Source organism: Macaca nemestrina, chromosome 1 (assembly GCF_043159975.1).
Source record: "Macaca nemestrina isolate mMacNem1 chromosome 1, mMacNem.hap1, whole genome shotgun sequence".
Classification (NCBI taxonomy): domain Eukaryota; kingdom Metazoa; phylum Chordata; class Mammalia; order Primates; family Cercopithecidae; genus Macaca; species Macaca nemestrina.
In genome coordinates, this window is record NC_092125.1 from 47,409,105 (window position 1) to 47,697,462 (window position 288,358).

A 288,358-nucleotide genomic window follows, 5' to 3' on the forward strand; every position below is an offset into this window, starting at 1 on the left:
ACCATCAATAAACAATTGGAATTGAAAACGAAAAATGATTTAAAATAATACACAAAAATGTAATATGTAGTTATAAATATAGCAAAATATATACAAGATCTGAATGCAGAGAACTTTAAAACTGAAGAATGACATGAAATAAGATCTAAATAATTGGAGATATTTAGTGTTTATGGATTTAAAAATTCAATATTATTAAGATGCAGATTCTTCCTAACTTGTTTTATAAATTCCTCTAAATTCCAATCACAATATAGCAGTTATTTTGTAGATACTGATAAGCTGAATCTAAAGTTCATATGGAAATAGAGAAGATCTAGAACAGCCAACAGAATACTGCAGAAAAAGTGATCAAAACTATATCATACATTGTTAAGGTATACATGTCCGTATGGATAGATAATTATGAGAGATAAATAGATCAACTGATTGATAGATGGATAGACAGCGACAGAAGGATACAATGTTAGTTCAGGGTGCTATAACAAAGAACCATAGACTGGGTGGCTTATAAATAACAGAAGTTTATTTCTCACAGTTCTGTGGGCATGACATCTGAGATCAGGCTGCCAGCCAGCATAGTTGTGCTTTGGTGATGCTCTTCTTCTGGGTTGCAAACTGCTCCCTTCTTGCTGTATCCTCACATTGCAGAAAGAGAGCTAAAGCTCTCTAGGGTATCTCTTTATAAGGGCATTAATTTTATTCATGCAGGCTCCACTCTCATGACACAATCACCTCCCAAAGTTTCTATTTCCTAATACCATTACATGAGGTTAGGAATCCAATATACTAATTCTGGGGGAACAAAAACATTCAGTCCATAACATAGACAGATAGGAGAACTAGAGTCGACAGCATGTTACTGAGGCTTTAATTGATTATCATTAAGAATTATAAAGTAATATATATATGCATATCCTTTTTAATGCATCAAATATGTTGTCAGATTTTTAAAAATATACCATTACAACACACAAAAGTACTAGAAAAATATCATTAAATTTTTACCTATGCAGCCATAAAAAAGAACAAAATCATATGTTTTCGACTACATGGATTCAGCTGGATGCCATTATCATAAGCAAATTAATACAGGAACAGAAAACCAAATACTGAATGTTCTCAGCTATTAGTGGGATCTAAACATTGAGTACACATGGAAATAAAGATGGGAACAACACACACTGGTCACTGGGGACTACAAGAGAGGGCAGTGTGGTGGGGGTAGGATTGAAAAACTACCTATTGGGTATTTTGCTCCCTACCTGGGTGACAGGATCATTCTTACACTAAACCTCAGTGATAACGCAATTTACTTATGTAACAAATGCGCACTTATACCCCCGAACCTAAAATAAAACTTGAAAAAAAGTTTAATTAATTAAATAAAATAAATTTTCTATCTAGGAAACATGATTCTATCCAACCACAACTCCATTAAAGCCTATAAAGAAAAAGATATTTATCTAATATGGGTCAAACAAATGTAAAAATGAATACCAATTTCTCCACATTCTCACCAGCATCTTTTGTTTCCTGACTTTTTCAATGATTGCCATTCTAATTGGTGTGAGATAATATCTCATTGTGGTTTTGATTTGCATTTCACTATCGACCAGTGATGATGAGCTTTTTTTCATATGTTTGTTGGCCACACAGATGTTTTCTTTTGAGAAGTATCTGTTATATCCTTTGCCCACTTTTTGATAGAGTTGTTTGTTTTTTCCTTATACATTTGTTTAAGTTCCTGGTAGATTCTGGATATTAGACCTTTTTAGATGGATAGACTATAAAAATTGTCTCCCAACCTGTAGGTTGCCTGTTCACTCTGATGATAGTTTATTTTGCTGAGCAGAAGCTCTTCAGTTTAATTAGATCCCATTTGTCAATTTTGGTTTTTGTTGCAATTGGTTTTGGTCTTTTAGTCATGAAGTCTTGAAAATGTGGCACATATACATCATGGAATACTATGCAGCCATAAAAAAGAATGAGATCATGTTCTTTGCAGGGACATGGGTGAAGCTGGAAACCATCATCTGCAGCAAACTAACACAGGAACAGAAAACCAAACATCCATGTTCTCAATCATAAGTGGAAGTTGAAAAATGAGAACACATAGATACAGGGAGGGGAATATCACATACTGGGGCCTATTGGGGGGTGAGGGGAAAAGGGAGGGAGAGCATTAGGACAAATACCTAACACATGCGGAGCTTAAAACCTAGATAATGGGTTGATAGGTGTAGCAAATCACCAGGGCACATGTATGTCTGTGTAACAAACCTGAACATTCAGCACATGTATCCCAGAACTTAAAGTAAAATAAATAAAAAATAAGTTAAAAATAGTAATATTGAAACCTTAATGGAAAATAAAATTTATGTGTAGCAAAAAATGTTTTGCCTGAAAAATATAAACTGATAAAATATATGCACCATATAAAAATAGTTAATATTCTTAGATATAAATTATAGCACATAAATATGTTTGTGAAGCAATACCAGATATAAACAAAACAATGTCAATAAAATATTTGAGAAGCTATAATGAAACTCTTTATGAACCTAATTTACTATCACACCAAAAGACGTAAAAATTACAGCTTTAGTTTGACATAGTAATGAATTATTATATTGTTTTTTTTCTTATTAAATTGCAACTTGCACATCTACTTGTTATACCTACAATAGTATGGAGAGTAGAAAATGGTTATTAATATACACATAGTTTAGATATATAAAAATATGCAATATTTCTAGAAGCCATTTTAATTGCATTTTTAAAATGACTGAAAACTTCTTGATTCAGTTGTTTCCTTACGATAAAGTTTCCTAAATTTTTATACATTTTATCAGAAATGTATATGAATATATATGTTTCTAAGTTGTTGCCCCACTTATTTCTAATATTATTTACAAATTGAAACACACTTGAATGCTTGAGTATGAATTACTTAAGTATAATAAAATTTATCAATATATAATAAAATCCATCTAATAAATAATATTTTAAATAAAACACATATGATATGAGGCTTATGATGAAAACAGGTTGTAATACAGAGTGATTTGATTACATTGTGAGTAAATAATCTAGAACAAAGACAGAACTGATACCCAACTAGAGAGTAGTATGATGAGATTTCAGAATATTTAAAAATATTATAGTCTATAGCTTTCAGTTCCACACACCCTACAGGGTTGATTTAAGACTGTTTTTATATTTGTAAAATAATAATTTTTGTTTTGTTACCTTGAGCAAACCACAAGTTCTCCTCCACAATGCATGCCCATGCACTCAAAGCAAATGATTCACTCACAATATGGCAGCCTTGCAGGATTCTGGCCATCCTAAATAATATGCATAATACAAAGAAGGAAATTAAAACCCTAGAGAACTCGAAGTTTGGACGAAAGTATTGATCTTAAGAAAGGGACATAGTTTTCAAGTAGTCTGAGAAGAAATCTGACTTTGGGAATAGAAGACATATTTTGAATCTGATGACCAGAGGCAGCATCAAAGAACACCCATCCCAGGACAACTGACATGAGGCAGCCCAGCAATTTAACAGCAGATGGCAGAAAGATCAAAGGAAAGTTTAAATGCCTCTTGCATGTTGAGATGATACACAGAACCTGTGTGAAATTATCTATCACTCACATACCAAAGGAGAAAGAGAAGAAAAGTGGATCTCTTGTATGGATAATGATATAATATTGGATTGACCAATTAAAATAGCCAATGTGATTGGGCTACCTTCATTAGGTAATTTAAAATTTCAAAATAAAAAGATAATTATAATGTGCTAACGTCAGTTTAAATGACGCAAACACACACAAATATTTATCTGTATGAACATTTTATACAGACAACCCTTTATTTTGCTTATCAAATGCGTTATCTATTCCAGTCTGCTGTTTGCTTTCCATACTTGACCCAAAGTGCTTTCTTTGAACTAGGATTTGCCCTATCTTATGTTAAGACCACAATTCTCTTAGCAGAAATGTTGTTAACATATACAGTTTTTCAAAATCCATCATAGATGCATCATTACTAACTCTGAAGGCAAAGAAGGGCTGTTTATCGCCAATATAATTTGACAAACTGTGTATTCTTGTTTTACTTGTTTTCCAACATTATCCCTGGCTTATTTAGGATGTATGCTGATAATCTAACCATGTGTTTGTGTATCTGTATAACAAAAATATGTTTTTTAAGTAAAAAAATAATGGGGGACTATTTTAAAATAATTTTTGTACAAAATTCTCCTTTGGACAGGCACAATACTGCAATAACACAACCATTAAAAAAGCACGACCACTTCTTAAGGTTGTATAAAGTCATGTCCAATTGTAGATCACAAAAAAAAGTTTACTAACTTATTTATTCTTTATTCACAATGGCTGACTCAGTGTTCTTTCTGTAATTATCAACTAACCAATGCATTATGTGGATTAAAGAATGACTTTATGTGCATTTAGAAAGTAATGTGGTACAGGTTATTGCACTTTATAATTTTATTATTCAAATATATATATTGGATTTTATTTATGTTAATGCAGTCACAATATTTAATAATGCAATATAAATTATGAGGGCTTATTTTCTCCCAATATAACAGGATTGAGCCTAAACTGAAATTAGATATACATTCTTGGTGACCATTCACTATATTACCAATACCTTTTTGTGTCTTCTTATTTGCATCTAGTCTGAGAAAACTCCTAGAGAAATAACATAAATGGTAGACCAAGAGGCAATTATTACAAGACAAAAGGGACTCTAATCTCACTTAAAAAGCAATTACCCTAGTTGAAGAAGAATCTGGCATGATGAGCTGGTCTTAGCCACAGAATCTGGGACCAGCAGGTTGTTGTACTTTAAGATGCAAAAAGGTGATCTTTACATAAATCCTTTCCAGACTAGATATCTTCATGTGTTGTTACTCAGTTTAGGTTAAGTATAAGAAGTATCTAGAACCAGAAATACCATTTGACCCAGTAATTCTATTACTGAGTATATATCCAAAGGATTATAAATCATTCTGTTGTAAAGACACGTGCACACATATATTTGTTGCAGCACTATTTACAAGAGCAAAGACTTGGAACCAACCCATATGCCCATCAATGTAGATTGGATAAAGAAAATGTGGCACATATACACATTGGAATACTATGCAGTCATAAAAAATAGTGAGTTCATGTCCTTTGCAGGGACATGGATGAAGCTGGGAACCATCATTCTCAGCAAACTAACACAGGAATAGAAAACCAATGTGACACATTCTCACTCATAAGTGGGAGTTGAACAATGAGAACACCCGGACACAAGGAGGGGAACAACACACACTGGGGCCTTTTTTGGGGACATGGGGAAGGGGAGGGATAACATTAGGACAAATACCTAATTCATGCAGGGCTTAAAACCTACATGATGGGTTGATAGGTGCAGTAAGCCACCATGGCATATGTATACCTATGTAAAAATCCTGCACATTCTGCACATGTATCCTGGAATCTAAAGTTAAAAAAACAAAAAAAGTAATATTTCCAGTAGTGAGTGAGAGAGTAATATATATATAAACCTAAAATATCTATGACGGTTAGCAGTCACTCTCAGTGCCCACTACAAGGAGAGAAGGACACATATTCCCTTTCTAACTGGTGGGTGAAGTGAAATGAGGAAGCACGTGGCAGGCCAATAATAAATAGTAATATTAATAATGTGGTAGAGACACAAAGAGGCCCTACAATTACTAATCAGTAAGCTGCCAGGAAATGCAATGCTACAGATTATTGCAGTGAAAGAATATGGGTTTTCTTAGTAGATGGAGTAAAGTCTTATCAGAATACAAGAACCCCAGTCGAACTGAGAAGCTAGATACTGCAGCAGTAATGATCCATCCGAGAGAGGAGACAAAAATCAAGGTTGGAAGGGTGGAGAGTCAGTCTTAACTGTGTAGGTAGGAGCAAAGATTGTTGTGTTAGTGATATGTTATATTCTGAAACTATTTCACTTTGCAGAGAAATGATAAATTTAATAACTGTGTGGTTAAAGGAGTTCAATTCTGCATGGGGGCGTCTATTAGTGAAAAAATATTAGGCACGCATATTGATTTATTCTGTATGGTACAAGGATTTGCGAAGTCCAAGGACAGTTGTTTAAACTGGAGAATTAAGCAGTGGGAAATGTAACATTTCTTTATGGTGTGCTGAGTAGGATGGGAAGTCCCTATGACCCAACTACAGAAACTCCTCGAAATAGGTAGCAATAACAGAAGATTACCAAAAATATAACATCGATGAAAATCAAAGAGACTTCAGAAGGGTGCAATCTAGGTATGGATAGTATTAGAGATTAGGGATTACTTTTCTTGAGTGTTCTCCAGAAGTGACCAGTAAAGCTGGCAAGGAGGAAGTAATTTAAAATCAAGATTGACCTACGAAAACAGTTTGCTTAGTATAATTCTTGATCTATTGAAGTTTACTAACATTTGCACAGATTGTAAATTGTATTAATAATGCCCTGCTAAAACTTACTGAGGAGTTTTACCATGGAACCATCAGGTAATTAGATTAGACATGGACTGCTTTGGAAATTTTAAATTTATTTTTTTAAAAATCAAAATTCTATTACCTAAGGTTGAATCAAATTATTTGTCTAATGTCTTCATTCTATTTAATTTGGTGAAAGTGAGAACAAGTGACACTTTCTAGTAGTAAATATTTATAAAATAAAGTACTTTAAAAGTGTAATGATATACTAATTTGGATAAAAAATACAAGGGAAATTGTATGTCGCATGTACCTTAAAAGTGCTTACATTTCAGAGGAAAAAAATTTGAATTATGTTGCAGTCCTTTAAAATAATAGCTGATCATTATTAATTTCCTCAGGTATTTATTGTCACAATATTAATCATGATGAACTCATTTGGTATTAATGTGCATGTCATAACTAGTTCTTTGGGATTACAACAGTGAGTTCGGCAGTGATTAATTGCACAATTATTTTAAAGAGTTACCAATTTTCTTAATGTCTCCTACCTGACAAAAGAGTTTGAGTTGCATTTTTGCAGATATAGAGTATAACAGGTACATTTGTCTTCTATCCATGGAGTCAAAATTAATCCTTGTGCTTAAATCTCGTGTGGCTACTTGAGCTCATTTGTTGCTATTTTCATTCATAATCTCAATATCCCAACCTGATTAAAATACCATCTCTTAAAGATTAATCATCTAATACAGGTGACTATAGTTTAAATATGGATGGGAGTTGGGACGTAAGGAAATACATCATTAAAAAAAATCCAGCCTAAAATTTAGTTCTTCAAATGTGGGTGCAAGCTGAGAAACAATGAAGATGGTGACTGAAATAAAATAGAAAATAAAAAGTTACCCAACTGAAATAGATCCTCTGTCAGAATTCACAAAATCTTTATAATGTTTCACTCTCAGAAGGCATGAAGTGGATAATTTGATACAATCTTCTTTAAATTACAAGAACATAAGAGAATATACATAACAGGTTTGCCTATTATACTTCAGTGCCACAAGCAACTTAAATATTTAACTTATATGAGACATATAAATATATTCACAATTGTTATTTTAAAGTAACAAACTTATTCTCAGTGATCATGTTATGCTTTTTGTGGTTATTTTCTGTTCTACTAGTTTTCTTTATTTTCCCTAAACATTGTAAAATTATTTCAGCAACTTTTAATTCCAAAAAAAGAATAAGTAAAATATAGTGAGTATGTAAATGAACTTTATATCTCTTCCTTAGGCTTTTATCTTTCCTCTCCCACTAACCCTAACCCAAGCAATTACACACATGAAGAAACAACTTATTACAAACATGAGGACACTGTTTCTCCATAGTTAAGTAGTATTCCTCAACTCCCGGTTATCTAATATCCAAACTAAACTCTACAGTATATTCCAATTCTTCAAGGATGACAGCCCCTGAATTAAAATTTTGATCTTGTGTTTGCTTTACATTACATTAGATGAAATTTTAATCAACCATCATATAAGTTATGGAACATTAGATACATTTTGGTCAATAGATAACCATCATTATTTCAGTACATCATTTCAGTAGAGCATTTCAATCTAATGTATAGCAGCATATATATATACATATAGCCTTTTTAATATTTCCACATTTTATTTATTTTTAAAGTTTCAAAAATATGCTTAAAATGTACAGTATTCAGGATACATATACGTTAAATTAAATGACTTTTAAATTAAAGATATGAGAGACAATTTACTAGAAAGAGCATGAGGTTTGAGGGAGAGAGGTGATACACTTTGCAAAGATTATGACATAATAATATAAAATGGGCCCACTTCCACTCCAATCACATAAAAACAGAGCAAATATATAACAACAACCACATCAAACATAAAATCATGGAAAACATATTTATGCGTCAAAAAAAGAAAAATAAATCTTTAGGATCTAGAAACATCAAGTTACTTTTCCTCTTTGAAAAGTAATTAAAGTAATTTAAAATGCTCTCTCTCATACTTTGGAGGAGAAACTTATGGGATGCTTGTCACTTACTGGATTTCTGGATAGAATTAAAAAGTCTTACACCTCCTTTCCACCATGTCCATCTGAGTCTCCATCTTTCCACAACCTATGTCCATGTATTTGCATTATTAAGGTCCCATTTGTAAATGAGAAGTTGTCATATTTGTCTGTCTGTGTCTGAGTGGTTTCATTTAAGATGGTGACTTATGATCCAGTTCCATCTATGTTGCTGCAAAAGACGTGATTTCACGTAAAAATATACATATATGTATACACCGAATTAAAAAAATCTTCAAGTTTTTCATGCATTACTAGTTAATTCCAAAAATTCATCTCTATGTTCTCTCTCATTTTCTTTCTTTATTTTTTGAGATGGAGTTTCACTCTTGTTGCTCAGGCTAGAGTGCAATGTCCTGGTTTTGGCTCACTGCAACCTCTGCCTCCTGGGTTCAAGGGATTCTCCTGCCTCAGTCTCCCAAGTAGCTGGGATTACAGGCGCCCGCCATCACGCCTGGCTAATTTCTGTATTTTTAGTAGAGACGGGGTTTCACCATGTTGAACAGGCTGGTCTCTAATGCTTGACCTCAGGTGATCCTCCTGCCTCAACCTCCCAAAGTGCTGGGATTACAGGCGTGAGTCACCATGCCTGTCCAATCTCTATATGTTTTCTGCAGTTGAATCTCTCTTTAGAAGCCACGCTCTATAATCTAAATGTTATTTTATTTTATTTTTTTTCTTTTTCTTTTATTTATTTATTTATTTATTTATTTATTTTTTGTTGTTGAGACAGAGTCTCGCTTTGTCGCCCAGACTGGAGTGCAGTGGCCAGATCTCAGCTCACTGCAAGCTCCGCCTCCCGGGTTCACGCCATTCTCCTGCCTCAGCCTCCCGAGTAGCTGGGACTACAGGCGCCCGCCACCTCGCCCGGCTAGTTTTTTTTTTTTTTTTTTTTTTTGTACTTTTTAGTAGAGACGGGGTTTCACCGTGTTAGCCAGGATGGTCTCGATCTCCCGACCTCGTGATCCGCCCATCTCGGTCTCCCAAAGTGCTGGGATTACAGGCTTGAGCCACCGCGCCCGGCCTCTATAATCTAAATTTTAAAATCAGTCATGAACAAGTAAAAACAATATAAGTCCTCTTGGACTTTTTTGTAAAACTTCTTAAATAAAATGTAATAATTTAAATTTCATTGGCAAAATTATTGGGCAGAATATGCTTTAAAACCATAGATATTCTCTAAAGAAAGTTGAAGATATACATTTGGTTACAGTAGTTTAACATGAAAATTGATCCATTCCCAACCAAACCACAGAGATGCATACAATATACCCCTTTATAATTAAGCTCTAAAGTACACTTATCTTTAGAACAAATTATAAGAATGAGAATCTGCAGACAGTCAAGATTACATGTAAAAATAATAAATAACTATATGTTTTTAAGTATGTACAAATAGTTTAGAAAAGAATATAAATCAGGCAATCCGAGAGTGGGTGGCGAGATGGCAAAAAATTTTATTAGCAAAATCATGACAGTTATTAAATTTTATTACATGCTAGGCAACATTCTCAGTGTGTTAAATGTATTGGTTTATTTAAAACTTACAATAATCTCATGAGATGTTAATATTCCTCCCATTTTAGAGGTGAGTAAACAGGCACCGAGAGATTAGAGAACCTGGCCAAGTTCTCACAGTGAGTGATTTTTGCACCCTGGCAGTCTAGCAATGAACCTAGTCAGTGACACTCCAGAGGGCATGATAAAAAGTGTGACTCTTACAAAAAACAAAATGCAGATATTTGTTTTCTCCAATGGTGATCCTTAAAAATGTTATTGCTGGTTTTAGAATCTCTGTCACTATGAGAATAATGAGGCTTATCTCAATAATATATTTTAAAGGTGAACTTCTTTCCTGGAATGATTGTTAGTGAAGTTGAGAAATTGACATATTAAGCACAAGGCTGGCATAAAACAAAATGATTATCTTATGTACAGATGCACTGATGCATTGAAATGTAATCTGCACAGAGAAAAAATATTTCATTTTGAATAGACAAGCTTATCTGTGTTCTTAGTGTAAAGCCAATTGAAAATTGGCAGGGTTTCTGTTCTCCTCTGTTTTGCATTATTTTCAATTGAATGGAAAAGTATTAATGTTATTGAATTGGGTAAAATTATAAGGGAAAAATGTTGCTTCAAATATTTAAAGCAAAATCTATTCTTTATTTTATCTGACTGAGATAGTTAAGGAAAATAATACTAAATTTTAATAGCTTCAAGTGTACTCTAATATTTTATTACCCTCTATGAAAAATATTTATTCTAAAATCATCAAAATTCAAAAAATATGTTTAATATTTATTTTAGTTTTATTTTATAAGTATTTTTATGTTAATTGTGGCAAAATATATAGTATGTACAGCGTCCTTATTTGTGTAAGATACTATAACAGTGAATCCCTTTGTCCAGACCATAAAATGTACAGTCCCAAGGATAAATCCTAACATAAACTGTGGGCTTTGGATGATAATGAGATGTCTGTGTAAGTGTATAGATTATAAGCAATGTACGACTCTGGTGTGAAATGTCGATAGTGGCAAGTGTTGTGTATGTGTGAAGGGAGAGCATCTTTGGAATCTCTATACTTTCTGCCTGATTTTGCTATGAATCTAAATCTGTTATAAAAAAAATCTACTAAAAATTGTATTGTGCACTAAACAAAACACAGTATGTGCTGACTCACTAGCAGATTATGGGTTATGTCCTCTAATTTGAAGGTATTCACTTCAATTCTTTTTTTTTTTTTACTTTACAAATATTTGAAATTCTTATGCAATCAGAAACATAGAAAATAGGACAGCATGCATTTGTGTTGTTTCGGAATAGAATGTGATTTCTTGATACATTTTTGGTGTTTTTGAAGACATGGATGTTATCTGTTTGCATTCCTATGACCTAATGTATGTCTAATGCATAGTAGGCACTGGATTAATTATTGTTGATGAGAGATAAAGTTTTCTGTTTTAAAAAATGTTTTATGTTAAGGAGTCTGGGAATCATGAACCACATTGACTGTTATGGACTTGATTATATCTGCCCCAAATTCATATGTTGAAGTGTTAACCCCCAATATGGGAGATAGAGCCTATAAAGAGGTTATAAACATTAAGTAAGATCATAGGCTGAGACCTTAATATGATAGTAATGGTGTCTTTATAGGAAGAGGGAAGAGACACTGGAGCTCTCTCAGTGAGCACAAAGGAGAGGTCATGTGAGCCCACAGCAAGAAGTCAATCATCTATAGTCAGGAACAGCTTTCACCAGAAAGTGTGTCTGCCAGTACCTGAGTCTGGGATGTTTAGCCTCCAGAACTATGAGAAAATATTTTATATTATCTAATCCAACCAGTCCATGGTATTTTTGTTACAGCTGCCTGAGCAGAATAATACAAATTTTGGTATTATGAAGTGGGGTGCTGCATTAAAAAATAACTAAAATTGTGGAAGTGGCTGAAACTGTCTGATGAGTAGAAACTAGAAGAGATTTGAGGAGCATACTGGCAAAACCTTAGATTGCCTTGATGAGACTGTCGGTAGAAATATGGACATTAGCCGGGCGCGGTGGCTCAAGCCTGTAATCCCAGCACTTTGGGAGGCCGAGACGGGCGGATCACGAGGTCAGGAGATCGAGACCATCCTGGCTAACACAATGAAACCCCGTCTCCACTAAAAATACAAAAAAAATTAGCCGGGCGTGGTGGCGGCGCCTGTAGTCCCAGCTACTTGGGAGGCTGAGGCAGGAGAATGGCGGGAACCCGGGAGGTGGAGCTTGCAGTGAGCCGAGATCGCGCCACTGCACTCCAGCCTGGGCGACAGAGCGAGACTCCGCCTCAAAAAAAAAAAAAAAAAAAAAAAAAAAAAAAAAAAAAAAAAAAGAAATATGGACATTAAATGTTATTGTGGTGCTGCTTCAGAAAGAGAAGAGGTGAGCTATTTTTTAAAAAAGTCTCTATTGGCTTTGAAAATACGTATATCATCATGAACAGAAACGGTGCTAAAATTATGAATATTAAAGGCCATTCTGGTGAATCTCATATGGAAATGAGATGCAGGTTATTAGAAACTGGAGGAAAAGTGATTCTTGTTTTAAAGTGGCAAAGAACTTGGGTGCATGGTGTTCTGATGTTTTGTGAAAGGTAGAACTTGCAAGTGATGAAAACTGGATATTTTGCTGAGGACATTTTTAAGCAAAGTGATGAATGACTAGCTTGGTTTCTCTTTACCACTTACAGTAAAATGCAAGAGAAAAGAGATAAATTAAAATAATAGTTAAACTAAAAAGAAAAAAGTTAGAATATTTGGAAAATCCTCAGCCTATATATATTGTGAAACATAAGAAGCACCTTGTGAAGAGAAAAATAAATGTGTGGCTGAAGAGTTATTAGGTGGATGGATAATGGGTGTGACTAATGGATTTAATCAGCCATCTCAGAAAAAGCTAGGAATGAAGACAGAATTACATCAGCAGAGAGAGCGCCAGGTGAACCAAAGAAGAAAGACAAAGGGGGATGGGATAAAGGTAGTCTTTCAAATTTCCTGGATTCTGTAGGACATGGCAGTAAAGGTATTTGACTGGAAACATGTATGGTTGAAGAAAAGAATGACCGGGAACGTGATTCAGAGGTCTTCAGGGTTGCTCTCCCACCACAGGCAAAGGGAGGAAATCAGGACTGACTCCCCTCACTTTTAAGGGTGGGACCATGGTTTTGGGTTTCTTATGCCAGGCTGCTGCTGCACAGAGCCTTGACTTTCCATAGTAAGATTATAGTTTGTCAATGTGTAAATTTTATTTTATTGATCCCATTTGGGATTTATTGATCCTATCAAACCTTTGCATTGATATTTTACTGATTCTAAAAAATCAAACATTTCTCAACTGTTTTCCTTCAAATGTTACTTATGTGTTATTTTCTTAACTTCTCCAGGCATATACCAATTAAAATATATGTTAGACTGTCTCGATGTATTTCCAAAGTTTCCTATCCTCTATTCAGTGTTTTCATTTTTAGGCTACTTTCTGTATATTTTCGTAGGACCTTCCCTCAGGTCCATTAATTTTCTCTTCATTTAAATATAATCTGATATAAATCCCACTTAATAATGAAGAAATGAATAATTTCAGTCATTATACTTTTCGGTCATAAAAATTACACTTCATTCATTTTCAAGTTTTTATACTATTTTCTTCCATTTTTAAAGTAACCAGTTTCCTGATCAAATTGTACTATTTTGGCCTTTTAATCATACTTGCTTAATTGTGTAAGCCTGAAGATCTAAAATGTGAAAAATGAGAATATTTTTACTATTAGTTACTTTTCTTGATTTTCTTTTTAGTGTCTTGTCTTTATGTATGTCTTTTTATCTTTATGTGCTGAAAATTATATTTCATAATAATATTTTTATATGCTTTGGTGCCAATGGTAATAATATCCTTGAAAGAGCATTTTCATTTACTTTTGCCAGCTACTTACAGGCAGTATCTCTCTGGGCATCCCTTAATTTAGTTTCAAGACTTAATATTTTTGAATTATACAAATGAGAATGACTCAGACCTAGGCAAATGTGATGGTTAGTTTGTTTTTGTTTGCACTATTAGAATAATAATAAAATATATAAGCAGATTATATGTGAAACTAAGAATATTGATTTCTCTAAAGTATGTGACTTTTATATAATGTTTTTAATGCTAAGCTTTTCCTTACATTTTGAGACTTCCATGTTAGTGCTATTATTCTTTAGGATTCATGTATTAAAATAATAGATATTCAGAAATGTTAACATCTAAAATATTTTATTTAATGTCAACAATTGTATAGCTTTTTGGTTTGAAAATTAGTCTTTACAGAAAAATAAATAGATCTTGAATAACATTTTAAGATACCTATATTTGCACTAAAGTATTTTGCAATAATTTATGAAAGAATACTTTGGTGGTACATTTATGATGTACTCTACACATTGGAATTAAGAAAGATAAATAACTTTTGATTATAGATTGACTTCCTTTAACCTTGCCCTCCTCATAAGAATGGGCATCCTTAACTTTAAATATGTTCTACATTTACCAAGTAGGTCAGACTTTATCAAATATAATAATTGTGCTAATTTAAGTTGCAAGTAAAAGAAAACTGAGCTTACATTTATCAGTCAATAAACATGATTTTATTATCATTAACAAAAGTCAAAGAATAGGTTTCAGAACTAGTTTGTTTCAATGTGTTAATAAGATCATAATACCTGGTTTGTTTCCCTGAAGTCGCACTAATTTTCTTCTTTTTAGATCAATTCCCTTGCAAAGTTATCAAGGTGCTGCCAACAATGCATTAGGTATCCACTTTCTAGTCTACAGACAAGGGGAAGGAGGAAAGGTAAATGAAGGAGGAGAGCTTGAAGCTCTCTCAAAACATCAGTACAATCTACTTTCCCGTAATCTTCATGCATCTCTTGGCCCAGATTAGTTAATGGCTCTATTTCTGAATACAGGGATTGATGATGATGATATTTATAGGGCTGAGATCCCTATAAATCTATTTTATAAATCCCTGAACTCTACTATCCAATATAGTGTTATTTCTCAATTTCTCACTCTTCCATAAGAGGACTATTAGACACCCAGATGAAAACAAAAAAAAAAAATGGGGGGGGGGGTAAATCATCCTGTAAATGGACAATGGATTTGGGAGAGACATTTTAAATATCTACTGTATTAGAGATATGATACAAATTGCAAAAGGTTGCAATTCAAAATATTTATGTTTAGTTTAAAAACCACCATTTTTTGATTAAAGTTTTACTAGGTTGCCGTCATGGGATGGATAGGAAATATTTGTACATAGAAATGAATTTTGTTCTGAGTTTTCAAAAGAGACATGTTTAAGTATTTTTTTGTTGTTTTATTTTGTTTTTCTTTTTTTGAAATTGTGAAGCAAATTAACCATGAATAAAAATAAAAAGAATGCTAATTTTGGCTTTCTCCAAGAAAATCCAAACACAGAACCCACAAAAACAAAAACACACAAAAAAGTCCACAAAAAAAGATCTGATGTATAGTGTAGTAGGTCTAGAATCATACAAAAATATGTTGTCAGCCTTACTCAGACATTGGTCATCTGTTGTGCATTTGGGCAAAACTTGAAACTATATATAGATTAAAATGACATAATCCATTTTACCTGGCTTGAGTTTCATGAGGAAAGCAAATATAATTAATTTCTATAATTTCTATATACTCCACACATAATTATTATATAGATTTATTGATTTATTTGCTTGTATTTTAACCTGATTAACTTTATCACAAATGCATATAACATTAATTTAGCCTCTTAGCCGCTTTCAGGATACAGTTCAGTAGTTAGTATATTCACATTGTAGTGAATCCAATTTCCATAACTTTTTTACCTTACAGAACTAAAATTATACCCATTAAACGACTCTCCAGTTCCCCCTCCTCCATACCCTGCCAACCATCATTCCACTTTCTGCTTCTATGAATTTGCTTACTTTAGATACTACATGTAAGTAGAATCATATAGTATTTGTCCTTTAATGACTGGCTTATTTTACTTAGCATAATGTACCCAAGGTTGACTTATGTTATAGCATGCATCATAATTCCTTCCTTTTCAAGGTTAAATAATATTCCATTTTAAACCAAAATATATATCACATTTTGTTTATATTATCATTCATTGACGGACAATTGGGTTGCTTCCAGTTTTTCACTATTGTCAAATAACATTGCTTTAAATATGGGTATGAAAATATTTCTCTTGGACCCTACTCTCAGGTTTACTCAGTATATACCCAGAAGTGAAATTGCTGGATTATATGGTAATTCTATTTTTAATTTTTGAAGAACTGTCTTATTGTTTTTTACAGCATCTGAACCATTTACATTTCTACCAATAGTGTACAAGGATTTCAATTTCTCCACATCCTCGCCAACACTTGTTATTTTCTTTCTATTTTTTAATAGTATGTATTTATTATCTATTTTAATCACTAGATTTTCTTCTTCCATGTTTGAGTTTTATAAGAATATCAATTCTATTTTTCTTCTATTATTCTTTTCTTAATATTATAATTATTTCATCAAATGTTTACTATGATTTTATTGTTACTGTTTTTATTTCAATACTTTATGGTAAAGGCCATTGAAAATATATAAATGATGTATTTTGCTTTGACTCCTTTGTAAATGGCTATAAATCAAAATTATGTTTTCTAAACCCTACTTTGTGCAAATTACTCCATGATGCTCACAGTAGACTTTGATAATACCATGATAAATTTGTCTACTTGTGATTTCTATAATATAACTAATCAAATGTGCAGCAAGACAGTTTCATTCCTTCATTAAAATGGTGTTGGCTTTAGTTACACCATTAACTCACTTTCCTTGCCACTTTCCTAAAACATTTTTGGTTCACTTATTCAATTCAAATAAATATGTCATTTTTTTCAATATTCTACTGCATTCCAGATGTCATGAAAACTATGCAAGAAGTCAAAACATAACACTAGTTATTTTCTGGAGAAACTCAAACAATTTATTAAAGATAAATCATGAAAACATAACTAAAATACAATCTTTTAACTTAAGTAAATGCTTATTTATTGCTTTTCTCAAATGTTCAGCCTTTCTTCTATTTAGCATTTTAGTTTTTAACCTGGTCTTTGGATTTCTGTATTAACTTCTTTAAGAATATATTTTTATTTTGATTTCATTTCTTATATATTTGACATTCTTATCTGGCAGACTTCCTATGTTATTTAGTACTCTACAAGTCATTTTTTTAGAATTTATATTTTACTATGTGTGACATCTTCATGATTAGTTGCTAATTTATGTCACAATTATTAAAAACTGATTATTATAGCTAAATTTTAAAAATGTTTTCTCAGTTCCATTTCTCATTCTTCTTTAAATCTCTATGCATTCTCTTTATGTTCTGATTCTTATTTTCTAAGCTTCAATAATAACATTATATCACCTTTTAGATTACTTCAGTGGCACAAATATTCTTTAAATTTTATATAACTTTTACATACATTTAGCATTTTCTGAATAATTATATTTTATTAAAAGCTTGAGTATAAATATAAAGTATCTTTATCAGCCCAAGACATTTAATAAAAAGAAATAAAGTTAATATAATTAGAATATATCAGTAGATTAAATGCATAAAGTACTTTTCCACCCATGAATAATGGTACCTCTTTTACTTTGCCACAAAAAAAACATGGCTTATCTAAAGCCTAGTATTTTATTTCTGTCCTATCTGCATATGATGAAAAGATTTTGCAAGCTTTACGCCTGTGATAATTAATTTTAATGTATGTACATGACTAGGCCCAATGTCCAGATGTTTGGTCAAACATTATTGTATATTTTTCTGTGAATGTGTTTTTTTTTGGGATGAAATTAGCATTTTAAATTGGTAGACTTTGTGTAAAATAGATTACCTTTCATGATGTGGATAGGCCTTATCCAATCAGTTGAAGGTCTTGATAGAACAAAGAATGTTCTTGCCCCAGCAAGAAGGAATTCTTGCAGACTACTTTTGGACTTAAATGGCAACTCTTTCCTGGGTCTCCAGTCTGCTGGCCTACCCTGCGCACCTCTGGAATTTTAAGCAATTGGCTTGCACAATTGTGTGTATTTATCTCTATTTCTATACCTATATCTCTATTACACATTTATATGACTTGTTCTGTTTCTCTAGGGAACTCTGACTACTATATGCCTGTACTAGTCCATTTTCACACTGCTAATAAGATATACCCAAGACTGGATTATTTATTTATTTATTTATTTTGAGACGAAGTCTCACTCTGTCGCCTACGCTGGAGTGCAGTGGCACCATCTTGAGTCACTACAATCTCCACCTCCAGGGTTCAAGCAATTCTTCTACCTCAGTTTTCCTAGTAGCCAGGACTACAGGCACAAACCACCATGCCTGACTAATTTTTGTATTTTTAGTAGAGACAGGGTCTCACTATGTTGGCCAGGCTTCTTTCAAACTCCTGACTTCATGATCTGCCAACCTCAGCCTCCCAACGTGCTGGGATTACAGGTGTGAGCCACTGTGCCCGTTTAAGACTGTATAATTTATAAAGTAAAAGAGGTTTAATGGACTCACAGTTCCACGTGGCTGGGGAGGCCTCACAATCATGGTGGAAGACAAAAGGCATGTCTTACATGGCAGCAAGCAAAAGGGAGAATGAGAGCCGAGTGAAAGGAATTTTGCCTTATAAAACTATCAGATCTCATCAGACTTATTCACTATCATAAGAACAGTATGGGGAAAGTCACCCCCATGAGTCAATTATCTCCTGCCACATACCTCCCAAACACGTGGGAATTATGGCAGATACAATTCAAGATGAGATTTGGTTGAGGACACAGCCAACCCATATCATTGCCCTTGAAGGTAATTCTTCATTGAGTATTTATTTTTGCTGGACAAGATTGTGTTGCACAAAATTACTTGTATTACTTTTCTTAAAATTATGCCTTTATTTTTTCTTAAAATGACATCAATATCTTATCTTTCATGTATCAGTGTATTTGTACCTCAGAAACATACACATATGTGTGTGAATATATACACATATGTGTGTATGTGTGTATATATATGTAATATATACACACATATATATGTACACACATATATACACACACACAGAGGTGGCTTTCCCAATACTGTTCTCATGGTATATATATATACAAATATTATATATATAAAATATTATTATATTCTGTATAATGGACATATTATATATGATATATAATACTTATATGTCATATATAATATATAATATATAATAAATATAATAGTATATATCATATATGATATGTCAATTATATATATAATATTACATACATATATATATATATATATAAACAGGTCTCATTTTGTCACCCAGGCTGGAGTCCAGTGGCACAATGAGAGCACCCTGCAACCATTAACTCCTCCCAGAAATCTTAATGCTCTCAAGTAGCAACAAATTGATTGCCTACGAGATGTGTTATCTTGCTCAATCAGGTGATTCTGTGAAACCACATAAGGACCATCTTCACTTTACACAGCTAACCTGAATTGTCAACTAAATAGAATTTTCTCGTCTGATATAGTTATTGATCTAGCTGTTTCCCTGTATTCTTGTACTGGAGACATTTAATATGGTCTTAAGTGAAGATAAGTTACTTCAAATACATATAAAAATGGAATCAGAGTCTAAGTTCTATATTATTTTTAACTTTCCAATAGTGCATGCTTACAGACAATATTAATTTGATTATTGAAACATAATTCTTCTAAATCTATTTTAAGCTACTATAAGCTCTCATTATTACTTGTGTATTACTGCGCTGCTTTATTTTTTAAGTAGCTCTGAGTCATTACACAACTGAAAATATGACAGATTAAAATTGAGATAGTATTGAAAGAAATTTGAAAATTCTAATTTCACTCATCATAAGACTGCAACATAGGAAAATTTAATTTAGAAACACCTTAGGGTAATTTGAAAAAGGTCATACAAAGACTCATTACTAAAAACGCTCTTCAAAAATTCCTTTATCATTTGGCGATGATGCTTCGATGATCAAAGATTTAAAAATAAATAAGAGAAAATAGACTATATATGGAAGTATTTAACAGTCATTTAAATTCTATATCTATAATTTAAAATATTGTTTCATATTTTTATTCAGAACAGTATATTGGAAACAAAGACAACAGATTTAAAGTGTTCGCATGACTGCCTTGCATAATTATTTAACTTTCATAGGTATGAGTACCATGATTGTCGTAAATGCTAGATAAAGAAATGGTGTTCAAACCCCAGAAATACAAGACGACGTAACATAATTTCCTAATAGGCATGTGGGTGAAATACAGTGTATGTTTTTTAAGGTATATTTGGAAATGACTTATTATTAAATTCATTATTTCAAGATTCGAGTAAATTTATTGAGCTACTAAGCCAAAGCCAGATGACTCAAAATGGTGACTTGGGCCTGTGTCCTCACAATATTAAGAACTAATTGATTTTATCCATTAAGTACCAGATGTTCTTGACTATGCTAACAGGAAACTACTTACTCTGCTTCTCAATGAACCATGCAGATTCTTAGGTCATATGTTTCACCTGTATACTCTGTACCCCCCCCCCAACACACACACTATATATATATAAAATATATATATATTTTAAAAATATATGAAATATATATTATATATATAATATTTTATATATAGAGAGAAAGAGAGACTTTCCTTAAAAAAATTGTCATTTTTCTCTCTAAATATAGTCAAATTGCACAGCATGCATTTTAAAGTGCTAGTACAAATTCAGTTCCTAATTGAAACCCATATATCCAACTTAACATATTTTTCTGGCTTGAATTATCATCATTATCAGGTGTATTCTCATGATTTCATACTAAAAACAAGGAACGTGTAGAGAATATGAATGATGTTCTAGGCACTATACAAGGTAATTTTCATGAATCTGTGTATTAAATGCTCGCAGCATGCCCAATTTGTACTCACTGAGGCAAGCAGAGGTTAGGTAGATCACCCAAGGGTTTATATTCAGAAGTAATAGCCAAGAATTTGCAACCAGCCTCTCTGATTCCGAAGTCTGCATTCTTAATCATTGCACAACTCTATGTCTTACATGCAATATCAATAGTATGAAAATGAAATTTCTCTTTGCTGCACTAAATTTACTACTTCTCTTGGTTTACCTGTGTAATAGTTAATATTGAATGTCAACTTGATGAATTTCAAGGATGCAAAGTATCGTTTCCTGGGTGTGTCTCTGAGAGTGTTGCCAAAGGAGATTAACATTTGAGTCAGTGGACTGGGAGAGGCAGAACCACCCTCAATCTGGGTGGGCATTACCTAATCAGCTGCCAGTGCAGCCAGAATAAAAAGCAGGCTGAAGAATGTGGAGAGATTAGACTGGCTTAGCCTCTGAGGCTATATCTTCCTCCCATGCTGTATGCTTCCTGCCCTTGACCATTGGACTCCATGTTATTCAGCTCTGGGACTTGGACTTAGCTTCCTTGCTCCTCAGCTTGCGGATGGCCTATTGTGGGACCATATGATTGTATGAGTTAATATTCTTTTTTTTTTTTTTTTTTTTTATTATACTTTAAGTTGTAGGGTACATGTGCATAACGTGCAGGTTTGTTACATATGTATACTTGTGCCATGTTGGTGTGCTGCACCCATCAACTCATCATTTACATCAGGTATAACTCCCAATGCAATCCCTCCCCCCTCCCCCCTCCCCATGATAGGCCCCTGTGTGTGATGTTCCCCTTCCTGAGTCCAAGTGATCTCATTGTTCAGTTCCCACCTATGAGTGAGAACATGCGGTGTTTGGTTTTCTGTTCTTGTGATAGTTTGCTAAGAATGATGGTTTCCAGCTGCATCCATGTCCCTACAAAGGACGCAAACTCATCCTTTTTGATGGCTGCATAGTATTCCATGGTGTATATGTGCCACATTTTCTTAATCCAATCTGTCACTGATGGACATTTGGGTTGATTCCAAGTCTTTGCTATTGTGAATAGTGCTGCAATAAACATACGTGTGCATGTGTCTTTATAGCAGCATAATTTATAATCCTTTGGGTATATACCCAGTAATGGGATGGCTGGGTCATATGGTACATCTAGTTCTAGATCCTTGAGGAATCACCATACTGTTTTCCATAACGGTTGAACTAGTTTACAATCCCACCAACAGTGTAAAAGTGTTCCTATTTCTCCACATCCTCTCCAGCACCTGTTGTTTCCTGACTTTTTAATGATCTTTAATAAACTCCCTTTATATATACATCTATCATATTAGCTCTGTCCCTCTAGAGAACCCTAATACAACCTATTTACCAAATAGCAATGCCAGTGTCTTCCTATTTTGTGTTCTCATTTCTCACCTAGATTATTATAATCACTATTGAACTGTTGTTTCTCTTCAATCTATCCTCCACACACATTCCAAATTTGCCAAATTTAGTGTTTTCAAAGTTAAACATAATGTTTCCGTTTTACTGCTTGAAATCTGTCAATCCTTTAGAAATATATTTAGAGTCCTTAGCATGATATCAATATAGTCATTACTAGGTAGCCAATGATATTTCTCCAGTGTAATTTCTTACATCTTTATTGGCAATTATAGATAATACATGTACAGCACATGGAGCTACTTGCTGTCTACTAAGTATGCTGGAAAAATGAAAATCACACAAAATAGTAAAAGACAAATAAAATATGTCAACACAACCACAAACAAAAAGATGCTACTAGATGTCATGAAAACCAGGCATATAAGAATTGCAGGGAGGCTAATGCCAGTGATCTCAGCTGTCCATTGCATTAAAATAAAAGATTCATAGGTCCAGGTCTTCACCCAGAGCATCTGCAGACCTTATGTGTTACATTTACCCACAGTACCCCTACTGGTATGGGAGAGAAATAATGGTGGATGAATCTTGCTTTTTTGCCCTCCAAGTCTTGTATGTGTGGGTATTATTGGCAAAATCTTCCAGACGGCAACCCAACTGACAATGGAACCCTGACAATTCAATTACCTGGCATTTAGTCATGCTCCAGAGGGCAAAGCTTATTAATCTAGGGATATCTTAGATTCAAAATATATACAGAATCCAAACTTTTCACCTCTCCCTGATATTTACCTGGCTGGAGCTAGCATAGTCTTTGACTAAATTGTAGCAATTGCCTCCAGTTTACCCTATTGTGTCTGTTTCTGCCTCCTCCCAATGCTTACCTTCAGTTCAGCAGGCAGAATGTTTCTTTAAAGATATATATCAAATCATATCATTCCTCTGCTTATATCCTATATCCTTCCAATAGCTCTTAGTAATACTAGAAAATTGGAATCCTTAAAATGACTTGCAAAGTCCAGTATGATTCAGCCCCCAGCACCTTTGTCTTTTTCATTCTATTGCTTTTCCTGTTTGTTTGCTCAGCTGAAGTTATACTGGCCTTCTTGAAGTTTGCTTAATAGTCCTGGCACTTTTCAGCTATAGAAATTTTGTACTCAATCCTCCTTCCCCGTAACAGTCTCTTGTAGGTATTCTTACAACTGACTCCCTCACATAGTCTACATCTTTTCTCAAATGTTAACTTCACAGTTAAAGCTTTCCTTAATATCCTATTTAAAAAGCACCATGTTCCTCAACTCAACTAGAGCTTCTGTCTCCTTCCATGATTTGTTTCCCTCCATAGTGCATAGGACCTTCTAATAAATTATACAATTTATTTTACTTTCTCTCTTTGTCTTTTTATTGGTTTTTGACTCTCTATTGTGTCTCTCACATCGAATAAATTCCAAACAAACATTTTACTGATTTTTATCAAGTCCATAATTTCAGCAAAAAGAACAGACCTTAATTCAGAGTAGGAACACAATAAATATAACTAAGATGAATAAAAGGAATGGAGGAATGGGTGAACTGTTCTAGATTGAAGAGGCAGCATTGCACAGAAGAAACAGACCGTGCACATTAGAGAAAAAGAAAGCTAGACTTGTGGAAATTCAGAAGTAGTATTTGACTGTAGATGTGGAGAGACAGAAAAGTAGGAAGAAAAGAGTGTTAACATTTGGCTACACAATAAAGAAAAGCCTAAAATAATCAAAACATTGTGTATTATGCATCAACTTCAGAATCAAATCATATAAGAAATGGAGCGATGAAGGATGGATTCAATCTATGACCAGGCTTCCTTAGCATATGTGAAAAGGATATCTCTTTTTTTTCTATTTGTAATTTTACCTACATTTTATTTACAATAGTTCTCCCTTATCTATGGAACATACCTTCCATGACCCTCAAAGAATGCCTGAAACCACAGATAATGTTGAACCCTATATATACTACTTTTTTCTATATATACATAGTTATTATAAGTTTTCTATATATACATAGTTATTATAAGTTAATAAAGTTAACTTATAAATTAGGCCCAATAAGAGACTAACAATAATAACTAATAATAAAATGGAAGAAAATGTAACAATATACTGTAATAAAAATTATTTAAATGCAGTCTCTTTCAAAATATTTTACTGTACTGTAGGTAACTGAAACTACAGAAAACAAAACTACAGATAAAAGGCAGCTACTGTAGTAAAGTAAAGAGGCGATGGTTAAGGTATAGAACATGGTTACAATAATAGAAATTGGTGGTAGGGAACGAAACATATATTTGAATTTGAAATGTAGATCACGTGGCTGCCTGCTAGAAGTCATGAATGCAGGGTACAGAGGCTTCTGGTGTTTCAGGCTTACTGTTCCACCACTAATACAACCCTACAGAGTCCACACCAACTAACGTTCAGTCACATGTGACCCAGATGGTCAGTTCTGCTGATCTTGACTTAATAGCAACAACAACAACAGCAAATTCATATTCTTTTAAGTGTGTCTGAAACTAGCAAGGCCTAATACATGGAGGGTACAGATGAGGGTTATGACCTTTGTAACATTTTCTCCAACCAGAATCTACCAAAATAGCACAGATGGTGACAGGTACAATCTGAATCATGAAAACTCTTGGAAAGGTTATTGGGATAAGTGACAGAAGTTTCAGTCTCCTGTCATTTCTATCTCTGCATTTATTAACTGTGTGAACTTGGATGAATTATGTAATCCCCTGGGCTTCACTGTGTTTAGCTCTATAATTAATACATCGGTTACAGTTCTATAGTCTGATTGAAAAATGACCATCTTTCCAAAGGTGCACATTAGAATTACACATATATGATATATATATATAATACTTATAAATGTGTAATAAATACATATTTAATAAATATATACTTAAATGTACTGCTCTATCTTTTTCTCAGCCTCTACTTTTCTCTAATAATAACATAATAATTCAGATACTTTAAAATACTGGTATAGACAGTGTCAACTTTACATTTAAAGGAGTTTTTTAAGGCTTTAAACCTAAATGCATATTTCTAAGTGAAAGAAGCCAGTGTGAAAAGGCTACACACTGTAAAATTCCAAATATATAACATTTTGAAAAAGGCAAAACTATAGGAACGATAATAATATCAATGGTTTTTCAGGGGTCCAGGGAAAGAGGGAAGAATGAAATAGGTGAAGCACAGAGCATTTTTAGGGCAGTGAACTGCATATGATACTTTAATTGTGGATGTGACATTACATATTCATCAAAAGTCATAAACCAAAGACAAAAAGTATTGTAAATGTAAACTATGTACTTTAATTAATAATAATTTGTCAATATTGGTTCATCAGTTGTAACAAATATGCCACACTAACGTAAGATGTTAATGACAGCAGAAACTGTGTAGGAGGTTAGAATGCATAAGAGAACTCTGTACTTTCCATGCAATTTATCTGTAAGCCTAAAACTGCTCTAAAAAGTAGTCCATTAAAAATTTTGAAAGAGAATCTTCAGTGATTTCTCTATAAATTAACCTGCCTATCATCCCCCAATTACCTTTCTAATTTTATGTTACTTACTTGTATATGGTTTTAAACTTAGTCTCCTTGGTCAAATAGTCAAATATATGGCTTGAACTCTCTCTCTTTCTTTTTCTGTCCTTCACAGAAATTTAAGTCCAAGTTTAAAGAGAATTTTTATATCATTCAGGTCCTAATCAGGAGACTTCCCAGTTTCTCGTAGCCCTTTGTCCTCTTCTGGTATTCAATGGGAGGGAACTTGCTTCCACTGGCTCTTACTGTTTATGCTGGAATCCACTGTTGATGTTGGCTGTTTTGGTATAGCTTCCAATCAAATATATGGAGTTAGTTCATTTTATGCTACTATATTGAATATTCACGACTGAGTAGTTTATAAGGAAGAGAGTTTTATTTCTTATGGTTCTTGACACTGGGAAGTCCATTATCAAGTTGCTGGCATTATGTGAGGGTCTTATTGCTGCATCATCCCACGGAGAACGTAGAAGGGCAAGAGAGTTTGAGAGAGCAAAAGGGGACTCAACTTGCTTTTATAACAAACCCACTCTCAATATAACTAAAATATTTCTGCAATAATGACACTAACCCATTTATGAGGGCAGAGCCCACATGACCTAATAACGTCTTATTTGGAGGTGATTCAACAATGTGTCATTAGGAATTAAGTATTTAACAAATGAATTTTGGGAGACATATTCAAACCATAACATACACCTTCTATTCAATCTCCTTGCCTAGATCTGTGCCACTAAAAATTTGCCAGCAATCCCAACACTGATTTTCTCATTTGGTGGCTCAGGAATTCTTGGCTTTGTCTCCAAAATAGGCTTTGGGATTCTCTCTTAACCTGTCTTCAGGTCACCCATGGCTCTGGGACTTGCCGAATATGGACTTCTCTGAGATTTGTATTCGCCAAGATTTTGTATAGGAAAGAGACACTTGAATCTGCTAGTTTAAGGGTCTGTTAAAATTACTTGAAGTTCTGTTACTTAACTTCATCATACCTCTTCAGGTTTTGAACCTAGCAAAGAGAGAATAGGAAACCTTTTCTTAAAAACAAACACCAGTCTCTTTTAACTTTTCTTTCCTAGACTTAAAACTCCTTTTACCATCCTCCAAAAGGTTTATACTTTTTTTAATCTATCTTGTAGGAAAACAGCAACTTTATGGATTTCTCTAACCTAATGTTTATGGATTTATGATTATTTTATATTTCATGCTTTTTTTCCTTGATACTGGAAGTCAACGCTTCTAAAGTCCAAAAACCCCTTTTTTTATTATCATACTTTATGTTCGTTCTAATTATTTTGCTCTTGAAATTAAAAAGAAAAGATGGCTTTCAAATATCTCTCCCTCTAAAAGGTATAACAGAATAAAACAAAGAAGGGAACAAACAGAACAAAAAAGCCACTGAAGTGTGTGTGTGTTTGTGTATGTATGTGTATTAGTAGAGGCAAGTTGAAGTGAAAGATGTGTTTTTATTTTTACCTTATGGTGCATACTATGTATAGCCAAAAAAACTGCAATAGGACAAAAATAAGACAGCTTAAAGTTGCAAAATAAATTTTATCTATCTGAGTGAAGGATATTAAAAATAAAACTGCTTTTTTGTTAGTTTATAATTGCAATTTATTTTAACATAGGCCAAAAACTGAATGAAATGACATTGCATTTTGTATTTTCCTTAAAATACATTCAAATCATTAACACTTTACCTTTTCATATTTAAATAGAAGATCTACATTTTGGCACTGTGCAGAAAGAATCTATCGAGAGCATTCTATAGGCTTAGGACATAAACATGGTAGAATTTAATCTGTTCTTGTTCCACCAGCAGAATATAATTAGGTATCAATAGAGAATTAGTGAAGTATAGCCATGTTTTTGAACAAGAGTTTCACTAATTCTCCTTTCTTCTTATATTTAATGTGATTTCAAATTCAAAGTAATTATATTTGGACAAGCTTCTTTGGTTAAAAGGGAAGCTGATTATAGAAAACTTAGACTCTTAAGTTCTTGAAAGCAGTAAACAACTATAGCCCATCACTTTATGTGTTCCTTTTTCTCAGAAAGTCATGATGACCTACATTTAGTTATGCATAAATTACATCAATAAGTCATTCATAATATATTCATTATAAGATCTTCAAGAACTTACAGATTTTTGAGAAATAAAAAATATTTTCAGTTATTTAATATGTTGGTTGACAATGATTTTTATACAAGTAAAAATCTCATTTTCGTTCTGAAATGGAAAACACATTTCCTTTGATAAATGTGAGTTATTTTTAGAGAGGAAGTATATAAAATAGAAATGAATAATAAATTACATATTTTTTATATGAATGGACTTGTGAATGGGCCAAAATATAGATAGAAGTAGTAAGTGGGAGATGTTGGCATAGTCTCATGATGAGTTTGTATGTGTTTGCTGATTGCCAAAAAAAAATGGGTTGACATCAACTTGGAATAAATTGATGCTGATTTCTAACACTTCATCAGAGGCAAGCATTTATGCAGGTGGAGTAGACAAAATAAAAGACTTTGTCAGGTCTCAGCAAGAATGAATTGGGTATGCTGGAGGTCTGCTAGGTAGCTTTTAGTTATTAGGGGAAACCACCCCCAATATTTCAGCATACATAGTTCTTTCTGTTTTCCATAAGTGTCGGCCAACTGAGAAATAAAGAGAGACAGTACAAAGAGAGGAATTTTACAGCTGGGCCGCAGGGGATGACATCACATGTTGGTAGGAATGATGCCCGCCTGAGTCTCAGACCAGCAAGTTTTTATTAAGCGTTTCAAAAGGCGAGCGGGTGTAAGAACAGGGAGTAGGTACAAAGATCACATGCTTCAAAGGGCAAAAAGCAGCACTACTAGTAAGGGTCTAACAAAGATCACATGCTTCTGAAGGAACAGCACAAAGGGCACAAGCATAATTGCTGATAAGGGTACAGCAGTGGTCACAAGGCAAAGGGCAAAAGAACTACTATAAGGGTCTGTGTTCAGTGGTGCACGTATTGTCTTGATAAACATCTTAAATAACAGAAAAAAGGGTTCAAGAGCAGAGAACTGGTCTGACCACAAATTTACCAGGGCAGAGTTATTCCCCACCCTAGTAAGCCTGAGGGTACTGCAGGAGACCAGTAAGTATTTCAGTCCTTATCTCAACCACATAAGACAGACATTCCCAGAGCGGCCGTTTATAGACCTCTCCCCAGGAATGCATTCTTTTCCCAGGGTATTAATATTAATATTCCTTGCTAGGAAAAGAATTTAGTGATATCTCTCCTACTTGCACGTCTGTTTATAGGATTTCTGTAAGAAGAAAAATATGGCTTATTTTGCCCCACCCTGCAGGAAGTCAGACCTTATGGTTATCTTCCCTTGTTCCCTAAAAATCACTGTTATTCTGTTCTTTTTCAAGGTGCACTGATTTCATATTGTTCAAACACACATGTTTTACAATGAATTTGTACAATTAACATGATTATCACAGTGCTCCTGAGGTGGTATACATCCTCAGCTTATGAAGATAACTGGATTAAGAAATTAAAGTAAAGACAAGCATAAGAAATTATAAAAATATTATTTGGAAACTGATAAATGTTCATGAAATCTTTATAATTTATGTTCCTCTACCACAGCTCCAGCTGGTCACTCCATTCAGGGTCCCTGACTTCCCACAACATTTAGTAAACTCTGGAATAATGTATCTTGTTTATCTACCTGAATAAATAGAGGTGTAGGGTTCTATAGAGCTAATGTCAACAAAATATCAGGCCATCTTAAAACATTTCCCCTTGATTCTAGTGGGTAACATGAGTGCCGAACTTTCATCCCACGCATTATAATTTCCACTGTTTATGAGGTTCTTAGATACGCTGAGGCTCTCCAACATATCCATTCAGATATGCGAGCTACTTAGCACTCAAATGTAAAGTTAAATTACATTTTTTTTTTTTTTTTGACAGAGTCTCACTCTATTGCCCAGGCTGGAGTGCAGTGGCACAATCTCAGCTCACTGCAACCTCTGCCTCCCAGGTTCAAGCGATTTTCCTGCCTCAGCATCCTGAGTAGCTGAGACTACAGGAGTGGGCCACTATGCCCAGATAATTTTTTGCACTTTTAGTAGAGACAGGGTTTTACTGTGTTAGCCAGGATGGTCTCGATCTCCCGACCTGGTGATCTGCCTGCCTTGGCCTCCCAAACTACTGTGATTACAGGCATGAGCCACCACACCCAGCCTTAAATCTACAAATATTAATAGAACATTTGATAATATTTCAAAAACTGTGATAAAAACAAAGCTGACATATAATACATCTAGAAAGGTCACTATATACGGTATACAAAATGATTTGTATAAAAAATGTACACATGCAAAATTCAATTATATTTCTATATCAACAATTAACGACAATAAATCAATTTTTAAATTAATAAAATTTGAAATTGCATTTATAAACAATCATTTAGGCAAAGTCTAAGTAGAAAGAAAGCATCTGCATTAAGACTAATAGGACAGTACTGACATGAATAAAATTTGACTTATACAAAGAGAGATATATCATAATTATGGTTTAGAATATTCAATATTATAAAGTTGTTAATTATCCCATAAGGTTCATTTTTCACATGTTGCCCAGCTGATCCTACAATACATATGAAAAGAACAGAACAAAGAATAGTCAAAACAATTTGAAGAAAAGAACAAACCTGGAGGACTTAAACTAACAGATATCAAACATTGTTAATTTAGAGTAAGTCAGGCAATATGTTATAAGCACAGGATGGAAACTTTATCAGTGGAATGAATTGCAGAGCCTGGAAAAAGATTCAGACATAGAGATAACCTGATTTATGAAATATACGATACTATAGCTCATAGAAAAAAACTTAACCTTGTCATTAAATTTTGTTGTCATTGACTATCAATTGGGAAAAATAGTGTTTTGGCCCTTATCTTTCACCACGATTATAAATTTAATGCAGATGGATAGTAGTTCTAAATGTGAACAGCAAAGCAATAAATCTTGTAGACAAAAGCACAGGAGATCACATCAGCAACCTAGGAGGTGGCAAACATTTTTGAAAAGTGACACAAAAAGCATTATCCACAGAAGAAAAAACATCTGGGTTATGTTAAAATTGAACATTTTTTTATGAAGAAATACTGTCCAGAGAGCAATTAGGAGGAACACAAAATAGTAGGAGATATTTAGTATGTTTATATACAATTTAGGACTCATATCCAGAATATATAGAAAGAATATATATAAGATATAAAAAGAATAAATAACGGAATATACATGAACTATTATAATTTGAAAAGGATACATAAAAAATTCAACAAAATTTATCCCAAAGGCTTAAAAATATACTTTACAAAATTATATATATGTACATATATGTATGTGTGTGTGTGTGTATATATATATTTGACCAATACCACACAAAAAGTGGCTCAACTTATTAGTTATTAGGAAAATTAAATTGAAGTTGATATTACTAAATATACACTGTAATAATTATAATAATGATAGACCAAAAATATCGAATGCGTTTTCAAACACTACTGATGAGAGTTTTGTCAAAAATATCTACAAAACACTCTTTTTTTTTTTTTTTTTTTTTGAAGCAGAATCTCTGCCGCCCAGACTGGCATGCAGTTGTGCATTTTTGGCTAACTGCAAACTCCACCTCCTGAGTTCAAGTGATACTCCTGCCTCAGCTTCCCAAGTAGCCAGAATTACGGGCATGCACCACCACACCCGGCTAATTTTTGTATTTTTGTATAGGCAGAGTTTCACCATTTTGGCCAAGCTGTTCTTGAACTCCTGGCCTGAATAGTGATCCACCTGCCTAGGCCTCCCAAAATGCTGGAATTACAGGTGTGAGCCACCGCACCCAGCCTAGAAACACTCTTTGGCAGTATCTACTAAAACTGAAAATGTACTCAGTGAGGAACTAGTAAGTCTACTTCTAGTTGTATGCCCAACAGATTTTCATACAGTTTTTAACCAAAAGACATGCATTAGAATGTTTGTAGAAGCAGTCCTGTTGATGACCCTAACTGACAACTGTACAACTCCTATTATCTGCATTAAAATTTATAAATTTATCGTGATGTAGTCGCATAATGACACTTTCAGAAAATCCTGGAAGAATCTCACAAACACGGTGAATCAAAACATCCAGACACCAAATAGTACACATTGTTGTATTTTAATATTTCCTTGATTTAAGTACAAAAACTGGCAAAATAAGTCAATGCTGTTAGAATTTAGGATGTGGTTATTTTCAGAAAAGAATGGCAGATTGCTCCTGGATAGGGGTATTAGGGAGGCTTTTGTGGTACAGATAAGGTTCTTCTTCTCAGCCTGGGTGTTATTATCCAGATATGTTTAATTTGGGAAAACTCATCTACATATTTGCATTTATCATATGTGCACTTATAGTCATGAATATATTATTTGAATACAAAGTTTGTTAATACTTAACTAACAAGTAAACAGTAACAGGAAATTTAATGATCATCAAGAAGAAAAGATCATGAAATTTGATACAAAGAAGTAGTTGAGGAATAATTTCTCAACGTACAGAGTAATACAGGAATAATAAAGTAATTCTTCAAGTAAACAGACTTTAACAAACTTTCCAAATTCTCCCAAACAGTGTAGTAATCCCAGACCAAAAGAAAAATAAAACGATACAATACATGTACTTTTAGTAGCCATCTATTAATATAATTTTACATTTCCTTATTACGGGCACAACCCTGTGGAAAGCAAATTGACTTTTAGGAAGAATTATTTTGTTTTGAACCTTCCCTCCAAAAGATTCCCAGAAAGGAAAGTTCTTGCACAAACATGTTCACTATAAAATGTATTTCTCATAACAAATAATGAAAGCAACTCGAAAGTCTCACTGCAGTGATATGGTAGAGCCAATTCAAACTGCCATCTGGGGAGCTGATAGTGACCACTTCTTCACAAATTCACATCAGGGACATCATGTTGGTAGCCCTAGTCTTTGAAATGCTTGCTATTAACATTTACAGCACACCAACTAGATGACAATATTTGTTTTTTCCTATCACATGTCTGCAATATTAAAGAGCAGTTAAAATTAAGTTTGAGTCTATACTCTTAAATTTGTACTATTCTGCTTAAAATTGTTTCATTACCATTCATTTTTTATATTGCCATTCAATTGTACATGTAGATGATAGTAGTTAAAATGATATATGAGGGGAAAAAAGTAAAGGGAATGCAATATGCTAATCTCAAAAGACGCAATTTTATTACTCTTATGCTTTCCTATAGTTTTAAACTATTAAAAAGCATCCTATCATAAAATTTTAAAATATAATGAAATGCATTAAACTTTTTAATTCATTCAGAATAACTACAGAATAGAATCATTTATAATTTGTATTTATTATGAAAATAAAAAAAGAAAATAATAAGATGTAATAAGTCTGAAGTTTATATTATCTAAAGCATGTGACTTAAAGTACTATGTCAATATCAATCTTCATTTTAAAAGTCCTAATTTACGGTATTGTTTGAAATAATAGGATATATGTTTGATTTGAAACACTTCTACAGTTTTTCTTAAAAAGAAAGACAATAAAATAGGATTTAAATACACGTTGTTAACAAAATTCAAGTGATATCGGTAACACACTAAACTCTATTAAACAGGATTAAATTCATTAATTACAAACTTGTAAACATTGTTGTAGGTATCCTATATATAGCATTACTCCTTAAGATTTATATTTCAAATGCAATATAAAAACTACCATGCTAAACAAAAATATCAGCATAGAAACCCAGGAGAGTCATAACACAATAGCAAAGCAGCAATCAAGTATTACATGGTCTTACTTGTGGCCCAGGCTATATTAATTGCAATACCACATGAATTTCATGTTTTCCAGTATGTCAGACAGCATATATTGTAAAATTTAGGCAGCAACAGAATTAATTGGATAATATATTGGATTTGTTTATGTATTTGCTGCTTGAGACTTTTTTTTTTTTACTTATTTTGTGAGTCATACTCTAGAAATTTTAGTTTTAATATACAATATAATAAACTTTAATAAGGCTCCATTTTGAAAGTGGAAGAGCTTTATGCACAGCAAATTTTATCTGTTGATCCAGTGAAAATAAAATTATTGCAATATATTCTTTTTTAGAGCAATGTGGTGAATGGTGAGCTAATCATGTTTCTACCAGCAAATAAAAATAAAAGTAAATCCAATATATTATAAAAGTTACAGGGATAGGATAACACACTTGTGAGTCTAAAGCATCATGATTCAGTTAAATTTTCAACATAAATTTGACTTCCCACAAAAATACCATTAAATAACGTATTGCCCAAATAGATACTTTTAAATATACATTTGCCTCAATATTTATTTAGGAAATCCTTTAACCCCTCATTTCAGCCCCTCTGGCACCTTGCCGTCCACTTTATGGACCAATTGAAATTGAAAATCAAGTCGTACTCTCAGAGGTCCCAGTTAAATGTAAGAAAAGAGCATGTTTTAGCCGGGCGCGGTGGCTCACGCCTGTAATCCCAGCACTTTGGGAGGCCGAGGCGGGCGGATCACAAGGTCAGGAGATCGAGACCACGGTGAAACCCCGTCTCTACTAAAAATACAAAAAATTAGCCGGGCGCGGTGGCGGGCGCCTGTAGTCCCAGCTACTCAGGAGGCTGAGGCAGGAGAATGGCGTAAACCCAGGAGGCGGAGCTTGCAGTGAGCCGAGATCGCGCCACTGCACTCCAGCCTGGGTGACAGAGCGAGACTCCGTCTCAAAAAAAAAAAAAAAAAAAAAAGAGCATGTTTTATTTCATCATCAAAAACAGCAGAAAAAAATGATCTGATGTATGGTTTCCAGTTCAGATTCACAATAATTAATTGAGCAATTTCCTCACAAGGTAGATATAATTTCAAACCGTTACTGATAAAAACTGGTACTGGGGTTTTCATTTTCCCAGTTTTATCTTATTTGGAAAAATAAATCAGACTTGTGTATCCAACATTATGACATACCAGATTACAACAAAGCAAAACAAACAAACGTTATTAAACAGAACATATAAAGTAAAGAGATTCTGGTTTGTTGTTGTTGTTGTTGTTGTTTTAAATACATAGCTGAGTTCAGGAGAAATTAGAACTCATCAAGGTCTTAAAAAAGGAATGAGGAGGCCAAGCGCGGTGGCTCATGCCTGTAATCCCAGCACTTTGGGAGGCTGAGGTGGGGGTATAACAAGGTCTAGAGATCCAGACCATTCTGGCCAACGTGGTGAAAACCTGTCTCTACTAAAAAATACAAAAATTATCTGGGCGTGGTGGGGCGCGCTTGTAGTCCCAACTACTTGCGAGGCTGATGCAGGAGAATCACTTAAACCCGGGAGGCGGAGCTTGCAGTGAGCCTAGACCGCACCACTGCACTCCAGCCTGGTGACAGAGTGAGACTCCATCTCAAAAAAGAAAAAAAATAAAGGAGTGAGGAGTGAGGGAAAAAGGAAACAGACACCTAGAGTGATAACCAGTCATGGGGATGTTTGTTCACCTTAAGAATTTAAAGCTTTGCTTTCATTACAGCGCAGGGAATACACAAAGCTTTAACCCACTAACAGTAGGTTGAATATACTGAGACTCACCCTCCACCCCAACAATGCAAGGAGACTCAAAGAAATTAATGAGCACAGGCTGGGTCTGTGATGAAAAGAAAACAGATCTCTGGAAAATTTCATCTACAAGCTTGCCTTCACATACAGTTTTTCTTCCCTGCCTGGTTTCTGAAAAGCTAAACCAAAATTTCAGGCATTCTTTATTTATATCAAAATATGAATGTCACACGAATTGTTTTGACTTTGACAAAAATTATTTAGATGTCAAACAGCAAAGATAACTAAAAAAAAAAAAGAAAATAGATTAAGGAATTAAATAATATACGAAAATAAAAACAAACAAACAAAAAAAACCAAAAAACACTCTCAGAGTGGAAAGACTAAATTACAATGGAAATTAAAACTTTACTTAAAACTGAAAAAATAAATTATGGTACACATACCACAATTTATAACATGCCATTAAAATTTAGTATGAAATATTTACAATATAGAATAAAAATCACAAACCAAGTAACAATAAATAGGAAATTAAAAACTATAATTAAAGACATTAGGGAAAAGAAAATAAGAGAACAGGCTACAAAATAATGAGATAGAAAACAAATGAAAAATTCAGTCTCCAAAAACCTAACAGTTTTCTTGAAAAAATAATAGAGGAGAAAAATTCCTACCATGATTGAGCAAGATTTGTGCAGGATACACGGATAAATATAATTACTCAGTAAAAATAAAGATACATTCAAAATTTTAAAGTGGGACAACTGTGAACACATTTTTGAACAATTTTCTTGAAAAATATAAATTCCCAAAAGTGATACAGAAAGAAAGACTGCAGGCAATAGACTCTGAAACATAAAAATAGTGATTAAAAGTCAACAAGCACATACACACACAACAAAATCATCAAATAATTTTATATATGGATTTTAGAAACAACAATCATAATTTAATATTTAAACCAATTCCAGTCATAGTAAATAACATCATTCCTGAGCTCATTATATGGAGCTACTGTATCTTTACCAAGCAAGAAGAGCCTAAGAAAAGGAAATCAAAACCAAAAGCCACGTATTTTGCCATAAGATAGCAATATTTTGTAAATGTTGTGTTTTCTAGGCATTTACAGGCATTCTATTTGGTGTTAGCTGGATTCAGTATTTATTAATTTTAATTGAAGAATAAAATATTTTTATCATAAAAAACTTCTATATACATTATGGGGTGTGAGGGAAAGTGTGGGCAGACAACTAGAGTGGTAAACAGTCATGGGGTGTTTGTACATCTTAGCAATTTGAAGCTTTGGCTTTCACAACAGCGCAGGGAATAGACAAAGCTTTAAACCACTAACTTAGGGTGGGTCGAACATACTGAGACTCACCCTCATACAAAATTTGTGTATCTTTCACAAATCTTGCTCAATCATGGTAGGAAATTTCCTTTTTTTTTTTTTTTTTTTTTTCCACAAGCTGTCAAGGTTTTTGCACATTGAATTTTTCATTTGCTATATATACAGTGTCCCCTCAGTATCCATGGGGTATTTGTCCCAGGACCCCGTGCAGATACCAAAATCCATGGATGCTCAAGTCCCATTTATAAAATAATGTAGCATTTGTATATAACCTATGTACATCCTCAGGTATACTTTAAATGTTACTTAAATAATCTTAAATATACTTTAAATGATGTCTAGATTACTTGTAATGCTTAATGAAATGCTTATATATCACTTAATTCACATGAATTCAGTACAATTTCTAGAGCCTGGTAATTTCAAGTTTTGCTTTGTGGAACTTGTAGAATATTTTTCTTTCTGAATAATTTTGATTCAGAGTTTACTGACTCGGTCACTGTGGAACTCACCAATACAGAGATCTGACTGTGTATGTATGTATAGATAGATAGATAGATAGATAGATAGATAGATAGATAGATAGATAGATAGATAGATAGATAGAGGTAGTTTTTCTAAGAAAAAATATATAGTTAAGAATATATGTTTTTTTCTTTCTTTTTCTTTTTTTTTTTTGAGACGGAGTCTCGCTCTGTCGCCCAGGCTGGAGTGCAGTGGCCGGATCTCAGCTCACTGCAAGCTCCGCCTCCCGGGTTCACGCCATTCTCCTGCCTCAGCCTCCCGAGTAGCTGGGACTACAGGCGCCCGCCACCTCGCCCGGCTAAGGAATATATGTTTTTTTCTTATCTCTTGCTATAAGATCTCCCAATATAAAGTAGTGCTCAAATCAGAAAGGAGTACATTCAAAAAACTGGCTTTAGTTTTTTAATTCTTTTACTGCTCCTATCTATGTACCTTACTTTCATAACAATTTTCTGCTTTGTTCTGTTAGGCATTGTTTTAAGACTTTCTAGGTAGGTCTTAGTTTTAATAATTGTCCCTCCTACACATTCTTTCAATAGACTTTTCATGGTGTCTTCTTAGATATTTAGAAAGGAGAAAATAGGAAAGAAAAACAGTTTAACCCTCAAAATTTTTTTAAAGAAAGGATGACTAATACCATAAAAATTTTGATAATGATTCTCCTTTATACTCTTATTATTGCTTCGATATAATTTACCCTCAAAAAGTCTCTCATTACACCTTCCTATTTTTCTTGATTTCCTTCATCTAAATATGCATAAACTTCTCTAGTCCCCAAGATGTATTGTTCTCAGGTTGCTTCCTTGGAGACAACATTCAGGAAACTTATAATGCAGAACACAAATATTCCCTGTTTGTGTTTATAAGGACCTTCCCTTCTGTGAATATGAATGTACCCACCAAACTCCTAGCTAAGTCACTCCATCTGCTGGTACACTGGATTCCATCCTCTCTTGTGTAAAGAAGAGCACTATCCTACCATTTTCTTTTATTTTTCTAGCACATTATTTTTTTTTTTCCTTCTTCTTGGTTTTAATCCTTAGCACACTAACATGACATATGACATTACTTTTCTTAACATAAAAAACTTGACTATGTTTTCCCTCCAACTAGTGTATCTTTTTTCTTCATCTGTTTATGGAAAAAATCTTTGAAATAGTTTGTCTCTACATACTATCATCTTTTTTACAAATCGTATTCTCTCTTATAGCATTCCAATCACATGTTCACTTATCTGACTCTGCCTTGTCAACGTTATTGTGATTACCACACTGCTAAATCCCACGAGCATTCACTTGATCTAGGAACCTCATTACACACAGTTGTCCATTCTCTTTCAAAAGGCTTTATTCATTGGACGTCCAAGGTATGGCACTTTTTTTTTTCAGTTTTCTTTCTGTATCTCTGGGAGTTATTAATATTTCTTAGTCTCTTTTCCTGATTCTTTCTTATGTCCTTCATTTTTAAATGTTGCCATCATTAGATTCAGAATGTCTTTTTTTTTTCTCTTTACTTTCACTCTCTAATTGATCTCATCTAGTTTCATGATTTTATGTGCCAAAAATTTCTGAATTATAATATCCAGCTTGGGTTGCTATGCAGAGGACATATTTTCTTGTATATTTTGAGCACCTCAGCAAGTTCTTCCCTGCAATTTAAAAATATATTTTTATATTTAAAACATATCTGTATGTCAATGCCATCTTTATTAATGCTATGATCATCAAACTTTTCTTAATTTTTTTGTTGGTGTGTTGGTGGGGAGGGAAAGTGTGGTTGCATATGTGTTTGCTCATCTTTCATAAGAATCTATGCTCAAAGTTGAGCAACATAAAATTCTGTGCACTCAATTTGATCCCTAATATTGTCTTCACGGGTACTACTACCGTTTCAAATCTGAAAGAACTCCCCTTTCAAATCTGAAAACAATAGACTAGTTTATATATTACACCTTTAGCCAAATTTTTTATGTCAACCAGATGCATATCTAGTACAATTTTGCCAGATTAAAGAAAAATATATTCCTGATTCATTGAGGCAGGAGCTTTATTTCAAGATTGTTGGTAAGAATCTTTAATTCTGCTTCCTAAATATGTGATGAAAAATTTTTATTTTTCTAGATATACTGCAATTAGTCCTCTTGCTTTGAGATAACATTCAGAAAACATAATACAGGATACAATTTCCCGCTTTTGCCTTTATTCTTCCTAAGTAAGCCTATAAGTAGGTGTTAAAATGGAAATATGGGTTTCAAGGAGTAGCAGGAATGTCTCTGATGAGTCAGAAAGCAATTCTCTTCAGCACATGTGATGTTGATTGCACAATCAAGGGCAGAGATCCTGGGGCTTAAAGAGGGAGGTGTAGTGTAAGAGTAGGTTTATAAGCTTGCTTCCTTGCTGTCTCCCTTCAATGATCAAATGTGTATCAACCACTTAAGTCTGTCAGGTTGATTGACCCTAAAAGGAAATAGCTTATATTGTACCAAATCATCAATTAGCATGCTTACATGCTTACTTACTTTTTTTCATGAATATTCATGACAATTTGAAATACAAGAAATGTCACTAAACTACATAGATAGTAGTACTGTAAAAGAGTATTAAACATTTTACAGCGTATATTAATGATACAAAATATGTGAAAGACCAGATTAATTTGCTCCTGCTATTGAAAATAGGAGAAAAATATCAGTATCAATATTGCTAATGTGATTTTGTTTCAGTATGTTTCACACTGCTGTTTATACTGCTGTAAAAAGATTCATACTTCTTTTTAACAATGATCACTATTTTTTCAAATTTCCTCCAAGATGTTTACATTCAGTAAATCCACAAGTGTGTTGAAACTTTAATAAAATGTATGGGTACACTATGCAATTTCTGTTTGCTTCTTTGAAGATTTCAAGATCAAAGTAAATGGAGTCTAAACTATGCACTGTGATAGATTTGCTAAAGCATTGTATTGCAATACAGATAAAGGGCAAACTATTAGCTTTCCACAGTTGTGTCTTAAGAGAGAGCCAGAATTTGCTCTCACAACTTCTAAATATCTTTATAGTCTTCTTCTTAATCATAAAACTTATAGTAATTTTTATTTTATTTATCATAGATCTATACTTAATTTTTTAATTAAGTTACTATTATAAAGTACTGATATTTACTCTGTTCTCAGCCATAGATCCCATCTGTCTCAACACTTAGCAAATTGCTTGATCTCTAACTCGTTAAAAGCATTATTAGTTACTCCTCAATACATAAAGACAACCCAACTGCATTGTATGCTAATGATAGAATTTCCTTTCAAGACTTCTTTCATGTTAATAATGAAACATAAACTAAAATAACCTCTAAAACCCAAAAATATACTGTCCAGTACTATGTCCTACAAAGGAATTTCTGTAACAAACCTAAGCAGTGTAATGCTAATAAATATGAACACAGACGCTAGAAGTAGGTTATATGTGTTTATACTTCATGCCTGTGTAACCTTGAAGACATAAAACTCCCTGAGCATCAGTTTTCTCATCTGTAAATACAGTCTTTATTTTATTTCACAGTAATTGTATAAATTAAATGAGTTAATATATATAAAGATCTTAGAAAAGTGTCTTGCAACTGGTAGTTCAAATATATATTATCATTATCATCATCATCATTACAGAAATAAACTTTCAACACATTGTTTAAGTAACGTGGAAAAGCTATCATGTTGTGGTTACTAAATATGACAAAAATTAAATTGATGCCATGTGATGCTAAATAGAAAGAAACCACATTCAAAAGTAATCAGATAATCTAAAAAGATTGAGATAAATGTAGTTTTCAAGATAAACTTTTTTAACAAAGAGGAATTTAAGAGTCTCTAATATTCTACAATTGAAATGAATTTCAAGATATTGAATAAAAAATCTAACCTACTTTGACCAAAGAACTCTCTTGCAAGACCAGTGTTTCGAAGCTAATTCATTTCAGAAAGAATGTCACAGAACATGCCCAGAATTTAAATAGCACTAGTGTTTGGTTTTTAATATGAATCTTTATTAATTTCATCTTAAATGACCACAAGAGGTGTCTGCATCAGAGACAGATATCTTATTAAATTCCCCATAGTAAATAATAATTTGTCAGCCCTTCATTGTTTTAGACATTTTCCTCTAGGCAATATAATGAGGAATGATGAAAATGTTTCCCTACAGAAGTAGCTGGACACTTCACAGATTAAGGATGAGAAAAAAATAATTTTTCCCTGCTTATAAAGAGGAATAAGGCTGCTGCTGCTCCCCTTCCTTCCTGAAAAGGTCTCCATGGGATTGTAATGGCTCTGAGTCCTAATTCCAAACTCTTGATAGCTAAATAAAATCTTTCCAGGAGCCAGACAGTCCCCTGCCTCTTAGCCTTTAAAAATACAAGTTGTTTCGAAGTTCTGATGCTTCACTGATTTTGACAGGATAATTCTTCATTCTTCTTGATACCATGAGGTTGAATTTAGGGATCTATTGAGGACACTAACAGTTGAGTCCTTCCTTGACATTAAAGAAAATATATTATCTATTTGGGTCAGAGCAATTAAATAGACAAAAGGGTAGAGATCTGATCCTTAGGACAGGAAGCTGGGGGTTTTTACGGAACATTAGGGAATCCAAAGAGGTATTTTTCTTTCATAAATGTATTAAGTCGATTCTGAAAATTAAATAAAGTGGCAATATTAAGAGCATACCCTATAGACAGAGAAACAAGAAAGTGTTTTTGCTTGAGTAGTTCTAATAGGAAATACCCTACTCTTCAAACAAAAAAATGTAATTTGAGAGTTATTTTAGTTTACCTCTAGCAAATATAAAGTTTGTGGGTTGTGATGAATAAAAATGTATCACAAATGTTTCTGCCACCCCTTTTTCTCTTTACAGAACTGGGTGATGTCCATATCAATTAAAACTTTTCCTAAATTTAGAACTTTAAAACAAGACATTTGTTTCGTAATTATCTGGTCAGGAATTCAAGAGCAAATTTTCTGGATGATTCTGGCTCCAAATTTTTCATGATGTTTTACTCACGCTGCCTCATGAAGTCTCCAGTGGAGCAAAGAGTGGGGAGAAGCTTCTACAATTACTAATAGTCCATCATCAGGTAGATTTTCGAGAGGTGGGGGAGGGGAGAGAGGATATCACAACATGAAAGCCACTGTCAATAAATCCAGCCTACACTGAAAGAAAGAGGATTATACAAGAGCAGGAATGCCAGTGTGGCAAGTAGAGATCTTAGATACTGCTACATTTCATATTTGGACTTGGCTAAATGTGGCTGTCATTACAGGCTATATGGACATTCACCCAGAAAGTATTTGGTGATAGCTGAAGCACCTAAGTGAAAATGAGTTGCAATTTTGAAATTATTGTTATATCAGTTTATAAATCTTAAAATATCCCCAAATTACATAATATATATAAAAGCTTTGAAATCGAGTCCTATGTTTTTTTTTTTTTTTACAGATAATATTTTCCAACATCTGTGGAATCTAAAATAGTAACTCTATACTCCCAATTTTAACAAATGATCTTTTATAATTTTGTTTTAAAATTTGTGTAACAGTACACCAGAGGATATGACAGTCTAATATTTTCAGTTAATGTATTTTTCCAATATAGTAGTCTCACCTAATCTGAGCTTTGATTTCATGGTTTGTTATCCAAGGCCAATTTCTATCTAAAAATATTAAATGAAAAATTCCAGAAATAATCAATTTATATGTTTTAAATTGCATGCCCTTCTGAGTAGTGTGATAAAATCTCTTGTTATCTTCTTCTGCCCCTTCCCACCAAGGATGTGAATCATCCTTTTGTCTATTGTATTAATGGTGTCTATTGCCTGTTAGTTAATTAGTAGCCCTCTGTGCTATCAAAGCAACCATTGTGATACCACATTTGTTGCATTCAAGGAACTTTTATTTTACTTAATAATGGGCCCGAAGTGCAGGAGTAGGATGCTAACAATTAACATATGCTAAAGACAAGTTATAAAGTACTCATTTTAAGTGAAAAGGTGAAAGTTTGTCATAAGTAGGACTGTATAGAAAAACACTTATTGTATATTAAGTTTAATATTATCTGCAGTTTCCAGAATCCACTAGCGGTTTTTTGGAACATATTCCTCATTAATAAGGGGGGACTACTGTATTCTGAATAGATTTTATGAGAAGTAAATTCATGATTGACATATAAAATAATTTAGCTTTAGAATTTAAATAGGCATATGTCCTCTACAAATTAAACACAAACGTGGTAATCTATAGTCACTTTTCCTTATACCTATGCCAGCTCAGTAATGACTGGTATTGATTTGCTGAAGTTCAAATTTTGACTTATAGTTTTCTTTAAATAGGACTCATATTAAAAATAATATATTCAACTTTGATGTGCTGTATCAATAAATATTAAAATTAATTACACAGAGAGTAGTAATAATTTTTAAAAGATTAATGGCTTTTTTTTCCAGAAATGCTATAATCTCGCCATTTTCTATTGACGAAGGGACTGATAAAAAGGATAGAAACCAGGAAATGAAGAAAGCTTTGGAAAGTTTTCCTGTTGAATTCAATGTAAAACTTAATAAAAATAAATAAATATAAACACTAATCAAGTGCTATAATGAGCCCAGGACTCTGTTTTAAGACAAATCACAGAAAATTTTGCAATAATGACAATACACAGAAAGTCTACTTATGGGTGAAAAAAATAAAATTTGAATTTCTTCATACTGTATTCAAGGATCTCCACAATTAAAAACACCTACTAGGCTCTTCAACATCATTTTTTGTGAGTGTGCTATAACCAATCTACTTTAAAACAAGCAAATCAACCACTGTTGATTTCTTACAACCTTCCCAGATATCTAATAGTATTGTCTTTATAGTGTTAGGCTTACCAGGAATTCAATTTTTCTCTTTTCTGCACATTTCCAAATCTGATCTTTATTTTAGGAACCACATTTTTATCTGCAGGTGCACTTAGGGCTGAACTCTTCCTTAAGTGGAATTTCACGACATTTTATTTGGATTTCTATTAAGATACCAATTATTTTCTAATTTGTGTTAGGTATTTGTCATGTTTGCCATTTCTGATTGAAAGCCAATTGAAGTTGAAATTCACATCTGGGCTCTCTGTGTCTTCATGATGACTAGAAGTGTTTTGTATACCCTAAGTGAGTCATACATTTGTGTTGCATACCTGAGCATAGGGCCCATCACACTGCTTGCCAACTTGATCATTTTATAAATTGAACAATATTGATTGGACCAATATAGATTCAGAATTTTACTACTAAAATAAAGCAAGAAACATATGTTTTAACGTTCTCCATTGTTGGCATAAAGCTGGAAGACATATAATTAATTGGTTCCATAATGTAGAATATATAAAGCAAGTGATAAGAAGTATATCTTTACAAATTCACAAGAACAACTGAAGAAAAACATAGTTTATAAATTTAGGTACCAAAGGAATACCTACAAAAGAATAGATTTGGCCCTTTTGTGTGTTTGTTAGTAATAAATGTCCTGATCCCAAACAAATTACATCAGTAAGATTTACATCAAATGATTTAAATAATTAATTTATATTCCAACATAGGACTCATGCGTAAAATAAATGTATGATCACGTAAGGTCTATTCTCTAGAATGGCTAAAATAAAGGACATTATGTGGGACTGAATAATTGAAATGGCAAATAATTCATTTAATATAGACCCATTAGATTTATAAAATGCTAACTTTATAGAAATTTTCACCTAATACCATAGAATGATCATAGCAAAACCAGAGAGATGTGAAGATGCAGAGAGAATAATATTGAGAGTCACTTGTAAATAACTTACATTGACATGCTCTTACTTGAGCATACTTTTAGTCTGAAAATAATTATGGTATTTCCAAATGCTTACAACTTAGTGTGTGTGTGTTCTGTGGCAGATTAGTCACTGAGCTATATTCTCCTATTTTTCTATGGGTATAATCTAAAGCTAATGTAACGTATATTTTTTCTCAATGAGAATTGTAATTTTTAATTATTTAAAAATATTATATGTAGGCAGCAGACATCTTGAACTACTGAAATTTTTATCACTTGGGGGTGTATGTAAGGATTGTTCATCATAATGTTGTTGGTCTCTACTGGCAGATACTCTAGGAGTAAAATATATACTGTAATTATATCCTTATTCAATTTTACTTTTAAATGTCACTTCACTTACAACAAGTATAAGACTTTAGTTGTTAAAACATCAATAAGAGGTTGAATCAAATGACCATAGAAGCCTGTGGGAATAGAAATAGACACTGCTAAATAATCAGAGATGATGTGGATGAAATGAGTAATAACAAAAATAGAAATGGTGATATAAACCTAATGACAAGCTCAAGTGGTCATTTCAGACTAGCTAACAATTAAGGTTACAGAGTTATAGAGATAAGAATTAATGTGGCTGGGCATGGTGGCTCAAGCCTGTAAATCCCAGCAGTTTTGGAGGCTGAGGTGGGCGGATCACGAGGTCAAGAGACCGAGACCATCCTGGCTAACATGGTGAAACCCCGTCTCTACTAAAAATACAAAAAATTAGCCGGCCTGGTGGCGGGCGCCTGTAGTCCCAGCTACTCGGGAAGCTGAGGCAGGAGAATGGCGTGAATCCGGGAGGCGGAGCTTGCAGTGAGCAGAGATCACACCACTGCACTCCAGCCTGGGCAACAGAGCAAGACTCTGTTTCAAAAAAAAAAAAAGAAAAAAAGAAAGAGCAGCCGGGCGCGGTGGCTCAAGCCTGTAATCCCAGCACTTTGGGAGGCTGAGACGGGTGGATCACAAGGTCAGGAGATCGAGACCATCCTGGCTAACACGGTGAAACCCCGTCTCTACTAAAAAATACAAAAAGCTAGCCGGGCGAGGTGGTGGGCGCCTGTAGTCCCAGCTACTGGGGAGGCTGAGGCAGGAGAATGGCGTGAACCCGGGAGGCGGAGCTTGCAGTGAGCTGAGATCCGGCCACTGCACTCCAGCCCGGGTGACAGAGCGAGACTCCGTCTCAAAAAAAAAAAAAAAAAGAAAGAAAGAGAGAAATAATATTCATGCACTAACTGACACATTTTAGTGCTTAATAAACATAGACATTATATTTGTATACCACAAACACACACAAATAACAGTTATCATTATAATTATCTCTTTGCTTATTATTACTGTAAGAGCTTGGAATAATGTAAAATAGCTTAATGTAATGTCTCTTACACTTTTGAATATTTATATTTGTGTTAACACATTAGCTTTCCTAAACAACTTTTTAAAGCATTAATAAAATATATGTTAATAAATGTTCAAGTGAAAATCTATAAATTATATATTTTATATTCAACTTTAAGAGTGGAATAATTATAGTGCTTAACTTTTATTTTATTAACTATAAAATTTTGATTATGCAGCCTGATATCCATCTAGTAAGAGTTGAACAATTGTTCAGCAATGTTAGGTAGAGGGTACAGGATTCTGAGAATTTCAATTTAAAAAAAAAATATGGCATTCAGACTAGTAAAAAAAAAAAAAAGTAAACTTAGTGTGAAGTAAATTATTTAATAAAATTTAAATAATTAAAAAGAATTTACTAACATGTAATAAAATTTCACAGGATAAGTTTAATATATTACACAAAAATTATTGTCTTCCACAAACATTTAATATGCATCTTCTTTGGACAGTAATATAATTGAAGCAGATATTTGATTTATTGATAGAGTGAATAACAGGTATATGAAAATAAAATAAGTTTCTTGCTATTTGCAAGTGACAACAGATCACTTAAGTCTATGCCCCAAATTTCCAGATGTTGTCTGTGAAATCATAGAAAAAATGAAGAGAAAAAACATACTTGTATATGTGACGAATTTCCACAACAGCTGTGGAAATCCAAGTAGAAATTGAATGTATTCTCCAACATCCAACAGATGATTGAAAGCTGAACTTTCTCATTCTCAGTTTAGTATTAGATCCTCTTTAATTGAAGAACTGCCCTGATTTCTATTTTCTAAAAAATAACTTAAAATATGTACAGAAACAAAATGATAAACATCTTACTAATGTTAGATATGAGTTCTAAATTTCTTTTCAAAGAACCAATATGTCAATATGTTCAGTTCTTTCCCTTCTACTTTAAACTTAACTTCCTCATAAAGAAACCTTTTTCGACTACCTGCTCCACCCTGACTCATTCCGATTACCTGCTCCGTCATAGCCATTTTTCCCCGCCATACCACTCACCCCCTCACTCTCTTTAAATTAGCCAATCGGATTTGTTTAGCCTGTGCAGTCTAACCCTCGTCAATAGGGGAAGGACAGGGCAGCAGGGGCCATGTTCGTCAAGGATAAGAACCACTTCCCCTCCCTTGTTCAAGTGTGCACTCACCATTGCTCCATCTATAAAGGCACACCCTTCTATAAAAGTGCCTTGCCTTGCTGAGAGTTAAGAAGAAAATTTTATATTTATGTACTATTTCTTTTGCGGCACTGAAACTTTATGTATAACACTAATCTCATAAAGTAAATATAATTAATTACTCACTTTACTATCTATGTATTCAGATTCTCTCCTGATACTGTTTTAGCCATATTTTATAAGGAATACATATTATTTAGTTGATATTTTTTGCTACAGAAAAAATATGTGAGAAGCAGAGATGGGTTTTCAGATCTAATAGTCAACATAGTTGCTATTTTCTAAACATGTATGCATTTTGTAAAATGCAATCAGAACTTTTTTCTAGAATTTTTTACATAAACATTATAAGTCTACATGATAATTTCACAAAATAGAAAATTTTTAGCATCAATTAATGTTATAACTAAAGTCACTAATTTATAGTAAAGTTTTAAAAGATTGAGAAATTATTAGGATATATACATTTGACTGTTGGTGCTGTTTTCATTAAGAGGTGGAATATAGTCAGTTTATTTTCTCTATAGGTATTTATTATGTTAACTGAAATAAGCCAGGCACAGAAAGACAAACTTCACATATTCTCACAGATTTATGGGAGCTAAAAATTATCTAGAATTTTTATGGATATTAAGATATCCATTTTATTTTTATTTTAAATTCTGGTGTACATGTGCAGGATATGCAGGTTTACTACATAAGTAAACGTGTGCCATGGTGGTTTGCTGCACCTATCAACCCATCACCTAGGCGTTAAGCCCAGCATGCGTTAGCTATGTATCCCGCTCCCTGTCCCCAACCCCTTTCCCTGAAAGGCCCTAGTGTGTGTTGTTCTCCCTGTTTCTATGTGCTGTCATTGTTCAGTCCCCACTTTTAAGTGAGAAGATGACGTGTTTGGTTTTCCTGCATTAGTTTGGTCAGGATAATGACCTCCAGCTCTATTCATGTCCTTGCAAAGGTACTCAATTCTGTAAGGCATCATGCAACATAATAAATAGACTCAAGCCAGACAAAAATTATTATTGAATATTATCCTGAAGATAAAATATGTAAGTTTTTATTTGGGTCTTTTATTTCCTACAAGATTTTTTTATAATCTCTAATATAATTTTACATTTATTTGGACCATGTAGGCAATATATATTTCATTACTAGGTGCTTAATTGAACTTTTAAAATTATATATTGAAGGGAATAACTCATATTCTTGCTAATTTGACTTTCTGAAATTTACATTTGCATTATCTTGAAAAAAATAAAATTATTTGTGAAAATCATCAGATATTGACCAAATATTGTTAACTTTTTTTCTGCTTTATTTCTCCTGTGTTATAATTAAAGATTTGGATTTTTCTGGTTGTTTAAGAAAACTATGTTGTTGTTTTTAACGAGGTGACCATAGATGAAAACTGACTTTCATCAATGTTTTAAGCAAGTGTGCTTACATCAGGGCTTTAAATAAGAGGAAGTAAGTTTACTGACTACTGATGTTCAACTACAATAGAATTTATTATATTGTTATAATATTCAAAGTTATTTTTAATTTAAAATATAAGGAAATTATAATGCTAAATATTCTATCCAAAATGAGAAACTTACCTCTATATTTATAATAATAAATCTGTAGCCAACATGCAGAAAATAGAAATAGGTTATATATTTGACTGGTTTACTTCTGTTTGTTTTATTTTGAGACTATATACTCCAATTTTTTAAAAATTTTTCTACAAATACCTTACTTTTTAGATTATGAATAACCTACACATAATCTTTTGAAAAATATATACAAGACATCAAATCTAAAGTACAAATATAGTAATTAAAAGATTAGTATATTTGTTAATAATACTGTATAATTTTAATGAAGTATAAGATAAGATATATATTCTATGTACCTTGCTCACAAGAAAGTTGGAACTATCTTAGTCTTCTTTTCTATTTACTAAGAAAATAATTGCCTTGGGGGATGATATTATTTAGCAGTTTGATGTGTGAATCTGTTCAACTGTAATCCTTCAAATGGATAACTAAATATGAATTCTGCCTTAGGATTAGCACATAACCAATTTGTTTCACAGGTTATCTGATTATGAGCAGATTGTCCACCCACCTTTGCTCTAATTCCTGTACATTTAAAAATAATGTCAGATACTAGAAAAATGTGTGATTCTTTTTATTGAGTCATTATGAAAGTACATATGTTATAATTTTCTCAACTATACTTCTCTGTTTCTTAATTCCTCTCTTCTTAGAATATCAACAGTAACTGGGTTATTAGCACATTTCAGGCAAATCAGGAAAAATAAGGATAACATTTTAACAAAATGAAAAAGCAAGCAAACTCAGCTGTCAATTTCGATTTATATTTATAAAAGAACCTATGTAATATAAGCACATTTCAAGATACCATTTTGCCATTTCAAGTCGTTGTCTTCATATTTCACAACATCTAAGATAAAATCAGAGTTTAATATTCATTTCCAAAATACATAGACCTGCTGTCAAAAAAATGAACCTTGAAAAACTCACAGCTCTTTTCAAATGTACAAAATAAGATGATATCACAAAATAGTAAGCAAAGAAAAATGAAACAGTCATCAAGAGTATAGAATATTTTTCTATTTCATGTTCAGGTCACGATATATAAATTTAGTGCCTTTTGGGAAGATTGATATTAATAATAGTATAGTAGTTTAGACTTTCTTAGATGCAAATTTAATTAAAACTTCAGTTCATTATAAGGTTATTACTATATGAAGTCCAAGAATAGACATTCACTGAAACAGGACTCTCTGTCACTCATTTTCTTCTCTGTGTGGGTATGATTTATTCTTTGTATCTTGCTTAATAAAATTAATCTTTGATTATCTTATGTGCACCATAGGGGAAGAAAATGCCCACTGGCAACTTAAAAGTTCTTATCTTATGTTTCAAGTCACTAGAAAGGCTTTGTCTGTGCCCAGGGTGAAAATCTTGGGAAATGAACTAACTAACCTAAATTAGATAAGGTGCTATCTCTGTATCTTTCAACTAAGACCAGGAGATGAAGTCACATTGCATGAACATTACAACTTCTGCTTGGGCCATGGGTATAAGAAGTAATCACCAGAAAACAAGAGGATGCTAGTATATTTTCTAGCATTTTTAGTTCCTTGACTTCATTTCACATGACCTCTTCAATCTAACATTACCACTCACTTTCTTGTTTAGACTTTGAGACCTTGAAAATTCATTGCTTCAGCAATTGCCAGATCAAACATCCCTCTCCCTTCCAATTACTAACCAGGCCCAAAACTGCTTAGCTTCCAAGATCAGATACGTTCAGGGTGGTATGGCAGTAGAACAAACATCCATCTCTATGTTTGCCTTTAGTCTTCTTGGGTTTTACTCCCCACCACACACAAATTAGATTCCATGAGCTAACACTATAAATATCCTAAACACTTCTAACACATGTGGATGTCTTGTGACACTCACCTGGCAAAACCTAACTATTGCTGAATGCAACCAATGATTTTCTTCATCCAGTACCCTACCCACTGAATATTGCACTATGTAAATTACATAGTTTGATTGATTGGCATTCCTACACATTGTAGTAACTCTTTGTAGTAGGCAATCAACATGACCTACTTTATCTTACTAAATTTCTCCCCTAACATTTTTCTCCAATTCTCATCCACTACCACTTTCTGCCTGTTTTACTCTGTGTGTTCCTCCAAACCCCACTCTCTATGAATTGTATGATTCATATAGAATATTATAGGCAGCAAATAAAACCCCTTTTATTTTATTATGACCAAAACAGAAAAGTTCCTTACATCTTCATTCATCTTCTTCTGTTCTTCTATAATGGAGACATTATCCATTCTTCTATAAAAAGTCATACCTTCACATATACACAGTAGCCTAACCACATTTGTGTTCCCAGAAAACTTGATGTATTTATTGTCCTATATGTCTTACAAAGTAGAATTTTTCCCCACCTTGTATAATCTTTATCTGCCATCATAAACTCTCTCTGAAAGTGTGGCTTCTTCCATTTAATATCCTGTCTCTCTATTACCCTTCAGAGTCAAGCTTTATGAAAAAGTAATTCTATAATCTGTTTCTATCTGCTCGTGTTCTATTTATTCCTCAAAGTTGGACCTGTATCTGGCTTCTTTCCTCACCACTTGACTTGAATTTCTACTAGGTAATTTTATGAATAAACTTCTTGTTGTCAAACGAAATCAATACTTTGTGATCTCCCTCTTACTTACCCTTTCCTAGTTTCCATTACATCACATTCTCTTGTTCTTTTTATACATCTCTGTTTTCTTCAACATTTCTTTTACTTGCTCTTTGTCCATATTCTGATTTAAACATTGAAGTTATTCAAGGGCTTTTATCTAGGTCTCCTTTTCCTCTCAATATGGAATCTCAGCCAGAGATTTAAATATTCTCTACATAACAAGGCAAACATCTTATGCCATAAATACTTTTATCAGCTTCATATGTATATATTTAAGTGACTTAAAAATCTCTACTTGAATGCTATACATTGTTACAAAAACTGAATTACTGATACATCTTATAAATAAGGACTTTCTCCAGTTTTCCCCATGTTTTAAAATGACTTATCTCCCCACTTATTAAGTCAGAAAACTAAGAATAACTTTTAACAATTCACTCTGCCTCATATTGCAGCATCTAATATTCTACTAGACTGAAAAAATGTGTATTAAATTTATTCACTTTTTAGAAATCTAAGTATTTATTTTCTCTCTCATCTTTCATATCAAATTCATCTCACCAAATCTTGTTGATTTTACCTCCTATGCTTATCTCAGCCCACTTTCTTTCCCTCTTTTTCACTGTTACCAATCTAGATCATGCCGCTATTACCACTGCCCTACACTGGTCAATTGTCTTCTTACTAGTCTCTCCACTACTATACCTACCTATCTACAATCCCTTCTCTACAGAGTATACAGAATAATAATTTTGAACATAAATTGGCTCCATCATAGTCTGTAAACCTATTAAATACATTTTAGTTATACATGATATGGCACCTACTTTCCTCCTGACCACTTTCTCTCCTTACTTTCAATGTCTAAATGACGGTTCTGACATTTGGTCAGAACATCTGTATAAAAAAACCTGCTTGGGACCTTGATACATTTTGCTTCCCCTGAGTAAAAATTATTTAATGTATACTTCAAAATATTAACAACTTTACATTCTAATTTAAATGGAAATATTTTTAAGGGAGAAAGACTTTAATCACAATCCAAATATGGAAATGAGTTTACTCTGCTTTATTTTCTCATAATACACTATAGTACTATCACAGTACTCATCACAGTTTGAAACTGTGTATTTAATGGGTTGCTGGTACTAAAAATAGTTGTTAGTTGTTACTAAGGTTTGTCAGTGAATAAGAGTTCAGTTTCGCCAATGTGTTAGAATTTGATTTGACTTTGTGGTTTCAATTTTTTTCTTTAGGTGAGACATTCTTAATTTTCAAATTTCTATCAATTACCTGGGCTACTTTTAAACTACAGGAATATCTCATTTTATTTCATTTAACTTCATTATGCTTCTCTGATATTGCGTTTTTCACAAAGTGAAGGTTTGTGGCAACCTGTGTCAAGCAAGTCTATCAACCCTATTTTTCCAACAGCCTGTGCTCACTTCATGTCGTGGTGTTATATTTTGGTAATTCTTGCAATACTTCAAACTTTTTGTATTGTTATAACTGTTATGGTAATCTGTGGTCAGTGATCTTTTATGTTATTAGTGTAAGTGATTTGGGGTCCCGTGTAATATGCCCAAAGAAGATGATAAACTCAATCAGTAATGTTTCTGTGTGTTCTGACTGCTTCTCTGACTGGCCATTCCCTCATCTCTCTTCTCCTTTGGCCTCTCTGTTCCATTAAACTAAATAAGATTGAAATTAGGTTATTAACCTTATAATGGCATCAAAGCATTCAAGTGAAAGGAAGAGTCACATGTCTCTCACTGTAAATCAAAACCTAGGAATGGTTAACTTAGTGAGGAAGGCATGCCGTAAAGCAAGACATGCCAAAACTAGGCCTCTTGTGCCAAAGAGTTGGCCAAATACTTAATGCACAGGAAAAGTTCATGGAGATTATGGGGAGTTACATGGAGATGATGAGGATTATGGGGATTATAATTCAAGATGAGATTTGGGTGGGGACACAAAGCCTAACCACATCAAGATTATTCTACCAAAAAGATATATGTACTTGCATGTCCATTGCAGCACCATTTACAATAGCAAATATATGGAATCAACCTAGGCGATCAGTGATTGGTGGATTGGATAAAGAAAATGTGGTACATATAGACAATGGAATACTATACAGCCAAAAACACCCCAAAAAACAAAATAATGTCCTTTGCAGTGACATGGATGCATCTGGAGGCCATATTTCTAAGTGAATTAACATAGGAACAGAAAACCAAATGCTGCTTGTTCTACTTGTAGGTGAGAGTTAAGCATTGAGCACACATGGACATAAACATGGGAACAACAGACACTGCAGACTACAAGATCAGTGAAGAATGGAGGGGGCTGTGGGTTGGGTTGAAGAACTACATATTGGTTATTGTGCTCACTACCTGGGCGATGGGATCTGTACTCCAAACCTCAGCATCATGTAACATTTTCATGTAGCAGCTCTGCTAATTGCCTCCTATATCTAAAATAAAAGTTGAAATTTAAAAATAAATGAATAAAAATTAGACGACAACAATACAACAAAAAAGTAAGTGTTATAAAAGCATATGTATGCTAATGTATTTTAAATCTAAAATAAAAGTACTTTGGTATGTTTTGCCCTAAAATATCATTTCAATTCATTATATTTTATATGCAATCGCTATATTTTGTTGACTAATTTTAAGTTTTTGCCACATGCCAGATGGAAGAACAGCATATAATAAATAATCTAAATTAATTATTTCATGTTTAATTTTAACGAAGATAATGATTTTAATTTTTTAACTGACACTACTTCTTGAAGTACTCCAATGTATAAAAGAAAAAATAAATAATTTTATCTAACAAAGTGATTCTTCACCCTGGCACATTTGCCATTTTTGACTGAAGATTCACTGATGTGCGGGACTGTGCTGTGCTCTGTAGAATGTTTTGCAGTATCTGTGGCCTTTATTCACTAAAACTTGTTTGGGATCATTGAAAATGTCTCCAGATATCGCTAAAATCCCATAAAAGTTAAAATCACTCCAAACTGAGAACCTCTGCTCTTACCAAAAAAACCAAATCTTCAGTAGTACTTGATTTCTGATCCCAGCTTTCTTGTCAATTAACTCTAGGACCTCGGGAAATCACATTTCTGGGCTTCAAAATATGCATAGGTAATGTGAGAAAGTTGTAATTGATAAATAATTTTGAAATTTATTTTAAGTTTGTATCATTTTTATCATGCAATTAGTCAAGATGTAGATGAATAGAAAATAATCAGTATATATTGAATTATTACATACATATACATGCATATTATATATATTTATACATACTATATATATATATATATATATATATATATATATATATAGGGTTACATCTTAATAAGCCCATGATATATCAAAACAAACTCATTGTAATTTGAAAATGTCATAAATTAAAAATTTATTTAATGCTCCTAACCCATTCAACCTGAAGGTTAGCTTAACCTAGTCTTCTTTAATTATGCTCAGAATAGTTACATTATCCTGAACTTGGGCAAAATCATCTTAACCAGAAGCTTACTTAATTATAAAGTGTTTAATATTTTATATAATTTATTGAGTACTGTACTGAGTGTGAAAAACAGAATAGTTACATGATTACCAAATTATGGTCTCTATGTATTGCTTTCACACTAACAATGACATCAAAAAATCGTTAAGTCAAACTACTATAAGTAGGAGACTATATTTTATATACACAGGGAAAAAGACTGACTTGAATTGAATCAGAAGAAAATGGTAATTGATATTCTACTTGATGCTTAAGGGGTGCTATTACACATTAATATATGATTTAATGCTAAATGTCCTTGCCTAGAGTACATGGGAAATGATCTATATTTTTTACATTAAATTTTAAATATTTCCCTTAACACTGAAGTACATTTAATATGTGCTGAGGATATTTTCTCAATGTTTTGTTTTTTTAATTTTTGTGTTTGTGTGTTTTTGTTTTTTGAAATGATGAAGGATATTGGGCATATAAAGAACCTTAAAATGAACACTTTTCTAGTGTTGTAGTATTCCCTTAATGTTTTTCTTTTGTAAGTAGTTGTCCTCTCTTTCGGTCTTCATAGGTGCATCAGGAAGAAATTATCTTTATACAATATGACACTCTTGTGCCCTGCATTGTAATACAGAGATGTTAAGAGAATCCCTGTAGCTAAACATATTTTAGTTTCTGTCTTGCTGTTCTCTTGAAAACAATTCTGTAAATTTGGCATATGTTAGGAAGGAATATGATCTGCCAGTGTACTGGAGGTAAAGAAAAAAACTCTTTAGTAGAGAAAAGGGATGAGAATAGATAATATTCTGAAAGAAGAAATAGCTGTTGAAAAGCAATTTCTGGAATCCTAGTGTTATTCCAGACCCTAATTTTAAAAAAGCTAATTTTGGGGGTAAAGAAAAAAATAGCTGTCCTTCTTGTGCCTGTAGGAGTCCCCAACATTCACCATAGTTGAAATCCTGTCTTTGCTTCTCGTTGTATGGATAGCTTTGAAAAAACATTACTTAGTATGTCTAGATTGTAGCTCCCCGATCTACAAAATGAGATTTTAAAAGAAAATTGTTCATCTCAGGTGATTGTTCTAAATATTTAAAACTTCCTGTATTTCAAAGGATTTACTATGGTCCTTGTTGTTAAAATAGTGTCCGGTAAAAGTTAGTTATGTGGTAATAATATCTTAGTAAGAACAAGTATATGCTCTAGTCAAGTATGAAACTGGCTCCCTGTTAACTAATTGGGTAATTTTGAGACAGTTCCTTACCTCTCTCAGCCTTCAGGTCTCCTTCTATAAAATGAGTTTATTAATAAAACCTGCCCCCTAGGGTTATTATGAGAATTAAGTTACTTTAATTAAGTTCTGTCACATAACAAGGAGTCAGTAAATGGTAACTATTATTGCTATAATCACAACATTTGACTCTAACTCTACCAAGTCCTTCCCTCAGCTTTTGATGAGGCCGTGGTATGGTGTCCTGTGTCTCTTTGTTTGCGTCAGCCATGCAACTTCCAGATCTCTCTTTCCTTCTAGAACTTTCACACTCTTCGTGTCTCAGCAATTAAGCTTGAGAGAGAATCCCTCTCTGACCTTCCTATATACGTTAGAATCTCTGTTATGGTCCATTTCTTCCTTGAGTTTCCTTCAGAGCAGTCATCACAATACCTACTTGTTTTATTTATTATCTTCACTGTTTCTTTCTCTTCCACTAAATTGTAAGTTGCATGGGGAGAGAAAGCATGAATGTCTTGTTTACTGAGAATAATGGTTGACATATATTGATACTCAAAAGTGTTTATGGAATGAATAAATGTGTATTTTCTAAATCAGTAAAATTTAAGAAAACTGGCCTGCTCTCATGACCCAAATTGTCTTTTTAATGAGCTTGAGGCTTGGGGATTGGCATTTTTTTTTAATTGTTGTAATTTTCTTTTTTCAAAAAAGTCAGGATCTCTCTGTCACCCAGGTTGGAGTGCTATGGCGTGATCAAAGCTCACGGCAGCCTCGAATTTTGGGGCTCAAGTAATCCTCCTACCTTAGCGTCTCGAGTATCCATGCCCAGCTTTTTTTTTTCTTTTTTTTTTTTCTTTACGCATACAGAGCCTCACTGTGTTGCCCAGATGGTTTCGAACTCCTGACTCAAGTTGTCTTCCTGCCAAGGTTCTGGGATTACAGGAATAAGCGTGAACCACCATGCCTGGAATTGGCAGTTGTTTTTTGTTTTTTGGTTTTTGTTTTGTTTTTTTTTTTTAACAAAGTCTTTGCTTATATACAACCAAGTAACTCTGTTATATCATTATATAAAACAATCAAGAAACTCTGTTACAGTATCATATAAAACAAGTTTATAGTCTCAGTAAAAAAAGAAAGAAGAAAGATAATTTCTATAACGGATAGTTTTGATTATGTATCTAACTTGACCAAATTATGCAAAGAGACTAATCATGTAAAATATCCATATATAAATATTTTTCTATGTAATAACTGATGTCTTTATTACTTCTTTCTTTAGTTCTTTCTCCTTTCCTTTTTTATTTTTGACGGTTATAGCATAGAATAAATACCAAGAGATGAAAGCAAGTAATTGCCACTCTTTTTCTTTTTCCTTTGATGGACAGTCAGAAAAAGAGCATTATCACCGCCAAGCCGAAACTGTGACTTATGGCAGGGTAAAGAATCAAACGTTTAGGAAAAAGAGCTTATGGAAAGCTTCAGGCTCTCAGAATTTGTAGCAGCAGTTCCAACTTGCAGATGGCAATAATTTTAGTAACTGCTGCCACCACTTGGCCCCAGACAATCACAAGAACACAGGAGAGAGCCTTGGATAAATGTATTGAGTTTGGTGAGATTCTTCCAGAAACTTCTTATTATCCTTAATGTCTGTTGTGTTTGGCAAATATGACATATGTAGTAGTCAGATACATTAGCAAAAAGTTCCACACTTTCTCTCTTTACTTTATTTTCTTAATAGCTACAAAGCTGTCTCTGTGGTTGAATTCCTGACAGATGGGCATCGATAAACTCTATGTTCTCCCTATATCGATATATTTCAAAGTTTTAGAAAAGTATTTCAATCTTATTAAAATGTTAATACTATTTAAGTACCGTGTACTTTTTATAATGCTGAAAGTGTTTAGAACTTTTCCCTCCATGTGTTAGTGTTTGTTAGGTTTGCTGCTTTACTAACATGTGCAAATTCAGATTATAATTTATACCTAATTGTAATATGCCAACTACAACAGCAACAAAAAAACACGCATACTCTTTCGTTTCCACATACATTCTATGCTTGAAATATTTTTTAACTTTTTTTTATTTTTTTGATTAAATTTTGCCCTATAAATAAATATTTCATATCATCCAGATGTTATTTCAAATCTCACTATGTTTAGCTCACTCTTGTGTTCAAATGTCACTCTATTAGATCTTCTCTTATAAAACATCAAAAATATTATTTGTTTTGGAGGATACAGTTTAAAATGAGTTCTTTCAAATATACTCACACAAAAATGTATTACTATTCATACAATATTTAATCTTGCAATTATATTTGAATGTTTTTTCATAGATGCTATTAGTTTGAACTTTAGTATTTTGGACACAGAAAAGGAATTTATTTCTACAGCTTTATTAAAATATATAATATATATAACATTGTAAAAGTGATACAGTGATTTAAAAGGCATTTTTGGGAAATGAGTGAATTATATCTATACTATAATTATATCAATGCTATAAATACCTTATAGAAAAGAGCTATTTCAGACACACCCAATCTTAATATCCAGTATTCTGGGAGTATTTCCTTACTCACTTAACCTAAGTTGAGCACCCTTCCATTACTGCAGTTACCAGACTTCATTTCCATTACTTTGTTAATTATTTGTATCCCCAGTAAGATTGTTAACTTTTTGTGTGATGTTCTTAGGTATAATTCATCATTTGCTTCCGGCTTACAAAATACCTGGAATATAAGAGATAGTATTTTTTGTTGAATTGAATTGAAATATCCACCATGTCTGTTATAGTGACTTGCATATAGTTTATTTAAAATGTGTCTCACTGCCAAGGAAATTAAGCTACATACTTTCATTGTACTGTCTTATCTTGAATACTTGTAGAAAATTACTTTATGTAGTATTAATGTCACAGACGCTATAATTTTTGGATAAATTTTATTTTTAAGTTTAAAGAAAAATATTTACTAAAAGATTAAATTGACTTTGGGAGGCTGAGGCAAGAGAATTGGTTCAGCCAAGGAGTTTGAGACAAGCCTGGACAATATAGGGTGATCCTGTCTCTATGAAAAAAAAAATAATAATAATAATAATAAAATTGAAAAAAACATATAAAAAGTATTTTAACGTATTTAAATGCATTTTCTCTAGGCTTAGTTTATTTGAAATTTTGCTAAAAAATATTTTTCTTCATATACGGACTAATAAACTTCTATTAAAATTATACCTATATAAGAGGGGGGAAAGTATTCAATTATTTTTTACTGGAATTAAAAAAAATATTTGAAACTGATGCTTTGATTTGTTCTATTTTTTGAAATCATAGGATTGAAGGGAAGAGGGATGGGGAGATGTAAAAAGGAGTCAAAATGTAACCAACTCCCTTAATGCCATGTATTTACATAATATAAATGGTATTGAAATAAGAATGTAATGTTAGATGCAAGTACATTACTATATGTCTGACATCATCTACATGTTATATATATATATATATTTTTTTGCTGTTAGAACAATTAAAAATAGATCATGGAGTAGTTCACTTGCTAGGAAATATTTTGAAATCAAAAGCCAAAAGAAAGTTGGGAGACTCTGAAAAGCCTCCAAGCAGAATCTCAAATGTGATAGATGGCATTTGTGGCTGGGAATATGTTAAAATATGTAGTTGGCATTCATTAAATTGTGATGCTTTTCTTACATAATAAAAATAAGATCATCGTAAACCCTGAGCTGAGTGAAATGCATTCTGAAGTGGCTCATCCATCTTTCCCATGGTAGAAGTGTATATAACTGGTTTCCTTTAACTACAATTTACCTGTCACAGGTAAATTGAAACTCTCTAAAATGTCCTTGAAACACTCGAACATTTACCTCTATGGGACTCTGAGAGGGGATTATGGTTCAATTCTTAATAATTGCATTGTTGCTATCTATATTTCAGTAATGCTGGCTTCGATAGCTAGGTGAGGAGAGTTATCCCCAGGTGAAATTGTTCTTAGTAAAATCTGTGTCAGCATCAGTGCACTACTGAATATTGCTGTCTCAGTTTAACACACCACAGCATTTGTGGGATATGATGCAGTTATCTCAGTCACATATTTCTTAACAATGGGGAGGAAATGAAAGGTGATGACAGCACGAAGAGGCTTATAAGTGTAAGTAATGGAGGAGATTTAAATGCAAGGAACACTGTAAATGAAATACTAATCACAAGCTACCAGTGATAAATATTCTTTTTTGGTTATTATCTTTTTCTAAATGAAGCTACTTGTATTGAGTAGTACTGTTCACATTTTACTTCTTTGATCCCACACTTGTGTCTTAGCAATCAAATTAGTAAGGTCCTGATGCTTTGTTTCCAATTAGTTTGAAACTTTTTATATTCCTAGAAATCTTGTTCATATCATTCCACAAGGGGCTTGTTTATCTTATCCTAAAACAAGTTGAAACCATCTTACTATTGTTTTTTAAAAAAATTATTTATAGAGCTAAACTATTCATATGTCTTCCAATCAGCATATATTAAACCTTTATGTAATGGGAACAAAGAGGATATAATAAACCAATGTATCTAATTTCTATCACATTCATTCCAGATTAACAAAAGTTAAATTTGCTTTTAACAGTGTGATTCATCTTAATTGTTCTCAAAAATTAGTATTTAAGTAATCTCTAGATTCTTCCTTTGCCACTTCTTAGATATCATATGACATAGGAGAATCATTTATTTTTCAATTTATTTCTGTAGTTACATGTGGGCAAGAAATTATGACTAGCAAAATTAGCACTATGTGTATCACTATTCTTATTTTAGAGCTTCGTGGTAATCACCTGTATAAAGTACGGCTTCTCAAGTCTGGGAACAAAAAATATATATATAATTAAAGGAAGCAATAATTTAAGAACAGCTAATGTTAGGACACAGACATGGATACTCAAAATGTGGCACTTTGACACGCTAAACAGAAGACCCTCAAGGTCTGTCTGACCTACTCTCCACCATTCCTGTCTCTCAATCCATTGTCTCTCCCAAAGCACAGGATGAAGTTTTTCTGGAAGTTTTCTTATCTACCTAAAGTCTGAAACTGCCAAAGAAGAGAACAATTACCTCTTGTCTCTTCCTTGAGTTTTTATTAGTTGAACTTATGTTGCAGATTAGACTGAAGACTATCAACAAACTTGGACAAATTTTTGTCACTAGTTGCTGTCTGCTCTCTGTGCCCTACAAATATCGTCCTGGTTCATCATATGTTCTTTAAGTCCATTGAATTATTTTAATAATCCTTTACTATACTATCCCCTTAAAATCATCCACATTTCCTTATATTCTTTTCCCCAAGAATAAAGGTATATAAGCATCAGTATGGATATTGAACAACCACTTTGTGACTTTCCCACGTGCATGCTAATAAATTTGTATGTATTTCTTCTATTAATCTGCCATTTGTATGTTTATTTTTCAAGAAAACTTCAGAGGGCAAAAACGTTTTCCCTTGGCCCCTACACTTTATTTGCTTTTGGTCTAAGCCCGGCCAAGGACAATCCATGAAACATTGCCCAAGAATCCCCAATGTGGTCCAGAAGAGGAATACCACAGGCAATTCAGCTAAATAGCTTCCTACTTATGGGAAGTTTTATTTTCAAGCCTGAGGGTCAGGTTCTCCTTTCCTTTGCTATGTGTTCTTCATAACTTAGCACTTAATACTTCCCCTTGCAGGATTGCCTATGAGTATAGCTTATTTTAAACTGTTCACGATATATAAGGCATTTTTGTATTTCTCCATCATGGCTATGAAACTGCTCTTGAGTGGAAATCACTATTGTCCCTCTGCTCAGAATCATTTTGAAAACATTCCTCTAGTTCTTAATCATTCATACCAAGCACATTTCTCTGATTAAATCTTAGTCACTTATTGGATATTTTCCCATTGATTTCCCCCAGCTGCTGTCTTTGCAAGAACCTTAATTTTTATTTACATATTTAAGATTAAAGATGCATAAATAGAAATTTACTATTCAATATGCTCTAGAATTTGGGGAAGGTGGCCAAGTAGGAAGCATTAGGAATGTCTCTTCCTACCTAGCCAACTGCATTGGCAGAGTCTGTCTGTTGTAACTTTTTAGATTCTGGAGTCTATTGAAGACTTGCAAATTTCAAGGGAGGGCTCGGATTATAAATTGCAGTTAATGTCAGTCCATATTATCTCGTAGCATAGGAGAAACTACCTATCTCCCTCTCTCAACCCTGTGAGAGGCAGTGGTCCATGTGTTCCTGGAGCAAATTACACAGCTGTGGGAGGCAGAGTAGGCAATAAGAACCTTGTCTTCCTAGTATCAGGGATTTATGTTCTAATTGCTACTTCTGATCTCAGAGGTGAGATAAAAAGTCAAATGGCTATTGTTGTTGCACCTTCCCCATAGTTGCAAGTCCGTTTCGCTCCAGCTGAAGTGACTCCAGTTGATCCTTTGCAACAAGAATTGGAGAGGTAGTGGGCAGGCCATTAATTCCTATGCATGTCAAAGTTTCTTGTCAGTAATTCTTCCAGAAGCAATGTCTTGAAACTTACTGCTGAGTGTGAATTTTAAAAATAATTAAAGCACATCAATTAGAATAGCTAAAATTCAAAAGACTGACCAATCAAATTTTGGCAAGTATGTGAGTAACTACAGCTGTCATCCCCTGCTCGTGGAAATGTAAAATGGGACAATCACTATGAGATGGTTTGGCAATTGAATAGGCACTTAGCAGAGTAATCAGCTATTTTCATTTTAGGTATTTACCCGAGAGAAATAAAAATGTACATCTATACAAAAACTTGTGTGATAGATACAGCTTTATTTGTAATAGCCAACAACTGGCAACAAACCAAAGTCCATCAGCAGATGAGTAGATACCAAAAGTGCAGCACATACAGTGGAATACTACTTAACAATAAAGAGGAATAAACTGTTGTCACATAACATTCATGAAACATACAATCATTACATTTAGTGAATAAAATCAAAGAAAGAAAGAAAATATTCTTCAGCCAAGGACTGAGGCCTCATTTGTGGCATTCTAAGCAGAGAAAGCTAGTTTCTAACACCACCCACTGAATATGACCTTTTGGTAAAGATTCACCCTATGCATGTTACCTTTACTGCCTGTACTTCTATTAAAGAAACTTGTTTGCTATCATATTTGTGTGTAGCCCCACCAGCAGTACAACGAGTTACCTAGCATCCCTGTAGCACAGATCTTTGCCAGCACTGGCATTATAGAAAAGGACAGGCAAAAGATTAAAGAAGGGTTTTAAATAAAAGGGGCCTGTCCAGTTTGACTTATCATTAAGTGCAGTACTAAACACAGAGTCCACCTGTTCTGAATTAATTGCTACCATTGAGGCTACATACCGTCTTAAAACTCATGATGGCTGAAAGATCAGGGGAATTCACTTTAATATCTACATACCATACCTAGTGCACCAAGATAAATTGCTTTAGAGGAGAAAGTTTCTTTCAGCCTCAACTATCACAATGGAATAGTATTGAGCTGGACTTTACTAACAAAGAAGACACTCGTGAGTACGCTGAAGCTCGTAGCATAAATGGAGATTTATGCTCCATTTTTGAAGCATAATAAGTCGGAAACACAGCAGTAGGTAAACTGGATTTGGGACTGTTTATGCTTATATAAGTGGAATCTGAAGTATTAGATTCTGGAAACTGTTAGTAGTATATAACTTTTATCTGCAAAATATGACACATAACCTCTGGAATTGCGTTAATATTGTGAGCAGTTTATAGTTTACTTTCGTTTAGTGTTTTTGTTTTCTTGTTTTGACCTATTTTTGTCTGAATCGTGTTTTGCCAGACACATCTGGTGGTATAGAACAGAATCAGCTCAGATAAACTTGAATGGAGAGGTAAGTGAACAAAAGTTGTAAGAATTCATCAAATTACAGCCAAAAGAGGGACAGAATTAAGTTTCCTCTGGGGACCTTTGCAGAGGTTCATTCCACTAGTGTCCTACAAGTAATATTGCCCCAGTTACTCAACTTCTCATTTCTAAATCTCTTAGTTTAAATTCTCAAAAGAGAGAATATAATTGACTTTATACCTTTAAAGCATGTTTTGTTTTTTTTTTTCTTGATCACCTTAATAGTCCAGAATAATGAACTCATCTTGGAGGGCAGGGTTAAATAATACAAATATTTAGATAGTAGGTATAGGATTGAGTTTCTTGGAATAAGACGTATACAATGCACACAACAATTCTGCCCAAATGTATAACTTTAAATATGCTGTTGGCTTATTCACTCAGATAGTACCATATGACTTTGCAATGATTGTACCCCAACTTCACAACACGGTCTCCAAAGATTGATGGTTAAAAAATAAAATAATAAGAGTCTCATGAGTATAGCATATTTCCCCTATTGTTCCACTCTTCATTCCTTGAAGAGAGGCAAATCTAGGACAATACTTTTAGGCATTTGATAAATATATTTTAAGGAAAAAGAGATAATGCAAAATAAAGAAAAGTGTATCAGAAAAATGTCTGCCTCTCCACTGACCCACCACAGCAGGCCTGATAGAGTCAACAATCTTATTCGCTGTGCTTGGTGAAATTTAGCCTAAGCAGTTAAGTGAAATTGATGAGCTGTGTTTAGACTTCATCTCTCACATCACAACTGTAATATCCCTAGGCCACTGGTCAATCAATGGAGAGGCTAGGGAAGAAGTATGAATGACATTCTGTTCTAATTTGGTTTAAATAGAATGATATTTGGACATATTTTTTCAAAGTTTTTTATATAAATTGTTTAGGCGATGTTGTCTCTCAATTTCCTATTTTTTTTTTTTTTCTGTTCATTTCAACCTGTTCTGTCAATGTGGCCTTTCTCCAATATGTTTCCAAAATTTCCTGGATGAATGATTTTTTAAAAAGCTATAAAGAAACACTTTGCAAGGACTAAATAATCAGATATTTGAATAAAGTGTGCACCTGAAAAGAATGTGGCAGAAAAGTGGTGAATTTAGAAAGGCTTTATTTCATGTGATGTATTAATATAGCAGCCATAATTGTGAAAATTCACAATTTGCAAGCAACTTATTTACCACTGTTAGTACACCTTATTTGATTGCCCAGTGCAGGCTAGGGTTTAACCACAGGTTAAACACGGATTAGTTCCCCCTGTGGTTAGACCCTAGATTGCCTGCACTATTCATGGAGGCTGAAGAATCAGTTGCGTGTTACAAAAACAACATTCTCTGAATTCATTCCTTTTCAGCTCCTATTTTCTCTTATTTACCCTCTCTACCTTCCACCACAGTTTCTCCAGCTTAGACTTCAAAGTATTTCCAGGGCCGATTGACTTCCTCACTCACTGCTTGGGTTACTTCTGCTTACATTTGACAACACACTTTAATGATGTTTATCTTCTTCAGATCTAGAAATCCATTGTCCACTGTTGGCTTTGTGCTGATTTTGCTACTAATAGTTTATATTTGCTCTCTTCATTTATTGTCATTTTGATGAAATCTCAAGAGGGAAGGGGGAAAAGTTAATGTATTAGGTGCAATGTCTTTATACATTACCTCCAATAAAGATTTGTGAAATTTAATTTTGGTCTAACAAAACTAGCTACACCCATGAAATTTTTAAAAAATGTATATATCACATAAAGCAGTGCTGTAAACTGTTAAAGCATATATTCTACTAATGTTACATTCTCTTTTAAAGTTGTATATTTCAGTTTACTTTCAGGATGGTGCAACTTTTAAAAACAAATAGCAAGACAATATTGTGCAAAATGAACACAAGAGAAAATGTTCTCCTTTTGGAGTTTTATTAAAATATTTTATACATACTCTAGCAATCTATAATTAATCCTTGATTAAGTCTGTCCTTTCAAAAAGGATATTCTAGCTAACAACTTTCCCAGTCAGATTAAAGCAGTGAAGGTGAAGTGAAAGAGAGTAATAAAAGATGCAAGCCTTTGAACTGAAATCTCAAATGGGAACATCTTTATTCTCTCTTCAATATTCTTTCTAATATTTTTCATTGCTAAAATAAGGCAAAACAAGTACATGCAAAGAGCTAGGCATTTTGGCAAGGGAATTTAGAACAAAACACAGTGCATACCTTTTATAATTCTCAAAGCTTTTCAGAAAAAGTCCACTAGTTATATTACTTTGCAAATGTTTAATTTTGAATATTAACTTCCTAATCTATAATGTTTCAAGCACAAAACATGTATTTACATACATTCACATAAACTAAATATTTTAAAGCCACCAGAATTAACTCTCTATTCCATTTTCATAAAATAAAGGGAAGAGGAAGCCACTGCAGATTCAATATTCCCAATTTTGAAAATGCAAGAGGAATACAAATGTAAGTTTGCCTAAGGCTATTATTGTGTAGATAATGAGTATCTCCCAGTACCGTGTATTTCATAATAGTTTAGAGTTTTAAAAGCACAAAAGTGGGATGTTTGAGAACTGAAGATTTATCTACTCTTGCCTGAATACATATGGGATTTAGCTTTTAGTTTTCATTCAATCTCGTTAACCTGTTCTTGTTTACTGTAAGTCTGTTATTATGTTCTGCATTGAGCCTTTCTTTTATAAATGGCTTATATGCATTGCATGGCATGTTAGTCAGTCTCACTGAATAATAAATGCTCATTAAAGAAGCATTAAATATAGAAAAACAAAAACTGTAATTCCAAAATTCTATTCTGCCAACAACTGCTTATTCATTCCTCAAACCTCCTTTTCAATACTTATACCTAAAAAACTCTCTGTTTTTTTACAGAATAATTTTATTTGTAGTTATATAATATATCAGCTCTTTTTCCATTTCCTTTTCTTTTCCGCTTTGGTGAGTAGAAAGGAAAACTACTAATACATTAGAATAATAGACTTTTAAAGTTAATACTTGATTTTTTACCTTCTTTCTAACTTCAAACACAGACACACACACGCACGCACACACACACACACACACAAGGATAAACATTTGTACGTACAAGGAATCAGGAGAAACATCAGATGTGAGCTGCTGGAAGTGCTAGATTTATAGCTCTGTGAGTACACAAGTAGGTAAAGATAATTAGATATTTGTCTTCTAAAAGAAACAAATAATAAAAAGTCTACAAAAGAGGCAGAAGTCATAGTCAGGAGTTACACAGGTGACATACAGAAGTCCTGTTTTTAAACAGGACCTATAAAAAAGTCTGATAAAATGAGACCTAAAGCTACAGATTAAATGAACCAGCAGGTTTAGGAAAAGAGAGACAGAGTCTCAAACACAACAGCCAAATGATGGCACACTTCTAGTTACTGCCTGAGCTGTTATTGCTGTGTTTGAATCTGTCATTCAAAATTAATGTACTGGAAACTTAATTCTCAATGCAACGTTGTTGAGAGGTAGGACTTTTAGGAGGTGATTAGGTCATTAGGGCTTTGCTCTTATGAATGGAATCATGCCATTATCATGAGAGTGAATGAGTTATCATGGAACTGGTTTCCTGATAACAGGATGAATTTATCCCCTTTTCCTGTTGCCCTTTTTTCATACTCTTCTCCCTCAGCCTTTTGCCCTAGGATAATGCAACAAAAAGCAAAAAGGCCCTCACCAATGCTGGCATCTTGATACTAGACTTCCCATCCTCCAGAACCATAAGAAACATACATACACACACACACACACACACACACACACACACACACACACACACATTTCTCCATTGTGATTACGATGTCAGGAGTATTCTGTTATAGCCACACAAAGCAGACTAAGACAGTTATATTCCTATTATTAACCATGGTAGAAGTCCAAACTCCCAATATAAAAGGAGATTCTGTCCTGGGTGTATGGGGACTGGAGGAAAATCTGAAAACTGCTAGAAATGCAATGGATATAAACTAACTGAAAGTGAATCAGCAAACTCTGTTTCAAAAGCTTGGAGAAGAAAATGCTAAAAACATAACAACAAAAACTAAATAATAGAAAAAATGCTCCCATTACAAATAAAAATAATAAAATATAACTAACAAATTTTAAAAGATGTATTTTCAGCTGCTCAATGATATAAATAAGTGAAAAATATTCATAAAAAGAAAAAAGCTATAAGGAAAACAGGCAGAAATATGTCAAAAGTAAAATGGCACAGTGTAGAAATACAAACATTGTAAATTAAAAATAAAATCATTAAAATTTAAAAAGGACAAAAAGTAATTTATAAAACTTAAGAATTTACATTAAAAGCACAGAAAAACAAAAACAAATATGTGAATGGGAATTAAAAGAAATAAAATATCGGCTGGCTCACTAAATAGTGTAAATAATATCTAACAGTAATTGCAGAAAATAAATTTGAGTTTTCAAGAATTAATATTTAGTGTTATGATGGTTGAGAATTTTTCAGAATTAAAGTTCTCATGTTAAAAATGAAACTAAAAAACAAGCAAGATGAATTAAAACAAATCTCTGTGACACATTAGGGTGAATATCTAATTTAGATAGAAAATTTAGAAATTAAAATATAAGGGGCAAATTTAGATTACCCACAAACAAATTGCCTTTAGTCTGTCTAAAGTTCTTATTAACAAGAAAAAAAAATAGCAGCAAAAGGTAGTAAAACATTCTAAGTACTGAGAAAAAATAACACACAGTCTTAAATATCATGGCTAGAAATATCATTATCCCATGCAAATCAATAAAAATCAACAATATTGAAAATAGAAATGAAATACAAACAAAATATATGCTTGGATGCTAAAAAGGTTCAATATTTAGAGATTAATTTATTAAATAAGGTGCATTTATTAAATATTAATACTGAATGTGAGACACTGATTTTACTCAGCAAACAGCCATTTCTTTTTCACTCCTGCCTAGAGTCTGATCTGTTCAGAAAGCAGACAGCAGTTGTTAGATCTCAAGGAAACTAGGCTTCTTTCACAACTCCCAGACATGCATTCTAATTGGTCCAAATCACTGCAATTATTCTATTCATCCTTCTCTCTAAAACATGTAGGAGTGGGCATGAGGAATATTTCTGGCTAATTAGCTATAAAGTCAAGTCTGATAAAGAAATTCTGAAAATCAGAGACTTGCAAAAACAAACTCTTCTCTTCTATTGTTGTTATTACTGCCTTCTGATCTTACATACAGTTCTGTGAAGGTGTAATATTGGAGCTGAAGTAGCCATCCTGACACCATGAGGAGAAGTTTGAGATGAACATTCCCACAGCTCTGATGTTTTACTAAAAAAATTTGGCTGTATGAATGTCTTCTTTTGAGAAATGTCTGTTCATATCCTTTGCCCACTTTTTGATGGGGTTGTTTGTTTTTTTCTTGTAAATTTGTTTGAGTTATTTGTAGGTTCTGGATATTAGCCCTTTGTCTGATGAGTAGATTGCAACAGTTTTCTCCCATTCTGTAGGTTGCCTGTTCACTCTGATGGTAGTTTCTTTTGCTGTGCAGAAGCTCTTTAGTTTAATTAGATCCCATTTGTCAATTTTGGCTTTTGTTGCCGTTGCTTTTGGTGATTTAGACATGAAGTCCTTGACCATGCCTATGTCCTGAATAGTATTACCTAGGTTTTCTTCTAGGGTTTTTATGGTATTAGGTCTAACATTTCAGTCTCTAATCATTCATACAGCCAACAGACACATGAAAAAATGCTCATCATCACTGGCCATCAGAGAAATGCAAATCAAAACCACAATGAGATACCATCTCACACCAGTTAGAATGGCAATCATTAAAAAGTCAGGAAACAACAGGTGCTGGAGAGGATGTGGAGAAATAGGAACACTTTTACACTGTTGGTGGGATTGTAAACTAGTTCAACCATTATGGAAAACAGTATGGCGATTCCTCAAGGATCTAGAACTAGAAGTACCATTTGACCCAGCCATCCCATTACTGGGTATATACCCAAAGGGTTATAAACCATGCTGCTATAAAGACACATGCACATGTATGTTCATTGCAGCACAATTCACAATAGCAAAGACTTGGAATCAACCCAAATGTACATCAGTGACAGACTGGATTAAGAAAATGTGGCACATATACACCATGGAATACTATGCAGCCATAAAAAAGGATGAGTTTCTGTCCTTTGTAGGGACATGGATGTAGCTGGAAATCATCATTCTCAGCAAACTATCGCAAGAACAGAAAACCAAACACTGCATGTTCTCACTCATAGGTGGGAACTGAACGATGAGATCACTTGGACTCGGGAAGGAGAACATCACACACCGGGGCCTATCATCGGGAGGGGGAGCGGGGGAGGGATTGCACTGGGAGTTATAACTGATGTAAATGAGGAGTTGATGGGTGCTGATGAGTTGATGGGTGCAGCACACCAACATGGCACAAGTATACATATGTAACAAACCTGCACGTTATGCACATGTACCCTAGAACTTAAAGTATAAAAAAAAAAAAAAAATTGGGAAAATTCAGCTCCAAACTTTAACCATCGAGAATTGTAGCAAACAGAAAATGAAAAATAAGATGAATCTACCTAAATCAAATTATTATGTGAGAATAATCTTATTAAATAAAAAACAGGAAAAGTTTAGTACACAAAATGCAATATATGAAGCATGGATAGTACGTGCATAAGAAAATCCTGTTGAAAATTCAAGTTAGGAATTCTTAAGACTCTTTCTCTTTCTTCCTGTCTATGTATTTCTCTTATTGCCAAATAGTTTATTCTTACAATAATACTGTATGAAGATTAATTCTTAAAATAGCTATTAGTGTAGACACTGTACTAATGGACAGAAAAAATATAATAATCTCAAGAGATTAACAAAACTACCCAAAAAATTAAATTCCTATCAACTATCAAAATAAAATACAAATATTAGTTTAGGGTAACATTTTGGAACACTTAAGGCACTTGCACTTAAGTCAGCAAAGAGATAAGAACATATATTATTGCTTCTATTAATGTTCACTATATACCCAATGTAATTTAAGAAACATGAAGTATGAGTTAGAAAGTAGAGTTAGAAAGGACGCTACAAAACTTCTCTTACTTGCCAATAATTCAATATTTGCATAAATAGTAATCCTGAATTTATAGAAAAAAACTAATAAAAGTAGTACAGTGTTTATTCATTATTTTGTTTTTGTTTTTGTTTTTAATTTTTATTATTATACTTTAAGTTCTGGGGTACATGTGCATAACGTGCAGGTTTGTTACACATGCAAACTTGTGCCACGTTGGTGTACTGCACCCATCAACTCGTCAGCACCCATCAACTCCTCATTTACATCAGGTGTAACTCCCAGTGCAATCCCTACCCCCCCCCCGCCCCTCCCCATAATAGGCCCCAGTGTGTGATGTTCCCCTTCCTGAGTCCAAGTGATCTCATTGTTCAGTTCCCACCTATGAGTGAGAACATGCGGTGTTTGGTTTTCTGTTCTTGTGATAGTTGGCTAAGAATGATGGTTTCCAGCTGCATCCATGTCCCTACAAAGGACACAAACTCATCCTTATTTATGTCTGCATAGTATTCCATGGTGTGTATGTGCCACATTTTCTTAATCCAGTCTGTCACTGATGTACATTTGGGTTGATTCCAAGTCTTTGCTATTGTGAATAGTGCCGCAATGAACATACATGTGCATGTGTCTTTATAGCAGCATGGTTTATAATCCTTTGGGTATATACCCAGTAATGGGATGGCTGGGTCAAATGGTACTTCTAGTTCTAGATCCTTGAGGAATCGCCATACTGTTTTCCATAATGGTTGAACTAGTTTACAATCCCACCAACAGTGTAAAAGTGTTCCTATTTCTCCACATCCTCTCCAGCACCTGTTGTTTCCTGACTTTTTAATGATTGCCATTCTAACTGGTGTGAGATGGTATCTCATTGTGGTTTTGATTTGCATTTCTCTGATGGCCAGTGATGATGAGCATTTTTTCATGTGCCTGTTGGCTGTATGAATGTCTTCTTTTGAGAAATGTCTGTTCATATCCCTTGCCCACTTTTTGATGGGGTTGTTTGTTTTTTTCTTGTAAATTTGTTTGAGTTCTTTGTAGGTTCTGGATATTAGCCCTTTGTCAGATGAATAGATTGCAAATATTTTCTCCCATTCTGTAGGTTGCCTGTACACTCTGATGGTAGTTTCTTTTGCTGTGCAGAAGCTCTTTAGTTTAATTAGATCCCATTTGTCAATTTTGGCATTTTTTGCCATTGCTTTTGGTGTTTTAGACATGAAGTCTTTGCCCATACCTATGTCATGAATGGTATTACCTAGGTTTTCTTCTAGGATTTTTATGATTTTAGGTCTAACATTTAAGTCTCTAATCCATCTTGAATTAATTTTCATATAAGGAGTAAGGAAAGGATCCAGTTTCAGCTTTCTACTTATGGCTAGCCAATTTTCCCAGCACCATTTATTAAAGAGGGAATCTTTTCCCCATTTTTTGTTTTTGTCAGGTTTGTCAAAGATCAGATGGCTGTAGATGTGTAGTATTATTTCTGAGGACTCTGTTCTATTCCACTGGTCTGTATCTCTGTTTTGATACCAGTACCATACTGTTTTGGTTACTGTAGCCTTGTAGTATAGTTTGAAGTCAGGTAGTGTGATGCCTCCAGCTTTGTTCTTCTGGCTTAAGATTGTCTTGGCAATGCAGGCTCTTTTGTGGTTCCATATGAACTTTAAAGCAGTTTTTTCCAATTCTGTGAAGAAAGTCATTTGTTGCTTGATGGGGATGGCATTGAATCTATAAATTACCTTGGGCAGTATGGCCATTTTCACAATATTGATTCTTCCTATCCATGAGCATGGTATGTTTTTCCATCTGTTTGTGTCTGCCTTTATTTCAGCAGTGGTTTGTAGTTCTCCTTGAAGAGGTCCTTTACATCCCTCGTAAGTTGTATTCCTAGGTATTTTATTCTCTTTGAAGCAATTGTGAATGGAAGTTCATTCATGATTTGGCTCTCTGTTTGTCTGTTACTGGTATATAAGAATACTTGTGATTTTTGCACTTAATTTTTTATCCTGTGACTTTGCTGAAGTTTCTTATCAGCTTAAGGAGATTTTGGGCTGAGACAATGGGGTTTGCTAAATATACAATCAGGTCATCTGCAAACAGGGACAATTGGACTTCTTCTTTTCCTAACTGAATACCCTTGATTTCTTTCTCTTGCCTGATTGCCCTAGCCAGAACTTCCAACACTATGTTGAATAGGAGTGGTGAGAGAGGGCATCCCTGTCTTGTGCCAGTTTTCAAAGGGAATGCCTCCAGTTTTTGCCCATTCAGTATGATATTGGCTGTGGTTTTGTCATAAATAGCTGTTATTATTTTGAGATACGTTCCATCAATACCGAATTTATTGAGAGTTTGTAGCATGAAGTGCTGTTGGATTTTGTCAAAGGCCTTTTCTGCATCTATTGAGATAATCATGTGTTTTTTGTCTCTGGTTCTGTTTATATGCTGGATTATGTTTATTGATTTGCATATGTTGAACCAGCCTTGCATCCCAGGGATGAAGCCCACTTGATCATGGTGGATAAGCTTTTTGATGTGCTGCTGGATTCGGTTTGTCAGTATTTTATTGAGGATTTTTGCATCGATGTTCATCAGAGACATTGGTCTAAAATTCTCTTTTTTGGTTGTACCTCTTCCAGGCTTTGGTATCAGGATGATGTTGGCCTCATAAAATGAGTTAGGGAGGATTCCCTCTTTTTCTATTGATTGGAATAGTTTCAGAAGGATTGGTACCAGCTCCTCCTTGTACCTCCCGTAGAATTCAGCTGTGAATCCATCTGGTCCTGGACTTTTTTTGGTTGGTAGGCTATTAATTATTGCCTCAATTTCAGAGCCTGCTATTGGTCTATTCAGGGATTCAACTTCTTCCTGGTTTAGTCCTGCGAGAGTGAAAGTGTCCAGGAAATTATCCATTTCTTCTAGGTTTTCTAATTTATTTGTGTAGAGGTGTTTATAGTATTCTCTGATGGTAGTTTGTATTTCTGTGGGGTCAGTGGTGATATCCCATTTATCATTTTTTATTGCATCTATTTGATTCTTCTCTCTTTTCTTCTTTATTAGTCTTGCTAGCAGTCTATCATTTTTGTTGATCTTTTCAGAAAACCAACTCCTGGATTCATTGATTTTTTGGAGGGTTTTTTGTGTCTCTATCTCCTTCAGTTCTGCTCTGAGTTTAGTTATTTCTTGCCTTCTGCTAGCTTTTGAATGTGTTTGCTCTTGCTTCTCCAGTTCTTTTAATTGTGATGTTAGAGTGTCAATTTTAGATCTTTCCAGCTTTCTCTTGTGGGCATTTAGTGCTATAAATTTCCCTCTACACACTGCTTTAAATGTGTCCCAGAGATTCTGGTATGTTGTATCTTTGTTCTCATTGGTTTCAAAGAACATCTTTACTTCTGCCTTCATTTCGTTATGTACCCAGTAGTCATTCAGGAGCAGGTTGTTCATTTTCCATGTAGTTGAGCGGTTTTGATTGAGTTTCTTAGTCCTGAGTTCTAGCTTAATTGTACTGTGGTCTGAGAGACAGTTTGCTATAATTTCTGTTCTTGTACATTTGCTGAGGAGTGCTTTACTTCCAATTATGTGGTCAGTTTTGGAATAAGTGTGATGTGGTGCTGAGAAGAATGTATATTCTGTTGATGTGGGGTGGAGAGTTCTGTAGATGTCTATTGGGTTTGCTTGGTGCAGAGATGAGTTCAATTCCTGGATATCCTTGTTAACTTTCTGTCACATTGATCTGTCTAATTTTGACAGTGGGGTGTTAAAGTCTCCCATTATTATTGTATGGGAATCTAAGTCTCTTTGTAAGTCTCTAAGGACTTGCTTTATGAATCTGGGTGCTCCTGTATTGAGTGCATATATATTTAGGATAGTTAGCTCTTCCTGTTGAATTGATCACTTTACCATTATGTAATGGTCTTCTTTGTCTCTTTTGATCATTGATGCTTTAAAGTCTGTTTTATCAGAGACTAGGATTGCAACTCCTGCCTTTTTTGTTCTCCATTTGCTTGGTCAATCTTCCTCCATCCCTTTATTTTGAGCCTATGTGTGTCTCTGCATGTGAGATGAGTCTCCTGAATACAGCAATCCGATAGGTATTGACTCTTTATCCAATTTGCCAGTCTGTGTCTTTTAATTGGACCATTTAGTCCATTTACATTTAAGGTTAATATTGTTATGTGTGAACTTGATCCTGTCATTAAGATATTAACTGGTTATTTTGCTCGTTAGTTGATGCAGTTTCTTCTTAGCATAGATGGTCTTTATATTTTGGCATGTTTTTGCAATGGCTGGTACCAGTTGTTCCTTTACATGTTTAGTGCTTCCTTCAGGGTCTTTTGTAAGGCAGGCCTGGTGGTGACAAAATCTCTAAGCATTTGCTTATCTGTAAAGGATTTTATTTCTCCTTCACTTATGAAACTTAGTTTGGCTGGATATGAAATTCTGGGTTTAAAATTCTTTTCTTTAAGAATGTTGAATATTGGCCCCCACTCTCTTCTGGCTTGTAGAGTTTCTGCCGAGAGATCTGCTGTTAGTCTGATGGGCTTCCCTTTGTGGGTAACCCGACCTTTCTCTCTGGCTGCCCTTAACAGTTTTTCCTTATTTTCATCTTTGGTGAATCTGACAATTATGTGTCTTGGAGTTGCTCTTCTCGAGGAGTATCTTTGTGGTGTTCTCTGTATTTCCTGAATTTGAATGTTGGCCTGCCTTACTAGGATGGGGAAATTCTCCTGGATGATATCCTGAAGAGTGTTTTCCAACTTGGTTCCATTTTCCCCCTCACTTTCAGGCACCCCAATCAGATGTAGATTTGGTCTTTTCACATAATCCCATACTTCTTGAAGGCTTTGTTCATTTCTTTTTCTTCTTTTTTCTTTAGACATCTCTTCTTGCTTCATTTCATTCATTTGATCCTCAATTGCTGATACTCTTTCTTCCAGTTGATCGAGTCAGTTACTGAAGCTCGTGCATTTGTCATGTATTTCTCGTGTCATGGTTTTTATCTCTGTCAGTTCATTTATGGCCTTCTCTGCATCGATTATTCTAGTTATCCATTCTTCCATTCTTTTCTTAAGATTTTTAGTTTCTTTGCGCCGGTTACGTAATTCCTCCTTTAGCTCTGAGAAGTCTGATGGACTGAAGCCTTCTTCTCTCAACTCATCAAAGTCATTCTCCATCTAGCTTTGATCTGTTGCTGGCGATGAGCTGCGTTCCTTTGGAGGGGGAGATGCAGTCTGATTTTTTGAATTTCCAGCTTTTCTGCCCTGCTTTTTCTCCATCTTTGTGGTTTTATCTGCCTTTGGTCTTTGATGATGGTGATGTACTGATGGGGTTTTGGTGTGGATGTCCTTCCTATTTGTTAGTTTTCCTTCTAACAGTCAGGACCCTCAGCTGTAGATCTGTTGGAAATTGTTTGAGGGCCACTCCAGATCCTGTTTGCCTGGGTATCAGCAGCAGAGGCTGCAGAAGATAGAATATTGCTGAACAGCAAGTGTACCTGTCTGATTCTTGCTTTGGAAGCTTTGTCTCAGGGGTGTACCCTGCCTTGTGAGGTGTGGGGTGTCGGTCTGCCCCCAGTGGGGGATGTCTCCCAGTTAGGCTACTCAGGGGTCAGGGACCCACTTGAGCAGGCAGTCTGTCCATTCTCAGATCTCAACCTCCATGTTGGGAGATCCACTGCTCTCTTCAAAGCTGTCAGACAGGGTCGTTTGCATCTGCAGAGGTTTCTGCTGCTTTTTTGTTGTTGTTTAGCTGTGCCCTGTCCCCAGAGGTGGAGTCTACAGAGACAAGCAGGCCTCCTTGAGCTGCTGTTGGCTCCACCCAGTTGGAGCTTCCCAGAGGCTTTGTTTACCTACTTAAGCCTCAGCAATGGTGGGCGCCCCTCCCCCAGCCTTGCTGCTGCCTTGCCATTAGATTGCAGACTGCTGTGCTAGCAATGAGGGAGGCTCTGCCAGCGTGGGACCCTCCCGGCCAGGTGTGGGATGTAATCTCCTGATGTGCTGTTTTCTAAGACCCTTGGTACAGCACAGTATTGGGGTGGAAGTTACCCAATTTTCCAGGTGTTGTGTGTCTCTGTTCCCCTGGCTAGGAAAAGGGATTCCCTTCCCCCTTACGCTTCCCAGGTGAGGCAATGCCTTGCCCTGCTTCAGCTCTCGCTGTTCGGGCTGCAGCAGCTGACCAGCACTGATTATCCAGCACTGCCTAGTGAGATGAACCCTGTACCTCAGTTGAAAATGCAGACATCACACGTCTTCTGTGTCATTCGCGCTGGGAGCTGGAGACTGGAGCTGTTCCTATTGGGCCATCTTGCTCCGCCCCCCCATTTATTATTTTAATGATTACATAAAGTTTATTGAAACTCAAAGATTGAGGATTGCTACCCAGGAGCCATACATTCATGTTTCCCTGAATATACCCTTCAATTACCAGTAGTTACAATTTTTTTTTTTAATTTCCATAGGTTTTTGGGGAACAAGTGACATTTGATTTCACGAATAAATACTTTAGTGGTGATTTATGAGATTTTGGTGCACCCATCACCTGAGCAGTATACATTGAACCCAATTTATAGTATTTTATCTCTCACCCCCTTCCCTCCCTTTCCCAAGTGCTCAAAGTCCATTTGTATAATTTCTATGCCTTTGCATCCTCATAGCTTAACTCCTATTTACTAGTGGAAAAAATATATATGTTTGTTTCTTTATTCCTGAGTTACCTCATTTAGAATAATAGTTTCCAATACCATTCAGGTTGCTGTGAATGCCATTATTTATCCTTTTTTTTTTTTTTAACGACTGAGTAGTTTTCCTATATATATAAAAAATATATATGTATATATATACACATATATATGTGTATACACACACACACACACACACACAATCCCTTTATCCACTTGTTGATTGACGGGCATTTGGGCTGGTTCCACATTTTAGCAATTGTGAATTGTGCTCCTATAAACATGCGTGTATAAGTATCTTTTTCATATAATGACTTATTTTCCTCTGGGTAGATACCCCGTAGTGAGATTGCTAGATCAAATGATAGTATTACTGTTAGTTCTTTAGGAAATCTTCACGCTTTTTTCCTCCGTGGTTGTAGTAGTTTACATTCCCACCAGGGTGTAGAAGTGTTCCCTTTTCACTGCATCTCTACACTAGCATCTATTATTTTTTTATTTTTTTTACTATGGCCATTTTTGCGGGAGTAAGGTCTTATTGCATTGAGGTTTTGATTTGCATTTCACTGATCATTAGTGATGTTGAGCATTTTTCATGTTTGTTGGCCATTTGTATATCTTCTTTTGAGAATTGTCTATTCACATCCTTAACCCGCTTTTTATGGAACTGTTTGTTTTTTTCTTGCTAAATTGTTAGAGTTCCTTGTAGATTCTGGATGTTAATGTTTTGTCAGAAGTATACATTGTGAAGATTTTCTCCCACTCTGTGGGTTATCTGTTCACTGATTATTCTTTTTGCTGTGCAAAAACTCTTTAATTTAATTAAGTCCCACCTGTTTATCGTTGTTTTTGTTGCATTTGTTTTTACATACTTAGTCATGAAATCTTTGTCTAACCCAATGTCTAGAATGTTTTTCCAGTGTTATCTTGTAAATTTTTTATTGTTTCAGATCTTAGATTTAAGTCCATGGTCCATGTTGAGCTGATTTTTGTATAAGGTGATAGATGAGGATGCAGCTTCATTTTTTTACATGTGGCTTGCCAATTATCTCAGCACCATTTGTTGAATTGAGTGTCCTTTCCCCACTTTATGTTTTTGTTTTCTTTGTTGAAAATCAGTTGGCTGTAAGTATTTGGGTTTATTTCTAGGTTCTCAATTCTGTCCCATTGTTCTATGTGCCATTTTCATACCAGTGCCATTGTGTTTTATTGACGATGGCCTTATAGTATAGTTTGAAATCAGGTAATGTAATGTCTCCAGATTTGTTATTTTTGCTTAGTCTTTCTTTGGCTATGCAGACTCATTTTGTTTTCATATGAATTTTGGAATTGCTTTTTCTAGTTCTTTAAAGAATGATGGTAGTATTTTGATGGGGATTGCATAGAATTTGTAGATTGCTTTTGGTAGTCTGCTTATTTACACAACATTGATTCTACTCATCCAAGAGCATGGGATGTGTTTTTATTTGTGTCATCTATGATTTCTTTCTGCAGTGTTTTGTATTTTTCTTGTAGAGGTCTTTCTCCTCCTTGGTTAGGTATATTCCTAGGTGTCTTACTGTTTTTGCAGCAAAAGGAACATAGTACTTAAAAGTGTGTTTTGCATGACATTAGCATGCAAAAGTTAGTAGCATGCCAAGAGTTTCCAAATAATAAAATAAAATAGACAAAATGTTGTAGTAATAAAATCAACAAAAATTATAAGATATTTAAGAGTAAACTTGGAGGAAAGAAATACAAAAATGTTCAGGAGAATATTCCATACATAATTTGTATTATATTCCATACATAAACTTCAGTAGCTTGAGTGTGTTTCACTTTTTAAATAACCTCAAGAATGCTGTGTAACAAATTGCTCCACAACTCAATGGCTTAAAACAATAATTATTTAGGCTGACTTCAGCTGGGAGATTTCTTTGTAGTATGGAGACTGTGATGAACATCTGGGGTCATGGAGTGACCTGGCCATGAGTCTTTCATTCTTTCTAACAGGCTAGCCTTTTTGGCTATGGCAGAGGATCAAGAAAAAACAAATGAATGTGCTTGCCACCTTAAATGCCTCTTCTTGTTTCACCTTTGAATAATATCACATTGACCAAAGTAGGTTACAAAGCCAGTCTACAATTGAGGAATAGTGAAATAATATCACCTTTTTAGTGAAAGAAACTGGGAAGTCACATGGCAAGAATATGCGGGCAGAAGTTATAAACTGGGCTTTAAAGAATTCAATGTACAATGATCAGATAAGTATGTTCATGAATGTGAGAATTTAATATTAAAACTTAATATTTTTCATATTAAACTATACATTTAATGTAATTTCAATAAAAGTATCAAAAGCATATTTTGCTGAACCAATTAATGATTGGTGAACTATTTAATGAACTTTTCTTGAACAATTGAAAATTTGCATATATGCAAATTAATAAATTAGATTCCTATTTTACATCATACTGCAAAACACAGGTCAGATTAAAGATAAAGTATCAAAACTGAAATTTAAAAAGATTTAGTGTGGTATAGCTGAATGTATTTAGGGCTAGTAAAAACTTGCTTAACCAAAACAAAGAACTAAAAGTCAAAAGTATGAGATGAATCACTTTGAAAGTATCCACTGGAAAAAACATCCAAGTGGTTGGATAGCTATGCTAAATAAAAAGAATAGGTGTGTGACACATGGATCCAATGAACTATCTTAGCAAACACCATGAATAGAGATGTGGTTAACCAGAAAACATTTATGGAGGGCCCACTTAATGGCTTAAACTCTCTTGAATTGTGCAGGGGACTGACAAGAGTTTGAGAATTTATATCAATCAAAATGGTGCGAGCCTTGACTGAAAGGAACAGAAAAGGGAGAAAATGAAGAAAGAATGGCTCAGAGGGCTGATCCATGGATGCACAGACTTGGGATGATAGTACTTGTTTGAGTTAAGAGGGCAGGGATGCCTGCACAGTGTGCCCAGAGGACAGTGAGCTTGCTCCTGTCCAGAACAAAAAAGTCTTCTGATTTAGACTGTGATGACAAATGACAGAAAGGGAAAGTATCCTTTAAAATTTAAAGAGATTGTCCAGGAAAAACATAACCCTAATTTGGATTTAGATCTTATTATTGATAATACCAATATTTTTTCAGAACATTTAAACTAGTATGAAATGGAACAGAATATATTTTCCTTTAAGCCCATTAAATTTAATATGTAAAATGTATAGTTATATTACACAAAGGAAATATTAGTTAAATATTAAAATATGAAAATAACTGTCTTCCTCAGTTTTCTTAGTTTTATTTTCTATAATTTTTCATTTTTCAATGCAATTTTTTTTTTTAGTAAGGGAAATACATCCAATTATATTATATTGTATTATATTACATTATATTATGTTAATAAAGTTTTTTGTGTGTGTCAGGTCCATTAGAGTATTAGTGTAGAGAGAGCAATGACCTTGTAAAAAAGACCTGATTTCTGGATTTATTGCTGCCTCTTAATACTTGGACTTTGGACAAGCCACTTAACCTCTCTAAGGCTATTTCCTGCCCTACATCACAAAGTAGATGTAAGAATCAGATGAGGTTATTTGTGAAGGTTCTCTAATTCTCAGTATAAATGTCAGGAATGATTATTGCAAAAATAATTTTAACACAATTCCCAGTCTTATATACACAAGTAATATGCATTTTTTAAATTAAATCAATATTTTATCATTTGCAAACTGTCACCTATCTTATAAAACATATTTATATTGGATTATAAAAAGTAGCATATTTATGTAGGATTCTGTAGTAATACTCAATAGACTGTAAATGTTTATGAGTAAGTGAAATATTATACTATGTCTCTATCTAAAAGAGTTTGAAAAGTTATTTTAGATGAACAAATGTGATGTTTAGTGAAAATGTAGCCAATAAATGGGAGATTTTGAACCAAATTATTTGTTCAAGATGCTATCTTTGGAATTTATTAACATTTGGGAAGTTAAATAGGTGTTTTGTTGTTATTCATTGACTCGGTTTTATTACAAATAAATTGATCAATAATTATACTTTTTGGAAAGTAAATAGCTCAGGCCCCATTGCACCAAATGAAAGCTAGCGCTTTATGCCAGGAAAGAACCAATAAAGAGTTTTGGATTCCATTTTTGTAAAGGTCCCAGTGGTTCTGAAAAGGAAGCAGAAGTGAGGGAGAGACCCATGTATTCCTCTGGACATTGCTTAGAGTCATGTTGTCACCTCTCTGTGATCCAGGTGCACATGAGACACCTTACTACATTTTTATTTCTCAGGAATTTAAATTTAGTAAGTGACTTTTTCATAGTTTTTACCTAAATTCTAGGGAGAAAATAATGTATAAAGGTAAAAATTGAAATTTCAAATCAATTTATTCATTATACAATATAACACCAAGGCAAGGAAAGTTCTATGAGTATAGCAAAAATTTCATGAATGCTAACTGATTTAGTTGTGTATTCAAGGAAAATAAATGACTAGAAGGGAAGGTACTCTATACATCAGCTAAAATATATTTTCATTTCTCTTTTTTTTCTGAAAAGACACATTTTATATATGAGATGATGACATATTGTTTATGAAAGAATTTTGATTTTATATTTACCTATTTGCAACTAACTAGACAAAAAAAAAAAAAAAAGGTTAATCTTTTTAGTATCCCTTCTAAGGTCAAAGATCATATCCAGGCCCAAACAGAAACAGTTAACAACATTTTAGAGGCTATTGATATCAGTCTCTGAAATGTAGACTGTCTATCGTTAGGTAATCTAGACTACTTGATCACACGTTTAAAATAGCAGACAAACAGTTCTCAGATGTATTTATATAGAATTTATTTTGAAAATATGTGGTCACATTGTTATCATGGTAACATGAAGGACATAATAAAATTTTATTTTCTCTCTATATAATTCTACACATGTATTGTTTTTTGTTGATATATGCAGCATGTATTTACATTATTAAGATCAATAAATTTACAATTCTCATATATGATTTTGTTGTAAATTGAAATAAATATTTCAGTGAGTTCATACAATTAATACTCAATTGCAATGATCTTTAAAAAGAAAAAGATATATAGTCTTTACAAATTTGTTTTAGCATGTTAGTTATTTATTCTAAGGCAGCCAGTTTACCTCACAATATGCTATTTTTAAATTATTATTACTGGTGACTATGTGCCACAGCTATAGAGCTCTCAACGTCTAACTGCCACCAACACTGCCTTCTAAGTAGATACTGGTGTTAATTTGAGTAATTATGAGACAACTGCAAGCCAATGATTAACCCTGTCATTCACAACTATACACCAAGAAGGAGGTTTCTGTGTGCTCTTCAAAAATGTGAACAAACCGATCTCAGAATCTCATTCTGAGGCTCTGCAACAGTAACTGCATTGATTAGGTTCCTGGCTGACCTTGAAAGATAAGGAGCTTTGCTCTTGGTTTAAAACCTGTGTATGATTTTTGAGCCTGACCGTGTGCAATTACAAAGACTACCTGGCAAGCCTCAAGAGGAAAGCTGCCCTCCTTACAGTAGACCTGGTGCACAGCCAGTGCATTGCAGGCTCTCAAGAGTCAAGTCAGTCAGCGACTCAAGCTCCTCTATGAAATCATGTTCTTTGGGTAAATTCCTAGCCTGGTGTTTTCATTCCTATGTCTCTTTATCTGATGCTGAGATGGTTTGGATCTGCTCCCACCCAAATCTCATTTTGAAATGTAATTCCCAGTGCTGAAAGGTAGGGTCCAGTGAGAGGAGATTGGATCATGGAGGTGACTTCCAATGGTTTAGTACAATTCCCTTAGTGCCGTTCTTGTGATAGAGGCCTCAGCGGATGTGCTTGTTTAAAAGTGTGCAGCACCTTCCCTGGCCTCTCTCTTCCTCCTGCTCCAGTCACGTTAAGATGTGCCTGCTTCTCCTTTGCTTCTGCCATGATCGTAAGTTTCCTGAGGCCTCCCCAGAAGGCCACAGTTCAGCTGAGCTCCTGACAAAAGACATGACACAAAGATTTGGGCCAGATTTAGGAAAGTCAACCAGCATGGGAAGCCAGCATGGGAATTATCTTACTAGTGGAGAATTTAGGCCCTCTACTAGACCTGAAAGGACAAGGAGAAGGAGAATTACCAGAACCCAAGAAGACGACCACAAGTAGGGCTTGAACTTCTGCTACCATGGTGTGCTTCCTCTCAGAAAACCAGCATGAAGGCAGTTGGAGACCAAATAGCCCAACCTGACCATCCTGTGCCTTCCAGATCCCATGCTAGTGCCTTCCATTAGCCCAACTTAACCAGAAATGATAGAATCAATCTATTAGTTCGGCCACCAGAGTAGAAAACAGAGTTAAGAAGAGTAAAAAGTACATCTAGAGGAGCAAACAAAAAAAAAATACTTAGTATTTAACTTCAAAAAATGTTTTATTGTATGCAAAACCATCACATATATGACCAGTGTGGTGTCAACTCACATCTCAAACTTTGTCTCTTACAGTCTGATGAGTAATGTCTTTCTAACTCGAAACACTAGTTTTACTAATTTTCTTGTGATCTTTTGTTCATGTCAGTCTGAAATATTTTGCATTCAAATTAGAGTAGAGCTTCTCCTATTTATATTCCTGAGTACTGTGCACTTTTTCAAAACCCAGTGTCTTTAGCACACCTCCCCTGATTATGCCAGATGTCATTAATCCTTTTTCTGTTGTAAATACTTTTAATACACACTATTTATTTGCAAAATGTACAATGGAATTCTAAGTACAATTCTAAGTACAATTCATTGTACATTCTAAATGTACAATGAAATTCTTGCTCATGTGGTTTCCTCTGTCTAGAAGTCCTCCATCTCTTGTGTCTGTGGAATAACTTGAAATCTCAGTTCAAGGGTCACCTTCATTTAAAAGCCTCTCTTCAACATCTTAGTAAAAACAATGAAACCTGTCTGTATTGGTCAGCATTTAAACATGAAGACCAAGGCCATTATAGTTATTCTAAGCAGGAAAGGATTTTATACAAGGAATGGGTAATCAAAAAATGGTTGCCAAAGCTGAAGGAAAGAGGGTCATCTATTGGAAGCATCTATTGGCAGTCATGGTCACCACTGGTTTTTAGAGAGTAAGGAAGTTTCAGGATCCATGGAAAACTGCTGTTGGTGATCACAGCTGCCTTATGAACTTTTTACACAGTGCGGCTAGATGGCAAAGGGTCAGCTCCCCTTCCTGCTCCAGGAAACCAAGGAAAGACATTTCCCGGGTTTTAAGCCCCTGTTGAAATCCCTGTACTTCTATAACTAGCTTTGTGGAGACATATATTTTTGTGTTATTCCAGTATACTAAGGAGCTTTAACATCTGTTTGTCTTTTGTTGCACAGATAATTTCTATTAATCTCAAATAAATAATTGTGTTATACTTTAATTTCCTCTTTGTAGATGTAGTAAAGCCCTATTTAGGCTCTAAATAAATAAATAAACTCTATGCTAAATAAATATACTAGATTTGTATGTTGAATATACTAACAAAATAATTACTTGCGCTTATAACCAACTTTTAATCGCTGTGAAACAAAACAAGGAAATAAATATTGATTCTTTTACATTTTCTTTCTATGGGCTATAATTATGTTACTCCCTTGATATTTAGTTTATTCTCTTCAGTAGTCTGGCCGGAAACTAGTATCAAAGACATTACTGCAGTGTTTTACAATTGTGGCCTCAAGACCACAGTGGCAGCATCAGGAAATTTATCTATTTGGAACCTTCAACAGGTATTCCAGAATTAAATTTAATGCAGGGAGATACTTTTTCAAACAGCATTGAATTAAAAAACAAAAAACAAAAAAACAAAATAGAGTTATAATTTAAAACAAGTTCTAAAGTTGGCTCTGGGAACACAGTAAGTAATTTTAATTGGTTTCTCACCATTTTGATTAAAACAAATAAATTTTAGTTATGGCTTATAGTAAATTTGTGTTTGTGTGTGATTCATGCTACTATAAATCCTTAAAAATATATAAATTCAACTTTCTAGAGAGACATTTTCTTTTATACTCTGCTAAATTTTAACATGATTGAAATACCTGTATCTAGCTAAATCTATTTTTCTATTCATTGTGATTTTTAATTTTACAATTGTATGAACACTAAAATGCTTCTTTATTGTTCTTATTGATAACATAATTTAGTTTTATTTTGCTTAAAAAAGTGAAATGCACCTATTCGGTATTATATAGTAGCTCAATTGACCTTGCAAATCTCTTTTCTCCAAAAATGAACTATTTGTACATATGCTTTGTGAAAATGGATATTCTTCATTAGTAAAATTAATCACAAAAGTGCATTAACACAATAACAAACTTGACCTGATTTTTAGAAATATGGCATACTTCTGAGTAAATGTCCCAAAAAAATGGGAGTCAATTGAACATGCTCACCTTCTTGGCAAGCATTTTAATAATACAATTTTCTCCTTTTCTCTGTTCAAAGCTCCACTTCTTTTGCTATTAAATTATACTTTTGGCTCACTGAAGTGTTTATGACTCAGCATTACTTTAAGTGAATCTGTCTTCACTAGCATTCATTTTAAATACAGAGAGTTTCAGTGGGTAGAAAAATAACAGTCAAATCAAGAGTTTCAAATATAAATTATTAATTCTATCTTTTTACAACCTACTGCTTTTCCTCTTCAGTCCTTGATGGCTTCATGAGTGATAAAGTAGTCATATATCTAAGTGTACTAGTCCAGAATAAATGCTACATTTATTTAAGATTTCTAAATACATAATGAATAAGGACAGAAAATGTAATTCTTAGCTTTTCAGTATTCAAGTGTGTAATAACCAGCTTCTGTTCACCTGAAAAGAGAGCATATTATTTCCCAAAGAAGAAACGTATTTCTTTGATAAATTTTATCATAGCAGCGTTTTAAATGTCAACTAGAAATTTATACATCTTAATTCAATAATTGCAATTTAGTAAAAATGGATATTTTTACTAAAATTATATGTAAAATGGCTTGTTTCAAAATGAATTTAGCTTCGGAACCATAAAGTTAGTTAAAATTTTAACTAGTCTCTACTAAAAAATACAAAAGTTAACCGGTCGTGGTGGCGGGTGCCTGCAATCCCAGCCACTGGAGGCAGAGGTCGCAGCGCCCTTTGGGAGGCGGATCACTTGAGGTCAGAAGTTCGAGACCCGCCTGGCCAACGTAGTGAAACCCCGTCTACCAAGAACACACACAAAAAATTAACTGGGAACCATGCAGCACGCCCGCAGTCCCAGCTACTTGGGAAGTAGAGGCTGCGGTGAGCCAAGATTGTGCCACTGCGCTCCTTCCTGGGTAACTGAGTAGAGACTGGTTTTGCAGTGTTGGCCGGGCTGGTCTTGAACTCCTGATCTCGGATGATCTGCCTGCCACCGCACTCACAGAGTGCTGGGACTGTGGGCGTGAACCACTGCGCCGGGCCTTGTGTGATTTTATCTAAGGGACTTAAGCATCCTCAGGACCTAGGGGATCGTGAAACCAAAACCCCATGGATAGCAAGTAACAATTGTATCTTCAAATTAGACAAATGGCGCCAGGCGCGGTGGCTTGCGAATGTAGTCCCAGCACTTTCGGAGGCTGACGCAGGAGGATCACCTAGGGTCCCGAGTTGGAGGCCAGCCTGGCTAACGTGCTGAAACTCTGTCTCTAAAGAAATGCAGGGATAGCTGGGCATGGTGGCGCGTGCCTGTGGTCCTGGCTACTTCAGCAGCTGGGGCAGGAGAGGTCGCTTGAGCCTGGGGGGCAGGGGTTGTGGTGGGCCAGGATGGCACCACGGCACTCCGGCCTGGGTGATAGAGTGAGACTCCGTCTCAAAAGCTAAACAAAACAAAATTAGAAGAATGCTACATTAATGTTTGGGTGGTCAGATTCTACTCTGAAGTCTGAAGTTTGCAGATATGCCTATAGATTTTTGGAGTTTACCACTTTTATTCTGTATCATTAATATAATATTTTAAATTACTCTATATTTTACCATTTTTCTGGATTTAGTAAGAAATTTGATTTTTGATTTGATGTAACAAAGGTTTTAATGTAATTTATGTTCGATTTTGCATTTTTTTCAGTACTGTTATACTTTAACCTGACTGAATGACTGATCTAATTGTATTAGTATTGTGAATAATCATGTGGAATGTTTTGAGACAGAGCACTATATTTGTTAATATAATTTTATGGCTTTATTCACTTAGTAATAACCTTTCTATCAGTGTGGATAACTAAGAATATTGCTTTCTGCTGTATAATCTGGCATTCATTGTAGATTAAAGCTTATTTTTCTGTGAATAAAAAGTATTCAATAAGATACTATTCTTTAAAATTAAAAAAAAATTAGTCTCTTGGGAGGATACTGACTAGTCATGATCATGGTGGCTATAGTTAATAATATATTCTATATTTCAAAATAGCTAAAAGACTAAATTTCAAATGTCTTACCACAGGAAAAAAAAAATAAGCACATTAGGTGATGGATATGTTAATTAACCTGATTTAATTATTCCACATTATATACATATATCAAAACATCACATTGTACCTCATAAATGTGTACAAGTATAATTTGTCACCTAAAAGTAATGTTAATATAGAAAAGCATTATGCCTTCCTAAAATCCTCACTTGCTCTTGGTTTAGCTCTCTTTCACTTTGTTCTAATTAATTGGTTTGTTGCAGTTTGCATTATATAAAATAGGAAGTTTTCCCTTATTTCTATCTACTTTCAAGAGAATTTCTTTTAAAATGTTTTTAAATTTATTATGATAAGTGTTATCACAATTAGATGTTATTTTGTATTATAAATAAATTTGTTTGACTGATCCTAGGCTAACTTATTGAAGCTCTAATGTAGGTATTATATTAGAAAATCACATTCAAAATCATATTGTTAAATTGCACAAATATCACATAATATTTCATTTAGTTGTTAGTATCAGGGCTGAGTTTAAAGACCACATTGGCAATAATGGTAATGCATAAAATATCTGTCATTAATTATATTATTTATTTTTATTCTACTTACCTTCTTTTTTTCCATCTTTTTCTCAGATTTTCTAGGAAACTTTGAGTGTAACAAAACTGCTGGTTATTATATTTTTAGCCTTTGCTTAATTAAATGTGCTGATATAAATATATTAACATTTGTTCTCATCATTTCTAACATACTACCTTTCTTCAGGGGTTTACTTTTTCTCTTACTGAATATTCTGTAACAAAATTTTAATGAATATCTGAATAGACTGAACTATATTATTTTTATATACAGATATGAATTTATCTTTCTTTTACTTATGAATGACAGTTTAATTGTCAATAAAACATTAAAAAAGTGAAATTTGCTCAGCAATTTGAATATTTTGCTGAACTGCATTTTTGCCAATGAACCATTTGCTGTCAATAATTGGTATTCCACAGTGTGTAGTATGATTTACCCTTTGGTTAGCTTTGAGAAGTTTCTTTCTAAATTCAATTTTGATTTTGATGAATAGTGTAGATGTCGAATCATTATTTTTTTTTCTCTTCAATGTTTGTCCCTTTGCCCACAACTATAGATTTTGTTCTTCAAACTCCTGTGTGTATCTTGATTTTCTTTGTTTCTCTCTCTCTCTCTCCTTCCTTTCCCCCCTCCTTCCTTCCTTCCTTCTTTCCTTCCTTCCTTCCTTTCTTCCTTCTTTCCTTCCTTCCTTCCTTCCTTTTTTTCCATCATTCTTTGTTTTTCTCTCTCTTTTTTCTCTTCTTTTTTTTTCTTTTCTTCTTCCCTGCTTTCTGCATTCTGGCTGAATTCATAAGTTTAATGAATGAACTTATGAATGTCACATTTATTATAATTGTTTTCAACTTGATGTCAGTCATATATGCTATTTATTATTGAGTTTTTTTCTATTTCAACAATCATATTTTTATTCCATTATACATTATTTTAATATTTGTTTAATGCAGGTGAATGTTCATAATGTATATGCAGGTTATGTCATACAATTTATAACATAAACAGCTAAGAGCATAACACCCAACTTAACAAATAATGCATTATTTAATATCATTAGAACTTATTTGAGTACCATTTATAGTATCTTTACATTCCCTTAAGAAGTGAATAATGTGTTGAATTTTGTGTTTATTATTCATGTGTTTCACTTATAGCTTGACTGTATATATCCCTAGTTATGATGTTGATTAGTTTTGCTTATTTTGTGGTTATTATTGTTGTATTGCTTTAAAATAAATATTATACTGTACTTATTCTTCTGGAACTTGTTTTTTAAGCATACCATTATGTTCATAAGATTCTTCACTATTTATGTATGTGATTGTACTTATTAATTTGTGCCATTGTATATATATTTCATATATTCAATTTTTACAATTGCACATATTTCATTTTTACCATTGTATTTACTGTTTTTAATACTTGTATTTTTGTACAAAATTGTATTTATTCTGCTGGGTATGGACATTTCAATTTATGAGCAATTACACATTGGACATTCTCATGTCTCTCTTCTCTAGTGTGTGAACAAAAATCTCTCTAATGTTTATGACTATATTAGACACATGGGTCAAATTTAATGTGTTATACCAAACTGATTTGTAAGATGACAATATTAATTTATACTCCAGTCATCTACTGTTCAAAAATATTTTACATAGGAGACATTTTTATTTTTATCAATTAAATGGGGGTAAAATTATTCTTCAATGTAATTTTTGCATTTTCCTAATAGCTAATAAAATTAATCATCTGAGTTTTTTATTATTTTCCAATATTTTCCTTTTTGGGAACTTTTTAATTGGTTGGCATATTTTCTCATTTAATTGATTTGTAGTTTTTAAAATGTATTATTCACAGGACTGAAATTACACTGGTAGTTTACTCTGTTGATTTTTCTTGATTTTTATTACAAAGATATTATTTGATTCTTATAATTTTAATGCAGTAAAATATAACACTCTTGCTCTGCATTGTTTAAATACTTTTTCATCTGGCTTAAGAAACACATTCCTAGATTTTGTTTAGAAATTGTGCTTTCTGGCCAGGTACGGTGGCTCAAGTCTGTAATCCCAGCATTTTGGGAGGCCGAGGTGGGCGAATCACCCGAGGTCATGAGTTTGAGACCAGCCTGACCAACATGGAGAAACCCCATCTTTATTAAAACTACAAAATTAACCGGGCGTGGTGGTACATGCCTGTAATCCCGGCTACTGGGGAGGCTGAGGCAGGAGAATCACTTGATCCTGGGAGGCAGAAGTTGCAGTGAGCTGAGATTGTGCCATTGCACTCCAGCCTGGGCAACACGAGCAAAACTCCATCTCAAAAAAAAAAAAAAAAAAGAAAAGAAAAGAAAGAAAAAGAGAAAGAAAAAGGAAATTGTGCTTTCTAATATACTCTTCTGAAAGTTTAAAGTATGCTTTTCAAATTTGGTCCTTACTTGAAGTTGATATTATTATATACTGTGACATGTGGACTTAATTTTAAACTTGTTTGTTTCTTTGTTTGTTTTTACAAATTGGCACCAACTGTCCCCTAGACTTTACTTAAGACTCAATTATTCCCTCATTGTTCTGCAATACCAAGTCCGTTATAATTAAGTTTTCATATATGTGCAAGTCTGTTCCTGTGCTTTCTGCTCTGTTTCATTTATCAATCTGTCCATTTGTTTGCCAATTCCACAATGTCTTAGTTATTACAGATGTAATATAGTAGTTGCATCAAGCTTGTTTTTCCTCTTAAAAATCTTCTTGGATATTCTCATAAATTTCCTCTTTCATACAAGACCAGTTTGTCCTGTTTTTCAAAAAGACTCTCAAGATTCAGATTAGATTTACCTTGTATCTACTGATTATGTTTGAGATAATTAACATATTTGATGTGGTGAATCTTCCTATATGTGATCTTCTTTAAAACACTTTGGTCAAGTTTTATTATATTCTTCATTTATTGTTCTAATCTCCTCCCCAAGAATACCTCAGTGTAGATATTTAGCATTTGTTCTTTGCAGTTGCTATCCTGTTGTTTTTCTTCTCTTTCTCTATTTACTCTGTGCTATGAGAGTATTTATTCCATGTCACTGATTCGATCTATGGCAATGATATGGTAGGATTTTACTTCTTATAAATTGATCAGACTTAGTGTTTGAAGAGGCAAATTGTTCAGTTTTCAAATATGTCTACTCACTTTGCCACACTCAGTGTCAGCCCTCAGATCTATGAACTACCACAGGCAACTCTGCACTATGGCCCGCCCAATCACCACTGCATAGCAGGCATTCCAGACCACAGAAATGTTCTTACCAAGATAAATATTTATCCTCCTTTCTGTTCCTTCTTCGTGAATATTTTATATTCTAATTAGATTATTTAAAACACTACTATTCTCTCTCAAGGTTGCAATTAGACTTCTATTTTTTCTTTTTTCTTTTTTTTTTTTTTTTTTTTGGTTGTCATATATAAAATTTGACTTTTGGGGAAGACTTTTAAGATGCAGTGTGTTGCTCTGTCCTGCTATCTCACTTGTTCTGTCACTCATAAGACTGTTTGATGGGAAAAAAGTAATGATTCAAAAATACCAATTGTTGTTCTCTTTTGTGCCAGGCACTGCACCCGACTCTGAGGATGGGATAGGAACCAGAAATAGATCATCATCTTCTTCCTAAAGGAGCATATACTTTGTGATAGAGAAACAAAGAGGGCTGAGACAGAGATAGTCCAGCAGATCAACATGAAATGTGTCATCAGAGAAATAGTGTGAAGGAAAGAGCATTTTACCAAAAGCCTCTGGCAATTTGGGAGGGGAAAAAGCTCTGAGAAAGTGAAATTTAACTGAGCAACATTATCCAAGACCAGTTGAGTCTGTTGAGTTTTCTGGTTAATAAAAGTCTTTGGATTTTAGTGAAAGCATTTATTTCTTTCTAAATTCATCTTCAAATCATAGTAAGATAGTAAAAGTTTCTCTATATTCTACCAATAGTTTGCATGGAATTTTAAATTTTTGGGGGGTTGTGAATTTTCATCGATTCTATGTTTCCATAGATATTTTATCAGGAAAATTGAAAAGCCTGCCCAAGGGCTGCTTGTGGTATGTTATTTAAATCTAGAAATCCTGAATTATTTATCAACAAAAGAAAACATATTCAGTACTCCTTCATACATTTTGTATGCAGTATTCAGGAGTCTAAATACTCCCTTGTAAGTGTCAATTTAAAACTTTGTCATCACTTTGGGAGGCCGAGGTGGGCGTATCACAAAGTCAAGAGATCGAGACCATCTTGGCCAATATAGTGAAATCGCATTTCTACAAAAGATACAAAAATTAGCTGGGTGTGGTGGTGCACATCTGTAGTCCCAGCTACTCAGGAGGCTGAGGCAGGAGAATCGCTTGAACCTGGGAGGCAGAGGTTGCAGTGAGCTAAGATTGCGCCACTGCACTTCAGCCTGATGACAGAGTGAGATTCCATCTCAAAACAAAACAAAACAAAACAAAACTTTGTCATTTGACTATTTATGTATGATTCATAGACACATTTGCAATAATGTGCTAAAAAAATGTGCTCTTTCACCCAACATAAAGTCCCGATGTTCCTTTTAAAATGATGATAACGGTTGTAGTGGTTTTGTTTATAATGATAATGATGATTCTGGTTGATATTTTTTATTAGGTGTGAGCCAGGCACTGTTTTTTCCTTACTTATATAATTTAATCCATCATATAATACTCTGCAATAGGCTGAGACAAGACTTAAATCAACACTCGTGTTTGTGCATCTGTGATCCTTATCATGTTTCATCCCTTTTTTAGTGAGTGCATTCATGCACAAAATATGCATATTTAATTAGCATCTGTATCACTAATGTATAATACATACAGCGTATTTTCTAGGCAGACAAATTGCATATCACAAAGTCTGTTTCAAAACTGCCCACCTAGAAACTCCTTTTACTTAGTCTGAAATATTTTCTTTGGGGAAATTAGGGAAAGAAGAAGAGGAAAAAGTGTAGGAGATGAAGAGGAGAAGGTGTAGCAGATGGAGAGGAGAAGGAAAAGAAAGAAAAAGAGGGATTTGTTGTGAAACCACCAATTGAAAAGTATGCAATGAATACAGGGTAGGCAAAATCTTAAAATAATAAGCAATGGGATTGTGATGAAAAGCTAACTAATAACATCTATGTTTTGAAAATTTCTCGTATGATTTAGAATTAGAGCTAGATTTTTGTAGCAGCCAAAGACAATATTTTCTCAAGCTGCCTTTATTGTCAGTCTTTACATTGTGCATAGGAATATGTATGTAAGAGTGTGTGTGTGTGTGTGTGTGTGTGTGTGTGTGTATTTTTGTTGGTTGTTCTCAGTCTTTGGATCTCCTAGTATTTATCTTTAATGAAGAAAATTCAAACTTCTTTTGCCTGTCATATGGTTCTAATGAGACCAATGGAAATCCTCTAGACCTAGAAATTCTAAAGCAAATTCCAGACATGGCTAACACTTTTACAAGAGTAAACAAAAAGTTGCCACCCTTGAATACTCTCTATGATGTTGTTTGTAACTATTCTGAAGTCATGTGAAGTAACATGATTGATACGAAATGATTTATTGTGTTTTGTGAAAGATATCTATCCAAAGAGGGGAAGAAACAGAGGGCTTAAAATGTAAAATATAATGAATATTCAATGAGGATAGGGTTCCTTTTTTTTTGTCTGTTCTGTTTATTAACATATTCTAAACATCTAGGACATTGCCTGGATCACAGTAGATTATCTATAAATCGTGATTGACTAAATATTAAAAAGTATTTAAATATTTAAATATATTACATATTGAATTGAAAAATTTGAAAAAAGAAGTGAAATAAATTTAGCTATTTGGCTTTAGACATGAAAAAATTGAGTAAAAATGTAAAAGTCAAATCAAAAGAATAGATAGACTGTTCCTGAACACTGCTGGGAGAATGGGCAAGTGTGTGCACAAACAGGTAAAAATGACTTTTTAAGTTTGGCACCTTTATGACATGGGAATTATTTTAGTAAAGCTATAAAATCCTGTATACTGAGAAGAGGTGAGAGTTATAGACATTTAATGCACTGATTCAAGTTTTCACCTTTATTTTAATCAAGTGCAGAAGGATATTAAAATTCCATTCTAAGATTTTCCCATCAAAACATGCAAATTACCCTTTCAGGTCTTTAACTACGCTGAGATATAGGACCTAACAGGTTATGAAATGAAACGTAATTATGGGCCAAGGACATTTTTCTTTCAAAACCTTTATAACATAAAACTTTAAAATGTTTTATGACTCTTCTATATAAGTAGAAACTAAACTTTTAAAAAGCAAAGTACTTTCTACAAATTATTTTTAAATTTCTAACTTGGTAAAGGTGAAGTTAGACCTTTCGTATTCCAAAGTAAACCACTATTTGAAAATCTATTGATTCACATAAACTACTTAGTGTTTTTTGAATTATTTTATTTCTCAGTCCACTTTTATTTCTTTTTTTGTTTTGTTTTGTTTTGTTTTTTTGTCTTTTTTTTTTTTTTTTTTTTTTTTTCCTTTTTGTGGAGAACGGGGTCTCGCTATATTACCCAGGCAGGTCTCGAACTCCTGGGCTCAAGCTATCCTCCCACCTCTGCCTCCCTGAGAGCTGGGATTACAGGCGTGAGCCACCGCGCCCGGCCACTTTTATTTCTAATTGAGTTTTCTATTAGTACTCCAGATAATAGGTGGATGGATAAAGAGAAAGAGAGAGAGAGAGAGAGACGTATAGATAGATATTGAAAGTTAACTTATGCTGCTTCTTGATTTGCAATGGGGACATTAATTTTTAATTATGATATTTCTATGTTTATCTCTCTAAATACCTGTTGTTTTGCTGGTTGCCCCAGGACATCCATTGACTAGTCTAAATGGGGTGAGATGTAGAAGTGAGAAGGGGTATGGAATTAAACATGTAGAAATACAGAACATAGGTAATATTTTGCCTCTTACATGAAATGTAGAATTATTATAATAGACATAATCTTATAAGACAGGATTTAAAAAATAATGTGCTAAATAAAAATATACATTTAAATAATATATAAACCTGTATATACAGTCATCCTTCTGTATTCTTGGGTTCTGCAATTGGGGAGTCAAACAACTGTAGATCAAAAATATTTGGAGAAAATTGTGTCAGTACTGAACATATGCAGAATTTTTTTCTTGTTACTATTTCCTAAACAATACAGTATAACAACTATTTACATAGCATTTACATTATGTTAGGTATTATAAGCAACCTACACATGACTGAAAGTATATAGTAGGACCTGTATAGATTATATACAAATACTACATCATTTTATATCAGGGACTTGGGCATCCTCAGATTGTGGTATCCACTCGGGTCCTGGAACCAATTCCCCATGGATACCAAGGGACAAATGTGTATGTCTATGGCTACCTCCAGTCTTCCTCTTTTACTACACAGGCAACTAAGCCTGGAGGATTTTCCTTGTCTATAAACTATAATTTATTTACCTACAAACTATAATTTATCTATAGAAATTCTCTCTCCCGTCTTTGACACCAAGACCATGAAACAATGTAATACAGAAACAATTTTAAAAGATTGTTTAATAAAATAATAAGATTTTCTTAAACAAAAAGAAGTAAACTATATGTTGCAGTCAAAATGTGCCTCCTGACTTCCTCTCTTTGGCCTCTTCTCTAGGAAAAGAGAAGATTGCATAAGGACAAGGACTAGTACTGAGTTACAGTGGTTCAGCATATAATTTTTTGACTTTAAGGTAGTTGGAAAGTAATGCTTATCCAGTAGAAATCAGTACAATATTCGCTTATGCTGTTGAGCAATGGCAGCAAGGTACAACTCCCAGTCAGCCAAGTGATCACAAGGGTAAGCAATCAATACCCCACAGTGGACTGTGTTGTCAGATAGTCTTCCCCACTGTAGGTTAATATAAGTGTTCTGAGCACACTGAAGATAAGCTAGGCTAAGCTATGATGTTCAGCAGTGTATTAAATACATTTTCAACTTACAGTATTTTCAACTTAAGATGTGTTTATAGGGATGTAACCCAATCATAAGTTGAGGAGCATCTGTGCATAGCAATAATATTGAGGCCCCAGAAAGAAGCGTTTTTTTTTTCGGATCTCTGATAAGGATTCTGCATAGAGATGGCATCTTGTGCTGTCCTGTCTAAACATCCCAAAATTTTGAGACACAGTAACAGTAATTTGTTCAGACCGATAAATGATACTTTAAAAGTTCTCTTGAGTTTAGCTTTCTGTTCTACTTAAATCTCCAGGTGACATGAGTGCTGAGTTGAAAGCTAATGACTTTTTCTGGAGGTCCAATATAAGAACCAGAATTCAAAGGAGCAGCTGGTTGTGGACAAATGGAATAGGAAGCTGAACAGACAGCAAAACATTCACTCACAAAGCAATGTTTATAACTGAAAGTAGTTATGGTTAGGCTAATAAACCAGGAAACTCTCTGGGAATTTGACTATTATAAAAAAAAAAAAAAAAAAAAAAAAACAGATGGAAGTATAAACTACACCATTTGCAGACTGCAATCCACCATGCCTACAGAGCAAACAATGGACCACTAGAAGGAAGCCATTGCCTTTATTACTGCTGTACCAGCGTGGGACCAAAGAGGCAGTTCTTCTGCAGAGAGAACCAGGAGGATGAAGAGGGGGATAATGAACAAAAACAGAAACACCTCATTTAAATTAGAGATTGGATGTTTGTAAATGAATTGATCAACAAGCAAATTAGAAGTTAAGTTTAAGTTTAAAGTAGATTTTCAAAAATATTTTTTCACTGTCACCAGAGAAAGGTACTGATGGAAAACAAATCATCTACGGAAAAACAAGATAAAATTAAAGAAATACCATTTAAAGCCATTTAAAGAAATACCACCATTGCTACAGATTTTAGTTTTAATAATAGTTAAATTTTATCTCATTGCAGACACATCTTGAAGACAATATAAAGTGTAAAAGATTATAGACTTTTTTCAATATGGTAATCTAATTGATTAATTCAAACACCTTTAGTATTGGATTGGTGGCAGTTGTATCAATTGTGAAACTTAAAAAAATAAAAGCCAGACTAAAATGTAAAGACTTTATTCAAAACACTGCAGTTGACTATGAAACAACATGGGTTTGAACTGCACAAATTCACTTACACGTGAATTTTTTTCGATAAAATTTATACCAAGTGTGACTGCCTTTCTTGTCATTTCTGCCACCCTTGACACAGCAAGACCAACCACTCCTCTTCCTTTTCCTCAATCTACTCATTGTGAAGACTATGAGGATAAAGACCTTATGATGCTCCAATTCCATTTAATGAATAATAAATGTATTTTCTCTACCTTATAATTTTCTTAATAACATTGTCTTTCCTTTTCTTTTAGCTTTATTATAATAATACATTATATAATATATAAAACACACAAAATGAGTGTTAATCTATTGTTTGTAATCAGTAAGTCTTCCAGTCAACAGTAAGCTATCAGAAGTTACGTTCTGAGAGATTCAAAAGTTGTATGTAGCAAAGATAGCCAATTAGAGGAAGCCAGGGAGAGCCTCTCCCACCAAAGGACACCAAACTATCAAAATGACTGGAACGCTGTGAAAAGATCTTTGGAAAGAAGGCACTGAAAATGGACAGAGGAAGCACACAGATCCCAGTCTGAAAGGTGAGGAAGCTGGGAGTGCTGCACTGGGTTGCTGAACACCAGGACTCACTTCTGTCCCTGAGCAGCACCTAAGGAAGCAGTGAGCGAAATAGGCATGGAGTGGCTCACTCTAGCCATGGACCTCCTGGATCCTAGCTGTAGAAGACCCCAGGATCCTCTTAGGCATCTGAGCTGGTAGGGAGAACTGTCTGGAGAGTTGGCAGAGAGAGGATGTCAGCCCGAGAAGCTCCCAGAAAGTTTGACATGGGAATGGCTGCAGTAGAGCATAGCCATAGGAACTCATCCGCTAAAGATCACCCTACTCCTGTAGGTGGCTCTAGTCTTTCTTGGCTTCAGGATCTGAACAGAGTAAGGCTGTCTTGCCCCTGGGAAGGGGCCAGTATCATCTAAGTGCCCCTCTATCTGCTGGCCTCTCCCAGGGTTCCTGTCTGGCTACAGCTGCTTACAGCACAGCCTCAGCCTGCCAGAGCTCCTTGACCAGCAGATGTCACCTAACCATCAGAGTTCTTTTGCAGATGAATCTCAGCCAGTGTACACTCACCTTAAGCCTCCTCCACTGCCCAGTACGTACTCACCCACAGCCTTCCCCACCAGGCGTGCCTCCACTCGCAGCCTCCTTGCTAGACCTCACCAACATTCATGCACGTTTGGATGCCCTACTATCCCTCCAGAGTGCTTTTGCCAGCAGCCCCCATCGTACTGCTGCTAGCAAACTAGGAACACCTCAGCTCCTCCAGGGTAGCAAGTGATTAAACTCAAAATGCCAGATAAAAAAGCTAAGTGCCTGTTCCCAGCCCTCCAGCACTATAGCACATAACCCAGGAATACTGAACTGAGCTTTGCCCCTCAGCCCAAAAGCATCGAGAAATGAAGACAATTGACTGTAATTGGGATAACCCAAGATACACCACAGTCAAACCCTTAAGGGCATCAAAGAATATAAAAGCAAAAAAGCTTCATCCAAAAGAGAGCAACTTGAAAGATTAAAGGAACATCAACCCACACAGATGAGAAAGAACTAGTACAAGAACTCTGGCAACTCTAAAAGTGAGAGTGGCTTCTTATTTCCAAACAAGAGCACAGGCTCCCCAGCAATGGTTCTTAATCGGATTGAAATGGCTGAAAAGACATAGAATTCAGGATCTGTATGGCAACAAAATTCATTGACATACAGGAGAAAGTTGAAATCTAATACAAGGAACAGAGTAAAACTATTTAATAGTTGAAAGATGGCATAGCCATTTTAAGAAAGAAAGCAAACTGAACTTCTGGAGACAAAAAAAAATTCACTACAGGAATTTCAGAATGCAATTGGAAGCATTTATAAGAGAATGGACAAAGCCAAGGAAAGAATCACAAAGCTCTAAGAATATTCCTTCAAATAAACAGCAGCAGGCAAAAAGAAAGAGAAAAAAAATTAAAAAATGAATAAAACCTCTGAAAAATATTGGATTATATTTCTCAGACCAAACCTATGATTCACTGGCATTCCTAAAAGAGATGAAGAGAGGGCAAGTAACTTGGAAAACATATTTGATGATATTGTCCATGAAAGTTTCCCCAGCCTTGCTGAAGAGGTCAACATGCAAATTCAGAAAACTCAGAGAACCCCTGCAAGGTACTGCACAAGATGATCATCCCCAAGAAACAGAGTCATCAGATTCTTCAAAGTCAACACCAAAATAAATAAATAAATAAACTCAAAGACAGCTATGGAGGAGGAGCAGGTGGCATGCAAAAAGAACCACATTAAGCTAACATCAGATATTTCAGCAGAAACCTTACAAGCAAGAGAAGACTGAGGACCTATATTCACCATCCTGAAAGAAAAGACATTCCAACCAAGAATGTCATGTCCCACCAAACTAAACTTCATAAGCAAATGATAAATAAAATCATTTTCGTAAAAGCAAACGCAAAGGAAATATGTAACCACCAGGCCAGCCTTATAAGGGGCCTTAAGGGAGTGCTAACTATGGGGATAAAGACTGGTACCTGCCACTATAAAAACACTGAAATGCAGAGCCCACTGACACTACAAAGCAATGACACAATCAATCCTACACAACAAACAGTTAAAAATATGGTAACAGGATACAATCCCAGCATATCAACATTAATCTTCAATGTAAAGGGGCTAAATGCCTCACTGAAAAGAAACAGAGTGTTAAGATGGAAAAGGAAGCAAGACCTAACTACACACTGTCTTCAAGAGACCCATCTCACATGCGGTGACACACATAGGATCAAAGGAAGCAATGAAGAAACATCTATCAAATAAAAGGAAAATAAAAAAGAGCAACGGTTGCTGTACTTATTTCAGACAAAGCAAACTTGAAACCAACAACAATCAAAAAGGATAAAGACGGACATTACATCCTAATAAAGGGTTCAATTAAACAAGAAGACTTAACCATCCTAGATGTATACACACCCAACACAGGATACACCAGTTTCATAAAACAAGACCTCAAGGACCTATGAAGAGACTTAGAATAACACAAAATAATATTGGGAGAATTTGACACATCACTGACAGTGTTATATAGATCATCAAGGCTGAATACTAACAAAGATATTCTGGATATAAACTTGACACTTGACCAAATAGACCTGACGGACATCTACAGAATACTCCACCCAACCACAACAGAAAATAGACTCTTCTTATCTGCACACAGCACATAATCTAATATCAACCACATGCTCTGCCATAAATCAATTCTCAACAAATTTTAAAAAACCTAAAAATCACACCAACATCACCCTCAATCCACAGCACAATAAAATATAAATCAATACCAAGAAATTGTCTCAGAACCACTACAATTCCATGTATATTAAACAACCTGTTCTTTTGTGACTTTTGAGTAAACAATAAAGTTAAGGCAGAAATCAAGAAATTCTTTGAAATTAATGAAAACCAACACAAAATGTACAATAATTTGTGGGATACATCTAAAACAATGTTAAGAGGAAAGTTTATAGTGCTAAACACCTTCAACAAGAAGTCAGCAAGATCTCAAATTAACAACCTAACACCACACCTAGGGGAAACAGAAGCAAGAGCAAACCAAGCACAAAGGTAGAAGAAGAAAAGAAATAACAAAAACCATACAACTGAACAAAATGAGATGCAAAAATTCACATAAAAGATGAAACCAAAAGTCAGTGCTTTGAAAGAATAAATAAGATTGATAGACCAATAGCTAGATTAATAAAGAAAAAGGAGAGAAGATTCAAATAAATACAATTAGAAATGACAAAGATGTCATTACCACCAACCTCACAGTAATACAAAAGTCCCTAAGGACTATTACAAACACCTTTATACATCCAAATGAGAAAACCTAGAAGAAATGAAGACGTTCCTGGAAACATACAATCTCCCAAAACAGAACCTGGAAGAAACTGAAATCCTGAAAAGACAAATAATGAGTTCCAAAATTAAATCAGTAATAAAAAACCCACCACCAGAAAAAGGCCTGGACCAGAAAGATTCATAGTCAAATTCTAACAGACATAAAAAGAAGACCTACTTCTTGAGAAGTAGGTTCAGATTCTAGTGAAATTATTCAAAAAGTTGAGAAGGGGCTCCTCCCTAACTCATTCCATGAGGCATCATTTTGATTCCAAAACCTGGCAGAGACACAAAGGAAAAAAAAGGAAACTTCAGGCCAATATCTCTGATTAACATAGATAAAAAATTTCTCAACAAAATACTAGCAAGCTGAATCCAGCAGCACATCAAAAAAACAATCAACCACAGCCAAAAATGGGCTTCATTCCTGGGATGCTAGGTTGGTTTAACATAAGTAAATCAATAAATGTGATTCATTGTATAAAAAAACTAAAAACAAAAGCCGTATGATCATTTCAATAGACAGAAAAGACTCTCTATAAAATACAACATTGCTTTATGTTAAAAGTCATCAACAAAATAGGCATGGAAAGAATATATCTCAAAATAATAAGAGGCATCTACCACAAACTTATAGCCAACATCATACTGAAGGATCAAAGACTGAAATCACTTTCCCTAACCAGAAACAAGAAAAGGATGACACTCTTACCACTCCTATTCAACAGAATACTAGAAGTCCTACCCACGGCATTGAGGCAAGATAAAGAAATAAAAGGCTTCCAAATAGGAAAAGAAGTCAAACTATTAATCTTAGCTGACAATATTATTCTTTACATAGAAAACCCCATAGTGTCAGGAAAGTTTCAGGATACAAAATTATTGTACAAAACTCCACAGCATTTCTATAAATCAGTAACGTCCAAGACGAGAACCAAATCAAGAACACAGTTCCATTTATAATAGCCACAGAAAGAATAAAATACCTAGGAATACAGCTAACCAGGGAGGTGAAAGACCACTACAGTGAGAAGTACAAAACACTGCTGGAAGAAATTATAGATGACACAAACAAATGGAAAAGCATTTGATGCTCATGGACAGGAAGAAATAATATTGTTATAATGTTCATACTGCCTAAAGCAATTTACAGAACTGAAAACTATTTCTATCAAACTACCAACATCATTTTTTTTACAGTATTAGGAAAAAAAAAAAAAAAAAAACTATTCTACACTCATATGGAACAAAAAAAAATTCTGAATAGCCAAAGCAATCCGATGGAAAAAAAAAAAACAAAGTTGGAGGCATCACATTACACTACTTAAAAACAGTAACCAAAACAGCATGATACTACTAGAAATATAGACACATAGACAAATGGAACAGGTTAGAAAATGTATAAATAGTGTCACACACCTAGAACCATCTGAACTCCAACAAACTTGACAATAGCAAACAATGGGGAAAGAAATCTCTATTCAATGAATGATGCTGGGATAACTGGCTAGCCATATGCAGATGATAGAATCTGGACCCTTTCCTTTTACCATATACAAAAACAAACTCAAGATAGATTGTCGATTGAAATGTAAAATGTCACACTATAAAGACCCAAGAAGGAAATGTAGGACATATTATCGGGGGAAACCACCGCCAATATTTCAACGTAGGTTCTTTCTGTTTTCCCTAAGTGTCAGCCAGTCTGAGAAATAAAGAGAAAGGGTACAGAGAGAGGAATTTTACAGCTGGGCCACCGGGGGTGACATCACATAATGGTAGGACCATGATGCCCACCTGAGTCTCAAAGCCAGCAAGTTTTATTAGGAATTTTAAAGGGGTAGGAGGTGCAAGAACAGGGAGTAGGTCACAAAGATCACATGCTTCAAAGGGTAAAAAGGATAACAAAGATCACATGCTTCTGAGGAAACCAGACAAAAGGCAAAACAGAACTACTAATAAAGGTCTATGTTCAGCTGTGCATGTATTGTCTTGATAAACATCTTAAACAACAAAAAACAGGGTTTGAGAACAAAGAACCAGTCTGTCTTCAAATTTACTGGGGCAAGGTTTCCCAATCCTAGTAAGCCTAAGGGTACTACAGGAGACCAGGGTATATTTCAATCCTTATCTCAACCACATAGGACAGACACTCCCAGAGCAGCCATTTATAGACCTCCCCACAGAAATGCAATTCTTTTCCTAGGATCTTAATATTAATATTCCTTGCTACGAAAAGAATTTAGCAATATCATTCCTACTTGCACATCCATTTATAGGCTCTCTACAAAAAGAAAAATATGGCTTTTTTTTGCCCGACACTGCAGGTAGTCAGATCTTATGGTTGTCTTCCCTTGTTCTCCAAAATTACTGTTATTCTGTTCTTTTTCAAGATGCACTAATTTTATATTGTTCAAACACAAATGTTTTATGATCATTTTGTACAGTTAATACAATCATCACAGTGGACCTGAGGTGACGTACATCCTCAACTTACAAAGATAATCAGATTAAGAGATTAAAGTAAGACAGGCATAAGAAATTATAAGGGTATTATTAGAAAAGTAATAAATGTCCATAAAATCTTCACAATTTATGTACCTTTGCCACAGCTCCAGCTGGTCCCTCCATTTGAGGTCCCTGACTTCCCACAACAACATATCATTCTGGGTATAGACCTGGAGAAATAAATTACGATGAAGACACCAAAAGCAATTGCAACAAACACAAAAATAGATAAATGGGATCTAATTAAACTAAAGAGTTTCTGCTCTGCAAAGAAACTATCAACAGAGTAGACAAACTAGAGAATGAGAGAAAATATTTGCAAACTATGCATCTAACAACAGTCTAATATCCAGAATGTGTAAGGAACTTAAATCAACAAGCAAAAAACAACCCCATTAAAAATGGTCAAACAACATGAAGAGGCACTTCTCAAAAGAAGACATAAACATGGCATACACATGGCCAATAAGCATATGACAAAATACTGAAAATCACAAATCAGAAACGCAAATCAAAACCTCAATGAGATACCATCTCATGCCATTCAGAATGGCTATTAGAAAGTTAGAAATTAACTAAGGCTAGCACGGTTGCAAATAAATGGAAATGCTTATAAACTGTTGATGGGAATGTAAATTAGTTCAGCCAGTGTGAAATGTAGTATGAAAATTTTTCAAAGAACTTAAAAGAGAACTACCATTTGACCCAGCAATCCAAATACTGGTTATGTACCCAAAGAAATATAAATTTTTCTACCAAAAAGACACATGTGCTCATGTGTTCATTGCAGCACTATTCACAATACCAAAGACATGGAATCAACATGGATGCCCATTAGTGGTGAACTGGATAAAGAAAATGTGGTATGTATACACCATGGAATACTGTACAGACATAATAAAGGACAAAATTATGTATTTTGCAGCAACATGACTGCAGCTGGAGGCCATTATCCTAAATGATGAATGTAGGGAGAGAAAACCAAATACTGCATGTTCTCATTTATAAGTGGGAACTAACCATTGAGTTCACATGGACACAAAGAAGGGAATAACAGACACCAGGGCCTACTTGAGAGTAGAGGCTGAGAGGATAGTGAAGTTTGAAAAACTACCTATTGGGTACTATGCTCACTACCTGGGTGATGAAATCATTTGTACATCAAACCCAGTGACACACAATTCACCCATGTAACAAACCTGCCCATGTACCCCCTAAACCCAAAACAAAAATAAAAAAGAAAAATGCCAGTAAGTCTCCAAATTCTGCATCTTAAATGCCCATAAAAGTCATCAATCTAAAAATATGATTAATTCATTCTCTATTTAGAGACATAAGGAAGCTATGAGGGATCTTATAACTTTAAAGTGTGCAGAACCACCTTTTAAAACTATTTAATAGGATGTTTTTATAATAATTTGATACCCATGTAGCAAACTTGCACATGTACCCTCAAACCTAAAATAGAAGTTGAAAAAGGGAGAAAAACTTATACGTGTAATTTTGACTGGCATGGAGCAGCAACCCTAACCTCCCACTCTTCAAGGGCCAACTGTGTTATGATAGATAGAAGGGCACTATGCAATAGGCAGAATAGTCCAACCCTAAGATTGGCCAAATCTCAAAATCAAAACGAAAAAGGCTTTTATTTTATAAGGAGCGGTAAACACAGCTAGCAGGAAGTACACAGAGCTAGCAAGAAGTTTGTGGGGAGTAGGGTATAAGAAACGGGCTACAGATGACATGAGAGTCACATTTTAAAAGAACACTTTTATTTTCTTTGATCAGCTGATTCTTGGAGTGAGCTATCAAAAGAGAATATTCTGCATTTCAGTGCTTGCTTAAAAGCTTAGGTGCAAGACAAAGTTCAGCCTGTGAGGAGAAGAGAATCTTGACTAACATTTGGTCAAGCCAAATCAATGAGTAAGTAACGAGCAATTATGAGAGCTTGGACATAGTATGAAGTCATGGTTTTGATGCATGTACAGTTATATACAGACATAAATACAGATATGGGTTTATATATGCAAGTAGCTGTTTGTATATTTTCTAGCTTTGTTAACTAAGAGAGCCTAGAAGCTGTGACACCCTAGAGCAATGAACATATGTAGCACTCAGATTTCAGTTTCTGAATTCTATTCTCCCACAAAGGGAACTAGGGCTCTTTGGAGAAATGGCTGACTCCATGGCTTGGGCAAAGAAAGTACAAGACAAACCTGCAAACACTTGTGTCACCAGCAAGTAAAATATTGCGGAAATAATGTTAGTTTGCACTGAAAACACAACTTACTTGAAGGAATTTCTAATAACTAAACCTGAGACAACTGGAGCAACAACAACAACAAAAAAAATAGAAGTGAGTCATGTATATATGGAATAAAATATATATCCATGAATCCATACTGATAGAAATTAATGACTGAGTAAACAAATACACAGGAAAGAAATCGAAGCTCTTCAAGATAGTTGAATTTCAACTAACAAATATAGAAGGAATAATGAAAGTATAAATATCATTAGGCAAACACCATAGTGATAATTAATGTAGATAAGATTTATAGAAAGATAATAAAATTTGAGGAAAAATGTATGATGAAGAAAAGAATATTTGCATAGTCTCAAATTAACTTATCTCCCTGCAAGCTAATTATTCACTATAATGTGTAAAATAGTAATTTTACTGGGATAGATCTGGGTAGACACCACCTTAACCAAATTTGGACAGAATACTCATTTTTCATTCTATTTTGGCTGCAGCCTTCTACTCCATGAAATTCTACGAATATATTTTTACTTTTATTCACAAAATCAATTTACTTATATAAATTTATACTTCCTTATTATTTTGGTTTCATTTTAAGTATTTGCTAGTTTTGCTTTTAATATGTTCTGATTTTATTGTTATTCTCCCCTTACTGATATTTATAAATAAATATATATTTTTCTGATTTTACTTTTTAGACATTGTGATCCATGAAATATTCATAGGATTTTCTCAAAGCAGGCATATGACCAAATGTCAAATTTTTATGTGACAGTGGCAATATAAGTAAAAATACCACTATACTGACTGCTCTTTCAGATAGTAGCTGCACGTGAACAGTTGCTAGCAGCTTGTATTGGAGTCAAAGTATTAGGTTTATTTGATTAAATTTACTTAATATAAAGATGTAAATTTTATCTAAGCTATCACGAGATTGAAAATTCTGGCAATCCTGTCTTTCACAAGAACACAGGAAAAATAAAAAAGCATAATGCTTAAATAATTACAACGATGTGTTTTTATATTTTTATGGGTATGACAATATAAATAGGACAAGAAACACTTTGAAATATTCAGCCACATTTTGAAATCCATGTTGACTGCTCAAGATAAATTAGTTAATGATGTGAATTTGATGGAGTGAAGAACAATGTAACTTATTTTCTCCTTTTCTTCTCCTTAGAAGAATTATAACTTTCTCTTTAGCCACCGTCTCTATTCTTTCTTTATTTTTTTAGACGGAGTTTCGCTCTTGTTGCCCAGGCTGCAGTGCAGTGGCACTATCTCGGCCCACTGCAACCTCCATCTCCTGGGTTCAAACAATTCTCCTGCCTCAGCCTCCCAAGTAGCTGGGATTACAGACATGCGCCACCATGCCCGACTAATTTTGTATTTTTTTAGTAGAGACAGGATTTCACCATGTTGGTCAGACTGGTCTTGAACTCCTGACCTCAAGTGATCCACCCGCCTCTGCCTCAAAAAGGCGGGATTATAGGTGTGAGCCACTGCGCCTGGCCATGGGGAAAAGAAAAAAAAAAAAAAAGAAAAGAAAAGTTAAATTGTTTTCTATAAAGAAAAATAGACTAAACAATTTCTAGACCAGATTAAATCGTTGACCTATTACCTAGTATATTTTAAGAGAGTGGGATGTGGTTGCCTTACCATTTTTAAAAATAAATTAAGAATGCTAACAATAGAAGAATTATTTCATAGTTATCTTGAGAATTCCCTGAGTATAACAAAGCAGTTTCTCAGAAAGATTAAAAAGATTTGTTTAGCCCTGGTTTGATGCTTCCCAGAGCATTAGCAATGTTCCTTGTTGAAGCATTCATGGGGGGAAAAATGATTTTTTTACATATATATATATATATAAATATATATGTATGTATCTTTTTCTAGTCATTTTCAGCACACATCCAACTTATTTGATAATCATAAGAAAAAGTGGAAATTGAAATGTACACCTTAGTTTTATCACTCACAGTCAAGAAGGCCCAATCATGATCATAGTAAACACAGTTTGGGAAGTGCTTCATAGACCTTGTTTATTCACATCAATATTTAGAGACTAAGGTAAGATTTTCACATCAATATTTTGAGACTAAGATAAGATACAAGAAGAAACTAGCCTTGAATAAATGGCACAGCCTTATCAATAACTTAAAGTCATTTTAAAAGTAAAACATGCCTTGATTCAACTTCTCCTTACTTCAAACTCAGAAGATTTGCCCAATAATGTGCTGCCTCTCCAAAACACCCATGCTCTAGGGTTTTTTGTTTTTAAACCTGCTGCTTATATTCAATAAACAATTTGGTTAAATATGGGTTTCTACGGATTAAGTGTCTGTACATAGCATGGTTCATGCTGTCATCAATATGGCAATATTGGGCAATAATTACTTCTTTATACCAGGGCAGCTCCTTTTTATTCTTCTCAGTGAATGAATACTGCCAAGGGCAATAGCCTGTTAAGACTTCACTGTCCTTGTGACCTCAAAAGTGTTTGTTAAATCCCTCTTCTAAAAACTAAGGAAGGTGTTCACACTAAGAGGAACAGAGAAACAAGAATCCTCTCTCGGGAGATTTGCTGAAAAGTTTAAGGGTAAAACAATGTTACTTTCTTAACATTTTGAATTTCAAGTGACAAAAAAAGCAATGCTCAAATCTTATCTATATCAGATAAGGCAGCTGAGATATCTGCCTGTAGTAACACCCTAAATCCAGACTACTCAGAGTGCCTTACTTGACCCAAGTTCAAATGAAAACAAATGCCAACAGGCAGCTTTCTTAAAAATAACCATAGCTGGTCAAACTCGGGTTCTGTCATGAAAGGCCTTCCTCTACAGGCAGACCTGAAGTCTATGGAGTGAACTGGTAAGATTTTCCTGTATATTGAACACAGACAAAAGCACCCAGCTCCTCTCTATTGGGGAATTTAGTGAGAGAAATAGAAAAGTCAGTAATAACACACAGAATAAGAAGGCCTTAAGCAGACACTATTAGGTGGTAGAATCCACGAGTAATAGGAACCAGATGTTAAGGATGAACAAACAGTGGAAAAATGTTAGCATAAATAGAAGAAAAACAGAGTAACTGAAAGATGAAGTCATGAATATCTCTGAGGGAATGTTAAGTATATTTTTTGTCATTGGAGGCCATTGTGACCTGAATGATTTCCCAATTTTCCTTAGGACAGTACTAATTTATGTCCCAGGCATGTGTCCTTATATCAATACAGACATTCTATAACAGTGCAAGAGGATTCACAACTAAAAAAAAATTAAAATTAAGATAATTTTTTTAAATGGAACTTGATTAGAAGGATGTAATGTGTTCCTAAAGTACACGAAGCTTCTAATAGTGAACAAAAAAATGATACATGGCAACTATAAAAACGTGTAAACTAAATGAGTTGTTATCAATGAGTGATTTCACCCTCAGGGTACACTTGGCAATAGTTAGAGATGTTTGTAATTGTCACAAAAGGGTGTAGGGTGCTGCTACTGGCATGTAGCAAGTGGAGGCCAAGGTGGCTACTAAACATCCTATGATCCACTCGATGGCTCCCCAGTGAGAGAATTATCTGGCTCAAACATCAATAGTACAAAGACTGAGAAACACTTATCTAAACCAAGACAGGTTGGCTCAAAGCAAATTTAAAATGTCTTAGTTCTGATCTAATCCTGGCCTATTTCAAATAATTCTTACCCTTTTAACTAGATCTTTCTGTTATAACTAATAATTGTAATTAAAAATACCTGCAACTAAGCATATAAACTTCCAGGATTTAAATATCTTCAATATTTTATTTTGAAAGATTTTATTGTTTATACAAGCAAAAATGTTGGGAAGGTTCTCTGAATTGTATTATTGCCATATTGCTGATATAAATAAAAGGAACAGTCAGAAATGGATATTCTCAGACAAGAAAGGAATCAGTGAAAATGACGAAATTGCAGTCAAGTCAGTTATGATCTTTATAAAGTAATATGTCCAAAGCCCACTTTTTTGTAGCTCTGGTAAATATAAATAAGTATTTTGGCCTTTTGCAGACTTAATATATTTATTCAACAGCTGACTCTATGCATGGAAGTGCTAAATATTAATATATTATAGACGTATTAGAGTTACACATGGACTGATAAATGTTTACCTAGTATGACTTCAACTTCAGAGAGTAAAATATATTCTTCTCTGACAATGGAGAAATCATTCTGCTGTCTTGTAAAAGTCATAAGACTCTAACATTAGAAATGGAAGAATCCTAGGCAGAATAACGTACAGATTAAGTATCCTTAATTCAAAGTTCCAAAATCTGAAATCTTCAAAATCTGAAACTTTTTGTGTGCCACCGTGATGACACAAGTGGACAATTCCACATCAGATCTCATGTGATGGGTTACAGTTAAAATGCAGCCAAAACTTTGCTTCATACACAAAATTATTTAAAATATTGAGTACCATTAATTTCAGGCTACGTGTATAATGTAGGTAAAAACATAAATGAATGTTGTGTTTAGATTTGGGTCCCATCTCAAAGATATTTCGTTGTGTATATGCAAATATTTCAAAATCTCAGTAAAAACAAAATCCAAAATACTTCTGGTTTCATGGTAAGGGATACTTAACCTGTATTATACTTTAATAGTTGTTAACATTGTAATAGGAATTAATATCAGAACTTCTACAGATTCACAGAGGGCTGAAATTCTTGCTTTTTTTTTTTTAGGGTGGAGAAAGAAGACAGTAATTTAGAATAGAGGATTTAGACTTTAGTAGGCTACTTTTATATAGAAGGGGAAAACCATAAAAAACATGTAAGTGAAAATATGGTAGGAAAACATAACAAATTGTATACTTAATAAATTTAATGAAGACTAAACTCTGATTTTTTTTTTTTTTTTTTTTTTTTTTTATCTTGACCAAATTCCTATCTATGGGATCTGGGGAGTCATGTCCTATAAACCATAAATTCTCATCAGATGGGTTTTATTTAACTCTGTATATAGTGACTTACTTTCCAATCTGACTCTGGCATAACAAGGAAGAAAATCAAAATATTTTACCTCAAAAGATGTTTTTCTGCCATATCTTGAAATTGCCCTGTAAAGTCTCTTGTGGGAAAAGTCCACATTCTATAGAGAATCCCTTTTCCCCTTTGTTTTCCTTCCTTCATTTCCAGATCCAGGAGAAAAATCAACTAAAGCAAGGCAGCATTTTAGGTTCAATACTGAGGCAAAAGAATCACTTGAACCTGGGAGGCAGAGGTTGCAGTGAGCCAAGATTGCACCACTACACTCCAGCCTGGGCAACAGAGCGAGACTCAGTCTCAAAAACAAACAACAACAACATAAAAACATTTTACAACCTGTGCTCTCTCTGATGTCTGCTATCTGAGAGTTTCCTCTGCACAATAAAACTTCATTTCCACAATTCTTTATCTTAACCTGAACATTCCTTTCTGTTGACCTCAGGTCTTCAGATAAACTCAACCAATTGTCAACCAGAAAATATGTAACTTTACCTATAACCTGGAAGCCCCTGCTTTGAGTTGTCCCGGCTTTCTAAACCAAATCAATGTTTTTCTTAGGTATATTCAATCGATGTTTCATGCCTCCCTAAAATACATAAAACCAAGCAGTACCCCAACCTCCTTGGGCACATATTCTCAGGGTCTCCTGAGGGCTGTGTCATGGGCCCTGGTCACTCATATTTGGTTCAGAATAAATCTCTTAAAATATTTAACAGTGTTTGATTCTCTTTGTCAACAGGACTAAGATTTATCCTAAATAGTTTATATTTATTTAATAATGACATGTTTTCTATTTTCCTTACAAAAATCTAGTAAAGTAGCTGTGACAATTTCGTGCAGAAACTGGGGCCTAATTAGTAGTTCATCAATGGGTTCAGAGTTACATAGCCAGCAGGTGACAGAATGAATGTTTGAATCAAGTTCTGAATGACAGGACAAAATATACTTTTAAAAATTGGCCTCTCAAAATCCTTTTATGAAGATTATATGAACTAACATTTAATGGGTGGTCACAAATTAAGGAAAACTAACATTCATTGATTATATGTTAAATACTGTGCTAGTATCCTTACATAAAGTACTTATAATAATAACTACACCATTTGTTAGAGACATGCTTAGGAAGAAATAACAAAACTAAACTTTAGTAGAGATTCATTTCACTTGTATCAAGAATCTCATGGTATGTAATCAAGCCCTAGTATTTGTTGACTAGGTCCCAGAAAAGTCCTCTAAAATACCTTCTTCCTACCGCAAAGGCAAGTTTACTATTTAATGTAGTAAGGGAAACCACTACTTTGAGTGCTTCTTAATAGCTACTTAGAGTCAGGAGGCCACAGACAGACAGTTTTGAGATTTTTGATATCTGATTTAAGATGATTCTCTCGATTTGGGGCCTGCTTGAGACTGGATAAAATTCAAGATACAATAGTTAAGGGTTAGTGACTATAGGGAGGCAAGGCTTTAGAAGGGGCTCTTGAAAAACAGATAGCCAGTTGATTAGTGGGCTTGAATAGTCTGTTGTCCTGAAAAGGGAGAAATGAGGACTAGTTGATTAGTCTATTGTTCAGATAACCAGACTGGAGGATGTTCCTGAAACTAATAATAATGTCATTTTTAACGTTATCTGAACAAGAGTTTCTTGGTTTAGTAAAGTCATATTGTAGCAGATGGGTTGCTTTTCACATTGTTGTTCAAAGAACGATTTCTACAATTTCCTTTTCTTTATTTTTCCATTCTTGAAATATTTTTAAAGTGATATTTATCACCACAGTTTAAAGGTAACTTGAACAGTTTCAAACATCACATCCCCATTCCAAGTGTTAGAAAAAAAAAAAAAAAAGGAAAAGAGAAGGAACAAAGACCCAAAGTCTTGGTCATCCAAGTCTGTTCCTTTTAAAAATGTTTTGTTAGAAGCCTTATATTTTGGTTTTATCCCATTGGACACAACAGGGTCTTATGAGCAGTTCTAGCTATAAAGAAACTGGGAAGGCAAATCTTTAGGCTGCTTGAAGTTTCTAGAGTAAAGGAAGAAAGTGAAAATGGACTGTAAATTGATTTTTGTTGCTATCCACAAAAACACAGCGATTTTTAAAAAATTATACTTTAAGTTCTGGGATACATGTGCAGAACCTGCAGGTTTGTTACATAGGTATACACATGCCATGGTGGTTTGCTGCACACATCAACCTGTCATCTCCATTAGGTATGTCTCCTAATGCTATCCCTCTCCTAACCCTATACCCCCTGACAGGCCTTAGTGTGTGATAGTCCCCTCCCTATGTCCATGTGTTCTCATTGTTCAACTCTTACTTATGAGTGAGAACATGCGGTATTTGGTTTTCTGTTCCTGTGTTAGTTTGCTAAGAATGATGGTTCCCCGTTTCATCCATGTCCCTGCCAAGGACATGAACTCATCTTTTATTATGGTTGCATAGTATTCCATGGTGTACATGTGCCACATTTTCTTTATCCAGTCTATCATGTAATGGTATTACTGGGTCAAATGGTTTCTCTGCTTCTAGATATTTGAGGAATCACCACATTGTCTTCCACAATGACTGAACTAATTTACACTCCCACCAACAGTGTAAAAATATTCCTATTTCTCCACATCCTCTCCAGCATCTGTTGTTTACTGACTCTTTAATGATCACCATTTTAACTGGCATGAGATGGTATCTCATTGTGGTTTTGATTCGCATTTCTCTAGTTACCAAGGATGATGAGTTTTTTTTCACATGTGTCTTGGCCTCATAAAAGTCTTTTTCTGAGAAGTGTCTGTTCATATCCATTGCCCACTTTTTGATGGTGTTGTTTGTTTTTTTCTTGTAAATTTGTTTAAGTTCCTTGTAGATTCTGGATATTAGCCCTTTGTCAGATGGATGGATTGCAAAAATTTTCTCCCATTCTGTAGGTTGCCTGTTCACTCTGATGGTAGTTTATTTCACTGTGCAGAAGCTCTTTAGTTTAATTAGATCCCATTTGTCAATTTTGGGTTTTGTTGCCATTGCTTTTGGTGTTTTAGTTATGAAGTCTTTGCCCATGCCAATGTCTTGAATGGTATCACCTATATTTTCTTCTAGGGTTTTTATGGTTTTAGGTCTGACACTTAAGTCTTTAATTCATCTTGAATTAATTTTTGTATAAGGTGTAAGGAAGGGCTAGCCAGTTTTCCCAACACCATTTATTAAATAGGTAATCTTTTCCTTATTGCTTGTTTTTGTCAGGTTTCTCAAATATCAGATGGTTGTAGATGTGTGGCATTGAGTCTGAGACCTCGGTTCTGTTCCATTGGTCTATATATCTGTTTTGGTACCAGTAATATGCTGTTTTGATTACTGTATCCTTGTAGTATAGTTTGAAGTCAGGCAGCACAATGCCTCCAGCCTTGTTCTTTTTACTTAGGATTGGCTTGGCTATACAGACTTTTTTAATTTTTTTTTTTGGTTCCATAAAGTGTTTTGTTTGTTTGTTTGTTTGTTTGTTTATCTCCAGTTCTGTGAAGAAAGTCAGTGGCAGCTTGATTGGGATAGCATTGAATCTATAAATTACTTTGGGCAGCATGGCCATTTTCATGATATTGATTCTTCCTATCCATGAGTATGGAATGTTTTTCCATTTGTTTGTGTTCCCTCTTATTACCTTGATTAGTATGGTAGTTCTCCTTGAAAAGGTCCTTCACATCCTTTGTAAGTTGGATTCCTAGGTATTTTATTCTCTTTGTAGCAATTGTGAATGGGAGTTTATTCATGATTTGGCTCTGTCTTTGTCTATTATTAGTGTATAGGAATGCTTATGATTTTTGGACATTTATTTATTTATTTTTTTATCCTAGGAGTTTGCGGAAGTTGCTTATCAGCTTAAGGAGATTTTAGGTGGAACTGATGGGGTTTTCTAAATATACAATCATGTCATCTGCAAACAGAAACAATTTGACTTGCTTTCTTCCTATTTGAATACCCTTTATTGCTTTCTCTTGCCTGATTGCTCTGGCCAGAACTTCCAATACTATGTTGAACAGGAGTGGTGAGAGAGGGCATCCATGTCTTGTGTAGGTTTTCAAAGGGAATGCTTCCAGCTTTTGCCCATTCGGTGTGATATTGGCTGTGGATCTGTCATAAATAGTTCTTATTATTTTGAGATATGTTCCATCAATACCTAGTTTATTGAGAGTTTTTAGCATGAAGGGTGTTGAATTTTATTGAAAGTATTTTCTGTATCTATTGAGAAAATCATGTAGTTTTTGTCATTGGTTCTGTTTATGTGATGGATTACATTTATTGATTTGCATATGTTGAACCAGCCTTGCATCCCAGGGATGAAGCCGACTTAATCGTAGTAGATAAACTTTTGGATGTGCTGTTGCATTTATTTTGCCAATATTTTATTGAGGGTTTTTGCATTGATGTACATCAGGGATATTGGCCTGATTTTTTTTTTTTTTTTTTTTTTATTTATTATTATTATTATACTTTAAGTTGTAGGGTACATGTGCATAACGTGCAGGTTTGTTACATATGTATACTTGTGCCATGTTGGTGTGCTGCACCCATCAACTCGTCATTTACATCAGGTATAACTCCCAATGCAATCCCTCCCCCCTCCCCCCTCCCCATGACAGGCCCCTGTGTGTGATGTTCCCCTTCCTGAGTCCAAGTGATCTCAATGTTCAGTTCCCACCTATGAGTGAGAACATGCGGTGTTTGGTTTTCTGTTCTTGTGATAGATTGCTAAGAATGATGGTTTCCAGCTGCATCCATGTCCCTACAAAGGACACAAACTCATCCTTTTTGATGGCTGCATAGTATTCCATGGTGTATATGTGCCACATTTTCTTAATCCAATCTGTCACTGATGGACATTTGGGTTGATTCCAAGTCTTTGCTATTGTGAATAGTGCTGCAATAAACATACGAGTGCATGTGTCTTTATAGCAGCATAATTTATAATCCTTTGGGTATATACCCAGTAATGGGATGGCCGGGTCATATGGTACATCTAGTTCTAGATCCTTGAGGAATCGCCATACTGTTTTCCATAATGGTTGAACTAGTTTACAATCCCATCAACAGTGTAAAAGTGTTCCTATTTCTCCACATCCTCTCCAGCACCTGTTGTTTCCTGACTTTTTAATGATCGCCATTCTAACTGGTGTGAGATGGTATCTCATTGTGGTTTTGATTTGCATTTCTCTGATGGCCAGTGATGATGAGCATTTTTTCATGTGTCTGTTGGCTGTATGAATGTCTTCTTTTGAGAAATGTCTGTTCATATCCTTTGCCCACTTTTTGATGGGGTTGTTTGTTTTTTTCTTGTACATTTGTTTGAGTTCTTTGTAGGTTCTGGATATTAGCCCTTTGTCAGATGAGTAGATTGCAAAAATTTTCTCCCATTCTGTAGGTTGCCTGTTCACTCTGATGGTAGTTTCTTTTGCTGTTCAGAAGCTCTTTAGTTTAATGAGATCCCATTTGTCAATTTTGGCTTTTGCTGCCGTTGCTTTTGGTGTTTTAGACATGAAGTCTTTGCCCATGCCTATGTCCTGAATGGTACTACCTAGGTTTTCCTCTAGGATTTTTATGGTATTAGGTCTAACATTTAAGTCTCTAATCCATCTTGAATTAATTTTCGTATAAGGAGTAAGGAAAGGATCCAGTTTCAGCTTTCTACTTATGGCTAGCCAATTTTCCCAGCACCATTTATTAAATAGGGAATCCTTTCCCCATTTCTTGTTTCTCTCAGGTTTGTCAAAGATCAGATGGCTGTAGATGTGTGGTATTATTTCTGAGGACTCTGTTCTGTTCCATTGGTCTATATCTCTGTTTTGGTACCAGTACCATGCTGTTTTGGTTACTGTAGCCTTGTAGTATAGTTTGAAGTCAGGTAGCGTGATGCCTCCAGCTTTGTTCTTTTGACTTAGGATTGTCTTGGAGATGCGGGCTCTTTTTTGGTTCCATATGAACTTTAAAGCAGTTTTTTCCAATTCTGTGAAGAAACTCATTGGTAGCTTGATGGGGATGGCATTGAATCTATAAATTACCTTGGGCAGTATGGCCATTTTCACGATATTGATTCTTCCTATCCATGAGCATGGTATGTTCTTCCATTTGTTTGTGTCCTCTTTTATTTCACTGAGCAGTGGTTTGTAGTTCTCCTTGAAGAGGTCCTTTACATCCCTTGTAAGTTGGATTCCTAGGTATTTGATTCTCTTTGAAGCAATTGTGAATGGAAGTTCATTCCTGATTTGGCTCTCTGTTTGTCTGTTACTGGTGTATAAGAATGCTTGTGATTTTTGCACATTAATTTTGTATCCTGAGACTTTGCTGAAGTTGCTTATCAGCTTAAGGAGATTTTGGGCTGAGACAATGGGGTTTTCTAAATATACAATCATGTCATCTGCAAACAGGGACAGTTTGACTTCTTCTTTTCCTAACTGAATACCCTTGATTTCTTTCTCTTGCCTAATTGCCCTAGCCAGAACTTCCAACACTATGTTGAATAGGAGTGGTGAGAGAGGGCATCCCTGTCTTGTGCCAGTTTTCAAAGGGAATTTTTCCAGTTTTTGCCCATTCAGTATGATATTGGCTGTGGGTTTGTCATAAATAGCTCTTATTATTTTGAGGTACGTTCCATCAATACCGAATTTATTGAGCGTTTTTAGCATGAAGGGCTGTTGAATTTTGTCAAAAGCCTTTTCTGCATCTATTGAGATAATCATGTGGTTCTTGTCTTTGGTTCTGTTTATATGCTGGATTATGTTTATTGATTTGCGAATGTTGAACCAGCCTTGCATCCCAGGGATGAAGCCCACTTGATCATGGTGGATAAGCTTTTTGATGTGTTGCTGAATCCGGTTTGCCAGTATTTTATTGAGGATTTTTGCATCGATGTTCATCAGGGATATTGGTCTAAAATTCTCTTTTTTTGTTGTGTCTCTGCCAGGCTTTGGTATCAGGATGATGTTGGCCTCATAAAATGAGTTAGGGAGGATTCCCTCCTTTTCTATTGATTGGAATAGTTTCAGAAGGAATGGTACCAACTCCTCCTTGTACCTCTGGTAGAATTCAGCTGTGAATCCATCCGGTCCTGGACTTTTTTTGGTTGGTAGGCTATTAATTATTGCCTCAATTTCAGAGCCTACTATTGGTCTATTCAGGGATTCAACTTCTTCCTGGTTTAGTCTTGGAAGAGTGTAAGTGTCCAGGAAATTATCCATTTCTTCTAGATTTTCCAGTTTATTTGCGTAGAGGTGTTTATAGTATTCTCTGATGGTAGTTTGTATTTCTATGGGGTCGGTGGTGATATCCCCTTTATCATTTTTAATTGCGTCGATTTGATTCTTCTCTCTTTTCTTCTTTATTAGTCTTGCTAGTGGTCTGTCAATTTTGTTGATCTTTTCAAAAAACCAACTCCTGGATTCATTGATTTTTTGGAGAGTTTTTTGTGTCTCTATCTCCTTCAGTTCTGCTCTGATCTTAGTTATTTCTAGCCTTCTGCTAGCTTTCGAATGTGTTTGCTCTTGCTTCTCTAGTTCTTTTAATTGCGATGTTAGAGTGTCAATTTTAGATCTTTCCTGCTTTCTCTTGTGGGCATTTAGTACTATAAATTTCCCTCTACACACTGCTTTAAATGTGTCCCAGAGATTCTGGTATGTTGTATCTTTGTTCTCATTGGTTTCAAAGAACATCTTTATTTCTGCCTTCATTTCGTTATGTACCCAGTAGTCATTCAGGAGCAGGTTGTTCAGTTTCCATGTAGTTGAGCGGTTTTGATTCAGTTTCTTAGTCCTGAGTTCTAGTTTGATTGCACTGTGGTCTGAGAGACAGTTTGTTATAATTTCTGTTCTTGTACATTTGCTGAGGAGTGCTTTACTTCCAATTATGTGGTCAATTTTGGAGTAAGTACGATGTGGTGCTGAGAAGAATGTATATTCTGTTGATTTGGGGTGGAGAGTTCTATAGATGTCTATTAGGTCTGCTTGCTGCAGAGATGAGTTCAATTCCTGGATATCCTTGTTAACTTTCTGTCTCGTTGATCTGTCTAATGTTGACAGTGGAGTGTTGAAGTCTCCCATTATTATTGTATGGGAGTCTAAGTCTCTTTGTAAGTCTCTAAGGACTTGCTTTATGAATCTGGGTGCTCCTGTATTGGGTGCATATATATTTAGGATAGTTAGCTCTTCCTGTTGAATTGATCCCTTTACCATTATGTAATGGCCTTCTTTGTCTCTTTTGATCTTTGATGGTTTAAAGTCTGTTTTATCAGAGACTAGTATTGCAACCCCCGCTTTTTTTTGTTCTCCATTTGCTTGGTAAATCTTCCTCCATCCCTTTATTTTGAGCCTATGTATGTCTCTGCGTGTGAGATGGGTCTCCTGAATACAGCAGACTGATGGGTCTTGATTCTTTATCCAGTTTGCCAGTCTGTGTCTTTTAATTGGAGCATTTAGTCCATTTACATTTAAGGTTAATATTGTTATGTGTGAACTTGATCCTGCCATTATGATATTAACTGGTTATTTTGCTCGTTAGTTGATGCAGTTTCTTCCTAGCCTCGATGGTCTTTACATTTTGGCATGTTTTTGCAATGGCTGGTACCGGTTGTTCCTTTCCATGTTTAGTGCTTCCTTCAGGGTCTCTTGTAAGGCAGGCCTAGTGGTGACAAAATCTCTAAGCATTTGCTTATCTGTAAAGGATTTTATTTCTCCTTCACTTATGAAACTTAGTTTGGCTGGATATGAAATTCTGAGTTTAAAATTCTTTTCTTTAAGAATGTTGAATATTGGCCCCCACTCTCTTCTGGCTTGGAGAGTTTCTGCCGAGAGATCTGCTGTTAGTCTGATGGGCTTCCCTTTGTGGGTAACCCGACCTTTCTCTCTGGCTGCCCTTAAGATTTTTTCCTTCATTTCAACTTTGGTGAATCTGGCAATTATGTGTCTTGGAGTTGCTCTTCTCGAGGAGTATCTTTGTGGTGTTCTCTGTATTTCCTGGATTTGAATGTTGGCCTGCCCTACCAGGTTGGGGAAGTTCTCCTGGATGATATCCTGAAGAGTGTTTTCCAACTTGGTTCCATTTTCCCCCTCACTTTCAGGCACCCCAATCAGACGTAGATTTGGTCTTTTTACATAATCCCATACTTCTTGCAGGCTTTGTTCATTTCTTTTTCTTCTTTTTTCTTTTGGTTTCTCTTCTCGCTTCATTTCATTCATTTGATCCTCAATCGCAGATACTCTTTCTTCCAGTTGATCGAGTCGGTTACTGAAGCTTGTGCATTTGTCACGTATTTCTCGTGTCATGGTTTTCATCTCTTTCATTTCGTTTAGGACCTTCTCTGCATTAATTACTCTAGCCATCAATTCTTCCACTTTTTTTTCAAGATTTTTAGTTTCTTTGCGCTGGGTACGTAATTCCTCCTTTAGCTCTGAGAAATTTGATGGACTGAAGCCTTCTTCTCTCATCTCGTCAAAGTCATTCTCTGTCCAGCTTTGATCCGTTGCTGGCGATGAGCTGCGCTCCTTTGCCGGGGGAGATGCGCTCTTATTTTTTGAATTTCCAGCTTTTCTGCCCTGCTTTTTCCCCATCTTTGTGGTTTTATCTGCCTCTGGTCTTTGATGATGGTGATGTACTGATGGTGTTTTGGTGTAGGTGTCCTTCCTGTTTGATAGTTTTCCTTCTAACAGTCAGGACCCTCAGCTGTAGGTCTGTTGGAGATTGCTTGAGGTCCACTCCAGACCCTGTTTGCCTGGGTATCAGCAGCAGAGGCTGCAGAAGATAGAATATTTCTGAACAGCGAGTGTACCTGTCTGATTCTTGTTTTGGAAGCTTCCTCTCAGGGGTGTACTCCACCCTGTGAGGTGTCGGGTGTCAGACCGCCCCTAGTGGGGGATGTCTCCCAGTTAGGCTAGTCAGGGGTCAGGGACCCACTTGAGCAGGGAGTCTGTCCCTTCTCAGATCTCAACCTCCGTGTTGGGAGATCCACTGCTCTCTTCAAAGCTGTCAGACAGAGTCGTCTGTGTCTGCAGAGGTTTTGGCTGTGTTTGTTATTGCCCTGTCCCTAGAGGTGGAGTCTACAGAGACAGGCAGGTTTCCTTGAGCTGCTGTGAGCTCCACCCAGTTCGAGCTTCCCAGCAGCTTTGTTTACCTACTTAAGCCTCAGCAATGGCGGGCGCCCCTCCCCCAGCCTCGCTGCTGCCTTGCCTGTAGATCACAGACTGCTGTGCTAGCAATGAGGGAGGCTCCGTGGGTGTGGGACCCTCCCGGCCAGGTGTGGGATATGATCTCCTGGTGTGCCTGTTTGCTTAAAGCGCAGTATTGGGGTGGGAGTTACCCGATTTTCCAGGTGTTGTGTGTCTCAGTTCCCCTGGCTAGGAAAAGGGATTCCCTTCCCCCTTGCGCTTCCCAGGTGAGGCAATGCCTCGCCCTGCTTCAGCTCTCGCTGGTCAGGCTGCAGCAGCTGACCAGCACAGATCGTCCGGCACTCCCCAGTGAGATGAACCCAGTACCTCAGTTGAAAATGCAGAAATCACCGGTCTTCTGTGTCGCTGGCGCTGGGAGTTGGAGACTGGAGCTGTTCCTATTCGGCCATCTTCCTGATTTTTATTATCTTTTTTTTTTTTTTTTTCTTTTTGGTTTGTCTCTGCCAAGTTTTGGTATAAAGATGATGCTCGCCTCATAAAATAAGTTAGGGAGGAGTTCCTCTTTTTTTGTTGTTTGGACTAGTCTCAGAAGGAATGGTACCAGCTCCTCTTTTTACTTCTGGTAGAATTCAGCTGTGAATCCATCTGGTCCTGGGCTTTTATTGGTTGGTAGGCTATTAATTACTGCCTCAATTTCAGAACTTTTATTGGTCTATTTAGGGATTTGACTTCCTTCTCATTTAGCCTTGGGAGGTTGTATGTGTCCAGGAATTTATCCATTTCTTCTAGATTTTTTTTTACTTTATTTGTGTAGAGTATTCTGTGATGGTAGTTTGCATTTCTTTGGGATCAGTGGTGATATCCCCTTTATCATTTTTCATTGTATCTATTTGATTCTTCTCTCTTTTCTTCTTTATTAGTCTGACTAGCAGTCTATCTGTTTTGTTAATCTTTTCAAAAAAACAGTTCCTGGATTCATTGATTTTTTTAAGGGTTTTGCATGTCTCTATCTCCTTCGATTCTGCTCTGATCTTAGTTATTTCTTGTTTTCTGCCAGCTTTTGAATGCGTTTGCTCTTGCTTCTCTAGTTCTTTTAATTGTGATGTTAGTGTGTCGATTTTAGATCTTTCCTGCTTTCTCCTGTGGGCATTTGTCCTATAAATTTCCCTCCAAACACCGCTTTAGTTGCGTCTCAGGGGTATTGGTACGTTATACCGTTGTTCTCATTGGTTTCAAATAACTTATTTATTTCTGCTTTAATTTCATTATTTTACCCAGTAGTCATTCAGGAGCAGGTTGTTCAGTTTCTATGTAGTTGTGCAGTTTTGAGTGAGTTTCTTAATCCTGAGTTCTAATTTGATTGCACTGTGTTCTGCAAGACTGTTACAATTTCCATTCTTTTGCATTTGCTGAGGAGTGTTTTACTTCCAATTATGTGATCAATTTAAGAATAAGTGTGATGTGGTTCTGAGAAGAATGTATATTCTGTTGATTTGGGATGGAGAGTTCTGTAGATGCCTTTTAGGTCTGCTTGTTCCAGACTGAGTTCAAGTCCTGAATATCCTTGTTAATTTTCTGTCTCATTGATCTGTCTAATATTGACAGTGAGGTGTTAAAGTCTCCCACTATTGTTCTGTGAGAGTCTAAGTCTCTTTGTAGGTCTCTAAGAACTTGCTTTATTAATCTGTGTGCTCCTGTATGGGGTGCGTATACATTTAGGACAGTAAGCTCTTCTTGTTGTGTTGATCCTTTTACCATTATGCAATGTCATTCTTTGTCTTTTTTTTATCTTTGTTGGCTTAAAGTCTGTTTTATCAGAGACTACAATTGCAACCCCTGCTCTTTTTTGCTTTCCATTTGCTTGGTAAATATTCCTCCAAATTTCCTACCTGGCACAATTATTAATAATCATAAGGTATTATGTTAAACCATATTATATTCCTAGGAACTCTGCCGTGTTATTTACATGTATCATTTTATGAAACTTCAATCCTATTAGGTAGATATTAATATTATTCCCTTTACAGATGAGGAAAGTGATGATAATTAACTTGCCTAGGGATGAGCTAATAGGTAACAGAGATGGGATTTAGAACCCAGAAATATTTTACTTCCAAGATTGTGCTATTCTCATTACATCCACTGTTTCTTCCACTGTAAAGATGCAGCATTCAACTGAAATGACCACATTAACTGTGATTCGTTATTGATTATTAACCAGCTATCCTATATCCAAATATCCAAATAATGATTGTAATCAGAACTACCTATAATCAGATAGTAAATCAAATTTGTGTAAGCATCCCGAATGTGCTTTTCACATGATAAAGTCTGATTTTAAGAAAAAAAGAATTACCTAATGTGGAATAGAGTGTTGTGGCATTTTTTAAAACGAACTGAACGCAATGAAATGGAATTGGTGTTATGAGCCATATTTTTGTTAGCAACTGTCATCACCCAAACATATGTATTCGGAATAATTAAATAATTATATTTTATATGCTGCCGATTCAAAAATACTTTTAGAAACTCATCTGAAAGCCAGGCAGCATGGACTTTTCAAATTCTCCTGTATTATCCATATAGCTAATTATTTTAAATAGAAATCTCAGTAGAATCATACATTTAGTAAAATTATTTTCTCTTACTATGCTGCAAAATTCTGTCATGTTTACATTTTAAAGTCAATTGATTGAAAATTAGAAACACAGTGTTGCAAGTTACTTTTTCTGAGCCTGTTATGAAGACTTGTTTTGTCATCTCCAGAAAATAGTTAAACCCAAACTGAGCAATCTGAAAATAACAAAATATCATTTACGGCTAACATCTTGCAGATTTTTTTTGAAGGCAACTACTTCTTGTACTGCTGATTGTAATTCAGAGTTGAATCCCTAACCATGACCTTATAGATTTGCTGGGGTGAGTGGATCACAAGGGAATATAAATCTTCACTTACATTGCCTGAAACACTTAAAAATTAGGCCAAACATATTGCTCCCATATAGAACTGGATTTTTGTACAGGCACAGAGCACACAGTTGTTGCTACAAGATGTGGCTTTACAGATATTTAGAAAAGTCATTTCCTCAACCCAATAACAAAAGCAAAACAAGCAAACAAAATTAATCTGAAATATATGGAAGTCTCCGTCATCATGAACTATCTCCAAAGAATAATGTAATGTGTCATGAGTTATCAATAAATTATTTATTATTTTGTATCAGTAATCACTGAGCAAGGACCATAGAGTGTAAGAGTCAGGGCCAATATGTTTGTAGCCTTGTTATTATTATTGTTGCTGTTTACAGGCCCTTCTGGATTGGGTTATTTAGGGGAAAATTGGCATATAAAGAAACATGCCTTGTTTCTGAGAAAGGCTGAGCAGATAACAATGCACTTTGGCAGCTATATCATTTTTTTTCCTTCATTACTGATATATATGAGAAGTATCTATGCTGAGAAACAACCATTCAAGGTATCCTATTACCAGAAAGTTTAACAAAACGTTCATGTGCGAAAAATAAATTTGTTTCCTAATTTTTTGCCTTTAAAGAACAATTCTGCTATCTGCTGGCCTTCTTGTCTGCCTGCCTGTTTCTTGCCTTTACATCTGCCTTCACTTCTTCCTTACTGGTAGTTCATTTTAAGAGTCATTAGTCCAGGTCCGGTAAAGTAGGAATCTACCTGTGCTTGGCGTTAGAGAGTTTAGCACAGTGCAGGAATGAGGAGAATACCTACTCTGTGATGAGGTAACAGGAGGTGGCCCTCATCAAGTGTCAGAACCATGAGGGTGCTACCAGCTACTAAGTGTTGGAGGTCAAGTAGGGTAAAAACACCTATATAGCAGGAACTACAATGACGACTGGACAATCGTTACATGCCAGAGGACCTTGTTAAATAAAATCAATATATTAAAGATTATGAGAATCAAGTTTCTCTCTGTCAAAGAAGATACTGAAAGGAGGAGAAAAATCTAGAATAATTTCTGTAATGTTGAATTCAAATTAGAGGTATTAGTGTCAAATTATGGTTTTGAATATATAGAGACATAAATGTATGAGGAAAAGAGGAATAAATACCTCCTTTTATTCATTCTTTTCTTATTTACACCTAAAAATTCTAAATTATTGTAGGATACAATGTGATGTTTCCATACATGTATACATTGGGTAATGATCAATGGTAATTAGGATATCCATCACTTTATACATTTATAATTTCTTTCTTTGTGAGAAAAGCCAAGATCTTTCTTCCAACTATTTGAAATGTACTATGCATTCTTGTTAGCTATACTCACTCTACTGCAAAACAGAGTACCAGAATTCATTCCTGTTATCTAACTATAACATTGTAGATGTCAACCAATGTCGACATTGTCGACCAATGTCCCCTGCTCCTCCTTAAATCATTTCCCTGCAAAATCCTTACAAAGACAAAACAATAATCTATAGTATAATGAAGAAACCTGGCAGATAATACTTTAATCAAGTTATCAACTTTATTTTTAAATGTTTTAAATTTTAATTATTATAGACACAGAACAGTTGTACTTATTTGTGAGGTATATGTAATATTTTGACACAAGCATAAAATATGTAATGATACAAACAGGTGTAATTGGGATATCCATCACCTCAAGCATTTATCATTTCTTGAAGTTAGGAACATCCCATTTTCACCTTTTAGTTATTTTGAAATATACAATAAATTATTATTTACTATAGTCACCTTGTTGTGGTACCAAACACTAGATTTTGCTGCTTCCATCTAACTGTGGATCCATCAACCCATTCACTTTTTATCTTCCTATCCCCACTACCCTTCTAGCCTCTGGTAACCGTCATTCTACTCTATCTTCATGAGTTCATTTTTTAAAAAGTTCTCACAAGTACAATTTTTGTCTTTCTGTGACTGAGTTATTTCATTTAATATAATGTCTTTCAGTTCCATCTATGTTATTTCAAGTGACAGACTTTCATTATTTCATGGCTGAACAATATTGTGTTAGGTGTATGTATCATCTTTACTCTATCCATTCATAATGAAAGACACTTAGTTTGATCCCATATTTTGGCTATTGTGAATAATGCTACAATAAACATGAGAGTGCAAGTATCTGATATACCGATTTCCTCTTTTTTAGTTATATACCCAGTAGTAGGATTACTGGATCATATAGTAGTCTGTTTTTAGTTCTCTGAGAAACTTCCACACTGTTCTTTATAATGGCTGTACTAATTTACATCCCCAACAACAGTGAACAAGTGTTTCCTTTCTTCACACCCTCACCAGTATTCATTATTGCCTGAATTTGGGGTAAAAGCCAATTTAGCTAAGGTGAGATGATATATTATTGTAGTTTTAATTATCATTTCTCCAATGATTAGTGGTGTTGAATATGTTTTAATATACTTGTTAGTCATTTGTATGTCTTTTGGAAATGTGTATACTCAGATATTTTGCCTTTGTTTTCTGCAGTGGCACCATCTCAGCTCACTGTTACCTCTGCCTCCCTGGTTCAAGTGATTCTCTTGCTTCAGCCTCGAGAGTAGCTGGAACTACAGGTGCACGCCACCATGCCCAGCTAATTTTTGTATTTTTATTAGAGATGGGTCATCCATATTGGTCAGGCTGCACTGGAACTCCTGACCTCACGATCCACCCTCCTTAGGCTCCCAAAATGCTGGGATTATAGGAGGGAACCATCACGCCCAGCCTGTTTTTAGATTTGATTATTGTTTATTGTTGTCGTTGTTGTTTTTTTCCTGGTTGTTTAAGCACCTTATATATTCTGGTTACTAATACCTTGCCACATGTTAGTTTGCAAATATTTCACTCTGTTCTGTGAGTTGTCTTGTCACTTTGTTGATTGTTTCCTTTCTTGTGCAGAAACATTTCAGTTTGATTTAATCCTGTTTGTCTATATTTTCTTTGATTGCCTGTGCTTTTGAGATCTTATACAAAAAACCTTTACCCAGATAAATGTCCCGGAAAATGTCCCCTTTGTTTTCTTCTAATAGTTTTAGAGTGGTCATACATTTAAATCTTTCATCCATTTTGATTTGATTGTTCTATTTGATGAGAGACAGTTATCTAGTTTCATTCTTTAACTTATGGATATTCTGTTTTCCCAAAGTCACTTATTTACTTTTTAACTTTTATTTGAGGTATAAGGGTAAATGTGCAGGTTTGTTATACAGGTAAACTTGCGTGATGGGTGTTTGTTGTACAGACTATTATTAATCACACAGCTACTAAGCCTAGTACCCTTCACCTTCAAGTAGAAACCAGTGTCTGTTGTTCCCCTTTTTGTGTCCATGAGTTAACATAATTTAGCTCCCACTTGTGAGTGATAACATGCGGTATTTGGTTTTCTGTACCAGTGTTAGTTTACTAAGGATAGTAGCCTCCAGCTCTATCCATGTTCCCATGAAAGACGGGATCTCGTTATGTTTTATGGATGCATAGTATTCCATAGAGTATATGAACCACAATATCTTTATCTAATCTGCCATTGATAGGCATTTAGATTGATTCTATGCCTTTGCTGTTGTAAATAGTGTTGCAATGAACATTCACATGCACGTCTTTTTGACAAAATGATTTATATTCCCCTTGGTACCTACTAAGTAATGGGATTGCTGGGTCAAATGGTAGTTTTGTTTTTAGCTCTCTAAGAATTTGTCACAGTACTTTTCATAATGGCTGAACTAATTTACACTCATACCAACAGTTTATAAACATTCCTTTTTCTCCACAACCTTGCCAGCATCTGTTATTTTTTGACTTTTTCATAAGAGTCATTCTGACTTGTGTGAGATGATATTTAATTGTGGTTTTGATTTGCATTCCTCTGATGATCAGTACTATTGAACATTTTTCCTATACTTATTGGCTGCATGTATGTCTTCTTTTGAAAAGTATCTGTTCATGTTCTTTACCAATTTTTTAATGGGGCTGTTTTTTTTTTTTTTTCTTGTAAAATTGTAAGTTTCTTATAGATGCTGGATATTAGACTTTTGTCAGATGCATAGTTTGCAAATATTTATTTTCTCCCATTCTGTAGGTTTTCTGTTTACTCTGCTGATTGTTTCTTTTGTTGTGCAGAAGCTCTTTGGTTTACTTAGACTCTATTTGTCAATTTTTACTTTTTTTGAGATTGCTTTTGGTGTCTTTGTCATGAAATTCCTATGAATTCTTAACTCATGAGTTCCTAAGTCATGAGTTCCTATGTCCAGAATAGTATTGCCTAGATTGTCTTTCAAGGTTTTTATAGTCTTGGGTTTTATGCTTAAGTGTTCATCTTGAGTTGATTTTTCTATATGATGTAAGGGGTGGGTCCAGTTTCAATCTTTTGCATATGGCTAACCAGTTATCCTAGCAGCATTGATAGAATATTGAGTTCTTTCCACATTGCTTGCTTTCATCAGCCTTGTTGAAGATCAGATGGTCATGGGTGTGCAGCCTTATTTCTGGGCTCTCTATTCTGTTCCATTTGTCTATGTGTCTGTTTTGGTACCAGTACCATGCTACTTTGCTACTTTAGCCTGCAGTATAGTATGAAGTCGGGTAACATGATACCTCCAGTTTTGTTCTTTTGGCTTACGGTTACCTTGGCTATCTGGACTCTTTTTTGGTTCTATATAAATTTTAAAATATATTTTTTATGGTTTTGTGAAGAATGTCATTGTTAGTTTGACAGAAATAGTGTTGAATCTGTAAATTGCTTTTAGCAGTGTAGCCATTTTAATGATATTGATTCTTCCCATCCATGAGCATGGGATGTTTTTTCATTTATGTTATCTCTGATTTCTTTGAGCAGTGTATTGTAATTATCATTGTAGGGATAGTTCACTTCCCTGCTTAGCTATATTCCTAGGTATTTGTAAGTGTGCATTTGTGTTTGAGTGTGTGCAGTTATGAATGGGATTAAGTCCATGATTTGACTCTGGGCTTGGCCGTTGTTGGTGTACAGGGATGCTAGTGATTTTTGTACATCAATATTGTATCCTGAGGCTTTTCTGAAGCTGTTTATCAGCTGAAAGAGCTTTTAGGCCAAAACTTGGATTTCTCTAGATATAGTATCATGTGGTCTGCAAAGAAAGATTGTTTGAATTCCTCTTCTCCTTTTTAAATTCCATTTATTTCTTTATGTTGCTTGATTGCTCTGGCCAAGACTTCTAATACTGTATTTAATAGGAGTCATGAGAGAGGTCATCTTTTTCATAGATGGTTTATATTATTTTGATGTATGTTCCCTCAATATCTAGTTTATTGAGAGCTTTTAACATGATGGAATGTTGAAATTTATCAAAAGCTTCTTTTGTGTCTATTGAGATAATTATGTAGTGTTTGTCTTTAGTTCTGTTTGTATGACAAATCACATTTATCAATTTATGTATGTTGAACCAACCTTGCATCCTGAGGATGAAGCCTACTTGATCGTGATCAATTGACTTTTCGATGTTCTGCTGCATTCAGATTACAAGTATTTTGTTGAAGATTTTTGCATCAAACTTTATCAAGGATATTGGGCTGAAGTTTTCTTTTTTGTTGTGTATCTGCCAGGTTTTGGTATGAGAATGATGCTGGCCTCATACAATGAGTCGGGGAGGAGTCCCTCCTCAGTTTTTTGAAATTGTTTCAGTAGGAATGGTACCAGTTCATCTTTGTGTAGCAGTTAACCACTAATTCATCTGTTGCTGAGTGGGTTTTTTGTTGTTGATGGTGGTGGTAGGCTATTTATTACTGATTAGGAGACTTTCTTTTCTCCAATGTATGGTCTTGGCACCTTTGTAAAAAAAAAAAAAAAACATGAATTAACTATAAATGTGTGGATTTGTATTTTAATTTTCTATTCTGTTCCATTGGTTTATGTGTCTGTTTTTATGCCAATGCCATATTTTGGTTATGATAAATGTGTTGTATAACTTAAAGTCAAGTATTATAATGCCTGACTTAAAGTCAGGTCATTCTTTTTGCTCAGGATATTTTGTCTATTCTGGGTCTTGCAGACCAGCATAGTACTGAGGTTCACCTAAGGCCCATGGCCACTGTGGCCTACTGCCCCTAATGTTCATTCGAGGCCCATTTCCATTTTAGTTAGCAGGCAGTGAATCCTGCTGGGACTGGGTTCATCCCATCAGGTCAATGGATTCCCTTCTGGCCCAGGGTGGGCCTAAAAACACCATTCAGGAGCAAAGACTTGGAGCCATAGGCACCAGAAATCTCCCTGATACTTTATTTTACTCTGGGTTAGCTGATACCCAAGTTACTAAACAAAGGCCTCTGTGTTCTTTCCTCTCTTTCTCCCAATCAGAGAACTGCACCACCTAGAATTGGGGGAGGGGTAGTGAAGGCACTCCCATGGCTACCACTGCTGGTGTCACACTGGGCCACACCCCAAATCTACTGCCTTTAAGACCAGGACCACAACAGGGCTTCTTCAAGGACCGCAGTTCTTATGGTCTAACTTCCCTTCAAATTTATTCTGGGCCTCAGGCCACTTTAGTCAGCCAGTGGTGAAGTGTCTGTGGCTTAGGTTTCTCCCACTAGGGATAGAAGATTTTGCTGGGGCTCAGGAATGATCTAAATGCTCCATGGGCACCTGCATAATTCTGCCTTGTGTTTGTGTTTTGCTGTGACTGAGTTCCGGTGCAAAAATCTCGCACTCACTTCACTCTTGCTCCCCAAAGCACACAGTTTCTTTCTCTGTGCTATGTTGCCTGAGGCTGAAGGAGGAGTGGTATAGACATTGCCAGACTGTTATTCCCACCCTCTTCAATGAATGCTTTCTTGATATTATGTGAAAACTAAGCACTGAGATTCCTCACCTGCTTTTCTTGGTTATTGTGAATGTGGTTTCTTGTGTTAAAAGTTGTTCAATATGGTGTTACTGCAGGGGGACGATTGCTGGGGGTTGGGCTATCGTACTCTATCTCCTCCCTCAAGCAACCCACTTGGATATCAAAAGCAATGGAACAAATTAAAATCTGTACCATTTAATACAAAGGAATGAGAACACACCATTATTTCTGTGACATTTCTGTGAAAAACAAGCTGAATTTAACAATGACAACATATCGGTTAAATGCAATTTGAGATACATTTAATACAATATCCAATAATATTTAAAATATTAAGTCCATGAAAGTCAAAACAATAGCTACAGAATTAAAAAAAAATAAAGGTTCATGACAACTAAATGTAAGAGGTGATACTGTCTTTGTCCCTTTTCCCATAAATAACACCATTAAGAAAATTGGCAAAATGTAAATGGAATCTTTGGACTAGATGGTAGAACTATGTAAATGTTACTGACCTGAGTTAATGGCTGCATTTTGTGACTATACAGGAGAATGTCTTGGTTTTTAATTGATATGTATTTAAGTATTCAGGAGTGAGTGGGCATCATTGAGGAAACTTACTCTTAACAGGTTTAAGAACAAAAAGATTCCTTGCCATAGCCTTGCAGGATCAGTAGCTCATGGTTGTATCAAAACAAAAAACATCTTTGATAATTATAATTTTATATAACTGGTTAGAATACATTAACTCTGAAACACTCAACCCACTATTTTCCATAAAAACCTCTCTTGGAAGTCAAAGACAATAAAGTTGCTTGAAAATGATCATATGATAATTGTGTCTATAAGAGACTAGGCAAAGATAGAGGAAGCTTCTAAGGAGTTCTTGTTTAAAAAATGTTTAAAATGTGCATTTCTAAATTACCCTAATATTATATCTACCAATTACTGGTACTTATTCCTTTATAACTTCTAAAATTAATTTAGCTTCCCATTACTCTTTTTCTTTTCTTGGCTGGAATCCATGTTTCCATATCTCTTTAGGCTGTTTAAAACGAGGTATAGTTTATGGGATTTTCTTTCAAATTATTTCTCTGCTGTCTCATGGGGCAAGTTTTAAGAGGGTAAATTTGCTTACATAAATTTCAGTGTAGTTAGTAGCTGAGATTGTAGGAAAAGATAAGACAAAAGAAAGTCACTTTCTAGATAAAACAATTGACAAAAAATACTAAATACTGTAAACTGCTGGAATATAAGTTAAAATTGCAATAAGTTTTTAATTATTTAAAATAAATTGTAACCCATATAAGTATTAGCACCTATATTACCTTAAATAATTCACAATTTGGCCCAAGAAAATGCATTAGAACTCCTGATAGGAATATAATAAATGTTGTTTCCATATGATAGTATATTCTTACAAGAGTTACTTTAGACTGTGTTTTGGAAGTTGAGTGCTGTATTTCAGCAAATTAAAAATTAAAATATTTTATCTTACAATCAATCCTGGCTGTCTCCTAGAAAAATATAACTAAAATCATATTGTAAAACTCTAATGGAGTGAACTAACTTATAGCTAACAATTTGCTCTGTTGTATCAAGTGACTTATTTTGTGTGACTTATTTTGTGACAAAAACATGATTAATTCACTCTCTGTATAAAAACTTCTCTGCTTGTCTGACTGTGAAGGGAAAGGTGCCTTTGAGGATGAATGAGTAGAGTTCCATAGAGACAAATAGTCTTGAGGGCAACAGGTTAACCCACTCAATCTGTAGTGAAGCAGAGCTTCCCTGGAGATGATCCAAAAAGTAAAGAATCAAAAATAAGAAAGCTTTTAATTTTTGTATTCAAACACAGAAAAGGTCAGTATTTGCTTTTTGCCGTATTTTGAGATATAAGCGACCTACAAAAGTAATAGTCATCTTACCATAAGATCTTATATAAATATTTCCAAATTTAAGAGGAAATATTAGAAATGTTTGAGGACATGCTTTTCTCACTTACACTCAAAATATTTTACTACATAATATTTGCTGTAAATACTTTTAAAGCATAATTCTAAAGGAAAAAACTCTTTAAATCTATAAGCTAGACTAACAGAAATCTTTTCTGGTGAGTATATTTGTCATATAATTTATTAGCATGACACAGAGGTGCTGTATAATTAGATATGTCACCATTATTTTGAATGCAATACGTCTCACATTAATTATTTAAAATCAAAATTAGGTATTTAGGCCAGGGTTCGGTGCCTCACACCTATAATTTCAGCACTTTGGGAGCCCCAGTCAGGCAGATCACTTGAGGTCAGGAGTTCGAGACCAGCCTAACCAACATGGTGAAACCCCACCTTTATTAAAAATACAAAAATTAGTCAGGTGTGGTGGTGGGCAACTGTAATCCCAGCTATTTGGGAGGCTGAGGCAGGAGAATACTTGAACCCAGGAGACGGAGGCTGCAGTAAGCCGAGATTGTACCACTGAACTCCAGCCTGGGCAACAGAGAGAGACTCCATCTCAAAAAAAAAAAAAAGAAGAGAGAGAGACTTAGAAATTACAGATATCTCAATTGGTAAGTAATTTAATGTTTTAGAAAAAGTAAATATTTCAGAACTTGAAACCTGGTAATAGAACCCAGACTAGTGTAACATGTATAGTAAGAATGTAGTAGGTAGATTTGATAGTAGGTAGATTCTTGGGAGCTGATGTGGCCTCTTTGCCGACCAAGTTATCTAAGGAAGTGAACCTGCAGTTACTTGGTCCTCTCAACTCAGAGCATCCCCAGACTTTACACTAACTACAGAACTTCAGGCACCCTGTGTGAGAAACCACATCCCCTCTGGGATCCTTCTGAATGACTGTGTGTGTGTCTCTTACACAGATTATTTGCTGATTCAGTGTCAACTGAAGGAAGACAATCTTGGAAATGGTCCAGACTCTCCATCTTCTCAATTCTCAGACTGAGACCAAATTTCCTTTTCTGATTTAGCTCATTTGGAATAAGAAATACCAGGCTTTTTGAAAGGTTCCTACTTACAGTTTTCTTACCTTTAAAATAGGGTAATAAGATTTACTTTTCAGAGTTGTTACAGATTTTAAGTAAGATAAATCAAGTAAAAGTCCTTTTTATTTTGAATTGCAACAATTTTTGAGGATTATATTTTTATTCTTTAGCTTTTTGTTTCCTTTGAAAGTCGTGCTGTAAATTTTAAGTAACATTTTTATTTTTTATATTTGTTTAAACTGGGAATTTTAATACTTCAAAAAATAAAAGACTCTAATATGTAGATGTTTTTTAAACACTTCAAATGAAGGTTTAAAACAATCAGTTTTTCATAGAACTTGACTCTAGACTACCTGCTTTCTATATCTGATTTATTTATGCCTAATGAAAATAAATAGCCTATCTATCTGAATTGTTATGACACATATTGCCATCTTTTGGTTATTTTAAAATTTTTTCCTCCAGTGTCCTTCACACCCATCTCTTCTAAAACCTTTTCAATTTTGGAGGGACATGTCGATCCCATATAATGATCCTTCCTGTTCTTGGTCTGTCACAATGACATTCCTGATACACTGGACTATTAGTGGCACTGTCAATAGATTGCAGACAAAGATGACTTCAATAATTTGTTTCATTCTCACAGAGAAAGAGACTTTACTGCTTCTTAATCAAGATATGAAGCCCATTTTCCCTCCCTTTAAATCAGACCAGTTTGTGACATGCTTTGGGTAACAGAATGTGAAAAAAAAATGGCACTATGCAAGTTCCAGATCTAGTTGCAGGTTCTACCTTGGACTTCTTAGAACTTGAGTCCACTATTCTGTGAAAGGGCCAGTGTGGCCTACTGATGAGTGAAAGCCCACGGAGAGAATCTAAGGTGTCCAAGCTGACAGCGAGCATCAACTGGCTGAAAGTTGGTGAATGAGACCACTTGAATTCCCTAAATCCAGTTATAGTGTCCATGACTGCAGCTGCATGAGGGAGCCACATGAGATGAGCCAAGCATTGCCCAGCCAATTCATAGCATTACGAGAAAAAAAAAAAAGTCATTGCTATTTTAAGTCACTGAATGTTAGGGTAGAATTTTAGCAGTAATAGATAACTGAAACACGGTGTTCATGAGGAAAACAAAGAAAAAGATGCAACTACTTTTCCCTATTTTTCAATGTACAGGTCTTAGTATCTCCAGACTACTTTCTTTCCAGGAATCTCATCCTGCTTTTTTACTGCAACCCCTAGGTATAAATCATATTTCTTTTGCTTGGAATGCATTAGTCCTTTTCATTCTTTATCTAATTTCTACTTATTCCTTTATAACACCTTACAGTCATTTTCTCTAGGGAGGTTTACAAACCTCACTCCAATCTTTCTGAATATTCCTTGTCCTTTATTCAATTTACCATGTGCATGTCACTGTAACTTTTTATGGTTTTTTTTTTTTTTTTTTTTTTTTTTTTTTTTTTTTTTTTTTGAGAAGGAGTCTCGCTCTGTCGCCCAGGCTGGAGTGCAGTGGCGCGATCTCGGCTCACTGCAAGCTCCGCCTCCCGGGTTCACGCCATTCTCCTGCCTCAACCTCCTGAGTAGCTGGGACTACAGGTGCCCGCCACCACGCCCGGCTGATATTTTTGTATTTTTAGTAGAAACGGGGTTTCACCATGTTAGCCAGGATGGTCTGGATCTCCTGACCTCGTGATATGCCCGCCTCGGCCTCCCAAAGTGCTGAGATTACAGGTGTGAGCCACCGCGCCCGGCCTGGATTACTTCCTTATCTCTCTTGACTATGCTATACGGTTTGGGAAAATGCCATGCTACATCTACCTTTTTGCCATCACCATTCGATAAGTATCTATTTAACAGATGGCTAAAATGTTCATTTGTGAGGGGAAAAAATGTATTTTTTTTCATGAAACATAGGTGAATACTACTTCTAGCCTTTATATGCATAAATCCTTTTAACTACCATGTCTCATACTGTTGTAAAAGTAAAGTAGATAACTTTACCTGCTATAGGGTCTTGGTCTATAAGCAAGTCATGGTTTATTTTCTCATTCACTAGTCAACTTGTTCTTTAAAAAAATGGTGCTGCTTTACATAAATATTTTAAGTAAATGGAGAAATTAAGGAAGTAATGTGAGAATTAGCTAAGTATGATCTTGGCCCACAAATCCTGTTGGGTGATATGCTAGTCTCTTCTGAGATGTGAGCCAAAATATGGTTCCAAGATTTCTTGCACACAATTTGAAGAGGGACACATTATCTTAAATGGACATGGGATGATATAATGACAAACATTTTTAATTATAAATAAGGAAAAAGGAGTGACAAATTTCCAAGGACTGTTTTTTTATTGTTCTTCAATTTCATCTGATTCTGCCATGAACAAAGAAAAAGGGAATTCAGATAATCTTATGGGAATTTTCTAATTGTGTGATTTAATCCAAAAATAGATTTTAGAGTTACTTAATGATTGTATGGACTGCATACCCTTCAGGCTATGCTCTATAAATATATTTCTTATGTTGAATTTTTATTAGAATTGAGAGACTGGATTTTTTTGGAGTACATTCTCTGACTGACATACACTTGGATTATAGATTTTATCCCTGCTATTAAATACATATCTTTATAAGAATAACATTTTAGGAGAGATGTTGAAAAAAGATTAGGTTGTATTCATGGAGTCTGATCATGGTGACAGAAAAATCCGTAAATTTTTAGGGAACTGGGGAGTGTAACTCAGAGAATAAAGTGCAGAAAATACAATATATATACAAATCCTCAAATATTTGGTAAAATTTTACATACAAGATACATTGGACTTGTGAGATCAAATATTTAGAACTCGGAATTATAATTTGAAAGTACTAGAAGTTATATTTCATATATATGAATTTTTTTTTTGAGACAGAGTTTTGCTCTGTCACCTGGGCTAGAGTGCGGTGGCGCGATCTAGGTTCACTGCAAGCTCCGCCTCCCAGGTTCACGCTATTCTCCTGCCTCAACCTCCTGTAGCTGGGACTACAGGCGCCTGCCACCACGCCAGGCTAATTTTTTGTATTTTTAGTAGAGACCGAGTTTCACCGTGTTAGCCAGGATGGTCTCGATCTCCTGACCTCGTGATCTGCCCTCCTCGGCCTCCCAAAATGCTGGGATTACAAGCGTGGGCCACCGTACCTGGCTGAAAGAAATTTTTGACACTCTAAATCATGCAAATATGATCAACACTACTTCAGAGTATGTCATTCATTAACAGACGCCAGCCTTCCAAGAGATATAATATTGAAATAAATTCATCTTCAATGAGGACAAAATAGAACAAATGTGGAGGTGCATGTGTACGTGTTTGTGTGTGTCTGTTTGTATATAATTGTTTACCACAGCTCATCCATATTTGACAATTTTTTTTTTAGAAGATGACTGGTTATGTTAATCTTAAGTTTTTTTTATTTTAAAAATGTCCCCATTTTATGAATTTATGGTGATTTTTTTTTTGACTTGGACTTATCTTTGATTGGTTTTAAAAAGTAGTCTTGAAGTTAAGTTCCATAAACTCTGCAATAGATGAAAATTGGGTGGTAACATTCATGAAGAAGTTCAAGTAAATAATAATTGAAATTAGTCAGTTATAGGGTCACTATAATGCAGGTATTTTTATCTCTGACCCAAAACCAGTGGATTTAACTGATAGTGATCTTTTTTGTAATGTGATCACACACATATATATATTTTCAAACTCTTCCACATACAAGTTTTTGCTTCACTCTGTCACACCATCTCTCTCTTCTAGACTTAATAGTCTCCAAACTCCATATCATGAATTTCACACCCAGTGGCATGGAAATAAAGCAGAATAAATGGAATTTGAAATTTTACAATTGAAGATAACTCTCACACAGATAACATATAACTTCCATCTCCTGAGAGGAATTTTTATTTCATATTTTCTAGTATAAGTACATGCTTGGGACACAAGATATATGAATTCTTTTTTTTTTTTTTTTTTTTTTTGCATTTGATAGTAATTTAGTGTCTTAATGGCATGTAGTACTTTGTATATTGAACAGATGGCCATTAAAACATTGACATCCATGATAAATAATGTAATGCTAGTAAAAATGTCCAGACATGATCTGATATTAATGTCATTTTCATTGTTATTCAATTATGTTTTCATATTTTCTACTATGCTGTTAATATTTCATCAGCTAACATTTGTTTTTCCTGTAACTATTAGATAACTATTTAAAATTTAACACAGAATAGAATTGAAATACACAGCTCATTAAGTTTTTAATCTATTTATGGCTGTTGAGTCTAAGAATTTGATCAAGCAAAAGATGCTCATATTAATAACTAACGTAAGACTAAAATATACTAGACATCTTTATTCTAACAGAAAAGAGGAGGAATGGAAAGAACAAAGTAAATATCCATTTGCATGTAAAAAGGAAAGCACCAGTGTTATTTAAACAATAGTAATATACTCACTTTTTGAAAAGTGCTTTTAGAATAATACATCTATGCTCCATTCTAAAATATGGTGTGCATATTACTGCCTCATCTCCTCTTTCTCAAACAACATCACTAATCCTCCAAGGCACTCTTCCCCAGCTGAACCCAGATGTAGCTTCAGAATATTTCTCACCTTAATGCTCTAAAGAGCCACTACCAATCCATAAGAATTGGCACTCAAGTTAAAATCAGTTTGCTTTTCTATTTACTCTTCCAAATGGATCAGTGGAAGCTGGAAATTCATGCTGGAACACTAACGTGAATTTGGGAGACAGCCAAATCTTGGATAGTGAAGTTGCATGTAAACTACAATAGGGGAATTTCTGAGGCCTAAAATTATCCATCAACCTAAAGGACATCTAATCTATAAAGTTAAAGGATATTATTTCATTCAGCCTTATGACACTAAAAATCCATTATTAGAAACATTTAAGGAAATCCAAGACATTTCTAACTAATCCAAAGTAAGCATTGTCTAGGTCTTCAATAAATAACTTATCTATAATGGATACTATGGGTGAAAGAAAAATAGATGACAGCTTCCTTTTGCAAGTTTAGAATTTCCTTTAAATACTAAGTACATGCCAGTCAAAAAACACTGCTTTAATAAGACAAACAATAATCCTCCTCATGGAACTTACATTTTAATTGGCAGCAGTAAGCAACACACATCTAAACAAGTAAGATGGTTTTCTATAAGCAAAAGTGCTGCGGTTGAAACTCAACAAAATCATTGATCAACTGAGGATGAACTGCCAAGATTCCATGAAAATTCTTTCTGAAGTTCAGAGAGCTGATGTCAAAAAGAACAGAGCTGGGATATGATATCAATGTCAATGTTATTGTCATTCAATTGAATTTCCTATTTCCAATGTTGTTAATATGATCATGGTGTCATGCTTTCATAGAAACAACTGAAGGAATTGACATCCAGGAAGATAAAATAGTGTGTGCAAAGCCATGAAGCACGAATGACACAATGCATACTTTTGTACCATCAGTGATTGACAAATCAGTACATTCAAAAGTTTTCAACTGCTTACAATTTATTCAGAATGTTTACTCCAGAGAGAATAAATTCATGACCAAATGGAATGTAATCCACTGCATATCAAATACCCATATGTTGTTATTTGTTTTCTCAATGTAATTATTCAAACTAGTATTAGTAGTGGTATATATTTACTCAGTTAATGAGCTCACATGTTACTTTGTTGTCTATCACAAGTATCATCCTCTTCATTGGAACAAATATTTCCCTCTCTCTGTGGGATGTTAATAATTCAAACATGGTTAAGGGTTATTAAACATCAATTATTTGTGTAATAATTTCTGCAAATAAGTTTAAAACATTGGAAAAATTCATAATTACCATAGTTATTGCCTGAAGCAGTGGTCAGCAAGCCACCATCCATAGTCAAATCTGACCTCCTCTTTGCTTTGGTAGATAAAGTGTATTTGGAACACAGCTATTAATTTACATATTTATCTATGGCTACATTTTTCTGCTACAACAAGGAGAGTGGAACTGTTGCAACAGAGATCCTATGGCCTTCAAGCCTGAAATATTTACTACCTGGCCCTTTACAGAAAAAGTTTTCAAACACCTTGTGTGAAGGAAGTCAGTAGTACTGGAGGAAAATTAAAACACCAACTTGTTTCATCAAAACCTTCATTGATAATTTTGTTCCTAAATTACTTTCATTCTTATTTTCATTTATTTCTATGCTTTAGACTTCACCTAAGTCAATTAAATTAATTCTATTTTTAGTTACGAAGAAATAAGACTCTTTATAATTTATTGTACAAAAATATTTTTCTTGTTTTTCTAGGTCAAAATACTGTCTTATTTCTTTACCAAGTGGATCAATCTTTTTGTTTTGTTTTGTTTGTTTTCCATGTATGAGGTAAAATGTGATGTTTTTTAACATATGTTTACATTGTGGAATGATTAACTTAGGCTAATTAACATATCTGTCACCTCAAGCACTTATTATTTTTTTGGTGAGAACATTTAAAGTCTACTCTTTCAGCAATTTTGAAATATACAATGCATGGTTATTAACTGTAGTCACTTTTCTGTGCAATAGACACTAAAAGTTACAGATCATTCTAACTGAAACTTTGTACCTTTCAACCTTGAGGAATTCTTCTTCTCTACCTCTCCTATGGAATATTTTTGTATTTCATTTTATGCAATAGAGTGCCCATATAAGTGAATTTAGGCTGACAAGATGGAAGAGAATCTTTGGCTAAGCAAAAGTCACCCCACTTCTCCCAGCCAAAGGCTGGGAATGTTACCAAATTAAATGAGATCTGTTCATGATTAGGTACTATTGATGTGCAGTTCTCATTGGCAATTTAAGAGTGATTTGTTTTATCAGATAATTCCTAAGAAAAAAGACAAGCAAATGCATATGTTCTTTATTTTCTCTTTTATAGTACTACATTAAGGGGTTCTATATTGGGAAGGTTGATATTTGGAGACAACCTTAACACCATGATTTATCAGTGCACTTTAACTCACTGTTGACAGAAGTGTGGCCACTTGACAGGCAGCAAATAGAAGCCAGAAATCCCCTAAGTAACACTCTATAGCATTTACAAATGAATGATTTGATTTAATAATTAACTCGTTCTTTCTTTAAACTACTTCTGCCATACTTGAACTCCCTTTACTAGCTATTTTAAAAAAAAACTAATGCCAATATAAAGTCTCATGATAGACATGTGAATTCTTTCCAATAAAAAAAGAACACACTAACTGTTTTGCTATATATTTGACAAAAATATGTATAATGTTATAGGTGTTTCAAAAAAAGAGTCATGCAAAAATCTTAAATGTTCAGTGAAAGAGAAATCACTTCTACTCAGTTAAAAATTTATGGAATTGGTGATAATCTTGTAAAATTAAGATGGCAATAATAACTGATAATGGAGTACTAAGTATTTCAGGCCTACAATCACATTTTTAATTCACTTATTGAATAATCATTTATTGAGCAATTTTTATATATAGTCTTTGTGCTTTATTGTGCATCAACAGTGGTAAACCAGAGTATATGCTAATATCCTTAATAGAGTTTACTAGGTTGAGGAATTGATCAATAAGCAAATAAAAATAAGTACAAGGTGTAATGAGAGGGAATGTAGCTGAGAAGAAAATCATAAAAAAAAAGAATCGGCCGGGCGCGGTGGCTCAAGCCTGTAATCCCAGCACTTTGGGAGGCCGAGACGGGCGGATCACGAGGTCAGGAGATCGAGACCATCCTGGCTAACACGGTGAAACCCCGTCTCTACTAAAAAATACAAAAAAAAAAAAAAAAAAAAACTAGCCAGGCGAGGTGGCGGGCGCCTGCAGTCCCAGCTACTCGGGAAGCTGAGGCAGGAGAATGGCATAAACCCGGGAGGCGGAGCTTGCAGTGAGCTGAGATCCGGCCACTGCACTCCAGCCTGGGTGACAGAGCGAGACTCTGTCTCAAAAAAAAAAAAAAAAAAAAAAGAATCAACAAAGGTGAAAATTGGTACTGGTCATAAATTTATTTTATTTTGAATGATTTATTTTAAGAATTTTAATTTTCAATATTAACATTGCACAGCAATTAAAAATATTGCCACAGAAACAAAGATATAGTTCTCCATCTTATGAGAAACAGCTCCATTTTTTCTCTAAATTTTATTTATAATTCATTGACTTTTCACTGGAACTTTTGTCTTGCCAATTATTACACATAAGTATTTATTTTAAAATAAAAATCATGGCAGTTGTTTTAAATTTCATATCTCTGCCTTTTTGAAAATTCAAGCACTATGTCTGTTAAATCAACAAAGATTTTTGTGACCCTATGTTCACACGCTGGTGATACTGTCCTGGACAGACATGCATAGCTCTTGCTTTCCTAGAGCAGGCATTACAGTAGGTAAGAGAAAGAAAATAAATAATAAGCATTCAAGAAAATTTCAGTATGTTTTCAGGCAATAGAGATAAAAGAGAGTGATAAATAAGTGATTGAGAAGTTGGGTGGGCATTGTAATTTAGACATTTGGTGCTAAAGGAAGTTCACTTTGACACAAGAATATGAAACTTCTATTAATTTATGATGATAAATAATAAATGTAAATAATATATGAGTCAATCTGTGGATGAATCAGAGGAAAGACTCCTAAGAAGAAGAAACAGTGTGAAAGCTCCAATATAAGAATGAGTTTAACATATTTCTCAGATGGAAAACCAAGTCAAAAGCATAGTGGATAGAGGACAGTGTGTGAAGGAGAAAGTGATAGCGCATGTTGTGAGAGACGCTGCTAAAAGCCTAATCATGCCAGTCCTTGTATTCCATGACAGAGGGATTGGGTTTTATTTCCAATGGGTAATAAGCTACTCAAAATTTTCAAGCATGTAGCTGACAAATCCAATATATATTTTAAACAGATTATTTGCTTCATGCAGAAAGTATTTGGGAAGAATAAACGGAGAGAAACCACTTAAGAGGCTGTAACTGGTCCAGGAAAGAAAGGAGAATCACTGGGGCTAGAAAGTCACATAAGGTAAAGAAATGTGGAATTTGGTTAAGCTGTACACGTAGAGTTTGTGGGACCCCATAACAGAGTACATGAGAAAAAGAGGAGAATGGAAGAATTAGCAGATGCTAATTTTATTCTAACTACAAAAGGGTCACAGTGCCAATTACTGAGAAATGGAAGACTGAGAAGAGCAGATTTGCACAGAGACATCTGCCTACTTAAATAGATAGCATTTGAATATTTGTCTTAGTTTGTTGGCTGCTATAACAAAATACCTGGGACTCTGGTAATCTATAAACAATAGAAATGTATTGCTCACAGTTCTGGGTGCAGTGAAGACTAAGATCAAGATACCATAAGATTCAATGTCTGATGAAGGCCCTTTTCACACAGAAAGTACTTTGTTGCTGTGCCTTCACATGGCAGATGGAACAAGCCAGCTCACTTCAACTACTTTTATAAGGGCACTAATCCCATTCATAAGGGTAGTGCCTTTGTGATCTAATTAGATTCTAAAGTTTCCATCTCTTAAAACCACCACAAGGAAAATTAAATTTCAACATAAATTTCTGCCAGTCACAAAGATTCAGATCATAGCAATATTTAAACTTAATATACACAGATGGGGTTAGAATTGAAGACATAAAAATATAAAATTAATCAGTATACAGATTAATATTTAGGATGTGGGTTCTAAAAAGACACTGCAGATAAGAAGAGAAGCCATTCCAGGACAGAATCTTGGGGCATTCCCACATTCAGAAACTGAATGAAGAGGAGGAGACACATTACAGTTGAATAAGGCCAAACACAATTTCTTGTTTGACTATGATGAGGAATAAAAGTCAGAAGAAAGCAGCGTAACAGAAGCCAAGAAAATAAAGTATTTTAAGAAAGATTAGTTATATCAATCACTCCTGAATGATCTATTGAGATGAGGCTATTGTAATGATCCTTGAATTTGGCAACACAGAGACTGGGTATTAAGAAAGGTGTCAGGGAATTGATAGGAACAAAAATATATTTAGGGAGGGTAGATGAGGCAATGAAAGGGGAGAAAGATGTAACAGGAAATATAGGAAAATCTTTTAAAATATTAGAAATATCTTAATCATTAGTTTCACAATTTTGTCCTTGACAATAAGTCTTTTGTAAGTTGTATGTGCAGTGTACATACAATGGAAATTGTAATACACAACTTATTTATCATCGTGTAGATTGTAAGTCAAAGTTACCAAGTATATACTTTAAAATAGTTATGGCACAGACAAATAACTCTATATGTAAATGAAAGTATCATACCTTTTTTATCTGTTTTCTGCTAACATATCTTTTCATTTGGTCATGAAGAGTGTTCTAGTTCTCAAGGATTATTTTGTGAAGCATATTTAAAATATATTAAATATGATTTCTTAATTTTAGAATGTAGTTTTGTGTTCATAAGAATATGGAAATATATTTAAGAGAGTTATAATGATTCACAATTTATTGAGTAGTAAATGAAAATATGCAAGCAGATATATTAGAACTAGATTTACACAGTTAGCTTGTAATATTGCCTGGATTATTGATTCCTTTAAATGTCATTATGACTTGCATTTATCATTACACTAGAATATGAAATATACAAGCTAGAAATACAGTTTTCAAGTGTAAATAAAAATAGAACTTTGATTTTCGATTATTTAAGTACATTTCAAGTGTTAACTGTTATTTATAATTTTGAGATATTAATTTGTAGAGTATCTATTAGCTGCATGATCTGAACGAACCCTATCAATATTCAAGTTTTTAAAGTAATCAGAATTACAGTACTGTACCTTATGTTATTAATATTTACACCTAAAGAACCGAATATAATCTTTTTATATTGCAGAAGACAAAATTTATTGCAAGATTACAGCTGTTTTCAAATCAAGCATTTCATTTTAATATTTCTAGTTTAAAAAAAAGTCCTTCTTGGCTTTGATGGATTTTCCATCCTGCTTTACTTACCAAACAAATAATAGATGTTTTGATATTAAAGGCCTCTGATAAGTAATTCAGAACATTTGAAAAATGTTAGGATAATATTATTAATTTATTTTGCTTCCTGTTAAAAAAAAGGGGGTGTGATAATTGTGAGATAGAATCTCTAGGCTACAACTTACAAATGGAGCTTGAGCCATCATAAATTATGCTGCCTGTTTTTATGCTACTATAATTAAGAAATCTTCACTATATCCATGATCAATTTTTATCTTTTGGGGCTTTCTTATGTCATAAAACTATGAGCACAACTTGAAAGGTTACTATTTGGGGAAAAATAACTTTTAAAAATATCCAAAGAAACTATTGCAAATAGACTATTTTATATTAATGGCCTCCCTATTAACAAATGACTCTATTTAAAGATAAATGGAAAACAGTACTTAAATATATGCCAGAAACTGTGAAAAGTCTGAAATATTACCCTATTTGCACAGTATATATCAAGTACATTAATGTGCATCAGAGTAAAGAGCTTTATTATGCTCACAGCCCAATCAACAATCCTTTGAAGTAACATGCCAATGTCTGTCCACCCATACCCAGTAACCCTGAACAACAATATTATTGAAAGCCAAATTGAAAAAATATTCTACAGACATTGTGAGCTCGCTCTATAGCCAAGGATTGGAAAAATATTAATTTCCTCCATTTATAAAGGGGAAAGATATTATTTTCTCCCTTTCCTTTCTGAGATAATTTCTTTGGAAGAAAAATAATGCTCTAACCTAGTTGCCTATCTGGGAATGTAAACTAGACTCTTAAAGAGACAAGAGAAAGCTTTTTGGATGGAAGCAGTTAGCTTGCTAATTAGGCTACTGATCTAATCTTCATTACATGTGAAAAATAAAATGTTTCTAAGGGAAGTGAAAGCAAGTATTCTCTATCTTTATACTGTATACATTTCCAGTACTCAAGAAACTGAAACTTGTATAGAAACACTGAGAAAGCCATGAAAATTTTACTTTTCCACAATATATACACCATAAAACTTTAATTATTACATTATAATAGCAAAAGTCTTCTAAAAATCTATAGTAAAGCTCAATATTTTTGTCAATAAAATTAGATTAATATTTACGTATATATAATGCTGTTCTACAAGTGTGCTGTAGCATGCCATATAATTGATCTTGGTTTAAAATTATATAGTTCATAAAGTGCTTTTAGAGGAGAGCTTTTACTTTGAACTATGATAGATTTAAATTTTTTATCACTGTTTATTTATATTAAATGTAATAAATTAAAGTTGGATAAAATAAAATTAAAGTTGGATAAAATAAAATTAAGTTGAAGGTTATTGAGCTTTTAATTTTGTATTTTTTTAGAAAGTTTAATTTTAGTTTACCTGGAAGAGTTCTTCTCTCTCTCTCTCTCTCTCTCTCTCTCTCCACACACACACACACACACACACACACACATACACACACATATATATATTATTTATATGTGTATATATAACTACTTCTTTGTATGTAGCTCATATTCACTTGAAGATTCTTTGGAATGGAATAAAATAATATTCACCATGGGTGGTAGTTATTATTGCCTGTAAAGAGAATGCAATGATTTCATATTACTTTTTGAGATATGGAATATTTTAAGGAATATGATAAACATTGAAATATTATGTGTAAATATTATTAAGGTGTAATTGTTGTGTAATGACAGGACTCCCTTGTACATGCTATTCTGGATAGGCTGCTAAAATTCTCTACAATATTGTACACTCTTCGTTAGAAGTTTCACACTAGCTGGGTATGCATATCCTGGACACTGGCCAAATACTGGTCTTCGGTTTTAGGCAGTATTCAGACAGATATTGGAAGTCAAGATTTATTTCTATACTTTTACAAGTTGGAATCTCAATGGATTATTTGTAAGTAAAATTGAACTAAGAGCATTTTCCCTTTCTTCTGCAGAGGAAATCAGAAGACTCAGGCAATTCATGGAAGCAGCAGGAGTGTTGTTATTTCAAGGATTTGACATACTATTTTACTTGTCGGTCCAGAAGTGCTTTAGCAAACACCAAGGAATCATATCAAAATATTTGAAGATTATAGGGAAAAAGAAGGTAAAGATTTGAACTTTGTCTTTCTAGTTGTTTTTTTCCCTTACACTTGGTGAATACAATTCAAGGAAAGATGATTAACTCACTCTATTAAAAGATGCTGTTTAATTTTTGAGATTATGAAATGATTATTTATTATAAGAAAGTTAGAAAAATTTGTAGATAATTTAGAAAGCAAATAAAAACATAAAAAGGAAACTTAATCATACCTTAACTACTAAAAGAAGCTATAAGATAGCAACATATATAAAATTTGTTTTATATGTATACATATATATTCCATAATTTAGATTATACACAGTATTATTGGATAAGATTTGATTTTAGTGTCATGCCACAATCAATATTTTATTTTATTCAACACTATTTCACATCATAATATCAAAGGCATTAAGGCATCAATTAATGAAAATATTTACTTTTTGTAAATTTCATGTTTATGGTATTTTTCAACATTTTAAAATTTCTAGCAATTTTTCTCATTCTTAGTAAATATTTGCATTTTCAAAAATCACTTTAATATTAATTTGTATAGATACGTCAAATTTGGATTTAAATACACATTGCTCATTAACTAAATGTTTTTCTACTTATACTATTCTGTAACGCTACTGTTATTTTCCCGTTATTTCTTATATTTTGCTATCAAAATAGCACTGAATTGAGCATTCTCCTTTATAACTAATTACTTAGATATTAATTATTTTCTTCATTTTAATACCTAGAGTTCATCTATTAAGGGATCCGTATTTAAGAAGATACCATGATAAATATTGTAAAACTGCAGTCGTGACAGGTTGTATTGCTTTGCTATTTTGGGGCTACAAAACTGAACATTTTTTTATACCCTGATGAATACTGGATGTTATTTTCTAAAACATTTTCTCTGTTTGGCAAGATAAAAGTGTCATTTAATCTGTGCTATCGTGTATATCACAACAATGAATGTCATTCCATGTATACTATAATGTGTTTTGATCAATGGTAATTTGGAAACTTTTGTCATATGCTATTGGCAATTGCAGTTCTTCTCTTGTGGATTTTTTGATAATGAACTTTCCCATAGGAAAATCAGAGTGAACTGGTTTTCAAAACTCCCTAGAGCATTAACATTGTTTGTGATATCTATGAAATTTTTTTATTTGTTTGTTATGTACGTTTTTATTTTACTTGTTTTAAATCTTGTGCATCATTGAAAGAAAAGTAAACTATATTGTGGATTTTTGTGGCTTATGTTAATTGTTTGATGGATATAAGATCCATCTTGATCCTGAGATCAGACAAGTTTTTCCTTCATATTTTCTATGTGTCTTATGCTCATTCAATGGTGGGTGGGGGTTATCATTGTATATGTGTTCAAATAGTTTGTCCTTTTTCTTAGCAATTTTAAAATAATTCTTATTTTTCAACAGTTTGTGATGCTATCAATTTTCTACAAATATTCTATTAGCTTAAGAAGTTCCCTCAGTGATACCTCTGTTCTGACTGGCTGAATTGTTTATTGTTTTGTATAAAACTCAACCATTTACATGGATTTATAACATGTTTTAAAATATGTCAAAGCAAGTTTACCTTTGTTTTTCTTGACTTTGAAAATCTTTTAGCTTTTCTTTTTCTTTCTACTTTGATTTATACATTTAAAATGTTTTTGTAATAGTTTCAAAATAATGATTATAAGCTATTGAAAAAGAAGTGTCTATAAATTATGAAACAATAACTGATATTCTTTAGAGTCATCTATTAGAAAATATAAGTCCCTTAAATTTGTTTTTTAAACCTATAAATATTATAACATTTTGTCTTTCATTCCTTTTATTTTTTATGTCACTTTTATTATATCTGTTATTGAACAGGTAAAATGTAATGTCAATTATTATCTATTGTATGTGGGAAGTTGTTGATAGTGGAATATGGTTTTTAATTCCAATCACCTTTCTGCAGAACTCCTTATTCTCCGTTTTTCACTTCCTCTGAGAGGCAGCTATTGTCGGAGGTGGAGAGACTAGCAGACAATTTTGTCAACACATCAGCTATTAATACTAATATTATGTCATTCCAACATTCCAAAAATACTATACACACACACATACATTTCTCTTTCATGTTTTACCTCATTGGCATAATTTACCGTTATGAGAGTAGGTAAGAGCCATTTTCTTATGTTGTTAAGGGTAGACATTACCATATAAATATTCTTCATGCTGTTGAAAAATATTTCAACTAACCAGCTTTTAATCAGAAATTACTTTTTATTCTTTATTCTAAGTACAGAGTTATTGTGTATCTGAAGGTCTTCCAGTTAATCTCTGAAATATTTTCTCTAGAATGTCTTACTTATATTGTTTCAATTTCTATAAAACCATCTATGATAAATCATACTGCATCTACAGGCACATTTTCAATCTGATTTGCCTCCTAATTTTTTTTAACATCCTCACCCAATTAAGACTTACTCATTATTCATATTTTAGTTTGATTTTTTTTTTACTTCAGTGAAAATGTCTCTAGTATTCTTTATTATGTTACATCTCTATCTTATCTTTAGTATGCAAGATAGTTATATGTTATTCAGATATGTGCTGTTTTGCAATTTTACATTTATTTATACTAGTTTGTGTATATATATATCTGTCTTCCACAAGGGGCTGCAAGCTGCTTGAATTTGTGTCCCAAGAATTAGCACAATGTCTGACTCACAATAGGCCATCAATAAATATTAAATGAATAAGTTAATAAATAGCAGCTGCTATAATGAACGTAAAATTAACTTACTTGAAAATGTTCCATGGTTCTCAAACTTAACTAATTTGATACTAATTTCTTCTGTTGTTTTTGTTGTTTTATTACACTTTAAGTTTTAGGGTACATGTGCACAACGTGCAGGTTTGTTACATATGTATACATGTGCCATGTTGGTGTGCTGCACACATTAACTCGTCATTTACATTAGGTATATCTCCTAATGCTATCCCTCCCCCTCCCCACATTCCACAACAGGCCCCGATGTGTAATGTTCCCTTTCCTGTGTCCAAGTGATCTCATTATTCAATTCCCACCTATGAGTCAGAACATGCAGTGTTTGGTTTTCTGTCCTTGTGATAGTTTGCTCAGAATGATGGTTTCCAGCTTCATCCATGTCCCTACAAAGGGCACAAACTCATCCTTTTGTATGGCTGCATAGTATTCCATGGTGTATATGTGCCACATTTTCTTAATTTAGTCTATCATTGATGGACATTTGGGTTGGTTCCAAGTCTTTGCTACTGTGAATAGTGCCATAATAAACATACATTTGCATGTGTCTTTATAGCAGCATGATTTATAATCCTTTGGGTATATACCTAGTAATGGGATGGCTGGGTCAAATGGTATTTCCAGTTCTAGATACTTGAGGAATTGCCACACTGTCTTCCACAATGGTTAAACTAGTTTACAGTCCCACCAGCAGTGTAAAAGTGTTCCTATTTCTCCACATCTTCTCCAGCACCTGTTGTTTCCTGATTTTTTAATGATCGCCATTCTAACTAGTATGAGATGGTATCTCATTGTGGTTTTGATTTGCATTTCTCTGATGGCCAGTGATGATGAGCATTTTTTCATATGTCTGTTGGCTGCATAAATGTCTTCTTTTGAGAAGTGTCTGTTCATACTCTTTGCCCACTTTTTGATGGGGCTGTTTGTTTATTTCTTGCAAATTTGTTTAAGTTCTTTGTAGATTCTGGATATTAGCCCTTTGTCAGATGAGTAGATTGCAAAAAGTTTCTCCCATTCTGTAGGTTGCCTGTTCACTCTGATGGTAGTTTCTTTTGCTGTTCAGAAACTCTTTAGTTTAATTAGATTCCATTTGTCAATTTTGGCTTTGGTTGCCATTGCTTTTGGTGTTTTAGACATGAAGCCCTTGCACATGCCTATGTCCTGAATGGCATTGCCTAGGTTTTCTTCTAGGGCTTTTATGGTTTCAGTCTAACATTTAAGTCTTTAATCCATGTTGAATTAATTCTTGTATAAGGTGTAAAGAAAGGATCCAGTTTCAGCTTTCTACTTATGGCTAGCCAGTTTTCCCAGCACCACTTATTAAATAGGAAATCATTTCCCCAGTTCTTGTTTTTCTCAGGTTTGTCAACAATCAGATGGCTGTAGATGTGTGGTATTATTTCTGAGGGCTCTGTTCTGTTCCATTAGTCTATATCTCTGTTTTTGTACCAGTACCATGCTGTTTTGGTTACTGTGACCTTGTAATATAGTTTGAAGTCAGGTCGTGTGATGCCTCCAGCTTTGTTCTTTTGGTTTAGGATTGTCTTGGCAATGTGGGCTCTTTTTTGGTTCCGTATTAACTTTTTTTTTCCAATTCTGTGAAGAAAGGTATTGGTAGCTTGATGGGGATGGCACTGAATCTATAAATTACCTTGGACAGTATGACCATTTTCGTAATGTTGATTCTTCCTATCTATGAGCATGGAATGTCCTTCCATTTATTTGTGTCCTATTTTATTTCATTGAGCAGTGGTTTGTAGTTCTCCTTGAAGAGATCCTTCACATCCCTTGTAAGTAGGATTCCTAGGTATTTTATTCTCTTTGAAGCAATTGTGAATGGGAGTTCACTCATGATTTGGCTCTCTGTCTGTTATTGGTGTAGAGGAATGCTTGTGATTTTTGCACATCGATTTTGTATCCTGAGACTTTGTTGAAGTTGCTTATCAGCTTAAGGAAATTTTGATCAAGACAACAGGGACAATTTGACTTCCTCTTTTCCTAATTGAATACCCTTTATTTATTTCTCCTGCCTGATTGCCCTGGCCAGAACTTCCAACACTATGTTGAATAGGAGTGGTGAGAGAGGACATCTCTGTCTTGTGCCAGTTTTCAAAGGGAATGCTTTCACTTTTTACCCATTCAGTATGATATTGGCTGTTGGTTTGTCATAAATAGCTCTTATTATTTTGAAATACATCCAATCAATATCTAATTTGCTGAGAGTTTTTAGTATGAAAGCTGTTGAATTTTGTCTAAGGCCTTTTCTGAATCTATTGAGATAATCATGTGGTTTTTGTCTCTGGTTCTGTTCATGTGCTGGACTAGCTTTATAGATTTGTGAATGTTAAACCAGTCTTGCATCCCAGGGATGAAGCCCATTTGATCATGGTGGGCTTTTTGATGTGCTGGTGAATTTGGTTTGCCAGTATTTTATTGAGGATTTTTGTATCAATGTTCATCAAGGAGATATTGGTCTAAAATCCCTTTTTCTGATGTGTCTCTGCTAGACTTTGATATCAGGATGATGCTGGTGTCATAAAATGAGTTAGGGAGGATTCCCTCTTTTTCTATGGATTGGAACAGTTTCAGAAAGAATGGTACCAGCTCCTCTTTGTATCTCTGGTAGAATTCGACTGTGACTCCGTCTGGTCCTGGACGTTTTTTGGTTGATAGGCTATTAATTAGTGCCTCAATTTCAGATCCTGTTGTTGATCTATTCAGGGATTCAACTTCTTCCTGGTTTAGTATTGAGAGGGTGTATGTGTCCAGGAATTTATCCATTTCTTCTAGATTTTCTAGTTTATTTGCATAGAAGTGTTTATAGTATTCTCTGATGGTAGTTTGTATTTCTGTGGGATCAGTGGTGATATCCTCTTTATCATTTTTTATTGCATCTATGTGATTCTTCTCTCTTTTCTTCTTTATTAGTCTTGCTAGCAGTCTATCAATTTTGTTGATCTTTTCAAAAAACTAGATCGTGTATTCATTGATTTCTTGAAGGGATTTTTATGTCTCTATCTCCTTCAGTTCTGCTCTGAGCTTAGTTATTTCTTGCCTTCTGCTACCTTTTGTATGTGTTTGTTCTTCCTTCTCTGGGTCTTTTAATTGTGATGTTAGGCTGTCAATTCTAGGTCTTTTCCTGCTTTCTCTTATGGGCATTTAGTGCTATAAATTTCCCTCTAGACACTGCTTTAAATGTGTCCCAGAGATTCTGGTATGTCGAGTCTTTGCTCTCGTTGGTTTCAAAGAACATCTTTATTTCTGCCTTCATTTTGTTATTTATCCAGTAGTCATTCAGGAGCAGGTTGTTCAATTTTCATGTAGTTGAGCGGTTTTGAGTGAGTATTTTAATCCTGAGTTCTAGTTTGATTGCACTGCAGTCTGAAAGACAGTTTGTTATAATTTCTGTTCTTTTACATTTGCTGAGGAGTGCTTTACTTCCAACCATGTGGTCAATTTTGGAATAAGTGTGATGTAGTGCTGAGAAGAATGTATATTCTGTTGATTTGGGGTGGAGAGTTCTGTAGATATCTATTTGGTCCACCTGATGCAGAACTGAGTTCAATTCCTGGATATCCTTGTTAACTTTCTGTCTCATTGATCTAATGTTGACAGTGGCGTGTTAAATTCTCCCATTATTATTCTGTGGGAGTCTAAGTCTCTTTGTAGGTCTCTAAGGACTTGCTTTATGAATCTGGGTGCTCCTGTATTGGGTGAATATATATTTAGGATAGTTAGCTCTTCTTGTTGAATTGATCCCTTTACCATTATGTAAAGGCCTTCTTTGTCTCTTCTGATCTTTGTTTGTTTAAAGCCTGTTTTATCAGAGACTAGGATTGCAAACCCTGCTTTTTTTGTTTGTTTGCTTGTTTGTTTTCCATTTGCTTGGTAGATCTTCCTCCATCCCTTTATTTTGAGCCGATGTGTGTCTCTGCACATGATATGGGTCTCCTGAATACAGCACACTGATGGGTCTTGACTCTATCCAATTTGCCACTCTGTGTCTTTTAATTGGAGCATTTAGCCCATTTACATTGAAGGTTAATATTGTTATGTGTGAGTTTCATCCTGTCATTATGATGTTAGCTGGCTACTTTGCTCTGTAGTTGATACAGTTTCTTCCTAGCATCAACGGTCTTTACAATATGGCATGTTTTTGCAGTGGCTGGTACTGGTTGTTCCTTTGCATGTTTAGTGCTTCCTTCAGGAGCTCTTGTAAGGCAGGCCTGGTGGTGACAAAATCTCTCAGTATTTGCTTGTCTATAAAGAATTTTATTTCTCTTTCACTTATGAAGCTTAGTTTGTCTGGAGATGAAATTCTGGGTTGAAAATTCTTTTCTTTAAGAATGTTGAATATCGGCCCTCACTCTCTTCTGACTTGTAAGGTTTCTGCCGAGAGATCTGCTGTTAGTCTGATGGGCTTCCCTTTGTGGGTAACTGACCTTTCTCTCTAGCTGCCCTTAACATTTTTTCCTTCATTTCAACTTTGGTGTATCTGACAGTTATGTGTCTTGGAGTTGCTCTTCTTGAGGAGTATCTTTGTGGTGTTCTCTGTATTTCCTGAATTTGAGTTTTGGCCTGCCTTGCTAGGTTGGGGAAGTTCTCCTGGATAATATCCTGAAGAGTGTTTTCCAACTTGGTTCCATTTTCCCCGTCACTTTCACTGATTTCACAATCAGACATAGATTTGTTCTTTTAAAACTAACAAACAGAAAGGCCATCCACACCAAAACGCCATCTGTACATTACCATCATCAAAGACCAAAGGTAGATAAAACCACAATGATGGGGAGAAACCAGAGCAGAAAAGGTGAAAATTCTAAAAATTGGAGCACCTCTTCTCCTCTAACGGAACGCAGCTCCTCACCAGCAACGGAAAAAACCTAGACAGTGAATGACTTTGACAAATTGAGAGAAGTAGGCTTCAGACGATCGGTAATAACAAACTTCTCTGAGCTAAAGGAGGATGTCCGAACCCATCACTAAGAAGCTAAAAACCTTGAAAAAAGATTAGATGAATGGCTAACTAGAATAAACAGCATAGACAAGACCTTAAATGACCTGACGGAGCTGAAAACCATGGCACGAGAACTATGTGATGCATGCACAATCTTCAGTAGCTGATTTGATCAACTGGAAGAAAGGGTATCAGTGATTGAAGATCAAATGAATGAAATGAAGTGAGAAGAGAAATTTAGAGTAAAAAGAGTAAAAAGAAACGAACAAGCCTCCAAGAAATATGGGACTATGTAATTTGATAATAATTTCATATTGAAGTTTCCTTTTTCTTATGTGTGCATCATTACATTTTCTTCTAACTATCTCCTATTGTCTGACAGTAACCAATGACAATGACTGCAGACATGCAAGATTTACATAGCCAGCGTTTCTATGCTTACTAAGGAGAGCTGAAAATAATAAAGAATTGAATTTGTAATAAATTAGAGAAATGGACAGGTTTTTTTTAATAGTAGAATTTAGATTAATAAGTGTGGAGGAAACAATAGAAATAGAAAACCATCTTTAGGTAGCCATTAGTATGACGGTCCCCAGGAGTCTCCTCATAAGATACTTATTAATTAGAAGAGAAAAATAGTAACATTATAATGGGGAAACCTGGCAGACAACATGTTTACTGGCTAATCAAAATTAACATCACCAATGGGATAGGCACCTTTTAGTTATTGATGTAGTGGACTTAGGAGAGCACTACATTACTTTTCTTTTATTCTTGTTAAAAATACACACTCAAACTAATCATGAGAAGACATTAAAAAATCCTGTTTTAGAAGCATTCTACAAAATAACTAGCCAGTATTCATCAAAAGTGTCAGAATTATAAAAAAACAAAAACAGGAAAAAAGATTGATATATTATCACAGATTACAGGAAACAAAATTGATATATGACAGAGAAATGCACTGCTGACAACCAGAAAAGGACAGTAGTGGGGAACTGGTGACATTCAAATTAGTCTTGTGGCTTACTTAATAAGGGTGTATTAATGTCAATCTCCAAGTTTCTATAATTGCACCCTGGCTATGTAAGATACTATGTTTAGGGAAAGCTTGGTGAAGGGCATAGAGAAATTTCTTACTATATTTACAACTTTTCTATGTCAAATTATTTTAAAATACAAAAAATAAATGTAAAAATAATCTTGCAGATAATGACAATAATGAGTAGCACTTTTGAGGTTTACTGTGTTTCATTAAGATTTTAAGTATTTCTTATATTTTAGTTCTTTAATGTTAATACATTTACTATGATTAAGCCCACTTAACAGTTGAGAAAATATGTATAAAGTGACAAAGGAACATAGCCAGCTTCATAAAGCAATATTTAAAACACAAGCAGGTAGTTGGTCTTTCACATCTGTGTTCTTGACTACCCCAGTATATTTGTTAATAATTCATTTTTCCATGCTAATATACTTAATATATTGATCACATCTCATTGATAATTCATAATTTTATAGCTTTAGATTCACCCTGTTTTTGATGAACTACATTTTTAAAGCAGTTTTATTATTACAGAAAAATTTAGTAGTACAGAGTTCCCATATACCTCATCCTCACTTTTCCCCACTATTAATATCTTACATTGATAGTAATGGCATTTGCCAGTATTAATTAACCAATAGTTATATTATTATTAACAAAAATCCACACTTTATTCTGATTTTCTTAGTCCTATGTAATATCCTTTTTCTGTATCAGAATACCCCATTATATTTAGTAGTCACGTCTCCTTAGTCTCCTGGCTCAGACGGTTTCTCACACTGTACTTATTTTTGATGACTGTGATAGTTTGAGGAATACTGAGCAAATATGTTGCAGAATGTCTTCAGTTAGTATTTATCTGATTTTCTCATGATGAGACTGGGTTTTTGGGAAGAGGATGACAGAGGTGAGGGGCCATAGCGTCATACATATCAAAGAAACATACTGTGGACATGAGCTATCACTGCTGAGGTTGACTCGATCACCTGAGATAGATTTGTCAAATAGTTCTACTATGAAGTTGCTCTTCCCTCCCCTCTCTTTGTATACTGTACTCTTTGGAAATGTGTTATTATGCACAACCCACACTTATGGAGTGGAGAGTCATGCTTTACCTCCTTAAAGCAGTGTATCTACATAAATTATTAGTAACACTTCTGCAGGTGAGATTTGTTCTATCTAATAATAGATAATTAAATGAATATATTTTTCATTTATTCAATTATCGATTATAATCAATATGGGTTCATAGATTTTTTTTCCAATTGTGTCAATATTACCTTACTTTTTACAAAAATTTTTCCAGCTTTGATCTTTGGGACATCTTTGAGTTCATTCCTGCATACCCTTAACATACTCCTATCATAGTCGAGGTATCTGGTTTGTTTTGCTTTGACTTATTTTGTTTGAGCACTTTACAAATTTATTTCAAGCTCCAGGTTCATCTTGGGTATTTCCTGCCCCAGTTTTAGAATCAGCCGTTTTGCTAAAAGCTCTGGTTCCTTTTATTGGTAAATAATATTAGAAACTAAGATCTGGGGGTTAGGTGTGCTCAGTGCTATTGAAGAGTTGTTGCTTCTGAAATTTCTCAGAATATTGAGTGAGAAAATGACTATAATAATCTATGTATGTGCACATAACTATACGTATTTTATATGTAAACATCTTTATCTATAATAAACTAAATGTAAACTCATATTGATGTCTCCAGCTGTAATGCAGAACCACATGGATATTCTAGACTCTTTTCCTTTCTTATCTGTAACCTCCCACTTAGTAAGAACGCAGGCTCCCATCATGCAACACCCATTTACAGAACTGATAAATACCATTATGCATGCATAGCAAAGTCAGAATTTTCAACCCATATTCCCATGAGAAGGAATTCATCAAGTAGAATAAATACTATATACAACCTATTTTATCTTTTTTAAGGAATCCACTCATTTCCAAAGTTATTTGGGCCAGTACTTTTTTGCCTCATCTCTCTTAAGTGAGCTTGTTTCATACATTGTAATACAGTAATTCTGGACTAATACTATTTCTAGGCTAATATTTTCAGTAATTTATGTGTCAATTATTTTGCTAATACCATATTACCTTGATTACTGCACCATTGAAATTGTATTTTGAATTCAGGTACTGTGAAGTTTGTTTGTCCTTCCATATTCCATTGGCTAATCTAGGTCTTTTGCCTTTCTATACAACTGTTGATGTTTGTTTGTCAATATGTAGGTAATACTTGCAGGATTAATATTAGGATTATTCTATATCTATAAATTAAATTCGGATAAGCTGACATCTAAATACTTTGAGTGTTTATTCCATAAATGAGACATGTTTCATTTATTTAGATCTTTAGCTTCTTTCAATAAAATTTTGAAATTTTCTGAATAAAGAAAATTTTCTGAATAGGGATTCTGTGATGTTTTAATATTTAACAATTATTTCGCTAAAGGGTAGAAGTTCCATTGTAAATTTGTTTTATTTTATTTTATTTTATTTTATTTTAAATTTAGTTGTTTATTGATGGAATAAAGAAAAACAATTGATTTTAACGTTAGCCTTGTATCATCTAAGTTCGTGGTGATCATTTATTAGTTTTAGAAGTATTTGTCGATTCTTTGAGATTTGCTACATAGACAATCATATTGTCTCAAACAAAGGCAGTTTTATTTCTTTCTTTTCAATCTGTATGGAGTGTTTTTTGTCTTATTACTCTATGTAGGACTTCCAGACAATGTTGGATTGGAGGGGTGTGCAAGAACATCTTTGGGTTATTCACAATCTTAGAAAAAATGTGTCTGGTTACTCTCACATTAATAAAATGTTAGCTATAGCTTTTCTGTCGTTTTCCTTTTTGAATCAACTTCAGGAAATTCCTCTATATTTCCAGTTTCCTCAGGTATTTTAACATGAATGGGGATTCAATTTTTTTAAATACTTCTCTCCCAATTAATATTATCATGTAATTTTTTCTTATGATATTGATTATAATAATCATATTTTAGATAATGAACCAACCTTGCATACCTTGAATAAATTACAATTGTGATAGATAATTATGCTTATAGATTGTACTATACAATTTGCAATAAATTGACTCAGGATTTTTGCATCTACATTCATGAGAGATATTGCTCTGTACTTTTCATTGGTTGCAATAGTTTTATCTTATTTTGTATCAGAGTAATGCTGGATTCATAAGATGAATTAAAACATGTATTTTTACATTTCTTTTCTGGTACAAATGTTAGTGAAATGGCATTATTTTTCCAGTGAATGCATCTCGGTGTGGTACTTTGTTTCAGAAGATTATTAATTGATTCAATTTTTTAAATAGATGGAGCTTATACAGATTTTCTTTTTCTCCTTGCGTGAGTTTGGTAATTTGTGCATTTCAAAGAAATGGACCATTGTATCTACATTTTCAGATTAGTAGCAAAAAATTATTCACACTATTATTATTATTTTGATGAATGACAACAGTAGTAAATGCCCCTGTTTTATTTCCAATATTGGTAATTTGTGTCTTCCTCTCTTTCTTTCTTTTTTGGAGGGAACTTAACCTGTATAGGTTTACCAATGTATTAATCTTTCAAAAAAACAACTTCTGATTTTGTTAATTTTTCTCAACACAAATGTCCATCAATGACAGACTGAATTAAGAAAATGTGGCACATATACACCATGGAATACTATGCAGCCATAAAAAAGGATGAGTCCATGTCCTTTGTAGGGACATGGATGTAGCTGGAAACCATAATTCTCAGCAAACTATCACAAGAACAGAAAACCAAACGCCCCATGTTCTCATTCATAGGTGGGGATTGAACAATGAGATCACTTGGACACAGGAAGGGGAATATCACACAGCGGGTCCTATTGTGGGGGGGCGGGGAAGGGAGGAGAGATAGCATTAGGAGATATACTTAATGTAAATAACGAGTTTATGGGTGCAGCACACCAACAAGGCACATGTATACATATGTAACAAACCTGCACGTTGTGAACATGTACCCTAGAACTTAAAGTACAATAATAATAAAACAACAACAACAATAATTTTTCTGTATTGTATCTCTTTTTATTATTATTTTAACTTTTATTTTAGATTCAGGGGTTACGCTTACAGGTTTGTTATATGAGCAAACTCATGACAGGAGGTGTTTCTGTACAAACTATTTCATCACTCAGGTACTAAGCCTCATACCTGATAGTACTTTCTTCTGCTCTTCTCCCTCCTCGCACCCTCCAAGCTCACGTAGGACCCAGTGTCCATTGTTCCCCTCTTTCTATCCGTGAGTTCTCATTATTTAGCTCCCAGTTATAAGTGAGAACGTGTGGCATTTGGTTTTCTGTTCCTGGGTTAGTTTGCTAAGGATAATGGCCTCCAGCTCCATCTGTGTTTCTGCAAAGGACATATTTCCATTGTATTTACACTGGATAGTATCCCATGGTGTATATTTACCACATTTTATGTATCCAGTCTACCCTTGATGGACATTTAGTTTGATTGCATTTTGCTGTTGTGAATAGTGCTGCAATGAACATGTAACATATGTCTTTTTAGTAGAATGATTTATATTCCTTAGGGTATATACTCAGTAAAAAGATTCCTGGGTTAAATGGTAGTTCTGTTTGTAGTTCTTTGAGAAATTGCCACACTGTTTTCCACAGAAGTTAAACTAATTCGCATTACCACCAGCAGTATATAAGTGTTTCTTTTTATCTGCAACTTCACCAGCATCTGTTATTTTTGGCTTTTTAATAATAGCCATTCTGACTTGTGTGAGATGGTATCTCAATGCATTTTTTATTTGTATACCTGGTTACAATTTTACTGGGTTTTGCTTTAGGTTGTACTGCTTCTTTTCTTCTGATTGCTTTAGGTTTAAATTGCTTTACCCTGTTTAGTTCTTAAAGACAGAAGCTTAACATTACTGAGTTTAGGTCTTGCTTGTTTTTTTTTTTTTTTAACATACACATTTAATATTATCAATTTCCCTTAAGTCCTGCTTTTGCAGTATTACAAATACCATATTTTGTTGTATTATAGTATTGAATTTTAAATTGCATTTTCATTTCACCTAGTATAATTTTTTAAAATATATATATATTTTGAGTCTTCTTCGACCTATGTTATTTATAACTGTGTTTAGAATTCCCAATATTTGGAGATTTTCCAGCTAATTTTCTCTTATTACTAGCTTAATATAATTGTGGTCTGATATTATAGCTTGCATGATTTCTATTTTTTGATATATGTGAAGGTGAGCTTTATGGCCCAGTAAGTCAAACAGTGGTGAATATGCCATGCTAGTTTGAGAAGAATGTATATTCTGACTTTGTTGGAGGTAGTATTTCCTGAATGTTAATTAGATCAAATTATTGATAGTGATCTTCAGTCAACTATAACCTTTCTTATTTTCTGCCCGGTTTGTCAATAAATTATTGAAAGATTGGTATTGAAGGCTTCAACTATAATAGTGATTTGTTTGTTTCTTCTTTTAGTTATATCAGTTTATTATTTCCCTAACAAATATTTTGAAAGCCTGCATTAGGTTCATACACATTTAGAATTCTTATGTATTCCTAGAGAAATAATTTATTTATTATAATGTAATGACCCTCTATATGGCTCATAATTTTCTTTTCTAAAGTCTGATTTGTATGTAAGTAACATAAATCATCCAGCTTTCTTTTTATTTTACTATTTAATTTTTATTTTTTATTTTTATTTATTTTTGTGTGAAACATAAATTATCCAGCTTTCTCTTTATAAATATGCTATATTTTTAATCTTTTTATTTTTGACATATATAACTTTTTACCTTTAAAATAAGTTTCTTGCACAGAACATATATATGCATCTTGGTGTTATATTCACTCTGAAGATTTCTGTCTTTACATTTAAGTATTTAAACTAATCACATTTTAAGTGATTATGGATACAGTTGAACCTAACCAATTTGTAGCTGTTTTCTATTCATTGCACTGGTTCTTTGTTGGTGTTGCTTCTGCTTCTTCTTTGCTACTGTTGCTCCTGTTCTATTTTTTTAATCTTCTATCTTCTCTTTATATCTTCTCCAGTTTCAACTGGGCAGCGTATCTGATTTAATTTTCTCTTCTCTGTTAGCATATAAATTATCTTTTCTTTTAAAATAAATTAGTGGTTATTTTAGAGTTTGCAATATACATTTTTAACTACCTAGTTATACCTTTGAATATCACTGTACTTCTCTATAAGTAGGGCAGGGATCTGAAAACAAAATATTCTCAATTCCTTTGTTCATTCCTTTTCATGTTGCTGTCATTCATTTCACTTAATCATAAACTATCGTGACTTAGTACAGTGTGACTATTATTGCTTTAAACTAACACTTAAGTCAACTAGGAATAGAAAATTAAAAGTTTTCTTTGAACTTTTTTTTACTCTTTATTGTTTTTCTCGGTTAAAGAGAAGAATCTCTTGATTCACATCCAGTAGATTCAAGTTTTTTTGGTCTATATAATTTTATTCTTCCTGAATTTTTTTCTTTTACATTTTTTCTGGGTATGCCTGTTGGCAATCAATATTCTTTCTTTCCTCTTTTGGTCTGAGATAGCATTTATTCCGTTTAAAATGATAACTTTACTGGATATAAAATTCTGTTTTTTAAAAATATTAAATGATTTAAAGATTTTATTATACTTTCTTCTTACTTGCATCATTTTTCACAAGAAATCAATTGTAATTCTTATCCTTTATTTATTTTATTTATTTTTTCACAGGTAAATGTTCCCTGACCTCTACTACTGGCTTCTTAGAAGATTCCCATTTTGGTTTTGTGTAGTGTGAATATAGTTTTAGGTGTAGGCTTTTGGAATTTATCCTACTTGCTCAGTAAGATTCTTAGATCTATAGTCTTGTATCTGTAATTAATTTTGGAAAATTCTTAGCCATCGTTGCTTCAAATTTTTCTGAGGTTCCATTGTCTCTATTTTTTTGATGTTCCAATTATAAATTTGTTACAGCTTTTGAAAGTTTCCCAGTTTGAGGGTGTTCTGTTCTGCTTTTTAAACATTTTGTTTTTTCCTTTTGGAAGTTTTGCATTCACCTAGCTTCATGCTCACTGATTCATTCATTAACTATGTATAGTCTCCTGGTGATTGCCTCAAAGGTTTTCTTCATTTATAGTACAAGGTTTTAAAAAATTTCTAGCCTTTTTCTTTGACTAATTCATAGCATTTCCATCTCTCTGCTTATATTGTTCTGTTCTTTCTTGTCTGTTTTTGCTTAGAGCCCATAGCTAATTAATCACACTTATTTTAAATCCCCACTCTAGTAATTCCCAAATCTCCATCATATCTGAATCTGGTTCTCTTGCTTGCTTGGTCTCTTTAGGCTGTTGTTGTTGTTGTTGTTGTTGTTGTTGTTGTTGTTGTTTCCCCTTGTCTTTTAGCATCTTTATAAAGTTTTATTGAAAGCCTAACATAGCCGGGCACGGTGGCTCAAGCCTGTAATCCCAGCACTTTGGGAGGCCGAGAGGGGCGAATCACGAGGTCAGGAGATCGAGACCATCCTGGCTAACACGGTGAAAACCTGTCTCTACTAAAAAATACAAAAAACTAGCTGGACGAGGTGGTGGGCGCCTGTAGTCGCAGCTACTGGGGAGGGAGGCTGAGGCAGGAGAAAGGCGTAAACCCGGGAGGCGGAGCTTGTGTGAACTGAGATCCGGCCACTGCACTCCAGCCTGGGCGAAAGAGCCAGACTCCGTCTCAAAAAAAAAAAAAAAAAAAAAGGCCAAACATAATGGTAATAAGAACTGAAGTAAATAGGCCTTTAGTGTGAGGTCATGTTAGCTAGCCAGAAGTTGGGCAGTGTCTAATGTTTGCTGTAGCTCTGGTGTCCAAGGCTTCAAATTCCTTTTTTGCTTTCTCTCTCTCCCTTTTTTTTTAATGCACTTTCTTACAAACTTCTACTTAGACTCATGCACTTTAGAAATTTACATTGTAATCCACTGTTACACTGTTGGCCTTATTTTTTGTGGTGATAAGACATAGGGGAGGATAAATTCTGTAATCTTATCCTTAAGTTTCAGTTTTCTAGAGATCTTGGGTCCCTGGGTTGTTGCCTTCACAAGAATTTCTTAGCTTTCCTTCAAACCCACAAGCAAAACGGGTAAACTACAAGGAGCTGCAGTCAGAGAAATATCCGTCCTTCAGGTGGGATTACGTTCTGGAAAGTCTTGCCCTTGGGGATTACGTCTTTAGTAGGATGAATGCTCCGAACATTCATAGTTCACAATTGTTACCTATCCCCTCCTCCCACTACAAGGAGAGATTTCTTGGCTTTTACTGTGAGACACTGGCAGGGTTCCTGGAGGTCATATCTAGGATATTTGAGGGATCCTGTTAAGACTGTGACCCAGAGAAGTTTCTCACTTTCAAGCCAGCCCACACTCAGTCTTCAGGTTTGATAGATTCTTCAAAATCACCATTTAAGAGTGTTTGTGAGTTTACTGCTCCAGCGACTTCTGCTCCAGTTTAGCAAATCTCACCTGTGACTTTCTGGATTCACCTGTCTCCCCAGATTTCAAAGTGGCAGTTTGCTGTAGAACTCCAGTTCCTTCATATGTCCAAGAACAGCAATTAATTTTCAGCCTGTACAGGGTGTTTCTTGCTAGAAGAGCAGAAGTGATGACATCTATACTCTTTACATGTCAGAGATGAAACAAGACATCATCTCCCTCATTTTTCATGAGTATATTTGCAGTCTCTAACCTTTAACCCTCCATTCTGTCAGTATTATACTAAACAATAAACAAAATTCAATAAGTGCTTTTAAGGTCCTGTTTTTCATAAAAATACTTCTTTCCTTGTCATTTTATCTCCACACATGTAGCATATCTATGTACCAGGTGGTAGGCACCTACTGTATACTTACAAGTGAATGGATGGAATGTGACACTTGACATATAAGTTCTCTTACCAAAATTCCTGTTTGTACTCTGTGCTTATTTCAGTCTGCACAATGAGCTCATCATCTCATGCATTAAAGGCCTTCTCCTGTGATGTGAGCCATCCTGTAAGTTGACTAATTTAATACAAAGTACTTAGAAAGCAGTAATCATGAAGTTGTTAAACAACTTTTTGTTGATATTCACTGACAATATTTTGAAATAGGGTCAAGGATATTTCTGTAACTATAGATTCACATTGCAGGTTAACATTGTTTCCCTAACAGAAAACAGCCATACTCATCTTAATAATTGTTTATTTTAACCTCTTTTAAATAAAATGAAAACATAATGACTTACGAATCAAAATGAATGCATCCTCTTTCTAGATTGTCACATAAAATTTTCTACTATTATTGTGATTCGTACAGCTAATTTGCAAAGTATTTGTATAAACAAACTGAATTTATAAAATGTTTTCAAAGAAAATTTTTTAAAAGCATTCAGACTTAAAGAGATTACTTTCATTTTGTTCTTATATTTCTTTGGTGATATTTAAGTGCTATGGGTATAACTAGCATACATAACTTTGTGAACAAATGGCATTAATTTGAGGGAAGCAAAATTAATTTGCAGAAGAGTGAAGATGCTGTAGAGTATACCCCGAAAGCCACAAATACTTTAGCATTATGAGTACGCTGAGTAGTATGTTTATAGAGGGAATGGAGAGTCACATTTTATGGAGTGTGTTTGTTAAATAAACAACGGTAAAAAGACTTCCTCCATTTTTCTCCAGTAGTTTATGAAACAACATCCTTTTATTAGAGTAGAGACTTTCAGGTTTGAATATGATAGCAAGAGATTAATTGTGATAATTACTTTCCAATCAATTTACTTGTGTTTGAGTTCTTGAAAATAAAAGCATTTTCAAATTTAGAAAGATAGCTAGAGCTATTAGCAATAAATATAACTCTATTTCTGAAAATGAAGGTTAAGTAATAGCTCTTCTTCCTTGGATTAAAATATATATATATATATAGTTTAAGGATTGATACATCAATGTAACATTAGATATCAGAAAGAAGTAAAACTTTTACGAAGCAGATAATACCTTATGTTGATAATTCAATATAAAATACGTTTTAAACACCAAACGTGAGTATATTAACATATTATTATTATGTAATTGTTAAGCTTTACATAATTTATTGAAGAAACTATGTATTATATTTGTGTACCCTGCCACGCATAAATTAGGATAACATTAAAAAAAATGACTAACTTTTCTAAAGGAAATATTTTTTCTCATATTTTGAAAATATAAGATGTATTAATTAAAACAATTTTTACCACAGAAAGGAGCAGTTCCAGAATATTGAGAAACAAGATGTTAAAATAGTTTTAATTGGGAGCTCATTTAATATGAAGAAATTAAGGAAATATGTGCGCTGCTGTGTTTGAAGACATTAAAATGTGTAAGAAGAAAGGTTATAGCAACTCTCATCTTGATACATTTGGCGAAACATCTAGCAGATGTTAGAAGACTTGCAGTTTCCAATTAAAATTTTTAAGCGCCCTTAAAGAGGATAACAAGTTTTGTTTTTAATTAGTTAGAAAGTCATTATTTTGGTTGAGTTGTTTTGTTTTGTGTAACTTTAAAGCAAGCCATTTTGTGTTGCAGAATAAAGTGTCTCCTGAACCATTAGCAGTTTTGTTCCAGTTTTAATGATCTAAAAGGTGTCTTTTGACCAGACTCATGTTTCTTCCTTGGTTTCTCATATTTCCCCACGCTGCCTCACTCACCCAACACGAGCTTTTATCGCAACCCCAAGAACAATGGTTTGCTTTAGGCCATTGCCTATTTATTTCTTATATCATCTGATGTGATCAAATACTGTGTTCATTTCCATAAGTAATTTTGTTCTGCCTAGTCCTACCTAATTCTTACCTCTTTTTGGCTTCAGGGAAGAAGTTTTCCTCTAAGTGAAAAACATTAGTTTTCAAATGGTTGCTTGTGAAAGCACACTTTATAGGAGTTAAAGAGGTTTTAAAAGTACAAAGTTACTTTAAAAGGATTAAATTTTGGCATCCCATTTAATGATTTATTCTCAACAAGTAAGGGTATTCCATTTCTCAAACTTTAAGAAAAAATAACATTCTCCCTTTTTTGGTGTATTTGTGTTGAGTTTCTCTATTCCTCTGCTCAAATAGATTAATTTCTATTAGTTTGAAAAACAAATACATTTACATAGTATTGAAACTGGAAAAGTTGCCCTGCTGCTCAAACCTGTAGGGGAGCATACAGACGAGCAGGCTGTGGAGCTCTGACCCCATGGCAGTGTCTAGGGGTGAATGTTTACAACTCCTGAAGTGCCAGTGGGTGTGTGGTACAGGGTGCTCTTTTAGCTGTACCATTTATAGGTGGCTTGTGTTAACCAGCTCAATTAGACCCTCTACCTTGTTTCAAGGACAGAGGGCTTTCTGTATCCCTGGTTCTTGCCTTGGTGTACCAGAATAGTTGGATCACATCTGGGGTTGGAGAATGACTGCAAGGTTTTCTTGAGTGGAAGTAGCTCTCAGCAGATGGGGGAGCCAGAAAGGAGATAGTTTTCCCCTAGAGTCGGGGCGCTCAGTGTCCAGGCTCTCCTCCGACTGCCCTGACAGACTCTGCCTCATTCTGCTGGTCGATGGCCTGCTAGCAAATTTGTGCCTGTCAGTATGCTCCTGGCATCCTCTTAATGCCCAGTTGCTTTTATCTTCTTCCGCCGATCCACTCCTCTCGATGTCCATTCACTTGTGTCTGCCCGTTAAGGTCTTGGGTTTTTATAGGCACAGGATGGAGGCATGGCGGGCCAGGGTGGTCTTGGGAAATGCAACATTTGGGCATGAAGGCAGGAGTGCCTGTCCTCACCTAGGTCCCCGGGCATAGGCCCTAGCCAGGGACCTGGCCCTCCTCTACCCAACACTTCCCTTCCCACCTTCCCTATCATTTAAAGGGTCAACGGTCTTCCCTTCCCATCACTCCCATATCAGTATCTTCAGAATTATAATCCAGAAAAGTATTTTCTCAACTTAAATCACCAGTCACTGGGCTCCTATATTCTTTTTTGATTAGAGAAAAATGAGTTGCTTGCTACAGACCTGTTTAATTTGCCATTTTATCAAGTTTAGTCTTAACTGCATAAATAATATATAATAGCTTAACTTCTGAATTAATATATGTATGATTTAATTACTATACTCATTAATGAAATTTTATTCAGAAATTTTTACATAATAGGCACAATTTTAATTGTTTTCATATATAACTTCAGTTAATCGTCATGAAAACACAGTATGATTGATATCATTATCTCCACTGAAGAAATGAAGAAACTGGGGTTAGAACACTCCTAGGGAGGGGTAAGGAAGCATTGTAAGGGTAGAGACAAATCAAAAAAGAAAAGAAAAACTAGCCTACTCACAAGAAGGGAAGAGACTCGTCCCCACTCCCTTTCTTATAGTGTTTATCTTAGAAAACATATAAGTCCTTTCTCTGTCTCTTTAAAATGTATGTAAATCTTTTTAAAAGCTAAATAAACATCTTGCCAGCTTTTAGACCCAGAGAACATTTCTTTTGAGATGCATATATCGAAGAAAATAGCTCCCCATCTTCTAATTTTCTGCATAATAGGATTCTAACTTTGACAAGCTTATTTTTCCTTTGGATTAAACTTATCTGACACAGATGGTCAGTCCCATTATCAATTGAATTTAGGATGAACTACATGTAACAAATTCTACCATCAATCCTCTAACGTGAGGACTAGTTATTGTTTGTGTTGAGAATATGTATGTAATGAGTTATATCTGCTTGGCTGGATAACAGGGAGATTCCTTTCTGTCTTTATAATCTCTTGGCAGATTGTCTGTGGAGTGTATCACATTCTAGATTAGTGCTTATTGAATAGTACAGTGTTTTTTCTTTATCTTCTCCTCTTGTGTAGAGGTTAGTAGGTAAGCAAGAGATTTTGGGTTTACTTATATATTCCCAACTGTAAAGAGTTGATCAAGAAGAACCACCACAGCCTCAAATATTTGAAATAAGGCTTGTGTCCCTCTTTCCTCTTGACTCCCTAACATTCACAAATACCTTCCTTGCTCAGTTGCCTTTATAAAACCCAAGATTTTTTTTGACACATTCTTGATTAATAAAAGTTCTCCCAATTGCAGCAGACTGAATAAAATCATTTCCTTAATGGTCCAGTGCATTTTGTGTTTAACAATGCTAATCTTTTACCAACCCAGTGGAAAGTCGTTTGTGCTTACTTGTTTCACATTGTTAATCATTTTTCCTTAGTGTACTGAATAATGTGAATTGGAGTGGTGCAGAAATTCGCAGTTTTTCTTTTTCAGAATACTGTGTTAAATATTGAATTGTCTATTAGACAGGCCTACATGGAGATCTTAACACAACAACTAATCAAATCTAAAAGTTAGCTCATCACCTTGATTTTTTTTTTTTTCTAAACTCAACTCCTTCTCTGTTGTGGAAATAAAAAAGGACTACCCAAATGAGAACAAGCAACAGCTATTTATTCAGAGCTTGCAGAGAATCACACCCTCACCACTTGCTATGGTAGAGGGTCGAAGGCAGGAAGAAGAGTCGGAAAGCTTTATTGTGGAAAAAGGGGAAGGCTTCAGGTATGCCCTGACCGGAGGTTCTTTGCATGAGAAAACTGAAGGAGAGCTAACTAGAAGTAAAATATTTTATGCGATTTTTTTAGAGCAGCATATTTTACTTTTGCAGTTAGTCCCAAGCTGGGGCAAAATTAGGGAAGCTGTCTATTATTAATCCAGTCTCAGTCATTGGGGCTAATTGCTACACAGATTGGGGTTTGCCTTCCTTGACTGCTGCAGATTTGGGGTTCAGGTTCTGTCATTCTATATAATTTGGCCACTGCTTGTTTGTATATTATCTCTCATTGTTAATGTTATTTCCATTTTTTGCTGTCACTCAGTTCAAACAACGGAGTCATATATTTTTAAACTTTTCCTCATGAATTTTACTTTATTAATGATATTATTCATCTTTCTAAACTATGAACTCAATACACTTAGCATTGCCACACCTCCAATGCAGGCCTTTGGCTTCTTCATCTAGAAAATGTGCCAGTGTCCTCATGGGTAACCTGCTTGCAACAACTTCTCTCAGCACTCTATTCTCTACATTGTTATTAAATAAATAGTTTCAGTTTAATCAAGCTCTCTCCCCCTGCCCCAGTGAGTCTTTCCTCTTATGATATAGCTATCAGTTCTGTGAAGATCCACCTCAGCTACCTTCCTTACACACGTCATGTAATCAGTAAATGATATTTATTGAATGAGTGCTATGGAAGAAAATTAATAACCCTGAATGATCTTTTGCTCTCTCTCTCCAAATCACCACTTTCGTCATACTCAAAGCTTTTTTTAACTAACATTTAATTTAGTTTAAAATTGTTATTTTTCAAATGGTATAAACTTTTTTTCTAAGATTTTTTCTTTTTTTCTTTTCTTTCTTTTCTTTTTTTTTTTTTTTTTTTTTTTTTTTTTGATGGAGTCTCGCTGTGTCACCAAGCTGGAGTGCAGTGGCATGATCTAGGCTTACTGCAACCTCCGCCTCCCAGGATCAAGCGATTCTCCTACCTCAGCCTGGGACTACAGACACGCGCCACCACACTCAGCTAATTTTTTTTTTTTTTTTTTTTTTTTTTTGTATTTTTAGTAGAGACAGGCTTTCGTCATGACGGCTAGGAGGGTCTCTATCTCTTGACTTTGTGATCCGCCTGCCTTGGTCTCCCAAAGTGCTGGGATTACAGGCGTGAGTCACTGAGCCTGGCCAGATTTTTATTTTACATAATTTACTGACAGTTACATTTTTATAAATAACTAATTACAAGTAAATAAAATATTTTGCCCAAATAGTCAGTGATAATTATTAGATAATAATTACAATAATGCCAGCAGCAACTGGGTCCCATTGCCTCGTTTCCTGGATCTAGAGGTAGTCACTCTGAGGCATTAGTCCAGAACTGCTATCAGTCAACCCAAGGTTACCATTAAGAATAGAGTCCTGTCTTTACTGTGGCAAGGAAGGGCACCTGCCATGCTGTCTCTGTTTAGTAGCACCCCAGGAGCAATGCCCTCACCTCAGCAAGGTTTCATTTAACAAATTATACTTGCAGTGTACACTATCCTAACAAAAGATCCTCACTTTTAAAAATAAATTCAATAGTGCATCTGCAAAATAGCTGTTACTACTGGACAGTAAGTTAGAAAGCAGGCTCAGCCATTTTACAAATTTTGTGACATTTGGATTTTATTTTGGCCTAGAAACAAACTTGTTTATTCAAAATATCTACTACTAAGACTATTCCTATTGAATAATTAAATAAAATATGCAAGTCAATAAGGAAAAACTATATGTTAAACTAATTTTCCTATAAATAAGCAAGTTGAAGTAAGCCAGAAGAAATTCTCCATTGGATTTTATGTCTAGTAAGAGGCAAAATCATTGCTGTCTTATCTAGTGTCCTGTCAACACCCACCATAATGCTTTGAAAGTAGCAGCTGCACATAATTTTTCATTAATTCTAGTCAAATGTAACTATCAATGATGCTGAATCTTTATGTAATACATAGAAGAGCTCAAAGTAGTCACTGACAGGGCTCAATAACTTAAGTGCTAGAAAACTTGAATTTAGAAATCTCTAAATCCTTATCAGGTTTATTTCAAGATTTAATCTTGGCACAACATTTTGCATGGGCAATGGAAGGAGACTTACATGACTATATGGATTCAAAGCACATCATATGTGGTCACTTCTAGAAGTATTTCTTGCCTGCACACTCCAGCACATCAGTCTGGTTAGGAATTCCTCCTGTCTCCTGACCCTTCGCTCACAACTCTGTCATAGCATTTTTCACATTAATTCACCCTTCTCTCTCTGCTGTCTTTAGTTCTTTGAAGAAAAGGACTATATATTTTTTCTAGTTTTGATTGATATAATTTGCATGTAGATTACAGAAGAAATTAAATAATTAACATTAACAGCAGTTAGTATTTAATATATAAATGGAAAAATAATTCTGGCAGGTTCAGCAAGTCATTTCACATATGAAAATTTGCAAAAACATGGATTAATTTATATAGAATATATATGAGGCATGATTTTTTTTTCCTATTTTTGTCTCTAAGTCTCATCTATTTTACTTTTACAATGGCAGAAATAAAGAAAAACAAAACAACATTCAAGAAGACTCTGGGTTTAAACTTTGCAGAAAAAAGTGAACATTGAAGAAAAATATGGTTTGTATGTCTTTGTTTTCCAAACTAGAAATGTTAACCCTAATACAGTACATAGACTACAATCTAATCCATAAAACTATGAAAGAAAAGCAAGTGTAAATTCAATAACAATAAATAAATGAATGTCAAGTGTAGCCAAGGCACACATTAATCCTGTGATGGTTTTGTAACTGTTCAAATACACTTTCTAGATGACAAGAAATCCATCACATTGATGAGGTTTACTATCTTTGGCCTCTATTCTTTCTGGCTGTGACAAAACAATTATTATCCTCTAAGATGCAATAATTATTCATGTATTCAAAACATATATTGAATTAACTAAATGCAATTTCTTCCACCACTATGGCTAGATATAGTATCTTTCATGTTATGTGCTATATTTGACAGTTTTAATCATACTGTTATCATAAGTTGGAACTCAAAAACATTTAATTTAAAGGAGAGGAAAGGAAGCAGAAGAATATGAAAAAAAAGTTAACATTTTCCTCTTTGGTCTTGGCAAAATTAGGGCTGAAAAGAGTTAAAAATTACAGACTTATTTGTGGATTAAGTAAAAATAATATTTACTTAAATAATGTATTAAAAATTCAAAGCAAGACTATTAGAACTGGAAAAGCTCAGAAAAGAAAAGAAAAGGATATTTTGTCATCTTTAGAGAGTTTCAAAATTATTTCAGTGGGGAAGACTTATGCATGCATGCATGCAAAGATTTGGTGTTACCTGATGTAATAACAGACAGGTAATGAAAGTCTAGTGCATACTAAAATACATGGGCGAGAGGCTGACAATGTGTAGAAGAAGCATAACACCTGCCTGTAACAAGCTTATAGTCTGATAAGGATGATAGATATATTGTTAAGACTGTAGCTAATTGCCAGACAGAAGAAATTTGGGGTATTATGAAAACATATAAATGGAATATTTACGTTGATCTTTTTATATTGAGAAAAATCTTCTCTAAGGTAACATCAAGCAAAGATCTGAAAGAGAGGAAAGGGAGTAGAAAGGTGAAGCAGAGAGTAGAGCACTTTGTTTCAGGTTCAGAGCAGAGGATGTGTAAATGCTTTCAAGTTAGAAAGAACACTAGTCTTTTAGGCAAGTGGAAATAGTTTGCTAAAGAAATAAATGTAAAAATAAAGGGCAGTGAAACTGATATGCAATTATAGCAAACTATAGCAGGGTTATAGGATACAAGATGGACACAAAAGTCAATTTATTTCTCATATATCAGCAAGGGACAATTGAAATTTGAAATTAAAAATAATATCATTTAAATTATCAGTAACAAAACTGAAATACTTAGATATCATTCTAAAAATATATGTATATGAAATATTTGAGGGAAACTACAAAACTGTGATGATACAAAGCAAATATCTAAATAAATGGACAGATATTCCATGTATATGTTTAGGAAGATTTAATCTTGTCAAGATGTCAGTTCTTCCTAAATTGATCATGTCAAAACTCCAAATTATTTTGTGAATATAGAGAAACTGACTTAAAAACTTTTATGAAAAGGCAAAAGACCCAGAATGGTCAAGAAAATACTTTAGGAAAAGAATAAGTTTGAAGGACTGACATTATCCAATTTCAAGATTTGATATAAAGCCAGAGTAATTAAGACAGTGTGGTAATGGTAAAATAATAAGCAAATCAATCAATGCAACAGAAGAGAGAGCCAAGAATACACCTACACAAATATATTCAACTAAGTTTTGACAAACGAGCAAAGGCAATTCAATGGGGGAAAATAGCCGTCTCAAGAAATGGTTATAAAACACCTGGACATCACATGCCAAAAATGAATCTAGATACAGATCCTATGCCTTTCACAAAAATTAACTCTAAACAAATCATTAACCTAAAAGCAAAATACAAAACTATACAGCTTCAAACTTATAACATAAAGGACAATCTAGGTGAACCTGGGTTTAACTAAGGTAGTATCAAGCAACCATGACTTTTTAGAAACAGTAACAAAATCACAGTACCAATCCTTGGAAGAAAAAATTGTTAAATTGGATGTCATTAAAATTAAAAACTTCTTCTTTGCAAAGGGCACTGTCATAAGAATGAAAAGACAAACCATATATTGAGAGAGAATATTTGCATTTGCAAAGTGCAAATCTGTTAGAGAACTAGTATGTAAAATATACAAGGAACACTTTAAATACAACCACAGGAGGAGAAAAGATCCAATTTAAAAATGGAAAAAAAAAAAAAACAAAACAAAACTCTTAACAGACACCTCACCAAAGAAGATAAACAAACAGAAACCTTTGAAAAGATACTACACATTATAGCCATCAGGAAATTGCAAATCGAAACAATGACATACCACTAGATGGCTATGAGAATGACTAAAATCTAAAACTTGAAACATCAAATGCTGGTGAGGATGGAGAGTAATAAGAACTTTCATCCACTCTTGGTGGTTTTGTAAAATGGTGCAATCAATTTGGAAGACAGTTTGGAAGTATCTTACAAGAGTTAAACATGTTGTTACCATATGGTTCAGCAATCATGCCCCTTGGTATTTATCTAAATGAGTTAAAACTTTTTGTTTACATAAAACCTGTATGCAAATGTTTATAGCAGCTTTATTCATAATTGCCAAAACCTGGAAACAATAAAAAGGTCTTTCAAGATGTGAATGGAAAAATAAACTGTGGTAGTTTCACATAATTGAATACTATTCATCAATAAAAAGGAATGAGCTATCAAGTGAAGAAAAGACATGGAAGAATACTAAATGCATATTGCAAAGAGAACCAAGCTAACCTGAAAAGACTGTAGTGTACTGTGTAACATTAACTATGCGGCCTTCTAACATTCTAGAAAAGACAATGGACAAAATAAATACATCAGTGGTTATCAGAGGCACTGGGAAACGGAGAGAGGGATGAATTGGTGGAGCAAGGCCATTTTTAAAGAAGTGAAACTATTTTGTATGGTACTGTAATGGCGAATGTATATCATCAAATATTTGTCAAAACCCATAGGACTGTATAACACAATGAATGAATCCATTGGAAACTATGACATTTAGTTAATAAAAATGGTTCATCAATTGTAACAAATACATCACACTAATCCAAGGTGTCATTAAGAGAGAAAACTGGGGTGGAGAGACTGATAGATATATGAGAACTTTCCACGCTTTCCACTCAATTTTGTTTTCTGTAAACCTAAAACTGCAAAAAAAAAAAAAAGATATCTGAATTAAAAAATTAAGGTTTTTTTAATGCTATGGGAGTGGAATGAGATAAACTAAAAGACAGATGTAGAGACGAGGACATGCAGGCCAAGGGGGTCATGCTAAGGTATGAATTTGTTCCCCAAAAATAATGGAAATCCATTGAAATGTTTAAAAAGAGGGAATACACATTAGATGCCAAATAAAAATGTGTTTATTAAGATATGGCCAAATTTGACTTACATAAACTAGAGATCTTGCCAAGTTTAAGTTTTACCTAGTAATTCAAAGTTCAAGTAAATAGGAGCCACTGGCAAAGCAGGACATAGGCAAAGCAGTTAGTCGAGGACAAACTTTGCAATCAACAAATTTTTTCTTGCCACATCTCATTCAGGTTGACATATGATTTCCCCATCATTTATGCAGTTACATTGCTTAATCACCAAATATCTGTCTTCCTCATTAAGCACCTCCAATTTAAACTCATAAAGATTAAAAAAACATTATCTAGGGTAATTCCCCAATAAGACCCCAAATGTGTTTTCTCCAATATAAACATATCAGATAAATATTGAAATCTGAATGCTCAGAGAATTGTGGGGAACTTATTTCAGTTTGAGCTCCAAAGCAATAAAGAAAGGTTTACGTGAGAAAACCAAATAAAGTGGAAATGAAGTTTGTTGGTCCTCATTCAAAAGAGATCTAGATCAGTCTGCAAAGAAAACTAAACCAAAAAGAAATCAGAGATGTCACATTGGCTTGACATTGCATCAAAACTGTTTAATTAATATAGTTTTATTTGTATCATCCTGAATTTGTAAAATATTTCTTGATTTCATAAAGATAATTTAAATGCTGAAAAAAAAACAACAATATCAATGTACCCTTGTACCCTGGCATCATTTAAATTATAGCATTCTTTAAGCTTTACTTGAGTTGGGAACTTGGTCATATTTAACTATCAGTGTAGTAAATGTAAGTTTCAGATTTCCATATATGTTAATCGAAGGTGTTTATTTGTTCATTATATTTCAGGAAAAATAATTAAATATGAAGAATTTTTATATTTACCATTTTTATAACATTCAAGTACTTTTTACCAATAAATGGGTTCAATTATCCAAAATCCTGCATATATGTTTCATAACACAAAAAATGAGATACATATGTTTTATCAGAAAACCTATTATAATTTCACACTCAAAATCTATATTTGACTCTATTTTTATACATATATATAGTAATAATATATATTTTTACATTTGGTAAATGTAAAAATTTTCAACTGAAAATGTGACTAATCTCTGTGCACAAATAAAAAACCTTATGTCCACATGTTTTACTTGGCAAACACAGTTTACTACAGATTTTGGTGTTTTGATTCTGGTATAGCCTGGAGAACTGTGAGCCAATTAAACCTCCTTTCTTTGTAAATTGCCCAATCCTAAGTATTTGTTTATAGCAATGCAAAAATAGCCTAACACAGTAAGTGACCTATAAAGTAGTTTATGAACTCCTGGGCTCATCTCCAAGCTTCATGCATGGATTCCACACTAAAAAATATCACAAAAATGCTTTAGAATTGAACTGAAAGCTAAGTCACTGCCCAGGTACCAGACTGGCCACTGTGTATGTTACATGCAGACCACATTCAAAAAGCAAAGCAAAGATTTTGAAAACTGTTATTCCAAACACAACACAAAAAAAGCTTGTCAGAACTTATATCCTGATTCCAACTGGGTTGATTGACTTCTAAAACAGAAACATCAGTCTCCATAGAATTTAAGGAAGAAGCAGAACCTCATAACGTTATATAGAAAATATCAAGATATAATCCAAAATTACTTGTAACGTGAAGTATCAGATAAAACTTTACCTGATGTGAAAAAGCCATCAATATTTGCCAAGACTGAAGAGACATAGATGTTGTAAGTATTATTACAAGTGTTTTATAAGCAACTATTTTAAAATGCCCCAAAAACCAAGAATGAATAAGAGATAACAACAATAACATAATTTTCATGATATAAGCTCATTAGCAAAGTGGAGATGAAAAAGGAAAGTCAATGAACTTGAAAGTAGATCAATAGAAATTATCCAATATGAGTAATACATACAGATGATCAAAAAATAAACAGTGCTCTCAGAGACATATGGGACAATTGTAGAATATCTAAATTCTGTGTCATCAGAGTCCTAGAAAGAGAGAAAAACTGTGCAGAAAAAAAAATAAAGAAATAATTGCCAAAAACTTTCTCAAATTAGTGACACTTATAAACATACTGGTTCAAGAAGCTCAGAGAACCCCTAAACAAGATAACCTCAAAGAAATCCATATCCAAACTCACTTAATTAAACTATCGAAAACGAGAGAGAAAAATGTCCCAAAAGCAGCCAGAGAAAAGTGAGGCTCCTAGAGGCCAAAACAATTGGAACAACTATGGATTTCACATCAGAATTCACGGAAGACAGAAAAAAGTGGGACATTCTTTGTAAAATGCTGATGGAAAGAATTTCAATCTAATATTATATCCAGTGAAAATATTCTTCATGAATGAACAGGAATCAAATATTCTTATACATTGTGTTTGTTTATTCCCAGGAGAATGTAAACTCCATAACAGAAATGTCTTTGTCGGTTTCATTCACTCTAATGTCCTTGGTGTTTATAAACAGTGCTTGATATAGAATGGATACCCAATAAATAAATTTTAGGTGCACACACTAATTTTCTATGAATTCTTTTAAAAACAAGAATTTTTACCATGATATAATACGTATAAAGTCCCCAAACAACCACAAATATAATTCTACCACCACTTCTTGATTTTAAACTGATTGGCAAAGGTTTATCTTTCATCAGTGTTCTTCCACAAGTAAAAATTTATTGACTTCTTATGAATGTCTATGGATGATATAAAGAGAATTATTAAATGTTGATGCTTTTTGCTCCGGGCAGTTCTTCACATTATGAGACTGTGGATTTTCCAAATATGTGTGAAACAAGCAAAAATTATGTAAGCTTTCCTGAAAATCAGAAAACATCCTGAATTTTGGTCACTGATAGATTCCAAGAAAATTCAAGACAAACGGGTATAATGTAATTATAATAAATAAGGAGGACAAAGAAGAGTAGGAGGAGACAAAGAGGGAGAAAAGTTATTAATAGCCTTGTAATTTTAAGTTTGGAGAATTACAGAATCTGAAATGGAGAGAAATTGAAAAGCTAATATTAACCTGATTCAGTTATATTTAATTTGTTAAACATATTAAAATGTACTTTCAGATGGTAGGCAGTGAATGATTAAAGATATAGAGTATTACAGGTCTGTTTGGCCAAGAATGAGTATCCAGACAATCTTGGCATGCAGTGTCAGGTTGAAGTGCAAATAAATGTGAGATGCCAGAGCACTCGTCACACTCTAGGCCTTCAGTAAATATTTGTTGAATGGGTGAAAGGTAAACTTAATACATATTTTTAGAGATTTTTGAAGGCTGTTTTACTGTGGACTCAGAACTGCTACTTCCCATTTTTTCCTGTAAAGATATTCTGCTTCTCTGCTCTCAGAGGTAAACATGAAACCCAGTCTCACCAGTGATAATTATCTCACTCAGATGTAAACAGTGACTTTTCGAGGGATAAGCACATAATCCAAGTTAAGCAAACCAACATTTTCTATAGAAATATTTAATTTGGAACTGAGAAAAGCACATTTTCTGATGTGTGTTTGGTTCTCTTTTGCCTTTGAGTTTTGAGATTGTGAATAGCGTGCTGTGCGTTGTCACACCTCCTTCAATACACGCTGATCATCAGAGAATAAGCATGTCATACAGAAATAAACCAAAATATCACATGTTGGGGAACCACCTCTCCCCAATTCATGTTCTTTTCATGTGAAAAAGAAAATTCAATTAATGTAACTCAAGGGCTCTTCTGTCCTCTTACACAGAAAAGTAGAATGACTCATCCACCAACACGTTTGGAAAGATTAAATTGGACATACTCATTTCAGCTCTACAACTTTTTCTGGAATGGAGCAGCTTGTAAGAGGTATGAAAAGAATTCCACCACCATTGCCTGTGACTGGAAGATAAGTCTGTCTAAATCAGTAGTTCACTTAACAAGTCCACTTGGCTGTGCTATCTAAGCTATATCTTTCGACTTGGCATTATCAGTAATAATGTTGACTGCCATGACTTATTCTCAATTGATTCAGTAGCTTGACTGAGAAGAGGAGTAACAAGTATTTGGTCTTTTCAGAATACCACAGAAAGTAAAGCATAGAGAAACAATTTTCTTGCTGTTTAAATTTTTGGCCCTCTCTATCCTTTAGGCCAGCTATCACCTTAGGTAGAATAAATATGCTAATACATCTCTTCTCTCCTCAATTGAATTCCATTTGTATTTCTGTCACGTGCCAAACTGATAAACCTGAAGAAAATGATCATGTTTATTCATTATGTTCTCTTGCACTAGTTAAAATATCACCATATTTATATAATGAGAATGATAGGTTGGCTTACTTTTCTCACATGAACTCTAAATATATAATGTTATCAATGCCAAAATGTAAATCTGTTTTCTTTCTTCATGGGACTCACAAATATGGTATGCTCCAGTGCAATATTTACTTTATAGACTTTAATACCATTTTCAGTATAAATTGAAAAACAAATATTTTATTATAAGTTACCATTTTCTGAAATATAGGTCCTTTTGTCTGGTACCTCGAATGATCAGAATAAATATGAATTGTTTGCATATTCGCCAATTCTATTAATCATTGAAAATATGTGTAATTGTCATCAAAGGATGCTTTCTCAGGGTCATTTATTTCTAATTTTTTCCTGATGCTTTTTTCTTTATTTGAGTATAACTTGCCTGACACAATCTGCTTGTGTATTATCATTGTGAATAAATCATATCATCGATCGATGTAGCATTTCCATGAATTTTGTGGTTTGATTACTATGGAGTAATGGTTTGATTTACTTTGGAGACATTATGAACAAACTTACAACATTTATTAATCTTATTGTGATATTTTATATGACATATTTATAATTTTTACCAATAAAATTTCCTACAATGTTCCTTAAATTCATGAAAAATTGTATGCTGATATTTGCCCAACATTAACTATATATTCATGGTTACAAATAATACTTGTATATAACTGTTCTTGGCCATTTTAGGATTCACACACTAATTTGAATGTCCAGAGAAAGCTATCTCTCCCTTCTCTACACTATTACACATTTATAGATTTTTAAAAATGTGTTGACTTTCCTGATGCCCACCCATACACCATTTTTAATTTATACACCCCGAGGTAAGGAAAGAACCTCAGGCAAGTACGTGATGTGGACACTGGCTTTATTCAAACTTCAGCTTATATTTCTATCATCTTTTTTTCTAAAGTACTTGTGAAACCTTTACCAAGGTAGCAAATAAAGTGTTGAACTTTTCCTTTTATTCTCTTGGTTCAATTTTATCCATATTCTTTAGGTTTTCTCATCTTGGTAACGGTCAACTTCTATCAATTGCCAAAAAAAAAAAAAATCTGTCTTTGGATTGGTAATGTCTCAAAATTTACTGTTGGAAACTTCATCTGCAGCATTTCTGAAATGTAAAAATTCTGGTTACAAGTAGCTATTGTGCTGATCCATATAAAGCTGAAACATTCAACTTAGAATCTGCTAAGTCATTACTTCTTATTTTGGTATAAGAATGACTTTTCTCTCTGTAAAGTTCTCTTCAGGACATCATTAATTATTTTGCATGTTCTAAGATATGTGCTAGGGGATGGGAGTGGGTTTATTTTGCAGACTGAATTAAGGTAAAGTGAGAGGAACCTTCAACTTGGTAGAACCTGAAATGTTTCTCTCCTGCATGATGATTCCTCCCGTCTTACCGTCATCGCCTACTTACTACATCAGCCTGAGATTTTACTACTGTAAAACTTCATGTCCAGCACCTTAAAGGTTACATTAGAACAATGCTAATTTTATTGTTTTGAAATTATCAGTGGGACAAACAGAAAGTTTTTAGGTTTTCAAAGCAAGGCTGTACCATTCTCCTTTTACAAAATAGCTGCTGGCTTGACTATGAGCCAGCCAGGTTACCATGGGACCTGATATGCTCAACATGAACTGGGTGTTGTCTAATCCAATAGGCTGTAAGATTGGCAAGCAGACTCAGTAGCATCCCATCATTAAATGGAAGTGCTATATATACTACTGGCTTGAAGAGATTCTGAAGGAATAAGTAAGTCACGTGACCAAATGGCACAGAATCTGATGCCTCTTACTCTAAGTTGCCTCCTCCCTATATATCTGCGGCTGTGGACTCCTTGGTGATATCTATAATAGGTTGACTGACGAAAAAAATAATAATAGGTCTGGTTGACAGATTCTTTTTTACAAATATGCTATTACCTTTTGTAAATAGGTGGCTGAAGTATTATTTGCCTCTTCATGATGTCTCCAAGAAAAAGGATCAGAGATTTAAACCTTGCTCAGACCTAAGCATTTTGCTCAGAGAGAGAGAGAACCAGCAAATGAATTTACACTGAGTATTGAGAGTGGCTAATATTTTGGCTGGATAATCAGAGAACTAAAAAAACAAAGTTGGAAAGTTTTGAAGTCTAGGAAAGAAGGTCTAGGGAAGAGGTACATGTTAGACATCTCCAAATGAGCATAGAGTATGAAGCTACTTGGGTTTCATGAGCAGCTCACCAAGAAGCAACTGTGGAAGAGTAAAATGTTAATAATCATGTGTGCAAGACGAAATGTTCTGTAATAGGTGCTGATCTTTTCCTTGTCATATAGACTCACAAAGTAGCATGGTGTTGGGAATGGAGGTTTTGCATGGGTTCAGCAACAGGAATATTCACTTGCCAAGCCCTTCCCACACTGCCAGGGGCAGAGGCAAACACTGCATTCCCAACATGGCATCACTGCCCTGGAAATAGGAGAAAAGTCATCCAGCCACTTCTATAATGAAAAGAGCAATGCTTACTTTTCTTTGAAATAGTCCTTTGCTCTGGATAGAAATTTGTCTTCTTTTGTTAGCAATGCTTATGCACAAATCACCTTCTGTGGTCTTTGAAATATCTTTTTCAACATTATAGAAATACACATAGCATTACTTTTGACTGGAAAACTTCTGTTAGAGCAAATGATGTATGGTAATAGACTCAAAATCATGGAATTTAATGGTCTTACCATGTTTCCCATCTGCAGCCTGAGATGGAAGTAGAACGGCCTTAAGAAGGCATAGTTTTAATGCTAGCTGTATTGGCAACACCTTTCAGGGCAGAAGGAATGTCAAATGTCCTCCCAGAAGAGCTATATGCTCCAAATCAGCATCAAATATAATTTTTTCCATAGACAGAAATCACAGGTAAAGGAATCAAGTTGTCACTATTCTCACTAGTACTATTGGTGATTATTTCATTTTTGTGAAATGTTTGCTTCCCATTTTCACAATTTGGGGATCTACTGATTTTGAAGTTTTAGTTCCCAAAGAGAAATGCTTTAATGAGGGTACCAAGCTTCAGGTATGTATTTGGTACATTGCTGGAATAGGAAAAACTGTCAGCAGAGGAGGCTGAGAGCAACCACAGATTTAACTGAGAAAGACAGAGAGAGAGAGAGAGAGAGAGAGAGAGGTGATAAAAGAAGGAAGGAAGGAGGGAAGGAAAGGAGGAAGGAAGGATGGAAGGAAAGAAGAAGGGAAAGAAGGAAGGAAGGAAGGAAGGAAGGAAGGAAGGAAGGAAGGAAGGAAGGAAGGAAGGAAGGAAGGAAGGAAGGAAGGAAGGAAGTGAGGGAGGGAGGGAGGGAGGAAGGGAGGGAAGGAGAGAGAAGCTTAAAGAAATAAGCGGTGGTCAAGTATGGAAGATTTTGTTTTTCCTATTGAGCAATGATTCGCCAGTTTTAGGTACCTAAAGATTTTTCATTGAGGATAACCCTGCAGTTAGTACTGTACAACCAGTAGTCAGGCAGTTATTCAAGGTGCTCATCATGCCCTTACCCTAGGAAATGTATGGCTTTATAACCCAAACTGGATTATAAAGTCTGGAAAGGTCAATTCAACCTTGCCTCTATAACTTTAAACCTTTCCAGAAATACATGTAGATGGAAAATTGTCATTGATTTTTCTTTATTATTTTATTGGCAATGTACTAAACAGATAGTTACTAGTTTTTGCTACTTATACCTAACAAGCATCCATGGTTTCACTTTTTTTCTGGAACATAGGTAGTTAACAATTCTTTTAATTTTATGAAATATATTTATTTTTGCACTTTGCTGAAATCACCTGGGTAATTTTTTATAGCTTACAAACACTGAATTAAAAGATTACCTGAAATGAGGATAATATATAGAATTTGGCAACTTGTAAATTATCATTGATCTTGAAAGAAGATGTTTGACTTGCTTCATGAGTACTGACATGAGGTTAGAAATTGAAGAAATGCAGGCCGGGCACGGTGGCTCACGCCTGTAATCCCAGCACTTTGGGAGGCCGAGGTGGGTGGATCACGAGGTCAGGAGATCGAGACCATCCTGGCTAACAAGGTGAAACCCTGTCTTTACTAAAACTACAAGAAATTAGTCAGGCATTGTGGCGGGTGCCTGTAGTCCCAGCTACTTGGGAAGCTGAGGAAGGAAAATGGCATGAACCCGGGAGGTGGAGCTTGCAGTGAGCCGAGATAGCACCACTGCACTCCAGCCTGGGTAACAGAGCAAGACTCTGTCTCAAAAAAAAAAAAAAAGAAAGAAAGAAAGAAAGAAATTGAGGAAATGCAGACACTGAGTACAAATTTTTTGGGAAATCTTTCTGTGAAGGAGAGTGTCTTAGTCCAAATTGTGCTGCTCTCACAGACTACCTTAGACTGGATAATTAATAAACAACAGAAGTGTATTTAGTTCATGGTTCTGAAGTCTGGGAAGTTCCAGATTGGGTGGCAGCATTTGGCAGTTGGTGGTGAGACCTTCTCCTGTGCCAACATATGACAGAGAAATGGAAGGGGAACCAGCCACGTGGGAAAAGTTCAAAACCGGAGCAGAAAACTTGCTTATAACAACCTGCTCTCACAGGAACCAATGCGTTCTGATAAGAAGGAAAACTCACTTCCACCTGGGAGATGGCACTAATCTATTAAGAAGGGCAGTGCCCTCATAATCCCAACACCTCCCCCACTACACCCTACCTTCCATCAGTGCCAGACTGGGGGTAAAATTTCAACATGAGTTTTAGAGGAGACACACTCAAACCACAGCAGGGAGCAAAGAGATTGTGTGGGAGTTGAAGAAAGAAGTTATATCAAACAGAGATTTATTTCCCTTTTATTCTTTCAAATAAAAGAGCAGAATGTGTTTTTGTATTGATATAGACAAAATTTAATCTTTTTTTCAAAATTAATAAACCTTACAAATTTAAAACCTCAAGGTCTTTAATTAAACATACAAATCATATGCTTTTATTTATGAATCTTGCAAGTTTTTAACATTCACTGTTAATATTCACTGTTACTTTGAGTAAGCCTAAAGCCTAGCTCCCATGTTTTTAATAATGAGACTTATTCAATTAGTGTAATAGGCTTGTGTGCTCGGTTTTTGCATCAGCTCAGATTTGCATGCTTGTTTTGCTTTCTAGCCTGAGCAGCTTCAGCAACAGTTTGTGCTGTTCCCATGACACTGAAACCTAGTCACTGCATTGCCAGATTGAAGAGCCCACTACTGGAGGTGCTCAGGCTCCCCTCAGAGAATACAGTCCCCCGCCTCTTGCCATCTGTCTGCAGGCTCTTCTTGGGCTACAGCAGCAGATACCAAGAATACCCTCTAGAACCTACAAACAAAGCCTCAGTGGAGTTCATGACTGGTGGAGTAGACTTTGGGCAATGAGAGACAGGAGTCTGTGGGTAAATTATTTTCCCTTCCAATTGCCAGATAGACTGGTTGGAGCTATGGTAGTTCTGTATAACTCTATATAAACATTTTCTATTTATCTCACTGTTATTTTCCTTTATTTCTGTTTCCTAAATAATGCAGTCCATGCTGCAGGGTCATCCCCTAAGATTACGCCTCAGTCTGTCTTCTGGGAAATGGATCCCGTGACAGCAAGAATATCATAAATATGGCATGCACATAAAATTCCATATTTGCACAGATTATTTAACAAAAAAAGTTTTAACTTTCATTCTCTTAAGTATTGGTATATGTAATTCTAAATTTTCTTCTGGATAAAATATGTTTAACTACTACACAGATCATTTTTATGATCACAAACAATTTGAGGAATGTTTCCCATGTATTTTGGGGAATTACTTTCTAAATTTGCATAACTTTCTTGAAGACCATTTTTGATAACCGTGATGAAGATTAAATTCTGCTTTTGTATCAACGATAGGATTTATTAGCCAAATTTATAGTCTATAACAGATAATCAATAATTTAAAGAAAGAAGTGGCCACATAGCTATGTCTGTGTGTCATATATGTATACTGTTTTTTCTTCTCATAACCCTGGCTGCTGTATTATTTGATTGGATTTATATTTCTTTAGATTTTTAGATATTTTAAGACTTCTCTCATAACTCAAAAACATCCTTGCTCTTGGTGAAAAAACCTTCCTTTTCATTTTCTTACCTGTTAAAGCCATAAAATCTATAAATCTTTGAGATTCTCACTTGGCTTTGCCTGATTACATAATTGTAGAGTTCTAGTGAAATCCTTCCCAAACTTAAGCATATATGAGAATCATCAGGGATTACTGTTAACACATACGCTGCTGAACCTTGTCTCCAGGGTTTTTGATTCAATAGGTTTGGGGATGGGCACAAGAATTTTAATGTCTTACAAGATCCAAGAGGATGCTGGTGTTTCTGGACTGCCAATTTAACCTTGGGAACTACTGTTCTAAAATAATGTCAATGAAATGTACCTTGAGAAATCTTACTACAGAACTTTAAGCTAAAAGTGACCACATACTCCTGTCTCTCATTGACTAAAGTTTATGCCATCAGCCATGAACTGCAAGGCTTTGCTTATATAGGGATATTGATATGGAATAGTCAAGTAGACAAGCAAAACAGAAAAACCTATGGGGAAAAAAAGTAACAGGATATTTGATGATAGAAAATTACATTTCTTTCCCAAATAAGACACAATAAATATAAAGACTGACCAACTTAACCTTTTTATTATAAGTACTGTTTGATAAAAGTTTCCATAATTAAATTCAATTGACATTTTCAAGTAGTGAGTGAATATTTGCAACACATATAACTAACAGTAGAATAATATTCAAAATATAGAAGCAACTTATATATCACAAACAAAATTATCAATTATTCAATAGAAAAATAGAAAATGAATATAAAATTACATATATAGACGTGACTATCCCAAGTTTCTATGAATCTAAAGAGAGAATCACATTAATAAGAAGAATGCAAACTAAAGTGGCAAGACACTGCTCCACATGCATAGATTAGTGAATATTTCACGATTTTTTTTACATCAACTATTGATAAAAGTGAGGAGAAACACTTTAATATTGCAAGTAGGATTAGTACTTGAATTATTACTTGAATGGAATGTTGTGGGGTGTTTATTTTTTAGCCATTCTGGTGGGCAGGTAGTGTTGTCTCAATGTGGTTTAATTGTTGGGTTTTGATGCCTATCTAATGATTTTTAAATAATTTAAAATTTTCATTGATATGCTACATTTATAAAATAAGCATAGCTACATAAATTCAATGAACAAGTTTAGTCTTAAGATCAAGCTTTGTGATAAAAGTTGAACTCTAAAATACTGAATAAGATATGGTTGGTGCTCTATTCATTATTACTCATACACATTTTGGAACAATTTTGTGGGTGTCTTGGAAATGCATGTGTCTGTACAGAGGTTGAGATCATAATTCTTGTTAGAGATGTTGAATTTTCTTATATGAACTGACACTGCTAGAATATCTTTGCCAGCTATAATGATTTAAGTAATGTAGATGTTTGTACTGGTAACAATATTTATTGAGGATTTACAAATTGCTACTAAGTTATCTGATTTTAATGATTAATTTGTTTATCTCTTATAACAACAATATTAGGTTTCTTTTTCTTCAACAACACATATAGGCACAGTTTTCAGAACTTTATGCCACTAAACCCCTTCAATATTCATAACCACACTTTTGGGTAGTACTGTCATATGTATTTTGCACTTTGTAAAGGGAGCCACAGAGGTCTGAGGAGGTAGCATGCTTAACACACTACCAATAATGTGAGAGCCACAGTTCAAAACCAGCAGTCTGGCTCCAAAGTCTGTATGCATAACTCCTATACCAAACTTCCTATGAAAAAATAATTCTAACACAAACAAGAAGAACAAGGCCAAGATAAATCAGCAGCGGTAAAAAGCAAACTCTAAGTAGGCAGTTTCATTCCCAAATCTGTTCTTTCTTTGTTTGTTTGTTTTGTTTTGTTTTTTGAGACGGAGTCTCCCTCTGCCGCCCAGGCTGGAGTGCAGTGGCCGGATCACAGCTCACTGCAAGCTCCACCTCCCGGGTTTTACGCCATTCTCCTGCCTCAGCCTCCCGAGTAGCTGGGACTACAGGCGCCCGCCACCTCGCCCGGCTAGTTTTTTGTATTTTTTAGGAGAGACGGGGTTTCACTGTGTTAGCCAGGATCGTCTTGATCTGCTGACCTCGTGATCCACCCGTCTCGGCCTCCCAAAGTGCTGGGATTACAGGCTTGAGCCACCGTGCCCGGCCCCCAAATCTGTTCTTTTAACCATTGCACTGTGACTAATAATAGTTTTCATAATAGCTAATGTATAATCAGAAGTCATGATGCTCCAATCACTGCACTCAACACTTCACATGAATTACCTTATTTAATACTTAAAAAGTGAAGTATACTTAATACTTAAAACAATATTATTCATATTTTATAGATAAGAAAACTGGATGTTAAAGCAAGTTAAGCAATTTACACAGGTTATAAAAACTGGTGATTTCCCTAACCAAATACAGACACAATTATAGTTCAAAATTTATTTTAAATTCTACAACCCTAATTTCAGGTAAAACAACAACATTGGTAAAACAAACATTCAAAAATTCCTCTTTTAAAACTTCTGTTGACAACTCCTTTTTGTTGGATAGATCATAAACAATTTGTTAGGATATAAGACTCATGAGCTCAAGTGACCTTATTCATCCCAGTGATTTCTCCATTTATTCAACCATCACTTATTGACACTTGCTATTCATTCTTTCATTTATTCTTCAACATAATTTGCTGAGTGCTAGAGTATCCCAAGGACTCTTCAACACATTGTGGATGTGAAGTGAATAAAAGTAAAAAAGGACTCTAGTTCCGTGACACTTATATTGTAGTGAGTGGTTTCAGGGGAGAAGGCTGGTAAATAAACAACACCTGAAGAAGCAAGATCATTTCAGAAAATGGTAGTTACTACAAATTCAATCCAATAGGGCAGTTTGTATCAAATGAAAGTTCTGATGGCAGTTGTAAGAAAAAGCCTTTTCAAGACAACATTTGAGATAAAACGTGGATGCTGGGAAAGAACCAGTCACGTAAAGATTTCATTGTAGGGCGAGGAAACATGAGCAAAGAGGCCCCTGCAAGCACTGTGGGGATAATTTCTTTTTATTCCCATTTCCATCTTTCTCATCCTGGACTTCATTGTTGGAACTAAATCTTCTTGTAGTTTCCTAACTGATCTTTCTACCTTCATTCTCTCTCATTTCCATTTTAGCATTTACTCATCTGACAGACTTAACTTTTTGAAGCATGACTATTACCATTTAATTCACTTGTTTGAATATTCTCATTATTTTCTGTCAGCCTGTAGTGTCACAACGAAATTCTGTAGACTATCCTTATAATCTTTACTTGTTCTTATGGCAATCTGCATTTCCAGCCATATTTTTTAGCATTCCCTTTCATCTCCAGTTACCTCAGTCAAAATAATGTATTCAGTGTTCTTTTATATTACTCAGTATCTTAGATTTTGCTCTTTTGTTCTCTTATCCTAAATTCCCTTCTACCCTGAATCTATGCATGTCCAAAATGTACCCATTTTTAAATGGCTAATAGAAGTTGTAACCCTATTCTACGGTTTTCCCAAATGAGTAAATTATTTGAAACATTTTGCCATGATTTCCATTCCAGAAATGTAAAAAGGACTAGAGAAATGATTTTTTTAAAAATAGACATTTAAGAAGATACATGATATAATGCGTATTTGTTAAGTTTTCTTTCTGCCCAGCTTCTCTTTTTAATGACTGGAAGATTTATCTCTTTATGAATAATGCATTTTCTACGCAGGGGCCTTCATCCTCACTGCTGTGGGTCCTTTGAAGAAGAGCAAAGGCTTCTGACCTTTGGCTTCAACCGAGGAAGCATTGATTCTAAATGAATGGGGTGTAGTTTCTGAGTGGAAAATAAAAAACTGCAAACTTAAATTCTTATTGCCAATTTGACACCCTTCAAAAACTGTAACAGTCGTTTCAAGCTTAAGAAAATGCGTATTATTTTATGGATTCTCCAACTGATGTCACACACTAAAGTAAAACAACAACAACAACAACAAAATGACATCTATATTCTCACCTTTGTACAAACTGTCTTAATGCACCTGCACTATCTTCAGGAAATATGGGGAATTATACAAAGTTTTAACATCTTACTACTTTTTGAAATTAGAAATGACTCTGAGTGAAGCATGATTTCGTTCTCTGTGAAACTACATTGAGCTTACTCCACTAACGGATTCCGCTGCTTTGTTGCTAGGCAACCAAGTTCGGATTGCTACTTGCCTTTGCGCTCAGAGTAAACAGGGCCACAGGATCACTTTCATTTTTTTAAGCATAATGCACATTTTTTTTTCTTTTTTTCCCTCAAGATCTGTTTGTGGAAGCATAAATAATTTTTTAAAACTTTTCTTTTTAAAGCAGTTGGATCTATTGTATCTGTATCCCTGATGAATCTACTTTACAAATGATTTACATTCTATATCTTATACCTTACAATTTGTCCACTTTGTAAATTTTGGAACTTGGTATTTATATCTACTTTTGATTCTCAGTTTAGCAGGATTGTAGTTGTTTCTTTCTTTTATTTCTTGCCTTCTCTCTCTCTCTTTTTTTTTTTTTTTTCCTGAGATAGAGCCTCACTCTGTCTCCCAGACTGGAGTGCAGTGGCGCAATCTGGGCTCACTATAACCTCTGCCTCCCGGTTTCAAGCGATTCTTCTGCCTCAGCCTCCCAAGTAGCTGGGAATACAGGTGCGTGCCACCACACCCAGCTAATTTTTGTATTTTTAATAGAGACGGGATTTCACCATATTGGCCAGGCTGGTCTCAAACTCCTGACCTCGTGATCTGCCTCTCTTGGCCTCCCAAAGTGCTGGAATTACAGGTGTGAGCTATCACGCCTGGCCAGTTGTTTCTTCATTTAATAATAAAACATCACAACATTAATAATGGAGATAAGTTTGAGAAACAAGAAATAATACAGCAAATGTTTACCGTATTCAACTTATTCCTTGTGAGACAGAGAACAGTGACTAAAGCAGTCCAGAATCCCTTCTCTTATGATTTGGTTTGGCTGTTTCCCCACCCGAACCTCGTCATGAATTTTAGTTCCTATAATTCCCACGTGTTGGGGTAGGGACCTTCTGGGAGGTGATTAGATTGTAGGAATGGCTTCCCCATGCTCTTTTCATGATAATGAGTGAGTTCTCATGAGATCTAATCGTTTTGTGAGGGGCTTTCCCCCGCTTTCCTCTGCACTTCTCTCTCCTGCTTCCTTGTGAAGAAATACATGCTTCCTTCCTCTTCCGCCATGATTGTAAAATTCCTGAGGCCTACTACACCATGCAAAACTGTGAACAATTAAACCTCTTTCATTTAGAAATTACCCAGTCTCAGACAATTCTTTATAGCAGCATGAGAATGGACTAATGTACCTTATGAAGTTTGCATCTACTAAGGGAAGTTAGGCAATACATATGTGAAAAAAAAAAAAAAAAGAGAGATAACTATATAGTTGGCATTGATATGTTTTAAGCAGGAAAAGATCCAAATTTTATGGATTCTATAACCCTTCTATAGTTTGATGGCAATTTTTTAAAGAAATTATAAATATTGTGGATACAAAATTAGTGAGAACGTCTTTGAAAGAGCCAGTACAAATGAGGAATTAGGAATTGTAAGCATCATCAATTTCACCATACATCCATTTCTGCTATCGTAGAATGCAAACTCAGAAGAGAGTTATGGAGCTCAAGGTAGGTAGGCAGTTGCAATTTTGTACTGTGTGGCCAAAGAAAGCTTCAATAAGAACAAGACACTTGAATAACAACAATAACTGAGGAAAATGATGCGGTTGATAAGTAGCTATAATTGCTCGGTGCTCAAAGATAGGAAGCTGAGCTGGAAAGAAGATAGAAAGTGGTTGTTACAGAGTGGAATGTTTGGAATTGAGATCACAAATGATGACAGTGTTGTTAATAACAAAGGATAGACTTTTCTGTGGGAATGAACAACTGCAGTAGAATGAAGAAAATGATTATTGGATAAATGGAGGCCAAGAAACTGAATAGCGACATTATTAGATAATAAACATGAATACTATAGTAACCAGGAACAAAGCAACATTAACTGTTGATGGCATAACAGCCAGGTGCTAAAGCTTTTTATTCATGGTGAAGAATGACCTGGTAGATTGCGATGGTGAGGTTGAAATATAGTGGAAGGGGGAGCGGGGACTGAAGTCTCTACAGGAATACTCAGAGTTACACATGTATGTATTCCTATGTACAGCAAAAAAGGATAGAAAGTGAGTGGTGTAATATGATGTCAAAATTTATGACTGGAGTCATTTAGTGACAAGAGACGAATAATATTCTGCAAACCATAATGGAGAGCATGAGTGTTAACAAGTCCGCCTTCAAGATCTTTAATATGTAGTTTGGGTGGAAAAAAACAACTGTCACTTGTGTGTACTATGAGGGCAGCAGTAGCCTCAGTGAGATCCAGGTTTCAGTTCAACCAAGAAGGTGAAGGCAAATTTTTAAAGAAGCTACTTAGAATATAATGTATTTATCTGATGACCAAGCGTGATTCCTTGAAGATATAATGGAAAAATTTCAAAGTTGAAGAGTAGCTGACAGTAAATGATAGGCACATCTTTAGGACAAATAGATTCTCCATGTTGAAGAATAATAAGATATTCCTGGTCTATTGATTAGGAATACTGTATAATGGAATCATGGAAATTTGTCTTGATGGTCACAGTGAAGATTCAGGGTTACTACACATATGTGTTTATTATATCTGCATGCATGTCATACATAATCATTATAGATGTATAAGTACATTTTCACACAATCACAAAAAAAATAGGCATTGACACTTGCAGACTAAAGGCTAAAGATGAAACAGTTATATCATACATGTTACTTACCACTAGCTTCTTTCCTCTGTAGTTCCATAAATACTCCTCCCATGAGTCACCCCAGCAATAGGAGTCTATTATTACACCCTCATTTCAGAAGTCTGAAGGAAGTGAAAAATTCTGTTGTATCCCAGTTAGATCCCATGAATACCATAATTTGCTACACTGCTCTACTTGTTGATCAAAACATTAAAATGCATATATACTTCATATAATTTTCACTAAGATTTATTCAAATGAAGTTCTTTATTCATTAACAGAAATCATATTAAGTAGAGGAAAAACAGGAAACAATACAACACACTCTCACATTTACACAGCTAGCACATAAATTCTACCTGTCTACTAATGGTAGATTTTCTTAAGCAAATATTGAATCTATGCTTTGTGAATTCTTGCATTTAAAAGGAAAAGAATTGTTTCATAAAAGCATCTTGTACTACTTAATTAAATTATGAATTTCAGAGGTAGTTCATTGTATGACTCATTGGCCTTATCTCTCTGGTTCTCTAATTTAAATTGAATTCACATAAGCATTCCTAAAAACTGATACTGGTAATTTATTTGTAAAAATTCACTTTGGAAAAGGATTTTGTAAATATCTTTATCTCACTCAAAACATAAAGTAATTCAAGTGTTTCCAAAAACTCAGAATAACTGACAGTTTCAATAAGTATTTTTTATTTATGTATGTCAGTGAAGACTTATTTTTATTTTCAGAAATAAGCACTTTACAGAGTTGGCACTTTATAAAAACTTTTAAAACCAATCAAATTGTCTGCTCTAAGATTTTTTTTTTCATTTTGTTTATTATTATACTTTAAGTTCTAGGGTAATTGCACAACGTGCAAGTTTGTTACATATGTATACATGTGCCATGTTGGTGTGCTGCACCCATTAACTTGACATTTATATTAGGTATATCTCCTAATGCTATCCCTCCCCCCCACCCACAATAGAACCTGGTGTGTGATGTTCCCTTCCTGTGTCCAAGTGATCTCATTGTTCAATTCCCACCTATGAGTGAGAACATGTGGTATTTGGTTGTCTGTTCTTGCGAGAGTTTGCTGAGAATTATGGTTTCCAGCTGCATCCGTGTCCCTACAAAGGACACAAACTCATCCTTTTCTATGGCTGCATAGTATTCCATGGTGTATATGTGCCACATTTTCTTAATCCAGTCTGTCACTGATGGACGTTTGGGTTGATTCCAAGTCTTTGCTATTGTGAATTGTGCTGCAATAAACATACATGTGCATGTGTCTTTATAGCAGCATGACTTATAATCCTTTGGGTATATCCCCAGTAATGGGATGGCTGGATCAAATGGTATCTCTAGTTCTAGTTCCTTGAGGAATCACCACACTGGTTTCCACAATGGTTGAACTAGTTTACAGTCCCAAGAACAGTGTAAAACTGTTCCTATTTCTCCACATTCTCTCCAGCACCTGTTGTTTCCTGATTTTTTAATGATTGCCATTCTAACCGGTGTGAGATGGTATCTGATTGTGGTTTTGATTGCATTTCTCTGATGGTGAGTGATGATGAGCATTTTTTCATGTGTCTGTTGCCTGTATGAATGTCTTCTTTTGAGAAGCGTCTGTTCATATCCTTTGCCCACTTTTTGATGGGGCTGTTAGTTTTTTTCTTATAAATTTGATTGAGTTCTTTTTTTTTTTTTTTTTTTTTTTTTTTTTTTGAGGCGGAGTTTTCACTCTGTCGCCCAGGCTGGAGTGCAGTGGCACCATCTCGGCTCACTGCAAGCTCCGCCTCCCGGGTTCGCGCCATTCTCCTGCCTCAGCCTCCGGAGTAGCTGGGACTACAGGCGCCCGCCACTGCGCCCGGCTAATTTTTTGTATTTTAGTAGAGACGGGGTTTCACCGTGTTAGCCAGGATGGTCTCGATCTACTGACCTCGTGATCCGCCCGCCTCGGCCTCCCAAAGTGCAGGGATTACAGGCGTGAGCCACCGCGCCCGGCCTTGATTGAGTTCTTTATAGGTTCTGGATATTAGCCCTTTGTCAGATGAGTAGGTTGCAAAAATTTTCTCCCATTCTGTAGGTTGCCTGTTCACTCTTATGGTAGTTTCTTTTGCTGTGCAGGAGCTCTTTAGTTTAATTAGATCCCATTTGTCAAATTTGACTTTTGTTGCCATTGCTTTTGGTGTTTTAGACATGAAGTCCTTGCCCATGCTTATGTCCTGAATGGTATTCCCTAGGTTTTCTTCTAGGGTTTTTATGGTTTTAGGTCTAACATTTAAGTCTCTAATCCATCTTGACTTAATTTTCGTATAAGGAGTAAGGAAAGGATCAAGTTTCAGCTTTCTACTTATGGCTAGCCAATTTTCCCGGCACCATTTATTAAATAGGGAATCCTTTCCCCATTTTTTGTTTTTGTCAGGTTTGTCAACAATCAGATGGCAGTAGATGTGTGGTATTATTTCTAAGGGCTCTGTTCTGTTCCACTGGTCTATGTCTCTGTTTTTGTACCAGTACCATGCTGTTTTGCTTACTGTAGCCTTGTAGTATAGTTTGAAGTCAGGTCGCATGATGCCTCCAGCTTTGTTCTTTTGGTTTAGGATTGTCTTGGCAATGTGGGGTCTTTTTTGGTTCCATATGAACTTTAAAGCAGTTTTTTTCCAATTCTGTGAAGAAAGTCATTGGTAGCTTAATGGGGATGGCATTGAATCTATAAATTACCTTGGGCAGTATGGCCATTTTCACAATATTGATTCTTCCTATCCATGAGCATGGTCTGTTCTTCCATTTGTTGTGTTCTCTTTGATTTCACTGAGCAGTTGTTTGTAGTTCTCCTTGAAGAGGTCTTTTACATTCCTTTGTAAGTTGGATTCCTAGGTATTTTATTCTCTTTGAATCTATTGTGAATGGGAGTTCATTAATGATTTGGCTCTCTGTTTGTCTGTTACTGGTATGTAGGAATAGTTGTGATTTTTGCACATTGATTTTGTATCCTGAGACTTTGCTGAAGTTACTTATCAGCTTAATGAGATTTTGGGCTGAGACAATGAGATTTTCGAAATATACAATCATGTCATCTGCAAACAGGGACAATTTGACTTATTCTTTTCCTAAAAGTGCTCTAAGATTTTGAATAGAGGGATGTAGACCAGAAGGATCACTGCGCACATGAGGCATGGACAAGAACACTATGGGGCATGATAGCATTGAAGCTCAACTGTAGTTTTAATTTTTAGGTTCTTTTGCCAGAAATTATTTATAAGTCAATTGGAGATGTTTGTCTAGAAGGACGTTTATAATTTTATACAGAAATACTTACACATCCTCAGATAATCTAAAAAAAATAGTTTATGTGACTAAGTGTTGGGGCTGAAATTGCAAGGGTCATGCTAAGTTCTTTCCAAAGAATAATTTAAGCCTTGATTTGAGAAGAGAAAATGAAATATAGGCATGTTTTGTAAGGAGCTGGATCAAAAGGAGAAGGCTCCGGAGAAAAGGAGGGAAGAGAAGTGTGTTATCAGGTTAGAGTTCAGAAGCAAAAATCCTTTCTGTGACAGGAGCCTCATTTATTTAATCAGTTTGAAGCTTAAGAAGCACCAAGTCTGGCAGATGGAAAAAAAAAAAAAAAAAAAAAGTTTTACCCTGCGGAACACAATGTGAGTTTTCAGGGTCCATGGTGAATAAAAATTTTCACCTCAGCACTTCAGTCATGAATGTTTTGCACCTATTTTCTGAGAGCAGTATTCCTTATGTCTGTCCTGGGTAAACTTTACTGGCAATCTTCACATTATTTCAAAATTCAGATCTTCAAAGTCACTTGGGAACTTTGAACTGTCATGTGTGAAATCCTTTTGTTCACAGGTGGGATGCCTTCCTACCTGTATCCAGAAGCTAGTACCTCTCACATTAAGAAATGGAGAACAGCTTCCTTACCTGTGTCCTGTCACTAAAATGGAGCAACTGAGTGCAGTAGTGACCCCTTGTCCATGGTGGTATCATTTTCCATGGTTACACTTATGCACAGCCAACTGCATTCAGAAAATAAGTGAGTACATCCTATTAACATATTTTGAAATCAGAGACCACTTTCATGCAGCTTTTATTGCTATAATTGTATTTATTATTGTTTATTGTGGTTCATCTCTTACTGAGCCTAATATATAAATGAAACTTTTCATAGGTGTATATGTATAGGAAAATATGTAGCATATATAGAGTTAGATGCTGTCCAAGGCTTCAGACATTCACTGGGGGTCTTGGAATATATCCCTAGTGGATAAAGAGGGACTACTAAATAACTGAGATAGAAATGTAGTGTAGTAAATAATGCTTTTGCACTATTGTTAATTTACATTCTTTTTCTTTCTGTATCAACTAATAATAGCAAAGGACAGATGTTGCACATGAATAATGTTTATGGAAATCTCAAATCACCAATATATGAAAAACAAAATGCTGAATTTATTTTTAATTTGTTAATTTTTTTTCTTGAATAAAGGAGTACTCTTTGTAAATATAAAAATTCAGCTCGTCACTGAACAAAGATAATGAGAAGATTTTGGTATTTAGGATTAGGAAGAAAACTGGAGTTTGAATTAGATTTAAACAAAGCAGTATTTTGATTGAGCTTATTATTGAAATAATACATTCTTCAATCCACAGTAGTGCAGTCCTAGGGCATCAAATCATTGAGAAAAATTCAATTCCAAAAAAATCTTTGAATACACTTGCAGCTTCCTGAGAATATGAGTTATATCCTTCGGGAAAGCAAAATTTATAGATTTCTATGTATGTACAACAGATGTCTTCAGGCAATTGTGGAATTTCTTTGTTTTTATTCCCTCCCTTTGTCCTTTCTTGGCTAGGTCACAGGAGAGACCATTAAATATTATCCAGATCTGTATACTGTCATGATTCTCCTTAGGAAATAACACTCAGAATATAATACAGGTAGGACAAGTGATTCTGGAACTTTCACTTGTATTAGTGAATGAAGGTGATAATGTGGAATGACAGTACTTCACCAAGAAAGAAAAATGTTATCACAACTTTATTTCAATTTACAATTCTGGGAGGCTCAACAGTCAAATCAAGCGGTGTCCTGTTCCCTGCTGTGACAGTTCTCCACTCTCCACGGCATCAAGCAATTTGCTAAGAACATTGCACTTATTGACTGATTTAAACTTTATAACAATTCTAATAGTTAAGGCAAGTTATTACCCTCTTTATAACTTAAGAAAATAAGCCAGGGATGATATTGAATAATTTGTTCAAGCTAACACAGCTCTAAATATTCAAGTGATATGTGAAAATCAAGAAGAAATTAAAGATCAGAAAAAAATAAATATTTGCTATTACAGGGTTCCATCGCTTAAATGTCTAAATATTATACATGGTGAAAGCTATATATCTTACATTAATGTCCAATATATTTAAATGGCTTGCCATTTTTGTATTCTACCTAACTGCCTTAATAATGAAATTTGAGATTCTATGGCATTTTATATTTTGCAAGTTATTTTACACTTTAAATGTGTGAACATACACACACAATATAGAAACATATTATTATCAATATTATTCACTTTAAAAGACAAACTTTGACTCGGGGGACATGCCCAAGATGGCTGAATAGGAACAGCTCCAGTCTCCAGCTCCCAGTGTGAGTGACACAGAAGACGGGTGATTTCTGCATTTTCAACTGAGGTACCAGGTTCATCTTACTGGAGAGTGCCGGACAATCAGTGCTGGTCAACTGGTGCAGCCCGACCAGCGAGCACTGAAGCAGGGTGAGGCATCGCCTCACCTGGAAAGTGCAAAGGGGAAGGGAATTCCTTTTCCTAGCCAAGGGAAATTGAGACAGACAACACCTGGAAAATTGGGTAACTCGCACCCCAATACTGCGCTGTACCAAGGGTCTTAGCAAATGGCACACCAGGAGATTATATCCCACACCTGGATGGGATGGTCCCACACCCACGAAGCATCCCTCATTGCTAGCACAGCAGTCTGAGACCTAACTGCAAGGTGGCAGTGAGGCTGGGGGAGGGGCGCCCACCATTGCTGAGGCTTAAGTGGGTAAACAAAGCCACCAGGAAGCTCGAATTGAGTGGATCCCACTGCAGCTCAAGAAGGCTGGCTTGCCTCTGTAGACTCCTCCTCTGGGGACAGGGCATAGCTAAACAAAAAGCAGCAGAAACCTCAGCAGAAGTAAATGCCCCTGTCTGATAGCTATGAAGAGAGCAGTGGATCTTCCAGCACAGAGGTTGAGATCTGAGAACGGACAGACTGCCTACTGAAGTGGGTCCCTGACCCCTGAGTAGCCTAACTGGGAGACATCTCCACTAAATGCAGACTGACACCTCACACCTCACACGGCGGGGTACACCCCTGAAATGAAGCTTCCTGAGTGAGAATTAGACCGCAACACTCACTGTTCAGCAATATTCTACCTTCTGCAGCCTCCGCTGCTGATACCCAGGCAAACGGGGTCTGGAGTGGATTTCAAGCAAACTCCAATAGACCTAAAGCTGAGGGTCCTGACTGTTAGAAGGAAAACTAACAAACAGAAAGGACACCCACACCAAAACCCCATCAGTACGTCACCATCATCAAAGACCAAAGGCAGAAAAAACCACAAAGATGGGGAAAAAGCAGTGCAGAAAAGCTGGAAATTAAAAAAATCAGAGCGCATCTCCCCCTCCAAAGGAATGCAGCTCATCGCCAGCAGCAGAACAAAGCTAGATGGAGAATGACTTTGAAGAGTTGAGAGAAGAAGGCTTCAGTTGATCAAACTTCTCAGAGCTAAAGGAGGAAATACGTAACCAGCGCAAAGAAACTAAAAACTTTGAAAAAAGAATGGATGAATGGATAACTAGAATAATCAATGCACGAAGACCTTAAAAGAATTGATAGGGATGAAAACCATAACACGAGAACTACGTGACAAATGCACAAGCTTCAGTAACTGACTCGATCAACTGGAAGAAAGAGCATCAGTGATTGAAGATCAAATGAATGAAATGAAGCGAGAAGAGAAGTGTGGAGAGAAAAGAGTAAAAAGAAATGAACAAAGCCTCCAAGAAGTAAGGGATTATGTGAAAAGATCAAATCTACGTCTGATTGGTGTGCCTGAAAGTGAGGGGGAAAATGGAACCAAGTTGGAAAACACTCTGCAGGATATCACTCTGGAGAATTTCCCCAACCTAGTAAGGCAGGCCAACATTCAAATTCAGGAAATACAGAGAACTCCACAAAGATACTCCTCAATAAGAGCAACTCCAAGACATGTAATTGTCAGATTCACCAAAGATGAAATGAAGGAAAAACTGTTAAGGGCAGCCAGAGAGAAAGGTCGGCTTACCCACAAAGGGAAGCCCATCAAACTAACAGCAGATCTCTCGGCAGAAACTCTACAAGCCAGAAGAGAGTGGGGGCCAATATTCAACATTCTTAAAGGAAAGACTTTTCAACCCAGAATTTCATATCCGGCCAAACTAAGTTTCATAAGTGAAGGAGAAATAAAATCCTTTACAAACAAACAAATGCTTAGAGATTTTGTCATCAGCAGGCCTGCCCTACAAGAGATCCTGAAGGAAGCACTAAACATGGAAAGGAACAACTGGAACCAGCCATTGCAAAACCATGTCAAAATGTAAACTCCATCAATTCTAGGAAGAAACTGCATCAACGAGTGAGCAAAATAACCAGCTAATATAATAATGACAGGATCAAGTTCAAACATTACAATATTACCTTAAATGTAAATGGACTAAATGATCCAATTAAAAGATACAGACTGGCAAATTGGATAAAGAGTCAAGACCCATCAGTTTGCTGTATTCAGGAGACCCATCTCACATGCAGAGACATACATAGGCTCAAAATAAAGGGATGGAGGAAGATCTACCAAGCAAATGGAAAAAAAAAAAAAAAAAAAAAAAAAAAAAAAGGAGGGGTTGCAATCCTAGTCTCTGATAAAACAGACTTTAAACCATCAAAGATCTAAAGAGACAAAGAAGGCCATTACATAATGATAAAGGGATCAATTCATCAGAAAGAGCTAACTATCCTAAATATATATGCACCCAATACACAAGCACCGAGATTCATAAAGCAAGTCCTTAGAGACTTACAAAGAGACTTACACTCCCATACAATAATAATGGGAGACTTTAACACCCCACTGTCAACACTAGACAGATCAACAAGACAGAAACAAGGATATCCAGGAATTGAACTCAACTCTGCACCAAGCAAACCTAATAGACATCTACAGAACTCTCCACCCCAAATCAACAGAATATATATTCTTCTCAGCACCACATCACACTTATTCCAAAATTGACCACATAGTTGGAAGTAAAGCACTCCTCAGCAAATGTACAAGAACAGAAATTATAACAAACTGTCTCTCAGACCATAGTGCAATTAAACTAGAACTCAGGACTAAGAAACTCAATCAAAACCGCTCAACTACATGGAAACTGAGCAACCTGCTCCTGAATGACTATTGGCTACATAATGAAATGAAGGCAGAAATAAACATATTCTTTGAGCCCAATGAGAACAAATATACAACATACCAGAGTCTCTGGGACACATTTCAAGCAGTATGTAGAGGGAAATTTATAGCACTAAATGTCCAAAAGAGAATGCAGGAAAGATCTAAAATTGACAACCTAACATCACAATTAAAAGAACTAGAGAAGCAAGAGCAAACACATTAAAAAACTACCAGACGGCAAGAAATAACTAAGATCAGAGCAGAACTGAAGGAAGCAGAGACACAAAAAACCCTCCAAAAAATGAATGAATCGAGGAGCTGTTTTTTTGGAAAAGATGAACAAAATTGATAGACCGCTAGCAAGACTAATAAATGAAGAAAAGAGGGAAGAATCAAATAGATGCAATAAAAAATGATAAAGGGGATATCACCACTGATCCCACAGAAATACAAACTACAATCAGAGAATATTATAAACACCTCTATGCAAATAAATTAGAAAAACCTAGAAGAAATGGATAATTTCCTGGACACTTACACTCTCCCAAGACTAAACCAGCAAGAAGTTGAATCCCTGAATAGACCAATAGCAGGCTCTGAAATTGAGGCAATAATTAACAGCCTACCAACCAAAAAAAAGTCCAGGACCAGACGGACTCACAGCTGAATTCTACCAGAGGTACAAGGAGGAGTTGGTACCATTCCTTCTGAAACTATTCCAATCAATAGAAAAAGAGGGAATCCTTCCTAACTCATTTTACGAGGCCAATATCACCCTGATACCAAAGGCTGGCAGAGACACAACAAAAAAAGAGAATTTTAGACCAATATCCCTGATGAACATTGATGCAAAAATCTCAACAAAATACTGGCAAACCGAATCCAGCAGCATATCAAAAACCATATCAAAAAGCTTATCCACCATGATCAAGTGGGCTTCATCCCTGGGATGCAAGGCTGGTTCAACAGACGCAAATCAATAAACATAATCCAGCATATAAACAGAATCAAAGACAAAAACCACATGATTATCTCAATAGATGCAGAAAAGGCCTTTGATAAAATTCAACAGCCCTTCATGCTACAAACTTTAAATAAATTCAGTATTGATGGAATGTATCTCAAAATAATAAGAGCTATTTATGACAAATCCACAGCCAATATCATACTGAATGGGCAAAAACTGGAAGCATTCCCTTTGAAAACTGGCACAAGACAGGGATGCCCTCTCTCACCACTCCTATTCAACATAGTGTTGGAAGTTCTGGCTAGGGCAATCAGGCAAGAGAAAGAAATCAAGGGTATTCAGTTAGGAAAAGAAGTCCAATTGTCCCTGTTTGCAGATGACATGATGGTATATTTCGAAAACCCCATTGTCTAAGCCCAAAATCTCCTTAAGCTGATAAGCAACTTCAGCAAAGTCTCAGGATACAAAATCAATGTGCAAAAATCACAAGCATTCTTATTCACCAGTAACAGACAAACAGAGAGCCAAACCATGAATGAACTTCCATTCATGATTGCTTCAAAGAGAATAAAATACCCAGGAATCCAACTTACAAGGGATGTAAAGGACCTCTTCAAGGAGAACTACAAACAACTGCTCAGTGAAATCAAAGAGAACACAACAAATGGAAGAACAGACCATGCTCATGGATAGGAAGAATCAATATTGTGAAAATGGCCATACTGCCCAAGGTAATTTATAGATTCAATGCCATCCCCATTAAGCTACCAATGACTTTCTTCACAGAATTGGAAAAAAACTGCTTTAAAGTTCATATGGAACCAAAAAAGACCCCACATTGCCAAGACAATCCTAAACCAAAAGAACAAAGCTGGAGGCATCATGCGACCTGACTTCAAACTATACTACAAGGCTACAGTAAGCAAAACAGCATGGTACTGGTACAAAAACAGAGACATAGACCAGTGGAACAGAACAGAGCCCTTAGAAATAATACCACACATCTACTGCCATCTGATTGTTGACAAACCTGACAAAAACAAAAAATGGGGAAAGGATTCCCTATTTAATAAATGGTGCCGGGAAAATTGGCTAGCCATAAGTAGAAAGCTGAAACTTGATCCTTTCTTTACTCCTTACATGAAAATTAAGTCAAGATGGATTAGAGACTTAAATGTTAGACCTAAAACCATAAAAACCCTAGAAGAAAACCTAGGGAATACCATTCAGGACATAGGCATGGGCAAGGACTTCATGTCTAAAACACCAAAAGCAATGGCAACAAAAGTCAAATTTGACAAATGGGATCTAATTAAACTAAAGAGCTCCTGCACAGCAAAAGAAACTACCATAAGAGTGAACAGGCAACCTACAGAATGGGAGAAAATTTTTGCAACCTACTCATCTGACAAAGGGCTAATATCCAGAACCTATAAAGAACTCAATCAAATTTACAAGAAAAAAACAAACAGCCCCATCAAAAAGTGGGCAAAGGATATGAACAGACACTTCTCAAAAGAAGACATTCATACAGGCAACAGACACATGAAAAAATGCTCATCATCACTCACCATCAGAGAAATGCAAATCAAAACCACAATCAGATAGCATCTCACACCAGTTAGAATGGCATTCATTAAAAAATCAGGAAACAACATGTACTGGAGAGGATGTGGAGAAATAGGAACAGTTTTACACTGTTGTTGGGACTGTAAACTAGTTCAACCATTGTGGAAACCAGTGTGGTGATTCCTCAAGGATCTAGAACTAGAAATACCATTTGACCCAGCCATCCCATTACTGGGGATATTTCCAAAGGATTATCAATCATGCTGCTGTAAAGACACATGAACACATATGTTTATTGCAACACTATTCACAATAGCAAAGACTTGGAATCAACCCAAACGTCCATCAGTGACAGACTGGATTAAGAAAATGTGGCACATATACACCATGGAATAATATGCAACCATAAAAAAGGATGAGTTTGTGTCCTTTGTAGGGACATGGATGCAGCTGGAAACCATCATTCTCAGCAAACTATCGCAAGAACAGAAAACCAAATACCACATGTTCTCACTCATAGGTGTGAATTGAACAATGAGATCACTTGGACACAGGAAGGGGAGCATCACACACCAGGTCCTATTGTGGGGAGGGGGTAGTGGGGAGGGATAGCATTAGGAGATATAACTAATGTAAATGAGGAATAAATGGGTGCAGCACACCAAAATGGCACATGTACATATATGTAACAAACCTGCATGTCATGCACATGTACCCTAGAAATTAAAGTACAATAAAAAAACCAAACTTTGAAATGAGAATTAATAACATGTCATTTTTTCTCTTCCTATTAGGAATTTATATGTATAATTCATTTATTAATTATGTATCAAATTATGCAATAACTTACTAAATGTTTTTAAAAGGTGGTTTCCATGAACTTTAAAATTATATAACCACTCATACCTTTTTTGTGTCTGTAACTGGAGAATAAATTAATTATATTTTTAGATTAATGACTTGTATGGACTTTTAAGAGGCAGAATTGAGGAGTCGCTGGCATTTTTTTTTTTCAACTTTTATTTTAGGTTCAGGGAGTGAATGTGAAGTTTTGTTATATGGGTAGATTGCACATCAATGGGGTTTGTTGTAAGAATGATTTTGTTACCCAGATAGTGAGTATAGTACCTGATAGGAAATTTTTTGGTCCTCAACCTACTCCCACCCTCCACCTTCAAGTAGGCCCTGGTGTCTGTTGTTCACATCTTTGTGTTCATGTGTCCTTAATTTTTACTTCTCAGTTATAAGGCAGACGATGTATTTGGTGTTCTATTCCTGTGTTAATCCACTTAGGACAATGGCCTCCAGCTCCATCTATGTATTTGGAAAGAACATAATTTCCTTCTTTTTATGGCTGTGTTTTATTCCACAGTTTATATATACTGTATTTCTTTATACAATCCACTGTTGATGGGCATCTAGGTTGATATCATATCTGCTGTTGTAAATGTTGCTGGGATGAACACAGGAGTGCATGTGTCTTTTTGGTAGAATGATTTACATTCCTTTGAGTATATACCCGGTAGTAAGATTAGTGGGTTGAAACTGTTCTACGTTCTTAGGGAAATGTCCAAACTGCTTTCCGCAGTGGTTGAACTAATTTGCATTCACAACAGCAGTGTATAAATGTTCCTCTTCTCTATAAATTCACTAATATCAGTTATTTTCTATTTAATAGCCATTATTACTGGTGTGAAGTGATATCCATTGTGGTCTTGATATGCATTTCTGTAGTGATAAGTGATGTTGAGCATTTTGTCATATGCTTAGTGGCTGCATGTATGTCTTCTTTTGAAAAGTGTCTGTTCATGTCCTTTGCCCTTTTTGTAAGTGGATTGTTTGATTTTTGCTTTTTGATTTGTTTAAGTTAATTTTAGTAGCTGGACGTTAGGCTTTTGTCAGATGCATAGTTTGCAAATATATTTTTAAGTTCTGTAGGTTTTCTGTTTACTCTGTTGATATTTTATTTTGCTGTCCAGAAGCTCTTTAGTTTAATTAGGTCTCACTTTTCTTTTTTTTTTTATTTGTTGCAATTGTTTTTGGAGTCTTTGTTATGGAATCTTTGCCAATGCTTATGTCCAGAATGTTATTTCCTAGGTTTTCTATTAGGATTTTTTTTTTTTGAAACCGAGTCTCACTCTTGTTACCCAGGCTGGAGTGCAATGGTGCGTGATCTCGGCTCACTGTAACTTCTGCCTCCTGGTTTCAAGCAATTCTTCTGCCTCAGCCTCCCAAGTAGCTGGGATTACAGGTATGCGCCAACATGCCCGGCTAATTTTATATATTTTTTTAGTAGAGACGGGATTTCACCATGTTGGTCAGGCTGGTCTTGAACTGGCCTCAAGTGATCTACCTGCCTCTGCCTCACAAAAGGCTGGGATTACAGGCATGAGCCACCATGCCTGGCTATTCTTTTAGGGTTCTAGGCACTAGATCCAGCTATTCTTCTAGGGTTCTTATAATTTTATGTCTTATATTTAAATATTTAGTCCATCGAGTTGATTTCTGCATATGGTAAAAGGAATGAGTCCAGTTTCAATCTTGCATATAGCTAGCCTGTTATCCCAGCACTATTTACTGAATTGGGAGTGCTATTTTCATGGACTGTTTTATTGACTTTGTCAAAGATCAGATGTTGGTAGGTTTGTGGCTTTATTTATTTATTTACTTATTACTTGTTCCATTGGTCTATGTGCCTGTTTTTGTACCACTTCTATGCTGTGTTTGTTATTGTAGCCTTATAGTATAGTTCGAAGTAGGGTAATAAAATGTCTCTGGCTTTATTCTTTTTGCATAGGATTGCTTGGGTTATTTAGGGTTTTTTGGGCTTCCATTTGATTTTAGAATAGTTTTTTCTAATTATTTGAAAAATGGTGTTGGTAATTTGATAGAAATAGCATTAAATCTGTAAGTTGCTTTGGACAGTATGGTTGTTTTAAAAATATTGATGATTTCTATCCATGAGTATGGAATGTTATTCCACTTATTTTTGTCATCTCTGATTTCTTTTATTTTTAGTTCCATTTATGTGATAAATCATATTTATTAATTTACATATGTTAAACTAACCTTACATCCCAGGAATAAAGTTTACCTAAATGTGGTGTATTGACTTTTTGATATTTTTTACTAGATTTGATTTGCTAGCATTTTGTCGAGAATTTTTGCATCTATGTTCATCAAGGATAGCAGCCTGATTTTTTTCTTTTTCTTTTTATCTCTCTCAGTTTTTGGTATCTGAATGATACTTGCCTCTTAGAATGAGTTAGAGGAGTCCCTCTTTCTCAAGTTTTTGAAATAGTTTTAGTAAGACTGGTACCAGCTCTTCTTTATACATCTGATAGAATTCAGACTGTGAATTCATCTGTTCCAGAGCTTTTCCTTGTTGATAGGTGTTTTATAATTGATTGAATTTTTGAACTTATTCTTGGTCTGCTCAGTATTTTTATTTCTTCCTGGTCCAATCTTGAGCAGTTGTATGTTTACAGGAATTTATCATTTTTTTTTTTTTTTTACAGGTTTTCTAGTTGTTGTGCAGAGTGTTCATAAAAGCCTGTCAGGGGTTTTTGTATTTCTGTGGCATCAGTGGTAATGTCACTTTTGTCATTTCTCATTATGTTTATTTGGATCTTCTTTTTTTCTTTATTAATCTAGATAGTGGTCTATAAATCTTATCTATTCTTTCTTAAAAACAACTTTTATTTTTGTTGATTTTCCTTATGGATTTTTGCACTACATTTTCTTTCAGGTCAGCTGATTTGGGTGGTTTATTTTCTTCTGCTAGTTTTGGGCGTGGTTTGCTCTTGGTTTTTCTAGTTCCTCTAGGTATGATATTAAGTTATTAACTTGAGATTTTTCTAACTTCTTGATGTAATTACATAGTGCTATAAACTTTCCTCTTAGTGCTCCTTTCGCTGTGTCCCAGTGATTCTAGTATGGTTTACCTTTGCTTTTTTGTTTTAAATAATTATTTTGATATCTGCCTCAATTTTTTTATGCAAAAGTCATTCAGGAGCAGGTTGTTTAATTTCCATGGAATTTCATGATTTTGAGAGATCTTACTGGTATTGATTGCTATTTTTATTGGACCAAGAATGTGGTTGGTGTAATTCTGGTTCTTTTGTAAATTTGTTGAGAACTTCTTTATGGCCAACTCTGTAGTCAATCTTGGAGTATGTGCCATGTGCAGATGAGGAAAATAAATGTGTATTCTGTTGTTGTTGGGCGGAGTTTTCTGCTGATGTCAGTTAGGTCCTTTTGGTCAATTTCAAGTTTAAGTTCTAGAAATCAATGCCTTAATTACAAAGATCTGTTTGGAGAATGCCAGTGTATTAAATGGTCTGTTCTCCCTTGGTGGGAAAAGCTCTTCCCGGCTACATTTAGTAGGCCATCTTGGCTCTCCCCTCCCCAATTTTTGGAGGAGAATATTGTTTATTTGGTGCTACATAAATTACTAGAAATATCAACATACTAGAATCTCTGGGACACAGCTAAAGCAACATTAAGAGGAAAATTTATAACACTACAAAAATTATAGCACTTCTTGATTATGTCAAGAAGTTAGAAAAATCCCAAGTTAATATTTTTATGGGTTTTTTTTTTTTTTTTTTTTTTTGAGACGGAGTCTCGCTCTGCGGCCCAGGCTGGAGTGCAGTGGCCGGATCTCAGCTCACTGCAGGCTCCGCCTCCCAGGTTCACGCAATTCTCCTGCCTCAGCCTCCCCAGTAGCTGGGACTACAGGCGCCCGCCACCTCGCCCGGCTAGTTTTTTTTGTATTTTTTAGTAGAGACGGGGTTTCACCGTGTCAGCCAGGATGGTCTCGATCTCCTGACCTCGTGATCCACCCGCCTCGGCCTCCCAAAGTGTATTTTTATGGGGTTTTAAAGTGTATTGGTGGAAAAAAAAATGCTCTAAAAATACATTCATAAAAAGAAAATATACTTTTTGGCTTTATGAAACGTATGTACTATAGAGCATAGTCTTCTTTTAATGAAAACAATAACTATATATATGTATGTGTATATATACATATAGAGAGAGCTATGTGTAAACTCACATACTTCTTATCTTGAATTATTCATTTTATAATTGCTTAAGAAATTCAAAATATAGGCTTATGTATAAACTCCCATTGCTCATACAACCAAAACTAATTTTAAAATGAATTATAAACACTATAAAATTAACATTATTCAAATTAATAACATTAATTTAATGTCATAAATAATATTTTAAGGACATAATTGAAATAATCAACTGTGATAGGAAAAGTTTATTTTAAAATTCAATATGCCTATATGATAGCTAAATTTTCATACCCATATTTCTACTCAAATGCTGGTGGATACCTCACTAATCTAAATCATTTGGCAAGAATGCAGAATTGACATTTAATATGATCCTGTTATTGTATCACTAATAGTAGGGTGTGGTATCATTTATCTCATTAAATGGATATTGAGTGAATTAATACTATAGTTAAAGCCCAAACTCAAACTACCAATTTTCAGCTTCTATTTTTAAAAGTATTTAAAATTTATTTGTTTCAAATAAAAATATTTTTGAAATATTAAAATTTTAAATAAAATTTTAAATATAAAAATATTAAAATTTTAAATAAAATTTTAAATAAAATTAAAAAAAATTAAATAAAATTTTAAATATTTAAACATTATTTAATAATGACCTACTATATACCAAGCACTGGTTACAGAGGATAATTTATACAATGCCCATCCTTTCATAGAGCTTACCTTCTAATGTAGGAAGATATATATATGTTTTTAAATCTATATGTTTGTGTTTGTGTCTATATATATCTATATCCACATCTGTATCTATGGATGTTGAATGAAAAAGTCAGACTGAAGAGTGAAGAAGGATGGAAAAGCCAGGGTGCAATGTGAGATATCTAATGTTAACAGTTATAATTGCTCATGTATTGTGCCCATGTATAAATAAATATAATGATATTTAGTGTAGTATTAATATTAATAGAAAAATATGACAAATATCCTAAATGTCCATAAGTATGAGACTAGTTAGCTAAATGTCAATGAAATAAAATATAGCACAGTCATAATAAAATGGTGAATTTGCTATTTATGTAACAAAATGGAAAGTATATGTTATATTAATAAACGAAAAGGCAAAGAGCAGATTATTTAATATTTTATGCCATCATCTGTCAAAAATACTAATATCTACTGAACTATTTATCTAGACTTTTAGAGGGAAACATAAGAAATAAAATAATAGCAGAGGTTATCAGCTTTCAAGATAAAGGATGGTATATAGGTATCAACATTTCACTGCATATGCCTTTGTCTACTTTTTGATTTGCGAATCATGAGAATATTCTATAATACCTATTCAGAAAATTGTATTAATTATATGACATTTTAATACAATATGGGGATGTTAGGTCATTCCCATATTGTTTCAAAGAAATACCTGAGACTGCTCGGGTGCATTGGCTTATGCCTGTAATCCCAACATTTTGGGAGGCCGAGGCAGGTGGATCACCTGAGGTTGGGAGTTCAAGACCAGCCTGACCAACATGTCTGTACTAAAAATACAAAAACTTAGCCAGGTGTGGTGGTGCATGCCTGTAATCCCAGCTACTTGGGAGGCTGAGGCAGGAGACTCGCTTCAACCTGAGAGGCAGAGGTTGCGGTGAGCCGAGGTCACGCCATTGTACTCCAGCCTGGGCAACAAGATTGAAACTCCGTTTCAAAAAAGAGAAACTCCATTTAAAAAAAAAAAAGGAAAAAGAGAGAAAGAAAGAAAGAAAAGAAAGAAGGAAAGAAGGAAAGAAGGAAAGAAGGAAAGAAAAGAAAGAAAGAAAGAAAGAAAGAAAGAAAGAAAGAAAGAAAGAAAGAAAGAAAGAAAGAAAGAAAGAAAGAGAGAAAGCGAGAAAGTTAAGGTGATGCCGACTAAAAGATTCAATAGAATATAGGATAATTCCCTGAGTATATCTGTAAGACCACGTGTCCACAGATCCCAGTTTGAGAAACAGTTGTGTAGTAGGATAGGAGTAGGGTAATTCTGAAGTTATAAAACTAACAAACCGTTGATCAAATTGTTTAAATGTTCTGATTCTTGACTTTCTCACAAATAAAATAGTACGTTCATCTTGGTATTCACTGGCCTTTTTCTAAACAAAATTCTGTGAAAGAGTTATGAAAATTTTACTACATGCATACAAATTCATTAGGTGTTCTTTTTAAGGGGTTTAAAGTTAATGAATGAGGCTGGTTAATCTACTTAGGATAGCAGGTTATCTGCCCATTGACGGTCTTAAGGTAGATGTTAATAAATGATTATGAAATGAATGAATCAATTTGCTACAATTTGCACATTACATACTATTATATTCATGAAAGAATGGGAAATTAATATTCATATATGTTTGTCATTCACATCTGATTTGAAATCTATATAATGCAATTCTATTTCACTATAAAATAGCTTAGTTAACATATCACTATGTATATTTTGTATAAATATAAAATCATAATACACATACAAATGTCACACATACATTTGCTTTGGATTAAAATAAAGATATCATTAAAAATTTTTAATTTTTGTTTATTAAATTCTATGGCATTGAACTTTAGCAGCACTTACATGTCAACGCTTACTAAGAAGGAAAATAACCAGTCTAGGTGTCATATAGATCTCCATCAAACAATCATCACACCTCCACCTTGCATTTTAGGTTGATAATTTAGCATCAACATAGAGGACTTTGATGACAAACAACTTCAGGGAGTGAAACTGGCAAAGAACATAAGTTTAATACCTTACTGTGATGTTTGACTTCAAGTATAAATGTAGCTAGAGTGTAATAAAAAAAACAGTTTTTTCAGTTGTTTATTTTCTCTTTATACATTAGAAACTTTGAATTTCTTTAATTTCACATTTAAAGGAAGTTTTGATATGAAGAATTGAAGATACAGATATGAAGTACAATAATCAGTTTCATCATTTTTAATTGCCATTCTGTTTCTCTTGTGTTAAAATTTTCAGGTCATTTTTAGGCCTTTCCAAATTACTAAATGCATTTAAATATTACCTGATATGCTTTTTTTAATTGCTACCTATTTTTTTAAGTAATGCTGTCTTTATGATTTCTTTTTTTCCCATGTGCATATTCTTTTATTTCACTATAGGAATAGGGAAACTCTGGATCTAGAATTTAACTATATCCAATTTTCATGAGAGTAGAAGTGAATATTATTCTATTAAAGCTCTATAAAGAGTAAACTTTCATCTCTTCAAAAAATATAAAGTAGCAATGTCATCACTCTTGTACATCTTCATTGAAACTTCATTTTCATTATCTGTGACATTGTTTTGCATTTGTTTTCTCTGCTTTATCAGCTTATTTTCTCAGGTCAGTCAACAATTGAAACTGCATACAACTTGGCGTGAGCTAATCGTATGAGTTTTGAAATTGTACCTGTATTTTAGTTAGAAATTTGTTGTGCATGTAAATAAATTATATAAAACAAGTTTATAAACATATATGCATGTACAATTATTTGTTCTTCTAATCCATATTCCTTACTTTATTCTCTTATGCATAAATTATGTAAAGATAGCATCAGAATACGTAATATAAATTTGTGAAAGCAACACTGCCCACACTCTAGAAAAGTGAGTTTACAGGTATGCTATTAAAGAACTCCTTACTCTCTTCATCCTCGAGGTCCCACAAGCAACAGAAATAAATCTGTTATGATTTCATAAATAGTTTGTCTCTTCACATCTAAATATCTTGGTTAAAGCATAATTGTCTCACATTTAAAAAAAATGAAATACTTTTCTCTATTAATAAGAAAAAATATCAACCAATAATTTTTTCTTACATTTTATTTTTATTACAACATTAAATAGAAAAATAGTCTTTCTTAAAAAAAATAAATAAATAAGCCAAACAAAGTATAAGAGTAACATAACTCAGTTTCCCATTCCTCTTTTCTCTTGACCCCCATACCCTAAACTCAGCATCCTGCTACCCTCCTTCAGGTAACCAATGTATCCTTCCAGAAATTTTTCTTATTGTTGTTGTTGTTGTTTTGAGACAGAGTTTTTCTCATGTTGCCCAAGCTGGAGTGCAATGGTGCGACCTCGGCTCACCACAACCTCCACCTCCCAGGTTCAAGCAATTCTCCTGCCTCAGCGTCCCAAGTAGCCGGGATTACAGGCATACATCATCATGCCTGGCTAAATTTGTATTTTTAGTAGAGACAGGGTTTCTCAATGTTGGTCAGGCTGGTCTCGAACTCCTGACCTCAGGTGATCTGCTGGCCTTGGCCTCCCAAAGTGCTAGGATTACAGGCATGAGCCACCACACCTGGACTTCTTCCAGAAATTTTGCTATGAATTTACATATTTACTTTTCATACATATATCTAGTTATTTCCATTACACACTGTTCTGCAACTTGCTTTTAGTTTTACACTTAGCAGTATATCACAAATGTTTGCATGTGGATACATTTAAGTCTATCACATACAAATGGCTGCATGGTTTTTCGTATTAAGGATTGCCTTGATCAATTTCTACTGCTATTACAAGATATCACAGACTAGATGGCTTGAATAACAAACATCTATTTCTCACAGTTCTGGAGGCTGGGAAGTACAAGATCAAGGTGCTGGTGCTGGTGAGGACCTGCTTACTAATTTGCAGATCGTCGTCTTCTTTTGGAGCCTCACACAGCAGAGAGCAGAGAGAGGAAGTAAACTGTCCAGTTTCTTCTTACAATGTCACTATTATCATTAATGAAGGCTCTATCCTCTGACTTAATTACCTCCCAAAGTAGCACCTCGAAAATTCAACATGTGAATTCTGTGAGGACATAAGCATTCAGTCCATAGTAATGATAAATCGTAAGCAATTTTAGTTTTACTATTTTAGGACATTTCCAAAATTGCAAATAATTTCTTATAAATGTTCTTATATAATGCAGTGTATTAAGAGTACGGCTTCAGATTCAGACCTCACTGATATACAGTGAAGTCTGTAAAAATCAGTATGAGAGTGTATACCTCATACTTGTGGCTAAACTTGTGAGTGATGAACTTGGGTATACAGTTAAAAAGATTTCTAAACAAAGCTGGTTTCTTCTTTCTGCTTGTGGTATAAAGCAAGAGAGGAGAGAAAATCAAGAGGACTTTCAAGCAGAAATAAGCCAGGATGTATAGTATTTTATAAATCTCAGGCTCTTCTGATGGCAAAGGGCTAAAAGTCAAAAGTTGCTGCTGAAAGTTTGTTATAGAGAAAAGGTTGAGTGTGTGACTATAATAATCTTTTGCTGAGACCTCAGAAAGACCAAAAGGTTAGAGTGCACACTCTGTTTTAATAGATTAAGGATATTTTTTGGAGTTCTTCTCAATGAAATCGGGGAACCTCTAGGAGGAGGTAAAAGGTGTTGTCCCTCTGCCAACTGAATAGAAGCCAAAAATAGAAGATAAAATTATCTCAGACAAACACATAGATGTGGCTTTTGTCTAATAAAATAAAATTTAATGTAATTAATGCAATACCCCAATATTTTTGAGAAATTTTTCGAAGTAAACATACTGTCAGTGTAGACTGAAAGGGACAGAGAGAGTACCAAATGAAGGAAGGCTACCAGATACCCTAAATTCTACAGCCAGGAAGCAAACTGATAAAACCACTCAGCTGTAATGCTACTTTTCATAAAAAGGAAAGATGACTCAGCAGATGGAGTCAAATCCCAGTGGCCAAAGACTAGAGCTAATGAAAATTATTTCCAGACTTTGAACTGTTAATTGGGGAAATATTGCTAGAATTAGTCCAGCAATATTTTTTTACAGTTGAAAAATTGTAATATACTTCAAATGTTTGTCACTAACAGAATAAAAGATTTAACACAGAAAAACACAATGCAAAATAATAGTGTTATTCACAAGCTATAATATTAACAATTTTTAAGAGAAAGGGCTCCTGTCACCTTAGGCACCTTCATGAAAATAAAGTTCTTTTCATTAGCTTAAAAGAACTTAAGCAAAAGTTGTGTGATATACACATTCTTTACTCATTTTAAATTAAATTATATGCAACATTATTTAAAGACAATAGCATAATCTAAATGTGAGGACCTGCTTGCATGCCCTTTGATAGGCTCAAGTAAGAGACTATTATAGGAAGGTGCCATTGAAGGTCTCGTAGGGCTCCAGTTTAACCTCAACCTACCACACACGACCATCACTCGGAAATTAGCTCTTGAATTGGAAGGAGCACTAGAAAAGTACTTGGTTAAAATATACGGGAATGAATACTTTTCCTCCTAGAATATTTTTAACTTTCTTTAATTGTGGTAAAATAGTTATAATGCAAAATTTACTATTGTAACCATTTTTAAATGCATAATTTGGGGCATTATGTATATTCACAGCATTGTTGAATATACCATTAGCACCATCCATCTCTAGAACATTTTTAATCATTTCAAACTGAAAATTCACACCCAAAAAACAGTAAATCTTCATTCCCCTCTCTTCCCAACATCTGGTGAACACTGTTCTACTTTCTAGCTCTATTCATTTGCCTATTCTATGTACTTCAGATAAGTGAAATTATACAATATTTGCTCATTCTTTGTGGCTAATTTCACGTAGCATGTTTTCAGGGTTCATCCATGTTAAAACATGTATTAGAAGTTTATTTCTTTTAAAGTCTGGATTATATTCCTGTGTGTGTGTGTGTGTGTGTATTTATACAATATTTTATATTTGTGTGCAAAACTGAATTCTAAAGAATTTAATTTTTCAATTGCTGATTTTCCTGAGATCCTAAAGGGTTTACGTACTTTTGGAATTTTCTCTGGGTTTCTCGGTTTTGTTTTGTTGGTTGGTTAGTTGGCTGGTTCATTGGTTTTAATTTCAACTTTTGCTTTAAATTCAGGGGGTACATATACACACACAACACAACATGCATTTATCCATTCATCTTGTGATGACCACTTAGGTTGATTCCACCTTGTAGCTGTTATGAATAATTCTGCTATAAACATTTGTGTGCAAATATCTATTCAGGTGTTTGCTTTCATTACTTTTAGGTACATGCACAGCAGTTGAATTGCTGACTCAAATGCTAATTCTATAATTATTTGAGCAAACAAATTATTTGAGGAAACATACACTTTCTACAGTGGCTGCATCGTTTCACTGTCCTACTAGCAATGCTCAAGCCTACTAAATTCTTCACGTTAGTGCCAACACTTGTTTTCCATTTGTTTTTGTTTTTGTTCTTATAATATCAATTCACTTGTGAAGTGGTATCTCATTTTGCTTTTGATTTTCATTTCCTTAATGATTAATAACATTGAATATCTTTTCATGTGCTTATTGAACATTTATATATTTCTCTGTGTGTGTGTTTTTTTTTCCTGGTAAGAACATTTGTTGAGAGAAATGTTCAAATACTTGCAATGAAAGATTAGCAGTCTTCGTGGATTTTATATTTGTGTGCAAAACTGAATTCTAAAGAATTTAACTTTGCAATTACTGATTTTCCTGAGATCTTAAATGGTTAATATGCTTTTGGAATTTTCTCTGGGTTTTTTGGTTTTGTTTCATTGGTTGGTTGGTTGGTTGGTTGGTTGGTTTTAATTTCAACTTTCATTTTAAATTTGGCGGTATATGTATGGGTTTGTTACATGGGTATATTGTGTGATGCTGTGGTTTATGGCATGGAGGTAGTGAATTATTCTCAGGTAATAAGCACAGTACCCAATAGGTAGTTTTCCAACCCATGTCCCACTTTCTCCTTCTCTCATCTAGTAGTCTGCATTGTCTACTGTTTCCATCTTTATGTCCATATATATGCACACACACACACACACACATATATACACACACATACACACGGAAGGAATACATATATATAGTATTATATATATGTGTGTGTGTATATATATACACATACACATAGAAGGAATAATTTTTCTCCTAGGATATTTTTAACTTTGTTTCATTTTGGTAAAATAGTCATAATGTAAAATTTACTATTGTAACCATTTTTAAATGTACAATTCAAGGCATTATGTATATTCACAACATTGTTGAATATACCATTAGCACTATCCATACATACACACACACACACACACACATATATATATATATACACACACATATATATACTCAATGGCTTTGGAGAATGGATCATTGAAATTCTTTGCCCTTTTGAAAACTAGGTTGTTTGGGTTTTTGTGTTGCTGATGAGCTTTAGGAGTTTATTTTATATTCTAGATATTAAATCCTTATAAGATATATGATTTGCAAATATGTTCTCTCATTCCATGCGTTGCCTTTTCACTCTGTTTTTAGTATCCTTAAAAAAATGTTGATCAAGTCCAATTTATCTAATTTTTCTTATATTATGCGTGCTTTTGATATTATTTCAGGAAGGAATTATTGCCAAATTGAGTGGCATGAAGAATTTTCCCTATTTTTAAAGAATTTTATAGTTTTAGCTCTTATGCTTAAATCTTTAAAATATTTTGAGTTAAGTTTTCTATATATAAAGACTCATCTTCATTATTATGCCTGTGGTTATATCATTTTCCTTTTCTGAGAAGACGGCTATTTTTCCTATTGTATGTTCTTGTCACTTTTGTTGAAAACGCTTTGACCATATATGTGTGGTTTTATTTCTGGGCTCTCTATTCAATTTCGTTGGTCTAAATGTTTGTCTTTATGGCAGTAATACACTGTTTTGATTGTTATAACAACTTTGTAGTAAGTATTGAAATCATGAAGTGAGAATAGTTCAACTTCGTTATTTATTGTCAGTGTTGTTAGGGTTACTTGGGTTCCTTAAGAATCCAAATGAACTTTAGGAAGGATGTTTCTATTTCTGCAAAAATTACCTTTGGGATTTGATAGAAATTGCATTGAGTCTGTAGAATGCATTTGGTCATGATCACAATATTAAGTCTCTCGGTCCATGAGCACAAATATCTTTGAGCTTACTTGTGTCTTCTTTAGTTACTTTCACCAACATTTTGTAGTTTTCAGTATATAAGTATTTTATCCCCTTATGTTTTTTCTAGGCATTTTATTCTTTTTATTGTTATATAAAATGGAATTGTTTTCTTATTTTTATTTTTATTTTTACTATATAGAAATACAATTTTTGTTGCCATTGTATCATGCAACATTGTTGAATTTTTAAAATAGTTGTAACAGTTTGTTCTTTTGTGAACTCTTCTTTGGAGTTTTTTTTTTTTTTTTTCATATAGCATCATGCCATCTGTGAACAGAAATCATTTTAATTTTTCTTTCCAATTTAATTGCCTTTTACTTTTGTTTCTTTCTTAATTTCTGTGACTGTAACTTTCAATACTGTGTTAGAGTGAACTGGTGAAAGAAGGCATCCTTATCTTCTTCCTTTTCCTAGCATAACAGATTTCAGAATTTGAACATTACATATTGAGAGGTGAACCCAGCTGGGCTTTGGTCAGGTGGGTACTTGGAGAACTCTTCTGTCTAGCTAAGGGATTGTAGATGCATCAATCAGCATTTTGTCAAAAAAGACGAATCAGTACTCTGTAAAACGGAACAATCAGCTCCCTATAAAATGGACGAATAAGCTCTCCATAAAATGGACCAATCAACAGGATGTGGGTGGGGCCAAATAAGGGAATAAAAGCAGGCCACCCCAGCCAGAAGCGGCAACCTGCTTGGGTCCTCTTCCATTCTGTGGAAGCTATGTTCTTTCACTCTTCGCAGTAAAATCTTGCCGTTGCTCACTCTTTGACTCCACAATACCTTTATGAGTTGTAACACTCACCACGAAGGACCGCAGCTTCACTCCTGAAGCCAGTGAGACCATGAACCCACTGGGAGGAATGAACAACTCCAGAGTTATTATGAGCTGTAACACTCACGGTGAAGGTCTGTAGCTTCACTCTTGAAGTCAGCAAGACCATGAGCTCACCAGGAGGAATGAACAATTCTGGACGTGTCACCTTTAAAAGCTGTAACACTCACCATGAAAATCTGCATCTTCACTCCTGAAGTCAGCGAGACCACTATCCCACCAGAAGGAAGAAACTCTGGACACATCCGAACATTGGAAGGAAAAAACTCTGGACACACCATCTTTAAGAACTGTAAACTCACCCCGAGGGTTCGCGGCTTCATTCTTGAAGTCAACAAGACAAAGAACCCACCAATTCTGGACACATTTTGAAAACCACAAAGGGACAATCACCTATCGCCAAGTGATGAGTACCATTGGACCGCTTTCGCTTGCTATTCTGTCCTATTTTTCCTTAGAATTCGGGAGCTAAATACTGGGCACCTGTTGGCCAGTTGAAAGCGACTAGTGCAGCCGCTGGACTAAAGACACGGGTGTCAGGCTTTCTGGAAAAGGGCTCTCTAACAACCCCTAACCCTTCTGAGTTGGGAGCGTTTGTTTGCCTGGAACCAGCATCTGCTTTTTCTGTACCTCTGGGCTGAGTCGAGGGTCAACAGAAAGGAAAGCCATTCAATTCCGGGGTCCTGACAACAAGTTGGTTGACCCTGCCTTATGAGCAGAACTCTCAAAGGCATGTCGCCCACTTGAGACTCGCCCATCTATCCTATCTATCTTGACCCTTGCTCCCTGCGTCCTAATGCCTGCCAAACTTCCTCTTGCCTCTCTTCTCCGAGGCTAGCCCTGCTTCTAAAAACCACTTCCTGTCTCTGGTGCTTTTCTAGTTTCTCCTGTAAGAATGATTTCTAGTATAAACTTCAGGACTCTGTTACCTTCTTTAGGCACCTGGGCTTACTAATCAGAAAGACATAATTTTTGCCCAAAACCCCATTGTAGGGGGGGAGCATCTGGAGTTTTAGGATCCCTCCTCAGACAAGCAGGCCTAACAAAAGCTATTCTTGAGCTATTATACGGGGAGCCTCAGAAATTGTATCCTTCCTATTCAAATAAGTGAGTACAAAAGGCACCACTCTTCCAACCTTGGAGATCCCTTCCCTCAGGGTATGGCCCTCCACTTCATTTTTGGGGCATAACACCTGTATAGGATAAGGGTAATGCCCCAATACTAACAGGAGAATGCTTAGGACTCTAACAGGTTTTCGAGAATGCGTCAGTAAGGGCCACTAAATCCTATTTTTCTTGGTCCTCTTTGTGGTCTAGGAGGACAGGCAAGGGTGCAGGTTTTAGAGACTGCATTGGTAAGGGTCACTAAATCTGATCTTCCTCAGTCCTCTTTGTTGTCTAAGAGGAAAATTAGTGTTTCTGCTGCTGTGTCGGTGAGCGCAACTATTCAGATCAGCAGGGTCCGGGGACCCCTGCAGGTTCTTGGGCAGGGGAGAAACAAACAAACTAAAACCATGGGCAGTTTTGTCTTTCAGATGGGAAACACTCAGACACCAACAGGCACACCCTTGAAATGCATCCTAAGTCATTGGGACCAATTTGACCCACTAACCCTAAAAAAAAGGCAGCTCATTTTTTTCTGCACTATGGCCTGGCCCCAATATTCTTTCTCTGATGGGGAAAGATGTCCACCTGAGGGAAGTACAAATTACAAAACTATCCTGCAGCTTGACCTTTTCTGTAAGAGGGAAGGCAAATGGAGTGAAATACCTTATGTCCAAGCTTTCTTTTCATTGAAAGAGAATACACAACTATGTAAAGCTTGCAATTTACAGCCCATAGGAAGACCTCACAGCATACCTCCATACCTTAGCCTCCCTATAGCTCCCCTTCCTATTAATGATAAGCCTCCTCTAATCTCTCCCACCCAGAAGGAAATAAGCAAAGAAATCTCCAAAGGACCACAAAAAACCCTGAGCTATTTGTTATGTCCCCTTCAAGCTGTAGGGGGAGGGGAATTTAGCCCAACCCGGGTACATGTCCCCTTCTCCCTCTCTGATTTAAAGCAGAGAAGGGCAGACCTGGGAAGTTTTCAGATGATCCCGATAGGTACATAGATGTCCCACAGGATCTAGGGCAAACCTTCAAATATCGCTTGGAGAGATGTCATGCTATTGTTAGATCAAACTCTGGCCTTTAATGAAAAGAATGTTGCTTTAGCTGCAGCCCAAGAGTTCGGAGATACCTGGTATTTAGTCAAGTAAATGATAGAATGACAGCCGAAGAAATGGACAAATTCCCTACCCATTAGCAATCTGTCCCCAGTATGGATCCCCACTGGAACTTTGACTCAGATCATGGGGACTGGAGTTGCAAACATCTGTTGACCTGTGTTCTAGAAGGACTAAGGAGAATTAGGAAAAAGCCCATGAATTATTCAATGATGTTCACCGTAACTCAGGGAAAGGAAGAAAATCCTTCTACCTTCCTCGAGCACCTACAGGATGCCTTAAGAAAATATACTCCCCTGTCACCCAACTCACTTGAGGGTCAATTGATGCTAAAAGATAAGTTTATTGCCCAATCAGCTATGGATATCAGGAGAAAGCTCCAAAAGCAAGCCCTGGGTGCTGAACAAAATCTAGAGGCATTATTAAATGGCAACCTTGGTTTTCCATAACAGGGACCAAGAGGAATAGGCCTGAAAGGAAAAGTGAGATCAGAGAAAGGCCGCAGCTTTAGTCATGGCCCTCAGACAACCAAAATTCTGTGGTTCAGAGAGGACAGAAAATGGAATAGGCCAATCACCCAGCAGGGCTTTTTATCAGTGTGGTTTACAAGGACTCTTTAAAATAGATTATCCAAAGAGAAACAAGCCAACCCTCGTCCATGTCTGCTATGCTGAGGCAATCACTGGAAGGTGCACTGCCCCAGAGGACAAAGGTTCTCTAGTTCAGAAGCCCCTAAACAGATAATCCAACAGGACTGAAGGTGCCCAGGGAAAGCACCAGCTCATGTCATCACCCTCACTGAGCCCCGGCTACGTTTAACCATTGAGGGCCAGGAAATTGACTTCATTCTGGACACTGGCACGGCCTTCTCAGTGCTAATCTCCTGTCCTGGATGACTGTGCTCAAGGTCTGTTACCATCTGAGGAATCCTGTAACAGTCTGTAACCAGGTATTTCTCCCACCTCCTCAGCTGTAATTGGGAGACTTTGCTTTTTCACATGCCTTTCTTATTATGCCTGAAAGTCCCACACCCTTATTAGGGAGGGATGTATTAGCCAAAGCTGGAGCTATTATCTACATGAATATGGGGAACAAGTTACCCATTTGTTGTCCACTATTTGAGGAAGGAATCAACCCTGAAGTCTGGGCATTGGAAGGACAATTTGGAAAGGCAAAATATGCCCACCCAGTCCAAATCAAGCTAAAAGACCCCCCCACTTTTCCTTATCAAAGGCAGTATCCCTTAAGGCCTGAAGCTCATAAAGGATTACAGGATATTGTTAAACATTTAAAAGCTCAAGGCTTAGTAAGGAAATGCAGCAGTCCCTGCAACAACCGAATTCTAGGAGTACAAAAACCGAAGGGTCAGTGGAGACTAGTACAAGATCTTAGACACATCAATGAGGCAATAATTTCTCTATATCCAGTTGTACCCAACCCCTATTCCCTGCTTTCTCAAATACCAGAGGAAGCAGAATGGTTCACTGTTCTGTACCTCAAGGATGCCTTCTTTTGTATTGCCCTATACTCTGATTCCCAGTTTCTCTTTGCCTTTGAGGATCCCACAGACCACATGTCCCAACTTACGTGGACAGTCTTGTCCCAAAGGTTTAGGGACAGCCCTCACCTGTTTGGTCAGGCACTGGCCAGAGATCTAGGCCACTTCTCAAGTCCAGGCACTCTGGTCCTTCAGTATGTGGATGATTTACTTTTGGCTACCAGTTCAGAAACCTTGCGCCAGCAGGCTACTCTATCTAGATCTCTTGAACTTTCTAGCTAATCATGGGTACAAGGTGTGTAGGTCGAAAGTCCAGCTTTGCCTATAGCAGGTCAAATATCTAGGCCTAATGTTAACCAGAGGAACCAGGGCTCTCAGCAAGAAATGAATACGGCCTATACTGGCTTATCCTCACCCTAAGACATTAAAATAGTTGCAGAGGTTCCTTGGAATCACCGGCTTTTATTGACTGTAGATACCCAGATACAGCAAGATAGCCAAGCCTCTCTATACTCTAATCAAGGAGAACCAGAGGGCAAATGCTCATCTAGTAGAATGGGAATCAGAGGAAGAGACACCTTTCAAAACCTTAAAGAAGGCCCTAGTACAAGCTCCAGCTTTAAGCCTTCCCAAAGGACCAAACGAGCATGGGGAACCAATCGAGCATGACTGCCAACAAACTGTAGTCCAAACTTACACTGCCTGAGATGATCTCTTTGAGTCCCTTTAGCTAATCCTGACCTTAACCTATATACTGATGGAAGTTCATTTGTGGAGAATGGGATATGAAGGGCAGGTTATGCCATAGTTAGTGATGTAACCATACTTGAAAGTAAGCCTCTTCCCCCAGGGACCAGCTCCCAGTTAGCAGAAGTAGTGGCACTTATCCGAGTCTTAGAACTGGGAAAGGGAAAAATAATAAATGTGTATACAGATAGCAAGTATACTTATCTAATCCTACATGCCTATGCTGCAATATGGAAAGAAAGGGAGTTCCTAATATTTGGGGGAACCCCCATTAAATGCCACAAGGAAATCATGGAGTTATTGCATGCAGCGCAAAAGCCCAAGGAGGTGGCAGTCTTACACTGCCGAAGCCATCAACAGGGGAAGGAGAGGGAAGAACAGCAGCGTAAGTGGCTGACAGAGGCAGGGAAAGACCAGCAGAGAGAGATAGACAAAGTCAAAGAAGGATAGAGAGAAAGAGACAGAAATTCAGAAAAAGAGCGAGAGAGAGAAAGATAGGAACTCAAAGGAAGGAGAGAGGAAGAGACAGAGAGACAGAATGTCAAAGAGAGAGACAGAGAGAGGAAGGAACAGACAAAGTCAAAGAGAGAAAGAAAGAGACAGAGACCAAGAGGGAGTCAAAAAGAGAGAGACAAAGAGGAAGTCAAAGAAAGAGAGAGAAGTAGTAAAGAAAAAACAGTGTACCCTCTTCCTTTAAAAGCCAGGGTAAATTTAAAACCTATGATTGAAGGTCTGTTCTGTCACCCTATAACACTCCAATACCACCTTGTTGTCAGTGTAAATAAGGGCATAGCCTGAAAGCACTGAGGCCCCTGACAACCAGTAGCCTTCCTATCAAAAATCTTTAACCCAGCAGGTTTCTTAACAGGGGGTCTAAATCTAAACTAATTAAGATACAAAGGTCTGACCAGACATAGGAGGAGCTCCCTTCAGGACAGGACAATAGATGGTTCCTCCCAGGCAATTAAGGGAAAAAGACACAATGGGTATTAAGTAAGTGATAAGGAAACTCTTGTAGAAGCAGAGTTAGGAAAATTGTCTAATAATTGGTCTGCTTAAATGTGCGAGTTGTTTGCACTCAGCCAAATCTTAAAGTACTTACAGAATCAGGAAGGAGCCATCTATACCAATTCTAAGTTAATGTGGACTGAATGGGGTCTTATTAATAGCAAAGAATAATTGAAATCCCAAACTGACAAGGTTTTCAACAAAAGTAAAGTTTGCTAAAAAGTTAACAGTGTAACATATATTATCCTAACTTATAATCTTATGGAAATCAGACCCTATCAGTACCCCTCAAAGCTCAAGTCTGTCAGTGCAGAGCCATACAACTAATACACCTACTTATAGGGTTAGGAATGGCTACTGCTACAGGAACTGGAATAGCCAGTTTATCTACTTCATTATCCTACTACTACACACTCTCAAAGGATTTCTCAGACAGTTTGCAAAAAATAACAAAATCTGTCCTTACTTTACAATACCAAATACACTCTTTAGCAGCAGTGACTCTCCAAAACCACCGAGGCCTAGACCTCCTCACTGCTGAGAAAGGAGGACTCTGCACCTTCTTAGGGGAAGAGTGTTGTTTTTACACTAACCAGTCGGGGATAGTACGAGATGCCACCCGGGTTTACAAGAAAAGGCTTCCGAAATCAGACAATACCTTTCAAACTATTATGCCAACCTCTGGCATTTGGCAACATGGCTTCTCCCCTTTCTAGGTCCCGTGGCAGCCATCTTGCTGTTACTCACGTTTGGGCCCTGTATCTTTAACCTTCTTGTCAAATTTATTTCTTCTAGAATCAAGGCCATCAAGCTACAGATGGTCTTACAAATGGAACCCCAAATGAGTTCAACTAACAACTTCTACCGAGGACCCCTGGACAAACCCACCGGCCCTTCCATTGGCCTAAAGAGTTCCCCTCTGGAGGACATTACAACTGCAGGGCCCCTTCTTTGCCCCTATCCAGCAGAAAGTAGCTAGAGCAGTCATCGGTCAAATTCCCAACAGCAGTTGGGGTGTCCTGTTTAGAGGGGGGATTGAGAGGTGAAGCCGGCTGGGCTTCTGGGTCAGGTGGGGACTTGGAGAACTTTTCTGTCTAGCTAAGGGATTGTAAATGCACCAATCAGCACTCTGTCAAAAAAGACCAATCGGCACTCTGTAAAATGGACCAATCAGCTCTCTATAAAATGGACCAATCAGCAGGATATGGGTGGGGCCAAATAAGGGAATAAAAGCAGGCCATCTGGGCCAGCAGCAGCTTGGAAGGGGACCCAAGCAGGTTGCTGCTGCTGACTCCGTTTTGTCCATTTTACAGAGAGCAAAATTTATCGTGAAGAGCGAAAGAATGCTGTGGAAGATGTTCTTTTGCTCTTTGCAATAAATCTTGCTGCTGCTCACTCTTTGGGTCCACACTACCTTTATGAGCTGTAACACTCACCGCAAAGGTCTGCAACTTCACTCCTGAAGTCAGCGAGACCATGAGTTCACCAAGAGGAACGAACAACTCTGGACATGCCACCATTAAGAGCTGTATCACGACAAAGGTCTGCAGCTTCACTCCTGAAGTCAGCGAGACCATGATCCCACCAGTAGGCAGAAACTCTGGACATATCCAAACATCAGAAGGAACAAACTCCAGACACACCATCTTTAAGAACTGTAACACTCACCCCGAGGGTCCACATTTTCATTCTTGAAGTCAGCAAGACCAAGAACCCACCAATTCCGGACACAATATGATGTTACCTGTAAGCCTCTCATATATTGTCATTATTATAATGAAGAAGTTTCCTTGTATTCCTGGTGTGTTGGGCATTAAAAAAAAACATGAAAGTGAACTAAATTTTGTCAAATGCTTTATCTAATAAACTACCTTTCTGTCTGATTACATGCTTTGCTTGATTTTTAATCTTATTGTTTTTACATTGGTCTTAATGCTTATCAGTCTATCCTGGAGAATATTTCGTATATTCTCAAAAAAAAAAAACCCATATTTTTCTGTTAGGTGGTGAAGTAATTGCCAACACTGTATTATGTTAGTTAGTAGTTTTTATTATTATTATTATATAGTGCAGCCACTCTGGATTCTGATTTTTCTCTAAGGGGGTTGTGTTCATTGCTGCTTTACTTGTTTCATTGTTTAGTAATTTGCCTGGATTCAATTTGTGAACTGTGCCTTTCTATAAGAGCAAAAATGCCAATGTCACTGATTTTTTTTATTATTATTGCTTTAAATTTAAGTTTGTTTTCCTACGGGTCACTTCAGTGTCAGTACAAATTAGTGGTCGGTTCATGATTTGTGGTTGAGTTTAAACACCATGAACAAGTAAAGTTCCCATTCTCTGCTGATAAATCTAGTTTAGGATGGAACTACAATAAAAAATTAGGAAGTTTACATATCTAATTGGATTTCTACTTTCCTTCAGGCCCTCTCCATCTCCACTGTGTATGTGCATGGCTTCAAGATTAGCTGTGGAAGTTTAGATTTCAAGACCACTCCGTAATCTCTCCTATGTGGCCTTATTTGTTCATGCAGCATTCCAGACTGCCAGCGATATATAGCATCTTGTAGAGGCTCCTTTTTACTGTTTCACTTCCCAGATTTCCCCGTTAAGCTTCTGGGCAGTCTGCCTGGTTGTTACTTTCCCCAACCAGTACTGCAATAGGATAATTACTGTGATGGCCCTTTCCCCTTTTGTTTGCCACTGATATTGTTACATTTTCAGACAGTTACTCAGTCATGAGATTATTTTCATTCTTCACTACAAATCGAGCAAGCACACTTCAGCAGAGAGATGCCGGTTTTCATAGCTTGTCCTTCCCTGACAGGAATTCTAAACACGCAGTGAGGTATAGGGGAGTAAGGAAAGGTCCTGCTAAGAATGTTATGACTCCTATTGTTCTTACCCAAGGTACAATAGTTATTCTTGAATAAATGCTTTTTAGTTTGTTATGTTCTTTAGTCAATTTCCAGAGCTCTTTTCCTTTCTTTTTTTCTTTCTTTCTTTTTCTTTCTTTTTTTTTTTTTTTTTTTTTTTTTTTTTTTTGAGATGGAGTCTCGTTCTGTCGCCTAGGCTGGAGTGCAGTGGCATGATCTCTGCTCAGTGTAGCCTCCACCTCCCAGGTGCAAGCGATTCTGCTGCCTCAGCCTTCCTGACCAGCTGGTATTACACTCGCCCACCACCATGCCAGCCTAATTTTTGTATTTTTAGTAGAGATAGGGTTTCAGCATTTTGTCCAGGCAGGTCTCGAACTACTAACCTCAAGTGATCCGCCCCCCTCGGCCTCCCAAAGTGCTGGGATTACAGGCCTGAGCCACTGCACCAGGCCAATATCCGGCCAGTTTCTGGATTTCTGAAACAGTTGTTTTTGACAACTTGGTCTGGTTTGATTATTCTATTTTGAGATACAAAATGGTCCAATCCTTTGCCTCACTAATCCAGAAGTCCTGTCAAAACACCAGCAAAAACACACTTGAAATATTCCATTTCATCACCAAAGAAAGGGAAATAATCTCAAATTTGTATTATCCTCAGCTTCACAAAACTAAAGTATCTTATACTGAGTTAACACAACTGACATCTTTTAATCATAGGTGAGAGATTCATGACAAAGTGAGGATTTAGTGATATTAAAGATAAAACTATAAATATTATATTACAGTATTAGAGACAATAATTATAATAACTATTTTTACTAGTGCTCAAATGTACTTTAATTGAATAATGTCCTACTGGCTTTGGATATTACTGAAATAACATGAAATAAGGAAGATAGGAATATAAACTACAGAGAATGCACATTAAAGCATCAAGTCAAAAGATTTTTTTTAATTTAGAGAACAAATCTCTGTGACTCAGATACAATAAAAGAACCAATCAAGAGGCCCGTGGCTCACGCATGTAATCCCAGCACTTTGGGAGGCCGAGGTAGGCAGATCACAAGGTCAAGAGATGGAGAGCATTTTGGCCAAATGATGAAACCCCATCTCTACTGAAAATACAAAAATTAGCTGAGCATGGTGGTGCACACCTGTAGTCCCAGTTACTCAGGAGGCTGAGGCAAGAGAATCTCTTGAACCTGAGAGGCAGAGAACCAGTGAGCTGAGATTGTGCCACTGCACTCCAGCCTGGCAACAGAGCAAGAATCTGAAGGAAAAAAAAAAAAAAAAAAAAACAAGCAATCTTCTTGATTTTGCTTTAAAAAGAAAATAAATTTAAACTGCAACACTAGTTGTTTTAACATTATATAGTTTAGGAAACTCTAATTTTAAAGTGTACATGGTTCAACTATGTAAATAAAATGAATAATACTGAACACAGAGGGTATTTCCTATAAAAAGCAACTACAACTCACCTCTGACTACTCTTTCTCAGGCAAGAGGCCTGTCACCCTCTTAGGGAGTTCTTCTCATTCTTTTATGAGAAGACAGTAAATCAGATCTTTAAACTGTGAAATGTCTTGAAAAAATGCATTACATGTATATTTCTAAGTGCATATATTTATACACACACATAATTAACCAGATTTTACACCTCTAATATAGACATGTATGTATATGTGTATATATATATATTTTTTTTTCAAGCAGCTTCAAAAGCATGTATTCTCATGAACATCCCAATGTCATGTAGTCAGTGAAATTAAGCTGTACCATTTTAGACAGCTGTCAAAATCAGCTCAATCATAACTCAATTATGAGTTAGCATAATATTAAGTTTTACATTCCTCAAGAAATAAGCAGAATGACTTATTGATAAATAAAAATCAGTCAATTTTTGTAACCAATTTATAACAATATTGTTAAATGGAAGAATTTTCAATAAGATTATTCGAATAAATACCACTTTAGCTATACCATCTCCAGGAGGTTTAAAGAAACCACCTAATAAAACAAACATTTGTTAAACTTTTGCTGTGCTCAAGGCACTCTGCTGAGCAACAGAGATATAAATGTGAAAAGGCCATGGTTAATGAGATGTGTAGTACTGCATATGATTTTTTAAAAAATTATTCTTTGGTATATACATATACTGCAGATAGGGGAAGAAAGTAGTTTAAAGTTTCAATAGTATGATTAGGCAAGGCATTTCAAGAACAATTCTATTTCTGGTAATTTATTTTTCATTGGTAATTAGAGTTATAGGCAAGAAAGTTGTTAAAAGGAACTTAATCATAATATAGATATATAATTTAATATTCAACATGAAAAAATTTATAAATTACATAAATAAGATTGAACATGCTGTCATGAAAATTATGCTTTAAGGTATATTACATGATAAATAAATATTCACAATAATATTGTGAGGTGAACACAGTGTGTAAATATATAAACAGTGATTTCTACTTGATGTTTTTATAGAAAAATACATAAGGGAGTACAAAGATATATGGGTGGAATTATAGATAGATAAGTAAACATATAGATATGGATAGAGTAAGCAGCCATTACATATATTTCATTGTATATCTGATTCATATGATTATATAAGACTTCTTTCTTTATACATTTCTGGAATGTTTAAACGTTTATATGGAGTTTCTATATTAAATTCCTAATCAGAACATAAAATTAAAGACCTTTCACTGGCTACCTACTCTCTAGCCCACTTCCTCATTCTGTGAGAGTTATATGCTTCCTTTGAATTCGGTACCCACATAAACATCTTTGCATTAAAAATAATCATAAGTAGATCATGACTTTATCACCTTTAAGAAACTGTAACCTCTTGAAAAGCAGAAATATTTTAAGAAGTGTCTGTTCATATCCTTCACCCACTTTTCAATGGGGTTGATTTTTATTGTAAATTTGTTTAAGTTCCTTGTAGATTCTGGATATTAGACCTTTGTCAGAGGGATAGATTGCAAAAATTTTCTTCTATTCTCTAGGTTGCCTGTTTACTCTGATGGTAGTTTATTTTGCTGTGCAGAAGCTCTTAGTTTAATTAGATCCCATTTGTCAATTTTGGCTTTTGTTGCCATTGCTTTTGCTGTTTAAGTCATGAAGCCTTTGCTCATGCTTATGTCCTGAATGATATCACCTAGGTTTTCTTCTAGGGTTTTTATGGTTTTAGGTCTTAATTCAAGTCTTTAATCCATCTTGAGTTAATTTTTGTATAAGGTGTTAAGGAAGGGGTCAAGTTTCAGTTTTCTGCATATGACTAGCCTGTTTTTGCAACACCATTTATTGAGTAGGGAATGTTTTCTACAGTGCTTGATTTTTATCAGGTTTGTCAAAGATCAGATGGTTGTAGATGTGTGGTGTTATTTCTGAGACCTCTATTCTGTTCCATTGGCCTATATATCTGTTTTGGTACTAGTACCATGCTGTTTTGGTTACTGTAGGCTTGTTTAGTTTGAAATCAGGTAGTGTAATGCCTCCAGCTTTGTTCTTTTTGCTTAGGATTGTCTTTGCTGTATGGGCTCATTTTAGATCCATATGAAATGTAAAGTAGTTTATTCTAATTCTGTGAGGAAAGTCAATGGTAGTTTGATGGGAATAGCAGTGAATCTATAAGTTACTTGGGCCAGTATGGCCATTTTCATGATATTAATTATTCCTATCCATGAGCATGGAACGTTTTTCTATTTGTGTCCTCTCTTATTTCCTTGAGCAGTGGTCTGTAGTTCTCCTTGAAGAAGTCCTTTATGTCCCTTGTAAGTTGTATTTTTAGATATTTTATTCTGAACAATGAGAACACATGGACACAGGGAGAGGAACATCACACATCGGGGCCTATCAGGGGGTGGGGTGCAAGGGGAGAAAGAGCATTAGAACAAATACCTAACGCATGCTGTGCTTAAAACCTACATGATGGGTTTATGGGTACAACAAATGACCATGGTACATTTATATCTATGTAACAAAGCTGCACATTCTGCACATGTATCCCAGAACTTAAAGTATAATAATAACAATGAATAAAAACAGAGCATGTGACAGAAATAGAGAAGGAAAGAGAGAAAGTGAAGGGGAGATCTTAATTCTCCAGATGTGTTTCATAAACTTTAAACATGTTTCTGTCTTCTTCCAGTTTTTTGCTGTAGAAAAGTCTGAAAGGTAACCTGGACATATAATCTACAAGACAAAGCTCTTATTTAATCCCCCATCCCACAGCTGCTGACCTGTTTCTGATGAAGAACCTTAATTCTTATATTATCATCTTTACAATGAACTAAAACTTGTAAAATTTCTCCTTATATCTTATTGAAATAATATGCAATTTATTCTATTTATCTTTAATGACAAAATTGTGATGACTTTCCTGTTTTGTTTTTCTCTGCAGCCTCTTTATAGACTCATCATTGAGATGTCAAATTATCACCCGTGTTCTCTGTACTACTGGATATTAAAAACAAAACAAAACAAAACAAAAAACAGGAACCATGATCTTCAGTTTCTCTCTAGAAAAAAATATACACACTAGGATATAGAAGAAAAATGTTTCAATGAGGTCTTCTAATTCCATTACAACATACTATACTGCTATATTTTAACAGCGCCTAAAAGACAATATTTTAAAGTGATAAATTTTGCTGTTAATGTAACCTGAAAATCCTCAATAATTAGAGGGTTGGCATATTTGAGGATGTATATATCAAAAAAAATTGTGTTATGTTTCAACATTTTAAAGATGAATACATGTACATGTATATTACACACAAATGTTCCAAATAATTTTCATTGTCATTGTACAGATTCTATAGTATTTCTTGTCATTTTTATGCACTTGTCAAACAACTGCAGAAACATTTATTGGTTAGTTTCTGCTTTAGCATTTTATTTTCAGTTGACATTTGCTAACTGGCTATTAGTTATTTATTTATTTTTTTTTAATCTCTAGAAAGACCTCCAAATCCAGTGCAATTTTCTCTTATTATTTTCCGCAGTGCTGAATTATTTTGAACTTCTAAGTCCTTTTTATGTGAGTGTAGAAAGATAAAATACATCAAACTGAACCTTTTAATAAAACTTCAATGAAGTGATAAATCAGGTAGCTATTGCAAACAATGCAGAAGTACACTTGTGCCATTAAATGATGTAAGAAACACATCTAGTATAAATGAGTTGTTTGGAAATCAAAGAAACATCCCTCTGTTTAATATTTCCTGTAAGTTGATCCTTCAAACTCTATGTTTTAGCAAAAGAACTTGTTGCCTTTGAATTGGGATTTTTGCAGGTATTTATCAGCAGTAATCACATTTTCAATTATACTAAAGTCTCAAAGTTTGAAAGTACAAACTAGTTATTGTGTATTTATTGACTTTTATTTTAAAGTTTAATTTGTACCAGTGAAGAACTCCAGCGCCTTCTATATTAAAAAGTAATATTAATACCTTTTTTAAGAATGTACATATCAGATAACTGAAGTCAATAAGGTAACAATATTGTTATAAAATAAAAATTGATAGAACTGTGTCATACATGCTCACCTTTTCAAAGTCGGTAAGTTTGAGCTTCTGTGTTCCCTTGGTGTTTTCAAGATTGTTTTGATGAGTTTGTTGTTATTAATATTTTTCATAGCATATTTTTCTAGTCTTCCAAAAGACTGGTTTCAAAGAGATTAAGAAAGAAATTTGTCACTAAAGAGAGCCTTCTTTGTCTAACCTAAGTAGCAAGAAAACAATTCAAGCTACCCCATTCTCTTTTACCTCCTATAGGAATTGAGAAGAAATGGGACATCTAAATTGCTCAGATTTTCTTGGTGCACATCCTGGATCTCTGTGTAAATATTGCCAGCATATATAATACAATTCAAATTATCAAATATTTATGTTTGTATACTTACTGTTAGAATTCAGATTGAATGGTTACATATGGAAGCTTTGTAGTATTTAGCACCATTCTTGAATTTGATTAGTGCGGTTAAGATAGTTGTCTATGATAGAAACCTGGGCTTCTATTGGCACTCTGTAAATCTAAATTCCTAGACTATCGAGATAGAAAAAGGGATTTTAACAACTGGAAGAGGCAACACTTCCCTTTTTTAATAACACATCACCATAAATGCATGTTAGGCCAAAAGAAGCTTTCATGGGTAAATATACCCTCTAAAGCTGAAAAAATACTCACTTTTTAAAAAAAGGTACTCTTTTCGTTGTTGTTGTTAGTTTTTCAACCAAAAGGAGGAGGGATCTGTAGTGGTGGGGAAGACAAGAATTAGAGCAAATCACAGCATTTGCTCAATAGCATTTCAAATAATTGCGACTGCTCCCAGGGAGATAGAAACACTCCCTACTGATAGCCATGCTGCTTTAAATTCCTTTGCTGCTTCCCTATTGTCTCATCTCCAGATTCTCTACTAAGTGGGAAGATCACATTAGGGTAAATCACCAAAACTACTGAACAGAGGAATCTGATCTAGAAATCAAATCCCTTCTACTTTATTCCCCATGGGAATTTTACCTAAAAAGTGGAAGAAAAATATATCTGTTCAGTTGTGGCAGCACAATTTCTCCATTTATGATGTTAGATTATTTTTTGTATTTAAACACATATCTCTTTCAAGTAAATATACCTCACAATTTTAGGGAACTCCACTAAATATTCTATTTTATTATCTTTGCCATCCATACATAATGGGTTGTGTTATGATCTCCAATTTCCATGCCAGTCATTGAAAAATGAAACAAAACAATTTTCTAATGAATAATTATTTTACTTAATCTCTAGAGATATTTTCAGGAATTATTTCTCTGACAGTGACATATAGATAAACTTTCAGAAACAGAGTTGAAAGAAGGAAAGAGAGAAAGGGGTAAAGATTACTACCATAAATAAATTATATTTTGGCTTTTTAAACTTATATATATAACACAAATAAAATCTATATATATTATTTAAACAATGCTTTTGATTTCCTGATGATCTATTAAATAGCAATCTGACTCTAAACTCTGTTATCTGATATTTCAGCAGAGTCTTATATAGGGAAACAGTGTATTAAACAATATTACTTTAGTGTAAATATGTAGTGAGGTCATTAAAATGGCAAAAGAGCTGAACCAAGAGGTAATTTTTCTTAAAACATTCTACCATCTCGAAGACTGATTCTTTTCATGTTTTAATTTTATAATCTATAATTTTAATTTCTTAAAGTAATATTAAACTGTAGAACATAATTTTATAAAAAGTATCAACCTTATAACTATTGTGGATTTTGTATCATTTTCATTTCCAATACTCTGCCATAAAAAACCTGAAAGATTTGTCCAAATTTTGTCTACTTAACTTCCAGTTTTTACTGTTTCATAGATGTGTTTAATGAGATTAGAGCCTAGATAATATTCACGTATCTCAGATAAAAGAATGGTCCACAACTGGAGTATTTTGATTTCTCTATGGAGGAAAATAAATACATAACATAGGAATGTCCTGAAACATAGAAAACTATTTCAAAATAGTGAACATCCATGAACATGAGAACTCTTCCTTTTACCTGTCACTTTATAAACATTGTTTTTTAAAAAAGGGTACATGACATTAGCAACTGGATGCTAAAGCATTTGCTACTATCAACACTTTCCCTAAATTTCTAAAGATATTTTAAATGTTTCTATATTTCCCCACCTCTTTAATAAATTCATCATTAACTCTTCATTACTAAAAATATAAATTTTGAATGAATCAAAGACATGGACTGAGTAAAGAAGAAATATACATATATATGTAATATATGTACACACATACTTTAGAAACAGAAATAGAATGCAAAGCAATGGACACTATAATTTTAAAATTTATTGTTTTAAATTTGGAAACAATAAAATTCCTTATTTGTGATGTATAATTGTACCAATTTTGACAAATGTACTCATATATCTACCACCAAAATCATGATACATAACAGTTTAATTACCTGAAAATATGATCTTGTGTTGCTCCTTTGTAGTTAACCTGTTTCCTCATCCTTAATCCAAAAATTAACTGATCTAATCTCAAAAACTACATTTTTTGTATTTCACAAAAGTCATATATACAAAAGTTATATGGAATAGCTTAGTGGTTTTTGACACTAGTTTTTTTCTTATAAAATATAATCCCTGTTAGTGTACATAGCAATAGTTTAGTGTCTTTTATTTCTGAATATTTCTTTTCTGGGATTCATGGATCTGTGCTTTGGTGCCATTATTAATTTGTAAAATTCTTAGACCGTATTATTCTAATATTTCTTTTGGCCTGCTCTCTTTCTATTATTCTTCTGGAACTCCAAGTATAAGTATACTTGATAGTTCAGTATACAAAAATTATGTTATATATAATGTTCAGCTGGTTCAAATTCCTTAGGACTATATTATTATAGCAGTCAAGAGAGTTCATATAGCCCTAGGGGAAGGCAGAAAACATTTATTTTTGCTCTTATCATATGCATACAAATTGTTTCTGGTCCTTCTTTTTGATTAGGATTGGAAAAGTTCATTTGGCAGTTCAAAGGTACCAGCATTATATTGGAGGCTGTGTTAATCATCTATGAGTAAATCTTCTCATCTCTGACACCATAACTAAATTTGGGCTGCTAATTATCTGAATTAACCTACTGTAATCCTTATACCTAGTTTTTGCAGGTACAAGACTATTAAATAAATTTGGATGAGATAGGTGTAACTACTCCTGGTTCTTTCAGGTTTTTAAAGGTGGTATTAATCTATGCTCTTCTACCAGGGAGGTGACATTGTATTTTATTTACTAATTTTCTGCAGGCTATATGTATGCATGTAGAGATTGGGATAGGAAGAGTGTCTTAGAAGTTTCCACTTGGCTTTCTATGCTGTGATAACTCTTACCTTATGGACCAAGGAACTAAGAAATGTGTGGTCTCTGTCAACTAACAAATATATCCATTCCAGTTATCTATTTAAGAACTAGGAAAATGGTGTGAGCAGACTAACAGACTCACTTGTAAGCCAGATATAAAGCAGGATTCCATTTATTACTTGATCTTGTATGTCTTCACTATAAAAGAAGGTCTGTGGTAATATGTGCCTGGATATCAATGACATCTCAGATTCTGTGCCAAATATTCTGAAAATGGTTAGGTGTTTACCTTTTATTACATTACAGGTACCAGAGTAAATAGCCATAAGTCTCTTTGATGAATGACCATTAAAATATTTACTTCAAATAATTCCCGTGGTGTTAGAAGGTCCTACCCTCCCTTTGATGTAGTTCTAATAACTGACTCAGGTTTGACAACTGGGCAAGAGGTCATTACTTGTTATTCAGGAGATTACCATCAGGCCCTGATGATAAATCCTTGTATTATCACATTTAAACCTGTGTTTCTAAGGTTTGAGAAATATTACAGTTGGATGTCACTCTATCTTGCTTCTGAAATGCTATTTTCTAATAACTCCAAAATTCCTACATATGTTGTTACCTGATGTTAATTATTGTTCTGGTGGCAGGGGAGGATGGTGAAAATAGATCCGGAGAGGTGTACGCATTGCATAGCAGAAGCTTCTGCAACCTGTATAAGCAAGAAGGGGAAGTAGCTTTTAACAGGAAAAAAGAAGGAGGGGGCTTCTTTTGCAGACCTATAGATCTCAGGAGGACCGAGATTTCAAGATTGTAAAGGATACTGATTTCAGACAACCCCATCCAGAGATTTTGTTTGCCATTCTTTTCCATTCAAGCAGTCAAGACTTTGACCTTGATGTAGCAGTCTGGTTAGTGTAGAAAATGCAATAAATTTCTGTTACTTAGGCCACCCAGGGTGTGGTATGTTATTGCTGGAGCCCTAACAAACATAGAGGGAACCAGTTGTTACTATTTATTTTCTACATTAGGATTCTTGGTTATAAGTTGAAAAATTAATTTTACCTACCTTAAAAACAGAATGCAACTTGTAATCAAAGATTCAAGAATGTGTCATGGAAGACAAGGGAAGTGAGGTGGGGCATTGTGAGTGAATAGGTTCTGGGAACACATACACAGATATAAGTCTCTCTGAATCTCTTTGTCCACCTCTTCTGTTGTTTCATTATCTGTCTCTGCTAAAAGGCTTCCTTTGAACTAATAGGCCCACATGGTGAGAAGCATGGCATCTAAATACCTCTGGGAAACAGAATCCTATCTCTCTCTTTCTCTCCCTCATTTGCTTTTTAAATTTCAATTCCAGGAGAGGAGTTTTTGATTAAGCAAGTGTCTCTACCTCAACTATTGAACTGTGCCCTGAGGTGTTGCCAGTAAGCCTCATGTATTACAGATTAAGAGAAAGGACAGGTCTCCTTCAAAAAGGGAGAGAGGAAGACTGTGGGTAATCTGCTAGATGTACACTACTTATACTGTGTTTGGTTGAAAGTTTTATTGAGTAGCCATTTTTTACTTATTCCCAGCACCAGTAACTTGAAAAGTTTGAAGAATAAACCTTTAGAAGGCCATAGTAATAACAACAGCAATAACATCTTTCTATCTATCATCTATCCATCCATCTAATTATGTTTATTCACTTCAGTGCACTTATATTTGTATCATCTAATTTAATTATAGCTAAAACTCATGAACACTTTAAAACAATTATAATCATTATGCTGGTGAAAAGATTGGGCTCATATAGACAAATATGTGTCTACAAAAGATCTGTTTAGAATGAGGCATTTTTAAGAATAAAGGTTTCAAGTATCTTATTCAAGTAATCAGCCCAGAAATAGTGGAACAGCACCATATTAAGATTCTAGAGACTTTGACTATGATACCAATCATGAGAGTATTTATAAAACAGTAACATCTGTCTTTATAAAGTAATGTCTGTTTATGACTCTTTAAATAATTTCTTTTGGCATTCTCACTGACTCTTGTATACCTTAACTTTTTTTATTTTGAAACATTAGTTGAGTTTATATTAAAAAATAATATCAATTATCACCAATGGATGCTTTTATACTATGATGTCTTCACTGGAATTTTCTAATTTGTTTTATGTTTAAACAATTTTTGTGCCTGCATCAACTGGAGATAAACTAATCTCCAGTTTATCTAATATTTTAGAGGTATTTCAATGTCATTTGAGTTTTTACTTATAAAACAAGAAAAGACTAGAAAACTCAGCCCAAGTTCATGGAATATTTATATTCGCCATCTGCATGCCACTCTGTGTAAACACAGAAATTGTCAGATGAAGCAGCAAAACATAGGGCCTCTATAAAGTGCTATTCCCTGCTGAGCAGATTCTTGGAAACACTGCAAGTCTTGCAAGAAATATGAAGGGAGTCTTCTTTGAAATAAGCATGATATTCCATGCTGAGACAAATCACACTCACAGGGTATATGAACATTGAAATTAGAATTACAATCAAGAAATAAGAAACTCTAGCCAGAGATTCTACATCCAAATAAATAAGAAGAAAAATGTTGGTGTTTAGAAAAATGTAAAACATAAAGTAAAGCAAATAGAACAACAACCAAAGCAAAATACTAAGGATTATATATTGTTATCATTTAAAAAAATAAAAGAGACCCTGTTCTGACTATGTTGATAAGTGCACTCCTATAAAATGTGAATGCTGAAGGTATGACAGTTGCAAACCTAATTAGATGAACCAGATGTGATCGTTGTAAAAGCCATTTCAGGAAAAACTAGTTTTGGCATGCTGGCTGTTTAAATCTTCCTATCTCCTCTTTCTGAAGTGAATGTCAAATATAAACATCCTTAATATAAAAACTTATAGCTCAAACCCTTTTAGAGCATTTTTTGTTTACAGTCTCTCCATAGATTCGTATGTTTTTAAGTGACTGAAGTTTTGTAAAATATTGTCTTCCCAGAGATCTATGTAACTTGCAGTAATATTACACCTACACACTCCTGCAAATGAAAGATGAAAAATATGTGAATCATAAAAGCTTAAAAATTAATTACAACAAATGGATTCCAAACAAAATTATCATATTAGAAGATAAGTAGATATAATGATACATTTATTTTTACCATAAAGCTTCTTAAAATAAGGAGTATAATTTTTTTTCTATATTCTCCACAAATACATCAAACTTCAGTGTAACATATGGACCAAGTGGAACAAATAAAATCTAAACATGTGTCTAATATGTTATATGTGACAAAGTTGTGGGAAATTAATTCCAGTATTGTGATTTATCTGAGAAATCTTGCAAATATTGCTCATTGAAATCAATTCTTAGAAATGTCTAACATAATGAGGGGAAAAATTGTGAAAAAATAATAATATAATTATGGTTTAAACTTATGACATCAGCTAGGCAACCAGGATACTTTATTTTCCTGTTTAATTGTGTGCTGCTTACAAGGGATGTGAAGGACCTCTTCAAGAAGAACTACAAGCCACTGCTTAGTGGAATAAAGGAGGACATAAACAAATGGAAGAACATAACATACCATTCTCATGGATAGGAAGAATCAATATCGTGAAATGACCATACTACCCAAGGTAATTTATAGATTCAGTGCCATCCCTATTAAGCTACCAATGACTTTCTTCACAGAATTGGAAAAAAACTGCTTTAAAATTCATGTGGAACCAAAAAAAGAGCCCATATTGCCAAGACAATCTTAAGCCAAAAGAACAAAGCTGGAGGCATCATGCTACCTGATGCTATATATTCGAACTCTACTAAAAGGCTACAGTAACCAAAACAGCATGGTACTGGTATGAAAACAGAGATATAGACCAATGGAACAGAACAGAGCCCTCAGAAATAATACCACACATCTACAGCCATCTGATCTTTGACAAACCTGACAAAAACAAGAAATGGGGAAAGGATTCCCTATTTAATAAAAGGTTATGGGAAAATTGGCTAGTCATATGTAGAAAGCTGAAACTGGATCTTTTCCTTACTCCTTATACGAAAATTAATTCAAGATGGATTAGAGACTTAAATGTTAGACCTAAAACCATAAAAACCCTAGAAGAAAACCTAGGTAATACCATTGAGGACATGGGCATGGGCAAGGACTTCATGTCTAAAACACCAAAAGCAATGACAACAAAAGCCAAAATTGACCAATGGGATCTAATTAAACTAAAAAGCTTCTGCATAGCAAAAGAAACTACCATCAGAGTGAACAGGCAACCTACAGAATGGGAGAAAATTTTTGCAATCTACTCATCTGACAAAGGGCTAATATCCAGAACCTACAAAGAACTCAAACAAATTTACAAGACAAAAGCAAACAGCCCCAACAAAAAGTGGGCAAAGGATATGAACAGACACTTCTCTAAAGAAGACATTCATACAGCCAACAGACACATGAAAAAACGCTCATCATCACTCACCATCAGAGAAATGCAAATCAAAACCACAATGAGATACCATCTCACACCAGTTAGAATGGCAATCATTAAAAAGTCAGGAAACAACAAGTGCTTGAGAGGATATGGAGAAATAGGAACACTTTTACACTGTTGGTGGGACTGTAAATTAGTTCAACCATTGTGGAAAACAGTGTGGCAATTCCTCAAGGATCTAGAACTAGAAGTACCATTTGACCCAGCCATCCCATTACTGAGTATATACCCAAAGGATTATAAATCATGCTGCTCTAAAGACACATGCATATGTATGTTTATTGCAGCACTATTCACAATAGCAAAGACTTGGAATCAACCCAAATGTCCATCAGTGACAGACTGGATTAAGAAAATGTGGCACATATACACCATGGAATACTATGCAGCCTTATAAAAGGATGAGCTCGTGTTCTTTGTAGGGACGTGGGTGCAGCTGGAAACCATCATTCTCAGCAAACTATCGCAAGAACAGAAAACCAAACACTGCATATTCTCACTGATAGGGGAGAATTGAACAATGAGATCACTTGGACACAGGAAGGGGAACATCACATAAGAGGGCCTATTGTGGGGAGGGGTCAGCGGGGAAGGATAGCATTAGGAGATACACTTGATGTAAATGACGAGCTAATGGGTGTAGCACACCAACTTGGCACATGTATACATATGTAACAAACCTGCATGTTGTGCACATGTACTCTAGAACTTAAAGTATAATAAAAAAAAATTAAATTAAATAAAAAATAAAAAATAAGGTGCACTGGAAAATATTTCAACTACTAAGCGAATATAAGAAACATTTGTATACAATTTGAATGATTTAAAGGCATTACTATCAGAGTGTTTTAAATATAATAGAGTTTTATATAATAAAGGTCAATCACAATGAATATTAAAATCATATGTAAGGTTACATAGTAAAAAAAATTATTGTTTCTTGAGAATTAATGTCTGTTCACTTATCCAATCTTTACAGACTTTTTAACACAGAATTTCTTCTAGTGACTATGGGAAATAAGGTACAACTTTGTCCTTGATGTACATATGATAAAATTAGAAAGATGATTTAAAATTTTAATTTTTGGTTTTTTTAGAGACAGGGTCTCACTCTCTCACACAGGTAAGTGTGCAGTGGTGTGAACATGGCTCACTGGAACCTCAACCTCCTGGACTCAACCATTCTACCTGCTCAGCTTCCCAGGTAGCTAGCACTATGGGTACACTCCACCACGTCTGACTTTTTAATTTTTTTAGTTTTTTTCTGTGGAAATGAGGGGTCTCACTGTGTTGCACAGGCTGGTCTCAAACTCGTGTCCCCAGGCATTCCCACTGTCTTAGCATCCCAAAGTGCTGGGATTATAAGCATGAGGCAGCATGCCCAGACAATTTATACAATGTAATGGTGTTCTATGGATTGCTATGAATAAATGTTGTCTTGAAATTATACAGTATTTAGTAAAGCATGTAAAGAGACAATAAGTATACATTGTGAGGGTAATAATGGGTAACATTTAGAAAGATAGTGCAGTTGGTGAAATAACGCATGAAAAAGGCACTGGGCACAAGCATGATGGACTGGAAGGGGAGCGATCTGGATAACACCAAAGACTATGTTAGACCAGAGTGCCATACACCTGAGAGGGGAGAAGAAAAGCAGCATGTGGTAATATAGAAGACATAATAGTTATTCACACAGGCTCTGAAAACATATTTCCTGGTTTCAGATCAGGCTCTCCCTCTTACTGACATTGGTTAGTCGACTTAAACTCTCTATAGTTCGGTTTTCTCCTGTATAAAATGGGGATAATATTTTCCGTCTCATGGGATAGTTGTGAAGGTTAAAGTTTATATGTGTGTGTGTGTATATATATGTTAAATGTATGTGTATATATATACTCACACATATATACACACATATAGACACACACACATATATATATATCATGTTTATACCACTAAGTACATACTGTAATTAGCTGGTGGTCTATACTAAATTATTATCATTATTGTTAATTTATTAATTTATTTATTTTGTCACAGGGTTTCACTCTGTCTCCCAGGCTGGAGTGCAATGGTGCTATCTCAGCTCATTGCAACCTCTGCCTCCTGGGTTCAAGCGATTCTCCTGCTTCAACTCCCTGAGTAGCTGCGATTACAGGCACCCGCCACCATGCCCAGCTAATTTTTTTGTATCTTTAGTAGAGATGGTGCGTTGCCCTGTTGGCCAGGCTGGTCTCGAACTCCTGACTTCGGGTGATCCACCAGCCTTGGCCTCCCAAAGTGCTGGGATTACAGGCATGAGTCACCACACCGAGCCCGTATTCTATTATGAATTATTAAATATAATGTAGTTTGATGGAGGCAGAACTTCCTTTAATGGCAAAGTAAAGCTATCTGTAACTTCTGTCCCCAATATTACTAATAAAAATTCTTAAAGAATTATCAAAGTCAATTTTTTTCAGGTCTCCAAAAATTAACCAAAGTTTGAAACAATTTAAAAAGGATTTATTCAAGAAAACAGCTAAACCACAGTACAACCAGGAGGATGTGTGATACTTTAACATGGCCTACTACGCCTTTGCTCTTCCCAGCTCTGTGACAGCATTGAAAATTAGCAGTTTTATGACAAAAAATAGTTATAAAAAGCATTAGCTTCAGAGTCATAGGCAGGGTTAGATGGGTTCAGGTTCTCTAAAATTCCTATTCAATATTTGGCCTATCACACAGTTCCTGAAAAATTTCTACAGAGAGAGCACTGTGATTATTTGACCTAACCCCAAGCTTGCTCTATGAGAAAAGCCTTGCCCTCAGGGTGATAGTTGAAAACAATCAGCTGCAATTTTTTTAAAATGTCCACTTTTTAATACAATGATGTAAGATGATCAACTAGATATGACAGAAAACACTTCTACTACTAAGGGACAAGACCACCAAGAATACTGGCACAATCCAAACAGATCTTTGGAACCAAGGCATTGAGAGTCATTGAAGGGATGCAGGTCCCAGATTCAAAGGAGAAGAAGCTGGGAACCCTGCATGTGGTTGTCAAGCATGAAGGTTTGTTCCGGACCCTGAGCAGTTTTTGGGAATGTGGTGAGTGAAAGAAGTGTGGAGTGGCTCATTCTTGCTATGGACATTCAGAATCTTAGCTGCAGGAGACCCATGACCCCCATGAGCATTTGAGTGGCAGGGAGAACTGCCCAGAGAATTGGCAGAGACAGAATTGCAGCTTGAACAGAGCCAACAGAGCCTGGTGCGGGAACAACTGCAGTGGAGCATCGCCATGGGTACCTATCCCTCAAGAATTGCGATACTCCTCTAAGTGGCTTTAGCATTTGTTGGATGCCAGACCTGATCAGAGCAGGGCTATCTTGCCTGTGGGATGTGGTCAATCTGATCTGAGTGCTCCCCATGTCTGCTCCCTGTGGGGTCAGGTGAGGCCAATCAGATTCAAGTGCTCCCCATGTCTGCTGGCTGCTTGTAGCACAGTTTTGGCTGCCCAGAGGAAGCACTTGCCAGAGGCCACTACCATACCTCTTTCAGCAGACACCACCTAACAGTTGAAGAGCTTCTGCACAGGGGCCTCCACTGGCACACGTGCCTGCAGCCCTCTCCATGCTACTTTGCTAGTGTAAGCACATAAGCTGTCACCACCACTGCCTCCTGCTGATGTACACCCATGTGAGGAAATCTCCCCTGTGCTGCTGCTCCACCAAGTGCATTTGCAGGCACTTCTGATCAGAGTTTGACACCAGTGGACTGGGAATACCTCGAACCTTTAGGCACAGCAGGTGTTTAACATTAACGGACAAGAGAAAAAGCCATAGGCATGGTTTCAGCTCCCTGAGTTAGAGCACACAGCCCAGGAGTGCTCAGTTGAGCCTAGGCTCCATCCAGATATAAAGCCACCAACGAAACCCAATTTATACCACAGTGAAACCCTCAGGACATCAAAGAATACAAAAGCAAAAAGCCTTACGCAAAGGACAGTAACATCAAATATTAAAGGAATATCAGGCCACACAGATGAGAAAGGACCAATGCAAAACCTCTGGCATCTCTAAAAACCACAGTGCCTTCTTACCTCCAAACAACCACAGTCTCCCCAGCAATTTTTCTTAACCAGACTGAAATGACCAACACGATAGACATAGAATTCAGAATCTGGATGGCAATGAAGATCATTGAGATTAAGAGGAAAATTAAAAGCCAATCCAAGGAATCTATGAAATTCAATAAAACAATACAAGAGATGAAAGACGAAATAGCCATTTTAAGAAAGAACCACAAAATGATAGTGAGAGTAGTGAGAGACTTCAACACCACACTGACAATGTTAGACTAATCATCAAAGCAGAAATATAACAAAGATATTTGAGACCTAAATTTTGACACTTGGCCAAAGGGACCTAGCAGAAATCTACAAAATACTCCAACCAACAGCAATGGAATATATATTTATTTCATCTGTGCATGGCACATACTTTAATATTGACCACACACTGGGCTATAAAGCAATTCTAAAACAAACAAATAAAAAACCCCAAATCAGAACAACCCAGATCATAGTGCAATAAAAATAAAAGTCAATGGCAATCAGATCTCTCAAAACCATGCAATTAAACAGAAATTAAACAGCCTGTTCCTGAATGACTTTTGAGTAAACAATGAACTTAAGGCAAAATTCAACAAATCCTTTGAAATTAGTGAAGACATACAACACAGCAGAATCTCTGGGAAACGGGTAAAAAGTGTTAAGAGGAAAGCTTATAGCACTAAATGCCTATATCAAAAAGTTAGAAATCTCAAATTAACAAGTTAGCATCACACATAGAAAAACTAGAAAAATAAGAGTAAGCTAAGCCCAAAGCTAGCAAAAGAAGTAACCAAAATCAGAGCAAATTTAATGAAATTGATGGAAAAATCCACATGAAACATCAATAAAATCAAAGTTTATTATTTGAAGGAATAAGACTGAAAAATAACTAGGAGACTAATGATAAAAAAATAGAGGCAAATCAAATAAACACAATCAGAAATAACAAAGATAATTTTTCTACCAATCATACAGAAATAAAAAAAGTAAATCCTTAAAGACTTTTATGCACATCACTTATGCACACAATCCAGAAAACCTACAAGAAAAGGAAAGATTCCTGGAAAAAATACAACCTCCCAAGATTGAACCATAAACAAATTGAATACCTGAACAGAACAACAATGACTTCCAAAAAATGAAGAGGTAATAAGAAACGTATCAAGCAGAAAAAAATAAAAACAAAAACCTGTACCATATATATTCACAGTTGAATTATACCAGACATGTAAACAATTACTAATACATGCCCTACAGAAATTCTTCCCCAAAAATCAATGAGGGAGGACTACTTCCTAACTCATTCTATGAAGCCAGCATCATTCAGGTGTATAGAAACAACACAAACAAAACTTCAGGCCAATATCCTTGATGAACATAGATGCAAAAATCCTCAACAAAATACTAACAAATTGACTTCAACAGCACATCAAAATGCTAATGCACCATGTTCAAGTAGGTTTTATTCCTGGGATGCAAAGTTGGTTAAACATATGGAATAACAGTGGAAATCAATAAATGTGATTCAACATATAAGCAGAACAAACAATAGCAACAACTACAACAAAAAAACCCACAGAAATCACATGATCATTTCAATAGACTCAAAAAAAGGCTTTTAATAAAAATCAGCATACATTCGTGTTAAAAATCGTCAACAAAGTAGGCATCAAAGGAACCTACCTCAAATTAATAAGAGCCATCTATGACAAAACTACAGCCAACATCATAATGAAGTGGCAAAAGCTGGATTCATTCTCCCTGAGAACCAGAACAAAGTAAGCATCCCTACTGTCATAATTTCTATTCAACATAGTACTGGAAGTCCTACCCAGAGCAATTAAACAAGGGAAAAAAATTAAAAAGCATCCAAATATGAAGATAGAAAGTCAAACTATTTCTCCCTGCATATGATATGATTCTATAGCTAGAAAATCCCATAGTCTCTGCTCAACGTTTTCTAGAACTGATAAACAACTTCAGTAAGGTTTCAGGATACAAAGTCAATGTACAAAAATCAATAGCATTTCTACATATCTAAAATGTCCAAGATAAGATCCAAATCAAGAACACAATCCCTTTCACAATAGCCACAAATAGATAATACATATAGGAAGACAACTAACCAGGGAGGTGAAAGATCTCTTCAATGAGAATTGCAAAACAAAGAAATCAGAGATGATATAAACAAACAGGAAAACATTCCCTGCTCATGGGTAGAAATCAATAATATTGTTGAAATAGCCATACTGCTCAAAGCAACTTACAAATTCAATGCTATTTCTATCAAACTACCAACATTATTTTTCAAAGAATTAGAGAAAACTATTCTAAAGCATATGGAACCCCCAAAGAGCTTAATAGCCAAAGCAATCATAAGCAAAAAGAACAAAGCCAGAGGCATTACACTACTCTAATTCAAACTATACCACAAGGCTACCATAACCAAAACGCATGGTACTGCTACAAACACAGACATATAGACAAATGAAACAGGTTAGAGGACCAGAAATAATGTGTTAAACCCACAGCCATCTGTATTTTGACACAGTAAACAATAACAAACAATGCAGAAAGAACGGCCTATATTAATAAATCATGCTGGAATAACTGACCAGCCATATTCAGAAGATTGAAACTGGACCCCTTACACTCACCACATAAAATATTAACTCCAAGTGCATTTAAGATTTGAATAAAAGACATAAAACTATCAAAACCTTAGCAAAAATGTAAGGAAATAGTATTCTGGCTATAAATGTTGGCAAAGATTTCATGACAAAGACTTCAAAAGCAATTGCAATAAAAACAAAAATTAACACGTGGGACTTAATTAGACTAAAGAGCTTTTGCATAGCAAAAGAAACTATCAACAGAATAAACAAACAACATATATAAGAAGATAAATTATTTGCAAGCTATGATCTGACAAAGGTCCAATATCCAGAATCTATAAGGAACAAATCAATGTGCAAAACACGAACAGCTTTATTAAAAAATGGGCAAATGATATAAATAGACTCTTCGCAAAAGAAGACATGCACATGGCTACCAAGCATAAAAAAAAAAAAAGAAAAAAAAGCTCAACATTACTAACTAGGAGATAAATGCAAATAAAAACCACGGTGAGATATCATTTCATACCAGTTGGTATGGCTATTGCTAACAATTCTTTTTGAATGACAGGTGCATGAGCTTAAGCCCATATTCCTATATTTCCAACACTTTTGGGGTCTGAGTCAGGAGAATCACTTGAGTGCAGGAGTTTGAGATTGCAATAAGCTGTGATGTGCCGGTATATCAGTATGGGACATAAAGTGAGACTCATCCAAGAAAGGAAGGAAGGAAGGAAGGAAGGAAGGAAGGAAGGAAGGAAGGAAGGGAGGGAGGGAGGGAGGGAGGGAGGGAGGGAGGGGGGGAGGGGAGGGGAGGGGGAGGGGGAGGGGAGGGGAGGGGAGGGAAGGGAAGGGAAGGGAAGGGAAGAAGGAAAGAAAGAAAATACAGACGTTGGAGAGGTTGTGGAGAAAAGAGAAAAAGGGAACGTTTACTGATGGTGGGAATGTAAAATAGTTCAGACATTATGGAAAGAAATTTGTAGATTTATCAAAAAACTTAAAATAACTATCGTTTGTCATAGCCATCCCATTACTGGGTCCCAGTGGGTCCCATCCCATCCAAATGAATGTAAATCACTCCACCATAAAGTAATGCATGCATTTTTCCATCTCAGCACTATTCACAATAATGACGACATGAAACCAGCTTAGATGATCATCAATGATGCACTGGATAAAGAAAATATGGTATATATACACCATGGAATAGTATGCACTTATAACAAAGAACAAGATCATGTCCTGTGCAGCATCGTGGGTGCACGTGGAGGTCATTATCCTAAACAAATTAACACAGGAACAGAAAACCAAATACCACATATTCTCAATTCTAACTGGGAGCTAAACATTGAATATAACTGGACAGAAAGAGGGGAAAAAGAGTCACGATATGTACTTGAGGGTGGGAGGAGGGTGAAGATTGTAAAAATTCATATTGGGTACTCCACTCATATTTGTTACCTGGATAACAAAATTGTACGTACACCAAACCCCAGTGAAACACAATTTACCCATGTAACAATTCTGCATATGTACCCACTGAACCTACAATTAAAAAAATGGGAGAAAAAAAAACTTTGATACCAGCTGATAATTTAAAACTCCAGCCAAAGTTGCATGTGCTGGTTTATACCTTTAATCCCAGCATTTTGAGAGACTGAGTCTGGTGGATCACCTGAGGTCAGGAGTTTGAGGCCAGCATGGCCAACATGGTGAAATCCCGTTTTTACTAAAAATACAAAAATTAGCTGGGCATGGTGGTGCACACCTGTAATCTCAGCTACTCAGGAAGCTGAGGCAGGAGAATCAGTTGAACCCAGGAGGCAGAGTTTGCAGTGAGCTGAGATCACGCCATTGCACTCCAGCCTGGGAGATAGGAGCAGAATTCCATCTCAAAAATTTTTTTAAATAAAATAAAAATAAAACTCTAGCCAGAACTTTGAAAGAAACATCTAGGAATAACATTTTTATAGAAGGCTATGAACACCTCTGATATATTCTTGAGGACCTAGAAGGCTGAACACACGTTCAGTGCTGTGTACATGCTCATGAAAGACGAGAAAACATTACTCTCTTCTGACTGACCTTGAGGCCTAGCGCAAGCAGGAAACAAAGGCATTAAGAGAAATCAAGGTGAAGGCTGAATTGTAGTATCCTACAGCATTAAAGGCATGCCACAACACACAGAGCTTCTCAGTGCAAAGTGGAAGACTAACTAACTTGCTTGATACATTTAGGGAAATCTCTGTTAAATGGTTAGCCTACCTCTAGTGTATCTGAGTAGTGACGTCAGTGGTTACATACCATAGTAATACAGATTTTACAGAATTAGTCACAGAAAGTAACAAAGAAACAAATAACAACAAGCCCTGGAGGCCGAACAGTCTGATTTATAAACTTGTGACATTAAATTATCTAAAATGTGCAGTTTTAAACAATAGTTTAAAAAACAAGTAAATAGTGTGGGGAAAAGAAAGAGAGATCAGACTGTTACTGTGTCTATGTAGAAAGAAGTAAACATAAGAGACTCCATTTTGTTCTGTATTTGAGATGCTGTTAATCTGTGACCCTACCCCCAACCTTGTCCTTGCAAGAGACACGTGCTGTGGTGACTCAAAGTTTAAAGGATTTTGGGCTGTGCAGGGTGTGCTTTGTTAAAGAAGTGCCTGAAGGCAGCTTGCTGGTTAAAAGTCATCACCATTCTCTTAATCTCAAGTACCCAGGGACACGTACCCTGCCAAAGGTCGCAGGGATCTGTGCCTAGGAAAGCTAGGTATTGTCCAAGGTTTCTCCCCATATGATAGTCTGAAATATGGCCTCGTGGGAAGAGAAAGACCTAATCGTCCCCCAGTCTGACACCCATGAAGTGTCTGTGCTGAGGAGGACTAGTATTAGAGGCAAGAAGGCCTCTTGGCAGTTGAGATAGAGAAAAGCATCTGTCTCCTACCCCTCCCTGGGCAATGGAACATCTTGGTGTAAAACCCGATTGTATGTTCTGTTTACTGAGAAAGGAGAAAATTGCCTTAGGGCGAAAGGTGGGACTTGCTAGTGCAATGCTGCTCTTTATGCACTAAAAAGGTTTATGGAGATGTTTGCCTATGCATATCAAGGCACAGCACTTTTCCTTAAACTTAAGTCACAGAGATCTTTATTCATATGTCTTACTGCTGACCTTCTCCCTACGATGATCCTATTATCCTGCCACTTCCCTTTTTCTAAGATGGTAAAGATAATTATCAATAAATACTAAGGGAACTCAGAGACCGGTGCCAGTATGGGCCTCTGTATGCTGAGCGCCGGTCCCCTGGGCCCACTTTTTCTTTCTCTATACTTTGTCTCTGTGTCTCATTCTTTTCTCAAGTCTCTCGTTCCACCTAACGAGAAACGCCCACAGGTGTGGCGGGGCAGGCCACCCATTGAAATAGGAAAATATAGCTGGTACATAGGGAAAATGCAGTTAATGGGAAGAGTCTTGGAGGAGGCTAAAATGTTGGATTTACTAGGGATATTCTACATTTTCAATGACAAATATGTTCAAAGAACTAAAGAAAATTGTTTCTAAATAATTAATTGATAGTATTAGGAGGAAATCTCACCAAGTAACCAGTATCTAAAGAGAGAGAATAATAAAGAACAAGATGAAAGTCTGGAGCCGAAAAGTAGTATAATCAAATTGAAAATTTACTGGACACAGATAAATAATTTGAGAAAATCCAACATCTATTAATGAAAAAAAATTCTTTTCAAATTTGGAATTGAAGGAAAATGTCTCAGCCTAATAAAGTTCATACACAAAAATCCTACAACAAACACAGTGGTTAATGGTAAAAGAATAAATGCTTTCCTCCTTTGTTGTAATAAGACCGGAAGTTTTATTCTTGCTTTTTCTATTCGCATAGTATTGGAGGGTCTACCAATTGCAATAAGAAAAACAAATAAAAGGCAACTAAGAAGATAAATAAAATATTTGAATGAAAGAAGTAAAACTTCCTACAGTCATAGAGGACATGATTCTGTATGTAGAAAATTTAAAGAAATACTCCGTCATACACACACACACACACACACACACACACACACACACACACACACACAAAAGGGCCAAAAAAATAAGAACATCAAATAATCAAGATACAAAAATCAATGCATAACATTAATTTGATTTATATATATGAGAAATAAACAACTGGAAAATGAAATTAAGAAAAAAGTTGCATGCACAAGAACATAGAAACTAATTAAAAACATAGAAATAAATTTAACAAAGTGAAAGACCTATAAACAAAAATTTGCAAAATATTGTTGAGATAAAGATTTTAATGAAAGTAGAGACATTTCATGCTTATGGAGTAGAAGGGTCTGTATTGTTATGGTAGTGAATCTCCTCAAATTTGGTTAGTGTTTCAATGCAATCTCTATCAATATTCTGGCAGGCTATTTTGCAGAAACTGCAATGTAGATCCTAAATTTTATATGAAAATTAAAACACCTAGAATAGCAAAACACATTCAAAGGAAAAAAATGTGTTTGAATCATTTTCACTTTCTGATTTTAAAAATTATTATATAGCTATAGTTTGAAGATAGTGTGGTACTAGTAGAAAAATAAATTCAATAATCAATGAAAACAATAAGTATCCAAAGATGAATTCGTATTAATTTATAGTCAATTAGTTTTTGACAAAAGTGTAATGACAATTCATTGAGGAACGATAGTCTGTTCAACAAACGATGCTGAGGAAGTTGTATACACACATTAAGATGAACTTAAACCTCACCTGATACCATATTCAAAAATTAACTTCAACTGGGTCAAAGAGTTAATTGTAAACCAGAGGATATAAAGTTTCAGTTTGACAAGAGACATATGTGTTCTTACTGTCTATTGTATGCCACGAAGACTCTTGTTAATAATAACGTACTACATACTTGAAAATTGCTGATAAAGTGGATTTTAAATATTCTCATCCTTAAAATATAAGCAATTGAGATAGTAGGAATATTAATTACCCAGATTTAATTTTTCCAACTGCATTCATATATCAAAACCAATATACCATAAAGATTGACAATAATAAAAAAAATACTTTAAAGAGACTATAGGAGAATATATTTAAGGCCTTGGATTAGGCAAGATACAAATAAATAATAAACCAAATGTATGATCCATTAAAAAATCTTTCACTTCAAAATAAACTATCAAGAAAATGAAAATACAGTCAGTAGTCTGAAAAATATTTGCACGACACATATATTAAAAATAGCTTATATTCGGAATTTGAAAGAATTCTTACAGCTCAATAATAAGAGCAGATGATCCAATCAAAAAGTAGTCCAAATATATAAACACACATTACGTCAAAGAAGTTGTATGGATAGCTAATAAGCACATGAAACAATGTACAATTGACTTAGTCATTAGGAAAATGAAAGTTAAAACCACAATTTAACTATTTAATACCCACTAAAATATCTATAGTGTGTAAAGTGGACAGTAACCAAGCTTGTGAGGAAGTGGAGACACTGGAACTCTAATAGTTTGCTGGCAGGAATGTAAAATGGTGCAATCACTTTAGGAGAAGTTTGGCAATTTCTGAAAAAGGTAAACATAAAACTATCTCATAACCGAATATTTTAACTACTAGGTATATGCTATGGTTTTAATATTTATTCCCTCCAAAACATATGTTGATACTTAATCCCCAGTGTGGCAGTATTGAGAGGTGGGGCCTTTAGGGGTTGACTGGGTCATGAGGACTCTACTCTCATGAATCCACTAATTCATTAATGGATAAATGAGCTAAAGGATTAATGGTTTATCATGGGAATGAGACTGGTGTCTTTATAAGAAGAGAGACTTCAGCTAGCATGTTCAGTCCCCTTGCCATTTGATGCCCTACACCACCTGAGGACTCTTCGGAGAGTCCCAAAAAGCAAAAAGGCTCTTACCAGATGCAACTGCTAAACTTTGGACATCCCACTATCCAGAACTTTAAGATATAAAGGCTAGGTATGGTGGCTTATGGCTGTAATCCTAGCATTTTGTGGGGTCAAGGTGAGAGGTTCACTTGAGGCCAAGAGTTTCAGAAATACATTTTATTTCTTACAAATTATCCAGTTTCAGATATTCTGCTATAAGCAATAGAAAATGGACTAGGTAAGTATTTCATCAAGAGAAATGAAAGTATATTTACATAAATACGTGCATATGAATGGTAATAGAAACATTATTTATAATAGCTAAAACCCAGAAATAATCTAAATGGAATAAATGAAGAGATGGAATGTGGTACATCTACATAGTAAAATACTGTTCATCAATAAAAGAAAAAAAAAACAATGTGACATACTATGAATTTAAAACGTACTACTTTAAGTGAAAATAATCAGACACAAAAGACTATGTATTATATGATTTTGTTTATTAAATGTTCAGTAAAGGCCAGGACAGATTGACAGAAAGTGAACAGAAGTTTCTTGTGACAGGAAGCGAGAAGAGGATTAGCTATAAATAGACATGAGGGATTGTATTGGAGAGATAAAAATGCCCTTAAACCAATTTATGCTGATGGTTGAGCTAATCAGTAAAGTCAGTAAGAATCATTTAATTGTACAAAATAGACAAGATTTATGATATGTTAGATAGACTTCAATAGAACTACTTAAAATATAAGCAGTTTTAAATTTATAGACAATATTAATGTTGTTTTAATAATGATTATGGAAGGACATGGAGTTATATTTTAAAATGATATTTACCTTTACATTTTGATACACATTTTGAATTTGCACATTATGATTTAATTTGTCATATTTAATCTCATACAATGCAATAAGGTAAAAATAGAAGCTAAATAAATAGCCTTTTAAAAGTGGATAATTAATGTGAAAATATATTCAAATTCTTTTGAAACCTGCAACCTGTAGTTAAGTTTTAGTATTATCTAGATTATATTAGATAGAGCTGGAGCTAAATTGTGGTATCAATTAGGATAATCTTATAGTAATTTATATTTTCTGTGTCATGCACACCAGGAAAAATGACAAAATTCCATGGGCATTGCTTTAATTGTTAATAAAAATGCCAACTTAAAGTCAATATGCATTTATTTAGTCATATGAAGTTTTCTGATATTTATAGCTCCTTTCAGCACTTTTTGTTTGACTCTTTACTGAACATGATTTGCTCACAAAAGAATATAAAAATGTAACAACATAGAAGAGAATAATAGAATAATTGTATGTATAAGGTGTTTTCAGAATGAATTCCCCCCAGATATCAACATGTTTGCTTATATTTTAATGTTGTTCACTGGACACAATGTGTGAAATTACTTTCACACTTCATTGAAATTGAATTTCGTTGAGTCTATAAATTGCTTTGGGAAGTATAGTGATTTTAATATGACCTGTTTTTATCCATGAGAATGGGATGCTTTTTCATTTGTTAAGTCTTATCTGATTTCTTTGAGCAGCATTTTAAAATTATCATTGTAGAGATCTTTTACCTCTTTGGTTGGCTGTATTTGTAGGCATTTTATTGTTTTGTGTGTGTGGCAATTGTGCCTGGGATTGCCTTTCTTGATTTGACTCTCATTTCAGTTGTGGTTAGTATATAAAAATGCCAGTGATTTTTGTACATTGATTTTGTATTCAGTAACTTTGCTGAAGTTGTTTATCAGCTGAAAGAACTTTTGGGCTGAGACTATGGAAAAAGGGCTTGTCTGGGATTTGAACCCAGGACATCTCACACCCTAAGTGAGAATCATACCCCATATCAATGAACCAAAACAAGATTAAATTTCATTATCTGCCCCTGGCAACTGGTTTTACAATCACATTAACATCAAGATTCCAGATTAGCAGCAAAATAAGAGAAAGAAATTGAAAGGTTAAACTCAGAGACCTTAATGACCTTGTAATTGGACTATAAACAATATGCCTAAAATGCTCACATAAAATTCACAGTTAGTTAGATATCCTCAGTTCTTTAATTTTTCTTATGATATCAACATTTTCATTCAGTACAATACTATTAGAAAATCAGATCAGCTATTTTGGATTTCAAATGTAGACAAAATCATGTACATAATTTCACACTTTTGTGAAATCATGGCCTTAGTGGCCATCGTAAGGGCCACTGGATGATTCTGTCATAAGGAAGGGACACAATCAGTTTTCACCATGAAGAACAGGACTTGGGAGCTGAGTGTTGGTCCCCTAAAATCTTCCAGAAATGAAGTCAGTCAGCTGAATCCACCTTATACTACAATAAAGCCCTCAAGGTTATCAAATAGGATAAATTTTTTTTTAAAAATCCAAAGGTCAGCAACTTTAAAGATTGAAGGAATGTAAGTCCACAAAGATAAGAAAGAAACAGCATAGGGACCCTGACAACTCAAAAAGACAGAGTGTATTCTTTCTTCCAAATGACTGCACCACCTCTCCAGGAAGGGATCTAAACTGGGCCATGATGGCTGAAATGGCAGAATATATAATATAAATAGGAATAAAGATTATTGAGATGCAGGGGTACATTGAGACCCAATCCAAGGAAGCTAAGAATCACAATAAAACAGTGTAGGAGCTGACAACATAGCTAGTATAGAAAAGAATGCAACTTACCTGATAGAATGGAAAAACACATGACAATAATTTCATAATGCAATTAAAAGTATACACCAAGAATAGACCAAGTCTAGGAGAGAATCTTAGAGCTTGCAGATTGGTTTTCTAAAAAAAAGACAATCAGACAAGAACAGAAAAGAAAAATGAAAGTAAATGGATATAACCTCTGAGAATTATGGGATTACGTAAAGAGACAGAATGTCCCATTAGTGTCCCTGAAAAAGACTGGGAGATTGTAATCAAGTTGGAAAATATATTTTAGGATTTCATCCATGAGAACTTCCCCAACCTTGCTAGAGGTGCCAACATTCAAATTCAAGAAATGCAAAGAACCCCAGTAAGACACTTCACAAGAAGGTTATCCCAAGACACATAATCATCAGATCCTCCAAGGATGAAATGAAAGAAATAATGTTAAAGGCAACTAGAGAGAAAAGGCCAGGTCACCTACAAAGGGAAGTCCCCCAAACGAACAATGGACCTCTCAGCAGAAATCCTATAAACCAGAAGAGATTGGCACCAATATTCAACATTCTTAAGGAAAATAAATTCCAACCCAGGATTTCATATCTGGCCAAAGTAATCTTCATAAGCTAAGGAGAAATAAGATCCTTTTCAGACAAGCACAGGCTAAGGGAATTTGTTACCACCAGACTACCCTTACAAGAGTTCTCAAAGAAAGCATTAAATATGAAAATGAAAGACTATATTACTAGCCACTACAAAACCAAACTTAAGTGCATAGATCAGTGACACTATAAAGCAACCACACAAACAAGTCTGCTTAATGAACAGCTAACATCATGATGACAGGATCAAACACACACATATCAATACTAACCTTGAGTGTTAATGGATTAATACTCCAATTAAAAGGCACAGAGTGGCAAGCTGAGTAAAAAACTAAAACCCTTAATAAGCAGTCTTCAAGAGACCCATCTCACATGCAATGAAACCTATAGGTCCAAAATAAGGGGATAAAGAAAAATCTACTAGGTAATTGAAAAGCAGAAAAAAAGCAGGATTGCAATGCTAATTTCTTACAAAATAGACTTTAAAGCAACTAAGATCAAAAGAGAAAAAAACAGCATTACATAATGATAAAGGATTCAATTCAACAAAAAGACCTAGCTATCCAAAATATATATGCACCCAACACAAGACCTCCCAGATTCATAAAGCAAGTTCTTAGAGACCTTCAAAGAGACTTCAACACCCACACAATAATAGTGGGAGATTTTAACACCCAACTGACAATAATTGACAAACTATTGAGGCAGAAAATCAACAAAGATATTTAGGACCCGAACTCAGCATTGGATCAAATGGATCTGATAGAGATCTACAGAACTCTCCACCCAAAAATAACAGAATATGCGTTCTTCTCATTGTCACATGGCACATACTCTGAAACTCATCACATAATCAAACATAAAACACTCCTCTACAAATGCACAAGAACTGAAATCATAACAACCAATCTCTCATACCATAGCACAAATTAGAAATCAAGACAAAGAAATTCAGTCAAAGCCATACAATTACATGGAAAATCGAATATTCTGCTCCTGAATGACTTTTGGATAAATTATGAAATTAATGCAGAAATCAAGAATTTCTTTGATATCAGTGGGAACAAATATACAACATACCAGAATCTGTGGGATGTAGCTAAGGCAGTGTGAAGGGGGAAATTTACACCACTAAATGACCACATACAAATATTTTAAAAATCTCTATATAAGAACATAACATAACAACTAAAAGAACTAGAAAACCAAGATAAAACCAACCCCAAGCTAGTAGAAGACAAGAAGACAAGAAATAACCAAAATCAGAGCTGAACTGAAGGGTATTAAGACCCTGCCCCCCAACCCCCCACACACAAATCACTAAAAATATCAATGAATACAGGAGTTGATTTTTAAAAATAATAAAATAGGCTGTGCTAGCTAGATTAATAAAGAAGAAAAGAGGGAGATTCACATAAACACAATTAGAAATGAAAAAGGGGATATTCCCACTGACCCCACAAATACAATGAACCACCAGAGAATATGATGGTCACCTCCATGCACATAAACTAGAAAATCTAGAATAAATGCAAAAATTCCTGGACATTTATTCCCTGGCAAAGAATAAACTGAGCCAGGAAGAAATTGATCCCTCAGCCAGGAAGAAATTGAATCCCTTGAAAACCACCACAAGACAAAGATTCCTTCTCTCACCACTCCTATTCAGCATAGTATTGGAAGTTCTGGCTAGAGCAATCAGTCAGAGAAAGAAAGAAACAGCTTCCAAATAGAAAAAGAAGAGGTCAAACCATCCTTGTTTGCAGACAACATGATTCCATATCTAAAAAACCCCATAGTCTCAGCTCAAAATCTCCTTCAGGTTATTAAACAACTAAAGCAAAGTTTCAGGATACAAAATTAATGTACAAATATTACTAGCGTTCCTATACATCAATGATAGTCAAATCAGAAATGCAATTCCATTCACAATTGCCACACACAAAAAATCTAGAAATACTGCTAACCAAATAGGTGAAAGATCTCTACAAGGAGAACTACAAAACACCGCTCAAAAAAATTCGAAATGACACAAACAAATAGAAAATTATTCCATGCTCATGAATAGAAATCATGAACATGATTAACATTGCCATACTGCCCAAAGCAATTTAGATACCATCTCATGCCAGTCAGAATGGCTATTATTAAAAAGTCAAAAAAACAGCAGATGCCGGTGAGGTTGTAGAGAAAAAGGGGAATGTTTACACTGTTGGGGGGAGACTTTAACACCCCATTATCAATATTAGATCAACAAGACAGAAAATTAACAAGGATATCTAGAACCTGAACTCAGCTCTGGACCAAGTGGACCTAATAGACATCTACAGAACTGTCTACCCCAGATCAACAGAATATACATTATTCTCAGCACCACATCATGCTTATTCTAAAATTGACCACATAATTGGAAATAAAACACTCCTCAGCAAATGCAAAAGACTGGAAATCGTAACAAACAGTCTCTCAGGTCACAGTGCAATCAAATTAGAACTCAGGATTAAGAAACTCACTCAAAATCGCACAACTACATGGAAACTGAAAAACCTGCTCCTGAATGACTACTGGGTGAATAACGAAATTAAGGCAGAAATAAAGATGTTCTTTGAAACCAATGAGAACAAAGTCACAACGTACCAGAATCTCTGTGACACATTTATTTCTGCCTCTAGGTTTTAAGGAATCACCACACTGTCTTCCACAATGGTTGAACTAATTTACACTCCCATCAACAGGTAGAAATACCATTTGACCCAGCAATCTCATTACTGGGTATAAACCCAAAGGAATGTAAATAATTCTGTCATAAAGACACATGTACATGTATGTTCACTGCAGCACTATTAAGAATAGCCAAGATGTAGAATCAACTTAAATGCCCCTATATAGATGGGATGAAGAAAATGTGGCATATATACTCCATGAAATACTATGTGGCCATTAAAAAAAGAGTAAGATTATGTCCTTTGCAGCAACAAGGATGTGCCTGAAGGCCATTATTCTTAGCAAAATAATGCAGAAACAGAAAGGCAAATACCACATGTTCACACTTATTAAATAGAGTATCAATATTTATTGCAGTTTTGGCTTTGTTTATATTTAATGTTATTGTTATTAAAATATGTAAATACTTAATTTTTGTGCAGGTAAATTTATCCAGTAGTTGCATTGATTAATTTTACATCTCTTTGGGGTTTCCTCATTCTTCAATCAGCAAAACATAGCCATCTATATTTTATTACTTTTTATTAATATATACTTACTTATAAATATTCCGTATACATGGAACTTTATAATGGTATGATGTAGACCTCTGTAAATATCATTGCATTGGTTTCTGTAACTGCTATAACAAATTATAAGGAATTCTTTGGCTTAAAACACCACCAATTTATTCTTTTGTGGATCTAGATGCCAGAAGTTTATGATAAGGTTTACCTCATTGAAATCAGGTTTTCAGCACCACAGAGCTCGCTCTGGAGGATCTAAAAGAAAATCTGTTTCCTTGACTTTTTCAGTTTCAGGAAGCTGTCTTCATTTCTTGGCTCATGGCTCCCAAACTATGTTACATATATGGATTTTTCCTCTTCAGTCTTCAAATCTCCCTCTACCTTCCTCTTATAAGGACAGTGATTCCACTTAGGACCCACCCTGATAATTCAGAATGATCTACCTATGCCAAGATCCTTAACATAATCACATATGCAAGTACTAGCTACCATATATAGTGATTTTGACAGGTTCCAGGAATTATAACCTGGATATCTTTTGGGACTAGTATTCAATCTACCACAATCATCTTGAGGAGGGAGAAATATGAACTAGAATATAAAACATTACCAATACACTTGAAAAACCATCTACCAACCGCGTCTAGTGCTTTAATTCAATTTTAACATAATTTAGCAATTATGAAAAATATAAATATAAATTATTTTCCCATATAATTAATTACTTTTCCAGCAATTTATGCAAGGTAATTGCTCATTTTCCCACAATTTGAAATGCATTACTAACATAAACAAGTATATAGTAAGTGTTTATTTAACATTATTGATAGGTTTTTGGAAACTGCAGCTTTAAGTGAAATTATGTATAAGAAAACCAGTTTTACCATAGGCTAATTGATATAAACAAGAGTTTAATTTCTGTGGCATATTTCTGGTCATAAAATCATTGCAAAACTGCTAAATGAAGAACAAAGCACTTCTAGTATTAAACATTGAAAAAATGTGAGCTTTACATACATGTAAGAAAGATTAATAAAAACAAGATAATTACTTACCTTCTTATTCCAGTTCAGGTTTGTGGTGGCAGGAGCCCATCAAGGAAGCTCAGAGTACACTGTTGGAACGCACCCTGGAGAGGCTACATTCCATTGCAGGGTGCACTTACAGACATACTCCCACACACTCAGGTTACTCATTCACTCACCCATTCAGCCAAGAAAACTAACCACATCTTTAGAATGTGAGAGAAAACCAGAGCACCCAGAGAAAACTCACACATACACAGGCAAAATATACAAACTCTTCACAGACAGGGGCCTTGGCTGCAAAGTGATTTTTATCGAATCAACTTTATGAGGCATCAATATTTGAGTATAATGTTTGAGGACTTGCTATACTTGCATAGTAGTCTTCCTATTTTTGTAACTCAGTTTGGGCACGGAATTTGAAATTCAGAATCCTATGGCAAACATTTTTTTTTTTCCAGGCTTAATTCCCTTCAAATACTTTGCCTGAATCTTATGCTCCAGACAGTCTAGAAAACTTGTTATTATGAAAAGTAAGACCTTTCCTCTTTATTTGCTTTTGTTCAGAGTGTTATATTCTCTTGAAGTAACTTTCTTTTTTCATATCCCAGCTTGAAGAAATTTTACCTCCTTAAATTGCAGCTGAAATGCCACTTTTTCTTCTATCCCTCTCTAGAAGTATCTCTATTCTCTTTTGCGCTACTAGATGCTTATAAGTACTTAACATACTTTGCATTTTATTAGTCTAAGATTACTAAATGCATGCTCGAGACAGGTTTGCATTCTGACTCCATCACTTACTAGTTGTTAAGACTTTGTGAAAATTATTTTTCTTTTTTATGATTTATTTTCCTCTACCATAAAATGATACAAATGACAGTTTCTACGTCAAAGAGAGAGTGAAAGGAATAAATAAAATAATTCATGTAAAGCATTGATTGTATTTAATACCAGACAATAGCAAGCTTTCAATAGACATTATTTATTACTATACTTTTTTCTATATTCATTTTTATCAGTAGGTAGATTATTTAGGTTATAAGCTTCATAATGTCAGGGCTCACAGGAGTGACTTGCAGAATTTATAGACAATATTTATTTAACCCATTTTCCACTGAGAAAAAAAAGTGCAACTTGCTGCCAATGTTCATTTAATTTTACATAACTCCATTTTGAGGCTTAAGCAAATCTGACTGATTTTTCACTGTGAAAATAAAATATGAAACTGTTATTGGAGTTATTTCTAAGCAGAACTTGTCTCTAGTTCTAATGTAACATTGTATACATTCCTGTTACAGAATACTCTTATCCCTAATCCTAATGTAACATCACATACATCTCTGTTACAGAATACAACATCATATTCCATCACAGAATGCAGCACGGCATACATTTCTCTAACAGATAATACTTTAGGATTAGAGACAAGAGTATTCTTTAGGCAAACAGGAAATGAGTGAATAAATTTACATTCAATTCAACTATGTGCATATACCCTTAGTATATCTATCTTTATAAAATAATCATATTCTTTAAAAAGCACAACCTTCCTCTATTCTTAACTTCTTTTTATGTGACTTGTTAAATGTATATAGATTCCCTATGTCTAAGTTTCTCACAACAGTGAGACTTATCCGATAAATTACAGTCTATGATCACTTTTATTTCAGGGAAAATTCTTAATTATGTAAGGTAAAATTAAAAGTTCAGCAGATAGATGTTTTCTCGACCCAACCACACGATCCAGTTGAATGTCTTGATTCTATGCGTGAATAAGTTCACTTAGAAAACAAATTATAAAATTGTGCTCCAACTTCAGGCAAGTACTTACAAACAAGTTTCTTGCTGTATGAAAATAATATGTTGATTTGTAGAAATTTTACTTTCAGAAAATTGTAGAATTACATTCTTTCTATATCAAAAGTTACAGGGAATTAATTGCATATTTTTGAGTTAAGGCCACCATATATACTCTCAGGCTTCCTCTAGGATCTCCCCTGACTTGTCCACTGTTCCCCCTCCCGCCCCCACAAATTAAACATTTTGCATAATTTTGATAACTTTTTCTGGCAAAATGTATTATTTTGTTATAGTGTCTTTCATGTATTCTTTTCTGTTGCTTCTCAACATGGGTTAAAAGAAAGAAAGGACGGCTCCAGGTGACGTATGACTTCCGTGACAAAAAGTACAGATAATTTGCTTGTTTTCTCAGAGAAGCAGGCAGGCAGCCAAACTTCACAACCAAAATTAGTTCTCAATTTAATGTTCGATGTCATTTCACAAGGACTAGAATGATAAATGAGACATCGGACATGTTAACTCTGAGGAAAATTATCACTTCACCTTGTATAGGGCGTCTTTACGGGATGAAATCAGAGGAGATAAATCACCACACTCTGTGACAGATCTGCCTGTCATTTGGGGAAAGATGTGCCCCAGTGAGAGGGCAGGCACTGTGTGAGTTTCCCTCAGGCTATAACCAGATATATTTTATACCTCAAAATAATTATAGAAATTTAAAATGAAGATGATGTATGCAGGACACACATCCCAAGTTGATTTTTCCAAGTGACATTTTAAGCATGTGTGTGTATATAAATACAAATAGAGATGCATACACATTTGTGAACTGCATAATATCCTTGAAATGGTTTCTGAGCAAAGAAAATGTTTCCTGAGTGCCTACAATGTGCAGTGTGGCCTGTGATTATCAATATAAGTAAATGCATATGCCCAAATTTGAGTCACTGAGAATTTTGTTCCACAAATTTTTCTTCAGAAAACAGGAAATAACGTATATTTAAGCCCCTACAAAGTCAGTCATATTACAGCAAAATCTATCACATATCTTATTATGAAATCTTCAATACTTATTGGAAAAGGCACATTAATTAGAAGTGATAACACTGCAAATCAAATTTTGAATTGACACAAAAGTGAACTTACAAAATTTATCAAATTGGAGGCAAATATATTTTTATGCAGATTTTGTGCTTATTCCACAGTCATACCATCACAATTGAGAATTTTCTTTAACATTAAATTTAAAGAATTGTCAAAAGTAAGAGAAAAAGTGTTAAGTTGTATGCTTTCAGAAATAATGGAAAAATAGTCACCTAAGTGTTCCATGAATAAGTCTATGAATGGGTCTATGAATTGAGCATCTGAAATAAAATGCTCAATGGCAGAATCATAAACATTTTTAAACGGCAGTTATCAGATATTTTCAAGGGAGGTCATAATCTCAAAACTATAGGATAATGCCAAAATACCTCTAGTATTAGCAGTATTAATGTTAAAAAATACTAGATCATTGAAAAAGTAGTTCCACATTAGCAAACTTAAAGGTAAAAATCTGCTAGATAACTCTAAATGCAGCTTTAAGTTTAATGGAGCTAAAGCTATATAAACTGCTACAAACTAAAAATATAGTATTATAAATTTAAAACTATGTTCTGAAGAATGTAAATCTAATGTTTCAATTTCTTCTAAATCTCCACTCTAGTTTTACCAAAGAAAAAAATCTTTTTTAAATCATCTTTTAGAAAATCAATCACTATTATTTCTGGTTGACTGATATTTATAAAAATAAAATTTTGAAAATCAATCAATGTTCATAATGTAAAACTTTGTAATTCATTAAAATTATAAGAAATTTAACATCAGATAATATATTTATAATTAAGAAATTAATAATTCAAAACAATCATTTAGGCCTGTCCTTCCAAGGAAAATCAAACTTGTGATAAGCCTTTCAGTGATTTTTATTAATTCCTGTCTTTTGCATAGTAAAATAGATCAGCAAATGTTCGTTCATTTACTCATTTATTCATCAGGCGTTTATTGAGCACATCTCTTGCCTGGGTCTTGGGCTAGGCACTAGAGGTACAGTGTTAAACAAAGCAGATGGCGTCTCAGAGCTGAAATCCTGGTGATCATAGATTTAGTTTGTGTCACTGATTGTTCAGGACTGTTTTAACAACAGTAAGTTAGTGCCACATGAGCCTGACATGGAGAAAGTGTGAACTGGGAACAGATAGATCTGCAGGAATAATGCAAATGATAAGAGGTGCTCAAAAGCGAAAACTAACCAGTCCATCAACAAAGGAAGGATTGCCACCAATTTTTTTTTAATAGACAATCTTAACATAGAGGTTATGGTTCAGGGTGTGCATTAGTATCCACACAACTGATGGAGGAGGATAGTTCAGGAACTGACTCAGAGATAAGCTAGAAGAAAATACCTTCACTGGCTCTGTTGTCTGAGTAAAGTAAAAATTCTATCTAATTGTATTTATTCACTTATTTAGTTAGTCATCCATTTATTCATTAAAAATTTATTGAGTACCCTCTATATAATAGGAATTCTTCTATTTTATAGGCGTAGAGTGGTAAAACAAACTAAAAGGAGTCTATGCCCTTATGAAGCTTATATTCTACTAGATAAAGATAATAAACATCATAAAAATAGAATGTGTACAGATGTAGATTATGTATAGTATGTATGCTATACCTACTTATGAATGACTTATTATCTACATCTATATTGATCTACATTCATATCTCTATATAGCTCTCATCTCTTTGTAGGTACAGAGAAATAATAAAAAAGAAAAGTGGAAATTGAAATGGTAGACGAGATGAAGCGTTAGAAGGTTTAATAAGCTCTTTCTGATTCACTTCTTAGATACAGCTTCTTTCCTAGAAATCTTGAACATGATGCTTCACATGTTCTCAGTTCCTTAATGCTCTCTCTATCCTCCATGCCTTTAATTTTACTGCTCTGTCTACTTGGATGTTATTCTCAAACTACTTTAATTTGAGATTTAAAAAGGCTTGTTTTTGTTTGAAAGCCTTCATTAACATAACACACTCTGTAACTTTTTTCCCCCCGATTGGGTTACCACCTCCTTCCTTTATTGTGCCCACAAGCACTCAGTGTGTTCTCATATGACCACAGTATTTCCCTGACATGAGAATTCCCCAACTCTCTCATTCACATTGAACCAAAACAGTTTTAACATTTTACTAAATATTTATTGACTGCCTAACATCATCAAATCCTCTTTGTAATATTTTTTCTTCATTGTGTGAATTCTCTTATTTCAAAATTAATTTTTGGGGGAATCTGGCTTCATGTTTGAAGGATGGCAGTTTTACTCCAGATACCATCCTAGGTTGACATCCTGGTCCAAAAATCTGGAGCAAGGGGAAAATATTCCCAATACAGAAAAGTTTTCTAAAATAGAAGAGGGAAACCTATTTTCCTTATTTTATAAAAGTAGTTTTATTACCATAAATTTATAAAAAATCTCAATTAGTGTTATGGATGTTGAAATATGTTTTTTAAAATATTGACCCACAGCTATAAAAATCCCTCTTAGCAGTAGGGCAATGAATATATAGCATGATGAAGGCATTTATGACCACTGTTAGCAAAGGCAATAATTAGTAGAAGTTAGCAGTATAGCCTCTAGTTTTAATTTGAATATATGCAGCAGAAAAATGGTTACTGTTAGTTTTACTAGCAACTTTAGTATATGGGACAAGTGTTAACAGGGCTTTAAGAATTCTTTTTATATATAATATTTCATGAAAAATTATACTGTTTTGCATCACTCTGCAAGTAATATTCCACTGGCAATTTATCTTGACCTTCTGAAGTATACCATTTGAATCTGAAGTCCATCTCTCTGAAAGACTGATCTAAAATGCAGATTTGATCATTGTTCAATTTTAAAAAACTTTAGTTTCTCCAAATCTCAGAAAAAATCAAAATCTTTTTTCTTTAATTCCTATCAACATAACACCTATTGTACTTACCTTGCCACCTGCATTTCTTTTCAATGTAAGAGAAATAGTTCTATTCGCAATCTTACTACAGTTATGCATGTAATTAAGATATTCATGTCTTTACATATGATATTCCATAGGCTTAAAGTTTATCCCTCATTTCTTATTAATCTAGCTCCTACTCCCCATAATTTCATATTGGCTGACATTTTTCTTATCTTCAGGATAAAATTCCTCCTCCATTAGCAATCTGCCAGTCCCAGACTGGGGGAATATCAAACTCCCCTATTATCTTTTGTATAATTTTAGTTTGATTTTGTCGTAAATACTATTTCTATACTGGCCTTAATATATTTACATGTTCATCTTCAGCATTGTTGTGTGATGCCTGTAGCCTTAGTTTGTGATTCTTGGCTTAGATTTTTTTTTCAGGATTCATGTCTCTCTCCCATCCCCAAAGTTCATGATTAACCAGGTTTTAAAATAGTCCTAAGTCACAATTTTATAAGAAAAGTGAAAGAAGAAAGACAGAAACAAAGAAGTATTGAAAGTAGTTGACTATAATTTAGTGCATCAAATGTTTAGAGTTATTGTCCTGAAAGGAACTCTGTAATTCTAATGCATTACTTTGTTCCTGCAACATTATAAGAAGAGAGAAAATATCTGAAAAATAAATTATGTAAGACTTGCTTCAGAATAAGTATGAACTTGAAAAAGCTTGATAACATTTCAGTTGAATAACGTATATTAAAATATTGGATTATCTTGTTTCCCACCTTTATTCATAACTCTGTGACCTACATTCCATGGTGTTTCCCAATGTATGTCAATAAGACAGGGTAATAAAAAGCAACAACACTTTTGATAAGGCCGTGCAAGACATGATTGCCATATGGATAAAGGGATGTAGATAACTCCAGGCATAAGCCTTCTCCCCTGCTTCCAAGACCACATAATTCTAAATGTACAGTGTTCACAGGTCTCTAGTCCTGTTATTACAGGCCATTAGCAATTTCTCATCTTTCTACTTCTCATCACAATTCACTTCTCTTATGCTCATTCTTCCAGAGTTCTGGTCTCTGCTTTGATAAGCAGCTTATGTAATAAATGTAGAAGTAAAGTATACCAAAGGCATAAGTAGGATACTTTCCTTGTCCTACTTTTATTATCTCCCATTTATACTTTAACAAGAAATTTCTGAAATTATAATGGCTTAGTGGAAATCAGTGACATAAATGATAACAATTTCAGGAGTGAGATAGGATGTTGAGTTTTTTGAGAGGAAAAATGTCCAGGTTGACAGTCACCTAAAACGATATATGTGCCCATAACAAAAATATTATTTGAATGTTCTTAATTATTTATGTTTTGAAAAAGAACGAGATCAACTTTAAATCACAAATTTTATAGGATTATATTGTGTTTCACATAATTGAATATCAGTCTTTCTACATGGAACCATTGCTTGGTGTTTGGTTTGGCAGGAAAGTAACAGAGCACAGCGGGTAGTACAATAAAGTGCTAGTTAACTTTTAGCCATCTTGTAGAAGTTAAATTTAATTTAATTCCAAGCTAGGGAACATTAAAATGTCTCAATTAACTTAGCACTGAGTAATTAAGAATATGAATCTTTTTAATATTAAAAAGCACCAGGATCCATTTTATAAAAGTTTTTTAAATATAATAACAATCAACATAAAAATAGATTATCGCGCAGAAGGCATGCAGGGCATACCAAACACTATAAAATATAATTATAACAATGATAATACTGTAAAGCTAAAGTGTTTTAAAATTTGGAAAATAAATTCATCCTGTAATATGCAAAATTAACATATTTCACCATGTTGTCACTGGTTTATATTTTACTTTAGATCAAAGCAAAATTCAGTATTATACATAGTTACAGCTATTCAATAAACATTAATACTAAAGATATTGACTTCATTCTCTTTTGATAAGGTTATAATATCAAGCAAATATAACACATGTCTCATAGATGGAAATTGCAAAAGAAAAAAAATGCATTAAAGCATAAAGTGAAACCCATAACTCTTGGATTAAAATGCATTATGTGTCAGAGCTTGAGGAATAAATTTTTTTGTTGAAAACAGGAAATATATAGGAGACTACATAACTCTACTGCTTGGTATTTTAACTATTAACATTTCATTACTCACCTTAAAAGAGATTTATTTTTTTACAGTTTGCTTGCTTGTTGGCTTGTTGCTAATGTTCTAGAAAGTATTATAGACAGATTATTCCAATTTTCTTTGGCATCTGGTAATAACATATTTAATCACTAAGATCATTTGGCTTCCACCAGTTCTTACTAACTCTTAAAAAATGTTTATTCACACATCTTTCGGTTCATATTCTTCAAATAAAGTAGTGCAATTTAAAGCTAAGACCTGATGAGTCTCTGATGCCAATCAGGAAACTAAATTTCCTAGCTAAATACTGTATTAAATAAAAACATTCTCCATCAGCCTTATTGCAGCATCCTATTCTTCATTCAAACACAAAAATTTCATTATAAAGAATTCTTGCCAAATATACAACTCAGCCTTAATTTTATTTAAATTGTGTACGTTGGATAGATAGAAATAATCTGTAGATAATTTCCCATTTATATCTAGGTAGAGGACACTTTGGGCACTTAAGGAATATTTGATTCAACTGGTAGTTTCCTATGATATGTCTTACATGAAAATTTTTAACTATTCTTTCCTCTCATTATTAATAGATTTTTCATTAAATTGCGGACCTCAGTATTTTTGATAGTTTGTTTTTAACACTACTTCATTTTAATTTGATTATTTATAATTAAGTACTTTTAGCTTGGGCATTTTAGGTTTCAAAGTATCAGAAATTAGCTTGTACTACCTTTAAAAAGTGGAGCATTTTTTAAAGTACAAGGAGATGTTTTACATCAGGACATTTAAGCAGCTGGGCCTTAGGAAGGTCTATTTTAAATAAAAAAGGAGCTATCAGAAATTCAGAACATGCAAATTTTGTTTTGTTTTGCCATTTAAATTCACAGATAAAAATGTAAAACATAATATTTGGAAGTATATATATACATTGTGGAGTGGTCAAATCTGGCTAACATATTACCTTACCTATCATTTTTGTGGTAAGAACATTTTAATTCTAGAATTTTTCAAGAATGGAATATTTTGTTATTAACTATAGTGGCCATATTTTACAGTAGATCTCTTGAACTTATTCCTCCTATCTAACTGAAATTTTATATCCTTTGGCCAAAATTCTCCTTAGCTGACCTCCAGCAACCTCACCAGTACCTGGTAACCACCATTCTACTCTCTACTTCTATGAAAACAACTTTTTATGATTTCACGTAAGATCAAGATTATGTGGTATTTGTCTTTATGGTCCTGATTTTTTAAACTTAACATAATGTCCTCCAGTTTCATCTATGCTGTCAAAAATTACAGGATTTTCTTCCTTTTTATGTGTGAATAGTATTTCATTATGCGTACACAACACATTTTCTTTCTCCATTCATTGATATGCACTTAGGTTAAACACTTGGGTTAAACAAACAAACATTTACAACTATTATAAATAATGCCACAGTAAACATGAGAATACAGGTATCTCTTCAACATACTGATTTCATTTCCTTTGGATGTATGCCCATTACTGAGATTACCAGATCATATGGTAATTTTATTTTTACCTTTTTAAGGAACTTCATACTGTTTTCCATAGTGGCTGTACTAATTTACATTCCCACAACAGTGTGCAAGATTTGCCTTTTCTCTAAATCTTTGCCAGCACTTGTTATCTTTTGCCTTTTTGGTAGTAGCCATTTTAAGAGGTGTGAGGTGATATCTAATTGTGATTTTAATCTGCATTTCTGATGATTAATGATGTCGAGCATATTTTTATATACCAGTTGGCCAGTCGCATTTCTTCTTTTGAGAAATGTCTTTTCAGGTCCTTTCCCCATTTTCTCATCATATTATTTGTTTTCTTACTATTGAATTGCTTAAGTTAACTCCTCATTAGATGTATAGTTTGCAAATATTTTATCACGTTCTTCCATTTGTCTCTTCATTCTGTTGATTGTTTATTTTGTTGTGCAGAAGGTTTTTAGTTTCATGTAATTTCATTTGTCTACTTTCGCTGTATTGACTGTGCTTTCAGGATAATATTTTCTAAAAAATAATCTCCCAGGCCAATGACATGGAGCTTTTCTCTTGTGTTTTATTACAGTAGTTTTAGACTTTCAGGTCACACATTTAAGTCTTTAATTCATTTCAATTTGATTTTTGTACATGGTTGGGATAAGGGTCATTTTCCTGAATGTTGACACTCAGTTTTGCAAATACCATTTATTGAAGATGGTGTCTCTTTTTCCTATTGCGCGTCCTTGCCTCTTTTATCAAGAATCAGTTGGCTGTAAATGCACAGATTTATTTCTGGGCTGTCTATTCTATTCCATTGGTCTATGTGTCTGTTTTTATGCAAGTACTATGTTGTTTTGGTTATTGCAGCTTTGTAGTGTATTTTGAATTCAGATAGTGTGATGCCTCCAGCTTTGTTCTATTTGCTCAAGATTACTTTGGCTATTTTAGAAATTTTTTGAATTTCTTTGTCAGATAGTTTTCTGTTAATTTATAGAAGACTACTAATTGTTGTTAATTTTGTACCCTTCATATTAGTTCTCATAAATTTTTGGTTGAGTCTCTAGGATTTTCTGTTTATAAGATCATGCCTTCCACAAACAGGGACACTTTAATTTCTTTCTTAAACATTAGATGTCTTTTATTTATTCTTTATGCCCAGTTGATCTGGCTAAGACTTCTAGTACTACGTTGAATAAAAGTGGTGAAAGGGTTATAATTGTGTTTTCCAGATCTGAGAGGAAAACTTTTAAACTTATCTCTAAGTGTAATATTAACTGTGGGTTTGTTACATATAGCGTATTTTTTAGTTCTGGTACGTTCCTTCTACAACAAGTACTTTGAGGGTTTTATCATTAAATTATGTTAAATTTTGTCAATTTTTTTCTGCATCTACTGAAGTGTTTTTTGTTTTTAATTCTGTAACAGTCATGTATTACATTTATCAGTTTGTCCATGTTTAACTATCCCTACATTTCTAGGATGAATCCAACTTAATCACAGTAAATGATCTTTTCAAAGTACTGTTGAATTCAGGTTGCTGATAGTTTGTTGAGGATTTCTGTTTTGAGATCTATTAGTAATATCGACCTGTAGTTTATCTTTCTTTCTTTCTTTTTTTTTTTTTTTTTTTTTGTAGCTTCCTTGTCTAACTTTGGAATCAAAATAATGCTGGCCTTACGACATGAGTGTGGAGTATTCCCTGTTCTTCTATTTTTTGCAAGAGTTTTAGAAGAATTTCTATTGGTCCTTTTTAAATGTTTGGTAGAATAGAGCAGTGAAGTCATCAGGTCCTTGGCTTTTCTTTGTTAGGAGACTTTTAGTACTAACTCAATCTCCTTACTCATTATTAGTCTGTTCATACTTGTTACTTTTTCATAATTCAGTCTTGGTTGACTGTATGTTTCAACAATTTATCTCTTTCTTTTTGGTTATCCAATTTGTTGGTAAATGGTTATTCATAATACTTTCTTATGATCCCATCTATCCACTCATCCACCTGATGTCTTTTAATTGGAGATCTTAATATATTTAATACCTTCAGGGGAATTTTTTTTTTTTTTTTTTTTTTTCTGGTGGAGGGGATGGAGTCTTGCTCTGTTATCCAAACTGGAGTGCAGTGGTATGATCATAGTTCACTTCAGCCTCAAACTCCTTTGCTAAAGCAATCCTCCTGCCTTGGCCTCCTTGTAGCTGTGACTACAGTTGTGTGCCAACCATGGCCAGCTATATTTTTTTATTTTTTATTTTTTGTAGAGACAGCATATTGCTATGTTAACTACGCTGGTCTCAAACTCCTAGTCTCAAGTGATCTTCTTGCTTCAGCCTCCCAAAGTACAGAGATTACAAGCGTGAGCTATCACACCTGGCTACATTCACAGGAATTATTGATAGGTAAGGACTTCCCACTGCCATTTTGTTCATGGTTTTCTAACTTGTTTTCTAGATCCTTTTTTTTCTTTCTTCCTCTCCTGCTGCCTTCCTTTGTGGGTAAGTGATTTTATCTAGTAGTAAGTTTTGATTCCTTGCTTTTTATTTTTTGCATACCTATTATGAGTTTTTATTTCGTGGTTGCAATGAAGCTTAAAAAATACATCACATAGTCATAACAGGTTAGTTTAAACTGATATTAACTTATCTTTATTCACAAATAAACCTCTACGCTTTCATTCCACTCTCCCCATTCCTCACATTTTAATGTTTTATGTCACCGTTGATATTTTTATATTGCCTACAGATTTTATTATCAGTGAAACCTGCACCCAAATCCTGGTCATTCCATTTTATAGTCACATGGTCTTGTGCATGGCATTTAATTTTCCTGAGCATCATTTCCTCAAATGTATAAAAATATCTACATCATACCATTGTTCTATGGATTAAATAGCATATAATAAAGTGCATCTATTACTTAATAGAGCACATCAATTTGGCTAATCCTGCCAATGGGTTTGATCTCTACTCTTATAAAATCTCCTTAGATAATTATTCCCAGATTATCTAACCCCTTATTCTACTTTATTTTGTTACACATTTTATAATATTATTTAAATCAGTTATTTCTGTTTGTATTCATTTATTAGCTGTCTCTTCCATCAGATTGTAGTCTTCCTGATAGCCGGTTATTTGTTTAAATTGTTCACTAACATAATCCCACTTCCTGAAACAATGTCTAATAAGTACAAATTTGTTTAATGAAGGAAATATTTGCTACACTCATAGGAACTACTATATTTCAGTGAAATGACACAGCACATAATTTTATTCTAGATCTTTGAATATATTGTGACATGACAAGCAATATTTGTAAATGAATTTCTAATAATGTCTATTTAATTTTTTACAATAAATATGAAGAGACTGTTTCCTAATAAAAATAAAAAGAGAAATATAACAATGAAAGCAGTAACAGATTGGAAAATTCAGTCAGTATAATATTCGTTATTTCAAAGCTGCAAGAAGTAAATACAACTCTCTAAAATTGCTCTCTTTGCCTCTCTTTGAGCCTAAAGAAGATAACTTTGGATTGTGGTGTTAGGCAAAATTTTTGACTATTTGTATAGTCTTCTGAACTCTATACATTTACAATATGAAAATGTAGAACTGCTTTAAATTGGATTGAATGTCATTTTGTTTTAAAGTATAGTATATTTTAAATAATATTTTTGTTTATAATAAAATATTAAATTATCTAAAATCAAAAATTAAAAAATTATCTGATTCATACCTTTTAAGGGATCAGTTGGGCTTCTATGACTCCTTGCCCACAGAATGAAATAAAATATATATAAAGAAAGAATACTTGGCATTAAGAAATGAGTAAGCATTTAAACATGGGATGAAACAGCATAGACATGGAAAAAATTAAAAATTAAGTTAGAGAAATGTAAGGCAGCTATGGGCACTGAGAAGTAAATATTATCTATAATTGTGTGACAGACTATTTATCCTGATTTGAAATGAGAACGTCCACCCTAAAATGTCCTAAAAGTTTCTCAGTAACTGGGTTCCATATCTTAAATGGCTTTAAAAAGTCGATGAGATTAGAAAAAGCATAATTGAAGACATGGCAAATAATAAAAGACTGTTTTAAATTGGTGGAGTGAGATTTTCTTCAAAATTACAAAGTCAATCACTTGAAAATATTATCCCAACATATTTGTTATTGGTTGTTATTATGGCATCCAATACTTCATTGATTTTAGACTTCTTTATTTTTTCTGAATCTGACCTTCAAACACCGTCTTCTTCAAGTTCAATATGGCTCCCTAAAAATGTTTCCATCTTGCTCTGAGAAGTAAGGCTCTAGGGGAAAATTCATTGAAATGTCAGCCACAGTATGCAAAAATGGATGAAGAAATACAGAATGAAGAAAAGGACATAAAATTACTCTCTGGAAATGTATTATTTAAATTGGATTAATCACAATATATACTATATAAAAAAGTATGCTTTCTATACACAGATACAAAATATAGGCATCATTTTTGTAGTCATTTAATAATATATTGAGGCTATTTTATTAGAAAATGAACTTTATGCTAACTGTATAAAGGAAAACATTGCAGAAGAAGTATTTTTTAATTTGCTTTTCCTTGATTTTATTAAAAACTAAATTAATTTATAATTATATTGTTTCCATATAATTTATAATAAATAAAGCACATAGGCCAGGCGCGGTGGCTCACGCCTGTAATCCCAGCACTTTGGGAGGCAGAGGCGGGTGGATCACCTGAGGTCAGGAGTTCAAGACCAGCCTGGCTAACATGGTGAAACCCTGTCTCTACTAAAAATACAAAAATCAGTTGCGCATGGTGGCAGGCACCTGTAATCCCAGCTACTCGGGAGACTGAGGCAGGAGAATTGCTTGAACCCAGGAGGCTGAGGTTGCAGTGAGCCGAGATAGTGCCATTGCACTCCAACCTGGTGGGGACAAGAGCGAGACTTTGTATCAAAATAAAAATAAAATAAAACAAAAAAAGATAAAAAACATAAAAAGCAAAAAATTATTTCTTAGCTATATTCTGTTTAATCAAAAAATAGGGTATCCTCTATGTGAAGAAAAATGTAATGTTATTGAGCCATTTCTTTCAAAAGAACAAGCTACTCTACCTATGTAGAGTGACAATGTATCCTCAGGACTGAAGATCAAAAGAGGTAATATATACAAACATTCTTTGAAAGATGCTTTATAAAACAAAAAATTGTTTTATCATAAAATTTAAGGTAGTGCAGAGAGCTAACATGAAAAATTTAAACATTGGCAATAAGAACAAAGACATACTATGTTTGAAAAATGGTTAATGTCCCTTTTGAATATCTATGTCAGCATTCATTTTATGTAGACATAAACAGGTGTCAAAATTATTTCTGTTCTGCCAACATTATTTTTCTGGAAATAATTATTGGGAAGCACTAAACTGTATTTACACTAACCATCTGTTTATTCAGTTGCCTTACAAAGACCGTATTAGAATAAAAGAAGCCTCAGGCACTTCTATTATAATAATGAATGTCTCATGAGATGGGATGATGTGCAGGTTACAACATTCTGATAGTAATTTCTAATGCATTACAGTAGAGCATGGACTCTTGAGAATCAGATGAAATTTTCTTCCATCTAGATTACATTTTCTCACTGTCCCAATGTGCTTGATATGAACTGACACCACCATAAATACTTTTATCTGAACGGCAGCACTGTCATAGTTAGACAGAGAAATATATAGCGTTGAGTGAAAAATAATTTCAGATACTTTCCAAGTGCTTTTTGCTGTTGTAACGGTAATTCCTGAAAAGTACATACTAAACCATGTAAAATTACAATCCTGACTATTGATTTAGTGAATTATGTATTCTTTGAGGAAAGTGGAAACTTTGTGTTCAGATAGTATGTAAAATACCTTCACTTTCTGGAGGCTTATTGATCTCCATGTTGTCTGTGTAGTCACTTGAGGAAGGAAACCAACTGCTCTTGCCCTTCTAATGAATTTTGAATGCATCAGTGATCACTGTATTATGTATCTCTAATTAACTAGAGAGACAGGCTCACCATATTCTAAACTTACACACTAAGGAAATACATAACACTGTGTTGTTAATTGAGAAAATACTCATCCCAACAAGGTTATCAACCCTAAAGGAGTTAAAATTTATCAAGTGCTTGAACAGTGCATAGCACTTATTAAGTGCTAAACAATTTGTTGACAATTAAATATTCACTGTATGAAATTTGTAAATTGCATTTTCTTCATAAAACACTGTATAAGTTTGTCACATATTTTAAATTATGACATTCCTTTTTTTCTTTTAATGAGTCTAAATAACATTGGTGGTATTAGATATGATTGAACTCTATTATTGATTGGATTCACTAAGCATATTATCCAGATTTTTTAAATAGATGATATTTAAAAATTGAGGACTTTGCCATGTTGTATGATTACTCGAATTGCTTAAATATTTTAGTAACATAAGAAAAAGTTGTAGTGGTAGTGATGAATAGTATATCCAACAAAATTTCAATGCAACTTTATGTAACTTTATGTCACATCCTTGACCACTATGCTTGCTGCATTTCTAAACAATTTAACTTACTATTATTTAAAGTCTGATTAAAATATAAGCTCCCTGATAAAGTGTTCCCAAACTCTGTACTAAATTTCTTCTTAACGCAGTGCCAAATGTAAAGGCAGGCGAGACATTCTGAAAAACTTTAATCTTTCCTCAGCAATTTTCTCTTCAATTATTTCTATCAATGCCCTAGCTACCATTGCTTAAGAAATTCAAGAACAATTATCGTGAAATTGAGAAAATAGATTCCAAGTTTACATAAAAATGTAAAGTCCCAATAATGTCAAAAAATATTGATGAAAAATAATTTTGGACTTAATTTACTATCTTGAGATGTATTACCTATGTTCAGTAAAAGATTAACCTTGCCCAAAGGAAGGTTTGTTGTTTTGCACTGATGTTCTGAGGAGTAATTTGAACTTATTGGAATGTACTGCCTGATAAGAGTGTCTTCATTTGCCGGAGGACCCTGTGCTATGCCACTTTACTTATGCTAACAATGTAGTTTATGTTAGGGACTTTGTACCATATGGTGTCACCTCAGTCTCTGGATGGCCTGGCAACTAAATTCAGCCATATGGGTGGTCAGCAGTGTCTATATGACCAGCCCTCATAAAAAGTCTGGATACCAGTGCTTGCGTGAATTTTCCTGCTTGGCAATGCTCCATGTGTATTGCCACACGTTGTTGCCAGGAGGAATATGTTAACACAACTCCTTTAAGAGATGACAACAGGAGACTTCATGCTTGTTCTTCCCTGCACCATGCTCGATAAGCCTTTTCCTATTGTTTCTTTTAATCTGTATCCTTTCATTAAAATGAAATGAAACCATGAGTATAACAACTTTGTTAAGATCTGTGAGCCTTTCTACTGACGTATTTAACTTAGAGGAGGTTTTAGAGATCTTCCTGACTGTATTTATACAACTATGATTTTATTTTTTTTTTGAAACACACAGAAAAAAATCAGTGGAAGAAAATGCACTGAGATACAATGTCGTTGCCACCAGCCATACAGCCATATGTTGCTATTTAAATTACATTTAAATATATCAAAATGAAATAAAATTAACTCTTTAGTTTCTCACACACATTATATAAATATCCAGTGCTCAACACTATAAGGCTGTTGGCTATTATATAGAATTGCACAGATATAAAACATATCAATCATGAAAGAAACTTTTATTGAACAACACTTGAGTGAAAGTCCAACAGAAGAAAGGACAGGTTGATAAATGTTATGATAGATAAATGTTTCAAATGAATTGTGCATTAACATTTGAGAGGCAAAAATACAACACATCTAGAAAATCACATGTGAAACAAATTAAAGGTTCATATACACATTTGACAAAAATAATACACATAAATACAACTACAATAGTGGTACATGTTGTGAAACAGAAGTTTGCTCTGAAAGTATATAATAAAAATGCCTAGTGATGCTCAGGCTAATTCTAATTTTGAAAAAAAGAAAAACTTCCCTGAATTTCCCAGTGTTCTTGTAAAAAGCCCCAGCTTCCTAGAGCCATCTTCACATACCAGGAGATATGTAGACATTTGTCTAGTCGATTGCTGTGACCCTGGAGGGCAGTAAAATGTCTCTTATTACTTGGAGATTCCCAAACATTTACAGCACTGGACTAGCTCCCTAGGTTAAGTACCAAAGGTTCCTGGAAAGATTGAAGCTTCATCTTTCTAGGTATTAGCATATCAATGAGGAATGAGACACAACCACTTGGAGATAACTGTAGGTCTTAAAAGCTGAGACTTGCAGCCTATCAGACTCCATCAAAGACTTTTTTCATATCTTAAAGAGCTAGAAAATAAAAGTGGGGCTACTAGTGCATGGAGGAGACACTTCGAGCTAGTGAGAGGAATAGCTACCTCCTTCTACTGTATAAGCACAGGAAAATCATCCTCTAAACCTCTTATTTTTGGACTTACAACCACTCATGCAGGAAAATTCCCACAATTGGCTCTCATGGTGTCACCCTAAGTGTAATGACTAGAGCAACAAGGGCATGGAGATAGATACGCATGTTATTTACTGTAAAGTTTAAAAAAATCATTCTGATTCCACAGAGATTTTATTTGCACTCCTGATAAAATAAGTAGAGATGCATATTAAAATCCCACCACTAACATATGTACTATATCTAAAATTTTTGAATGCTTTTATATCTTTTACGTGACACTAAATGCTTATCCTACAATTTATAAATGAGAAAATAAAGACAGAGAGAAGTTAAATATCCTACCTAACTACAATGACCTATCTCATAAGTGGTAGAGGTATGCTTTAATAAAGGAATTTGATTCCAAAGTCCATGTGATTAAAATCTATGCTATAAAATGAGAAGACCTTCCTAAGGAGCTTTCAGTTAAGATGCTACTTGAAAGCTTTAGGCAGCTATAAATGGTGGAGATGATTGTCCAAACAGAGAGAACATAACATAAAAAAGACATTTGGCACATTAAAAGGGGAGAGAAAATGCTGAACTAAAGAAGAAAACTCCTAATTAGTATAGATCTACTGACAAGGCAGCATTACAGGTTTTATTTTGTAGACTCCTACTAAGGGTAATGTACACACATTGTTGTTTATATAGATAGTCCTGAATAATCTCATGCTTTGCTAAATTGCAAGCTAAAATATCAAGGCTCATAAATAAAGATAAAGCTAGAAGCAGATTATTTAAAATTCATGCAGCTCTTCAAGTATAGATTCCTAAAAAGGTAACCATCTAAAGAAAACCAGTAGCATAGCTAGCTCTCCCCTGGCATTCACACACAGAATCTTATCCTTAGTAGCCTTAAAATGTAAACTCTGCTTTCTTCATTCACTGTGGATCCTTATAGGGATTCACTTTCAAAAAAGACCAGAGTTATCAAAATTCTAAACTTGAAATCAATAAACATTGATAGGCAAATACCTAAAGAGATAAAGAGAGAGTGTACTACTCTCCATCTTTTTTCTTTTTTTTAATTTGGAGAAAACGTTTTCACCTTTTCCTCATTTATGTTCTCGCTTTCTGAAATAATTTAACAGAGTAGAATCAAAGAAGTTCTTGAAGCCATAAATCAACTACTATTTTCATTAAACAAAGACATTTTTGTAGAGACTTTAATTATTCTTAAGGTTTTTATGTTGCCTAGGTTTGTCCTTTTGTTACCAAGTTAGCAATGCCCTTACTTCCCAACATGCTTAGAAGCCAATACTAAATGGCACAGGCTTTTGAGAAAAGAAAGATTTACTATGAATCAACTGGAAAGGAGACAGAAAATAGCATTCAAACTTGTCTTCTTCAGCTAGAGACTAGGGTAGGTTTTATAGACAGAAGGGAATGAGGAATGAAGTGATTAGATACTGCAATGAAGTGATGTCTGGAATCATGATCTAACTGGATTATGTCATGGTGTGGTGCCAGGGCTCAGTCTAATTGGATGATGGATCATGAGGTGGTGCTTCTTCATTCAGTCCCTTTTCCTTGGATCGAGGACTTATCTTCTGCCTGTGGTTGCATGTATGGTTAATCTGGGCAAGCTTGGGTTACAAACTTGAAACCTGGAGTCCATGGCAACTGACAAACAACTCATTATTTTATGATACAAAGTTGAATCAGATTGTGCTGATTCTGTGGTTACACTTTTCTGTGAGGAAACTTGTCAGCTGAAGCTTTAAAATATTAATGTACCTGAACAAAGTTACATATAAAACAAATCAGCTTCTAAGTTATACTAATATTGTTTTCTATTTACTGATATGGGAGCTAATACTCATTAAAGTAAAACTTTTGAGGAAAAACAGACTTGACTCATAATAAATATTAAATGTGATACTTATTAGTCCTTTATGAAATAATTTATGTATTAAGAAATATCACCATTCTAATATTTTATAGCTGACAGTTTACTTTGCAGTTGAAACTTGTGTCATTACTTTGAAATAGATCTTTCCTCAGTCATATGGAAACTGTTACAAACAACTTCAAGTTTTTGTCCTGATTTACTACTTTTCAATATGCATGGGAGTTAATTAAGTTAGCATCTCAGATCATCTCTTAGTTCATTTGTAAGTTGAAGAGGTTAGAATTACTAGGTATCTTGTAAACTTGACCAGCTCTGCAGCAAGTTTTAGAGAAAACAAAATATAACTTTAATTATTTGAGTTCATATTCTTTAGGATAAAATTTCTAAGAGTTTCTCACAATATATCTCTATATATCATTTTATATATCTATGGTTTCTTTATGTAGAGATATAGATACATAGAGAAACTCTAGATATATGTATGCACACATACCTATGTAGATACACATATACATACACAGAGAGACATATGTACATGCATACACACATATATATGTTTAGGCAATTTTAATTTATACTAAAGAACGTGTGTGTATATGTGTATGAGTGTGTGCATACATATGTATGTACATTTGTTTATATGTTTTATCAGAAAAACAAAGTGGTAGATGCCCCTTCTGAGCAATATCCTTAAAATCTTTTAATGGTCTCTGATTTCAGTTACCTTATAGTCCACACTCTTTACCATACCGTTGTTATAACTGTGGGCAGTTTTATATTAACAAATTTTGACTTATTAGATGAACCACAAGGAACCCAAAAAGTATTAAAAAATCATAAAATATCTGGTATATTTTATTTTAAAAATAACTTTATAGACTCACTGGGTATATGTGCAGGTTTGTTACATGAATATATTTTGTAGTAATGAGATTTGGAATTCTAGTGCACTTCTCACCCAAATAGTGAATATTGTACCCAATAGATAATTTTCAACACTCCTTCTCATCCCATTCTCCCCCATTTTGGAGTCCCCCAGTGTCTATTGTTTTTATCCATCACACTGTGTACCATTGTTTAGCTCTTAGTTATAAGTGAGAACATGAAATGTTTGATTTTCCAAATCTGAATTATTTCACTTAGGATAATGGCCTCCAACTCCATTTATGTTGCCTCTTGGAACATGATTTCATTATTTTTATGGTTACATGGTGTTCCACTGTGTACATGTATCCCACTTTCTTTATTCAATCATCTACTGATATATACTTAGATTCCATGACTTTGCAATTGTGAGTAGTGAATTGTTTTGTGATAAACATATGAGTGTAGATGTCTTTTAGATATGACAATTTCTTTTTCTTTGGGTAGATATCAGTAGTGGGATTGCTGGATTGAATGGTAGCTATATTTTCAGTGATTTCAGAAATCTCCATATTGTTTTTCATCATTGTTGTGCTAATTTACATTCCCATGCACAGTATATAAATGCTCCCTTTTTTTCTTCATCCTCACTGACATCTGTTGTTTTTTGACTTTTTAATCACACCTATTCTGATGGCTGTGAATAGGTATCTCATTTTGATTTTAATTTGTATTTATCTGATGATTAGCAATGTAGAAAATTTTTTCATACGTTTGCTTTCCACTTTTATGTCTTCTTTTTAGAAGTGTCTGTTCATGTCTTTGGCCAATTTTTTTAACTGAGATTTTCTTTTTATCTTTTGAGTGGTTTGAGTTCCTTGTAAATTCTGGATATTACTCCTTTTCAGATGCATAATTGGCGCATATTTTCTGCCATTTTTTATGTTGTCTGTTTACTCTCCTGATTATTACTTTGCTGTGCAGATGCTTTCTAGTTTAAGTAAGTCTAATTGGTCTTTTATTATTTTTGTCACATTTACTTTTAATATCTTAATTTACCTTGGTTAATGTCCTGAAAAGCTTATTCTAGGTTTTCTTCTAGGTTGTTTATAGTTTCAAGTCTTACATTCAATTCTTTCCTTCCTTCCTTCCTTCCTTCCTTCCTTCCTTCCTTCCTTCCTTCCTTCCTTCCTTCCTTCCTCCCTTCCTTCCTTCCTTCCTTCCTTCCTTCCTTCCTTCCTTCCTTCCTCCCTCCCTCCCTCCCTCCCTTCCTTCCTTCCTTCCTTCCTTCCTTCCTTCCTTCCTTCCTTCCTTCCTTCCTTCCCTCCTTCCTTCCTTCTCCCTCTCATTCTCTGTTTCTCTTTCTCTCTCTTTCTCTTTCTCTCTTTCTCTCTTTCTTTCTTTCTTCTTTCTCTCTTTCTTTCTTTCTTCTTTCTCTCTTTTTGTTCCAGGGTACATGTGCAGGATGTACACATTTGTTTCGTTGGAAAATGTGTGCCATGGTGGTTTGCTGCACCTATCAGCCCATCACCGAAGTATTAAGCCCAGCATGCATTAGCTATTTTTCTTGATATTTTCCCTCCCCCCTCACCTGCCCAACAAGCTCCAATGTGTGTTGTTCTCCCTGTATCCATGTGTTCTCATTGATCAGTTCCCACTTATAAGTAAGAACATGTGGTGTTTGGTTTTCTGTTCCTGTGTTAGTTTGCTGAGGATAATGGCTTCCAGCTCCATCCATATCCCTGCAAAAGACGTGACCTTATTCTTTTTTATGGCTGCATAGTATTCCATGATGTAATCAACCCAAATGCCCATCAATGATAGACTAGATACATTTAAATTTTTAATTTACCTTATGTTAATTTTTGTATATGATGAGAGATAGGGGTCCAGTTTCATTCTTCTGCATATGACTGTATAATTTTTCTGTCACCATTTATTAAATAGGATGCCCTTTTACCATTGTTTATTTTTGTCAACTTTGTCAAAAAAAGTTTGTTGTATATATGTGGCTTTATTTCTGAGATCTCTATTTTGTTCTAATGTCCCGTTTTCTATTTTTGCACTAGAAGCTTCTTATGTTCGTTATTATAGCCTTATAGTATAGTTTGAAGTTAGATAACATGATGCCTTCTGTTTTATTCCTTTTGTTACGATTGCTTTGACTACTTGGGCTCTTTGTGGCTGTATATGAATTTTAGGATTTTCTTCTAACTCTGTAAAAAATGACACTGGTAATTTGATTGGAATTGCTTTGACTCTGTAGATTGCTTTGGGCAGTATGATCATTTTAACAATATTGAGTCTTCCAATCCATGAGAATGGGATACTTGTGAATTTGTTTGTGTCATCTACTTCTTTCATCAGTATTTTCAGATCTCTTTGTATACTTCTTTAACCTCCTAGGCATGTTATTTTTTGTACTGCAAATAAGATTGAGTTCTTGATTTGATTATAAGTTTTAATGTTATTAGTTTATAGAAATAATACTGATTTTATATGCTGAGTTTGTATCCTGACACTTTACTGAATAATTTATCATGTCTTGGAGTCTTTAAGAGAAGTCTTTAGGGTTTTCTATGTATAAGATTATGTCATCAGTCAATCGAGATAATTTGCCTTAGTCTTTCATAGTTTAATTTCTTTAATAATTTTAATTTCTTTCTCTTGACTGATTGCTCTAGCTAGGACTTCCAATACTAAGTTGAATACAAGTGGTGAGAGTGGGTATCCTTGTCCTGTTCCAGTTCTTAGGGAGATGGCTTTCAACTTTTGCTCATTCAATATGATGTTGACTGTGGGTTTATCATGTGTAGCTTTTATTATTTTGAGGTATAGTTCATTTATTCCTAAATCATAGGGGGTTTTATCATAAAGATATGTTTGATCTTATCAAATGCTTTTTGTGCATCTATTGAAATGCTCATAGAGTTTTTGTTTTTAATTGTGTTTATGTGGTGAGTTACATTTATTGACTTGTGCATGTTGAACCATCCTTGCATCCATATTCACTAAATGCTATCCAATTATAAATAATGGAAAGCAAAGAATTATTCATTGTCAATATGTCGTGATATGTATATTTTAAAATGATAAACATTTAAATACTTTGATTTAACTAAAAACTGAGTGTATATAATAATGTAGAATTTCTAATAACATGACAAAATAAAAATAGCCATAATATGATACTTTGTTTTATATATTAATAACATAGTATAAACATAACACTACAATATTATGACTGTGTTTACATATATTAATTAAATCTAATGTTAACAATCCATTATGACTATGACTTTTTACATCTTAAAAGGAATCTTCCTCCAATTTATTGTAGTTTTACAAAATGTTGTTATTAAGTACTTCCTAGATACTTTTTGGGGAGGTGAATATATATTAAATAATGAGTAGAGTATGTTGCAAATATCATTGATACCGGAAAAATCATCATTGACATAGAATAGTGATATCATCTGCTACTCTTTATGTGATAATTTATTACTCACCCCATCCAGCAATGTTTAGGTCAAATATCAAGTTCTCTAGCAACCCTCCCATAGGAATGAGAAGTTCTTCTCGTAAATTAATATAGTACTCATCATAGCTCTCTCTCACAGTACTTATACTTTATTGTGATTATACATTTATTTGCCTTTTTTGTCAAATCTCAGTTTTCAGATGCTAAATAAATGGCTATAGTATGTGATCATCATTAGCATTTTGATTCACTGTTTCTCCCAAAAAGCCCTCTATTGACTTTTTACTGCTTCACTTTCATTCTCTCTCTCTTTCTCTCTCTCTCTCTCTTTCTTTCTGTCTCAGAGTAATATATATGTGAATATGTATGAACATGGCTTATTGCCATGGAAAGGATACATACTTGTAGACCTGAGATACATACTTGCAGTTTTCAAATGCGGGCTACACTACAATTGCTCAGTTGATTCTTGTCAAGTTTCTGAGCTTCTTTCTGCCTGATTTTTTTCATTTGTAAATTATGCATAATGATATAACTGGCCTCATATTGTTTTTGCAAATATTAATTCTAATAGAAATATTTGTATTGCCTGACACATAAGTAATTAGTAAACATTTCTACATTCTGTTATTCATATCAATATTATTTATGACCCTTGTCTTTGTTCTAAACTTTCTCGTCTTATGCCTGTGGAAGTTCACAATTTCACTCATTGTTTATATGTCAATGACTCACAAATTAAGGTCTTACTTTGTCTCTACATCACATGTCCAAATGCCCATTTGACATTCTCATTTAATAGAAATTATTCAGGCTTCTTGATTATTTCTCTCTGCTCTCCAAAATAACCCCATTTCTAATCTTAGTTTCGTCAACCTGAAATACCTCAACCATCTACATATAAGTTCAAGGAAATACTCAGCTTTGTCATATCCTTATCTGATATATCCAATTCATTAATAAACTTATTCAAAATATATCTCATATTCATTTATTTATCTCCATAATCTGTATTGTTACCTCCCTGTAAAAGCCACCCTTGATTCTCATCTAGACTGCTATATTTAGGTGATTATTATTCTTCTGGCTTTTTACTTCTCACTGCCTTATAATTATCCAATAATTATTAAACAATTAGAATAAAATTTTAAACATATAAGTAAGATAAAACCCAAACATCGTTAAGTCTTCAAGCCCTTTTCAGGTTGGGCTTCTGCCTACTAGCTAATTGCATATTTTGTACTCTCCGTCTCTCTAACTTATTAGGATTCAGTTATGCTAGATCATGAACATACCAAGCCCTTATTGCAAGCTATTTTATCTGCCTAGAATGTTCTTCCCTCATACTTAGAACTATTAAATTAATATTTATTCAATAACTATTTACTAATAGCGCTTAACAAATAAAAATCATGTAAGTTGTTTATTTTGAAAATATGATAGAAGTTAAAGCCTTAAATTTTGTATTAGTAAAATTACAACCCAGAAAAAAAAAAAACATTCTAAAAATAGCATATTCAAATAAACCCAAAGCATATGTAAAGTTTAAACAATTTTTAAAAAATAATAAATGAAATTGATATAGTAGATTTTTACATGTTCCTACTACTTCTGGTCTTTCAAAGATAAAATATAAATATAAAGTACATATTACGCAGAAAAGATAGGAAGTTAGCCTGGATAAATACCGCATCATATTATACTTTGGTTAGTACAAACAGTTTTACATTTCTTACTCTTTAATATCCTTTTATGGTTTATGCCACTATGTTCTAGGTACTATTATTCCATATTAAACTGATCCCACAAACAATAGTAAGGATGATTTTCTCTTTCTTTCCCCTTCCTCAGTCTTGGGAAGGGTCACATGGGG

General features: G+C 34.6%; 3 long non-coding RNA genes across 4 annotated transcripts; 1 reads left to right on the forward strand and 2 right to left on the reverse strand.

Moving 5' to 3' along the window:
- Positions 1 to 38,977: 38,977 nt before the first annotated feature.
- On the reverse strand, positions 38,978 to 57,333 carry LOC139357982 (uncharacterized). The gene is made up of 3 exons (XR_011612150.1): positions 57,128 to 57,333; positions 54,729 to 54,808; positions 38,978 to 39,285 (listed from the first exon to the last, which is right to left on the reverse strand). It is a non-coding gene; the product is annotated as an uncharacterized lncRNA (long non-coding RNA).
- Positions 57,334 to 57,422: 89 nt separating this feature from the next.
- On the forward strand, positions 57,423 to 93,702 carry LOC139357981 (uncharacterized). Of its 2 annotated transcripts, XR_011612144.1 has the most exons (5): positions 57,423 to 57,576; positions 58,480 to 58,703; positions 64,952 to 65,003; positions 67,416 to 67,477; positions 93,425 to 93,702. It is a non-coding gene; the product is annotated as an uncharacterized lncRNA (long non-coding RNA). The 2 variants fall into 2 exon arrangements; XR_011612145.1 differs by lacking the exon at positions 58,480 to 58,703.
- Positions 83,938 to 235,070, reverse strand: LOC105484611 (uncharacterized). The gene is made up of 7 exons (XR_011612147.1): positions 234,949 to 235,070; positions 234,309 to 234,424; positions 194,516 to 194,607; positions 131,251 to 131,628; positions 105,501 to 105,577; positions 96,908 to 96,964; positions 83,938 to 84,790 (listed from the first exon to the last, which is right to left on the reverse strand). It is a non-coding gene; the product is annotated as an uncharacterized lncRNA (long non-coding RNA).
- Between the last annotated feature and the right edge of the window lie 53,288 nt (positions 235,071 to 288,358).